The sequence below is a fragment of the Pogona vitticeps genome, chromosome ZW-PAR, assembly GCF_051106095.1.
Source record: "Pogona vitticeps strain Pit_001003342236 chromosome ZW-PAR, PviZW2.1, whole genome shotgun sequence".
Taxonomy (NCBI): domain Eukaryota; kingdom Metazoa; phylum Chordata; class Lepidosauria; order Squamata; family Agamidae; genus Pogona; species Pogona vitticeps.
Window position 1 is genome coordinate 6167886 of NC_135800.1, and position 250873 is coordinate 6418758.

The window sequence follows — 250873 nt, forward strand, 5'->3', positions numbered from 1 at the left end:
TGAAAATGGAAGGATGTGTGGGTCTTTAGGTTTTCATCATCACAGGTGGATGGGCCCTAGATAGGGAGGTCCAGTTAATAGCTAAGGTGGGGCCTTATCCCATCATAGAACAAAGAGACTTTGAGTAATATAAGTAATATAAGGAAGGGAAAGCGCAAACACAAGGCACCGAATTCCCTCTGGGATGCAAATAGCTGTATAGAATTGGCTCTTTCCAGGGGGTTGAGTGGATGGCTTTGAGTGGGCATCAGATTCAAGACTTCCGTGGAAGAAGATGGTGCCTGCTGATGACTCAGAGACTGGAATGAAGCCTCCATCTTGTGAATTACTATACCTCTAAATACCAGATGCTTAGAGGAAGCGACAGGGAAGGGTCGTTGCCCTCATATGCCCTTCTGATTGAGCTGTCTGCTTTGGGAAATGGGGTGATGCCCTGTCACTGTCCATAGTTTCATTCAGTGAGCACTGATAGCATCTTCTCCCATTCCTCCTCCTCCTCCTCCCTGCAGGACCTACATGAATCCTTTGTTTTGAGCTAAACAGACTTCCAGTTTCCCAGCATTTTCTTGAGGTGCGCTGTTTGTGAACATTCTGCTGCTGTCAGTCTTTGAGCAGCCTCGCTCCCATGTGGAGTGTGTTGTCAGTGCAAGTAACAGGCACACTGAGCAGTTGGGACTGAACCCCATCTTTCCCAGCCTGATGTGGGGTGGGGCCATTCCTTGGCTAACTGCACCCCATCCATCCTCCTCCCACACCTTTTGCGGCCCAGTTATTAGGAGCCAGGGACAATATGCAGCTCCTGGCACGGCTCTGCTGCCCACGCAGGCAACCACTACCGCCATCAGCAGCAGCAGCGGCTGCACAGCTTGCCAAAAGAGGTGAATTTAGGACAGCGCCCTGCAGCAAGGTGGGCGCAGAGGTCTTCAGCCTGCTGAAGTCTGGAAAGAGTCCACCTTGCTTGCTGGCCAGGAAGGGGCCTGGATGCCTCTAACCACCACCACCCACTGCTCCAGCATGTGGGTCCTGTCAGACTGCAGAGCCTCGACACAGAGGAGGCGGTGTGTGTGTGAGAGAGAGAGAGACAAAGCTGTGCCAGGGATCCAGAGTCGGGTGCGTGTGCCCGTGTCCCCAGGGCACAGGTGAATCCTCTCCCCTCCCCATCATCACCTATGGCATTCCTCCAGCCGCCTCTGCTGTAGCACAGTTCTTGGCTCAGCTCCGCTTCTAGCTGCCTGCACAGTCACAGTCCCTCTCTTTCGCTCTCTCTTCTCCTCCTCCTCACACACCACTTTTTTTTCCCTGCGTGTTATTATTATATCAGTCATTTGCGTTATGCAACAGTGTGGCTCGCAGGATTTCGAGCGCCGGCTCTGCCTTTCCCTCTTCTTTCCCCCTTGCGTGAGCTCTCTTTTCCTTCTCTCTGCCGGCTTCATTTTTTCTTTGGCAGCTTTTAAACTTTCATCCCAGTGAACCAGGGCCAGATCGAAGGGAAGGAGGCCGGGACTTTTTTTGGGGGGTGGGGGGAGAAGAGGGAGAGAAAGCAAGCCAGAGAGAGAGAGAGGGAGAGCAAGAGAGATGCATTTCCAACCGAAATGCTGGAGAAAGGCCTGCAAGCTGCAAGGGTCGCCCGGCGGATCGGAAACGCTGCCAGGTCGTCTCATGCTCAAGAAGAGACGTGCCCCCTTATGGATGTGGCGCTAGCTCATAAATCAGGTGAATCGGTTTTGGAGACAGCTGCAAATCATTCCCGGGGTTTTCAGTTCTGTTTCGGGTTCGCCCCGCTCTTTAAAAAAAAAAAACCCTCTCTCTGTGTGTGTGTCCCTTGGCTACATGGAGCTCCTGCCTAGAAGTGGGTGCTTTGCATAGAAACAATGGAGCCAGATAATCCCTCGGACCAAGAAGACGACTCTCAGGGTAAGGAGTCCCCAAATGCCAAAGTTTTTTAAACAGTCTTTTCTCCGATGTGATTCCTTCCCCCCCCCCCCCAGCGCTCATCTTGGGAACGGGAAAGGCAAGCGTTTGTTCTGTGCCCCATTGTTAGTGCTTTTGTTAGGCAGCCTTTTGTCCCCCGAGTTGGTTCAGAGAAAAAACAGATGGCACTTGAAGAGGCAGAACCAACAGTCAAGCTGGCTAAGCTTGTCCTGGGAGTTTGCAAGCAGCTTCCGGGGCTCACTGGATTCTTCATCAGTCAGCAGCACCGCATGGGGCAGAAGCTTGAGTTCGTAGCTATGTTTGTCAGGGGCGGAAGCTGTTTTTCATTTGGTGCGGGTGGGGGAAATGGGACAAAAGAAATGAAGTGGCAGTTTGGTGTGGAACTGGAAAAGCAGCCCCCAGGTTTCACTGTGTTCTTCATCAGACAGAGCACATATATACCGGAAATTTGAATTATTTGCAGCAGTGGACAAGCATTCAATGTGTTTACTTGAAGCCTATGCAGTGTTTACATCTGGCATTAAATTAAGGAGACGGCAACTGCAGCTAGATTTGTGAGGTGGGTATAAAACCTCCATTGGCTAGTAGGTGAAAGTGTTTTCATTTTGGGTGGGTGGGGGAGTGGAGGAACAGTTTTTAAGTGGTGCTGCTGTGTCTGTCTTCTTTCCGTTCCTCAAAAGCTAAAGACCATTTTTTTCAGGCTTCCACTAGTTACATTGAAGGTGTTGTATCTTTCATCATTCCACAAGAGTTCAAGGGGGAGGTGCACATTTGTTTTTAAAAACCAAGTTTCTAGCCCTTATGGAAGGAAAACTATATTTGTGTGGTTGACATTTTCTGAAATCCCTGGTGTAAAGCTCCCCAGTGGTTGGGAGAGGCAGGCCTTTTTGTCTGTTTCCTGCCCTCCCACGGATTAGCAAACTCAGGATAAATGACATTATTTTTTTTTTCTGTTTGCATCATTCACACAAGCAACAGAGTTTGGCCACACAAGAAAGGTTGAGTTTACGGATTTTCTAGTGCAGGGTCTGAATATTCACCCTAGGGAAGAAATGCAAACGATTTCCTGCTACATTGTGTTGGGCTTCATGTTGGGGTGGGTGCTGGCCATCATGGGAGCAATACCCTCTGTGGGGGTCAAAAAGGCCCGTCTTCTGATCCAAGGGATTGGGCCACAACTCGCCGCAGCCAGCGTAGGTGATGGGGAAGCAAAATCCAGTCTGGCAAGTGAAATAAAAAATCCAGGGCACCCCCTGCATTTCATCCTTCTTTCAGGGTAAGCAAAAGTTCCAACAGGTTTGGCCCCTGTATCAAAAGCCTTATTTCAAAGATAAACATGTGTGTTGGCTACTTTTCTTTCCCTCTACTCTCAGATAACATCAATCTTGACATCCTTATATAAGAGTTGGCTAAATATAGAATAAGCGCCTTCAAGAGTCTGTTTGGGGTGTCTTTAGAGAAGTGCTACAGCAAATACTTCTTTTATAGCTATGAAGTATTTCAGAAGAGGTTGGAAAGAAGGTCCTGAAGGCAGCTTTATCAAAAGTTTTTTTTCTTCCCCAGCTCAAGATGAAGAGAAACCTGTTAATGACAGGGAGGAGGTGGGGGAAAATCACCCCAATGTCCTGGGCCTGAAGCACATGAGAAAAGCCCAGCTGGACAGAGCAGAACAAGTTTGTCATGACAAGGCCATCCCAAGACATTTTGCTGTCAGAGGCAAATGGCACAATTGTCGGCTTCCTCCGTTTCATGCCTGCTGGACTGGCCACCAGACCCTCCCTCAATGAGACAGGGTCCTTTACCAACTCTAGGGAGGCAGGCCAGTTTATGGGGTTGCAGGACAGGTAGTGGAGTGGACACAACTTGGTCCTGAAAGAAAGAGAAATGGCCAAAATGTCCAGGATGATCGGGTGAGGGGCTGCCACTGCTGCCCACCCCCCGAACAATGAGGTGTGGACTGTGTCTACGTTTTCCTCTAACAAGAGCCATCATGAAACTGAGCAGAACTGGGAGCAAGGAAGAGTGGTTTAGATCACAAGCCCCCACCCCTTTTCCCACAGGTACTATTAAATTAACTCCAGTTTGGAAGCTGCCATATGGAGCCAAATCACACACGCCTCAATCCCAGCATTAATCTTAGAAATTATCCTAATTAAATGAGAATTCAGTAGGAGTTGAAAGCTGGCTGGATCAAACTAGAGAAAGAATAGAAAGGATACGGAACACAGAAAACCTGTTCCGCCTGCCATTACATTTGGGGGCGTGAATATCAGACAATAAATGGTTAGGTGCTTGGAAATTTGGATAATTAGGTCTGCCGCAGGTGAGTCCCACAAACCAGTAATGAACTGTTTATAAAAGAGAACAGGGTTGTCTAATACAAAGACTCATTCCCTCTCCCACTCCCCACCCCATCTCACCGCTATCCAAACACAATTTGGCAGTGAGTTCTGTAGATTTAAAAGCGGCTGTGAACAATCTCGTCTTGTTTCAGTTATGACTGAGCATGTGGTAAGAAGGGGCTTGAACTCACAGAGGTGCAATAAAGCTGGAGAAAGCATCAAAAGAACTGGGGGGGGGGACACAACTCCAGAGTAGAATTGGGGTCTTGGAAGAGGGAAGGCTAGTAGGCAACAATTTATAGAAACTCTTGTCAAATCCCCCAGAGCCTGGGGGGAAATTAGAAAAGGGTGCATGATTTGTTAGCTGCCTCCCTACATGCTCCATGGCAAAAAGAGAGGAGGAATACAGGAATTCAACACATTTTCCTCCATAGGAGTCCATTGGCTGATGTGCCTGTGATATTATGGAATGTTCACAAACATTCATTTTAAGATGGGAAAGTATCATTCTATTTGTAGGAAAATAGTCTGCCATTGGTCAAGGATCATGGGGCTTTGCCAATCTTCGTGGTATAGAATGGGGGTGAGGAGAACCTGATAATCTCAGTCCCCCACTCTTCTCTCAAGTTATAAATAGAAAGATTTATTATTTTAAACCTTAAGATCATGATAGGACTAAAGCATTATCTGCTCATGGAATGTAAGGTTTTGGCATATTTGCTCCTGCCTATAGGAATTTCACAGCAAGGAAGAAAAATAATCTGTTTAATATATTTCATAATCAAATTACATGGTGCTGGAAACTAACTTATTTATCTAAGCTTTCCCCAAGCAGTCCAGCTTCTACTTCCCCCTCCTTTTCCTCATCTTTTGCATATTGTAGACTAAATCCAGTTTTTAATGCCAGTTACAGTAGATGAAACCCATTGAATGAATTGAGTTTGTTAACTCAGCAGCGACCTGAGCTTCACTGATGTAATGGGTCTACTCTGGTGGGAACTCACGAATGAATTTAGTCTTATATGTGCTCTCCTTTTATTTTCTGTCACACTGGAATTGTTAGATCTAAGTGGTATATACGATGCTTGTGAAGGAAGAATAGAATAAGAAAGAAGCATCTTTTCTCTGTTTCATGACTGTGGTTTCCCCAAGAGGACTTACAGTAGGAAGCAGTAAAACTTCAGCGTTGCCATTATGAAAGCACCCTGAGCTGAAAGGAAAAGTGTGAAGGGGCTTTCAGTCCAAAATAGATCAGTAGGGAGAAGGCTTTGGAAAGTCTCCGAGAGAGAAGGGAAAGAAGGAGGGGAGGCCAGTACAGTTGAGCTAATGTGCCAAGGTTCTTATTTATAGAGCAGGAGATTTTTGAGTGGCGAAGGATCTCGCTTTTGGCCGGGAGGAGTGCTGGTGGCTAGAGCAGATGGGACACATCAGTCGTAGAAGCAGGACCTTATGGGAATTTCACCCGTCAGGAGAAGAGTCCCGAAGTTTGGCATGGGGCCACCGGGAGATTATGTTTAAGGACAGGGTGAGGATACCTAAGCAGACAAGACCTTTCAGTCTGAAGTAGTGATGGCTGGGTTCTGCATGCACTGGAAAGACGCACCTCGTACCACACACATGCATGCACAAACATACAGTGAGGTTGAAATTTGACTCAGAAGAGCAGGAGGAGCCCGTTCTACGTTGCACAAAGTTCACCTTAGACCACAGTGGACTGTTGACTTCAACCATGTAGCACAGTATTGTCTCTTCCAACCTTTCTTAGCCAGTCAGCCTCCATGGATGTTGTACTATTCCTTCCCTTTCCCTCAGCCAGAATGCTGGGGATGATGGACACTATAGTCCAGCACCCCTGGAGCGCATGTGGCTAGGAGAGTCTGGTCTAACCTGATTGTCATCTGGGCCTTTTCAGGGGCTCCAGCCTGGTCTGTTTTAAACAGCTTCCTTCATGTAAATTCTATATTTCCCATTTCGGTTGCACCTCATTTGTAACTGATGCGCTTCCCTAGATGGAACCAGTTCGAAAGCATGGCAGTAACTAGTTACAAATCACTCGTGACTTTCAGTAATTGCCTTTTCTGCCCTAACAGAAGCATTAGTAAGTCATGCCACAGCTTTTACTTAATGGAGGATTCCCCTTTGCGGCGTGTCCCACCCTGTCCTTAGAACATGTGCAGTGTTGCAGTAACCTTACAGTGCCTTATCTAGTTCTAGATATGTCACCTTTCTGAATGGTGGTGGAGGAATATGACAGGATTCAAATCATGGCTAGTGTTTCTGTATTTCCTTTAGTCTTGTGATATTTATTTTATTTATACCCCGCCTATCTAGTCATTTCGACCACTCTATGTGATCTCATCCTTCCAACTGGAGATGCCTGGGATTGAACCTGAAACCTTTCACGTGCAATGGAGGCCTCAGCTGTGCATCTTTTTCACCCAGCTGTTCCCCTGTAAAAATCTGCTTTCTAAGCAGGTCTGGGGTGCCCTTTGGCCCTCGTTTGGTGCATTTCCTTTAGTTCCCAGGTGTCTCTTGAAGGGCGTTTGCTTGCTCCCTGCTTTCTGTGCATTTATTCCGCATCTTGGGGATGCCCAACTGTTGTTTGCTTCTGGGTACATTTTTCAAAAAGCTTCGTTAGACTTGTTTATTTTGGACTTCAGGCCTGGAGCTCAGCCAGTAGAAAGTGATGGGGTTGGGGTTGGGAATGAGGTTGTTATACATGAGCTTCTCTTTAGTTAATTAAAATTTTAATGAGCATCTTAAAGTAAAGGGCTGAGTCTAAAATATTCAGCTTTTCAGAAGAGAGGCATCTTCCTCAAAGTGGTTCTTCCACGAAGCTTCTCCTCGTCAGACTGTTTCTGTCTCCATCAGCTTTGCCTTCACTGATAGCCTTCTGCAGCTGCCCCTGATAGACCCGTGGAACGTGACCGTGTCCTTTTTGTGGTGTGTGAATGGACTGGGTGGTCTTGGAAACATTACTTTTTTTGCTTTACACTTCCCAAAATCTGCCTCCCACCCCACTGCAGATCCTACCTCCCCCCCCCAATCTGTTGCACCCAAACTGGCCACTTACTTGCTACTGAAATTGGGGTGGGGGAGTGGAGGCAGGTTTCTGTGACCCAGGAAGGTGCAAGAATAGATGTTATGTTAGAATTCAAGGCAGAGAGGACGCTTCTTTTCCTGAAACAAGCAGGAGGAAAATAGGACAAAACCTGCAGGGGTTTCAGTGGTGCGGATGGTGGAAGGCTATGCCACTTGGGCCCACAAGAGAAGAGTCCTATCCAGGCTGCCCATCACCCCCAGTCGGACAACTCTTTTTGGATCTGGGGGCTGTTTTGCAGTTCCTCTCCACTTTGTCTTACCCCCATCTGCCTTGGTTTGTTGCTTGCTTGGACCCGTCCTCCTGTGGCCAACGGAGTTAAGTAAACACATTCGCACAGAGAGCTCAAGCAAATTATCCAGAGTCATTTTGACCTTCCGTGTCAGTTCAGCCCCAGCCGTTTGGCTATTCTGACAATAAGAGAGCTTTTCCTCTGCTTCTGTTGTTTTTTTTTTCCAATGGGGTTCAGTAGTGTATTCCCGAACGCACACGCTGAGGCTGAAGCCTTAAATAATACAGGAATGGCCACATCAAAAAGATAACATTTCATGGCTGAAGCATCAGGGTTAGGAGGAAGGTGCCAAGATGAAATGGAGGCCGATGAATGAAATGATAATGAGTCCTGGAGAAAGAATAGACTTAATTTGGATGGAAGGTAGGTGGGAGAAAGTTGGTTAGCAAGAGACACGCCCAGGAATGCAAGAAGCTGGAGAGAATGAGCTGCGTCTTAGATTGAATTAAGCATGTCATTTCATTTTTAGACAATGCAATGCTTATTATGAGAGATTTCCGCAAGTACTAAGAATATGTCCTTGATCTTCTGCATTCCACGCAGAGTCCCTGCCCCTGGCTAAGAAAAAGCTTTCCATGGTCCTGATCTTTTTGCCCTAATTTTCAGCATATCCGTCCCAGTCCTGCTTTTTTTTGTTCCCTCAGGTCACTGAAAACACTCTCACACTGTCTTTAGAATGAGGACACGTATTGTCTTTCACTGCCCACAATGCCAAGAACTGCCTTCTGGAATGCCCATGTTTTGCCCTTCTCTTGAGGGCCCTTCACATCTAGCTGAGGCTAGAGCTCATCCTTGAAGCCTGTAGGGGAATCTCTGCAGCTCTGCTGGAAAGATGCTTGTGGACATGTTAAGAGCCATGGCTCCTGATCGTTTTGATTTCCTGGGTTCTTTAATTATGCTACTGCGCCCTTGTATCTCCACACTCAGAAATTGAAGGCATGGAGTGTCTTTTAACACTCAGGATGACCTTGGAAAGCTGTTCTTCTGTGGGAGTTTGGCTTCTATGAGAGGCTGTCGTTTTGTGTGTGTGTGTGTGTGTGTGTTTTGGTTCCTGGGAGATGTGTGCTTGAAAGGGGCAGATTTTGAGATAGGCTGCCTCTGTGTATGGACGCCCCATTCTTAGCTACCAGAAGAACGTAAAATAAGCAGTGCCAGATCAGTCTTGTCTAGCACACACACACACACACAGAGAGAGAGAGAGAGAGAGAGAGAGAGAGAATGTGTTCTTTTCTATTGCTTCCTCACCCTCCTTCCAGCCCCTTTTCAGTTTGTTTGATGGCAGGAGCCTAGTGTTAGCTTTGAATGAAAACTCAGCTGCAGGCAGTAGCATTGTGTGAGAAGAACTTTACAGCTGGGAATGGAGGTTGCTAAGTGTCGGTACACAATGCACTTTTTTCAAAAAACAACAACAACATCAAAAGCTCCCTCTTCTTACCGAAGGCATGGCAGCAGCACTTAGTGGGTTTTTTCCCCCTCTTTTCTTTCTTTCTTTCTCGTTCTCGTTCCAAAAGAGCCAGTTGCATGGGGTGGTTGTGTGGGCGATAAATGTACATATGGCAAAGCACAACGCTCTTTCCTTCCCCTCCCCTCCAGTTCCCGTTATTCCTTTGGCACCTGGCTTTTAATTCACAACCTTTTCATGGGGGAAATTATAAAAGAGACCATTTTTGAAATTGGTGGCTGGGGAGGGAGATATATAACCACCTATCAAGATGTCCGTGGGGTGGGGTTAGTGGTATACATAGAAAAGCTGAATCCAAGATGTTATAAGGGACAGTAAGAGATGGAGGTGGGTGACTCTCGCCCACTTTCAAGTGACTTTGTACTCCTCTATTCTGTCATTTTTCGGGGCTGTTTTGTCCAAAGCTTGGGAGTAAGTAGCCTCCTTCTGCTAGTTCCTTTTGGAGGGTAACAAGGATGTACCTACATTACATTTCAAAACAAATTGCCACAAAGTTGTTCTTGATGGTTCAAGTATCATTTTCTAGCTACTTAAAAAAGATATTTTAGAAGCATTTAGGTATAGTTTCTTTTGAGTTTTATGCTGTTCTTTTAAGTCAGTGGTCTCCAACCTTGGGCCTCCAGATGTTCTTGGACTTCAACTCCCAGAAATCCTGGCCAGCAGAGGTGATGGTGAAGGCTCCTGGGAGTTGTAGTCCAAGAACATCTGGAGGCCCAAAGTTGGGAACCATTGTTTTAAGTGATAAAGGAAGCATGGTTTGTTTCATCTTCTGTATTATTGCAAATTTGTTCAAGGGGCAGTAACAGAACCGACCACTAGAGGGCAGAAGAGAATATTTCCTTGTGGATTTCTTGGCATGCTGGTGAGGCTGTGCAATGTGTAAACGGAACACAGTGCAGTGAGTCACTTTTGTGAACAAAACAACAACAGCTAGAAAAACGACATCATTTCTAACTAACAAGTGATGCAATCAGTTCCTTTAAAAATAGTAATAACTTGCTAAGATGGGTTTTATTCTGTCACAGTGACTCTGAAGCTTGAATGAGGAATCTTGTGGGAAGGGACCAGGACTCAGTGCTAGAACACATGGTCTCCATCATGGTCTGTGTCTTTATCAACAACGAACTTACAAGATAGGTTAGGCTGATGGATTCGGGTGGTTCAGATCTGAGTTTTGAATCTCTCTGGGACCGATGTCAATTCCAGGGATGAGGACACGATCATCCACCACAACTTCTCTGTTCTGCTAATCCTCTCCCAGCAGCTGCTCTGGGCATTGGTTCCCTTTCCATGAACTTGCTGTTATTTGATCTCCAAGGAATGTGATTCCTTCTCCAGTCCAGCCACGGGAAAACCTTGTTCAAACCCTCAAGACGTGACCTTCAATACTGATATGCAGACAGCACGTTCTGAAGGGCTGTCTCTTTGGAATGATTCCCAAACTTCCAATGGTAGGGGGGCTTTACTTGAAAGGCCTGCCTTTTGCCCTCCACCCCACCCTACCCTTACCCTACCTAGGCAAGTGGTTTTGTTGGATCGTCTGTTCTGAGTGAAGGAAATGCTTTTGCTTGGCACTGGCTTTGGAAGGGCCAGCTTGATTGTGTCAATCATGATGTCCGTCATCACTCTTGGTGCATGAACTTAGTTGGCCAGGATCATCTCCCCATGGAGAAGGCACAGAGCAAAATCTTAACCAAAGCAGTGGCCAATTTGTGACTCAATGAGATCAGGCGGCAAAGGTGTAGCAAATGAAGTGAGGCGCTTTGGGACCGTGTGTGTTGTGTGTGCATACAAAGGAAAAGAAGTGAAAATTCATTGCAGCCATACAAATTGAAATGGTTAGACTTTGGGGGACTCCATAGCATCCACAGCTACTAGTCAAACCTGACAGACCTCTCTCTCTCTCTCTCTCTCTCTCTCTCTGGAGTACCTGTTAAAGACCACTGTTAAGAATTGTCATCCATGTTTCATATTCCTATCGTCCTCCTTCGTCCTCCCACCTAGTCATGTTTACAAATAAATCCCTGTTCGAAGCAACACTCTGTGCCTGGAAAGAGATGGGCAGCTGTCTACAAGCGTTTCTGCCACATAAAACCCATTAGCCTTTAAGGTGCCTCAAGATCTTCCTTGGTTATTCGCCAGCTTCCCCAAACTGGTGCTCCCTGGATCTGCTGGACTACAGCTCCCATCATTCTTAGTCCTCACAATTGACCTCTTCCTGCCACTGCTGAACCAAGGCTGTTGCACTAAGTGTACGCTCAGTGCACATCTGTCCTAAAAGACCCATAACCACCTCTGAGTCAAGGTCGTATAAATATTAACTCACTCAGGCCAGTGGGGCTTATTAACAGCAGACTCTATCCATGTATGCTCTGAAGTAGGTGCCATTGTCTTCATGAAGGCTTACTCTCGGGGAGGTGTACATAGAATTGCATAGATCACAATGTGTTGAGCGGGAGATACTCCCAAGTAAATACAGTATTAAGTTGTGTATGACTGCAAGCTTAGTCTTCTATATTGGGTCTGCTAGTTTCCTTTCCCTATGGGATGCTAATTAAAATTAATTAGCTGGGCCTGTTTGTGTGTATCTGTTGACTTTTAATTTACATTTCATCTCCTACCCCTCTATCCTAAAAAATATGCAGATGTGTCATTGGCATTAAATATTTAAAGGGCGATGCTCCCTGATGCTAAAAAAGCAGAGAAACCGTTGCTTAATATGCCAAGAGCAGAACTTGAGAAGTTTGCAAGGCGCTCTGCTTTGGGGTGACATTTCTGTCTTAGCAAGCATTGGGAGGCTGCCGTGCTCTTTTTCTCTCTCTGCAAAAAGACGTAAACAGACATGGGTGGAGGGGAGTTCTCAGCCCTGGAAATGCATTAGCAAACCATCAATGAGACTCGGGAGACTGGCACTTATTTTCTTCCACGAGCTGTCTATGAACGGCAGAGGGCAGCGCACTTTTGAATCACACGTAGTCTCCTTCTCCAGATGGTTGCCGCAGGGTCTCTTTCCGTGGTCTTTTCCATCTGAACCATCAACCTGAGCGATTAAAGATGGGAATTGCAGCGGGCCTTAGGCTGGCTGGCCTCAAAATATTAGACAGTGAGGGCATTGTGTTTAATCACGAAGGCCGGGAAGCAAGTGTGTCTAGGAGGGGACCCCTGGGATCCAGCATTGCTGGCTGTATATATTTCAAGAAATTGTCAAATTGAGATACGGTGGGCTTGTTCCCACTTCTTGCATCATTTCCAAAAGACAGCTGAAGTTTTTCTTCTGAAAGGGAAGAACGGGCAGAGGGAAAGAGAGAGCGGTGCGTTAACAAGTAAACTGACCGACTTCTCCCAATCTATCATAAGTTGTTTGGGATTTTTGGAGCAAAATGTTCTTGCACCACATAAGTACAGGGTTTTCCACTTAACTTTAATGTTTAATTCATCTTCTCTCCTCTTTAAAAAAAAGAAAAGAAAAGAGGTTAAGGGAGTAGGAAGAAGAGGAGAGAGATGCAAAAGCTTTGATTGAAATTGAAGCTGCCTCTGGATTTTTCCACAAGGGAGATTATTCAAGAATGTCGGTTGTTTGCATTATAAGCTAGCCAGTAATGCATTAGTGGGAACTGGAAGATCACCAGCTCGTGGTAACTGTCCAGGCCTGATCTCACAGGACACACGGGCATTGTTGTGAATGTAGCTACAAACTCCTCATCAAGGAAACCTGGACATGAAGATGTCTAATCAGGATTATTATCTGTCAGTCTGTTTTTAAAGTATGGCATTTGGCGGACACAAAATGTGTAGTTGAGGAAAATATCCAATTGGAAAAATGGGGGGAAATTAAGATGCATGTTTTGCTTATGGTGCCTACTGAGGACTTAAAAGTTCTTTGTTGTTTACAGCAGTGCACTAATTTAAACTGTCATGTGTTGTAGTTACGATTTTACGCCTGGTGACTTTTCAAGGAACGAGACACTGCTGCTTGCAGGAGACAGGGCTGATATAAAATCAGTATAGGATTTTGCTATTGATATTTCAAGATCAAACATATGACAATCAAACAAAATCCTCACAGCACTATAGAACTTTATAATACCCCTTGGTAGCTTGAGTCTGTGGTGGTCCATCACAGCTAAGATTTATCTCTGAAAAAGTTAAATACCAGTGTCAACCAAATAAACATGACCATCTTATCAACGTTCTTCTGAGTATCAAATTACCTCACCATCAACTCTGATATCAAAGTATTGTCATTTCCTGTTTCCTGCCTGGTTCGCCAGGCATGTCAGGACACAGTGATTAATCAATCTGGTAACCCAGCTCTCATGCTGAAATTATAGCTTCCACTCTTGATCCATCACTCTCAAGAGGATGAGAATAAACCACTCTTCTCACTCATGGTGAAGTAAACAGAAAAATGAGTCTGGGCAACATTAGCTTGTCTAATTCTACAAGCTTTGTTCATCTACATTTCTTCTCGGTTTCATAAACATATAAAGAGTTCTTGGAAACAACTTTTGAGAAGTCAAATGTACGTTACTTCAAAAAACATTCTTATAGCTATGAACAAAGTTGTAGGTACATATGCTTACAAATATATGGAGACTGAACTTAAGTTTTAGGCAAATACTTTTAAGTGAGACAAATATATTGTAAGCTTTTAGCTTGAAACATTACAGACAAGAATTTAAATCTTATCTCAACCCAAAAATACAGGAATGTTTAGCTTTAAAAACACATATTATATTAAAAAAGTAAAAATCTATTAGAGGAGAAATATATTTCTTAGCCATTTAGCATATTTGGAAACACACAGGGGAAAATATTAAGTTTTCTATATGCTTGCCCAGCCATCTGCCAGTTAAAATCTATAGAGGAAAATCTGTTATTTTTGTGTGTTGCCTCTGTGCTGCTTCTCTGCAGCTGCCATTATCATTTTTCTCCTCCTGGCTTCGCAGCTTGTCTTTGCTTAGCTTTGTTGTAGTGTAGCTGGCGTAGCTAACTCTGTCCTGGCTGAAAGCTTGCTTATATTACACCACCATGGGTGTTTATATATCCTTATTTCTTTTTTACATTTTCTTTCTAACAGAGCGGATTCCACTAACACAAAATCTCATAGACTATGCTACACAAGTGTAATAAAACTAAACTAATAAGTCAGCAGCACACCGATGAAGGAGACAAAAGCTTTCCTTCTTATCTTCATTTTGTCTTAAGTGAGCAGACTACATGCAAAATCTCATTCACTTTGCTGTGATAGCAAACACTATGCATTCTCTATATGAGTTGCAACAGTTGCAGACCTTATAAACTTTTCCATAGTCCCTGCTCTTCACACGGATAACACGGGATTTAATACAGTACAGGTACTTTTATTCTATAGTGGCCTCTAATGGACATTCAGTATATTGCTACTTAAATTGTTACTTCTTTTCTTTTCTTCTATTTTCAAGGTTACAGTATATCTCTTTTTCCTGAAATAACTTTTATCAAGAAGTTCATTGTTATTCAGACCTCTATATTATAATTATATTTCACATTTCTGGGGTTACATTCCTTATACTCTTAATTAATTTTTTCCCAATATGAAATTCAAACTGTGACAGTTCACACCTCTGTCAGATGAGTGTGTGGAAGTCTTGTTTGTACATTTTTTCCATTGCTCCATAGCCCAGTTTTTTCAGTATTAACAGACATACCTTTAAACCAGTCTGGAAAACAATGCACCATTGTAGTGTGGAGATGGTGATTAGGCTGATCTAGAGATGGGCACAAGTACAGGTTGCTGTCCTCTGAAGATGCTGGCCACAGAGACTGGTGAAACGTCAGGAAGAACAACCTTCAGAACACGGCCAAAGAGCCCAAAAAACCCAGAACAACTATAAGACTATACTTTTGTCTAAAATCTTTAGACTAGAAATTGAGGGTTGTCTTATACACGGAAGTAAGCTGAGGAAAGAACAAAAATAAGTGGAGGGGAAAGCAAGGATCAAAGTGATCCTGCAGGGCTTTGATCCCTGCTTTCCCCTCCACTTGCTAAGCCCCACTTAGATTCCTTAATTTTGGGTTAGAAAAGTGGGTGTGTGTGTCTTATACATGGGGGCATCTTATACACTGAAAAATACGGTACTGTTGGTCTCAAGTTTCCTGGCTTCTTTCCAATTGTGTCCCAAAAAGTCCAAAACTGGTCTCTCTAATCCAGCATTTCGTTCCCTTGGTGACCAGCCACAGGTCCATGGGGACCTCAGAGGCAGGAGATGCACTGAATCATCTCCTTCCACTCCTCTGATGGGTATTCAGAGGTAGGGATGGAAGAGAGTTGCAATTTGATCAGACAGACTCACCTAACTGTGCATTTTGGAATGAAAGCACGGGCTTCAACCCTTCTCAGCTTCCCTCTTCTCTGAATATTGTGATGGGCTTCTCTAATTGAAAACAAAACACACACATAAAACCACTTTGTAGGTTAGTTGGAAAAGGATGCTTGTGTGTGAACATAGCGTTCAAAATTCATTATATTGGGAAATGTTGCAAAAACACCTACAATATGTTGGTTGGTGTTCCCCTCTTCAGAGATGCAGGAAGAACGCTGGCTTTGAAGCAGCAGTATAGCTTGTTGTGGACTCGTCTTCATTCAAGTGCACAGCCGCCTCCGTCACTTAATGCTGGTCTGAATCATAGTTCCAGTGCAATCGAACTGAATTGAGGCAAATAAGCATGCACAGTTAATCCACTCTTGATGATGTTGTTTTCCACGGAACTGGATTCAGTATTCGTGACCCATTTCTAGTTGAGGTTCTGTGTCCCTAGACATGCTCCTTGCAATGAGGGCGTGTGTGAGGTAGAATATTACTTCTGAGATGGGATATTATTTTGGACCTGTCCCATACCCCAGACAAATGTTCTCTCCCCCCATTTAAACCAAGAGAAGCTGTGAGCAGAAAAACAGCAGCGGGATGGGGGTGGGTGGAATGGGGAGGGGGCCCGGTTTGGGCACTGTTTCAAGACTTCCCTCTGTTCTTCTTCTGCTGCGTAATTAATGCCATGTTTTATTAGCAATGAAAGCTGGGCTTGTTTTGTACAAATGCCGAGGCAGTAAAGTGTGACTCTGCAGACGGTTTTTTTAAAAAAAGTGTGTGGGGGGGGTGAAGCCTGAGCACAACATTACTTCTGCGATTTATCGCCTGCCAGAGTTGCTTATTCACTGTGTAAAACAAGTTTATTGGTATTTGGCCAATGGAAGCCTTAAAACCCAGAACCCTCCGACAATTGGTTGGCAAATAAGCTCGCAGGGGAAAAATCTCCTCATGGATAGCCCAGGCACTCGGTTGAGAGAGGGGGCCCTATCCTGACACTATGCCCTTATTCTCACTCCCCACCCCCTTCCTGTTTTGTGCCTGGCGGTGTTCAGGATCATCCTGTCTGCTGTCAGGAAGTGAGATTATGGGCAATATGGGTCCCAGTTGGTAAGGGGCTGTTGTTGCCCTAGGGCGAAGATGGTCAAAATGGGGCCTGTGAGCTCCTTGCAGCCTGCTCCCCTCTTTCATTCCATGCAAAGCCCTCCTAGCACCTCCTAGGAAGTGCCATGGGGCAATTTCATCACATTTGCCCCACATGGGCCTGTTTGAGCCCCCTAAGGCTGAGGATAGGGTTCCAGAACTGGAAATGACTTCCAGGTTTAAATTTGGGTCACTTCAGATTTTGGAGAAAGGGCTTTTGCAAGTCTAAAACCATTTTCTTTGCTGTTCCTTGAAAACAGGACCCCAATGTGGCTTTTTTTTAAAGTGAAATATCTGAGGGGTGGGGGAGTAAAGGGATTAGCCCTGTGAAGCACAGCTGGAGCGGTTCAAAGGTCTCTCTGCAATTTGTTAAACCAGTTGTCAGTCCTATCTAGAATTGACCCATTGAATCAATGGGAAAGCTGTAAGTCCTGATTTAACATGGTCTAGTCATTCAGGGGGACTGCTTTAGCTGAAATTAACAGTTGGATTTATCCTTTTCCTGTTTTGGTACATGCGCTTTTGAATGGGTGTAAAAGGAGGCACTGGAAGATAGACTTTTTTTTCCACCAGCAACACCATTCACAAAATCCCTCTGGGTTTGTGTAGTTTGTTTGCCTTAAAGCACCATGTTTTGCATCAAAAGCCTTGCATTTTGAGCAAAATGCAAGGATTTGGGGGCACACAAATGCAAAAATAATATGTATTTTGAAAACCCTGCATGAGATCTCATTTAGCAGAGAGAAAATTTCTGAATTATTGTTATTATTTTTGCACTCTCCTGCAAGAATGAAATAAGCAAATATGTTTAGCTTTGCCAGAAAGATCCTGGGAAGAAACATATTAAACAACGCTGGTAGATCTCATTTCCCCTAATACCAAAAGGCAAACGAGAGAAATAAACCTGGAAGCTTGAAAGTGTTGCTGTTTCAGACTACAATTCCTTGAAGCTATGGCCAGGCTGATGGGGCATTCTCAGAGAAGCAGTCCAGAAAAAAATAATAATAACTTTTTGAAGATTTGGACAGAGTTTGCCACCAATCACATGGAAGCTAGAGGGACTGTTCTGTGTAGACAGGAATAGTTGTCAGCCCTGGTGAGAAATGTACGCCTTTTGACATTAGTAGGATTTTATGAACTGCAGAGAAGGTACTTGTCATACTTTATAGAGCGCTGAGAAGCATCTTTTTGGAATTTTAATTTCCTTAATTAATCGCCTGAAGTTTGTGCTGTTTATTAAACACTTGGAAATCCATGAGAGCAATTCCAGTGCAGAGATTAATTGAGAAGTTCGCTGCGTATGTATGAATGTATGTTGATATGGGATTTATTTACATACACAGAATGACTTTCCTAATTGTTTTTAAAAACTGAGGCAACACTACATTTGACAGGGATTCCTTCCCCTTCTAATCCTACTCCACTCAGAAATGATCACTGGGTCTCTCTCTCTCTTTTTGATTGTCTTAAAATAAAAGAGGCCTGCTTTGCAGGGCTGATGCATGGGGTAGAAAGCAGAGAGAGAGGATCAAACAATTATTTTGACCCAGAGTTGAATCATGGTTTACAGGCCCTCTGGCTCTAATGGATTTTACCTGTCAGATTTCTGCACCTCACTTTGCTGCTTGAAGGCCACCAATGTTTTGTTCCCCCATCCCTTAAAGTTCTTTTGGAAATGTCTGGAGTGAGTGAGTGAGTGAATGAATGAATGAGAGTTGGCATTTAAATTGTCCTTCCAGGGGTGGCTGGTATCTAGCTGGTCTGATGGGGTAGACAGCAGACTCATTAGAGGTTGAGCCAAAGGGGGGGGGGGCACCCAAGGATTGTAATTACAAACATTAGTATTAATTGTACCAGAAACAATTCATGAGCATTATGCACAGCTTTCTTAAGAAAAGAGATTTGTTAGGCAAGAATGTAGAAAGAGACCCTAGTGGCTTCTAATTGTTTGTAAACTGGGACATCCAAGCTCTGTCTGAGGCTGAGCTGTGACATCATCAACTAACAGGAGGCTGTATAGATGTAACCCCTTTTGCTGTCTTGTCTCATTTGAACTTAATTCACAGAGGCAGGAATATCTGTCTATAACTATTTGCCAGAATGGCTCTATGAAGCCTCTTTAAAACAGGACCAGTTTCCCTCTAGGTATCCCGGTGCAGGGGAACGAAGAAGAGAGAAAGTCTTCCATGCCGTGCTCCTGTTCCTCCTGGCAATATTTGGTTGGCTGGGCTCTTACAAACCTTTGTAGATTTCCACTGAATTAGTCCAGGACGCTACGGGGAATTTCTCTAGGAGGTGGAGAGCGCCATGGAGAGGGTGCTGGCGGGACTGGGAAGCCCAAAGCTATGTTCAGGGGGAATTCCTCTCTTTGCCTGCTCATATTTCTGGAGCCCTGCTAGAGCCTGTCAAGCCATCTTTTGCCTCCAAACCACCTACTCTCCTTGTCAACTTCTCCCCTTAAAATGCAATAATTCCACTTAATTGCTGGGTGGGAGAAGGGAGAATAAAATGATTAGGTTTTGCTTAGCAAAGGGGATGGGGAAGCAGCTTGTGGGTTGAAGAGGGAGGGGGCGAGCGGCAGTGCAAGGAAATAAAACCCATTTTAAAAAAGGTAATGGTAAGGAAGAAAGGCAAGAAAATGCAGTTGCCTTGGAAACCTTGGCATAAAACAGAAAACTTTGCAAACAAAGAACAGGGCCTTTACAAGAAGAGGCCAGAGTTGTACAGACTTTTGGCCAGGAGCCAGCGACTATAACTCCCCACCCATTTTCTAACCCACCCAACTTCAGCAACTGGGGCCAAGTCGGCTAGACAGCTATAGACACCCCACACACACACACACACACACAACTAACAGTCTTCAAGCCCCTTTACTTGTCTCTGCCATTGGAGGCTGCTAATGAAGGGGAACAACTCTGAGGTGAAGTTTTCGAGCTGACGGAGCTCACCATGAATGGGAACGTGAGATGCAGAGCAGCCCGGGATGTAGCCAGATTGGGCCTGAGGTAGCCGCCGGAGTGGCCTCTGCCGTACGTTGTCTGATTCTTTGCTTGAAATCTGTAACGGCAAAGAGCTGAGCTTTTTAGAGGAGACCAGGAACTGTCAGGCTTTGTCCGGGCAGTGGAGGGGGAATTAGGGAGTCAGTTCCCCTGGAGGGGCATCTTATGTGTTTCTTACCTCCCTCTGAGGTTCTTGGGTTCAAGAGCATTCAGACTTGCAAGAAGGCAAGCATCAGACGTGCTGCTAATGATTTGCAAGTGGGTGGTTTGTGAGTGTAGCACCTGGAGTATCTCCTGAATCCCCAAAAGGCATTTTTGCAAATTGTGTATGAATTGCAATAGCTGAAAGGTAGGTAAACACCAGTTGCTCACACTTTGCATTGTACTGCTTGTGAATAGCAATGGTATTAACTGTCTGTAAGGTGCAGGGCAAAACAGAATCATGAAGGGCTAGAAAGAGCCTTCCCAGGGATAGGAAGATGACGTTGTTTTTTCCTTCACCCCCCCTCTGTCCATAGCTTCTGAAAATCCTTTCTGCCCCGTATATTATTTCGAAGGTTTGCAAAGCAGCCTTCCTCTCTGAACATGACAGCTCCCTCCCCTTAGGGATACAGCCTGCTATGTTTGGGTTTCAGCCACTTCTTTGAATGTTTTCTCTATGAGAATTGAGGGGCTGTGAATGGGAGAAATGTATTGTTGCTTCTAAAATCAACACTGGCACAAACTGTGCCAAGACTGAGGAACTGAGAAATCCACAGACATGGCCTAAAAACCAGTGTACGTACTGTAACATGTTGTGGGGAAAATGTCTTGCATTGTAATCCATTTGTTTACGTGTGTTGCAAAGAAAGAGAAATTTATCTGAGAACAGATAATTTTAAAGGTTTTATTGGATACAGGTCCCACTGACTGGAGTGTTGTTTTAGCCCATAAATGCATAGCATCGATTCTACCTGTGTAATCCCACCTGTGTCTATTAAATGTATGTCCCACCAAGTTAAACGGGGGTGGGTCTTCCCAGATAAATGGGTATAGGATTGTTTTCTGAAGCTGGTACTGTGAGATAAGAACTAGTGGCCATTCCCTCTGCTGGCTTTTAAAGTGTGTCTGTAGCGGGGGAGTATGGGGCTTCTAACAAATCCAGATTCTAAATGATACCTCCAAAGTCAAGACCGGTCTACCTTAAGGAGTAGTTTGAACCTCACAAATCTAGGGAGGAAAAATGTGAATGAGGACCAGCTGGACAGGTTTCCTGATGATGTCTGACTATTTCTGTAGTGTCTACATGTTACACCTAAGGGAGCGAAGAAGCATTGAGGTAGGCAGAGGTGGTCTTTAGATAAAAGGTTGCTCCCATCCTCGATAAGTGCATGTTCACTGCCTCCCTCTCATAAGAAAAGGGGTGCTTCTTTTCATTCCACTACAAAGCATGCCTTTCTGTCTTTTGCACAGCTATATTCGACCAGTAGAATACTGGCCTCTAGTCCAGCCCCATTTGGACATGTGGGGAGAGTCATAGCTGGCGGCTGCTGGCTGTCAGTGCTTCTTGAACTAGTATCTCCTGGTCCTGAAGGGTCCCAGACTGCAGGAGGCTACCTTTTGTGGAGTCAGACCCTCAGTCCAGGTAGTTTGGTATCATCCAGTAGAAGCCAGTGGCCCCAAAGTTATTGGGGTGATGAACCTCCTCTAGGTTTGGGTCAAGACTTTAAGGAACTGTCCATAGTGCTGAATGCTCCACCTCAAACAGATTCTGCCCTATAAGGAGCTCCTTAAGGCTTATGGGTGTCACCCTTCCTTGAATCAAGGCAGCCACCGCTCTCCACGAGCATGGGGCATGTTTTCCCCCAGTCCTGGGAGATACCCAAGATAGAGTTTGGGGCTTTCTATGACCTTTGTCGCCAAGCAAGGGCTGATCCAGAGGTGAGAAACAGTAGCATCTCCAGCTTCTTATCGGCAAGCAAACGAATTAATCCAAGATGACAGTCTCTCCACTTGGCACAGCAGAACTGCAGTTCCTCAACACCATTCTGTGTATATGCGTTCCCTTCATGCACGTGCTTCTCCCCCCCCCCCCCGCTCCTACTCCTTCAGTGTCTTGGGAGAAATTGCTTACTTGAACCAAGGCAAATATTAGAGTTTGGGGGAAACTGTAGAAAAAGGTCTAGTTTAGGCAACATCTGTATTGGATCCCTAGAAAGTGACACACAAGGGGAGCTTTTTAAGGACTCAGTAAAGGTATTGCCTAATTAAAACTTTGTTTCTATGAATGAGTCACACAGCTAGCTATCTTTTGATTACCAGAGAGTCAGTAACAGGGGTTTCTTTTTCCAGAGATGAAGTGCATCATTGGTCCTCCAGAGGGTAGCAGAGCTGCAAGGAACATCTACCAAAGTCCCTTCTGGATGCCTGGACAGCCAAGGAAGGGAGGGGGCAGCTCTTCAATGCTATCTCTGGGTTAGTGACCCTCTCAATGTCCAGAGGCAGAGGATGTGGGAGAGAAAAGATGTGCATTAGGCACAAGACCAAAGAGTCCTGAGAACATGGCTTGCCCTGACTCCATTAGTCCAGCGGCCTCTGATTCCACTCACTGTTGATGCAGTGATGTCTGTCTGTCTGTGTCTGTCTGTCTGTCTGTCCGTCCGTCTGTCTGTCTGTCTTGTATACCACCCCATTAGTGGAAAAAGCATTATTCCGGGCCATTTACAATTATCTAAAGCAATAGATGTAAATAAAAACAGCAAAATAACAGTGATCTTGTGAGCGTGCAGATATACGCACAACCTTTTAAACATTTCCTAGCATCTATCCGGGATCTATGTATACAGCGGGCTAAATTTAGAAGCCAGATAAAGCACGGTGGGGAAAGAAGCTCACCAACCCACCCACCCATGGGTAGTACCTGGATGGAAAACAGAAGACCTGTAATTTGGGGTGGTGGTTTTTTTGGCAGGTGGGTGAGTCTGCTTCTCCTCCGCGTTGGCCAGCAAGACTATTAGCTTCTATGTACTGTATAATAAAGTGTTTCCTTTCATTCTGCACTAGCCAAGCTTCTGCCAGGAAACTAATTGCTCACAGATGATTCTTCAGTTCTTTTATGGGACACCAGATCGAAACTTGGTGTGGCAAAGAGGAGAGAAGGAAGGGGAAATGCCATGCTGGTTGTGAGGTCTTTGCAGTCGAAGGAGGGGGGGGTATTCATATTTGATACTTGTACCATATGCTGTTTCCAAGTTCTGGTTTGCGGGAGGTGGGGTGCTTGGCATTTCAAAAAGACCTCTGGCTTCCAACGTATTTCAGACAGCAGAGAGAAAGAATTCCGACCTATCTTTCTTCTCCCATAGTAGATTTTGTTTGTTCTGCCCTCCCTTGTCTCCTCTCCCTTCCCCAGCACTGCTGATACAAGAAGGGAGCAGTCTGCATGCAGAAGTGGCTAAAACAGTTACTCGGGCGGATTCTGACCCCCAGAATACCCTTGCACCTGTGGCTGTTATGGGAGTTGTAGTAGCTCCAGAATTGCGTCAGCCCAAGAAGACTTGGCAGGTGTGCTGGGTTCTTCCTCAGCGATCCCCATAGACCCCATAGCCTCCCGGGTGGCCTCCTCTCTAAATACATACTCACCAAGCCAAACCCAGTTCAGTTTCTTAGATTAGTCAAGGGTTTGGCTTGGTGAGTATGTGTTCGGAGTGTACAGAGATTCCCATGGCAGATCGGCCACACTTTTCCAGAATGTCTCAGAGGGGGAGGGAAGCTTCCACTGGGAATGGCTTGGCCCTAGTGATTTTTTGAACACCAACACGAGGAAGGAAATCAGATTACAGTTGGCCCAAAAGAATAGGCTTAATATTTAGGATCGGATCCAACATCCTGCTCAGAGCTTGGATGGCGTGCCATTCCCAGAAACCTCTCCGCCCTCCCCCGAAAACTTGAATTCTGAGAGATGTCCCAAAAATGTAATGTTTCCCCGACTCTGACCTGTTTCTATCTATAGAGGTGAAGCAGATGCTTATTAGAAGCCCAGAAGCAAGAAGGCAGCCACCCTTTCTAGTTGTTTGTTCCTAGTAATGGATACTCTGTGATAGACTTCCCCTGGACTAAGAGGTTCCATGGAGCTACTGATACACTTACGGAACTTAGAATAGAAAATCTGAGCAAGGAAAGCTGTTTGGGCACCGTTTACAAGAGCAACAATTTGTTACATAAAGTGGTGCTCGTTATGCGCCTTCTTACACGGCACGGCAATGCCTCACCTGCTAATTAATGAGTAAATGTGAACATTGTCTTGTTTGTACAGTCTTCCCTTCCACTTAGCCTGGTAAATGCTAGCTTCTCTGTGCAATACTAATGTGAGATTAAAACCACTGCAGGGAGAGGGGGAAAAAAAGCTGATGTTGCTTCCATTGCAGTGGTAGTGCATTAAAATTTTAAAAAGATTCTTGCGGATTTCGGGGGGGGGGGTGAAAAGCACACAGACACACAAAGGTAAAAATGTTTCTCCTTATTTCTCCTTTGCTGACTGTTAGCCTAGAAGACTTGGGGCAGATGGTATGATTATTAAAATTCTCTGAGTAAAGGGAGGAAGAGGAGAACGACCCCAGAAGGTGATTTTAAGTTGGAGCTGTTTGGAATGTGATAAAAATTACAATACTAGGGAAATGTCCCTTGAGATCAACCTGGCTCATGTTATGTACCCCAGGTGAGATTCCAGCTCAAACTTCAGCACCATCTCTTCAGTACTATGTGCCTCTGCTCATGTGTTCCAAGAACCATGCTGTTTGGGGGTGATGGGAGTTGTATCCAACACCTTCTTGAGGTGCCAGATAGGCATGCTCCCTTTAGGCTCACATACAGCTTAATGTCCAGAACTAGTCTCTGGAGAACCCCATTCTGGCCACTGGTACGTGGCATTAAGTTAATCACGCCCAGCACTGATGGGGTGCTGCTAGTGACATCACCAACCTTTCTCTTCCCTGCTCCTCTAGAGCAGTTTGGCAGCTTTTCTGAAATGTTTCTGGTTTTGTTTTCAAAGAGTAAGCAATAAATGGGTATTTCAATAAATAAGCACTTGCACATCATCCTCACCTTCATCTTTGAAGATAGGAGATGGAAGTTCCGGATAGATCTGGATCTTCCTTTTAATCACTCAGAAATATGTCTGTGTCTTACGTGTGGTGAAGCTAGAAGTGAATTGGTAGGAGAGAAATCCTTACCAGTTGCTCCAGAATAAAGCAATATTGACCTCACACTATTGCCTCCCTAAGTACAAAGTCGGGACAGCAAGGGCTTCTGGAGAGAGTCTCTCTCCAAATGTCTTTCCAAAGTCAGAGGGCAAGTGGCTTGTTCATGAATCTAATTCTGATGTGCTTAATCAATATTTTGCTGCTTGAGACTGAGGGAAAGGGTCTCCATTCCTTCCTTCTGCCTCCAGCAGCTGCATCTTAATCCCACAGGGGCAGCATCTACCATGCCCGCAGACCTTAAAATCACGCAGCTGGAGTGGGTCATCTAGTCCAGCCTTTTGCCAGTGCAGGAATGGCGTCGTTCAGGCTGAAGCCTTGTATTTGGAAGGTCTGAGAAGGTTGTGCAGCCTCTCGAGCTCTCGTCTTCCATCAGAGGGGCACAGTTAGATGAATGAATGAGAAACAACTGGGACAGGTTGCCCTCGCCAATCCCCAGCATGACTTCATTTGTGAACCAGGCTTAGGACGAGGGTAGTTTTTGCTCACTCCATCGGCTGTATCGAGATGGAAACGTCTTGCAGCTTTTACCCGGACATCTTGGAACGGGGCAGGGTGTGCATCAAAGAATACCAATCTGTAAAGCTTTCTCTGAATAGTTTGGCCCTGGGAAGAATTGCATGGGTCCAGCAAAGCAGAACTGAAGTAGGAAAATTCCACCCTGCTCAAAATTGAGTGAACTGCCAAAGGCCAGAAGGAGACCCAGGAGGGCTATAAATGGGTTCCTGACATTTTAAATTTTTTTTAAGAGGAAGTGGGAGACTCCGGGAGGCTGAGAGGGAAAAAAAAAAGAGCTCCACTTTTAAAGTCAAAAAGCTGTGAAAGTTTCTGTGCTCAGGAAATGAGGGGCAGGCAGTTCAGGAGAATCAAGAAGGAAAGTGGTGTTTTTCTATGGCTTAGTTCACTGAATGGGGGAAGAATCTTATCTCCAACTTTTGATAAGTCCCCTGGCTGGTCTGGCTTTCAAGTGGGATTCAGTAACTTCAGGAGGGGGAGATGACCTACAATTCCTGTGTGGATCCCCTTATCAGGAGAAAGGTGGCCTATAAATAAAACAAGTAATAATCGTCATATTTAGGGAAAGTTAATTTTCTGGACTGCCGCTCCCAGAACCTATCTTGTGCCATGATACGTGGGTTTACCCATCAGGTGCCGCTATAATCTTTGTTTTTTTCTGCCACCAACTACTGTCGCTCTGCAAATTCACCCTGATACTTTGCGTTGGGGAAAACTGAGCAGCAGCTTCTCTTACTTCAGTGTAATAACAGCGGCATGTTCTGCACTCAGCGGGAGTAGCCCCTTGATTGGCCTAGGTGTGCCTGTGTGGATGTATGGGCCGCTGGGACCTTAGCTCAGAGGTGTCAGAGCAGGGCTCCAGATTCAGTATCTCTGTCCAGATCTCCACCCTAGTTTCTGGGAAGGAATCCTGCCGGACGGACGCACGCCCTGGAGAGCCATCGCTGCTGCCAGTCAGGGCTGCCAGTAACCAGCTAGATGGGCAGAACGCCAACTGGGTGGGATAAAGGTTTGATTTGGTTCCTGTTTCAAATGCCCCTCCAAGCCTGAGAGTGGAAGATCAGGGAAGCAGGGTTTTAATAAGGCTAAACCTTTCGGTGGATATGATGACTTTTTAAGGTTTGGCAGTTTTCTTTCTGTGGATGGAAGGCTCTTGGGGATGGAATTGAGTTCATGGGGACAGTGGCATGGATCACCCAGGGTGGTGGTAGCCACTGTGTAGCAAAGCGTTTCTGGCTGCTTGTTTCAGATGATGAGTTTTGGCTTTTTTCTGTAGCTGGAAGAGCCCTTAGGCTATGAAAGGCCATTTTTGCTCTAGAGACTGGCGAGCTAATATTAGTCATCTCCTTCCAGCCATCTTAGAACTTTTTCTTAGTGCTGACCCAGCATTTCTGAAGATCTAACAAATGTGTGTGCACATGCGCATGCACACACACACAGAGAGAGAGAGAGAGAGAGAGAGAGAGTGCAGGATAGGAGATACCTCTGAGCTATTGAATGCTCAATTGCAAGCAAAAATTCCCTCCTTGTATTCGCTCCTCCTACACACATACTTTTTTTTGGTAGCAAAGATTTTTGGGGAATTTTGCTTGCAAAATTTTGCTTGCAAAATTCCACCTTTACTGTTATATCGCAGCTCAGATAATCATAGCTAATTTCAGTCGAACGTGAGGCCATTTGTGCTTTAATGAGCATAACCAAGCGGAAAGCACTGCTCTGAGAATTTGAAGATCAAATTCTGAGGGCTGATTAAATTCTGGATCTCTATTCCCCTCCCTACTCCTAAACAAGGCCATTTTCACTGATTTCAGGTGGTGGGAGAGAGCTTTCAGTTATAATTGATGAGCTATAATTGAGAGCTTTCTGTTATAATAAGTTTTATTCCTTCTACACCTCATTGCTCCCTCTAGCACAGCCAGACAGCCATCTTGTGTTCCCCTCACCCCCACTTCATCCTCGGCATGGAAACAAGCTGAGATAAAGGAAAAACAGGGGTTCCAGCTACTGACAATCTCTCTTCCAGAAAAAAATATATCATTGCTGCTCTCCAAAATGGCCTAATAGCTGGCAGACTTTGAAGGAGACTTTATTTTGATGGTAAGACCCAGTACAGACCCATCTGGCTTGAGATGGGGGAAAGACCTGGGTAGGAAGTGTTGCCTGGTTCCTGTTCTAGGACTGTCAACAATGGGTTTGGTGATGCTTTGGCTGAAGTTGAGGGCATGTAATAAAGATGGCAATTGCCTTGCCTAGCAGGGCTACTTCTAGAGCAGTTGTATTGGAGATATGAATCCTCAATTGTCTCTTTTTTTTTTCTGTTTGCCTTGTGAGATAACAAGACATTCTGTGTCAGTCTTGACAACATTTGTTCTGTTTACAAGAATGATCTGCTTTACTCAGTGGGATGCCTTAATGAGGAGTTTTCAAGTTTCATGCGATTTCTCATCTCCAGTGCAAGAGTGAGACAATGCACACTTTGTTTCCCTTGAGGTTTCTGTAACATGTCTAATCCCAAGGCAAAAGTTGGTGATCCTTTTATTAGAAGTCTAGTGGTCTAATAAAGACATCATCCACCCTTGCCTTGATGTTGTGTACGTGAACTGCATGTTTTCTTCTTCTTTTGTAATAGGTGCAAAATGTCTCTTCCCAGAGCTAGCCTTTTTCCCTTTGGGAAGCACAGAAGTACTAACTGATGGATCAAAAAGCTGCAAGTAACCCATCTTATGCTTCTAGTTTTTTAACATCAGTGCAGCAAGGTGGCCAATATCACTGGGGTTATTTTTTGTTTGTTTTTGCAGTTTGTATAAGCCGTGAAGAAACTGTGCTAACAAATATGAAAACTGATGGAAACTGACCCAAAAAAAAATCTCGCCTTTTTGCAGGCGAGATTTTTTATTTTTATTTTTGCTACTTCTCATGCTCATGTGCAAAAAAATTGGACCAGCAAGGATTTACATCCTTGTTCTCCCGTTTCGGAAAGAACTCTTGGTTGTTGCTGAGAGCAGAGCTGGGGGAGGGGAAAATACTTGATTGGACTCCAATTCCCAGAGTTCCCTGGCTGTGCTATCTTGGAGACTGGGTTTGCCATTTCCCAAAATCACTTTTCCAAGCTCAGGCTAAGAGACGTACCCTTGCCTTGCTCAGGTAAATATTAAAAGCCAGGGCTGCAGCTCAGGGGCCCCACGCCAAGGAGGCACGTTGGAGGAGGAAGAGGAGGAGGAGGAGGAAGAAGCGTGGCAGCACAGAGAGAGAGAGAGAGAGAGAGAGGGGCCTGGGCTGCCTCCCTGTAATCGGTGCCCCACCAAGTCATCTGTCGCCCAGCTGCGTTCTTGCTCCTTTGACCTGAACTTGATGTGTTGATTGGCCCGCTCCTTCCTGGGCCGTCAGAAAGTTACTCTGAGATTCCTCCAGCCTCTCTGCAAAACTCGACATGGACTTTTGGCGGTTTGAGTATCGCCGGATTCCAGTTGTTTCGGGAGGCGGGAGGAACAACAGCGGGACAAAGCTTAGAGTCCCACTTGCTGTTTCTCCCCCTATTGATAGGGGATAATTTTCTTTCAGTTTTGTGGCTTAAAAAAAAAAGATTTTACCGAAATTTTCAATTTTCTTCATTTTCAGGATAGAAAGAGTGTTGGCTTTTAAAAAACTGACGGGTAAAACAAATAGAACTGACAGACAGATCTGGCTGAGCCTTTCTAGGGCAGAAAGTCTGGTTTCTTCCCCCCTCCCCCGCCCCGGGCCACCTTTGCACCCATGTTAGTGCCAAATTAGGGCTGTCACGTCTTCATTTTCTAAAATGTTCCTCCTTTTTAATTCCTGCGTGTCAGGCAGGTGCGGCGTAGTCCTTTCCGTGCCAGGAGTCAGCGTGCTTATTCAACTGGGTTGATCCAAGTGAGAGGGATTCACGCTCATTTCAGCTTCGATTTGAACTGTCATTTACCAAAATGCATAAAAACCTTTCATTTCCAAGAGGGAGTGAATTGGCGTTTCTAAAATTTGAATGTGGGAGAAAGAGAAAGCAACCAATTTGTGTTCACCCCTCACTTTCTCAAACGGTGAGCTCTGCAGGATGAAACAGGGTGTTATTAAAAACAAAACTGTCTGAAGAGATAGAGGGTATCTCATGAGCTACTCTTACCTCTGCATATAGCAAATTATCTTGCTTTTGCTGTGGGATTGGTCAGTGAGAAGCAAACATGGACTCCTCTCTTTTTTTGTTAAGAAAAAGGAATTTTCCTAAGTTTCAGATAACACCTACATGCACATAACCTGCAAGTAAAATGTGGTGGCCATTCAGCATAACTTTTCTTGGTTTCTTTCTAACAATCCTTTTGGATTCCTTATTACAAGAGCTAAATCAGAGCACACATTGGAAGCGTTTCATTATTTTTCACGCCAATGCTCCATGGAGTGGGTTTCTGATGCAGATGATGTAGGAGGGCCCAGTTTCACCTTTAGACGGAAAGTGGAGCAACACAGAAAGGCAGAAAATGACTAGATATTAATCTATCCATGCATTTTTACTTCCAGGAAAAGAGTTTTTTCATTCTTGGGTGCCAAAATAATGCGGTTGAGTTTGTGTCGTCTTGTGTCTTGACTTGGGTTGTATGTGCCATTTCCTGCTTCGTCTCAGGCAGCAAAATGTCTCAGACTTGTCCCTACAAGGCAGGGGTGGGTGAGCATCCTATTAGTAGCATCTCCTTCCTCAGCGGGTAAATCAAACAGGCTGGGACATCCAGGGTGGCAATAATCCAGTCCGGGATTTCCTCCCTCCTTAAGTTGTTCAATTTCCGACTCCAGCTTCCTTTTTTCCAGTTCCAAAAAAGCTTATCTTTAAAGTTGGAGTTGGGGTAGGGGGGAGGCGGAGAGGAAGGAATGGTTAGGTTATGTTTATCTTGCCTGCTGAGAATTTTGGCTCAGGACTCAGTCTGAGAAGCTGGCTGTTGTTCCCGGCTCTTACTTCTGAAACTCCACATGTCTGCCTTCAAGGACTCCCTGCCTTTTATTCTTTTTATTATGATTGTTTCCCTACGGCTTTCCTTCCCTCCCTCCTCTCTTCATCTTCCTTCTACCTTAAAAAAATTACTTTCTCTTATAAACTGAGACTTTCTCTTGTAAGCTGAGAAAGTGGAGGAGTCCGGGGACGGATTCTAGGAGAACCACTGTGCCCCTAAAGACATGTCGATGAATGGTAGGAGAAGTTCGGGCAGACCCTCGTACTACTACCGCCTACTTCGGAGGTCCCGACTTCAGAGGCAACGAAGCCGCTCCCGGAGTCGCAACAGGCCGCTTAGCAGGGGTAAATTTTTCTCCAGACAATTTTTTTGCTGTCGTTGAGTTGAAATAGCAAACCATTGAAAGTTTTCTTTTAAACATCCATGTCACAGACAATCCTGGCGGATACCGAATGCTTTGGGCAAGGCCTCTGTGTACTGAAGTCTGTCAGTGTAACAAGGATGCAAGCTTTTAAATTACACAGAGGAACGCATTGATACAAGACTGGGTTTTTGTGTGTGTAGAGTTTTTCATCAGGAGTGGGCAATGCTAAAGTGGAATATTCAGAACTTGGAAATAACTAGTTAAAAGTAGCATAATTAATTGTGATGAGTTCCTTGGGGACTAATCAGGATGTAACCAATTTTCAAGCTCTCTTACCTGGGTTCTTAAGTGGTTCTTGCTACTAAGGCAGTTCCTTCTATTTCCCGTTCTTTTCTTTTCTACGAAGGCCCCTGAGAATGTGGCACAGGAATGAAATTGAGGCATTTATGTGAAGTGGGGCAGGGAAGGGTTCTTGACCTGTGGACAGCACGGTTCACCCCACTGGCATCTCTTGATCCACTGCCTTGTGCAAGGAGAGCTTCCCACTCACCTTTTTGAAAATGGGCGTGTGAGGCCAAGCAGATAGTTGAGCCTGAAATGCAGAATTTTGCCCTGAGAAGAGAGGATAAAGATACGGTAGTGGTCTGTGAATATCAGAAGGCCTGCCGGGCGGAAGATGGGGCAAGCCTGTTCTCTGTTGCTCCAAAAAGAGGACTAGAAGCACGTGGGTGAGAACCCATAGTTCTTTAGGTTAGCCCATTCCGTGCCACAATTTCTTATGGACATTTATTATTTTCTCAGGCTGTCTGGATACAACGTTGCTCTTGCTGACTGTCTCTCCCCTGTGTTTATCATCCTACTCCCTTTCTGTATATTACATTTTCTGGATGCTTTCCTCCTTAATTCTTTGTTGTTCTTTTCCTCCTTTAAATTGCTTTGAGAATGTGTGTGAGGAGCTATATTAAAAAAATATCTGCCAACAAATTCAGTAATGCGGATAATCTACAGCTGGAACAGGAGGAGGAGGAAGAACGTGGGCTCTCCCAGGTTGGAAGGAAGTTGTCTAGAGGGGCAGGGTAAAAATTGAATAAATAAATAAAAATAAATAAATAAGGAAGGTGGTGATGAAGGCCTGGAAACCCTTGAAAGAGATGTGGATGTTTATTCCATCTCTTATCCCTCGTGGCATCTATCTTGGGTGGGGTGAAGGGTCACAGAGCAACCTAGTCATGAACAGAAAGGACAAAAAACAAGCAAACCCAAAAGGAATGTTGCAGAAAGACCAGTCCTGGTTTCTTTTCTGGAGATTTCGGGGAGACGGTGACCTGCCCCCCTGCTTTATTGCACCACCACCTCTGCAGGCAAAGTGGCATTTTCTGGCAGATTCTTTTTTATAGGGGGAGAACGAGAGCAAAAGAAAGGGAGAGGTTGGTTTGTTGTCATTTAGAGGGAATGCTAGGTGGGCTATTCATATCCTTATCTCTCCTCATGTTTTGTTGCTGAATATATTGAAGGTGAAAAAACCCCAGAAGGTTGTGTGATGTCCTTGGTGGGAGCATCAGGCATCTTCACCAGGAGATAGGTCCCCCCCCCGATGTTTTGTCTCTATCTCTTCTGTACAATTCATTTATTCAACTCCAGGCAGCTCCTGACCCAATTGCATTGTTAAAATTAAGAAACACTTTCCCTTCCAGGACACCAAGTGCTTGTTCCCTTTTGTGTATGCCTCAGTGCAAGGAAGACATATTTCAGCTTCTCATCCATTCTTATAAGAAGCTAAGCTTCTGGGTTTTTTTTAAATTTTAAAAAAACTCTTCTATGCTAACTGGTTTTCCAATCAGACTGTCATTTCTAATCTTGGCTGGACATATTGTATGTACAGCATGCAATCATTAAGGCTCAAATTATACAGTACAGCGAAGAACGTCATTAAGAGGTAAAAGGTGTTTGTGTTATCCTAGCATGAGCCTTCTTCACTCCTACATGTTGCTAATTCGTTTGCCTTCCCCCTCTTTTTTGTGATTGACCCTCAGGAAATAAATGTGTGCTTCATTTGCAACGCAGATTGCTTAGGCATGCAGCTTTGAAGGAGTGATGTATCTGGAGGGAAAACATGGGGCCTGTTTCTGTTTTGTGACTATAGGAAGCTACTGTTTGTCATCAGTATCAAACTAGATGTCAAGAAGAACATATAGTTTTTCTACTCAGTCCATTTCACCTCCTGCAAGGGGAGTTCCTCAGTCTTGAAAATGAAGTCCTTCGTCACCTTCCAATGGCCAATCATACAACAGAGCAAGATACAAAGGTGCGCAAAATGATATGCAAACATATATGTTTCATGGGAAAGTGCTGGCCATCCGGGGCATTCTCCTTCTGCCATTTTCCTCCAGTTCACGTTGTGCTCAATTCTGACACCAGGAGGAAATAAGTTACTTATTTCTTCCCCACGGATCCTTCCATGCCAGTGACTCGTTCTGAACAAAATGCCAATATGACCTGCAGGGCACAACAGAGGGCTTCATTGTGGGAAATATTCAGGGAGGAGAAGCAGTCAGGGGATTTTGCCTGGCATAAATGCTGCACTTGGTCAGTCTTTCTCTTTCTGTACATGTTCAAAAATTAGCAGCCCCCCCACTTCATCCCTATTTCTAGTGTATGTCGCTTTTGAGGCACTGAATGAAAACCTCAGTTGGTCTCAACTCTCTCTTCTTTTGACTGACAAAGCCTTCGTTCCCCTCCTTTCTTTCCTTCCCGTGGATTCTTTGGTCTTGAGGTGTTGGTACTGATGTGAGATCAAAGGGGAAGTGCTGAGGAGATGATGGTTTGAGATTTCCAGGGCAAGGGCCTTTTGGGTAGGAGAGGAAAATGTAGAGAGAAATAGGAACGCTGTGGGATGCAATAACACTGCATTCAGGAGATTTTTAAGCCAGGACAGGCTGGAGAATGGAGCCCCTCCCCGCCTGAAAATACTTGCCATGAAAGGTATCCTGCAGGAGTCAGATGCAAAAACGTTCCTTCCTTGGCTTCAGCAGTTTTGAAAGGAGGGCCACATCTTTGAAGCAGAGGCTTTTAGGAAAGGAAAGTGTAAAGGTTATCCTGCGATCATTGTCATTTGAGCACCTAGTGTTCTCTGCGACAATACCTCTGTGCATTCTCTCTCACACAAATGCCATGAGACAGAGAAAACCTACATTAAGTAGAAGAAAAGCCTCATGTCCTTGAATTCTGTAGCACTCATGTGGAGGAATGTCACCTTTGAGCCTTGCAGTAGAGCACAAAGAACACTGTAAGACCCCACGATATGACCGATTTATCTGGTCCTGTTAGAGTAGAGAAGCAACACAAGTAGCAAATGTTCAGGAGGAAGGAGAAATTGATAGGCACGAATGTGTTTCCCTTTTCTAGATCTCCATCCAGATTGATGTTCCTAGGCTTGCTTCCTTCTTTTTATCCTGTCTCTTCTCTTTCTTCTTCTTGCTTCTCCATTTTTAGTTAGAGACAGAATTACAGACATTATAGGTTCTGTAATTAGATGTAGACTATGTGTCCTTCTGCATTATTCCTGAATGGGTTCCTTACATAGCAAACAATATCCACCCCACCCCCATTGTTTAGTACCAATTTCCAGAGCAATTGCTGTCTTTAACAGCTCAGCTTTAAGGCCACTGCACATCACAAATTTGAGGACGCAATAACCTTTTCAGGTTCCTTCATCCAGGTTTTATCAAAGACCAACCAAAATGGTTTTCATCCTGCAGTACCATCTAATGGTCAAATAATGAGGAGCGCCAGAGACTTTTGAGGCTCTCCACACTTCCATTGTTTTAGGAGATGAGAGCTAGAAGTTTGTATTGGAGACTTTATTTGGCTAAGGGAATCGGAGCCAGCGATACTCCATTAAATCCTGTTACAAAATTGGAGCACTCAGTGTATCAGCGTGTCATCAATTTAAAGCGACGTTTGGGCAGAATGAGAGGTCTGGGGCACACTGACATGTTCGGTGCTTTTAAACTCAGTCCTCTGGTTCGTCCTGCAAGAAGACGAAGAGGCTGTGATCGTTACTGGGGATTGGAGCTGGAATTAGTGGACAGACAGGGTCCTCTCTCATTGCTGCCAACTGTCATAGTTCAAGCCCTGCCTTGTCCTGGTGCACCCAGAGAGAACTGTTGCTGGGCCACTGGAAGATGCCACGCCATCATCACCAACCGTTGGGATGCTCTCTGGGTCTCTGGGTTGCCATAGTGATCCGCAGCCTGGTGATTAAGTAGTATCCATGGCAACTGAGCGAGATGGTGTGTGGTTTTTTTTGGAGTTAACCTGGTTTTTCTCGTCTTCTCCCTCCGCCTGCTGCTAACCTAGCCATTTCGTTGTCGACAATTTGGAAGTGATCATAAACCAATATTCAATATATAGCAGGCTTGAAAGAAGGTGTTGGGGCACCCATCTAGAGATCCAAAGGGTTGCCAGCTTTACTTCCTTCTGAACATGGGGAAAGGGCCATTTTCCTAGGCAGTGAATTCACATAGCTGCTACAGGGTTTGCCAGTGGCCATGCATGTTTGTGTGTCTGCATTGCAGATCAGAGCATAGGAAAAATACTTATTTTGGATGGGAATTCCCCCCCCCCCAAAAAAAACTGCCCAGCCAAACAGTGGACTCCCCTTCATCTCAGTGGGTTAAACAGAAAATTGATGGCTGTAGTTCAGGATGGCTCAGCTGTTGGATGCCTATGTTGGCAGGGGTTGGACTAGATTACCCTTTGGACCCTTTCAGTTACACAGTTCTGTGAAAAATTACCTTCCTGCCTTCCTCCCATGCACACGTACCCAGTGTTCAGAAGTTGGGAGATCCTGAGATTTGCATCTCCAGAAGAAAGTTACTTTTCTGGGTTCCTCTGGAGATCTTTTAAGGCCAGTGTGGGGGTTTCTCATAGGGTTAGGAGGACCCTTGAGGTCATCTAGTCCATCCTGATGGTAAACACAGGATCTGAACATCAAAATGTTTCTCGCAAGGCTTAGCAACTGATGTTCACAGCTTTCAGCTAAAAAAATGCAAGAGTTGTGGGCCCTTCCCTTTTGCCTTGGGCTCCATCCCCCCCCTCTGCCATGGAGATGGTCCTCAAGAGCAGGGCTGTGCTAACCCAATTTGTCCGTTGGTGTGAACGAGGCTCACCATCCTTACTTAAGAGGAATGCAAAATGTAGATTTCCCTAGAGAGGTATTGATCCAATTGAGTGGATGAGGAGCCCCCGGAGGGGGGGGGCATGGCTGGTAAAAACTGCAGGAGATTTTTCATCCTCTTATAGCCTGACCAAGTGGAGTTCTGCTTGAATGAAGTAGGTGCTCTTTCTCAAATGAATAACGGAACGAATAAGCCCTCCTGCTCAGATATCTCGGCTGTGTTTTCGCTGTAAACAGATGTTCCCTCTCCGCCCCCCCGCCCCTCAAACTCTGTCTGAATATACAAAAGTCAAGAGTTTCTTTTCTCGCCAAAATGACTTATTTATTAAACCCCACCAATGAAATATGTATGATATTTATCTTGATAGTGAGTGGTGCAGAGGCGAACAAATTTTGCTCTTTGTTGGGAGATCATTGTCAGAAGCTCTCTCCTCCTCATCCGTGTTCCCCACCCTCCTGCTTTTGCCTCTCTGGGGTGAAAGGGAAAGATGGATTGAAATATACATCAGAGCAAAATAAAGTTTGAGCTGAGTCTTGGGGTGGGGAAGCAGAGGAAGGAGGGTTGTGCCCGGGGGGGGGGGGAGAGATGGATCGGTTCCTACACGGAGTTGTTCAGAGAGGGATGATGAAGCAGAAGCGGCATGGCTTCCTTCTCCCCAGCGCCATGCTGAGGCTCTGTGGCCAACAGGGAGGCAGCTCTGGGGAGGTTTAAAATGAAACCCGCAGGTTGGTGTGGATTTTGAAAAACGACGCACTTGCCGCCTTCGCTCTAGACAAGTCTTTCTGATCCTCGAGTCATGTTTACATCTCTCTCCAGTGCCTCCCACTGTTGACATGGCTTTCTAAAGCAAGGGTAGGAATTCACTTTCAGCTCAAGGGCTTCATTCAGGTGCTTGGGGCCACGTTCCTGTCCTGGGTTGGGCGAAAGGCCAGAGAGGTGGGACCAGTGGGCGCTAAGCAGGTCATCCACCAGCATTTTAGAGATACTCCCCAGCACAGGTGCTGTAGGGAAGAAGCTTGACTGAAGGGAGATAGGCTAGCACTCTTCAAATACAGTGGGGTCTTGACTTGAGAACTTAATCCGTATTGGAAGGCGGTTCTCAAGTCAAAAAGTTCTCAGGTCAAATCTGCATTTCCCATAGGAATGCATTGAGAACCATTTGATCCGTATCTGCTCTTTTCCGTCCATAGAAACTAATGGGAAGCTGCTATTCTGCCTTCGACCACTAGAGGGGGATATTTTGTTTCTTTTTTTCTTAGGTCAAGAAAGGTTCAGGGAAGGCAGGGAAAATATAGTCCAGGCAGTCCAGGACCAGGCAGTCTGAAGACTGTCTCCCAATCCACTCTCTAAACGCTGGGAGGAGTGAGGAAGCAGACAGGCACCCTTTTCACTGGCCAACAGTTAACTGAAAGTTCACATTTTGCACTTTCCCTGCCTCCCACGTGGGTTTTTTTCAGTTCTTAACTCAAATCTAAGTATGTAAGTCAAGTCAATATTTTCCTATGAGAGCGGTTCTTAAGTCAAAATGTTCTTAACTCAAGCCGTTCTTAAGTCAAGACCCCACTGTAACTGAAAGATTGTCCTACAGAAGAGGGGCAGGATCTGTTCTCAATCATCCCAGAGTGCAGGATGTATAAGAAAGGGCTCAAGCTACAGGAAGCCAGATTTCAACTGAATATAAAGAGAGAGAAAATTTTCTTAACTGTTAGAGTAGTACAACAATAGAACCCATGACCTCAGGGGGAGGTGGTGAGTGCTCCAGTGTTGGAGGCCTTCAAGAGAAAATTGGACAACTCTGGATTCCTGCATTGAGCAGGAGGTGCCCTTGATGGCTTGATAGGCCTCTTCCAACTCCATTATTCTATGATTTTGTGAATGGGAGTCCAGGAGGAGCGGCATTTTTTGGTCGCATGCTTTGGTTGCCCTTCAGTTGTGTGGGACCCACAAGAACTCCTCTGGAACTGAATTCAGCTTTCAGTCCAACACAGAGGGCCCTTGCCGGTAGCACACCACACTTCGTTAAATCTAGTTGCCTGATTCTTTATATGTATGTGCTAGGATTCCTTGCCACAAGATGTGGTGACAGCAGCTGGTTTAAATGTTTTCTTTAAAATCACGTTAGATAATCATTGTGATGACTCAATCTGTCCGTGGCTATTAGCTGTGATGACTCATAAAGCCTCCTCGTCCCAAGGCAATCTACCTTTGAATTCCCCATTGCTAGGAAGCAAGCTCTTTTCCTTCATGATTTGTTTGAGGACTTTCAAAGGGCATCTGGCTGGCCAGGTGTTGAGCCCTTAGCGTTTGCTCCTGCGGAGCCAATTCTTATACTTTGCCTTCCTAATGAAACACCCTCCAAACATTTAGCCCCCCTCCTGCCCCACTGAAGTTGTGGGAACAAAATCTTCCCAAGGCAAGGTCTGAGGCTTTCAGGGTGGTGTGATGTATGTGTGAACCAAGGTGCTCTTTAAGGGTTAGTGAGCCTGATTCTTAGCCATGATTCATGTCTCTTTTGGGGAGAAGAGTGACCACCCCACCCTGAGTTGATATACAGAAAAATACAGAGAGGGAAGCAAGGACCATTCAGCAACCTGTAAGCCACTTAAATCTCCAGGTCCTTGATACTGTCCAATTAGGCGGCGATGACAGTTTTGCTACTTTATATAGTACAGCGCAGAGAGAGAAGGAGAGAGAAGGACAGGGGAAAGGGAAAGACCAGTGGAATTGAGCCCTGCACTGCTTGGAGAAATTATCTGATTAAGCACAATGCACTGAGGTTTTCTTTTTTATTTCATTTTAAAATTAACATCCCCCCTCCCAGTTGCAAGAGAGAAACAAATGCTCTTTCGATTGTCTTTCATTAGCAAGATGAATGAGGTCACTGCCAAGATCTTGGCTTGGATTTAGCAGCAAAACAGACCGAACCACTGAGATTTGACAGGGGTGGTCCCCCTTCCTCTTTTCTAACTCCTCAGGTTTTTTAAATTAATTAATTAATTAATATAATTATTTTGCCATTTAGCCCATTGAAGGGTTCTAGAGAACTTGAAAATGTGCTTTTTCACTTGATCCGAATAAAGGCGCTGAACACCTGTTGATATTTTGGATCTTTGCTTTGTACTCCTGTGGGTCAACACTGGGCTTTTCTCTTCTGGCGTTTTCTGTTTGGGGTTTTCTTTGGATAAAGCTCTTGGAGGGGTTTAGGGACGTGGTGACGCTGCAGGCTAAACCGCAGAAGCCTCTGGGCTGCAAGGACAGAAGACCAGCAGTCGTAAGATCGAATCCACGCAACGGAGTGAGCTCCCGTTGCTTTGTCCCAGCTCCTCGCCAACCTAGCAGTTTGAAAGCATGCAAATGTGAGTAGATAAATAGAGACCACCTCGGTGGGAAGGTAAAACAGCATTCCCTAGTCATGCTGGCCACGTGGCAACGGAAAATGTCTTCGGACAAGCGCTGGCTCTACGGCTTGAAAACGGGATGAGCACCGCCCCCTAGAGTCAGACACGACTGGACTAAAAATGTCAAGGGGAACCTTTACCTTTACCTTGGAGGGGTTTATGGCTGAAAGGGAGAGAGTGAATGTCCAGATGAACACAGCCCCAAAAGTGCCAAGGGGGAGAGGCTGTTGCAATCAAACATTTCAGATTCTAGGTTCAGTTAGAAGCCTTACAGAAAGCAAGCGATGGGGATGGGTTCCCCCCACCCCCACCATGAGTCCTGAGTATGATGCTGCCAGTTGGAGTTGAAAACACTGGGTCCAAAGGATCACTAAGACGAGGGAGCTTTCTGCTTTGGGAGACACCATGGCCCACCCATTAGTGTTGCTTTCATCTGATGCTGCCAACAGTGCTCAACAGAAAGAAAATTACAGGCAAACTTTTTGATATTCATTCTTGGGTGGAAGGCTGAAGGAAATTGAGAGGAAAAGCAAAATGTGTTTCCATAGGGATAGTAAAAATGCCTCTGTATGTGTGAGTGTGTGTGAAAGAACAAGCATTCCTGGTCTACACCTTAGCAGTCCTAAATGGACGTGTCTTTTCCTCTTTTTTTGCACAAGTTACAGAAGAAGCATTAGTGCCCTCTAGCGAGACACAACCTTCACTTCATCGGGAGCCAACCACAAGGCTCAGTTCTGTGACCTGTGGAGGATGTCGATGAGATATGAGCAACATTGTATTGTATAATGAAAAAAACAAAAAGCATATTGTTAAAACACTGACCACAAGATGCCAAAGAGAGCAAATTTCCTACTTGATATTTCCAGAAATGTCATTTCAGAGGTGGTGAGAGAAACTCTCAGTTTGTCTTCCTTTAGCATTTGAAAATGTTTATGCTTCAAATTCTTCTCAGCCTTAGTACATGATTCACAGATTTTTCAAAAATTCTTCCAAATGATCTAAAATGATCTTCAGAAACAATCAAACCCCATTTCATATGGCCAAATTTGATAGGGATATAGAACTGTTCCCAGAATGGAGAAGACCATATTGTTTCTGCTGTATATATATATATGTTAAAATAGGAAATACCTCAAAAAGAAAAGAAAAGACTAACCTATCACTAATATAGTTCAATACACAGGGCTTCAAACCCTGATTTTTGGAAGCTGTATGCTCAGCCTCGTTCCTGGATCATGTACCAATCTCTCAGCCAAGTTTGTTTTCCCCACATTTGATTTTTTTAAAAATTCTTGCCATTCTAAACAAATTTGCAAATTTTGAAAAAAAAAATTATCAAAAAAGAACTGTAATGCAATTCTCTTCTACCCTTGATACCAGAGCTCTCTTCAAGGGGGGGGGGGGGTGCTGGATCTATAGGAACCCTCTCCCTGTACATGATTCCATGTGTCTGTTTTCAAGACAGATCTTGGCCTTCTCTGATTTATGCAAAATACAGGCAGAGATTTCCAGCAAGAGCGTCATTTGCTATGTGTCATTTGTCATGGAAGGGAGGGGAAAAATCTGGAATGCCGCTTAAACAAAGTTGGCTCTGAGTCTCTCTTTAAAAAAAAAAAAAGATTATATTTCTTGTTTGTGGGGGATCATTTTTCCCCCAACATTGTAAACACATAGGAGCGAATTGTTTTACATCGGGCACCTAGGAGAGTAGATCACTTTTCCTTCTCTCTTGGGGTTTTGTTTGGAGGCGAAAACAATTAAACATCACAGAGGATTCTGGGCAAGCGAGCCGCCTGAACTCATTAGACTAATGAGTGCTCTTTGGCGGAGGCTGGGCGGGGAAGAGACAGGTAAATCCAGTTCTACCTTGCTGTCTGGGAACACCACCCCTTTGGATGAGAAGAGAAGGTGTCAGGATCCCTCTGCCAATGGGTCACGCAGAACGGGAGCATCAGGTGACGGAAGATCCCGTCTTTCATTGGCTGGGTATACTTTGGAGGAGAAATGGGTTCTGTGGATGCCTATGCCTACATTCCTGCCTTTCCAAAAGCATGAACGCATAAAAGGGACATCTCGGTTTCTTCGTTGGTTGGGCCTCCTCAGATCTTCTCAGCCCCTTGGAGCTCCTTGGCCCTTGGGTTCCTTTCTGAAACCTCCAGAGCGCAAAAGCTGTTTTCTGGGCTGCACCACGACTTCCTTCTCGTTGACTCTCTGGCTTCTCTGGCTCAAAACACATTCCAGCCGTGTTTGGCACGGACTACCTGATGAAGTCATCCTCCCTCCCATCACGGTGGTCCGGCTCTCTTCAAAGTTGTCCAGGACGTCATGGCATGTGGGTTTCTGACAAGCAGACCTTCCCTTAGGTGAGTCTTCCTTCAAGAGAACATTCAGAGCACCTTTTTTTTCCAGTTTGACTGGAAGAATCGGCTGTGAGAAAGGCCTCCATATGGTTTTCCGGTACTGTTGCTAACAGCTGCCCAGCTTCTTCTTTCCATTTCTTTGGACTCTGGAGTCTTACCTCTTCTTGTTGGTTTGGGGAGGCCCTTTGCTTTCTCTAAGGCTGTTCTTTAAGTGAATCTTCTTCTGCCCATGGATCAAGATGCCAGGAGCCAGTTTGAGCCAGGTCGGACTTGAACTTGTAAAATCTACAAGGGAGACAAAGGACTTCCAAAAGCAGAAGCCCACTCTACCTGGGCTGCTATTTGGGAGGGGGGCATCACAGGTCTTGACTGGCTTCCAGCCTCGCCACCTGATTGGCTGGGAGCTCTAAAAAGCAAGAGAATGCAAGGGGACTTCAACTCCCAGAAGCCTCCACCTTTGCCTTTACAGAATAGGAGGGATGAAAGTTGTAGCTGGTTACCATGCATATGTATTAACCAATCTTTTCACAGGGACAAACCCCATGGTCCCTACATCTTCCTCCCTTTTCTTTTTCCTTGCTAATACATCTCTTCCTGTTCTCAAGCAATACTCAAAGACAGAGGCTATGATAACCCATACATTTATTTAGATTTGCTTTCACCGTTACACCTTATTTTTATTACAGGTGGCTGCTTTGAATGCCTCTTTATTTGACTTGCATTTTTTTTTTTAATTTTGAGAACTGCCTTGAAGTTACCGATAAAAGGTGCCAGGTCAATAGGCTAAAAATGAACAAGGACTGGGTAGAAGCTAACAGCAAAAGTACCAAAACTGATAGGAATCAAATGAAGCCTATGTGGGAACAAAGGGTGAGGATCAAAAGGAAATATTGGCGTAGCAAATAAATTTGATTATACAGAAGTGCCTTAACCTCTGTATCGTGTGTATAATGTGCTTTGTTTTGTGATTGGTCATTGGAAGGTGAACATGGATGTAATTTACAAGTCTGGTTCTACCTTGTGGGAAAGAAAAGGATGAATTGTGGGGAATAATGTACACATTCTTCTTCATGTCTAGTTTGACTCTGAAAAGACCCTCGAATTTGCCAGTCTGAAACGTTTTCTTAAGGATTTTGAGTTTTTGTCTGATATTAAAAAGTGCCCGGTATTGCTGCCAAATAGATCTCTTTCAATCCAATGTTCCAGTGCCTTTGCTGAAAACTCCTGTAAAATACCAGTGAATATATTGATCAAGGATACTAAACAACAATAACAATAACAATTGGAAACATAGCAGATGTCGTATATACATCCAGGCAGCAACTGTGGTACATGAGTCATTTTGAGGGGTGGAAGGGGGTGTCCCTTCCTAATTTAGATTGTGGTATATCCCTTCCTGCCTCCCTGCCTCCCTCCCTCTAACCCAGCTCCCCTCCTTTTCGTTTGGCTTATTTGTTAATTAGATTTATTGGACTCCTGAAAGCAAACAGCTCCCAGGGCAATGTGCAGTAGATCAAAATAAGCTTCGCAGATATATCAAATAAAAAGGCAGAACAATAAAGCCACTGATATCAGAAACAAAGCTACAACAGGCACCAATAGAACAGAGATCTAAAAATATCTGAGTTACACCACAAACTTGCCAGATTGGCTTGGGGATTCTGGAAGTTGTTCTCCAAAAAATTAAATTTTCCAGGCTTTAATCTTACTCCCCACAGTGCTGCTAGAAGCTAAAAAGCAAGATATTAAGTCAATTGCTTTCACCTATGTTGTGTGTCTGTAGCATGTGGTATTTCAAGACAGACTACTTGATAACATGGAGGTTTTAATGGCAGTAGTGTCGCTTTGTCTGATCCAGAGGTGAGTCAAGTGCAGTGCTCCAGATGTTGCCCATCCCCCCCAGCTGGGACTAATGGGAGCCGGAGTCTGACAGCATTGACTCATCTCTGCCTGGGCCTCATCTTCTTCTAGGGATGATTTCCCTGTGCCAACTAAACCAGTCCCTCCAAAGTTGTCTGAGGTGGGCAAAATTCAGTCTTTTCATTCAAGGGTACGAAATCCACCTTTTGAAGTGTTGCCTTCATGCCTTGGGAGAAAAAAATACTGCTTGAAACAGTAATTACGATTGCTTAGTATCTGCTTGGACTGGACAGAGCTGTGGTTAAAGCTACTCAGAAGCAACTGCTTCTTCAGTGGTGTTACTTTTCTAGGTGCTTGTTTCACACTGTTTTGGCCTTAAAAGCCCACAGTGCAAATTAAGGTATTTCCTACTGTTATAGTGTTTTCCCTTCAGACACCCAGTTCCTTCAAACCTCCTTTCCAGCACTTTGAATTCCAGTTCCACCCTCCTGAGTGGGAGAAAATTGTTCTGTTTGCCATCCTTTCTAATACCTGAAGGTGGCTATTATATCCTTTTTCCATTCGTCTTTTCTTCAGACTGAACAAACTGGGTTCCAATGCCCAGCTCCTTCATCTGCTTCTAAAACGGGTTAGTTTCCAGAATTTTTATCGTCTTGATCACCCTCCCTTGGACACGTTCCAGCTTCTCATTATCCTCTTGAAACTGGAGTGCCCAGAACTGGGTACAGTACTCCAGGTGAGGTCTGACCAAAGCAGAACAGAGAATGATGATGCTTTTTTTTGCTTGATCTGACATTCCATACTTCTATTGTCGCAGCTTAGAATTGCTTTTGCTTTCTTTGCTGCCACGTTAACACTGTTGACTCATGTGTTCAGCCTGGGGTTTACGCTTTGTGGGCTTTGGGGAAGGCTGTGCTTCTGAAGTGGACCATGTTCCAGTTGCTAGGAGATGTGGATCAGATGGATATTAATTCTGCTTTGGGTTGCAGACACAATGAAACCCGCCCCTGAGAACCCAGATGCAATGAGTTTTTGAACTCGCCATTCCTTGGCCACTGCAACAGCAGGCCAGCCTTGGTTCCTCTCTTCTGAGGGCTGGCGAGGGCCAATGAGTCTGCTGCATTTGAGCTCCCAATGCCCTCCTGATGGGCTGTATTTATTAGCAACTACATTCCAGACACGGGACTCTAAGCTGAGGGTAGTTATTACAGAGACAGCTGAGCGTGGCTTCCAAAGGCATCTGGAGTTATCAGATGCTGCCTTTGCCAGCCAGCGGAGGTTTCTCTTGCATCTCCAAGAGCAGAGACACAGATTATACCTTCATTTGTACACTTATTGGCTCCAGATCACAGCTGATTTGGGAGGGCTTAGCGGGGACGGATGGCATTTGCCCGTCCGTGAGTTCAATGGCCGTGTTATTAACTTAAAACCCTCCAAATCTCTCAGTAATGACACGGATGGCCTGGGAAACTGGTGAAGTTAACAGTCTGTAAAGAAGGGATTAGCGATGCCAGCGGCTGGGATAGGAAAGCTGCTCCCCCTCGGGGCTAATAAGAACAGGGAGCGGAGGGGCGCCTATTAGCACATGTAGCTCAGGCAGTGTTGGGCGGCAGTGGGATTGCTTGCTAGCAGCCAGGGCTGTTTCTCGGCTGGAGCCGGCTTCCCTGTGTTGGGGTGATTAAGGCAGTGGGGCTTGTGAGCCTTGGCGTTTGGACGATCCATTCTGATGGCATCCAAGTGGCGCTGCCAAGATGTCGTTTCAGAGCGGAGAGATACCTTTTGGGACTTGGGAGCTGTGCACATCCAGCGGAATGGCGAGAAGCGTGCCAACAGCAGGAGGCTGCTTAGGAGCAGGGCGTGGTTCGCATTTTTTGTGTCCTGCCCGGTCCAAGAGATGGGGAAAGTTCAGTAGGACCGACCGGGGTTAAGAGGCGCTACGCAGCAGGCTAGACCTTGGCCCTGACATCGGGGAGGAAGCTAAGGACACACACACACACACCCCTATGCAAAACTGACACACTTAGGAGGGTTCAGGGTGTTACCCTGTCAAAGGCGTTACCATTGGCCTTCTTAGGGTTCTCTCCCAGAAATTCCGGGAAAATCAGCCTTTGTTGGAAAGCTGAGTTTGGTAGAAGTTAGGGGAAATGTGGCAAATAAATTATCTTTAATTGGCTTTTGGGTGCTGGACGCAGCCAAGGAAGGCGCTCTCATCTCCCCCATCCCATCCCACCATATTGTTTCCAAAATCCAGAAATTTCCATCAGCAAAAGCAGTACCTGGAGTATCTGCGCTTCAGCACATAAACATCCTTCTGAGAATGACTCACCATGGTGTCTTCCAGAATGTGATGCTTTATTTAATTTTTGATAAAGACCACTGCAATATTTATTTGTTTGCCAATCAGTGGTGGCGGGATCGGTGGTGAGAGAGTCCAGGGTAAGACTGCAAAACAGAAATAAAAATTTGTGGAGTCAGTCCATTTGCTCCGCCCCATGTAGCCATACCCAGTTAACTCTTGCAGTGCTCCTTTTAAAGTGGAGAGGGGAGACCCTTTCATTGTTTTAGCTGAATCTCTCCGTTCCAGCACACTTTTATTCCCTTTTGGAGTTCGTAACCCGTGTCTTGAAGTGATTCAACAAGTACATAGGGATGTACATCATGTCCTTATTCATTCTTGCGCACCCAGTGAAAAATCGGAAAACATTTGAGGTGGTGAGATATTTGTTCACATCCCTAGCCTAAGCTTACCAGCAATCTTCACGACAGCCTGGAGAAGGAAATTGATTCCCCAGCAAATAGCATATGGCTGTGATTTGTTCTTTGTATTAGTTCCTATACAATGTGTTTTGAAGTATCTTGGTCTTGAATGAGGACTTAAGAGCCATTACCTTTGCAAAAGACCTGCTCCTGGTGGAGACGGGATCAAGACAGCTGCATTTTAGACTCTCCCTTGAGGCCTGCCACAATGAGCAGCTGCAATTTAAAAACAAAATTACCTACACACCACTGCTCCCGGCTGGGAGAAAGCTGTTTCAGCTGTTGTCAAGGGCTGGGTTGGATTTGTTGTTGGGCAGTTCACCAGCCTTCTTACTGTGCTCCCCAATCATCCCTTTGCATTGTTCTCCAACGCAATGTTCCCAGCTGTGGGTCACTGCAATGTCATAATATTTGCAATCAGGCCCGCCTGCTGGTGGAATATTGCACTTCGCTGATATTTGTCCAATGTTTAGCTAAGCGCCTCCCGGGTGCCTCTCACTGGCTCTCCCCTTTCGCATACTGATTGTCAAAGAAAATGCAGAGGGTTCTATTGTTGTTGTTAAAGGGGATGATGCCCTGCAGCTCATGGCTGCGGCTTCTCTTCATTTTGCGTTTGCTGAAGCTTGCACCAAACATCCGAGAAGAATTTGCAAAATTAATTGGAAGAGGAAAGTTGATAGATGAGTCTTTCCCTCAAAACTATTTCTCCTTGAGTTACCAGGTCAATGTCACTTAAAAAAAAAACACTGATTGGGTGGCAGTTATTATTTCATCAGCTATAATGTACCTTTTTTCCCTCTTTGTTTTGACTACATTGTGGTGTTTTGTTGTTGCCTACCTCTGGGAAGGGCAGGGGAAAAACATAAAACATTTCTGGAGGCGGAGTAGCTGTGTCAGCTTGTTTCAACAAAGCCAACAATGGAAGCTGTGGCCTCTGAAAAACTAAGGAGTTGTATTCTGCTTAAGCTTTGGTGGACTGGTTCAAATACAGTATATGGAGTGTTGACTCAGTTGCTGAGATGTCTTATCTTAGAACTGCAGACCGGGAAGGGGACCCATGGATCGTCAAGTCCAGCCCCTGCCAAGGAAGCGCAGTGGGAATCGAACTGCCAACCTCTGGCTTTGCAGCTAGAGATATAAACCACTGAGCTATTTAGCTGCGTTGGTGGGAGGGGGCTTCCATATGACCTGCTAACTACTGTGTAGTGTGCACAAGACTATGCAGACCAACAACATAGACTTAAAGTCCCACTAGACTCTTGTGGTTTAAATTGAATTCTTTTTGTCTACAATTTAGAAATTCTGTATGGGTGGCTGCAGAGAACTCCTGGTGTATCAGCTCCAGGGGTTTCTTGATCTAAGTTTAAGAACTTTGCCTCCTGCACTGTCTTAACTCGGTTTCTAGTATGTTTTCTCCCCGTTTTGCCTTGATAACACCTATTCCTGTTCCTTGGGAGTCACAGCCTCGGCATTGAGTCACTGTACCCTGTTATCAAATACCAAATGATACAAATGAATGCCAAATGGAAACCTAAGTATAGGAAGGCAGTGTGTGTGAAGGACAGTGTCCAGCCTAGAATGAGGGCAAGGTGGAAGAAGGCCCCTGGCCTCATGTTGAATCCTCGTGGGTAGTACTATTCATATAAGTGTGGTTGTGGTGCAGGAAAAGCTTCTTTTATTAGTAATTCAGCCTTGGTGGATCAGAGGCGTGAGGATAATTTCGAACATCCAGCATATGTCCTCGCACTGCAGACCATTTTATTGGATGGCGTAAGAATCAGAGAGTGGGTGTCTAAACATTCATTTATGTGTCATGTGAAAGTCAACAAAGAAAAGGAATACGAAACGGAGAAAACTATACGGAAAAGAAATATACACTATAAGGATGCAAGAATAAGAATAAAAGGAAAAAGTAGCTGTGCATAAACCTCTGTAAAAGGCGTCCTAATATTTATATCTATGTATCTCTATTTGTATTTCCATAGGAAGTTGTTTTTGTTTGGATGCAGTATGTTGAAACGTTAACATTTTAACTGTTTGTTGCTGCTAACCTCTGCCCAGCCTAGAGGTAAGCAACAACAAAAGAGTTTGCAGTTATACTAAACTGGAGGGCGCCTCATTCGGTGGCTTCTCATTCCTATATCCTGGGAGAGCTCCGGCTTTACCTCCTAAGTGCCAGACAGAAAGACACACACCGAATGGTGTTTCTCTTCACTCATTTGCAAGTGACTTTTCCCAAGGGTGCCTCTGGCTGCCTGGAGCATGGCTGGGTGGTTGTCCTTCTTGCATGCCCATGCAAACTGCACACATTTCTTTCTTGGGTAGTATTTTCTCCTCCTCCTTCTTCCTCTTAAATTTTTCCTCATCTGTACCTTTCACAGAGTCCCCAACAGAAAGGACTGGGCAGAAACGGGGTATGCCCAGTGGAGGGCCAGAGAAGAACCCCACGATGGAGCCAGCCACCACGACGCCGTTCCGAGTCACGGTGAGTCTCTCTCTCTCTCCCCCCCTCCACCTCCGGCTCCTTTTGCCCTTTCAAAACTCTCATCACTCTGAGGACGGGATCTTGCTCTAGAAACTTTGAAAAGAGGCAAACCAAAACAAATAGGTACAGACCAGCAAAGCTTAAAGGTGAGGGAACCAGAGCGGGATCTTCAAGATGCGAAGATCTGGGTGGCAGTTGAGAAACCCAGTGTCACTAAACTCTGGAACTCCATGTCACAAGAGGTAGTGATGGTTGCAAACGCGACTGGCTTAAAAAATGGGATTGGGTAAATTTGTGAGCGCAAAGATGAAGAGATTTGTGAATCATGCTAAATCTGTCATGGGAAACAAACTGAAATGATCAGTCATCACTAGGTGACAGCTAAAGAAGATACATTAATATTTAGTCAGTACAGTGGCTTTTAAAAACCAGTCCTTTATTCAGAGTCATGCTTGAGCTATTGACCTTCAAAGGGGTTTCTCCAAAAAAGCACTCTGAGCTGTAACCTTTTTGCCTGGTGGAGAAATCCTTTTATATATGTCTGTGCTGGCCACGCCCCTGGGCTGTGATTGGATCCTGTCCCAAAAGGGCGGGGTCACCTTATAGATAAAGGTTGCCACCAGCAGGGGAGAAAGCACAGAAGAGAATGTCTTGGGCAATGGCTAGCATCGCTCTGACTTGATTTCTGAAATTGTGCCCCCCCCAACAAAAGAGATACATGTTATTATTTTATTTATAATAATACACTATTATTATATTTATTATGATTATAAGAAAAAATAAATGCCACGTAAGAAACCGGTTTTCTTTCCCTGACCCTTCTGGTCCCATCTCCTTTCTGCAGCATTGAATTTTCACAGCCTTCTGCTTGAAGAAATCACATATAAAAGGATGCCCGGAGGGAGATCTTAATGAGAGGAGTCAGTATTTGTCTTTGGCGAGAGATGCATCGTGTGGCTATTATTTCTGTCCACTCCCCAGGGAGTTTCCGCCTCTTAAGATGAACAGCCTTTGTCACTCAGGCAGTATTCTAAATGTCCTGGATTCGTGCAAGCACTAGATTCTGGAGGACAGGAACATGGAGACAACTTTGGATGCTGTTCTGGTTTGCCTCATTAACAAGGAAAGCAACATTGATCACAGCTCTCCTCTTGCTGGGAATAGCAAATTGCTGTGGTGATTTATAGTTCAATGGGATTTCTTTTTGCGGACTGTTGTTACGGATTCGGGCGGGGGTACAATTGATGACACTGAGATAAATTTTGAAATAGGGGTGCTTTTCATGACAGTCCCTGTACCTGGTCCACCCTCAAGAGCAGTTAAAAAATATAGACAGCTGTGTTGATCTATAGAACTGCAAGAAAATACTATCTCTTCCTGTGTCTACCAGGAGCAGACCTTTTGTTCAGCTAATGGGTCTGAATTGCCCATTCAAAGCCAAGGTACTTACAAATGCTTTAGATCAGTGATCCCCAACCTTGGGCCTCCAGATTTTCTTAGACTTCAACTCCCAGAAATCCTGGCCAACAGAGGTGGTGGTTAAGGCTTCTGGGAGTTGTAGTCCAAGAACATCTGGAGAACCAAGGTTGGGGACCACTGCTTTAGATGATAGCTGCAGAAATCCCATGTGATAGGCTTGTAGTATGTTTACTTATGTAGTTATTCATTTAGTACAGATATACCTTGCATCTCATTCAGTGAATTCAAGGTAGCTCTCTTGATTCTCTCCCTTCTTGCATTATCATTGCAACAACCCTGTGAAGTCATCTGGTCTGGATGGTGGGGGAGAGACCGCAGGTGAGGGACTGGCTTGAGGTGATCCAGTGGGTTTCATGATTAAGTATGGGCTTGAAAGCAGCCCTGCTGAGTCCTTGTTAAAAACTCTAACCAATTAATCACACATAGGACTGCAACCTATATACAACAGCTCATTCATAGAATCATGGAATAATGAACCGTTAACACTTCAGCAGGACAGATCCTCCGTCCCCACTCTCCTTGTTTCACAAAATGGATTTACACTTTGCTTCTTTTCTGATAAACACAGTCAGTTGAACCAATGATAACAAATTCCAGACATTACAGAGTTCTGACCTGAGTCCACTTTTATACACATTCCCCAAATGGCACGTATAATTCTAGCAGTAATCAATAAAATCCATCTTTGTCTCAGGATTAGTTCTGAGTTGTAATACCTTTGAGTGTCAGATGAGAGAAGAGAAGAACTTTGCAACTAGAAGCAGAGCTGCCTTAAGAACTAAAAGATACTTGATCATCTTCGGATAGATTTCCAGGCTCTGAGCGTTGCGAATTGGCTTGGTTTTCTTTGGCCTGTGGCCGTCAAGAAATGAACAAGATGTCAGATCATGTGATGCCAAATCTGACTGGCAGCAGCTGTGCAAGGTGTTAGACAGAGGCCTTTCTCATCACTTCCAAAAGGATTGAACCTAGCATTCGGCTCTCCACCGAATTATGGCCCCTTCTCTTTGGATTTCTCATGGCAGTCTTTTCACACCCAAGTGGCCACTTGTGATGCCTTTTCTTCCTAGGTCCCCTAGTGTCACTCCTAAAGACCGACCTCCTTTTCATCTCTCAAACTAGTTTCTTGGGAAGCTCCCCTGCATGAAAACAACTCCAACGAGACGCCTCCCGATTATCGCAATTTTGCATCCTTTCCTGAACCTTCTCCTGTGCAATGAAGGGTCCCATACTGTTGCGAGATATAAAAGAGAGGGGTTTTGCCCCCCCCTGCAATATCATCACCACATAATATATAGACCACTTTTTCCCATTTAGTTTCAAATCACCAGCCTCCTCCTTTCCTTGCCAAATGCATCCAAGTAAATTATAATTTAATAGTGCTATTTTCTTTGGGAGGATTTTCCCCCCTTCTTTGCTCGGCTTCTGAGGAGAGCTCAGACAGAATGAACCGGGCCCTCCTCACAGCAGGAACACCCGATCTTTAATTGAAACCTAATTGTTTACTAAACCGCTCGAACCAGAAGGGAAGATTACTGTAATTTTGGTCTGTGGATAACTTCCTCCCTTTCTCCCCTCCTCACTCTCCCTTCTGTAAAAAATAAAAATAAATTCGGGTTGAATTTTAAGGAGAATAGAAGCATTATCCTCCATGATACATAAACAAGAAAGCAATGATCATTAAACTGTCAATGGCAACTGAGTTCAGATAGCGAGCCTCCGTGAGCTGCGGAGGAATTACATGCAAATGATTTTGGAGAGTTTATTGGTGGGTGGGCAGCCGTTTCAGGGCTGCTGGGTGAAGGTGAGAAGGACTGCAAGATGATTTTTCTCGTGGGGAAGAAAAGGGAGGAGGCAAGGTCAGCTGAGGTCAAACGTTTGCAAAATCCCATCGAGGTGTAGCTCTGACGCCTCTCTTTCTGTTTCCATAAATGGGGCTTCATCTCATTTCCGATGAGGTCCAACACATCCCGTAGCAACCGGAGTGTATGATTTTCATTCTAGCCAAAGGTCTGTTGGGTTTGATGGAGAGCTGATGATTTCTCTCCCAGGCTCTGCCAACTGGAAGCGGAAAAACAACAACCCTTAACTGAGTCCATTCACCCGTTATCCCTATCAGTGAGAAATAAGCAAGCTGGCTTGTCTCTCTTGAGCCCCTCCCCTTCATAAGCACAACTCTCTCCCCACCCCCACCCCCATCTTCTGTTTCTGGGTCTTAGCAAAGTGTGGCAGAATATTTGGAACTGGCTTTAATAGAGGTCACCAAGATGCTTCCCTGCCACAAATGTCTTGAAGCTCAGTTATGCAGCATGTCCGTCCATCCGTCCATCTGTCCGTCCTTCCTTCCTTATTTATTTTTAAAATTGCTCCATCTTCTGAGACAAAGCCTTTCTGTGCAAAAGGTAGCAAGTTCAACTCTTGGTATCTCTGGATCGACCAGTGAACAACCCCCTGCTTGAAATAATACAGAGCTGATATTCTCTTAGTGCAGGAAGCAGATAAGGAACCTTCCAGTCCTCCTGTTGGTTTATTGCTCTCATAATCCTTTTTCAGTGGTCATGCTAGTGGGGCTGATGGGACTTGTAGGGCAAGAGATCTATCAAAACTCCCCCCACCTTTGGTGTAAAGCCATCCCAACCTTGAGGGATCTGTACCCTGAGCCACGTCCTCCTGGAGGGTCTACTGTTCCTTTTGTGTTTGGAATAGGAACTCGGAAAGGGATCATGGTCTTTTTAAAAAGAAAGAAAGAAAAGGATTCAGGGCTAGCTAGGGCTACAGAGATGCATGGAATCACCGTGTCCAGACTCAACAGGTGAAAAGAGAGTGAATGGAAGACCCTTCTCAATTTACAAATCTTCTTCCTTCCAAGTCTTGGAGAGCAGACCCCACAGCTATCCTAGGAGATGGGCTGCAATTCTGTTCAAATTATAAAAATTGCTTTGAATGTTGCATCCGTTTGTATAAATTAACATAATACTGTTTTACACAAACCGGTCCCCTATTTTGATTTCCTTTTGCTTGATAAGTGAGTGGCTGAGCTCTCTTGAAGGTACAGATTTGGTGGGTTTGTTTCTGCTTGGCTGTGGTAACCCTCGATTTCCCCCAAACTGGCACTGTGTCATGCAATCGGGCGTGACCTTAAGGGGACTTGGAAGCGGAGAGGTTTGAATGCTGAAATGTGTGTGTGTGTGTAGCAGCATCCATCACAGATTTGCTCCTTGCATCAGACTCCGGGACTGGGATGACAAGATAGTGGTGACCTGTTTCTCTGAACAGAGAGGGGATGTTGGGGCTATAGATCTCTCCCCCCCCTCCACTGTGCCCAACCTGGGACGTTTAGATCTTGTCATCCAGACATCTCTTTCTGTTGAGAAGATTTCCTGTATAGAAGTAAGTAGTGGTGGAGGAAAATGACAGCAAAATGGATTTTATTGGCGGCGCTGTCCTCTTGCTGTAGCAGGCACGGGCCTGAATGTAAAGGGCTGAATCTTCTTCTTCCCACCCCCAGCCTCTCTTTTTTTCTGCTCTATTTCTCTCCTGGGCTGCCTGCCGTGTTAGAAAACGGAGCTACCGACACCACCATCGCACCTTTCCATTTATAGAAATAAAGGGCCTATTAGGCAGGGCACAGATGTGGTACGATCAGCCGATACATGCCAGCCTCCCGTGGCCAGCTGCTGCTGCTCTTCCTTCTCCTGTTACTCCCACCGCTGCTACTCAGCCCCTTTCTGTGTCAGTTCGTGCAATATTTTGGAAGGGTTGTAGTTTGTCAACGTCCCGCTGCTCTGCTTCTAGGATGTTCGTGGTCTTGGGAAAATGCACTCTGTGCCTTCCCATGTATAGCAGTCGATAAAGAGGTCCAGATCGAGACGTTCTGAAATCTGAGGCAAATCTGTAGCAAAGGAGCCCCACGTCGCCTCACCCATCCAGGTCTAGGCATCCAGTCAGGGTCTCTGGACAGGGGAAACCTCACACACCCTTCTTGTAGCGGTAAAATGGTGGTGGCGGCAGCAGCAACAACGAGATTTGAAATAGCAAACCTTTTGCTGCCTTTTCGTGGTCTCCTGGAATCTGCTGCCTGAGCCAACTGCCTCACGACAGGGCTAACCCTACACTAAGAAAGCCCAGAGCGTCAGAGTTACAGAGACCTGCTCTATTATGAACCTCACTCTTTCCCTCTGTTTCCATTTTCTCTTCACGCCAAGCCTGCAAACGAGGTGAGGCCGTTCATTGCGATTTCACAGATGGGTGCAAAATTGAACCTTTGTCTCTCTTGCCAGGCTACACCACCCTGGATTCTTGAAGAGGTCAGCCCCCCCCTCCACTGGGGAGAGACCAGTGTTCTTATTTTGGGGGGTGGCTGGGGGGGAATTGGGGAACCCTTTGCCATCACTCTGGACTCACCATAGATAGCCGCGGCCCCTTCCATCAAATAAAAGCCCAAACATCCGGGAAAAATTGGACCTTTTCAGCCAAAAAATTGTGTGTTTATGTGTGTAGGGGCAGTGAGGAGTCCAGGGCCTGCAGAAACGTCCTTGGGGGTATTTATGTGGTTCCCACATCGACCCTACAAAGAAAATTGCTCAGGACCCCTTAGGGGAAAGGACTAAAAAGCATGTTGAGACTCCAAGCCAACATTTCCCTCTCTGCTCCGTTCCCTCGTCCTCCCATGTCAGAAATATTGAATTATCTTTCATTTCCTACAGCCCATGGGGGGAAAGACAGTTCAAAAGCCAGGCTGTGCAGAGAGCTAATAAGGAATATTAATCCTCATTTTATTCGTTTTGATCAGTGTGTGTGGAATCGTAATTGCGGTAATAACACTTGACATTTCCTCGGCACCTTTCATCGTGGGCCCGGCTGGGCGATCCGCTGATTGGCCCGGATGAAACACAACGATGTGCTGCATGATGGTTTGAATATGGCTTGCGGGAGGTTTGCTTGCTAGAGAAGGCAAGGGGGTCTGCCCCACAGGGAGTGCCCCCACAGTTGACCTGGCTGAGACCTCCTTCTCACATTGAGCCACCTGAGCTCAGCCTCCCCCCCCACCCCTTCATGGGGTCCCTTCTGGCAGCACTCCCATCCCATCCTATGTTTGTTCGACCCTGTGTGTATGTGTGCATGTGCACACAATGTCCACCCATTGTGCAATATAGTGCGTTGAGGCCACAAACTAATTTAGGACACACGTCATCACTTAGCCAACTCCCCTGTCAGCGGTGTCCAAGGTAATAGGTATTGCTACGCATTGTGGCAGTGAGTTCCACAGCATAACAACGTGCTTTTCACTGTCCTGAATCTCCCACAGTCCAGCTCCAATGAATGACCAGACTGGATTCTAGTCCTCTGAGAGGGGGGGAGATTATTCCCATCCACCTTACAATATTTTAGACCCCCCTCTCCCCTTGCTCACCTTTCCTCTTAACCTAGACAGCTCTGAATGTCCCCACCTTTCTTTCCCCATGTAATTTTGCCCTCTGCTTACACGATGCAGTCCGTTGAGAGGCGCAGCCAGCTGAGTTGCGTACAAAACCCATCCTGCGTCGGCTCGGCTTTTGAACAGTTTGGCCCTTTCCTGCCATCTGGGGCAGCTGCTGTGGGGCTGGGCCCCCAGGACAAGCCTGAGAGGGAGCTGGTTATTTTCTCCCCCTCCTCCCTTTGCCACCCCATGTCGCCTTACACGTCGAGCTGACATTGATTTCTGTCTACTCTTTCCAACTTCAGTTTCCATGGTGACAGGATTCAGTTTCTGCACCGTGCTGTGCCTTTTTTTCCCCCTCCCTACTTGTGTGTGTGCGTTGCATGTGTGTGTGTTTCTCTATGCGTGTGTGCCTGGCTTCACTTTTTCCCTGGTGGACCTTGTGGATAATGCTGGCTGTGATGTCAAAGATAATTTGACAAAATGATGGCATGAAAGCACCTTAAATGGCTGCTCTTTTCAAACGTGCCTTTTCAAAACTTGGTTTGCCAGTGGTTCCTGGCCCCCTACCGTGAGCCAACCAGCCTCTCTCTTTATCTGTAATTTGTCCTGCCCGTGACCCTGGTGGTGGTCAATGGCAAATTTCTCTCTGTCGGTCTCTGTCCACTTTCCCACCTGCTTTGACCTTGTGGCACTGGCCGTTGAATGACACGGGACTCCCGCTTTAACAGTTGTGGGTGCATCAACCGACTCGTGGCTGGCTGGCTGGCTGGCGGAGGGGAAGGAGAGAAAGCCACTTCTGGGTTGCAGCCTCCATCAGATATGGGCTGCTGAGGTCCTTGGAGGGTTTCTTGATCTGTGTCACAGAGGAGAGAACCAGGACAGGCTGTAGTTTTGGCTCCCCTTTTCAAAGCCAGTATTCCCTGGCTAGCATTTAGAGGCTTTTTTAAAGGAAACCGATGGATTAGGACCCTGATATTGTAGACTTTCTATACAGAGTGGCCTTGGTAGCCAGATGTGCGGTATAAAAGACCGAAAGACAGACTGACAGACTGATTGATTGATTGATTCTCTGGGACTGGCTCTGCCATAAAAGGGGAGACTGAGACAATTGCTTTGGGAGGAAGTGGTGGCAGGCTCCTGGTTTTTCCTCTTTAGTCTGTGCGTTCTGCTTCTTGTTGAAGGGCAGGCCTGAATCAAAGCTTGGTTGGGGAACAATTCCCAGAATCCCCTAACCCAGTGGTCCCCAACCTTGGGCATCCAGATGTTCTTGGACTTCAACTCCCAGAAATCCTGGCCAGCGGAGGTGGTGGTGAAGGCTTCTGGGAGTTGTAGTCCAAGAACATCTGGAGGCCCAAGGTTGGGGACCACTGCACCAACATGGCTAGGAACTGTAGTCCGCAAAAGTGACTTTTCTAAGCTCTGGCACTGATCTCCAAAGCTAGCTTGTTGCTTTCAGATGTATGCGCCCGAGCATGGCGAAGTTACAGTACTCTCTCTCTCTCTCTCTCACACACACACACACACACACACACACTTGTGGAAAAAGCAGCAGCCTGAACCCTTCTGAGCTACCATTTCTGACCTCCTTGTTCAAAGTGTGCCTTGTTTATATTTAGCTGTGTCTGCAGCTGTTATAAGGCCTACATCTCCCCAAAGAGCAGCAGAAATGGAAAAAAAAATGATCCTGGACTGTGCCACTTTTCTTGACTAAATCATCCTCTATTTAAAAGTCGTCCACACAAGCACATATATTAATGCACCTAGAAAATTAGCAAGCGTAACCTTACACACATACACACGCCCAGCTCCCAGAATTTTGGCCTAGTTTTGCATTTATTCCAAGAGACAAACACTCAGAATCTCTTCTGAAATCTAGAAACCGCTTATATCACACCGGGTGCAGTTTGAATGAAAGGATGAGCCCAGGCCACTTTCTGTTCAGAGCTTTTCCTTGCATGAGCTATATTGCAAGGGTTGGCAATTTATTACCCTTCAGACATTGTTGGTTTGCGTATTCCAGCATCCATCAGCAATGGTTGGGCCTGGCTGGTGCTTACTTTAATCGCATCTCTCCCTCTTCCCATGCAGGATCCTCCCCTCCCCCCCCCCCGCCCATAAGAAGAATACAATCACAATTTGGGCCTACCTTCCAAGGTTGGCAAAAGGATGATCAGAGTCATAAACTGACTTTGGAATACCCACAAGGCACATAGTAAGTGCTTAACTTGATTGCGAGCAAATGATTGGAACATAATTATGGGCAGTAGGAGAGATAAGTTTCCCTGTTCCCTTCAGACTATTACCTGACTTTGTACAGAATTTTTTTTTTAAAAAAATGACTACAAGTTAAAGATAAAATTGAACAGTGCCTTAAATTCAGCGCTAAGCAATACAGTAGATGCAAAATAATGCTATGTTTGATGGGGGCAGGGAACATTATGAACCTTAATTGCCATGATGTTTGCTCAAAGATGGAAATATATAAGAATTGGTGGGCTACGGGAAGGATAGATGAGAAGCAAAGATGGATGGATTGCCATGCTGATATTCACATTTCATGATGCGTTTTGAGCACACGCATCCTTCCTCGGGGAATCAACAATTAAATTATTGAAAGCAATATGTTGATCTAGTACCATTTCCTCTAGTTTCTTCCAGAGAAAATAGCTCAATCTTTATGCAATTGTAGGGGAAACCAAAATTCTGTGCTTGCTTGCTTATCTTATTAAGGAGAAATAGTCCCCATTATTAAACGTAGGAAGAGTGGGGAAATACTCGTCTAGAGAGTTTTGCAGAGTGGCAAAGAGATTTTGCATTGAAATCTCACTTAACATCTAAGTCGCTAAGAAATTTGGAAGATTTTTTTAATGAAGTAGCTTCTTAAAAACCAGAAGCCTGGTTTTACAACAACCTAGTGTACTTTCAAACTTTAGAAATGTTTTATTTTAAGCGATTCATTTCGTTCCCTTAATACACTTTCTGCTTGCCTGTTTATGTACAAAGCATAGGTCCCTGCCCTCAGGAGTTTACAATATAGTTTGGACACTGGAGAAGAGACTTACCAAAAAGAGAAAAGACACCTAGGGCCTATTAGCTGGTATGGCTTCCTTCATGTTTCTATTCTATCCATTATATAGTCTGAAAACTTTTTTCCCGTGTGGACATCCAGATGTTGCCTGCCCTTCTCACCCTTTCCAGAAGGGGGCACTGTAAGGACACCCGTCAAAACATATAGGCTTGCCTTTTCAACATTGTGAGGGGAAGCATGGAGCAATATTGTGACAGACCTGGCTTGCCCATCTTGTTATCTCACCATTAGTGCTGTAATGTTAAAAGATAATCGTCTGGCAATATTAACCACGGCTTGATTCATTTCTCTGCTCTCGTGCTGCAGCTAGAGGCAGGGCTGTAGCTCTGTATTAGAGTATGAGCGCTGTAGGCAGAAGGTTGTCCGTTTTATCCCAAGCGTCTTCCGGTAAAGGTCAGGAAAGATTCCTGCCTTAAACCTTGCGAGATGAGTTATAAATGTTGGATAGCCACTACTTTTTTTTTGCAGAATTTTTTAAAAATTTTATTAAAGGAAAATAACAAACAACAAAACTAACTTTAAACACAAGTTCTGTAATGACTATACACGAATTAAATCTTCCCTACCTGGATAGCCTCTACTAACTGTACTCCCGTCTGCCTATTTTGTTTGGAAAGTGCAAATTTTGGCAAGATTGCATGGAATTGTAAACTGGACAAAATTCTGCTCCTGCCCCATCTGACATGCGAATGATTACTTTCCTTAGAGATTTTGGCAGCTGGTCTGCGGAGTCAGCCAGCCAGCACTGGACACTGTGTGTGCAAATTAGCAGTGTTTCATGTAGAAAGCATTGCTTCCCATAAAAGTCCTTCAAAGTTCATATCACTGGGATTGGCTGGGGGGAAAACTTATCTTGTAGCTTGAGGAGGACAAGGCGAAGCAACGCCAAGCATGGTGTTGAGCCAATGAAGAGCAGAAAGTTTTCTACAAAATATGTCTGTGTGTATGTGTATATATGTATATTGTCACTGAAATTGTCACTGAAAAAGAGAAATTTTTCCAAGCTCTGTTCAGTCAGGGAGGCTTTCTCCAATCTGCCAAGGAAAAGAGATGGGTCAAACCAAAGATATTAGCAAGGTGGCTAAATTGACCCTCCATGTCCAAATTTAGGCTATCCTTCTGCCTCTCCTTGGGGTGCTCCAGAATACATGGCTCAAAAGAGTCCCCTTGAATCTGAGCGGGTGTCCCCAAGCCCCCAAGCCTCTTCTCACAGTCTTTCTTTTCATCCCTAGACAAGTTACATTTGCCCTTTAAAGAAAGCAAGGAGGTGGTGGCAGCAGCAATGGGGAGCCAGGCCAGGCATCATGATTCACAGCCGATAGCAAATGCTCCAGCCGGGATGACTGCGCTTGAGGAAAGTGGTGCAGAAGTTTAGATTTATAGGAGGGTGAATAAATTTCTGTCAGCTGGCGATTATTATCTCCTTTAATCTCAAAGGCGCTTGTCTTCTCTCTCATGCCTGCGTCTGGGGTTTCAAAAGCATGTTTCTGATTGGGATCTAGTGCTCTCCGTTGGAAAATAAATCTCCCACATTTTCTGCAGAATGGTGGAGATGCTTAAGCACGAAACTTATTAGACGGATTTGAAAAATAGTGCAAACTTGTTAATGCCTAAATGCATCTGGAGCATCTGAAGTGCTGAAACATTTTTATTTTTATTTGCTGGTGAGGGAGCAGAGAGTTCAAGCCTCCTACCTATTTTTAGGCATTAAAGGGGCTATTGCCAATGCTCTGTCTCCGCCCACCCTGCCCCATTGGCTGAGTTGCTGTGATGTCAGAGAATGTTAGTGAGCTGCAATATCAATGTGGAAAATGTATTCACCAGGAAGCTTGTGGACAAGAGAGATTGAAGGAAAGAGAAGTTAAGTGTGGATAGGTAGAAGACCCAAGGCTCGTAGCCCCAGAAGGAGCTGAATGCTGTGAACAGGAGACAGGTCTGTGTGTGAGGGGGTTGTGAAGGATACCCACACAATTACTTGTTCTCAGCAAGGCAAGCTGTCTCGAATCCATAAGATCAGGCTGTTAAGGAAGGGCTGGTCTTTGCAAGAATTTGCCCTTTTAGTGGGAGAATAAGGTATGCACTCTCCCCACCCCACAAAAAGTTGTCCATAATTTGTACATAATCTCTCTGTGTCCTCCATTTGTCAAGCAAAGCCCCCTCACTCACCCAACAGGACTGGGTCATGGATCCAAAAGATGCAAGGCACCCTTCATTGGCTGCTCATCTTAAAAAGCCTATGCATGCAATAAGGCAGCTGCTTGTGTAGATCTGTGCAATTTACACAATCACACTATCTGCATAAAAGCCACTCCCGAAAACCATGGAAAGAACACCAGAAGAGGCTTGGCCATCTCAGAGATGAGGGGGTGGGAAAATGGAGAATGAGACAAGCTGGTGTCTCCACTCCTTCTAAGTCAGCACACAGGTGTGTAGGCATCACACCTGAGTCAGGGTCAGATGCCAGAAGGGAGCTGAGCATCCTTTTGACTGGGTCAAAAGCTGATGTTTGGGTAGTATCCCTGGAAAGGAAACAAGGTCCAGAAGCATCTGTTACAGGTTTGTGGTTAAATTTAGCTAGGCTCAAGAGCCAACGGAGCAATCCGGGAAAGAATGCTGGAAATGAAGGTGGTCTCATTGCCCAGGAGACATATTTTTTTTTCTCAGACTCAGGAGTCTGGTCTACAGGTTTACCTTTGAATATGCTCCTCCTCTGAAGGTTGATGGAGGACCTACTAGACTGGTACTGTGGTGCCTCGCTAGACAGTTACCCCGCGTGACAGTTTTTTCGCTTGACATTGACTTTTTGCGATCACTATAGCGATTCGCAAAACAGTGATTCCTATGGGGGAATTTTGCTGGACAATGTTTGGTCCCTGCTTTGCAAACCAATTTTCGCTAGACGACGATTTTGACAGCTCCCTCCGTGCTCACAAAACAGGTGTTTTTGGGACCTAAGCTTCGCAAGACAGTGATTTAAACAGCTGATTGGCAGTTCGCAAAGCAGCTTTCCTATGTCCGATCTTCGCTAGACAACGATGATTCTTCCCTATTGGAACCCATTAAACAGTTTAAATGCATTCCGATGGGGAAATGCTTTTCGCTAGACAATGATTTCGCTAAACAGCAATTTCAGTGGAACAGATTATCATCATCTAGCGAGGCACCACTGTACTGTGATGTTAGTGGCATCCATAGAACCCAGAGCTCAGGAAAGCAGCAGTATTGGGGTCAATACTGCAAAGTGCCATCCTATTGCACAACAATTGCAAGAGGGCTTTTCCCCCCACCCCACCCCCACTTGTGTCATGTATAGCAACTCAGAGTGCTACAAAGTCACACAAGAAGCCCCTATGGCTTTGAAATACTTCTACTCTCAGAATCTTTGAGCCAGCTTTGGCCACTAAGGGATTCTGGGAGCCGTAGTTTTTTCTCTCCTTCTAAAAACAACCCCATAAAGAAAAGAAAGCTGGGAGAGAGCAGAGAAGAAGTAGGGAAGGCTCCTGTTTCCCTTTGGCAGGTGGCGTCTTCTCTAACCCCCTTTCACTTCCCTGAAAGGTGGGTCTGTGTGTGTCTGTTAGAGAGAATCAAGCGAAGGCAGGCTTTCCCCGGCAGTGACTAATACCTGCTTGTCTGTCTCGGTTGTGTGGGAGAACACACAGCCGTGGCAACTAGCCAGTCCTTGAAGGGTGTTTAAAACATTTTTCAAAAATCTCTGTTTTTGGGGTGGAATTCCCAGAGAGCAGATGGGAATGGAGGGAAACCCCCTCTCCAGAAAATGGGGATATGACATCGTAAAAGATGACGAGGGAGGTTCTCTGCCACAGCCACCCCGCCCCCCAGGTATTGGAGGGGTTACTGTAGCAGGACAAGAAGACAACCGCTACATGCTTCTTGCACTTTTCAGACTTCAGGAGATCCTCTGCCTTATTTTGAACACTCCCCCTACTCCATATGTGCTTTTTCTTTATGTGGGCTTTGCATTTCAAGGTGCAGGGAGAGAGAGAGAGAGTTTTTCCTGCAGAAGTGTTTCATGCAAGTTGTAGAAACGTTGACAGAGAGGAAAGCTCTCCCCTTGGCTTACACTCTCACGCTGAATGCAAAGAATTTTGATCATTGTGTTGAAATAGCCTGAACTGACAAGAACGAAGAATTTAGGGGGCATTTTTCACCCGTCTTCTGGAGGGTTACCAGTTCCCTCCTCCTGCCATCAGCCCATGGGAATCGGGTGTGCTTTATGCCGTCTTCCATTCCTCTGAGAATCTCTTAATGATGATACGAAGGCTTCACTTGTTGAATTCACGCCTGATTCACAGCCATTAAAGCAACCAGGAGGGGAGGTGGTCTACCAGGAAAAGTGGCAGTTTTGCTCCCCAAGAGGGTTGTTCTGGTAAAACGTCCCATTGATTGCATAAAGGGTGCCATCAGATCTGTGTCTCAGAAGATCTCTGTGCCTCTTTCTTTCTTAAATGACATATGTATTTTTCTTCTCCTCATACCCCACAATGCTTGTACATAATTTCCTAAGGTACTCTGTAGCCATGGTGATAAGGAAGGTGTAATTACCTCAATCGAGAAAGGCAGGTAGATAAGAAAGAAAGGCAAATGTTTTATCCTTCCATCCTTCCACTCTTTGTGTTTTTTCTCTCTCTCCAGGTGGCAAGTAAGTGGGTGTTGTGTTGGGTTTGTTGTATTCTCTTGTCTAGAACCTTGCCATTGGTGTTTAACATGGCTCAGGATACAGGGCAGCCCCCCACCCCACCAACCTGTGCATTTCAGGCCCTAATGGACATATTTTAAGCCATGCAATTGACATGATGGTCATTCCCTTTGGGGAAACATGGCAGGGGTGGTCCGGCTCTAATGGGCACACTGTGGCCGCAGTCCTAAGATGTCTTGGTGCCTCAAACACTATTCATTCCATATCTGTCCAATTTCTGTAGAGTTCTCCCTGCAGGTCTGGTAGAGCTGCCAGATCCTCTCTGTCAAGGTTTCTACAAGCAGTTTCCCTCCTCTGGTCTTTAATTGGAAACTTTGCCCTTGAATCCACTTTTGGGGTTGACTCGGATGTCGGTGGATTATGACTGATTTCCTGGATCTCGATTAGCTGACATTTTATCGCTTTTAATGACAATGACAGACTGGCAGGAGGTGTCGTTGGGCATGAAGTGCAGACAGGCAGGTGGATGGATAATGCTTTTTAAAAGCATAAATTAATTGAAGGGCGGGCTTGGTGCACAGACTTTCCACAGCTGTTGCCGGGGAGGTGGTCCTGGTGGATCATGGCCTCCCGGGGGGGGGCAGATCTCTTGCTTGAATGACCCAGCATGGTCCTGCACAGGAAAAGGAAGCAAGGACAGGGTGGGGAAAGGTGATAATAGAGCAAATGAAGGCCATCACTCCACACCAGCCACACACCTGCTCTCTGGCTAACACAGTGTGACCCTCCCCCCCCAAAAAATCACAGTGCCCTCCCCAGGATCTCCTTGGCCAATGCTCCCAAGAGAGGTCGGTCCAATAGAGCCCGTGGGGTATTTCTGCCTTTGGCTGTGACAGATGTAGCAAAAGGGAGCACCTCTTTCCTTCTCAGCTGGCCTGGCCTCTGTGGTCATCTGCCCCCCCCCCCCGGCCTGGAGGATGGCCTTCTCAGTGGTGGCCCCATCCTTTGGGCCGGCTTCCTCACCGAGGCCAGGCAAGCTCTCAGGGCACGGTGTTTCCTCCTGACCCTCAGAGAATGGTTCGCCCAGGCCTTTTCCTGACCGCTCCTCCTTTCCGCTTGTGACTGCCGGTGACTGATTTTAAGGAACACCTTCCTCATTTTGTTGCGATTTCAAGGTTTTGCTACTTGCTTCTCTAGTTTTGGTGCATTTTAACACCCGCCTTTTGGAAACTGGGTTGTGTGTTTTGTTTTTTTAAAGGAAGGGTAAGATGGAAACCAGAGGACATTGGAAAGGGGTCCCCAAAGGTCATCTAGCCCAGCCCCCTGCCAGTGGAGGAGACCCATGGTGGAAGGAAATCTCTTTCTAAATTAAAATTTAAAAGACACGTTGGAGATGGCTGGGGGGGGAGAGGTAGAGAGGGGTGGGTGGGTGGGATTCCCAGCATCCTTGCACCCATCGCCCTGAATCTGCTCAGCGTCCGCCCCCCCTTCCAGGGACGGGAGGGGGCGGGGTGGTGGCAAGCTTTGCGCTGGGCGAGGGTGGGCGAGGGGGACCCCCTTTTCTTCTTCCTCCTCCTCCTCCTCCTCCTCCTCTTCCTCCTCCTCTGGGCTCGCTGCTGCCCCCTCCCCGCCGGTGCGGGTAGTGGCGGGGGCTCGCCTGGCCTCTCGTCGGGGACCACTTTTTGGGTAGCGGGGAGGGGGGGCGGAGAGAGAGAGAGAGAGAGAGAAAGGAGGGGGGCTGGAAGGGAGCGGGCGGTGGTTGCCAGGGCAACGGAGGCTCCGGGGAGGCTCGCGCCGCCGACGTCGCTGCCTGGCCGGCCTCTCGGAGCAGATGCGGCGGCGGCGGCGGCGGCTTGGAAGCGCGGGGAGGCGCGGGGCTGGGCTGGGCTGGGCAGGGCTGGGCGGCGCAGGAGCCGGAGCCGGAGCCGAGGGCAGGAGCTGCCAGCCGCCAGCCGGGGAGACGAAGCCCGGGTCAGCCTGGCCGCCAAGGAGGAGGAGGAGGGGGGGGGCCCGCCAAGGAGCTAACGGCGCTCCCGGCTCTTCTCTCTCGCCCCGCAGGGCTTCCTCAGCCGCCGCCTGAAAGGCTCCATCAAGCGGACCAAGAGCCAGCCCAAGCTCGACCGCAACGGCAGCTTCCGCCACGTCCTGCCGGCCTTCAGGAGCGCCGCCGCCGCCGCCGCCGCCGCGGACCATGAGAGGTGAGCCCGGGGGGGGCGGGTCGGAGCGGGGGGGGGCGCGCGCGATGGGGCCTGGGCTCGGGCGGCTTCCTTCCCCTGGGCAGGACCCCCCCCCCATACACACACCCACACCCACCCCAACACCCGGCCTCCCGCGCTTCAAGGCGGAGACGCGCCGGGCTGACCCACTTTCCCGGTTTCCAGGCGGGCGGGAGGTCGTGTGTTTTGGGGGTGGGGGGAAGACCCGAAGCAGGAGATCGGGGCTGGCGGGCGGGCGAGGAGCGCGAGGGGGGGCTCGGGGCGCTCCGGAGCGGCTCCGACGATCCCCCGGCGCCGGCTTGCCCTTGGAGGCGGACCCCCCTGGACACCCTCCCCCCCGGGATGGGGGCCCCCTGTGCGCCCCGGAGCGGGCCCCGTGGAGCCCAAAGAGGCGGGCCGGGCGGGCGGGCGGGCGGCGTGGCCGGAGGTTTCCAAGCGGGAAAACAACGTGGATGCTGCGCGCCGTGGCGGCGGCGGCGGCGGGGTGTGTGTGTTGCGGGGCGGAGAGAGAGAAAGAGAGAGAGAGATCTTTCCCCGCGTTGGAAAAAGAGGACCGGGAGAGAGCAGCTTGCTAAGAGCCCAAGGCTGAGGAAGGGGATGCCGCTGCCCGGGCTGCCCATTTCGATGGCGATTTCCTCTGGCGCACACCAATGATCTGGGCCTCCAGGACAGAGTGGCCACCTGGGCTGCGTCCCCGGCACTCTGCAGCCTTGCCTTTTGGGCCCCCCCCCTTGCCTTTTGCCCCCCCCCCCCGGTGTCGCTGCCTGGGCTTGAGTGGCTTCCCTTTAGATCGCGGCTGCCTGGCTGATGGCCAGAGATGATTCCTTCCCTTCCCAAATCTCTCGGGCTTTTTCCCTCCCCTGTTTTTCCTCTCGCCTTCCTGGCTTGACCACGCCCCACCCTCTCTCTCTCTCTCTCTCTGGTGCTGGCTTCCAATCTTTGCCTTTCCTCCTTTGCAAGACAGAGATCGTGTCTGCAAGTGAGCGCTTGGAAGAGGAACAGGTTCCCCCCATCCTCCCACCCCCCCCCCCCGCCCTCCAAGTTCTGAGACCGCCCTGGCCATGTCTGGATGGAGGGGGGACACTCGGCTCACCTTTTGGGAATGTGGTTGCGGACTCCATCTTGTAGATTACGGCACAATCTCCTCCGGCATCGAGGGTGGCTGGTGTTGCTGGCCGTTATGGTGGGTCGGAAAGTAGAACGAGCTGATGGCGTTGTGTGTGTGTTTGTGTGTGTGCAGAGGACGTTGGTGGAAAGCAGTGCAGCCGAGAAAGCCAAAAACGATGGCAGGGGCTTGGTTTTTCTCTTTCTTTCTGGTATTTGAAAATAAAACAAAAGGATCGTCCAAGGGTGTTGAATTGGGAAATAAAGATTATTTCAACTCTCAGAACTCAAAAGAGGTTAGCATTTGTTCATTCACCTTCCCCCCTCCACCCCGGTTTTGTCAAATTTATTTTACAAAAGTAACACGGAAAGGGGAGGAACATGAATCTTGTTCTCTAATTGTTTGAAATCCTGCTCTAATCCTGTATGTATCTGTGCTTTTCTGGCACATCCCCAAATGTTGCTCGCTTTCACCCTTTAAAACCACTCTTTGCCATCTTGAGGACTAGCGCCAGAGACTTGAGAGTTGTATTTTCAAATTATGTATCCAGTAAGTTTTCTTTTTTTAAAAATTCTGTGCTGGACTCTGCAGTTGCCAGACCCACTGAAATGAGGGGCTCTTGTTTGTTACAAGTTGTACATGTGCCATGATGTCAGTGGGTCTACTCTAATTGGCAGTAACCCTGGGTGTCCTGTTTAAAGGTGTGCATTTGCCTGTATATGGCAGTTCTAAATGCTTAAAGGGAAAATAACCATGCATTGCATTAGATCAGAAAAATGTCTTCTCGTTTGTCAGGCAGCCTCTGTCCAGGGGCAAAAAAGGAGGTATTAATTGAGCATTCGTCGATTGACTTGCATTTCTGGAAAGCACTGGGTTTATTGACTTTCAGGGTCTGCAGTCCTTTGACAGAAGGGCAGGAAGCATCAGAAACAGCATTCAGAGGTGGTACTGAGGCACTGATCATCCAAGTGTGCACAGAGGTTAACTAGCCTTCAGGTTTCTAGTTCTCATGAACACAAAGCCGCCGTTGGAGTTGAAGCTTGCTCCCGGGAGTTTTCTTCCCAAGGCCCTGTCCAGTTTATAAATATGAAACAGCCTTATTTTGAATGACACGTTTGGTCTGTTCAGCCCAGCTGTGGCCTTCTGTGGTTTCAGGCGGACGTTATTCCTGGCCCTGCCTGGAGATTTTGAAGGCTCTACCACTCTCCTAGAGTGTTCTAGGAGAAGAACCCTCTGTTGTTCTTCTCCTAGAACAGTGGCGCCCAATCTTGCACCCTCAGATGTTCTTGGGCTAAAACGCCCAGAGGCTTCCAGGGCCAGCTATGCTGGCCAAGATTTCTGGGAGTTGTAGTCCCAGAACATCTGAGGACCCCCCAAGGCTGAGAACCACTGTCCTAGAGGTAAGAAAAGTTGCAGCACAACTGGCTGGTTCATGAGGTCATAGGAAAACTCTTCAAATACTTATCCACTGGTGAACCTCTTGTATGTGTCTCTGCATGAGCCACTGGCCTGATCAGTGATGCATACAGAGACCCTGAGTGTACAATTTTTGCCCAGTGGGAGGACCATAAATATCAGAGTTCATTAGCAGTGTCTCTCATTTTATGGTGTTCCCCTATTATCAGAAGTTTGGGTGATCCTGTTCTAGTCTGTCACATGTCCCAAATATTACTTTGCCTTAACAAAAACATAAGAGAGTTTTCTGACACCTTAAAGACTGCTGATTTATCACTGTAGTGGGTCGATGAATTTGTTGGCTGACTGGCTGCTCCTCATAACGTCAAGCCAGTTCTCCTAATGCTCAGCCCAGATCTCCCCTTCTGCCCACTTCTGTCCATCAATGGCAGCGGGAGGGATTGGTCCTGCCCAGAGTTAGTTCTTTGGGTGCCAACTTTGAGAGTCCCTCCACCTGCATGGCTGCATTGGCTTGAGTTTTCTGGATGCTTTTGTCCAAAAAAGTAATTTTTCTAAGCTCTGGACTCAACATATGGGAATTGGAGGGCTTGCCTTCCCTGGCTTTGACCTCCTCCAGTTTTCTTTCTACAGTGACATAAAGTAATGCTTTGGTCAGTTGCCTGTTCGCACACAGACTTGGTCGGTTGGTTGGTTGCATGCTTACTGAATAGGAGACCTCGCCTTATACTGGGTCAGTCCTGTGGTCCAATTTAGGCCAGTATTGCAAGCACCGACTGGCAGCAGTGGCTGGCTGGAGTTTCAGGTGAGAATTTTCCTAGTCCTACCTGGAGCGGAGTGTATCTTTGTCTTTGGACCTTCTGCCTTCTGAGCACACGCTCCATCACAGAGCTACATGGCGTTGCCATGCTTGTTGCAGAATTCTGTCAGCCCTGAAAAGTAGTCCCTTAGCCCCAAATTCTGGTGTGGAACAAAAATGAAGGGGCTGGGTGTTTGCTCTGGGGGCCAATTCCCAACACCCGAAAGAGCTCTCCCCCCCCCCCGGCAAACGCTGTCAGTCCCCTTTGGCTGGTTGGAAGCGGCTGTTTGTTAACAAGCTCCCCGGGCTTGCTGACGGATGGCCCTGGCTGGGGCAGAGTTCTTATCATGCCACGCTGGATGTTCATCTTTACGCTCTCTCGCTGCTCTTGCCGTCAGCTGCAAATCAAGCACGCTTGCCCACCCCTTGGCAGAAGTGCCCAGCCTTAACTGAGAGGACATTTTGCCCATGAAATACATGGGAAGTGACACTGTGTGGCAGGCCCTAGTTTAGAAGAGGGCTGGGAAACCAGAGAGAGAGAGAGGCGCTGCCCCTTGGAATTGCTGGGTGGATGGGCACCCCCCCTTTAGTCCAATTGAAGTATCTCCTCTCCTCCCTCCCTCCCTTCCTTTTCTGACTTTGCCACGTGGAGTAGAGGCGAGGAGAGAGCCATTCTGTGATAAGATTTATACGTTTTCTGGAGGGAAAGTGACATTGGGCATTCACTGCTTCTCAGTAGCTGGCAACAGCAAAATTGAGACCTTTCTCGGTCCTTTGTAACCAGAGATTTCAAATGTCACTGTTAAATGTTGGCTCATATCCTGCTGCACGCCGGAAACATACGTGAGGAAAGGGGTACAGCTACAAATGTCCAGGCTATACCTGCCTGAGGGTTGGTCAATTGCAGCCATCCAGGTGTTGCTGGACGACAGCTTCCATCGTCCCTGGCCATTATGTTCTGTGGTCTAGGGAGCTGCTGAGCATTGTCATCCAGCAACACCTGAAAGGTCGTGTTTCACTTATTCCCACCCTAGTCACGTAAATCAATCTAGAACGGCTCTCTTCTGCCAAGCCCTGCAGGAAACTTTTTTTTCCCTCAGAAAACGCAAATTTAAACAAAGGAGGAAAATAAGAAGGGGAAATATGACTCCTTTTCATTTCAGTTGAATAGGGCTTGTTGGCACTCTGGATCTTTTTGGACTATAACTTCTGCGGTCTCTCGACACTGGCCATGCTAGTGAGGGCTGATGGGAGTTGTCCTTTAAAGCACGTCAAGAGTTGAATATTCCCAACCCATGTGGTAGAGCTTTAAAAAGTCCTCTGACCTCCAGATGTCTTGGAACCCGTTGCCCATCATCTCCAGGCCTTGCTGTGCTGGGAGTCAGCCAACGGGCACTGAAGTCCAAAATATTTGGAGGGTTTCCCACTTCAGGGAGACCTGTATCCATCCCCTGTGATCTTTGGTTCCTCCACAGATCCTATGCCTCCTGAAGGTCTCTAAACGTCCTGAAATAGTTAGGCCAGCTTTCATCTCCTTGCTTTCTGCCTGGTTTCTGCCGCTCTCCCTCTCTCTCTTCCATAAAATGCCTTCTAACAGTCCAATCAATCCTTCAGTAAAAACCTTTGATGGGGTTATATTATTCTGTGTATAGTTAAACTGTGGAACTCTCTGCCACAAGATGCTGTGATGGCTGCTAACTTGGATGGCTTTGAAAGGGGACAGGATAGATGCATTCAGATGGGGAAGGCTGTTGTTGCCAAGATGAGAACTGTTCTACAGGGGAACTGAAATCAACCCTCCACCTGGCCAGCGAGGAGCAGCAGGTCAGTGCTTTCCGTGAGAATGAGACAAGCAAGGGTCCCTAACTGGGGGAAGGTCAGATTTTGGTTTATTTGGAAAAACTCTCAAACATTTATCTTCTCCCTCCCAACCCATTTACACCAAGCTGATCTCTTCTAGAGGTGCTACAGCCATGGTTTCTGGGGATGATGGGAGTTGTAGGCACATCCAGAGGGCAGCAGATTTGGGTGGAAAGGGATAACTAGCCCATCTGTGGTCTGTTTTCTCCTGTCATTCTTTTTCGCTTTTCTCCAGAGGCAGCTCATTTCTCTCTCTCTTTCCTTTTCAAAAAGACAAAACAAAACCCCAAACGGTTTAATTTACTGTATCGATCTCATTCACAGAGGCTTCTGTTCTGTTCTGGGTATGCCGAGATTTAATTTGGAAAGAAGTGATTCTTAATTATTACGAAGCTGTGCCGCTCTTCGCCTTCTTTCCCCCTCCGCACTCCCGCCGCACTTCCCTTCAAGTTTTCTTGCCAGTATCATTCTTCTCGGCGCGACAGACATCCTCTGAGCTCACCGCCGATAGATAAATGGATCTGGGGAAGAATACAGTGGTGAATTAATTAATGGCGGCGAACACTTCCCTTCGCAGGTCGCTATTCCCCAAGCCTCTCCCCTTTCACCTCCTCCGGCAAACACTCGTTTCTAACACCCAGAGCAGAGGAAAGTGTTCAGCCAGGGCGCAGTCGGGTGCCTGGAGAGCAATCTGTTCTCTCAGTATGTTTTTTTCTGTTCCCCTTTTAAATTCCCTCCTTTCTTCTTTCGAGTTGAAAGGCACAGCAAAGATACAGAAGCTCATCCAGTGCCTGTCCTTTGTGCACACAGGGGTGTTTAAGGACTCCTTGGTTTGTGTCTGTGAAGAGAATGGGCTGCAGCTCAGTGGTGGAGCCCCTGCTTTCCATAGGAACACTGCCTCCTCTCCCCAGGAACTCAGCAAAATCCTAGAGGAGTGGTTCCCAAACTTGGGTCCCCTGAGACTACAATTCCCAGAAATCCTGGCTGGTGGGGAAGGCTTCTGGGAATTGTAGTCCAAGAACATCTGGGTTCCCAAGGTTGGAAACCATTGCCCTAGAGGGGACTGCTCCAGCTAGGTGAGAGTGTCAGGCTGAGAGCTACATCAGCCCTAACAAGCAAACCCAACCGTGAGGGATCATGGCCGTTGCAATATACGTAAATCAGAGGTTGGATGTAATAAGGTACAAGTAACGTAACCACCGATGATGAGTAGTTATTTTTTTGGATAATGAAGGTGTAACTCGGTTACATTTGCAAGGAAGATCAAAGTTAGTTTCCTGGTGAGATAAGTAATGTTTTCTAGCTCTAACTTTCATCTCACACTTTCAAGGGAAATATCGAGGCATTTTCAGAAACATTACCAATCCGTTTCTCTCCCCCCCCCCAATTCCAATAATTTGGAGGGAGTAAAAAAAAAAATTACAAGTTACTTTTGAACAGTGTAACAAGTAATGATAAGGCTGACTGTAGAATTCTGGGAGTTGTAGTCCAGCCCCTTCATTTCTAAATGTGAGTCTGGAACAGTACCTGCCTTTTGAAAGTAGTGGTAAAAATTACGTGTTATTCTCAGAGGTAGTTTGTGACAAGAGGAGGAGGCACTTTCTTTGAAATGTAGAGGATGGTCCACACCCCCTGCTTATCCATCGAAAGTTACTTTGTTCCTGTTTCACCCATTGCTTTTCAAATGTGAGTTTGCTGTGCCTTCATTACCAAAAAGATAACTAGTTGCAAGCAATTATATTACATGTAACTCAGTAATTCCAAGCCCTGCTGACTATCCATCCATCCATCCATCCATCCATCCATCCCTCCCTCCCTCCCTCCCTCCCTCCCTCCCTCCCTCCCTCCATCCATCCATCCATCCATCTCTTTATCTGTCTCTCTATAAACAAGGCACTGGGGGAGGGCTCATCTGTCATTTCTTAACCAGCCTGCCCCCTCCAGCTCAAGAGGAGGAACAGCAAGGTAGGTGTGTGTGTGTGTGTGTGTGTGTGTGTGTGTGTGTGTGTGTGTGTGTGTGTGTGTGTGTGTGTGTGTGTGTGTGTGTGTGTGTGTGTGTGTGTGTGTGTGTGTGTGTGTGTGTGTGTGTGTGTGTGTACACTGAAGACTCAAGGGCAGCCTGAAGGTTGCTTGCTTTCCTGTCACACCTGCGTTTCCCCCTCATGGTGGCATCTGAACATTTGCCACCTTAATGGAACGCATTGGGCACAGCTCTTCTCCAACCAGAGAGTTAATTACTGGCCTCTAATTAATGACTGTCTTAAAAGGCGATTGCTGAGCAAGGTGAGGAAAGAGGTCGACTTTGTATGAGAAACCGTCTGGGAAGAATCACCGTCTCGGCATTTCTATGGTTTCCACAGCGTGAAGGGCTGCCTGTTGGTTACCTTCAGTGGAAATCCATTAGCTGGCTAGCCCCTGAAATGATGGAATATTAAATACTGTACATGTGAAAACCTCTTCTGAGCATCTCCAAGAGCAAGAACAGCATTTCTCAATGGAACATGTCTCGATGGCATGTCCACATCAGTTTTGGTCCAGTTCAACCAACGTGGCTCCCTCTAAATGATTCTGGGAATCGTTGCCTATTCCTGAGCCCTTGTAGGGGAAAAGACACCTCCACTTAGCTTTGCTTCTACCCCTGGAAGGAAGGCACACAACATCATCCTTGTCAGAACTGCGTTCAAGATGGCATGAAAGAGAACCCCAAATCTCGATAAGGAAAAATCCCCAGGGATGCTTAACCTGCATATGTAAATGTCACAACTAGTGTACGGGATTTCCAGCAAAGGAGCAGAAATACTCTGGAAATTCTCAGCACTGGACAATTTGGGCATGGAAGCGTTCCATTATATTCCTCTTGCTCGCCATCTTCCACCTTCAATCGCAGTACGTCTGCACTGAATATGAATTTTCAAGGGTGGCAGAAATGGAGAAGTTTGTGCCCACATTCCCCACTGGTGGACAAAAGCGTGCAAGTCCTGAAGGATTACAGGATTTTTCTTCCATCCTTTTTGGGATCTCAAGGAATGCTAAGAGCAAATTTACAGGAAAAACGTTATGGTGAAAAAGAAAAGCAGAGACGGCTCGGCTTGGAAAGCTACATTGTGCCTTTGGAGGGTCCAGAACCAAACTAGATGGTACAGGGAACACATCCATAGAAGTAGCGCTCCCTTTGAAGGTAAACAGCTGCCTGTCAGTTCTCCCATGAGCCCTCATGGGTCTGCCAGCGGCCAAGCAGCAGATATAGTAATCCTGGTGCTTTTTCTGAGAGAGGAACATGGGGCTTTGTTTTCCATCTCTCATTTCTCAGGCATAGAGTTTTGGAAGGGAAACACGGTGAATGCAGGAAATCCATGTTTCTCTTTACACACCCACACCCCAAAAAAACCCTCCCACATCTCACAGTGAGCTGTCCCCAGCTTGGTAGCTCCTTCACTCTTTGTCCTGGACATTGTCATCCCCCCAAAGGACACTTTCCCATGTTTTTGCCCTGGATTGCTTGACCGTTCCTCTTGTTTGTGGACGAATATTAGAGATGAGCAAATAACACGTTGTTTTGAACCACCTTCTCCTTCACCCGGCTGTTTGTTCCAAGGCACCAAAACAGAGATTTCTGAGAGGCCAGATTGTCTGCATTGTCAGCTCAGAGTCGGAGGCAGATTTTAACAAGCCCCCCCCCCTGGCAGGACACAACCCCCTTCTGCTAGCATCCTCACCTGTGCCAGGGAGGAAAACCAGGGAGAGAGGTGGAGAGAAGCGGGGGGGGGGAGAGACCAGGACAGTCCTGGAAGCAAAACACAGTCTGTCAGCCAGGTTCATTTGTAGGCGCAAACATGCCTGCGGGATCTGGTGTGTGCCCGAACAAAGACTGCCATCGGGAGGGCTGGAATGGTGAGGAGGAGCGATGTGGTGGTTAAATGCCTCGGCTGGAGAGGGATTCTGCAGAGAAAAGCAGGAGAGGATTCCTCCCAGCCGCCCGTAATGAATGGGTGGTACTCCCCGCCACAAGATGGGGAGGGAAGCAGGCGCCAGCTGAGATGGCACTGAAGGGGGGGGTTAAACAGCTGCCACCTCCTCAGCTGCTTGGGAGCAAGGCCCTGTGGCTCAGCAGGGCTTCCTTCTGAGTAGACCTGACCGAGCTTGTTCTTCAGAGATACTCATCAGTGGGTACACCAAAGAGCCTGTGGCCCTGCGGGTGTGGTTGAACACCAAGTCCCCTCAGCCCTGGCCCACAGCAGTGGTGAAGGAGAATGGGAGTTGTAGTCCAAAACACCTGGGGCTGAGTGTAGCAAGTGATGCTTCGTTACAGTTCCACGGCCCTCAACTGTATCGCTTTCTCTTCTCATTACTTGAAAGTACCCCAAAATATTTATGTTCGAAAAGATAGCTAGCGTGCCGTACCAATCACATCTCATTTCAGAGGGTGAGTCTCCATACAGTGTGTAACTGTGAAGAGTAACTAAAACATTTACAGTTACACCTCAAAGGGAATGACTTTACTCATGGTTATCCTATAGTGATGCTGTGATTGCACAAAAGGAATTTATTCAGAGTAACTTATATACAGTATTTATTACACTCACATCTTGGAACTCAGGTTGGTGGGTTTAGCCCCATTCTTCCCTACTTTGTCCTCACAATGACATCCCTGTGAGTTGGGCCTGGCCAAGGAGACTGGAGAGAAAAGAGGACCGGCCTACCGGTCTGACAGTGGGTATCGGGGGAGAGGAGGATTTCAACCCAGATCTGCTAAGTCTTAGCCCAACACTCCACTAACACTGACCATTTCTTTCCAAGCTGTGATTTGGAAGGCTGCACTCTCCCCATCATTAGCTACTAGGTCTGTGAGAGGCTGCGTGGAGGATCTGTCTTTGATGAGTTGGTGGTGGAAGCAAGCAGGAGGCAAAACTCTGGACACTTTCTCTCCCCCTGGAGCCTTTGCTGGTCGCGAGCCTTTCTCCCTTATTTTCCCAACCAAAGCCAGGCTATGCCTGTCCTCCTCCCCACGGGGGTGGAAGAGCTGCTGCATCCCCTCCCAAAAATGATTGCGCCCATCCCAGTCAGCCCTCCGTGGCAGCCTGCCTTAATTGGCTCTGTGTGCTTTGCAATTAGATGCAGAACGGATCGCCATCACCCCTGACCTTTCCTTGCACAAGCTGGGCCGTTGTTTGGACCTCTGGCTTAATTACAGAAAACGTCGGCATCAGGGCACAGATGTGGAGGGACACCCTTGGCATTGTCGTGGGCTCTGATTTGATGGCATGTTGCAGCACAGAGCGGGGCAAAGGTCTGGCGTGGGATGGCTGAGGAGGGTCTTCCTCTCAATCTCGCGAGATGCTGAGTCTTCTCCTTGTCTCTGCACCCATGGAAAATGAGAAGGGGAAGCTTTAATGTCACGCTCTGTGTTTTTGACATTTCTCGTGGCGGATTCTTGGGTTGCTGCCCATCTGCCCTGCCATTTGGAAGAGCTCCGAGGGTTACGCCTCTTCATTTCGTTTCTGCAGCTTGGGATTTCAAGAAGACCTGTCCCTGGGCAGAGGCAGATGAGAGAGAGAGAGAGAGAGAGAGAGAGAGAGAGAGAGAGAGAGAGAGAGGAGGAGCTTAAGTAGAAAGGGTGGAGCTTGGGAGCTGGCCTGCAAGGTGCAGGGGGGGGCAGGTTTGGACTTGATGGCCTTATAGAGCCCTTCCAACGTCACTATTCTATGATCCTATAAACCTGGTGGGTTACACGTGGAGTCAGGACAAATATTAGGTTTTATCAACCTTCTCCCATCTGTTGTCTTCTGTCACCATGTTTTGCCCTCCGTACATCAGTTGAAGAAACCAACCAACCAACCACATTTTAAACACATTTTGGGAAAAAAAAGTTATAGTTTTGGGAAGTAACACTTTTCCTTCCTATTTCTCAAAAGGCATAGATGCCATTACTCTTGGTTACCTATGACTTAAAATGCAAATAAGATTTTAGGAGGCCTGAGCACAACAGCATGGGGCACAGCATGAACCGGTATCTGGGCTATGTAATATTCCACTTCTGCCGTTTAGTGAGGGCATACCTCGAAAGGAACCTGAAAGTTAACTGTAATTTACCATTTTCCACAAAAGGGGTGAAATAATTCCTCACCATCTTGTGGTCACAATGTCACTTGGCTGTACGTAGGTTGTTAGGAGAAAGGATTCATTACAAGTGAGTTCTCATTTGCAACCAGCTATTTCCATATTCTTATTTTTAAGTTTTAATAACCATATTTCTACAAATGGCATTCTGGAATTGTTACTGACATGCTAGTGGGAAATAATTAAATACACTTTTAAAATACAAAAAGGGTCACAAACACCATGTCTGCAGTGTTTTAGGAATAAGTCATAAGCTTATTTGTTGCTCCTTAGAAGTAATTTATTTATTTATTTATTTATTTTATTAGATTTTTACCCCACCCCTCTAGTCAATGTCTTCTGTAATAACATGGTCACTTGTTACATTATGCCCCCTTTGTTATTCTGCCCACCACAAGAGCATAGTGTTAGGGAGGGGGTAATGTTAATAAATGACATCCAAGTTCTGTAAGGAAGGTCGTAGAATTCATGCATCAGGTCTCGGGCAGTTTCACAGGACTCAAGGAAAGTATGGGGGTGCGATGGGAGATGGGAAGACCCTCTGTTGTTTTTGCCAGATTCCCATCCAGGGAAACCCTGCCTGGCTGAGCGAGAGAGAGAGAGAGAGAGATGTTATCTCCTGTCATTAAAATGGAACGAGAACATGCCAGGTTTTACACGGAAGGGTGGGTTATAAAATAACAGGAGCCAAAGGCATCTTTTCTTTTTTAAAAAACGAAACAAACAAGATGGAAAGAAAAGCTGGTTGAACGAGGGGAGCAATCTCTGGAACAGGTGCTGAAGGAAATTTTAGTTACATTTCACGCCCCGTGGGTACCCCAGCGCAGGTGTATTAGGGTGGGGGGAGAGCATTATTTTTAATAATGGATGGTGACATTTCCAAACAAAGGAGGGCGGCTTAATGGCGCTGCTGCTTTGATCGGCTGGGCGGCTGCCTCCTGAACCGGAACAGCCCGAGCATCTTCGGCTGGCAGGGCTTCATTTATAAATACTGGGGGGATGGGGGGGGACACGAGGAAGACGAAGGCCAGATGCACTGGTCGGCAGCCTCCCCAAGTCCCATCCCAGTGGGGAGGGGGCTCTGGTGTTTATAAGGGCTGTGTAGTTGTTGGTGTGTAGGGATGCTACCAAGGCCACTCTCTTTAATACTTCTGTCCTTGGGAGGAGATAGTCCTGCCCGCTTTCGCCCAGTGACGCCAACGTTATCCAAGCTGAATGGGAAAAGGGCGTCTTTTGCTCATTCTTGCCCTGCTCAATCCTGTGCCAGAAATTATGTCCTCCAAAGATAAACCCATGCACATGCGTGCAAACACACACACACACATGGGCAAGGAAAGCTGAATATTATATATATTTTTAGTTAAATGGGGATAAATAAATAAGTACATTGGTGGTGAATTTGAGCAGAAGCCCACAGGAAGAGAGAGATGGGAGAACACCGCTTTCTTTTTCAGGAAGAGCAAGATCAGCGAAGCCATGTGGTTTAGTGCAAGAGAAACTCCAGACCCTCTTTGCTCTGGCAGGTGGATGAGGTGATATCAAGGTTTTCAGGTGATGCCTTTTGCTTTCTCAGGGGTCCTCATGGCGTTTTTAAAAAGGAACACCTCCAGCTCACAGCCAAAGGGTGCCTTTTTTGGCTGGCGGGTGTCCTGTCTTCAGCATGTATTACAAGTTGAATCTACGCTGTCTGAGGAGGCAGTAGAACTTCTTCCTAGGTTCATAGGATTGCAGTCAGGACGGTCCTCGTAAATTGGCACTGATTTAGGCAGTTGTGTTATTTTGGACATGTGTGAGAGAGTTGAAGTTGTTTTGGAGGCACAAAAGACACCCACATACACACACCACCGTGCTGGGTTTATGACTTCAAAAATTTAACTACATGGCTGAGTTCTAAGTTTGGAAATCATCCCTAAATTTCTAGCATGATGTCTGGAGAATCTGACTCTCAATTCTTCAGTGGGGCAGGAAACAGCCCTCTGTATGTGCTCAGAAGCAGTCATTACTGTTAGTTCTCATATCCCATGTACGAAGCCCCAGCATCAGGGCCTCTGTTTACTTTGGCTTCCCTCCATTCTAGGTGTAGAGCGGAGGTGCTTCTGTTCTCTCCCACCCCCTTTTTTATTGCACCAGGCAAAACTGGTGGAAAGTAAAAGGGGGAGGATGGGGAGAGATGGCCCGCAATGCAGACATGGCTTTGTTTACTCCCCCACCACCACCACCCCGCTTTCCCCAAGCTTTGGCTATCTCTTGCCTCCTTCCTCTCCAGGCTCTACATTAAAAGCAAACAAAAATGGCAGTTTTTTTCAAGCTCTTGCAAACCAGACATTCCCTTCTGGGAAGTTTCAGGCGAAAAAGCACCCTAAAACTGTTTTTAAAGCTTTGCCTAAGTTTTTTATGGCACTAAAGAGGGTCTGCTATCTTGATTTTTTTAAAAACTAAATAACACTAAAGTTCTTTAAAGGTTCTTGGTGAAGGCAGGCATCCCAAGGCCACCTTGCCTTGTGAGCCAGATTCACTGGGTAAGGGGGCTGAGAAGAAGTGGGATGATGGGGAGCAAAGGATGGTGAGGGCGGAGGGGGCATACAAAACCCTTTCCTCTGAGATCGACCCTGGAGAAGGTTGTCATAAGTCAGAATTGACTTGGTGGCATGCATTTATTATGATTTATACTCCAGGTTATGGTTTGGGGCCTTGTCGAATTGTGTGTAAGGGATGCTTGGGGCAGATTTTAAAGAAAAAGGTTCACTCTCTTCCTCCACTCTGTGCCTTTGCTTAGCCCCCCTCCCTCTTTCCACTCCTGAATAGTGGCTAAGTGAGAAAGATGTGGGGCTGGGAGGTGGAGAATTTGTCTCATGGCCTCTGATCCTCCAGCATGTTCACATCTTCTGCCCTGAAGTGCCTACACAGGCGTTGATGAAGTGCAATGGGAAACATACTGTGAAATCATGCATAGGGTCAATGGGGTCGTCTTTAATTTCAGCACCTCAGACAACTCCTTTAATTTTGGGCTTAAGCCCCTGATCGGACTTGCCACCCCACTGACTGTGACCCTCGCCAGCCCCTCACTCCATTTGCATGTTTACAGTGAGATTCTCTCTCTCTTTTTTGCAGTTTTCCCGATGCTCCAGGCATGTATGTGCTTGTCATGTTGCAAAGCACCACATGTACGGAAGATTCCCAGTTATCTCCACGCGTGCAACGTATCCAGGTTGCTCTTTTATATGTGGAGTTTTAACAGAACAAAACAACTGGGTGCAGGTCTGGAAATGCTACCAGCAGCACCTCATTAATGAGTGACAATTTACCTCTTACATTCCCTCTTTGGATTCTAGAAAATAACATAGTGGTTAGTTTCTTCATAGCTCTGGATTTTTTAAAAAAGAAATGGAACTGTGGGGGCGAAGTCCCAGTTCATCTGTTTCCATTTTGGAAGCAGAGAAAATAATTGGGAGAGATAGGATCTGGACAGAAAGACGGGTAAAGAACGTTTTAAAGATAACTCCTAATAGCTGTCCTTGCATGTAGAAAGCTTTGCACTTTCCCCTGAGAGGCTGATCTTCTGTGTGCAAAGAATTTCACCTTGCCTTGCCTCCTCACTGAGCACTAGGCCCTTAACTAATGGATTGTTGTTTCAATCTGCTAAAAAATGTTGCAGCAGCTACATTGCAAAACACAGCCCGTGGGTTGTGCATGTGTGCATTTTTGAACCCATCCTCAGAGCGAACAACAAAAAACCTTCAGTCTTCCTCTAATTTTCCGTAGATTAAAATGTGAACCAAACTAATTGCTTTGCTTTTGAGAAGCTGCCCCCACACAAAGCCTGCCTACTTTTTTTCCCCCTCCAACACAGCAAATTGATTTATAATCGGTTGTTAATTCTTTATAGCCTGTAATTTGCAGAACCAACAGCAGCAGCAACAACAACAACAGCAGTAGCAATGAAGTGCACTGGAAAATGCAGTGTGGGAGAAGGAGGGGAAGGGACTGTTTGGATTGAGGAGAACAAAGAGGAGCCGGGAAGAGGGCATGCAACCTCAAAACAAGGGCTCCATTGGGCTGGAGCAGGCGGGCACAATTTAGAACCGCCCTTATAGGGCAGAAGTGGCTGGAGCTGGACATGGACTGGATTTCTGATGTCTGGGGAGAGCTGGCCTTCCCATTCAACTCGCAGGCTGCTGGAAAAAAAACGGCAGCTTTGACAGACAGGGTCTGTCCTTTTAGTTTCAGCAATGGGTCTCCAGTTTGCTTTCAATTAAACAGACATCTCAGCATTATAATTGGTTTAGTTGAGTTCTAGCCTGGCGACTGTTGATTTGCTTTTTAAAAAAATCTGAACCGCCTTTTAAAAAACAAACCTGTACTTGTTTTTTTAATCTTGTTGTGAGGTACCTTGAGACCAAGTTTTGAGAGATGGGATATAGGTCAAGACAAACAAACAAACAATCCTTGGCATCTGTCTGCCCTATAAGATATATTCCTCAGCCTGAGCATCTGGGACTGAATTGGCTTACAGGTCCCATCATCCTCAGCCAAGGGAGTGATGGAAGCTGTACTCAATACACCTGGAAGTAGCAGAGTTGGGGGAAGTCCTGCACCGCAGATTTTTCTAAGGGAGGGAAGGCTCCACGCCACTTTGTTTCTGATTCTTTTTGGAGTTTCCATGGTCTATTTGGCTAAAAATGGGGGGGAGGAATGATGCATTGCTTAACCCCCCTCCCCCTTCTCCCCATCAATATAAATTCCCTCCCCCCAGCTGTGGCTAGTTCCCAGATTTAATTTTTCATTTTATTAATGCATGTCCCAAAGATGTTGTGGTATATGCCATGGAAAGAGGAAGGAGGAGTTAAGAAAAGGGAATGGATTTCAGGAAAAAGGCCAAGGATTCCAGAGAATGGGCTGGGCAGGATGAGGCTCAGCACCCCCAAGACATGCCACTGGAGTGGCCCCAATGAGCTCTCAACCACGTTCAGCACTTTCCCATTAGTCTAGACTCTGGAGGCATGCCCTTTATTGGTGACCAAGTTGACCCGGACCACTGGTAGCTTCCCAATCCGGAGTTTGGCTCCAAGGTCGCTCAAATCTTTCTTAAAGACTTTTAACAACTATGGTTTCATTTATTATTATGCCAATCTCTTTTCTAGCTTACATTTTATTTTCTTTATTTAAAAAAAGCAACAGGAGGTCACGAAAAACCAATGAGAAAGGCAGCTTTATTTTATTTATCATTGGCACCTGTATAATGCCGTACTTTATAAAAAAATGTTATAAACTTTATAAAAAGTTACTAAATGTAACTTTCCAAGCTCTGGCTCTTCCTTGGTGATGTTTTCTTAGAGATGTACATTTCTGCCCTTGCATGCATGAATCCTGAAAAGAAAGAAGGCCAGTGAGTTGCTTTTAAAAAGCACCTCCTTTGATTTATCCTTTTGTTCAGATGTAAATAAGTCTCTTTGTCTCACCTTCCTGAAATAATTTAGGAAGTTCCCTTTGGCTAGACAAAAGATATGGAGATCAGTCACAGAGGGGGAGAAGGAGGGAGGCTTTATTATTTTCTTTATAGCTTCCTCATGAACTCCGGGTGCTTTGGCCTTTCAGGAGACCCCATCTGCTCTTCCCGCTTCCCATCTGCTTTTACAAATCCATATATCTGACTCAGAGTAGCTTCCCAGACAGCTGACTGGCAACCTGGGACCCAGCCTCATGCATATCCAAGCCAGGGACGTGAGGCAGACTTGCCAGATTCTTCATTCTTGTCAATGTAGACTCTCTCCACCCCATGAGAGACCTTGATGCGAATCTTTAAAGCCCCAGCAGGTTCTTTTCTTTCAATGCAAGAGGGAAACAACAAGCAATGTTGGTCTCATTTTGAGCAAAACACCTCTCTGTAGGCCTTTTCTCTTTGCCAAGCCAAGGACACACACAGAGAAAAAGGGAGCAAGCTCAGAAGGTCTGTCTTGACTGACCAAAAAGACACAAACAGCCCATCAGGTGCTTCTAATCTTTAAAAGTCCATGCATCAAGGCAACAGCTGTGGTAGTTTTGCACAATTTGCCTTATTTGCTTAATACGCATGAAAATACAAGTGTGTTTGCATTGAATTCCAAATGCAGAAATAGTCATAACCCTGCAGGACCTGAGGTCCCCACCCGACCCTGTGATGAAGACATTACTTGGAGAGATGGACTTGGGAATGCTACTTACTTCCCTCATTCCTCTTATCTATGCAGGTAGTTGGGCGCTTGCAGTGAAGGTGTCATGATGCGAGCTGTGTGATAAGCAAACATGGATAGATTAAGCAGGGGTTGGATTCGTGGTCCTTTGTGGGTAGATTAAGACACAGGATTGATTGATTGATTGATTGATTGATTGATTGATTGATTGATTGACTGATTGACTGACTGACTGACTGACTGACTGACTGATGGATTGATTTGACTTATGCACTTATAATTCTGCACAACTCACAGACTATTCTCCTAGAAACTGGGACACCGGGCAGTTCACAACAAGATTAAAAAGCAGTACCAATAGAAACGGGGAAAAATTAAAAGCACAGTTTCACAATACCTCAATAATAATTAAAAATAATAATAATAAGCAGCAGCAGTAGTCCATTGAAAGCCCCTTTCTCCGCAACCAAGGTCAATTGCCAGATGCTTGATGTTACTCCTTTGGGCAGATCTTCCGTTCAAGAAGCTCCCCATAATAGCTGTTCTGATGGGAATGTCTGCAGGTTGCAGGTTCTGCCATGCACTTCTTCTGTCTGCCCACGGAGGGAGATTTGTGCCTAGCATTTCATGTGAATGATGACGACTCATGGAAAGGAAGATTAGGAACATTCTGCAGATACAGAATATATTATGGTAGAAGTAGTTCAGAAAAAGGAGAGATTATTCAGGGCATAAATAAATTAAATCTCTTTCCCTCTCCATCCTTACCCGTCTCTCTGATTCCCTCTCCCATCACTAGTTCAAATACTGAACCCCTACGTCGGCATGAGGCTTTAAAATGTAATATCCCGGAAATGTAGCATATCATGTAGCTCATCAGGGGTGCAATATCCTGGCTGGATTTTTAAAAAAAATTTTTTTGAAAATACAACTTAGCATATGTTCCAAAAGAGGCAGCTGCGAAGCTTGTGAAATGTGTCTTTGGATAAATTATTGTCTGGAAGGTGCAATGCCAGGGGGAAACTTTGCAAGGGGAAGGAGGGATGTGGAAAAGTGAGATCATAACTGCAAAAGGGAAGGAGCAAAGGCAGGAGGAAGGGGTTGGGAGAGAGTTGAGTTTTAGGTTCATGCGGCTGGCTCTCCTTGGAAAACAAGAGGGCTGTTGGGCTCCCAGGATAGCCCTCAGAAGAAACCCTGATCCAGATGATCTATTCTGACGCTTCCAGTTGCAAAGGACCAGGAAATGTGTTATAACTGATGGCGTCACCCAGATTTTACTTGCAGCACTTGCTAAAATTATGGAAGGAAACACAACTGGTCGTACCATGAGGCAGAATGGGGCAGCTGCCTTAGGTTGGAGGAGATACCTGGGTGCTCTGTACCTCCCCACCCCACCCCCAGCCAGCTCTATTCGGAGCAAAGAAAGGTCTTGTTCCACTACCAGCATTAAAAGCACATGGAGGATTCAACCAGGAGCTTCTGCTTGGGGAGGAACATCCATCGTTTTTTCTCCTCAGGCAGCCAAATGTCTTGGGATGAAAGTAACTCGTTCTGAATGTACACCCATCCGGGAAAAGCTGAGCCAGTAACTTAAGAGGACAGAAGTAGGCCAAGACTGGAAAAAGGAGAAGTCCCACTGGATCACACTTGCCTGGGATTGTGTTCTTTGACCCCCCCAACCCAACGGCTTCCTCCTGACTTAGGGCATCCCGTTGGATCACAAAGCCCATCTGGCACCACCATGATTGTGGGAATCACAGAACTGGAGTTGGAAGAGACCGTGAGGGTTGTTGACTCCAACCGTCTGGTGGAGGAAGAAATCCAGAGCTCCTGCACCTCACGGAGAACCCACCACCTTCCAAGGTCATCTGTTAATCATCTGTTGCCACCAGGAAAGGTCTTCCGAGTGTTTACCAATGACAAAACCTCTTGTTGTTGCTCTTCCGTGTACCTGGAAGGCCCCAGGCTAGGGAGAGCCATTCTATTTAAAGCGCATGTGTGTGTTGACAGCACAGCCTCTACCTAATAACAGGGGATGAAGTTGTTTATGGTTGCTCCCTACACTCCAGAGTAGAGACAAGGAGAGCCTTGGGATCAAAAACAGGTTCTGCCGCCATAGAGCTGTAGACCAGGGTGAGAAGGAAACCAGTATGATCAGGGAGGCTGGCCGGAGGGGGCTTGTCAGGGGTGTGTGCAGAAGAGGAAGCCCAAGGAGAGAAAAGCGGAGTGGAAGGCGCCAGGAAGCAGCAGAAGGAAGCCAGAACGGGAAGCTCCCTGTTCTCCCGTCCTGCTATAAAAGAAGACAAGGCTCTGAGATACCTCCACCAACAAGATAAGGGTCAGAAAGACAACCTCTGCATCGCCTGGGCTAAAAGCGCCAGCCGTGGGGGAGGCGGTGGAACAGTTTGCAAGGGCCGGTGATGGAACGAGATGGACAACAGTGTGAAGGAAGGGGATGAGCTTGGACCGTGGCCAGGCCAGGGCAGAGTGGGATGCTGGATGTTTTTCTCCAGGCTCTGCCCAAAAAGCTGGCGGAGTGTAAAACTGGAGGAAGCAGAGGAGACCCAAGGACACCCGCTGGCTTCTTTCTGGAGCAGAAGGCACCGGCCGGCTGTGAGCGATGTGCTGGCGGGGGCATCCTGCTATGGGCCAGAAGGCCCCTCTACATAACAGGTGCTTTTTATTCTCTCTTTTCCATACCGTCTTGCTACCGTGCCTATGTTTTTATGACCTCCCTCTCTCCCTCCCTGCAACGAGTTTTCTTTAAAGACAATCTTCTGCCTCATTCTAAGTGCATTGGCGACATCTGACTTGACTAGACAGGGTTTAACTCAGACAATTGTTGGTGTAGGATGGTTGGCCACTCAACATCTTGGGTGTGGCTGCTTGTGTCTTCCTCCTCCTGTATGGCTTGCGAGGTCTGCTTACATGATTTGGATGTAGTGGTGTAGTTCTTTGTTCTATGGAGAGAGTAAAGACGAGCTCACATGCCTCAGGGCACTGTGCGTGAAACCCTTTCCCCATTCCCTATCCGACAGCTGCTTTGCTTTCCTTAGTCAGACTGGCCACCCTGTTTGAGATTCAGTGTAAATGGGGTCCCAGGTCTTTGTTCACTGGCTCTGTGAATTTGTGAGACCACCACCTTGCCTTGATGACTCCACAGCATTAGAGGGATCCTTGGAGAAGACCCATACCTGATGAGGCTAAGGCCAGCTAGCCCTACATACCGGTTGCCCACAATGACTAGCCAGAGATTTCCAGAAATCCTGTCACCCTCTGGATCGCCCTCCGCCCTCCTTCCAGCCCATATGGGACACAGACTAAACCAGGATCCTTTTTTTTTTCTTCCTCCATCTCTGTCTTTATGTAACATCACTTTTGTAAATGCCACCAGCTGGAATTTACCTACGGGCAATAAAACATGTTGAAATTGAATCAGAAGGAGGACCCTGGGAGAGAGAAAGAGCCCCATAAATTCACCTGGGGAAGCAATCCTCTGTAATAAAGTTACTCTCTTGTTCTGAAACATGTATATTGTATGGATTGAACTGTTAATGTTCCCGGCTTGTAAGTTCCTCCATTGGAGACCTGAAGCTTTAACACAGGCCACCTAAATTTACAACCCGGGGCTGCTGTTTGTCTTTTTTAAAGGCCCTGTTCTTCGCTGCCTTCATTCTCTGTCTTACTTCAAGGGACTATTGATTCCTGAGATCGCTACCTTCCTTCTAGGCTTTCCAGCAACAAGGAGGGTGGGTGATGGGAAGGGGCAGCATGAAAACTGATAGCCAGGAAGGCATGCCAGAGGCTGGACGATACCTGGGGGGGAGGGCAGACTTCGGACAGCCCTGTTGTCAAGATCTGCCTACAAAGTACAGGTGGCATAAACAGGACCCAGACTGATGATATCTTGGCTCAAGGGTAGGGTTTTCTCAGATTTGGTATTAAGGCATGCTCAGAGGTACCCTTGTTGTTTTCATTATTTTGCATTCTGCTGCTGCTACGATCTGCAAACTAGTCCTGAAATTCATAAGCAGGGTACTGCAATATCCACCAGATGCATGGATATAATTTTTCCATTGTCCCTGAATGGCGCACTCCCATGACATCCCCAGGGGTCTCAGCCGAGAGATCAGATCAAAAGGGGTTGAAATGCCATTTATTCAGAGTATCTGCAATATTAAAATGTGTCAAATATTCAAATAATTAAATATCCTAATTTAAAATGTTATAAATGCAACCGATTGTCTCTAAACGATTGGCGTGACAAAAAGCCCATACTGCGATAAAGAGTGTGGATTAATAAAATCAATAAATGCCAGCAGCCACAACAAACTTCCAGATAGTTTTAAAAGCTAAGAGGCTTTTAAGATAAAAATCAAGGACAGTTCCATGAAGTTCAGTTTTTTAAAAAAATTCTCAGCAAAATGCGTTTTTTTTTCCAGAGCTTTCTTAAAAGAGGAGAAATATCATTCTGACTCCTGCTTTGTCAGCTTCCTGAAAGAATCCATTTAGGCTCTATAGGATGCTGGAGCAGATGGGCCCTTGTAGAGGGAGCACCTTTAAGCTTGCACAGAGTGCCTCATTCCAACATGTTGCTGAATGACCTCAGCGCCCCCCCCCCTTGGGGCTGCAGACCTCTCCTTTTACCAAGTTGGCCCGGGAAGGACCAGTCTGTGAACACACGTGTGCTCTCAGGCTGATCTCCAAGATGATGGGGTTGTTGGTTGTTGTTACTCTGAAGATAGTTGGAGTTGTCCTCCTGCTAACAGATCTGGAGGGCTCTTGGTGGTGGGAGAAAACTGGAAGGGACACTAGCAGTGAGGACAGGATAGTAAGAGCCCACAGGAAGTTTCCTAAGCAGGAAATACCAGCAGTCCTTCTTGGCCGGGGGGGGGGGGAGGAGAGAAAACAGTCTTCTCATGACACCCATTTCGCTGATACGAGATGGGGGGAAGGAGGTGGAAGGGACCCCTGCAATCGTCTTCCCTTTACTTGTGAAACAATTCATTTGGAAAGACAAATGTAGAGCTTTTGTGTGCCAGATGTTGAAGAGGTAGCAGAAAGAGGACTCGGAAGGAGCATTGAATGACCCTGCCTTAAACCAAAATCTCCATTTCGGTTGCTGGTTGCAAGGAAGTTACCTTCTTTTCCCATTTTTGTAGAAATATGTGATATTTTTGTTGGCGGAACGCAGCGGGCCAGTGCTGACTGTGTGGCCTTTGAACAGGAGGCTCCAGCTCCTTACGCTTGTAACTGGGCGAAAATAGAAGACAATACACTTGCTGATCAAGGAACTAAACTATACCACCGAGCGGCAGCCCAGAGTCTACTCCCAGTGTCTGACTAAGAGATAATATATAATCTCACTGATTGCTGCCCACAAAGTCCAACAAAGCCACAGCTTCCCTGTTTGGTTTGAGCTGTGACTGCCTCTCTCTCGGTTTGTGGTATTTTCAAAGCCCGATCACTGAAGGAGGAGGCCGCCAAGCAAGGACGGGTGGCAGCCTCTCAGTCCTGCTTCCTCTCCTGCATGTCAAAGGTTTTATTCTGAACTTCTCTCAGGAAGCAATTTATGGATTTTTGCAGTATTCTTATTAAAAAGGAATTAGATGCAGTGCTGAGCTCTCTCCTTTGGCAGCAATTCAACAGGTGTGGTTCTTCCCAGTGCAGAGGAGACCACGTTGTCCCTGTGTTTCTGTGTAGCTACTAAAGATACCTCTTGCGAAGGGGGGGTTCCCCTTAATCTGCCTCCCCTCCCATCCCTCAAAGCTGCCTTTTCTTCTCTCTCTTGCTAATTAGCCAGTTTCAAGCAACTGTTCCAGGTTAACAAGTGTCTGTCTTTTTTTGGAAGTCACAGTCATGGCTGTTTTTAAATACTTGTTTCATGCAAACTCTCAGCAACCTTGGGAAATAATTGAGGGCTTTTCCGATCTCTTTAAAGTGAGGAGGGGGTTGGACAAGGGACCTAAAGTTTTGAAAAAAGACCCTGGGCTCTTTACCCCCTCCTCCATCCCTCTCTCTCTCTCTCCAGCATAGTCATTAAAGAGTCACTGGACCCTTTCAAGTGTATGTTAGCGGGTAGAAAAATTCAAATTTAAGTTCTGTGTACGGAAGAGATGCCTGGCTTCTGCAAAAGCGTGGGAAAGGTGCCGTTTGAAGGCTTTTTTTTTTGGAATTTTGGATTTCTGAGGATTTCTCACTGAGCAGCATCTGGGAGGCACTGCTGCGCTGGCAGAGATCACCTTGAAAATTGGGACGAGGGTGGTTTTCTTGAGCAAAGCAGGTGCAAAGGCCAAGGAATCCACCCTCTTGATTAAAAAGTCGAGGAGCCTAGGAGTCTGGAGATAAGCTGTGAGAGGGGGTTGTCTAGGACAGCAAGTCTGAGAGAGAGACGATACATAGACATCCTGGAAGAGGGACATAGAAAGCAGAGTGAGACCCTCAGTATGCCTCTAGCCCAGACGAGTCAGCTGTGGCTCTGAGGCTGGGTTTAGATGGAATGGGTACCCATCCATCTCTGGAGAGCCTGCCTGGGATTCCCTGGTCAGCTGTCCCACCCAAGGACTAACCAGGCCTGACTTCACTAAGCTTCCCAAGGAAGAAGAAATTGGTGGTGTTGATTGATACCCTGGGTGTCTTTGTCTCAATGACTCTCTCAGTCTTATTCCAAAGAGCACTCAAGTGGCCTTTCCTGACCAACAACACCCATCATCCCCAGTTACGGCACCATCCAACCATCAGGAGTAGGTTCTGTTCCAGGATTTCCATGAACTTGCCCTCCTCCCCTTTTTTGAGACAACTAAATTCTGCTGCATTTGGGCACAGCTTGGAAAAGTTACTTTTTAAAATGGCAATTCCCAGTAACCAGTGTGGGTTGAGGGAGTCTGGAACTTCCTCCCCCCCCCCCCGAAAAACAAAACAAAACTCTTCTAAACCTCTGCATTTGACTTGATCTTATTTGTGTGGGGTCCTGCTCTGCTGAGAAAACCCTGCATTTCTCTTTTCTTCCTTTTCATCTGATGAAGCCCATGTGAATTGCTTGAGGAAAAGAACTTAGGCTTTTAAAAATGAGCTTGACTGTGTTTTTCCTCCAAGGAAGTGTGAGCGCGCACCATCCCCTTCCTTTTCCTCCTTGTTATCTTTGCAAATGCCCTGTGAAACGGATCAGGCCAAGAGAATAAGAGCCTCAGGATTTTGTTCAGATTGGATGAGAACTGACACAGCTTTGAAAAGTCACTTTTTAAAATGACACCTGCTAGAATCCCAAACCAGGCTGGAGGATTGTAGCTGCTGAGATAAAGAAGGGGCCTTTCCCAGGCTCTGGATCAGAACTTTAACACGGAGAAGCAAGCAGTATTTATTTGGAAGGTAAAACCCCAGTGAGTGCTTCTACTGTGCCTCTAGCTTTAAAAAAACAAACTGTAGCCATAGCGGGGGGGGGGGGGGGACTTCCTGGCCTATTTTTCCTTCTCTTGTTGTGACGTGGGTTTCATCGTGACAGATTTAAGGAAAAATTGCATGCAGTCAGGAATGATGAGGGAGATCATACTTCAGTTCAGCTGTCAAGAGAGATTAATTCTCCCAGTCAGAAGCAAACTGCCATGAGTTACAGGCAGGACGAACCCCTGACAACAGGAGGGTGTGTGTGTTTGGGGCAGGAATGATGGCTCCTGCCAGGGGAGGTCTCCTGAGTTGATGACACAACCCACGAGCTTCTTTGACCCTCCCGCCTTGCCTTCTTCTGCCCCCCACAGCAGCCACTTCCCCCTGTCCTCCCCCTCCAAATTCCTCCACTGATTTGGGGGTGGATAGGGCCCATTTGTCCTCCCACTCCCTTTAGGTTGTGCTTGGAAAGCCATTTTGCAAAAGTAGTTTGTTCCCATGTCTTCTTTCAGTGTTTTGCAAGGTAAAATTCATTGTTGTTACTCATTGGAGTGGTAAAGGAAAGGGTAATTTTGCATTACCTGTTTGATTTTTCTTCCCCACCCCTCCCATTAGTTTTAGTTCCCTTCAGGGTGGTTGCTTACAGGCTACCATAAAACCTGAGACATCCTTGTCCAAAGGTTCCTAAAAATGTCCTTAAAACGGGACAAGAACGCCAACAAGAAAGCATGAGACGAATGCAGTGACTGTGCCCCACTCATTGCGTTACAGTGGAAACGTGACTTTTCCCAGCCTTGTTGCAGTCATAAAGTAACTTGTTACAGGCGGCTGTGTGAGTTGTAACTTCCCAGCTCTAGGCAGCTGGCGATCTTTGGCGCCAACAGAGGCAAGTGCGCAAAGCCAGGATGGGGCTGGCAGGAAGGCCATGTTGCCTAAAAAGACACCCACCCATAACTGGGTCAGCTTTGTTGCTGGCCCAGGGCATGTAGAGTGGCCGACAGCTCCCCTCCTCCCATGCAACCAGGTCAAGATAGAGAGTGACCCCAAACCAGTCAAGTCTGTTCCCTGTGGCGGCCACAAATGGCTGTCCTCATCCCTGGTGGTACAAATAAAGCAGCAGCAAAAGGAAGCGCTGCCGATGGGCTGAATGCCCACGAATACGTTGCACTGCCCACTGCTTCAGTCTGGCACTTTGGGGTGGTCTCCCACCCAAGCACTGACCTAGCCCAATCTTCTTAGCTTCTGAAATCAGAGGAGAGCGCTGTAGATCGCCCCCCCATTACATCTGCCAGAGATTCGCCCAAATGGCCATTCTCCCTCGGATCAGTGGAGGGGGCGACCACCCCTGTATCTGCCCAGCCCTGCCCTTACTTAGATCCCACCATGTATTTAAGAAATGGCACACCCAGGGAAGCCCCAGAAGGAGTAACCTTTCCTCCCGTGTTTTGCCTCGGTGAAATAGTGGCGCTTCCCACATCAGACTGACCTCAGGACAGGCCTTGTAATTTTCTGCCGTCCGTGAAAATCCTGCACCCTCGCTTTCTCCTCCAAGAGGGAAAAGAGCTGACGGTGCAGTTTCTGCCCATTGGAATTCTCCCTTAAAGGGCTTTCCAGGCCACTAGCGTGGGACGTCCTGTCCTTTTGTTAGATGCTGGATTTCAGCCAGATTTTTGTGCCAAGCTCTGTTCTGGAGGGATCAGCACCCCTTCGGAAAGTTCCAGAGGGAAAGTCTGGAATGGGACTGAGGACTTGAACAAATACATACATGACTTCCGTCACCACTGAAAAATCCTGGGGAGTCCAGTGAGTTTTCTATTTGTCAGCCAGAGGGTGACTTAACTGCTGTTGGTCTCTACAAGATTTGTCGGTTTCTGGTTTGTTGTTGTGAAAAAGTATTTTTGTGCAGATAACATAAACTGCAGGAAGGTGCAACGGCTGCACCTCGGTTGCCTGGGCTTTTAAAATGTGGAAACCAGCGCTGAGTAGCTTTCACCTGTTGGATCGGTTGCTCGGTCCCTCTGTTTTGGCTCTGTCTGTGCCCGTGTATGTTTTGCTTCAGAAAGGGTAAAGGCACAAGCGCTCCGCAGAGACATTTTGCACAAACAGCAGAAATGTCAAGGGAAAAGTGCATCCTCATTCATCTTGCCGGTTTGCTGGAAGCAGGAGGAGTCTCGAGGGCCTTGAGAATGACTGACTTGAGATGTCTCAGTGAGTCAAGGCTGCCTCAATAAATGATTGTAGGGAATTGTCTTCCCATCCCTAAAACTGAGACCTTCTTCCTCTTCTAAGTCACCTTTGTGTTTGTATATGAGGTCAGTGTTCTGGAGACGTCAACACACCTTGTATTTCCCCCTCATCCATGCTTTGCATCCGGGCTGGTTTTCTCCTTCTGGTTCAGAAGATGAAAGTGCATCCCCATTGACTCTCTGGATGTGACTTAGTTGCCATGGCTGTGCCCGATCAAATCCTGCAACTTGTAGTTTAGCAAGGTGCTTGCAGTCCTTGGCTAGAGAGCTGAGCTGCCTGGCTGCAGGGGAGTCTCGGGGCCACCCCTCACCCCCCCCATGACAGAGCCTTGGTTTCCATGAGTTTGAGCCATGGCAGCTAACGTGGTTCCAGACAACGACCGCTTGCGTTGCAGGCCTCAGAGAAGTTGGCCTGAGGCAGTGATCAAAAACTACCCATGACTCTGATCTGTGTTGGTGCCAAACACTGTGATCAGTAATGCGATGGTGTTTTGCATCAGGTTGTTTGACTGGAGGCCCTTGTGGGTGAGCCAGTGGTTTGTCCATGGTGAGACCCTGCTCTCTTTGATGATGATGATGATGATGATGATGATGATGATGATGATGATGATGATGATGATGATGATGATGATGATGATGATAATAATAATAATAATAATAATAATAATAATAATAATAATAATAATAATAATAATAATAATAATAATAATAATAATAATAATAATAATAATAAAAAAGGCATCCTGTTAGAACCCTGTTAAAATCAGCAAGAGGTTGTATGCAGGTTCAACATGAAATATTTTACTACCTGTGGTGGATCAGGAATTGGCAGCCCGCATATACACACAGAGAGAAACGCCCATGTTCCAGTCTAAGGCGGCTTCTTGCTAAAGCTGCCTAAGGCAGTGGTTCTTAACCTTGGGTTACTCAGGTGTTTTTGAACTGCAACTCCCAGAAACCCCAGCCAGCACAGCTCGTGGTGAAGGCTTCTGGGAGTTGCAGTCCAAAAACACCTGAGTAACCCAAGGTTAAGAACCACTGGTCTAAGGTACCCCGGGCAGGTAAGGCAAGGCACTTCAGGTGGACCTCTTCTGATCCTTGATCATAAAAAGACAATCACCATCTATTTTAAAAAGCCACCCATTTGCTGCCCTTTTCCAAGACACCTGAAAATGTTTGCCCAATGGTAGGCTTAGCCCTGCTTGTATGTCTTGTGCCCCGCAAAGTGCCCTCACCTTTCAGGAAGAGTTTCCAGGACCGGACTGAGTGAGATCACCTCCTTCATTGGTCTGTTTTCTGGGCTGGCAGCACTGTGTTTGTGTGTGTGTGGGGGTCAGTTTGTGAGTTCACTGGAGGACAGGTCCCCTTCTGCCAGGGCCCAATCTCAGGTGTTTCCCACTTTGCCATCCCCAGCAACCCCCTCCTCTCTCGCACACTCTTGCACTCACTCAGGGCTCTGCTGTGGCACCATCTGCTTCCTCTTGGCTTGTACAACACTGCCACCAGCTCCTTCTTGGCCCCGGCTGTGTCCCTGCTTCACTTTTGGCTTAGCGTTTGTTGGCGAAGGACCGTCTCTGCATGCAGAAAAGCGCTGCCCACTTGAAAGCCACGAACCTCTGCTGGAGACCTTGCAGACTTGCAGAGTGAGCGAGCCAGCATCGAGCTAAATGCCGAGCCGGCCCTACTATGAGGCAGAGGCGGTTTGCCAGGTCTCGGGGCAGTGTTGGCTGAAGTCTTTGGGTTGGAGCTGCTTCTCAGACTCCCCAAACAGAGAGAGATCTCGGGCTGAGCAGTGCCGGAGGAAGAGGAGGAGGAAAGAGTTTGAGTTTCCGAAGCCTGGAGGCCCCAACTCCGTGCTGGAAAATCATTCCCTCTGAACAATCAGGCGTTATTGACCCGAGCAACTGGCGACTGCTGGGAAACACCCTCCTGGCATCAGAACAGTCTCTGGCATCAGCAGTAAAAGTTCTCTCTTGGCTTTTAATTTGTAAGAGAGCTATGCGACCGTAGGCCCGGCTTCATCACGCCAGCGAAAACAGAAGAAAGAAAAGTCAGGATGCTGAAGCGAAGGGCGGGTGGATCATACAAAAGTGTGCATGCCGAGTGTCAGCTTTTCTCTATCGGGAAGGTGCCCCCCCCCCGTCATCCTCCCTCCTCTGGGAATGAAGAATCCCTCTTTAATGAAAAAGCAAAACGCCGACGAGGCCGCGGCGCTCCATATCTGCCACTCTCTGCCACTTCACAGATGCCACCAGGCTCACCCACCCTGTTTACCTTCCGGCAGTCTGCGCTCACTGGTTGCCAATTAATTGCATATCGGTGTCTGTTCTCTTCCTGCAGTTCTGGATAAACACAAGGAAGGCAGAAGTTTGACAGAACCGACTCCTGACTGCTGGGTGTGGGGCGGGAATCCGGGAGGGGGCATGAAATCTGTCATTGTCTGCGGCTCCTTGTTTGTTGTAAAGGCATCTTTCGAACTCAGCATCTCAGGGAACAGCTGCGCATCAACTCTTTGATGCTAATTATAGCATAAGACGGTACGACACGCGGGGGCGGCTTTACTAGGCATGGAGGCCGTCCATAACCACTCCAAAAGAAGGAAAATGGAAGATGGCGTTGTGGAGAAAGAGTCAGAGCTTCTTTGCCCCAGCGCATTAGCAGAAAGTTTAGAAGTCCTGGAGGAGTAACAGTTTCCATAATCCTTGTTGGACCTGTTGCGTCCCTGTGTTGCATCTGCAGTCTTGAATCAATGGGGCAGGGCTAAAGAGAACAGCATGTGGGGTGCAGGCCAGAAAGGCCAGCCCTTCCTCTCATCCCAGGTGGCACCCCGCTTCTTTATTCTGTGGGGGGACAGGCTTGGTGGTGAGGGAAAGGCGCTCTGTACGCACTCAGAGGCAGGTTGCTAATGCGACGCCTTGCTTGTCCGATGCGTGAAATCTCTTCTACCATCCCTCCAAAGAGGCGGCAGGGCCACCTGCACAGTAAAAGCGTGAAGGCTTCACCTCAAGCAAGGAACAAAGGCATGCCGTGAAAGCGGAGAGTGGCAAATTAGAAATAAATTAGAGCAGCAAACCGAAAAGGCCTGACAAATCAGGACAATGTTTGTTCCCCCATCTGAAGCAGGAGAAGGAGAGAGAGAGAGCACAGACACCCACAGCGGCTGGAGGAGTCTGAACGCTCTGGTGGGTAGAAAGCCCCTTTCCCTGCGTTCTCTCTGGGTCCACATGGAGGGCAGCAGGATGGGGGCAGGAAGGGCAGGAAAAAGGGGGTGGCTGAGCCCCAAAGAAGCTGCAGAGGCTTTAGTCTGTGGAGTCCCGGAGGGTCTCCAAGGGATCTGCCCGAAGCCAGTATGGTTTGTTTGCCTTGCAAAAGCCTAGGATCCGGAGAGCAAGCCGATCAGGGTCAAGGATGTAAGGCAGCCCTCTGTGTGTGTGGGGGGGGGCTTCTGCATTTGTAGGGGGATTTTAGGTGTTCAGAGCGCTGTGAGAAAGTTACCTTTTGAGCTGGTGAAGGAAGAAGCAATGAGGAGGAAGGAGGACCAATAGAGGGTAATGGCATAGGGGTGGGGGTGGTCCTGAAGAGGATCCAGGTACGACTGCTCGCTCCCTTGCCCTTTCTGTGCCTGTAATATTCCAGATGTGCCCAAGGTGAGGATTACAACTGGAAGCGCATCGGGGAGCCGGAAATTGCAGCCCAAGGAGCAGCAGGAGGCGTTTGTAACCAGGGCAAACCTCGGGCCCAGCTGGCTTGTGAGCCGCAGCGCCTCGTCCCTCGTCCCCTGCGAGCCCGGGGCGAGGAGCGAGCGCGCCTCTGAGCTTCTGCAGAGTGACGCTCCGAGGGGGCGGGGGAGGGCCGGAGAGGGAGAGCGAGCGAGCGCCGAGCTGGGGCCCGAGGACAGCCGGGGCGGCGCGCCTGGCGCACGGGAGCGCGCGGGCCGCGTGAACGCGCCCCCCAACCCCGGGCGGAGGGCGGCGGCGGCCGAGCGCGGCGGAGTCGGGCGCCCTCCTGGTCCCGCTCCGGCTGGCCCAGGCGAGGGAGGGAGGGAGGGAGGGCGGAGGGTGCTGCTGCCGCCTTTGTCTCCTCCTCTCCCGCGGCGGCGGGGCTGAGCCTTCGCGGCGATCGGGGACGGAGGCCGAGGAGGAGAGCCGAGCCGAGGCCAGCGCCCCCCGGGCTTGGCCCGCGCCCTCCTCCTGGCCCCAGGCGGGCTGGCTGGCTGGCTGGCCGGGGCTGAGCCATGGTGGCCGGCGGCGGCGGTGGCAAGGGCGGCTTAGCAGCGGCGAGAGACCGGCGGGAGTCGGCCGCTCGGGCGGCGGAGGTGAGGGCGCCGGGAGCGGGGAGCGGGCGGGCCGGCTTGGCTCCGGAGTCCCTCGGAGGGCGATGGATGCGCCATGGCTTTTTGCGCGTCCGCCCGTCGGAGTTGCTGGGCTCTTGCGCCAGCTGCCTTTCGTTCGGGTCGCGATCCTGGCTCTTCCCCGGCTCGGCTGCCTTTGGGGGTCTCTCCCGCCCCCTCTACCGGGCAGGCCCGGCTGACTCCGAGCCTCCCCCCCCTCCCCGACCGCGGGTGTTGCGTCGGCGCGGCGATCTGGAGGGTTGGCGGCCGCTGGGAGCCTCCCTCCTTGCTTTCTGGAGGCGGTGGGGATGCCCCCGACTCTCAGCCTTGGGGGGAAGGACCAGAGAGTGGGGAAGGTGTCGGGGTTTTTTTTTGGGGGGGGGGACCGGGTTGCTTTGGGTCGGCTTGGCACCGTCATGGATAGTGGGCTCGACATCAGACCCTCACCTCTTGCTGAAGGGGGAAAAGCATGTTTTTTGTTGTTGTTGTTTTTGGTCGCACTTTATAATGATACTGTTGTGGTCCTCAGAAGCAGGATACCACCTTTCGACAAACCCCCATGAGCCCTGCAGGGATTCCTTATCCATTCATCCAAGTCTAAAGTTAGGATGCGGGGTTTGCTCCAGATTGAGAGGCTCCTACTTGGCTAATCCTCCCTCTGTGGCAGAAGAGGAACCAGGCCAGTTGAGGGGTGGAAGATTCAGGAGGGGAGCTACCTTATTAAATGTCTTCATCTCTCTCTCTTTTCTAAAAAATCATTCTTTGATTATCTTCCCTCTGTAACCTGTTGAAGTGACTCCCCCCCTCCCCAAATTTAGACAATATAAATGCCTAGGGCACTTCACTGTCTGTGTTTTAGTTGTGATGGCTCCGTGAGAACCGGAACTCGGAACCACCCTGCCTTGTGTCCATACTCTCCATTTAATATTTCACGCTGTTCCAAAACATTGCAGGCTGCTTCCCCAAAGGATGTGTGGCTAAAGGACGGCTGTATTGGGGGGAAAAACAGTGTGGGTCAGAACCAGATCAGGCAGAAGAGCCCAGGTTTAAACTCAAGCAGCCTCCTTAGACGGGCCTACGGAAAAGTCCTGTCCCAAACCTGGGAGAGTTTCTGCAGATTGGTGCCCATGAGGTGGAGCAAGAGGAAAAGTTGTAAAGAGTTTCCTGTGCTGCTTCTTTGTTCTGTCTTTTTATTCAGAGTTCCAATAAGGACTAGAGCCTTGTTTCATTTTTAGGGAAGGGTGATTCAATAGCTCATTGGCTCTCCAGGCAGAACTTCCTAGGGTCAGTCCTTGGAGTGTGTCTAGGGAAGGATGGGAAAACTTGTCTGTGAAACCTCAAAGATGGGTGGCTTGGCCAGGGTGTCACTCGGAGGCAGATGGCTTCCTATATTCCAGTGAGAAGAAATATTCAATTTGTTGGTGGTGATGGAGGATGAACGTCTGAGGCTCTGAGTGCTGAAACCAAAATAAGGTCATCTTGACAGCTCTGTGTCTCCTTCTCTCTTGGGTAGCGCAGAGGAAGCGAGGTGGCTGGTCTCTTTCTCTCTCCCCTCTCTGACTTCTTGACACTATTTTGTGCCAGCCGTCTCAATTTGGCTGGTTAAATATTCCAAGCTGGCGAAAAATAAATCTCTGTTAAACCCATGCACCTTTGATGGCAGAGTGGGACCAAACCTCCAGCTCTTTCAGAAATAATTATGCTGTCATTTTTGAGAGGACTGTGGTTTTGAGGAGAGGAGGTGTTGCGGGGTGGGGGAGAGCAAGCACTTTCTCTGAGGCATCTGTTTGTTGCCATGCATGTGTATCCCACCCTTTTTCTCTCTCTCCTTTTGGCTCAAACATCCATAGGGAGAAGTCGGATGATCAGAGAGGAAGCTTCCCACCAAAGCAAAACAAAAGCTGATCATCATACATTCGAATAAGAGCCGTTATAGGTGCATGTTGTAAAACTCTTTCCAAATTAATACAAAACGTCACTGATCATGCATCAGGTCTTTTGAGGTAGATCCAAATTCTCAGCGAAGCAAATTTGTTCAGTGATTTGATAAGTAACACTGAGATTTGATAAGTAACACTGAGATCCAGCTCTTAACTGCCACCGTCGGGAGCCTTAGGCCCTGGGGATGACCCCGGTCCTCCTTTGCTAGCCGGCCAACTGAGTGGTCTTCCTCAGAGAACAGTGCTCCTCTTTCCCTTTCCCCACCCCATCACTTTGGGGTGGCCCTGCTGTTGTCCAGTCAGCCCCTTCCCTCAGTTCTAAAAAGTCAAAATACTTCACCCCCCCAGATGACCAACTTGGCACGGACATGTGTGTGCATGTGTTTATTACAATCTTATCACACATGTAAGCTTTACAGGCTCTCCTCATCCTTTTTTGCAGCCCCGGGCATGCACTTCCTGTTTCCGGTTTTCCTGGGGTCTGCGGAGGCTTGGAAGCAACACACCAAAGGGTTTGGCCTACAACTCCCAGAATCCCCGAGCCCGCCCAGTGGGTTGGCAGGTTCCAGGAGATCTAGCCCAGAGATTCACTTTTGCACACTTGGGCTCTCGGGGAAGGGCAGAGGCCGGAAGCTGCAGCCCCAAGAAATCAGTTTCCCAGGGAGCAGAGCATCCTTGGGTTACGTAGTCCTTTTGTGCAACAGGCCTGTGAGGTGGGTCGTGATTTGTGTTCTCCCATCTGCCACAAACAAACAAACGCCAGAAACCTTGCGCCATGCCTTGGGCGGTTTTGCTGGTGGGTTGTTGGCTGGGGTCGGTGGGTGGGAGGGATTCCGCAGTGCTGCAGGTTGGGGAAGGGGTGCGCGGCGTGTGGCGGAGGGGAGGGGTGCTGCTGTCCTTTGTGGAGGGGGCTGGTGGAGAAGTAGAGCGCCGCCGCTGCCAGCAGATTTACGGCAGAGAGGACCTGTGGGGTGGGGAGAGGGAAGCTGGCGCCAACGCAATAAAGCAAATGACTTCAGCATTTGCCTTTAAAAAAAGACCCATTGCCTCATCGCCACGTGCAGCCAGGGTCTAGCGAGAGACGTACCTGCCAATAACTCTTTGTTGAGACGGGCTGTGTCACTCTGGGTGGGCTCTGAGATGGGTCTGGGTGCCGCCCAGCAAGTGGCCCCGAGGCGCAGTTACTCGGGTTGACTTTCCTGCAAGCTTCAACCCCTTCCTTCCAGCGATGTCTCCTAGTGTCCTAGGATGCCAACCAGCCCTCCTGCCCCCCATGTGCCTCAAAAATACCATTTTCCCATGAGCCAGGCTGCGTGGAAAACCTCTTCCCCCAGCCAATTGAGATTAGAGCCCTGCTCTCCTCTTTTCATAGCAGCTGACCCTTGGAGGGGGTGTCCTTCAAGAGCATCTTCTGTGCAGTAGAGGAAACTTGAAACCCATTGCCTTGCTACAGATTGTCTGCTGGTCCATGCAGGAAGGTCGCCATCAAGAGAAGGCCCTTGGAGGCCTTAGCCCGGCTTGCAAAAGTAGCTTTTGGGGCTAGATCTCCCAGAAGCCATTGACTCTGCTGGCTGATGGGTTCAGGGATCTGTAGTCCAAAATCAGTTTTCTGAGCATCGGACCTCTCTATTCACTTGTTTAACAGCTCTCACTTTTGAAAGATTTCTGCTCCTGTTAAATCCCAATCTTAACTTCTCATTATTTTAAGTCTGGTAGATCTCGTCCTGCCCTCCGGATAGGTGGAAGGTGGGAGGGAGCCGTGTTGCCCTCATTGTGCCATCCTCACCCTTTGGGGATTTGAAATGTGCCTCTGAGTTACCTCTCTGTCTTGCCTCCTCTGGTTTCTCCCGACTTTTCTTTGAGCACCCCTTTTGGTCCCCGGCTCCTGCATCTCTCTTCCCATGAGCCCAAAGGAGGCACACGAATCTGTGCATGAACACAACGTTAGCCAGAGACTCTGGTGTTGGTAGAAGGCAGGCAGGAATCTGGAAGGTTTTACAGCTGGCTGTCAGATAACAGCGGGGAACACAGATTACGGCACTGGAGAGGTTCCCCCCTTATCTGTCCTCCGCATTCGTGGCAAGCAAGCGGGCATGCCTGACAAGGGGCGAGAGGAAGAGTGGGCACGGAAAGTGCCCCGTCAGCGTGGCGAGCTGTGATTAATTTGTCGCGGGCTCCTTTCTGCCCATCTCCTGGCAGGGCTCATAAATTTTCATCTGCTCTGCTGCTGCCACTGGCGAACTGACAAAGCGGGCTGCTGTCGTCGCTGTAGGCCGGCCGTGTGTCCGCGCACACCGCCTTGCACACTTTGATTGTGTGCTGCTGTAGTTGTGGCTCCTGAGTCAAGGAGGGAGGGCTAGGTGGCGGTTTCGGTGATGCAGCATTTCAGTTTTAGCTTGGGTTCTTTGCTACCCCTTGGGGTCGGGCAGAGGTGGAAGGGAAAGAGTGGAAATAAATGGAATGTAAGGAGTAAGTACATACACCGTGCTTCCGTCCCGGAGTAGACTCTCCGAGCAGTGCAGACTTTGGATTTTAGACGTCCTCTTCCTTCTCGTTGACCCCACAGTGTTTTTTTTGGGGGGGGGAAGAGTGTCCAATGCCTCCCACATCCTATCATGTTCTCCGCCTTGTCTGTGAAGTCATTCCTCCTGGTCTGCAGAGGCAGACCTTTATCTCTCATGACAAACTCCGTATGGAAAAGGTTGCCACCTGCCGTGGGGGAAGCAGCGATAAGAGCTCGTAAAAAGGATCTGGCTTCAAAGGGGCTCCGAGGAATGCAAATGCAGCCGTTCCTGGACTTTGGACCCTTGCCTGGCCTTTGTGGGAGTGGCCTGAGATACTGGGGTGTTGGCACAACCCGGGGGGGCACCCGCTGTGCTCCCTTTTTATTGACCTGGGCCACAAGCATCCTCACCCACCAAGTTCTCCTGCTCTGCTGGGTCAGGCTTGCTTGTGGTTTCTGGGAGTTGTCGTCCAAACAGCCCAGGACTTTTTCCAACTTCTATATACAGTTAACATTTCTTATTATTATCAGAGCTTAATCAATTAATTAACTAATTAAAAATATTTTTTATCCCGCCTTTCTCCTTAAAAAGGACCCGGAATCTCATTAAGAACCACCCTCACCCCTCCTCCCTGTTCGCTCAGCCTCATCTGCCCTGCAGGATCGGGGTCAAGGGATGCTGTTTGACTATAAAAACCTGAGGAATCAAGTCAGCCGGGGGATGGTGGGTTAGGTAGTCCAGGTCCTCCAGAGCAGTGGTCCCCAACCTTGGGCCTCCAGAAGTCTTGGACTTCAACTGCCAGAAATCCTGGCCAGCAGAGGTGGTGGTGAAGGCTTCTGGGAGTTGTAGTCCAAGAACATCTGGAGGCCCAAGGTTGGGGACCACTGCTCCAGAGGACCCTAGCTTCCACTCTGATTGGTGTCAAAGGCTTTCCATGGCATCATTCCAAAAAACCAGAGAGAGAGAGAGAGAGAGAGAGAGAGAGAATACTTTCCATCTGCTGTCCTTTAAAACAAGGCTGGGCCTCCAGCTGTCTCCCTCTCCCCCCCCCCCCCAGTTGCAACTCAGGATCTGAGACAAGGACTGACTGTAGCTTTTTCTGTCTCCCATGAAGGCCGGAGCGGTCCCTTTAAAATGCGCACCCCGCACATGGCCCGGAGAAGTTGGGCTTTGTTTGAACTGACCAGGGATATTTCCTCCCTCTCCGGAGGGGGATGGAGGACAGGCTGGAGCAGCTTCCTGAAGCCGGAGGGAGCTGGGCCGGGCCAGGCCCAGCGCCAGCAAGCCGAGCCGAGCCGCACCATACAAGGAGGTCCGAGGAGGACCAGCGGCCCGGCCAGCTTCCGGCTTTGAGGGTAGCTGGGTGGAGGCGGGTCAAGCTTCCTTCTCCTCCGGGGAAAGCCTCGTTGGAAAGGGCCCGGTGGCGAAGGGCAGATCGCCATGGTAAGTAGAGCCGGCCAGTTTTGCCTCTCAGGGCGGCTGAGAGGTTCTCCGAACCTAAACCCCAGCGGCTGTTTTACCCCAGACGGCAATGCAAGAAGCCTTTGCCTGCCGGCTAGCCCTTCCTTTCCCCCCAGCGTGCGCCAGGCCGTAGTCCCGCCTTCTCCCTTTGCAGCCTTTCCAGGTGGCGCTTCAAACTTCCCACCTCCTTTGGTTGATTAAGCAATCCTACCCCCCTCCTCCAGACACTGGGCTGGTGTCTTGGAAACAGAATTCATTTCTCCTGTCATTTTATTGCCTCTTCTTGACTGCACTGCCACCTCTTACCGTGTAGTTTCTATGTTCAAAGTTGCCCTCTTCCAAGTGTGCGCCCCTTGTACCCCACTGCCTCTTTGCCCTCAGGGGCTCCCTGGTGCTGCTTTGCTTTGGGGAGGGGAGATTTAAACTCTGGGGTCTTTCCAGTCCCCGGCTTTTTTGATGTTTCAAAACCCACCAGAAATTTGGGGTCTTACAAAAGCTAACAATCATAGCATTTTTTAAGGTCCAGTGTGGTGTAGTGGGTGAGAGGGCTGGGTCAGGACTCCGGAAACCAGGGATCAAATCCCTGCTCAGCCATGAAATTCACAGGTTGACCTTGGGCCAGTCACTCGTTCTCTGCCTGGCCTACCTCGAAGGGCTGTGATGAGGAGGAAGGGAGGAGAGCCACGTACTTGGGGGAACAATGGGATATAAATGTGACAAGTCAGCGAATAAGCATCAGTACAGTGGCCTAAATGAGTGGAACAGAGGAGCCGAGGGACAGGCCAGGTGCCCGACGGATTGGCGGGCAGCCTTTAGCCGTCTGGGACCCTTGAAGTGGATTAGTTTCCAAAGGAATCGCCGTCATGCTCGTCTGTCTTGCAGCCGAACGACACGGACTGGGGGGGGGGGGGAACCTTTTAAGACTCGGAGATTTACTTGAGCCTGCTTCCTCAAATGTGTAGGGCTCAGTTCTCGAGCTTCAAGTATGTAGAACATGTAGGCTTTGCGGGTGGCCTCCGAGCGGAACTGGATGCCGAAAATAAGGCTTATCTTATAGGCCATAAACACTTAGTGGGCCCATTTGGCCGATGTTAAGTGGCTTTGTAGATGAACCGCAGAAATGAAAGAGGGCAGGTCGGCAAAGCCAGCAGGCCAGCGGTTTAGCTTTTTGGGAGCAAGGCGGGTAGTTTCGAAGGAATTGAAGTGACCATCATGTGAAGGAGCAGAAAGGGGTATCTCTTGGAGCACTGGTGCTTCCCTAGACTCACCAGAGAAGGAGGATTTTTTAAAAGGCCTCCTGACTGATTTTCAGCACCAAGAATCAGCCTGGAATGAAAGAGATAACAGAGTGCACCCTTTATGGCAGCACCTCTGAGCATGGGCAAAGTGCTATTTGCATCAGCAAAGGAACAAGATTTCGCAATGGGAAGAAACGTAAACGTAAATGCCGTAAACTTGAAACACGACAGAGTGTTGCTCTGGGCTATCTCTGTTGTAATGCAAGTATTTGAGGGGGGTTTAGTGTTGGCCCGGGTGACGATCCTGTTAATTTGTGGGTCACAGTGACTAACCCCAACAGTTATTTTTCATCAGTGCATTGAACTAAGGAGGCAGGAAGCTGCCTGGCCGTGGGCCAGACCCTCGGTCCCTCTAGCCCAGCCTTGCCGACTCTGGCTGACAGACGTGGTTCTTTGGGGTTCAGGGCAGGATTCCCTCTGAGTCTTACCTGGAATATCCCTAGCATTCCTAAAGTCTCACCTCCGAGGACTCACCTGACCTAGCCCTTGCCTCCAAAGGCAGGTGAGGCCAGCATGGTAAAGCACCTGTAGGGTGTAAAGTGTAAATAACCAGGGAGAAGAGAGAAGGGACACATTATTCGTCTTCTAACCTGGAAGTTAGAAGTTTCAGTCCCATATTTGGTTAGAGCTAGCTGGTGGGAGGAGATAAACTGCACTTTGCACTTGCTCAGAGGTGCTTTTGCTAAGTCTCAGTGCTGAAAATAAGCCAGGGCGGCTCAGACGCCTGCCATGCTGTGCTGATCCAGTTTCAAGGACTCTCGTTTTAGGCTTTTCATGCCACGGTCACTCGAGAGGGCTCCCAAAATGTCAGATGCTCAAACTGATGGCTTTGGGGGTTTTCCCCCTCCTTCGCTTATTCTCTTGTAGGGTTTTTTTTCCCTTCTCCTTTTGTCTGCTCATTTTAAACAATTCCATTGCATTAATTATCTCCAGCCTTCCAGAGAAACTCCCTGTTGTGGCCTAAGGAAGTTGTGGAGGCAGATGCTGGCTCACAGCACTCTTTCCCAAGCTTGGGAGGGGAGGGAGAGAAGGCCAAAAAACCAAAGCAAACAAAATTCCACTCTGGAATTAGATGATTTGCAGACAACTGTCAAAACCGGGCCCCTCCGATCTGGGGTGGGGAAGGCTCCCATTGTCTTGCCACTGGTTCTGTTCTCAATAACAACTGCAGCCTTCAAGCCAGCCAGCAGCTGGGAAGCCAAAGGGGACCCTTCCCCCCACCCCGTTTCAGAGGCATGGGGCTTGATGTTTCCCAAAGTTTTTTCAGGGGTGGAGGCCGGGAGGAGGCAGCACCCCAGGTTTGGCAGGAGAACAGGAGAGGGAATTTTGCTAGGTGCAGCTTCTCCCAGTTCCATGCAGCTTGTGCAGGGGATAAGCCTCTTTCTGTCTGAAATGTTCTTTTTCTAGCAGCATTTGGGAGCTGTCAACAGAGTGGGGAAAAGGGACCATTCTCCACAGTCACTGGCCAGGCTTCTTGGGGGGTCCCTGGGAGCAGCAGTCCCCAAACACCTCATTTTCTGGCCTCTGGATGGTGGAGGTGCATCAGGGGTACCCAAGTTCCATTTTATGCTTCTGTTGCATATCCTACCTTGTCTGGCTGTTGTGAGTGCATCAGATCTAATTCTGTCCTCCCCACTCAGAGCTCTTCTGGGGAAGACAGAATTAGATCTATCCAATGTCAGGCTGCTGTGTGACATAGATCTGTCCCACGACTGCCTGGTGGGATTTTGGTGACGTGGCATTACTTCACCGGTCACTGTGTGTGAGCAGCTGTGTGTACACAGAGAGGCAGGGGAGAGCATAGGAAGCCCAGACATGTCCAGTACTGCGTTTTATGTTTTGCCTGCATTGCTGGGGGTTATGTATAACCACAATTGTTTATGTTGTTTCCTGTTTGAGTCATACAACTGCCACCACACACAAATATGTATAAAAGTTTGCAACAAGATTGCAGAATCACAACAACAACAACAGTAATAATAATAAACAACATGCCGAGCTGTTAAGCAGAGAAATGCCTCTTGAGACTGCATGGAGGGGATGTCCTTATTTATCTCTTAGCTACATTTAAGTCCTGCGTTCCTTTCTAGGGATACCAGACGGTTCTCCTCCCTACATTTAGGCCAAGATTGCAACAGAGAGACTGGCCCAAGGTCACCCAGTCCATTGCCACTGTTGGGTGCTTTCCTAGCATTGGTACAAGGATCCCCCCCCTCCGGAAATGTCTCATCAAAGGCTTCCTTTCTTGAGTAAACATCCCCCCAGACCTTTGGATTTCCATGGAGTAACTGATGCAGGACCCTTCCCTCTCCTTTCTGTACCCCTGGGCTTGCTCTCATGCTTTTTGCAAGAAGAGGGTCTGGGAAAACCCAACTCTGCCGCTCTAAAGACAATTCATTAACTAGGAACTTAATTTCTAGTTTACAGAACTGTAATCCTGTTTGATGGGTGGCTTTCTCTCGCTCGCTCTTAACATTCAGCACGTCAGACATTTCTATGAGGGTTTATGAATGTTTAAAAATTGCTTTGTTGGTCCCCAAAGTCATTTGACAAGTCTGTCAGCTATTGATTACAAAAAAGATGCCACCCAGCTACCTGGAATTATTCAAGAAAGATGACTTGGGGAAGGAGATAGAAAGAGTGGGCAGTGGTGGACGGGTGTGAGTTCAGAGGAGGGTGGCGGGGGGGAAAGGAATTATGCCGAGCGTGGGAGGAAGTTAAGTTGTTCAAAAGTAAATATGTTCGTGAAATGCTTTTTTGAAAAATCCATTACAGCTGTGAAATTAAATTGAAATGAGATGCTCGGCAGTTGAGGGTCTCTTTTTTTGGGCAGAGGAGGTAGGGAAGGAAGGATCCGTGCACGGGCGGGCTTTGCTGTGACTCTGGGAGCAAAGGAGGGACTCGGCGTGCTTTTTCAAGGTGGCGAGGAAGGAGGGGGGAATGAAGAGATGCAGGCATCTCCCATTTCCCCAAAAAGAGTGTTTAGCAAATTGTTCTTATATATTTGTCATTGAGGTTAAATTTTAACATTTTTAAAAAATGGTTGTTGTTTGGGGGCATAAGCACTCGAAACCCCAAAATGAGAACTCAGTTTGGCCTTGAAAAGTGTAGCAGTGCTGTCAAGTTTATATTTTAGGGCCGCCCTAATTGTGAAGTGCAGGGGTAATCATTCTATTTAATCCCATTAAATTATTGGGTCTGTGTTTTATTGCTGTGGCTGAAACACAGCCAGCGAGGCATTAAATGCTCCCTCCTCCTTTCATGACGCAGAAAATCCTGTGCCCCACGAAGGATTCCTTCTCAGTGCGCTTCTGTTGGTCTGTGCGTTCCACTGGTTGAGGAGCATCGACCTATTTTCGCCAGCTAGGATCTTGTGTTCTTAATGGACAGAGGTTGCCACCATTGATCATGCATAGATCCTGATGCTGAGGCAAAGTCCTGCGCAGGTGCTGCACAGACATCTCTTGATCGATCTGGGTTTCTTCTCGATACCACAAAATCCAACCGCCAAGTTGGGGAATGTGCTGCTATTGGATGTACGTGTGCCTTCTCTCGGCCTCCTTCCCTCCCACACGTTCCTTCTTCCTTGTCTGAGTGTCGTTCTGCCGTGATGTTCACGTTGACCAAAGAGTGGGCGTTGCACAACCAGGCATTGCCCGCAAGCAGTGGTTTGCAAACCCACTTCAAAGGGTGGGTTATTTTGCAAATTCTGGAGAAACATCCAGCAAAGCCTCTGAACTTGCAAGCATCCCTTTGCATTTACAGCCCCCCTGGGGAAGGCTGGGGATTCTGGGCATTGTAGTTCACATAGAGAGAATTTCTTGCAGCTTTGCCAAAACCCAAAATCATTGTGCTAATGTTACCAAATTGGGGAGGATTTACTGTCTCACAAAATAAGGAAGGGTCCCCTCATGAACTCTGCGTGATCTACTGTTCTTCCACCAATATGTCCATCCACGTGTCATCCTCTAGTCTACAGGATTTAGCTGGCTCTCTAATAGTCCAATAAAGCCGTACAGTTTGAAGGATGGCTCTTGCCTCTCTGCCTGAGTGGCTGTTCCTGGCTTGTCTCTCTCCAGCTGGGGTTATGGAGAGGAGACCGTGCTGAAAGGCTAGAAAGAAAAGAAAGCTTCAATTGTGTTCATTTATTATATGCTGGAATGTGCAACTTGTTTCCCTCTGAAGATTTTTATGGCTATAAACAGGAGAGTAGCTGGATTGCTGGAACATTTGAGGGTTTAGAACAGCTTCAACCAGGAAGAGGGTTGCTCAGCTGTTTGTTGGAGGTGCCTTCTGCTCCCCCAGGTGACATTGCAGTGGTTTGTGGGAGTGGTTTCGGTCTCTCTTGCCTACTGTCGCAGGAGAGAATATAGGAAAATACAGTGGTGCCTCGCAAGACGAGTGCCCCGTTTAAGGACGAAATCGCATCATGACAAACTTTTTGCGATCGCAAAAGCGATCACTTTACGATGTTTTAAATGGGTTTTTTTCGCTTTGCGATGATCGGTTCCCTGCTTCAGGAACCGGTTCTCGCAAAACGACGATTTTCGGCCAACTGATTGGCAGTTTCAAAATGGCCACCGGGTAAAAAAAAAATGGCTCCCCACTCTTTTCTGGGACGGATTCCTCGCTGCACGGGCAGCGAAAATGTCCGCACTATGGAGGATCTTCGCTGGATGGTGAGTTTCAAGCCCATAGGAACGCATTAATCGGGTTTTAATACATTTCTATGGGCTTTTTTATTTCGCATTACGAGCTTTTTGTTCTAAAGCGATTTCGCTGGAACGAATTAACGTCGTAATGCAAGGCACCACTGTATTTTGTACCAAACAGAGCTGGGACTCAGCATGCAATGCCCAGCTGCTGTCCAAACTTGATGGTTTACGATGTTGCTCTGCAACTCTAAATCTAGATGGACAAACATTTGCTCTGCACGGCTTTTGCTCCTGCGGTTGAACTTGGTGGCAATGGGATAAGTTCATGTTTGTAAAGAGGGAGGGATCGACAGCTGTGAGCAGGGTCGGAGTGGAATGAGGAAGTGGGCAGATGGCTGTATCGGGTGAGCAAGAGGGAGGGAAGCGAAGCGAGTTCACTCAGGCAGCTTGCGTCTGTGCGAGGTCGCCGTCCCCTGTGCTGTAGGCCACTGACTTCACTTCCCTCTCCTTTGCGGGACGCCTTCACCTTGGTGCGGTAAGACAGCACCTTCTTCCAGATATCTGATGTGGTTGCGGCTCAGGAGACGGATAAACGGGTTCCTTCTTACTTCCCTTTTTCATGACAGCAGTGTGGGAAGCTGCTATGAACTGGGAAACAGAAAGCAGGTTGACAAAAATGACGTTTTGGGACCATGACCCTCAGAATCTCCATCTAGCATTTTTGGTTGCTGCGGTCCAAAAAATGTAGCTTTTGAGAACTTTCGCTCCTCCCACCTCCCGATCTCCTTCCTGAGCTGCAACTCAGGGCCTGAGAAGGGTGGCCACTTTGGCCTGGATCAGATCAGGCCGGCCGTCTCTTTCCTACAGGGCTCCCCAGCTTGCATAACTAATGTAACAGATGACAAGAGATAACGCAACAACCCTCTTGTTTATTTGTTTCTTTACTAACAGATAAAAATTTTTAAAGGGAAGAAAAAAAGATCAGGAAGAAAACTTTTTCGCAAAGGTGTTTCCGAGCCGGAGAAGTTCTCACGGCCAGGAGCTGCCGAGGGGAGGCGAGCTGAATCCCTCGTATTGATTAGAATTAACCAGCCAGAGCCTTGGCTTCAGGCCTCCGGCATGGTTAATTAAGTCATCTTCCCAAGGAACCTGTATAAGCTCATCTCCAGCCAGTGGTGTTTTTTTGGCCAGGCTGCCAGCAGGAACATGCTCACGTCTCATTCACCCGCGCACGCCTCCCCCCCCCCAGCCCTGCCTTCCTAATTGAGTGGCTGACACCCTGCTCACAATTCACTGGTGCCACCTCCCCACCCTGCAAACCAGGCGTATGTGGGGAATTTGAGGGGGCGGCAAGAATTTTTTTTTTGGCCTCTTTTGGCATTCAGAGAACAGCTTGTCAGGAGCACGCCTGCTCATTCCTTAATTAGGACGTGCTTGTATTTGTGTATTCAATAACAGCAGCAGCAACAACAACGATAATAAACCCCGTGTGTTTCCTTTGAAGGGGGGGGGAACCACTCAGCACACACGGGGAATGCAGACTGGCAAACCTGCCAAGTCTCTCGCGAAGGATCTCGTCCACTCCCCTGTCACCTCCTTTGCAAATTTGTCCTCTCTTCTTCTTTTCCTCTCTTCTTCTTTTGCTGTAGCGTGATTACAGCATGCAAATCAGGCCGATGTGTGTAATGTATTGCACGCCCGGTATCGCTGGAAGAAACTGGGGGCCCAAGTGTTAGACAGTGCTCTGAAATACCCATTCTGCCGTAATCACAGGAAATCTGAGTGACTCCTCCAGCTTGTGAGATTTCCTGTTGCCTCGGAGGATGGGAAACCTTAGATGACACTCGGGCCACAAATCTGTCTCGCCGAGGTTCCCCAAAGAGCTGTGACACCACCGGCTGGTGGTTTGCAAACTCCTGGCATGAGTGTCTTCCCCTGTTGCAAATGATCAAAATGCCTCTCCTATGACCCAGACCCTGGCAAGAAAAGCTGGGAGCTGGGATCTGTGGCCGCTCTTGGGCCCGCCCCTTTCTTCACAGGCCCCGCCCACCTTTTGGGACGTGGTCCCTGAGAACAGAATTGACCAAGTCCATGGCCAAAAATGCCAGCCTTTGACCCAAGAGGCAAACAATATGTTACAGGAAAGCTGCTTAGAAAATATGAATCTATTAGATGTATATCAGTTTGTGGCAAGATGTGTTACAGTATTAGTATGCACGTGCATGGAAATAGGTGTGTAGCCTTTAGGGAAAATAAGTTGCCTATTGCTATGGAAATGAGATGGAGTGAATTTTAGACGAGAAACAGGAGAAACAAATGTCTGTTTTGTCCCTCACACGTTACAGCACACTGTCTCTCAGATTGCACACTCCCACTGCAGATGTGTGCATCTGGCCCGTCCATTTGTTTCTGGTGTTTTGTTCGGCTGAAGCGGCATAGGATGTGGGCTGAAAAAAGCTGGGCCTTTCTGCCAGTTGTGTCTCTGTTTTCTCTCCCTGCAGTGTGGCTGTTTTTCCCTTAATCTGTTTCCTCCCAACTCCCACCCACCCTTTTTTGCTGGCATCCCGGGCTGCATTCCCGAAGCATCAGCTGGGTTGTTGTTTTCCCCCCCCTCCTTGCCTGGGAAATAAGCATAAGAGATAAAAATAGCCGTTAATGCCACTTTCGGGCTATTAAACCCATAAAGAGGCTCTCCTGCTGTTCCTGGGAAGAGGGAGGCAACTGACCTCGGTGGCGGGCTGAGAGGAGGAGAGCAGGGAGCGTCACCTTGTGCTGGGGCCATCTATCCCAGGGGCGCAGTAGGTGAACATCTGTTCCTCCTTCCAGGCTACATCTGCCCCCCCAACATCTGCATCCCATTTCCCCGGGCACCATGGGCTTTGGGAGTCCCCCAGTTTTTATATACAGTTCCGTATTTTATCTTGAAGGCTTTGGCATTCTTTTTCTCATGGATAAGATCCAACCATGGGCACAGTAGAGTTTGGGAGGAGGCCCGAAGGGGGGGGCTCTGTGGTTGGTGTGTGTGAAGTGGTCCCTTCCCCTCTGTCTTTGATACCCACTATGGGGCTTTTGAATTTGAACTTCGCATTGTGCATCTGTCTTGCTCTCATGGGCTCTGTCTGTCTGTCTGTCTGTCTGTCTGTCTGTCTGTCTGTCTGTCTGTCTGTCTGTCTCTCTCTGTGTGTGTGTGTGTGTGTGTGTGTGTGTGTGTGTGTGTGTGTGTGTGTGTGTGTGGCCGCGGATGTGTGTGTTCTGCTTCAGGTCTCTTCCCCTTCCCCCCATGATAGGCTCGCTTGCCAAACAGGTTGGTGCAGCGAAAATTCCTTCCCTTGGAGGGATGAAAACTCACACCATGTATATGTGTATGTGTGTGTGTGTGTGTGTGTGTGTGTGTGTGTGTGTGTGTGTGTGTGTGCGCCCCCCTTCCCGTGTGAAGGAAGTGTCAAAGTCTTAGGTTCTACAGTATTTATCTTTGCAGTGCAAATTGTACAGCCACTGGCAGGGATCAGAATTTTGATAGGAGGAGGCGATCCCCATGGTACCTTTTCCATTCCTTTCCACTAATCCCACCTACCCCCACCTGGGGGAAAAAAAACACATGTGGAGCTGCTCCAGAGGGCACCACCTCAGAAGCTTCCCCAGATGGCAAAAATATAAATAAGAATTGTTCTACCTCCCGGCCCCCACACACTTCTCTCCCTTCATCTTAGCCTAGCAGGAGCAAGGTTCCGGCACAGCCTCCGTTGGTGTTTCGTGTATTTTCTGCAAGCCAGGAGTCTTGGGGAGAAATGCTCCAGGCTATGCTTTGGGGGAAATACAATGCCAGCTTCCCTCTTCCTCACTGGTTTTTGAAGTGCAGTTGCTGCCCTCTCCCTCCCCCCCCCCATATACCTCCTGCAGAAGCCAACCCTGGGTCTTAACCTCCAGCTATAAATTCTGTTTTTCAGTCTGATGTCACCTGGTGTCCTGGACAAGGAACTAGGTACGCTTGCAAGCGTCCCGCGTTCCCACGTCTTCCTGCCCATCTTTCAAAGTAATTTAGTTTGAGAGGATCCTCAAGTTCCAGCCCTCTATCGAAGATGTCCATAGCGCAGATGGTTTGGTGAATGATTCTTGAATGCCAGTGCTTATACTACAAGTCCAGGAATGGCCACGGAGCAGGCCGTAAGCTGGCCAAGGTCAGTAGTCCAAGCATGGTGGAGGGAAGCCCTGGTGGATTCCCTCTGTACCAGGAGGAAGCAGGAGCAGGAAACCCATTATTGATCCATTGGATTCCTTGAGCATTCTTTTAGTAAAGATTCCCAGATTCCCCTGATGGGCATCCTGGGTGGGGCATTCTTTGTTCTGAAAAGAGACGTTTCCAAAGTTCTGTTTTGTGCCCCAAATCATCTCCAGACCAGGAGCTTTCAATCCAGGGCTGGTTTGCTGTTGTGCTTTACACCTGGAGAGAGAGAGAGGGAGGAGGAGGAGGAGGAGGTCACTGCTAAGTCTGTCCCTTGGGATCTGGGGCAGGATGCCTCCCATTGCTGCTCCTGGGTTGCCTTAATAGGTAGTGCCATCCATCAAGGGTGAACTTTTTGATGGAAGCCAGGGAGAAGAATGGAAGTGTCAGGAGGAACGAGCGAAGTGATGGATTGACTGAGGAAGCGAGCGAGCCTGAGTGTAGCCTGCAGGGGGATGGAGGTTTCTGGGTTAGGAAGGGGGCCCTTTCCCCTTGAAAAGTAATTATCCAGTAATCATAGATCGGGAAGGGACTCTGAGGCAGGGCGCACGGTCTGCATGCATAAACAGTCCAGGTGAAGTAGCCTTCCGTAGGCTCGCGCCCTCCAGATGTGCGAGAGTCTAGAGCCCCCACATTTGGAAATCATCTGGCTGGTGAAGGAGGGTTGTTGTTTTTTAAGGGTCAAGGAAGTGATGTGTCTGGCTCTTGTTAGCTGGAAGATTCTGGATGTTGTAGTCCAAAGGAGCAATGTATCAAACTCGCCCCCTCGCTTTAGACCCAAACCTTGTGTTTGACCCGTATGTGGGAGGTTGAGGCTGTGCTGAGAGGCAGCTGGCTGGCAAGCCTGGGCCAACTCACCTGGCGTGAGGTTTGTATTTCCAGCTGGCTGTTTAAAATTCCTTTGAGGGACCCGCCCGGTAAGACAAAGGCAGATATTTGGAGAACATTCTTTCTTTTAAAAATGGCAACTGTTTGTGTACAAAAACTCTCGAGCCTAAAACAGCCACCTAGATCTCTAAATCTTTTTCAGGGGCCCTTTTCTTTTAGGCGTTGAAACTGACTAGCCCACATTTGCTGGAGTCAATTTCAACCATTCCTGATTTAACTTGAGAATAAGAGAAGAGGACTCGAGAGGGAAGTTGCCCAGAGCCTGGTGGTGGTGGGAGTCAGGAATCCCTTCCCCCAAGAGGTGGAATTGGCCCGGAGGCAGAAGCCACTGGTCATTCCTTGGGGGGACTCCAGCCACATTTATCTGTTGTCTTAAGAAGCCTTTGGCACCTGACAGGTATTTCAGAAATGAACTGCCTGGCCTCAGACTGCCAAAAGGAAGGAATCCTAAATTGGAAATCTTACAGAACCTTTCAGGCTTGCCCCTGAGTAGACATACGCTGAATTACACCACTGTCTTCTGTTCCATTACCAATAGGGGCAGGATCTTGGTTGAGCTTATAGGGAGGAGCAGTGACACTTTGCACATGGCGAGAGGACAGGTCTTTAATATCCTTATACGTCTCCTTGCATTAATATGTGAGAATTGTTCTGATCCCTTGAAAGCGCTGTAGCAATGCCACTGAAAGGCGCAGCCACAAGCACCCTTCTTACTAGTAAGTAAACCCCACTGAATCCAAGGGCCTTTATTCCAAGTAAGAAATCCATAGGTTTGCACTATATTGTGGCAGGCTGTTTCCCACCCCCAAGGCAGAGGTGTTTGCATTGGCCATTAAGGTAAATCCCAAAAGCCATATCGTGGCCAGTTCAAAAGGCCCCAGATGATAGGATGAAGAGCAGGCAATTTGGGGGGGGGGGACGACTGCAGTTGGTATCAAAGCCATGCGGTTTGCATCCTGTTTTAAGATGTAACAAGGAAGACGTTTCACTCAAATGGGACTCCACAGCATCCTCAACCAACAAGCCAATCAATGTTTTGGGAAAGCATGCCAGAAAAGGGAGTCTGTGGTCTTGGATGCTGGCAGAGGGGCCTTTAACTCCCCCCCCTCGCCCCCTTTTCAAGTTGGACTAATAAAAGAATTGCAACAACATGGATTTTAGATTGTAAACTTTGCTGGCCTTCCCAGCCCCTCCCTGGGCCTGGATTCTTTCAGAGATGCCGTTCTTTTTTGGGAAACCCCGGGTCTCTCATTAAGCCCTGGGAAAGCGCTGGTGTCAGGGCAAGGTTTTGCAGCTGAGAGGAAGGATGATGGGGAGGGGGGGCCAGGCTGAGGCCTCGAGAGCCCTCCGAAGCAGTGGCCGGATTCAAAATGAGAGGCTTGGAGAGGGCGAAAAAACCCCGTCCATCCAATTAACATTTCAGTTCCGCCATCCACTGTAATCTCCTCCTAAACCGCTCTGCATATGTAGTTTCTAGTTATAGCCGCATGCTATATAACTCGGCAAACGCAGAGGCTCCAATTTCATTATGAAATAGGTAGCTTCCAGGGGGATTGAAATCCTTCAGTGAGGCTGAAATGAAGACTGGTGCTTTGGATAATTATGAAAGTATGAGTGTGTGTGTGAGTGAGAGAGAAGGAGGGAGGGAGGGAGGGAGCAGCATCACTGTGGCATCCCAAGCAGAGTCTTTGGAAGGCTGGAGCAGCAGAGGTAGCCACAGTAACTCCATTTTTAGCAAAATGCTTCTAATATTCCTTCTATGAATTGCCCTAATCCCATTTTTTGGAAAAAAGCGATTTCAGCGAGGGACTGCACCCTTTTGTTGTTTTGTTGTTGTTGTTTTGTGGTTAAGTCGTGTCCGACTCTTCGTGACCCCATGGACCAGAGCACGCCAGGCCCTCCTGTCTTCCACTGCCTCCCGAAGTTCGGTCAAATTCATGTTGGTGGCTTCGATGACAATGTCCAACCATCTCATCCTCTGTCGTCCCCTTCTCTTCTTGCCTTCACACTTTCCCAACATCAGGGTCTTTTCCAGGGAGTCTTCTCTTCTCATGAGATGGCCAAAGGATTGGAGCCTCAGCTTCAGGATTTGTCCTTCTAGTGAGCACTCAGGGTTGATTTCCTTCAGAATGGATAGGTTTGTTCTCCTTGCAGTCCAGGGGACTCTCAAGAGCATCCTCTAGCACCACAATTCAAAAGCATCAATTCTTCGGTGGTCAGTCTTCTTTATGATCCAACTCTCACTTCCATAGATCGCTCCTGGAAAAACCATAGCTTTGACTATGCAGACTTTTGTTGGCAAGGTGAGGTCTCTGCTTTTTAAGATACTGTCTAGGTTTGTCATTGCTTTCCTTCCAAGAAGCAGGCGTCTTTTAATTTCGTGGCTGCTGTCCCTATCTGCAGTGATCATGGAGCCCAAGAAAGTAAAATCTGTCACTGCCTCCGTATCTTCCCCTTCTATTTGCCAGGGGGTGATGAGACCAGTGGCCTGGTTGAGAACCAGTGCCATTCTGTTGAAATCATTTCTGGTTTTGCGTCTGTACCTATAAATTAGCAAGTACAGTGGTGTCTCGCTTGACGATGTTAATTCATTTCAGCAAAATCGCTGTAGAGCAAAAACATTGTCAAGCGAAATAAAAAACCCATTGAAACGCATTGAAAACCGTTCAGTGTGTTCCAGTGGGCTGAATACCTGCTTGTCCAGCGAAGATCCTCCATACGGCGGCCATTTTCGGTGCCTGTAAAGCGAGGAATCCGTCCTAGAAAACAGCAAGTGGCCATTTTCTTCAGCCAGTGGCCATTTTGAAATCTGATGATCAGCTGTTTGCTGATCGTCGTAAAGCGAAAATTGGTTCCCGAACCATCATTAAATGAAAAAAACCCATTTAAACCATTGTTTTGCGATCGCAAAAGCGATCACAAAAACTAATCCTACAGTGATTTCCTTGTTAAGCGCGGCATGACAGTACAGTTTTGTACAAACCAGTGGCCTTTCTCTCTCTCTTTTTTGCCAGTGTGTACATAATTATCTTCAATCCAGTCCCATCTCCATACATATACAAATAGAGGCCCCACCTCAGTGAATGTCACTGTATGCTTGCCTTTATCCTTGTTCCTTCCCCCCCCCACTTCATGACTTTGGAGAGATCAATGTATTCTTGAAGGCTATCACGGCCAGGATCTGATGGTTGTTGTGGGTTTTTCGGGCTCTTTGGCCGTATTCTGAAGGTTGTTCTTCCTGACGTTTCGCCAGTCTCTTGGAGAGATCCTTTGCAATCTGTTCTGAAGGGTTGCCACTGCCATACCCACCCCGCATCCTTTCTTTGGCGAGGCTTTCTCTCCTCTCTTCAGCAGCTCCCGGCACTCGAGGGAGAAAGTGTCCCTTTTTGCAGATCCATGAACCACGTGGGGTTGGGAGAGTGGCCCGCCAGCTCAGCCAGAACTCCCTCTCCTCCTCTCTCCCTCTCTCTCCGGTTTGTGAGCCAACCAGCGTCATGTTGACATTTCCAGCTGATGTGTGTCTCCGCTCTTCCCCAGCTACAGAGGAACCAATCGCCAGACCTGGCTGGGCGTCCTTGCAGACTCTGAGCAGAAAAAGGCAGGATGGGATGGGCGAAGAGGGGAAAGCCAGGCGGCTGAGAGTTGTAGGGGGGCTGCTTTGCTTTGCTTTTTTGCTTTGCTTTGCTTTGGAGCAAGCTTCCAGCATAGAGAGGCCCAGCCTAGCCCCAGGTCTCCTGCAGCAGATGTGCCTTGAGAGTTGATGCAGCTGCTTGGGTGTGGGACCTCCCTTTTAGTGAGGCCTGGGGGGGCAGAAGGGAGAAGGGAGGAAGAAGAGGGGCAGAAGAGGAGAATCTGGACTTCCCACCCTCTGGGAGAGGAGCAGCAGCCACAAAATCCCTCCCGTTCCTGGGTTTCCAAGGCCTGAGGAACTGCAGTTTGAAAACCGCCTTGATGTGCCAGCCCAAAGCCCCTGGATTTCTCTGGGGCTGGGCCGGGCCATTCATGACCCACCCGGTGTTTCCCAAGGGCATCTCCCACTGTTCTTTACTGTAGGTTCTGTTGTTTGGAGTTGGTGGGGATCGCAGTCTGGAGAAATTTGGCAGGCTACCAGTTGCTGAGCTGTGGTTTGAGAGGTGGTGCGTCCTGTTCTAAAGCAAAAAAACCAATTGAAGCCTGTGAATTTCGTTGTATGGGTATACTGTGTATAAACTTACAATGACAATAAATTATATTATATTAAAAAGATAATTACGTTCAGAAACCCGTGGTTAAGCTGTGGAACTCACCGCCACTAGATGTAGTGATGAGTCCCGTTTAAAGAGAAAAGCAGAATGAATGAATGAATGAATGAATGAATGAATGAATGAATGAATGAATGAATGAATGAATGAATGAATAAGCAAGCAAGCAAGCAAGCAAGCAAGCAAGCAATAGATGACTATTAGAAACTTTTGCTGACTTGCAGGCATCAGATGGCCTTGCGAACCCAGTGCTGACTTTATTGACTTTTGTGGGAAGGGTGTCTTCCCTTCCCTTCCTCTACACCCCAAGTAAGTGTGTGTGTGTGTGTGTGTGTGTGTGTTGTTCCCTACAAAACAAAACTTGAGACTTCAACAATGCCCATTCTTCCTCTGCCCCATTGTTGTCTGGATGGCTCTGGATTCCCATCATTGTTTCCTGGAATCTAGGAGGCAAGGGGAGGGGTGTTTTTGGAGGCAGTTTCCTTCCCTGGTAGGTGGAAGTGGACAGAAACCCCAGGGAGGGACTTCCGGACCTTCTCCCTCTGCATCCAAGTGGCAACAGATTGTCTTACTCGAGTTTCTTTGGAGCCTAAAGGACGTTGCGAGGGGAGAGGGGGTCAGGATTTCAAAGATGGATCAAGTTTTTAGAAACAGAACTGTTCCAGTTTGAAGCCATAAAATGTACAGGATTAGGACGCTTGTCTGAGTGAGAGCGTTAGGCAGATAAAGGTTTTCCTCACAATCTGGTACTGATGCACGAATACGGACCGGGTACAAGCCCTAGGGTGCAAGCCGTGCCTTGGGGCAAGGAGGAAAAGGCTGTTTTGTTGTAAAAGCTCCAGTCTAATGGGGCCGTGCATGGGGAGTGCTGGCAGATCTACCCATTCCTTTGACCCTTCCTCCCTCGCTTCCCGCCACCATATTTTCGTTTCCTTCCTCTCCTGCTTCCTAATGAGATTGCAGGGAAGGTGCTCTGGTCACTCTGGCCCCAACACCTGAACTTCTAAGTTTCACTCCACTACCCACCCTATTATCTCTTATCACCACCTCCACCACCTTCTTTTTCTCTCCTTGGGCCACCGTAGAGATTAGCTAGCATACCCCCCCCATCCTGGCCCACAGGTCACCCACCTCCACCTTGGGGGGCTTAGTGCAACAAGAGATATGTACCTTTTTGTCTCTTCTTGTTGCCGATTGTCTTTCTGTGTCATTAGTAATTAGCCAGTCCGTCTCATTAGTAAGAATCAAAGAATTAGCCATTGTTGGCCTTTAGTATCCGTTGTTGTGTTCCAGGTGCGTTGGTAGGTTGGTTTTCAGATTTGGCTAGATGGTCTGAAAGGGGTAGTTTGCTCTCAGAGGTAAAGGAAAGAGTCATACGCTTATCAAACAAAGAATAAAATAAATTTTGACCTGGAGCCGTCGGTATTGTTAGTCTTTTATTTACTCCTTCATTCCTTCATTCAGAATTTTGTAGGTCATCCACCCCCATTTCTGGAGCAGGTTTGTTTCATGAAATATGGTGTGTCTTTTTGGCTTGATTTGGTTGAGTCACTGCTTACAGCCGTTTAGATTTTTCTGTGCGACGTTTTTAATGCATTTGTGGGGGAAAAACCAACCTTTGGGACAAATAAATAGAATGTAATAGCAACATAAACAAGAGTGACTTTGAGCAAATGCAGACGGCAGCACAGCGTGGGAGAGACTCAACAAGAAATGGAGTATTGTTGTTGTCTTCTGTTTACGGGATCTCTCAGTGTCTGTGATAGAGCGTTGACGTGATTGAGGATTCTGAAATTGTGAATGGCGAGGAAAGAAAGGCTCAAAAGGCACGGTCTCTGCCCACCCAGAGATTGCTTGCTCACTCGCTCGAGGCTGATCCTGTCTCCTTCCTTCCCTCCAGATCCCATCTAATGCCGAGGCTGAAAGAATCGCGCTCCCACGAGTCCCTGCTCAGCCCTAGTAGCGCCGTCGAGGCCCTCGATCTCAGCATGGAGGAGGAGGTGATCATTAAGCCCGTCCACAGCAGCATCCTCGGGCAGGATTTTTGCTTCGAGGTAAGCAAGTCACGCTCAGCGGCTGGGCCTTCGAGAGGGGAGAGGGCAGAGTTGGGTGAAAGAGGTTTCATGGCCTTCTCCGTGGTGCTGGGTTCAAGTTTTGCTTGAAACACAGAGGAAGGGAAAGAGGAAGTGGGTTTTCTCTAGGCTGGAGCTGAGTTTGGGGGTTTCTTTGGAGCCCATGAAGAGGGCTGTGTTGCCACGACATAGTATTTTGACTTCTTTCTCAGCTGCCCGTGTGTGCACGGCACAAACAGGGTTTTGGTTTAGGGGAAATTGGAGCACCAATATAAATGTGCCGTTTATGTGAAGTTTCTGTCCCTTATGGGGCTGAGCCTCCCAGGGAGAGTGGAAGGGTGGAAGGGTTCAGCTCAGATAAATATAGGCAAAATAACAGGGTTTGGCAAATATTTGTTCAAATTGTGGATGAGGCTAAATTGGAGAGGTGACTCAGGTCTGGGGTTGTTGTTCTTGTTCTGTGCCATGAAGTCGCTTCCGACTTATTGCACCCCTATGTATGAGCGATCTCCAAAATGTCCCGCCCTCAACAGCCCTGCTCAGCTCTTGGAAACTCATCCCTGTGGTTTCCTTTAGAGAATCAGTCCATCTTGCTTTTGGTCTTCCTCTTACCCTTTTTTTTTATTTCTGTGTTAGAAGCCTAAAAGGAACCCAGCAGCTCTTTGACTCTGTAGAATACTCGTGGTAGCTCAGATAGTCTGGGTCTTGTTGTAAGGCTGTTTTCCCAAAATTCATCTGTGATTGTACTGTTTCCTTCTCCCAGACCTTCTGCACCTCAGTGATTGGGTTTTTTTAATACAGATTCAACACACACACACGTAAAACTCTTTCAGCTGTATGCCACCATATGAGCCTATCATATAACTATCTAAGAGGAGTCCTTGCTTGCTGGCAGAAGATCCATGGGGCAGTGAGTTCCATAGCCTCCAAGCAGCTACCAAGAAGGCCGTCACAGAATGTGCCTGAGTGTCTTGGGGCTGAGAGGGAGCCACTTTTGAAAAGCTGAAAACCGAGGAAGGCTCATGTTGTGGAGCATGGTGTTTGACAGGGCCTCGGCCCCGATTCTTATAGGGTATTATGTACATCTTAAGCAGCACTTTGAATTATAGCCAGTTCTGGTCAGTGACCTAACTGCAGCGTTTTGGCGCCACTGAAGTTTCCAAAAGGAAACTTGTAGAATATATGGCTTCTACCTCTTCAGACTGACAGTTCCTTGCCTAATGTTTTCTCTGGATCAGGGTCTTTCTTTGGCTGCCCTGTTTCTTGAGGCTACCATTGAGTAACTGATTTATGGGCATTGTGGAGTCTCGAGATGGGCACGAACCGGTTCGTCCCAGTTTGCCCCTATTCGTGAAGACAGCAAGATAGGTGCTGCTGTTCCCCTCCCTCACCTCCTCTGGCTCAATCAGCCACTCACCAGGTCCAGCGTGCCAGCTTTTGGCACCTCCTCAACTGATCTTCCAGTCCTGGCAGTAGCCCAGGCTTGGCTGATCTCCCACTCAAGCGAAAGGGCAGGGCAGAGAAGCCTGGGCTCTTGACCCTGACTGGGAGGTTAGCCCCGGAGGTGGGAAAAGGCAATCAAGCTGCGCCTGGTGAGTGGCTCTTTGCGCCAGTGGAGGCAGGGGAGGGGAATATCAGCCCCTGTGCCGCCACTTTTATGAGGGCAAACTGGGACGAACCGGTTTGTGCCCATCCCTAGTGGAGTCTTTGTGGTTCTCAAAGAAAAACACAGCACTTGAACATGCCCAAGTCCAAAGCCTCCACAGTCTCCTGTCAGATGGTCGTATCGTCTGCCTGCAGAGATGTGGTTTAGCAAAGGATGTCAGGCAAGCTTAGCGCAAGGGGAGAAAGCTGCCAGCCTCGCCATGGATTAGCATTCAGAGAACCAGGCTGGCGGGAGAAAAAACGGGAAGACGGATGAAATGGCGGTCAGGAGATGTGACAATCTTGCATTCACGAGAAAGCCTCGAGAAGAGGGGAAACTGAACTGACATCCTGGAAAACAATCTCGGGCAGGAGGCGGTGGCTGAGCTGACCTGCCAAAGCACAGAGATAGGAGGTGGAGGCAGAATGGGTGCTGGGGGCCGAGAAGGAGGGTGCTGGGGCACAGCCTGCCGCCACTGTGTTCCCTTCTCTGCCTCAAAGTCACAGGTGGATGCTGTGAGCATCTCACAGCATTTTCCAGAGTCTTGTTGTTTTTCGAAATATAAGCCTCTAGTCCTTAAGGTTGTAGCAAGATCCTGGGGGTGGTTTAGGCCAGCCTGGTGCCTGCCGAAATCTTAAGACCCTGTACTTAAAAATCGGCTATTTTATTTGTTTTAAATATTTATATTGTTCCCTTCATCTCCCTGGAATCGGGGGGGTGGGGGTGGGGGGCACGTCGTAAAAACGTCATGGCACAAGACAACTAAAATAACTGCAGTAGATAAAATATTAAAAGATGTTTAATATGAAATATTAAAACACATGAATGTCATGCCGAAAGACAATTAGTTTGCTTTCCCCTTTAATGTCCGTTATTATAAATACGATGCCATTTTCAACCCCACCCCACCAGCTGCCTTTTAAATATGCATTTAGGACTAGAGATTCCAGCTCATATCGTTGATGGTAGCCTTAACACCAGGAAGGGGCAACTGATGTTAATTGATCTGGGTTATGCATGGGGAGGGCAGGGCCTTTGGAAAGAAGAAAGGTTGGGAAAAGCTGATATTTTTGTCTTACAAAACCCAGTAGGTAAAATGTTGGTCCCCTGTGTTGTGTCCACGGCAACCTCGGAATTATGCAAAATAAATAGATGTATATGTTCCGATTTGCATAATTTATCCCTCTTGCCAAGGGGGCTGGGGTGGTGAATCTCTGTCCTTTCCGTCTTCAAAACTTTGGTTTGAGGAGATGTGGCTTGGGGCTGTGTGTTCTCTCCTGTAAAATAATTAAAATCCTATGTCACGTTAATCCAAAGAAAGCTGAATTTCTGTGACCAATATAAATTATAAATTATTCAAACGTGCCTGCTGTCTCCTGTCTTGAATAATTTGTACTGCTTTGCATAATCCCCCCCCCCACTTCCAAAAATAAAAATTATAATACTGCGGAGCAGCTTGAGCTCAACCACGGCAAGACCAGCCGCCCTCCTTGGCTTCAGAGATTTCAGCAGACATTTATCATCCATGAGGGCTAGAAGCTTGATCTTTCAGAAACCTATATTCAGTTCATTGAACAGAATCACAGAACTGTAGTGTTGCAAAGGGGTGCGGGAAAGATAATCTAGTCTAACCTTCTGCTAATAAAAGAAACCTTAAAAAGCTAAAGGATCCCTGATCATCCTGTCTCTCGATAGAGATCTCCCTATGATGGAGGGTTTCCACCATCTATCAAGATGGTCCATTTCCCCATCAAACAGCTTTGGTCCTCAGGAAATTCTCCCTCATACAGTGGTGCCTCGCTTGACGATGTTAATTCGTTCGAGCGAAATCGCTGTAGAGCGAAAACATCGTCAAACAAAATTTTAAAAACCCATTGAAACGCTTTGAAAACCGTTCAATATGTTCCAATGGGCTGAATACCTGCTCGTCCAGCGAACATCCTCCATACGGCGGCCATTTTCAGTTCCTGTAAAGCGAGGAATCCATCCTAGAAAACAGTGGGGGGCCATTTTCTTCAGCCGGCGGCCATTTTGAAACCCGACGATCAGCTGTTTGCTGATCATCGTAAAGCGAAGATCGGTTTCCAAAGCAGGGAACGGATCATCGCTAAGCGAAATTCCCCCATTTAAACCATTGTTTTGCTATCGCAAAAGCGATCGCAAAAATGTCAACGTAATGCGGATTCATCATAGAGCGGGGTAATCGTCCGGCAGGGCACAACTGTATTTTGTCAGAATCCAGTTTCCAGCCATTTGAATCCACAGGTTTTGGTTCTCTTGTCCAGAGAAGAAAAGAACGAGCCGGCGTCCTCTTCCTCCAGATTATCGGAAGGTGGCTTTCTTAGGCTTTCCTCTCCAGGCCAAGTGGAGCCATCTCCTCGTAGGGCTTGGCCTCCAGACCCCTTTTGCCACCTCCTCTTCTCTGCCTTCCCCAACGGGCAGAGGTGACTTCTTGTCTCCCCTCATACTCAGCAGTCCCTGCCGCTTCTGCCTCTCCCCCCACTCTGGGGACACCCCCCCCCACTATCCTTGAGAGAACTTGGGCTCTGCACCGCACTATTTAGGTTGGGCTGAAGCAGCCCCTTCCCGCGTCCCCGGAGCCTCACCCAGCAGGAGCCACCCCGTCTTCCGCAGAGAACGAACCAGGCAGGATCATTCTGCCTGACGGAGGAAGCTACCCATCCATGGAACAAGGATAATGAGGGGAAGGGAGTAACTAATGATCTCCCGCTTCACACACACACATGCATAGGAATTTTGCTCCAGAAATTTTTATTTCTCGCACCCTCTCTTTTTTTTTTGAGAAAGAGCCGTTTTGATTAGGGTGCTGCCTCGGCTCCGGAAATCGTTGCTGCCTTGGCATGCTCACATTTTTGTGCTCACGTGCACCTCCACGTTGCCCCCATTCTCCATGGGCGCAAAGCACCCAGAAAAGCAGGAACCGTCTCTCCTGATATTGGGTTGGCCCATTTCTCCTGGCTCAGGAAATTCATTTTCTTTCCCAAGCCCCTCAAACTGGGCGTTCTCCTCTTTTCTTTCACGGACTCCTGGGAAGGGCCCAGTTGAAGAAGAATCTCTGGATCGATCTGCCATTTCCTCCTTATTAACATTTTTGACAGAGACAAAATGAGCACATGCTAAGGGACAAGTGTGTCATTTGCGAGAAGCGAGTCCTGAAGGACATACGAAAGGAGAGCCGGGGTGGTGCAGTAGATATCAGAGCGATGGCATAAGACTCCAGGAGGTCTGAGTTCAAATCTCTGCTGCTCAGTCTTGAAATGAAATGGGTGGCTTTGAGCATCAGTCGTTGGCTCTCTCACCCTGACCTACTTTACTGGGTTGTTGTGTGGATGAAGGAGGGAATAGGTGAACCATGGATGCCACCTCAAGCTTCCCAAGGAAAGGAAGTGCGCATAAAGGCAACCATCTAGAGAATGAAGGCTCCCCGTCCCCCCCCCCCAGAGGCAGGTCTGTAGTGCTGGGAGGAGTTCCAGCACCCCTAAGTGAGTGCTTTGTGGCAATACTTTTTCCTTACTGGGAGGGTTGCTGCCTCCTGAAGGGGGCAAGTTGGAGGTGGGGAAAAGGTTCGCCCTAAGGCCACCGATCTTTATTTCCCCCCTCTCTTGCAGGTGACAACTTCATCCGGCAGCAAATGCTTTTCTTGCCGGTCAGCAGCCGAACGGGACAAGTGGATGGAGAACCTGCGGCGCGCCGTACACCCAAACAAGGTATGTCCCGCGCGCCCTTGGAAGCTCTCTCGTGACGCTGGCTCTGCTGCTCTCTTCCAGGAACAAGGAAGGGTCTCTTCACACTTCAACTCCCAGAATCCTTCCTCCACCACCATTGCCTCGTTCCACCCCCCCCTCAGGCCATGGGATTCTGGGAGTTGTAGTTGCCCCAAGGCAACCTTCATTGTGCTTCCTGTAGTTCCCAGTCTTTCTGCTCTCTGCAGATGGGGACGGGGAAAGAGAATATAGGAAAAAGGGAGAGCGGAGATGTTGAAAGACACCCAGCAGTTGGTTTTTCAGGGACAACAATAGCTGCCAAATTTATGTACAATCCGTTAATGACTCATTAATAAGACAACTACTTTTGAAAAAAAAGAACACCTTCATACCTGGAAAAAAAAGACCGTGGTACCATTAAAAAGGACATAAATATTACGTTTTATCATCACACAGCCTTACGGTATGAAGCAAATTAAGCACATTAAATATTATCACACTTTAAATGTGCTTTTAATTGAATTACCAGCCTGATCTCATTCATGTTTACTCTGAAAGTTCCTCTTGAGTTTCTTTGGGCTTACTCCCGAGTAAAACAGGCCTGGCTGTAGCCAAGTGGTATGTTTCTAACTCAGAAGCTGGGTCTGTGGAGCTTCATGGGCCTGTCTCCCAGGTAAGCATTTATAAGACTGAGGACCTCATTCTATTTCTGCTGAAGAGCCCCAGCGATATCATAAGCTCCAGGTTTATGACGAAATGCACCTTTTTACTGTTGGATTGCACGGCTGATGAATCCATTTCTTCCTTGGACTGGGCAGGGAGGAAAGCACGGTTGCGTCCTGCGTGTGCCCACATCTTCGCTACAGTTTTTCTTATTTCCATTTCGCGACTCATCTGGCAGCAAAATCAGAAATGGCGCAATTTTATTCATTTATCTATTTATTTCAAGTGGTGCCAGAATGTAGGCATGTGTGCATTGTGTTTGCACGCACACACTATTAGCCTTTCTTGTAATTGGAGCCAGGGAGATGAGAAAGCACCATGATATTTGGAAAACGAACATAAGCAGAGGTTATTATGCAAATTCCCAAGAGCCCGTAATTTCCTTAAAGTAAAAATGTAATTAAGAGTCAGTTTCTGTTCTAGTGACTTCCAATAATTAAGCCATTCATTGTTCCATTCCCGCCCCCACTGGGTAATGATTTCTCTCTCTCTCTCTCTCTCTCTCACACACACACACACACACACACACAACTACCTCTTGAACTTTTTTGTTGTGCTGTGTCTCTCTCGCCCAGGACAACAGTCGGCGAGTCGAGAACATGCTCAAGCTCTGGATAATCGAAGCAAAAGACCTGCCCGCCAAAAAGAAATATTTGTGTGAACTCTGCCTGGACGAGGTCCTGTACGCACGGACCACCTGCAAGTTGAAAACGGACAATGTCTTCTGGGGGGAGCACTTTGAGTTCAACAACCTCCCTTCTCTCCGGAGCATCACCATCCACTTGTACAAGGAGACGGAGAAGAAGAAGAAGAAGGACAAGACCAACTTCATTGGCTTGGTCAACATCCCGGCGGGCTCCGTCACGGGCCGGCAGTTTGTGGAGAAGTGGTACCCGGTGGTGACGCCCAACCCCAGCAAGGGCAAGTCCGGGGGCCCCATGATCCGCATCAAGTCGCGCTACCAAAGCATGAGCATCCTCCCCATGGAGATGTACAAGGAGTTTGCGGAGTACATCACCAATAACTACATGGTGCTCTGTTCGGTCCTGGAGCCGGTGCTCAGCGTCAAGAACAAAGAGGAGATGGCGTCGGCCCTCGTCCACATCCTTCAGAGCACTGGAAAGGCCAAGGTAAGGCTCCTGTGTAGAGCGGCAGGCCGAGCCCGTCCCCTCTGGGTGTTCCAGGCCCAGGGGAAACCTCTTTGCCTGGCATTGGGAGGTCTCACCAGGCCCTTGTTTCATGGAAGTGTGGACTTCCCCAGCTCCCTTGCCACCTGACAGGGTCTGGTCATCCTTACATTTTTTGGTATCTTGTGTTCAGTACTTACTCTGCTGACAGTCTCAGTGCCACCTCAATGGAACCAAAAAGTCCCCTTTCCCCCAAGAAGAATATATATAGGCCACCCGTCACTGACAGCTTTGTTGCTGCTTTGAGCCTCTAGGATTATTTTAGAGGTGTGGGGCAGGAAGCAGGCAGGTCAGCAACCCAGTGAACCGTTGCTCCAACTGGAGGACAAAAGACACAGGTAGAAGATTTTATAGTGCTTGGAAGACCCTGATTGGCCCCCATGTGTCACCTGACAACTGGAAGCAGTACGACTGTCCTTTAACCATCGTTACGGTGGTTGCACTGCGAGGCAAAGCAAAAGCGTACAGCTTATATACCGTTTGGGCAGCGTAAGCACCTAGGTAGATTCCATTGAGTTTGTGGGTCTACTCTAGTTGTGACAACCAGCTCGGTTCAGGCCAGGGAGGCCTGCGTGATTGGGGGGGGGGGTGGATTCATTTGTGGAGGAGGACAGACAGTCAACCAGAGAAGCAGCTGGGTCTCCCTGGAGGTCAAGCGTCAAAAGCTGGGTTCAGGCTTAGCCCACCCCATCCATATGGGGCTCTCCAGAGCTGCCCCTCGGCTGCCTCCAACATACAAGGGCTGTTTGGGGGAGGGCGGCGTGTGTCGCTCAGAGAGTCTCCCGGCGGGTCAGCTGCTTCGCTCTCCCTCCCCTCGTGGAGCCCCAGCGGTGACTCGGCTCCCCCCTGGTGTCAGTCGCGCCCGCGCCGCCTGCCTGCCGTGTTGTTCCCTCTGCCCTCCCGAAGAGACAAACGATCTGATAATGTTTTTTATAAGAGCCGTTAGTCCAGCTAATTATGACTTTAATCAATTTTATGAGTGTGCAACGCACAAACGAGCTCTCCCCTTCCTCTCGGCAGTAATTATGTTGTTTGAAGAGGGTGCGAAGGGATGAGTGGCAGCTCCAGAGATAAGCGCAGGCACACACGCACCCCTTCTCGTCGCTTCCCCTCCACCGCCTCCGCCCTGTTGCAAACCGTCTTGTCTTGTACACGAGGAGGCATTTCTGAGCATCCCTCTTTAGAGCTATTTGGTCTCCTATCGGTCCTTTTTCGTCAAGGAGCAGCCGAAGCTTCTCCACTCCAAGGTGGCGTTGGCGCAGCCTCCAGGGAAGGAATGGGGTTTGCACTGAGGCGCTCTCAGTCTTCTGGGACCGGCAGTCGGGTTTGGGGGGGGGGCACCTTTTTTTTTTTGCCTCCGCAGGTCCAGGAGGAAGCCTCCTGTCTCAGCCTCCTCCTACCAGACAGGCCCCCTTGGATGGTAAATCTTTCACGGACTTTGATCCCAAGAGGGTGGTTGCCAGGAGGGTGACAGCTGGATGACCTTTCAAGACCCACTGGGGGCCACTTTGGGTGGATAATGGCCCCCTTCCTCCCCACCAGGCCACCCCAGAGGATGCACCCCCTCCTCCTCCCTGATATTTGAAATAGGCATTAACCTCATTGCTTTTAACAATGAAAGCCTCTTAAGGCTGGGTCAATCCAATTCATCAGGATTGTTGTTAATGAGGAGGAGTGAAAACCTGATTACTTCAAAGCCGGTCTGTTCCCTGTCAGTTAAGGCAGCCGTGGAGGGTGGCTGGAGCAGGGAAGGTGCCTTCCATCTGGTCCGATCCCTGCTTCTCAGGCAAGGGTGTCTTTACAAGCGTACCCCATCCTGCCCCACATACACATCTTTTTACGATTGCCAAGCAGGAGAGCAGGGGGCGATTGTGGCAAAAGAGGGGGGCAGCCAGGATCCACGCTGTTTGCAAGGCATTTTTGGAGAAATAAAATGCCTTGCCATTGTTGTCATGGTTTTTGATAGGTTTGGTTTTGTTTCCATGGTGGTGTGGCCCACCAGAGTTTTGAGGCCGAGCCTCTATATTCTTGTCCATCACCAGCCGGCATGGACCTCAGTGGTTTTGCCAGCCTCTCGGTCTGGAGCTCTGGATTCAAGCCGCCATCCGCCATGGAAACTCATGAAGTGGATGAGTCCCTTTCTCCTCCTCCCAGCCTGGCTGACCTCAGAGGGCTGTTGTTGGGGAGATCCCTTTGGGAAGAGTAGAGGCTCTCTGGAAAACACTTGGGGTGGGGGAGAAATATAATGGAACCAAGAAGTAAATACACAGGCAGGGGTCAGCATCCTTCCAGCCCCTTCAGGATTTCTTAGACACATGTGGAAACAAAAGAGGCTTCCCCCACCCCGTCTCCCCAGTGTGCATCGCCTCCAAGATCGCTGTCAGAGAACCCTGGCGTTGGCTAAGATATTTATTCACTGCAGCCAGGTTAATAAAGGGGTGGAATTAAAGGGTTTGGGGGAAAGACCTTGCTTTCCAGCCTTCCTCAGGAACCTGATCATCTGTCAGGGGCTGGGAGACAAACACACGGATGCAGGCAAACCCTCAACGCTGCTCTAAGTGCTAATGAGCTTTTCCCTCGCTCACGGCTCCACCACTTAGAAAACCTGCCAAGTTTGCAGATCCTCGTTAAGCTCCCAGAGGCAGTCGCCTGGCCTAGAAAGACGTCGTCCAAAGTGGTCCCCGTCTCTTCTCCCTCCTGTTTGGGCAGTGTTGCTTCGGAGGAGGCAGGAAGGAAGATGGAGGGGTTCCACACACACCCCAGGGCACGATCCCGTCATAAGCAGCCCGGCCCCCTCCTCGGTGGGAGTGGAATAGAGGCCTTTGAGAAGAAAGGTGACTGTGACTTGCATGCACCTCATAATGCAGGCTTTTTTTTTTTAGTGGTGGTGATGTTGGTGGTGGGTGGAATAATAATCCATGCCAGACATTTCTGCCCCACTTCTTTGGCTTCCATGCTGGCTTAATGACAGGAATTAGAGCAAGCCGTTTAATGTAGTAGGTTTATTTTTTTTAAAAAAATACACACATAGCTGAAAGCATTAATAAAGGACTAGCAAATAAATAAATAAAAAGGAACCATTCCGCAGGAAAATCAAAGAAATACTGCAAGAGGGAGGGTAGGGTTGTATTATAATGCCCATGGTCTAATCAGCATAGCCAATGGAATGGGAGATGTAGTCTAAAAAGATAGCTTTTCCAAGCCCTGGCAAGAAGATATGTGGTAGATATATCCTCTTCATATGGAGCATAAAGCTGGTGACTATTTGGAGAGCAGTAGTTTTTTCTCTCTCTTTTTTTTAAAAGGGGGTCAGACTAGATGACCCACCGATCTGTCTGTCCCTCCCACCATTCTGTGACACTTTGTAACTTAAAAGGCAGTGTGCTTGCAGGTTTTGCAGTTCTGCCGAAAACAGGAATTCATGCCCAGATTTTTCTGCCTCTTGACTGGGCAGCCGGCAGCCCCTCTTCCCTTATCTCATCTCCCACGAGCGATCGCCTCCTTCTCCTCCCCCCCCCCCCGCCACCCCGTGTACATTTCAATTCCGATCAGCGCCGGAGCCTGATGAAAGGTGAAGATTCTTAATTAGCAGCGGCCGACCTTGCTTTTGCCTGGCGAGGCGCTCCTGTCACTTCCCCGACATACTAATTATCTTGGGAACAGTGAGTTTTACAGCTACTCCTCCAACCCGGGGTTTTGGACGGTCTTGTCAGAGGGAGGGTTTTTTGGCCAGGAAAACGAGAGGACAAGGTAGGCCAAGGGGCAGAACAGATGAGATCCCCATCCAGCAGCTACAGCTGCTTCCGAGTGGATGGGATGCGTCAGAGAGGATGAAATGCGGTAACGGCTGGAGGTGGGCTGCAAATGCCAGGTCTTTGCACAGCATGTGTGAATGCCGTTATAATCCACCTACAGAGTAAAACAGGAGTGACTGAGACGCAAGGAAGATCGTCCGAGAGATTGGGAGAGGGTTTTTTGGGGGGTATTTATTACAGGGGACTTCTGCCATCCATTTCAGCCGAGATTTGAATGCCCATCAATTAAGCGGCCCTCTAGTTTGCCAGGGCAAACTCAGAAACATGGCCAAAGTGGGCCAGGGAGAATGGGCCTGTGTTTGCCACATGGCTCGCCAAAGTAGCAACAACAACATCGTAAGAACAACAGGAACAATGGCATGTTTTGTTTAGATGAAGCTCATGGGACAGTGAACATGCGCCTTGGTGATGGTTGACTTTGATGCTCCAGTCCATTCAGTGGTCCCTATTCCAGTGTCGTCAACATCTGTATTTCACCCTGTTTGTGAGAGATGCAGAAACTGCATCCGTTCTGAGGAAAGGGGGGAATGTCTCATGGTGGACTCTTCTGTTTTGCGATGTGCCCTTCATGACACCCTCTCCTCCCCCCCACCCCACCCCTAGGACTTCTTGACTGACCTCATGATGTCCGAGGTGGACCGCTGCGGAGAAAACGAGCACCTCATTTTCCGGGAGAACACCCTCGCCACCAAGGCGATCGAGGAGTACCTGAAGCTGGTGGGGCAAAAGTACTTGCAGGATGCCTTAGGTAGGTGCAGGGGCTTGGCTGCTGTTCAGGGCTGGGAAAGGGGTCTTTTCGGGATGGCCTCACCTGGAACCCAGCAGCTAGCATTGCTTTGGGAGCCCAGGAGGTGTAACCTTGAAAAATAATTTCCCCAGCTTCTGGGCTCCCTCCGGAAAGCTTGCGTGCCACTGCTAGGGGAGCTGCATCCAGGGCCTGGCTTAGATCGGTCGGACGTAAAGCCCTGACTTTCCCCAGTGGCTGCTTGGACGCGGCTCTGGGAGCCCCACACGCAGCAGGAGGACGAGGAGAGGGTGTCCACTGGAAGAGCCAGGGAACCTGCACGGCGGTCAGGGAGTCCCCAAATCTTGAGCTTCTCCTTTGCACTCCGCACTGTATTCAGAATACAGCCCTAACCAGAAGCTTCCTCTCTGACCTCTCTCAGGCGAGTTTATCAAGGCTCTCTACGAATCGGATGAAAACTGTGAGGTGGATCCAGGCAAATGTTCCTCCTCGGACCTTCCCGAGCATCAGAGCAACTTGAAGATGTGCTGCGAACTGGCCTTCTGCAAAATCATTAACTCTTACTGGTCAGCACCTGGCGGCCCTGTGGGGAGGCGGGTTCACAGAAATGGGGGTTCCATAGGGGGAGGACCTTTCCTGTACCCTTCTGCCTCTGCAGTGAGGTTGTGGCGGTTGTGTTTGAGATGTGGTGCTGCCCTTTGCCCACAGGATGGGTGTGTGTGTGTGTGTGCCACCTTTCAGGGGTTCATCTTGACAATCTACTCCGCTTTCAGTCTTGTATACCGAATGGCAGAACTCTTGGGCCATCCAGGAAAAATCTGGACCCAATTTTGTTCAGGCCTTGTGAGACGTGTGCGTTCCTTTTTATAGATGATGGGTTGCGCTGTCGCCAAATGGCTTAAAAGAAAACCCCCAGCAATTTGTGGAAAAATTCTAGCTGGAAACAGGCTAGTGGATGCGTTGGTCCTCATTTTGGGGGCTGAGAAGGCCAGATAGGGCCAGGGAAGCAGAAGCAAAACCCTTCCTTCCACCTCATCTCAGTGTTATTATGATGCTGTTATCTAAGAGCTGTAATGTTTTGTCAATGAATTGGATAGATTAATCCATGGGAAAAAAAGACGTTAACAGTGCCTAAAAAGATTCCCAAGTCAATCAATCAGTCAATCAGCCAACCAACCAATCAATCAATCAGTCAGTCAGTCAGTCTAAAAGCATAATGTAGTACCTACAAATGCCACCAGTGAGGATGACTGATTGCTTAGAATTTATTTAACTAATTGCCAGTCAGATAGAGGGACTGATCCAGAAATACCTGAATACTTGCCCTTGTCTATTTTATGCTTTTGCAGTATTTTATATCGTTGGTCTTTGCAACAATACTATAAAGGCAGGCCAGATTTCCTTTCCCCATCTTCCCAAACAGACATCAAAAGGGGTAAGAAGCAGACTTGCCTACAGGAAGCAGTGGGAGAGCCCAGCAAAGCCCTCCAGTGGTTAGTGGACTCCAACTCCCATCACCCCCAGCCCTGGGCGAGGAATGTTGGGAGAAGTAGTCCAAGAATGCCTGGAAGGCTGTATGTTGCCCACTGCCAAGAGCGTCTTGTGGGTTGGAGCAGGGCTGTTTGGAGAGAGGCTTTGCCGGAAGAAAGCTTTTGCAGCAGGCGGAAGCTAAAAATAAGACGGTCATGATTTGTCACATTGTTTGGACAGCTGGAGGGCTTTTGTGTGTGTGTGTCTGTGTATATGTGTGTGTTGTGTTTTAAAGGCAAGGAACCCTGTTGCTAGGGAGCCAGCTGGTGGATTGGGCCCTCATTGTTGCGAGCCCCACTGCGTGGATTCTGCCTCTCTCTTCTGTTCCAAAATTAGTGCTGTTGCCTGGTGGTTTTCTGCTGGGTTCTGGTCTCTCCTCCAGCTGCAGAAAAACCATTCGACCTTCTAGCAAACTGATTTTTAGAGAGGGGAGAAATTGGAAGCAAAGCAATGGGATTCTACTACATCAAAATTGCTAGTTTTGAGCCATTGATTGATTGATATTACATACATACACACACACAAAGTGGCCTTTCTTCTATTTAAAATCATTTTTAGGTGCCTTTTTAGCGGGGTGGGGGGGAGCCAAACAACGGGTCCCCAAGAGGCTGTTGAATTGCCACTCGTGAGCCGGTCTTGAGGCATGCCGGAAGCTACAGTCCCATAACATCTCTGGGGCTAGATTTTGTCTACTCCAGCTTAAAACGCAACACCACCAACCAAATAAACAAACGAACAAAGGAGAAAGATGCCAAGGTGCTTTAGGTCCTGGATGTACGTCAGGCGCATGGCCCATAAAACCAACAAGGTGACTTTGAGATAGTCTGCTCTCTCACTGTATGTGGCCTACCTTGCAAGAGGGATAATCAGGGAGCAGGGAGAGCCTGGTTAAGCTCCTTGAGCTTATTGAAGGCAAGGACGGATAGTGGCGCAATCAATCAATGGAGGGGAGGGAAGGGTCCTCATACCCACTTCTTCTGTTGCCTGCTTTTCCAGCGTCTTCCCACGGGAGCTGAAGGAAGTCTTTGCTTCGTGGCGGCAGGAGTGCAGCAACCGTGGGCGCCCCGACATCAGCGAGCGCCTCATCAGCGCCTCCCTCTTCCTGCGCTTCCTCTGCCCCGCCATCATGTCCCCATCACTCTTCAGCCTGCTCCAGGAATACCCAGACGACCGCACCGCCCGGACCCTGACCCTGATTGCCAAGGTCACGCAGAACCTGGCCAACTTTGCCAAGTAAACCTTTCCTGTTTCCTGTTGACCAGTTAAGGGGCAGAGGAGCTTGGCAGGGTGCTGGCCTTAGGGGGTCAGAAAAGGCTCCTGGGCCCTCTTATGGCTCAGGCAAAATGGCTGGATGCTTTATTTTGCATAAATCTTTATTTGCCAATGAACTGACGTTTGCAGGTAGATTGATTTTTGCATTCAGTAACACATCTTAGGGTTTTTTTGGCTGTGGAGACGAGCCAGCCTTGGTGACCTGGTGCAAGCTGCACAGTCCCAGGGATCCCCCAGAAGAAGGGAAGGGTCAACCACTTCTCATTACTCTCTATCTGGAAAAGCTTGAAAAGGGTCACCATAAATCAGAACTGACTTGAAGACACACAGTGATTATTATTAACATATTCACTAACTTTTCTGTACATAGATGTGAAGTCTGTGCACACCTGTAAAATACAGTGGTGCCTTGCTTAGCGAGCGCTCCGTTTAGCGACAAAATCGCTTTGCGATGAACTTTTTGCTTAGCGATGTTCCCTATGGGGGAATTTCGCTTTTCGATGATCGGTTCCCTGCTTCGAGAACCAATCATTGCAAAGCAACCATTTTCGCACAGTTGATCGGTGGCTTCAAAATGGCTGCCGGGTAAACAAAACGGCCGCCCGCTGTTTTCTGGGACGGATTCTTCGCTTAAAAGGCACCGAAAATGGCCATGTTATGGAGGATCTTCACTGAACGGTGAGTTTTAAGCCACTAGGAACGCATTAATCGGGTTTTAATGCGTTTCTATGGGCTTTTTAATATCGCATAGCAACGTTTTCATTCAACAGCGATTTTTGCGGAACAAATTAATGTCGCAATGCGAGGCACCACTGTAGTTAGGAAAAGTGCCTAGCTGGCCATACTGGCTGAAGGATGGGCGGGGTCTGGGGCTTTGTAGTCCCCAAAGGGAGCCTTTTAATGCTCTGAACTCCATCTACTGATGGCAACGAATCCAAGTCCCTTGAGACGCTTTGAGTCCCAGTTCCCATAAACCCCAGTCAGCAAAGGCCTTGTGGTCCTTGATGCTTTGGCTGAGGGAATACTTTGTACCCAGAGTTTAGCTTCAGCCCCGTCTTCTCTTCCCTTCCTGCCTCGCTCGACACACAAACCTATCTGTCCCAGTTATGAGTTTTTAAAACCCTTGAAACCAAGAGGATCAATTCTAGAAAAACCGTCCATGCTGTCACTTTTCTAAACTAAGCCCAGGGGTTTTTGGGGAAAACAAAGAAAGGAGATTTTGAGAAATCTCTCTGCCGGCTGGGCTCAGGAGCTGAGCTGCTTATTCAAAAACATATATTAAAATACAGAGGAGTAGGAGGCAGCCGCCACGAGATTTCCGAAAGGCAGGGAGAGAATTTGCAGATGGAAAGCGTCTTAAGGCAAGGGCCGGCTTGAGCCCAAAGAGACAGGCAGCCGTGTCACGCAACTTGACAGGATCCGCCTGTCTCTGCTGCCGCGAACCCCACCATCGTTGGCTCCCCATCCCCAAGCTTTCACCTTTGCCTCTGGAATCTTTGTGGTGAAAGCGGAATCATCATCATCATCTCATCCCAGGAGCAAAGCTGCCGGGGTCCCTCCTAGCCGGCTTCAGAGCGCTCTGCGAAATTCGGCTCCTTCCTCATCTCCACATTCATTAACTCATCAGCCATTCAGTTCCTTTATGCCCTTCCTTATAATCCCAGCCCAAGGACTGAGGTGGCTTTCAAAAATGCTGTGTTTAAAAGATAAATCTTGTAGCTGTATCCATGCTATTCTCCCGGTGATCATGGCTCTCCAGAGTTCTGGGAAGTATTTTCTTTTTCCTAGTGTTACCTGGATATATTCTCGATACCTGACAGAATCCCATCCAAGAAGTCACCAAAATGGACCCTGCTGAGCTTCCAAACTGCAATGAAATGATTGGGGGTGGAGGGCAGAGGTTGACCTGTGTCTTTTGTGCCACCAATATGTAGCATCTCGCAGAAAGCCGTATTTTAATACATGTACAAGCTAGTTTTGTCCATATATGAAATATGTCATCAGAGAATCAAGGTTCCTGGAAGGGTTCCTTTAAAGCTTAGCAAAAATGAAGTATAAATAATATACTGAATAAATTATCCTGCTCCGTAGTCAGGCCTATCAAAGGTGTAGTACAAAAGTAATGTTAACAAGTGGGAATAAAGTTCCTCTATCTGTGTAACAAACAATCTATAATTTAAGGTTATATTTTGAGGGCCTTTTCCAGGCATTTTTAATAGGAATTTCCCATTTGTATGGCTGCATGATAACTTCCCTTATCTAAAGCCAGTTGCTAGTTCCAGCTGGAATAGAACCTTGAATTTGAAAAACCAAAACAGTAACTTTCCCGGTCCTATAGTTCCGTTTGCAGAGGCGAAAGTCTTTGCAGCTTGCCCTTTGATGGGATGGGGGAGGGAGGCGTTGCAGGCGAAAGAACCTTTTAATGATCCTCATTTGAGGAAGCCATCAAATGCTCGTTAGAAGCGTTGACCTCTGGGTTTTGAAGGGAGATGCGCCACAGCCGTCGTCGGACATCCACACTCCGGCTAATGAGTTCTTGATCTCCACCCTCGCCCCTCCACTTCCCCTGCCCCCGTGCCTTTCCTTCGGTGTGGAGCCTGTATTTCTGAGACTTCTCCTTTGCTTGCCCCCACAGGTTCGGCAGTAAAGAAGAGTACATGTCCTTCATGAACCAGTTCCTGGAGCACGAATGGACCAACATGCAGAGGTTCCTGCTGGAGATCTCCAATCCGGAGACACTTTCCAACACCGCCGGCTTTGAAGGCTACATCGATCTGGGCCGGGAGCTCTCCACCTTGCACTCACTGCTCTGGGAGGTTGTGGCTCAGCTGGACCAGGTAAGGTAACCCTCCAGAAAGAGAGGAAGAAGACTCACATACGCTGGGAAATTAAATAAAAGCCCTCCGTTGTCTTAGGCGTCCAAGCAGGCGCAAGGTATATCATAAGCGAGAAATTTAATCTAATACACAGCAAAGAGAAAAGCAGCAGATTAAATCTCTCCAGTTTGTTGTTATTAAAACAATTGATAAGAAGAACGTAATAGCTCACCAAGGGCCAACTGTCTGCATGGAACCGCATACTTAAAATCGCAAGTGGCTGCGATCTAAAATCACAAGCCTCCGCTTTATTGGTCTGACCAGGGAGTTAGCTGCAAGGTGACCTTGCTTCCCGGTGTATGTGTCGCGAAATGTGGGGGAGGGAGGAACGAGCAACCCCCCCAAAGCATCGCGTTCCCTCTGCTTTCCTAGCAAAGCTATTCCAAGGACTTCGGACGTGTCTCCTTTTTGTGGCGCTGTGCATGCACAGATTGCTCTTCCTGCCCCCGTAGCATGGTCAGGGTGCCCCCCCTCCTCATGGTGTATTTCAACCACCGCTGGACATAGGCTGCCCCTGCTGTGACCGGTGGTCCAGAAAAGGACCTCTGTCTTTTTTTCTTTTTTTGCACCCCCCCCCCGGGGCCTTCTGTGTTCCCACGTGTCCAGATGAGATCCAGAGGTTAATTTCCCACATTTGCCTCCCCATTGCAGGCCACCGCCACAAAACTCGGACCTCTGCCACGCATCCTCCGGGACGTCAACACAGCCCTCAGCAACCCGGCCTGCGTGCAGGTCTCGGTCACGGCCGACCACGCCGCCTCGACGCCAAACGCCGGCAACAGCATCTCAGTGGGGCTGCAGAAGATGGTGATCGAGAATGACTTATCTGGGTAAGGAGGAGCAGAAGGAACGAGGGAGAGGGCCGGGCAGGGAAGGCCCCCCCCTGAAGAGACAAGGGGGGCCGAGGCAGCAGCCCTGGCAAGTCGTGGCAAAGCCGGAGGGAGGCTGTCTGCCAGCTTCGGCCATTCTGCTCTCTTCCCCCGCTTGCTGGTGGAAGATTTGGGGACTGTGGTGCCAAAAAAGAGTGGGAGAGATGTCATGCAAGGAGGGTTTGTGACAGCGGGTGTGGTGGTGGGAGGTTTTATTAAACTTTGATTAGGAAGAAGAGAGAGAAGGAGAGAGAGAGAGAGAGAGAACAAAGGAGGCGAGGGAGAGAGGGGATAACTATGTGGGGGCAGGCAGAAGGTCTTCTTTTCCTGAGCAGGAGAGAGGTGAAGCTACATGCCATGCAGGGGTGAATTGCTGGGAACACACGCCCCCAACCCGCCCCGACCCTTGTAAAAACAAGCCGGCTTTGATCTGGGGTCTGCGGTGCAAGAGGCGGGCTCTTTCCTCCCCCACCCGACCCTGTCGTGAGAAATACACCCTGGCAGTATTCAGCCAAAAAACAGAGGCACTTTTAAGAACACCACCTTCTTGCCTGAATTGCTAAAGGATGCCCCAGCCTCACATCCGCCTAAATAACTAGGGGACAACATTCTGGGGACCACATCACCACTATCCAGACAAAAACAAGACCAGAACTGGGTTAGTTGCCCACCACCACCTCTGTTTCTGTAAAATCACTTGTGGTTGTAATCAGACACAAGAAAAGGGTGCACCTCTCAGAGGGAGCCGCTAATCTCGGAGGCTTTTCAATCAATAAATCTTAATTCGGGGGGGGGGCTGAATTGGAGGGAAGGCACAAGGGAGGAAGCCTCCCCAGGCTTTGAACAAAACACACACGTTGCTTCAAAATCACAGCAAATCACACAATCACGGCATTAAGGATTATCATGTACCTTTAATTATTGGAACATAGCTTGGAGTGGGGAGGTGCTGTTCTGTTTTTAACCTGAAAATGAAGAATGTGGGTTCCAAGCCACAAGGCCTGTGGTCTTTGACCACAACACAGGGCAAGAAATGTGGGGAGGCAGGAGTTTGGGAATGTTGTTTTCAAGTTTAAAACAGAACATGAGATATATATGACAAGAAAGAATAACAGAACACCTGTTCTGTAACAAGGTGCTGGTTGCGGTTGGAAACCACTAACAGGACATGTTAACTTCCGGTTAACATGCCAGGAAGCCTTGCTCCCGGTCGCTGTCCTGGTGGTGTCAGGCGAGGCGGAATGCATGTCTACAGTTAAGGCCAAAGCACCAGGAGAAGATTCGGGTGGGAGGGGGGAAGAGAGGTACAGGGATGATCAAAAAAGAGGGAAAGACAAAGGAGACACGGAAGGCCAGCTGGGAGGGAGAAGAAGGGTTCCTCCCCCTGCAAGGTGTAGGACGGTTCACCCCCCCCAAAATCCCCACAGGCCGCGCATTGCTCCAATGCCCGCGCACGAGCATCCACGATGCTTTTGGTTTGTACCCATTTGTTTGCTTGCTCGCTGGTTCGTTGGCTCTCCTGTGACCTGGGCGGCCGTCTCTCTCGCTCTCCTCTCTCTCTCTCCTTCGTTGTCTTTTGCTGCTGCTGCTGCTGCTGCTTCCTCTTCTTCTCCTTCTCCTTCTCCTTACGCGTTTTTATTTCCCCCACAGTCTGATAGATTTCACCCGGTTACCGTCTCCAACCCCTGAAAACAAGGACTTGTTTTTTGTCACAAGGTCTGCGGGGGGGGCCCAGCCCTCGCCTGCCCGGAGCTCCAGCTACTCGGAGGCCAATGAGCCGGACGTCCAGATGGCCAACGGCAGCAAGAGCCTCTCCATGGTGGACTTGCAAGACAATCGGATTCTGGACGGCGGGCCCCCCCTCCCGGGGCCGGCCGAGGTCCTGAACGAGAGCCAGCCCTCCGCCGGGCCGGGCCCAGGCGTCTGGAGCGCACGGACTCAGCCAAACAGCATGGCCGCCGCCATGGCCACTGTGCGCCGGGCGGGGCAGACGCCCACCACGCCCAACGCCGAGAACGCCCCCGGGCGGCCCCAGCTTTTAGCCCCCCTCTCCTTCCAGAACCCGGTCTACCAGATGGCAGCCAGCCTGCCGCTCTCGCCCCGGGGGCTGGCGGACTCCGGCTCCGAGTGCCACAGCTCCCTGAGTTCCCACAGCAACAGCGAGGACCTGGCGGCCGCCGCCAAGCTCAGCTTTGGGAACCCTGCGGCCGCCGCCGCCGCCGCCACGGAGGACTTCAACCGGCGGGCGGGCGAGCTGGCCCGCCGGCAGCTCTCCATCACGGACAAGGCCGGGCAGCCCACCATGCCCCGGCAGAACAGTGGCGGCCCCCAGCGGCGGATAGACCAGCCTCCCCCCCCTCCGCCCCCTCCTCCCATCACCCGGGGCCGGACCCCACCCTCCTTGCTCAACACCATGCAGTACCCGCGCCCCTCCAGCGGGGGCATGCTCTCCTCCTCCCCCGACTGGCCGGGCAGCGGGGCTCGGCTCCGGCAGCAGTCCTCCTCCTCCAAGGGAGACAGTCCGGAGATGAAACAGCGCACGATGCACAAGCAGGTCAGTCGGCCGGAAAGGTTCTTTGTAAAAGGCGGCTGGCCGGGAGTGAGCCCCCCCCCCCCCCGTCGAGCCAGCCCAGATCCAAAGCGAGGTGGGTGCGTGGGTGAGGCCAGGGCCAATTGAACAAGAGGGAGTACAGGAGAGTGGGTGGGTGGGTGGGTGGGTGGAGGTCTACCTGCGGCCCACAGAGATAAAAAGAAGGCCTCCCCCCCAATCTGTGAATTTTGCTTCTCCAGGGGAACACCCACTCCGTCTTTTAGATCGGTGGTCCAGAGCAGCGACGGGTGGTCCCTCCGTCCCTCGTTCCGCTCTGCCCTCCAGCTCGCTGCTTTGCCCGTCCATGTTCACCCGCTTGCCCATCCCATGCCAGATCCAGTGCCATCTCACAGGCTTCACTATGCCCTGTTGCTGCGCCCTAAAACTCTGTACTTGGTGAGGACCATTCCGCGAAGGCCAGGGAGAGATTGAGAGAGAGAGAGGACAGTTTACTCGCCCCCTTGGCATCCAGGGTGAAAGGGAATTGGGTCGTCCGGGTGCGTAGTTCCCTGGACAGCCAAACCTGCCGGGTCCCTATAGGCCTCCCCAGCTGCAGCCCTGTTGGGTGTTCCTCACTCAAAAGGATCTAGGACAGTGGGTCCCACCCAACCTGGGGTCCCCAGATGTTCTTGGACTGCAACTCCCAGAAATCCTGGCCAGCACAGCGAGCGGTGAAGGCTTCTGGGAGTTGCAGCCCCCAAAACATCTGGGGACCCCAGGTTGGGCACCACTGACCTCGTACAAGACTCCTGCGCTGGTTGAAAATCCTGCCAGACCTGTTTTGACTCTAGAGCCTCGAAAAGTGACTTTGGGGTACAAAGCCTAGTCTGGCCACTCACCATTCTGGCTGGGGGATTCTGGGAATGGTTGTCCAGAAAAGTTACTTTCCCAGAACAGGGCGGAGGGGAGGAGGGGGTATGGAAGGGAGCTTGGTTCCCCCTTCCCCCCACCCACCTGTCCCATGGCTGATGCCGTTGCCCCTTGTGCTTCTCAGCTGCGTCCTTTCCCAACGATTAGCTGGAAACACAATAAATAATGAAGCTGCTTGTTCATGTTCAACCGTGCTAATTGTTATTTGAGAGCCAATTATGCCTGAGCCGCAGAGCCGCGTAAGAACTCATTTGGTGTGGCTGCCAGGCATGACACAGCTTCGCTACACCCCGACGGGTGGACCCCATTGCGGTTCGACATGGCCTCCCAGAGAGACTGGACGACGGCTCCCATTCTCCCCTGGCTCTTGTCTGTGCTGGCTGGGGCTGATGGGAGTTGGAATGCCAAACCTTGGGCAGGGGCCATGTTGGGGAAATGCTGGTTTAGCGCTCAGTTCTGGCGGAATAGTTAGAAGCCCAAGCGGTGGGCTTGGGAGGCCCTCTGGCTCAGGGGTCAGCCGCAAACAGACACGGGAGTCTTCAGGAGGACACGATCCTCTCAACCTCCCCAGCTGTAGGGGCAAGAAAAGCAGCACTTGGGGGGGGGGGGGGAGAAGGTTTCAGACCGGGTGGGCGATGTTAGAGGTGGTTGGATAGTCACTTCTTGGAGCCCGACTCAGGGTGGCCGAGGGAGCTGATTCCAGCAGCATTTGGAGGCTCAAACATTGGCAACTCTCTTTTGTGACAAGACCGGAAAGGAAAGGGGGTTTTGGACTACAGCTCCCCAAAGCCTTCACTACCCGCTGTGCTGGCCAGGATTTCTGGGAGTTGCAATCCAAGGACCCAAGCTTGGGAACCATGGCACCGGACATTTTGGACAACAACCCCCCCCCTCAGCCCCAGACCCCAGGGGGTCTTGAGAGAGTGGCTGATCCCCCTCCTTTTGGAAAGCATAAAAGTGAACTCTTACTCAGTGCTGTCTCTGTCTTTGGGCAAAAGACATTGTTTCAGTGGTTGGTAGAAAACTAAAGCGGAGAGAGATTTAGACCTTCCGAGTGTAGAGGTCAAGCGTGTTTGCGCTTTCTGTTCTTTGGGCAAAGGAGTGTGAAAGAGGTGGGCCTAGGAATAAAATGCTGAGCGGAGGAAACTGAGGAAAGGGACCGCCAGGGCCCAAGCATTGGGCAGGTGGGTCCTGTGGTCCATCTCTCGCGCGTGCCGCCGCTTCATGTCCATGTTGGTTTCCATTTCCCCTTTTTTTCCCCCTCCCTCTTTTTCGCTCTGGTTGTGTGTTTCATCTTTTAGGCCCCTTCTCCTGTGAACCCCAATGCCTTGGACCGCACGGCCGCTTGGCTTTTGAATATGAATGTGCAGTTTTTAGAAGAGGAAGGCAGTGACCCAGAGCCCAAGCACAGGGATAAGGCCCGGAGTAAAGAGGAGTTCGGCCATGGGGAAAAGGTAACGCTGGAGGGGGACGTGGCCGCAGCCTCTCCAGAGAATCAGAGAAAGAAACAGAAAGGATGATTGCCTTTCAGAAGCACCGCTGGTCTTCAAACCTCAGGACTTTACAGGGCTCACGGTTGCCCCCCCCCCGTCTCCTCACCCCCCACTCCCACCCAGTACCTTTAAGGCAAAAAAAGAGGTGGCTTTCATACAACCTGCTTCAGCTTCTCTCTCGCTTTGAAGGGGCTCTGCCTTCAAACTCTGTTCTCCCCTCCCATCCTGGCTCCCTCTCCCCTCCTCTCATCCTAGAAAACCACAAACGGTCCTGTGTCACCTTAAAGACCCCACACTTTGCTCGGCAAGAGCTTTCCTAAACTAGGAATCCCACTTCTTGGGAGGTGGTGGCGAGTGAAATGCCACTGCTTCCACCCCAAGAAGATATAACATACCCCGTCCGGCTCCATGTTCTGCCTCTGGAGCTGTGAGGGCTGCCGTCCGTGAAACATCCTCTCAGATCAAGTCTGGGGGGCTCCTGGAGGACCGTCGGCCGCCCGAACCCCAGGCTGGCCTTGTCAAACATTTTACGAGAGTTCAAAATAATAGGACCGTCATTTTCAGAGCGCTATAAGACTTCAAGGCTGCCTTCTCTCACCTGGCGCTGCTCAGTTGAAAGGAACAGGGTGGCCCTGAAAATACCTTCTGGGATTAATGCCACCTCCCCCAAATTGAGCCGATTTGCTTCAGACTCAGTTAAGTGACCCGATTGCCATTCTGCTGCCTCTCTGGGTCTCCCTCACCCACAGACGGATCGCCCCCCCCCCAGTTATTGTACTGCTGATGCCAACAGTAGAAGCTGAAGGGCTCAAGACCCATGCGATAGGACGTGTCAGGCCCCATCGACCCCAGATCAGTTCATTGCCCCAGAAACAAGCCCACAAAACGCCTTGCTTTTCGTCTTTCCTTGCATCTAATTATTTCTGCTCCCCTCACTTGCTCTATCACGGCCACGCACACCTCCTCATGAATAGCAACGCTTCCTGCGGCTGGCCGAAAGGGCTGGCCCGAGGCAAGGGGGCTGACCGAAGCGGAGGGGGTCCGTGGGGTAGAGGGGTGGGAAGCGAGGCAGGAGAGGGGCTGGACGTGAGGATACCCATGGCAACACTGGCCCTTCGCTTCTCTCCCCCCCCCCACAGCAGTATCAACAGGACCTGGCCATTCTCCAGGACAAGCTGCGGATCTCCAATAAGAAACTGGAGGAGTACGAAGCCCGCTTCAAGTGCCAGGAGGAGAACACGCAGAAACTGATGCTGGAGTATCAGGCGAGGTTGGAGGAGAGCGAGGAACGGCTGCGCCGCCAGCAGGAGGACAAGGAGATCCAGATGAAGGGCATCATCAGCAGGTGGGGGCCCAGGCCGTGCCCAGCATAAGCCCGCCCCGCCTGCCGGGGAGACACAAATGCAACAAAAAGGCTTTTGTTGATAAACCTCCCCCCAAGTTTCTAGTCCTTCACACCGCTTTGGAAGGAGTGAGTTACAAGTAACAGTTTGCGCTTTTTTTGTAACAAAGTTGCATCCCAAAAGCCTCACCGCAAGCTACTCTGTTGATTTATAATGAGTTACTTTGTAATCTCACTTTTTAAAGGCAGGAACTGGTGATACTTTTAATCGACCATTAAGAATAATAAAAAACAAAAAGCGAGCTTTCAATGGCAAATCATCTTCAAGGCTGTCCCTCACGTTCTTGTGGGGCAGTCCCAAACGTAGGTGCTGTTTTTAATGTCCCAAATTCACCCGGCTGATGGTGTAAGAGACGCCGGGTGGGCTTCTTAGAGGGAAGCGGCTGCGTGTTGTGCATGTTGGATTCAGGCTCTTCTTCGGCTAGCAATTTGGAATTTATGGCCCATCTCTTAAAGCAAAGGACAGTCACAGGCAACCTTCTCCCTTTTTGAAACTCAAGGGCCATGTTGACAAGGTCGTTTTTTGTGGAAGGTTTCTTGTAAGTTTTATGCCATTCTCTTATCAATCCTTAAGATTTATTTTGAAAAAAAGAAGCAACTCAACATGTAATGCAGGGCGATGAAATACAGCAATGGCTAACAAGGAATTACTTTTAAAATCGTAAGGAGGGACAGGAACAGGTTGCTTTAAAAATGTAACTTCCAAGCTGGGGTTATTAAGATCAGAAAGAAAGGACTTGAGATCATCTTAGCGCCTTACATGGCTCTACCAGGTAGGGACGGAAGGATGAAGAAGTCAGTGTGGCCCCGTGTTTGACACCCAAGTACATCTGTACTAAAACTTGTCAATGCTCTTTTTTAAAAATAATAATAATAATTAAGTGCAGTGAAGTTATAATTCGGAGGTAACCTGAGCAGGAAGGAAGCTACATTATTGGTGTCGCTTGTTCAGTATTTTCCAGTTAAACTACAAAGACGTTTTCCTTAGAGGCCCTTCAACTGACCGTTTTTAAACTGTTACGGCCTTTTCTTATCAATCCTGAGGTTGTTTGGTTTTTAGTAACGAGAAAGAAAGGGAGGGACAAGAGTGAAATTATTTATACTGTAATAAGTAATTACAGTGAATTACTTTTTAAACACTGTAACAAATGATGAGAATAGGTTCCTTTTAAAAAGTAACTTTCCAGATTCTGATCCATCCGTCCTGGCGACACCTAGGTGACCGCTAGGGCTGGAGGACTTTCCGTTTGACCCACCGCCTCTTCCCAGTAGTGACTCACGGCTAGAATCCTTTCATCTTAAGATATTTTCTGGCTTCCCTTAGTTTAACCTCTTGCTCCAGGCCTGGAGCCAGGATTTTTGCTACAGAAGGAAGGAGGCAGAGGGCACTGTCATCCATCAACATGAAACAGCACTATTTGGAGGGAGGGGGAAAAAATGAATAAATCCTAAGCTTAAATCTCTGGCTCATGTCCCACCCGCAGGCTGATGTCAGTGGAAGAAGAACTGAAAAAGGATCATGCGGAAATGCAGGCAGCCGTGGATTCAAAGCAGAAGATCATAGACGCACAGGTGGGCAACTCTGGATTGGGGGGGGGAACAGACCCCCTCAAAAAAAAATCAGCTAGAACACCCAGAGAGAAACCCAGCAGGGAAGCTGGAGAGGAGGAGTTGAGGTAGCACATAAGTGGGGGAGGGGCAGACCTCCAGGAGGGTTGGACTACAAGTCCCATGAGCCTCAGTGCCGAGGGATGAAAGGAGAGCTTATTTCAACATCTGGAGGTTCGGCACGGCACCACTTCCGATCCTAAAGGTTATGAGGTTTGACGAGGCTCATGTGCTGAAAAAGTCGGCGCTCCAAATTCCGCGGATGCAGAACTATTAAGTATGCGGAACACGCTGGGCTGCTGTAGAACCTTTTTCTGCGTTTCCCCCGCTTTGTCTCGCTTCTGGGTCATTTGTCCATCAGGAAGGCACAATCGGAGTGGTGCAAGGGGAAAATCATGGTGGAAATAATGAGAGCGCATGCTACCCGTGGGTTCTGGGGTCCAGACAAGGCACTCTGGCGCTTCTTTCTGAGCTGTCCCTCCTTGGTTGCCAATGTCTTAAATCTGGCACTACGCCTCTGCAACCCGGTAGCATCCGTTTAACTTTGCTGAGCCTCCCCACCCCTGCCAGTAACAGAGCAGCAGACGCTTCCTTAGTGTGATACGTACACACTAAGCTGTGAAGGAGAAGTCACCTCGCAACCTTCTCCACAGAGGGGTGAAAGCAAAAACAGCAAAGGGAGAGGGAGGGAGCAGGGAGAGAGTTATCCGAGGCGCTCCAGGGATTTGCGTAGCTTCTGATTTCGAAGAGGTGGCCTTCCTCTGCGGCTCTGCTGTCATTAGCAGGCAATCAGAGAAGCTGCTGGCCTATGCAAAGACCCCGGTTGGCTGATCCGTTAATTAGTCTCTGGGCGCTATTCAATATCGAAAAATCAGACAAGTCACTGAGAGATCTTAATCCAAGTGCGGCTGGAAAGGGGGTTCTGGCTCACGCAAAGCGGGGAGGGCTTTTCTAGCCGCACAGCACGCGGCAGGGAGGCGGGAAAGGAAAGGGGGGGCAGTTGCGCCCATTCCCGGGGCAGAGCGGCCTCCTTTTGGGGCAATCAAGTCTTACAGCCCCCCCTTTTTTGGTGCAACAGAAGTGAATGTACAATTTTAAACCAAGGCTGTCAGATCGGTGAAATAATTCCCAATTGTATTATTGTTACACTGCAGTGTTATGTGAGATAAGTGGAACGCTGTTCAGGGGAATTCACCTCTGAATAACAGATACGAGGGAACTCTAGCAAGAGGGGAACTGCTAGATATAGCTCAGTGGCTGAGGTCTCTGGCTGTGGAGCCAGAGGTCGGGGGTTCAATTCCACCCCCCCCCCCAAGGGGCCTCCTTGACAGGGGCTGGACTGGATGATCCAGAGGGTCCCTTCCAGCTCTGCTGTTCAAAAATTATTACCAGGTCTGCATCCTGCCTGCAAGCTTCCTGGAGGCCCCTACTCAGCCCCTGCAGGAAACCAGGGCTGGATTAAATATCCTTTCTGGCGTGATCTGCTATGTTTCTATATATTCCATTTATATACAGCGATTGTGTGTGTGTGGCCAAGACAGGGTTGCCACTTCCTGCCTTCCAACCTTCTGGCTTCTTTGCCCACTGCAGGAGAAACGCATTGCCTCCCTGGACGCAGCCAATGCCCGGCTCATGAGCGCCCTCACCCAGCTGAAAGAGAGGTACAGCACACAGACCCGTAACGGGATCTCCCCCACAAACCCAACTAAATTGCAGATTACAGAGAACGGCGAGTTCCGGAACAGCAGCAACTGCTAGCCGGCTGGGAGTGGCTGCAGCAGGGAAGGAAGAAAAAGAGAGAGAGGAGAAAGAGAGAGAGAGAGAGGAGAGAGAGAAAGCCTGCGCAGCGGCAGCGACAGGAGGAGTGGGCCATGCGGCAGGAGGGGTCCGTGCTCCCCCAGGCCCTCCCCGAGTGTGGCGGGGGGTTTGGAAACAAGCTGGCCCGCTGTTCTCTTCACCAAAGATGGCTTGCCAGACCACAAACACAGAAGCCCTGCTGCCTCCTCCACGGGATGGGGATATGGCGGCCATCAGTGGTGGGGCAGGGGCGAGCTGGTGGTGGCCCCTTAGCATTAAAGCGATTCAACAGCAACGAGAAGGAAGGAGGACGTGGAAGCTGGAAGTGCTCCCAGGGGAGGATCCGGGCCAAAGAATGAGCTAGCAGGACTGCTGCAGAAATGTTGCCGAACCAGCGCCTCCTCCCCTCCCTCCTTCCCTGCCTGCTTCCTCCCCTATCCTGGTGCTCAGTGGCTGATGCGGCTTCATCATCATCATCGTCATCATCCACGTGCCCCGCTGTGCTGCTCTGGGTTGTTCTCTCCGGCTCCGTTCCACAAAGCCTGCTGTACTCTCTGATTCAGGATGTGTCCTCTCTCGCAGTTGTAGGTCCCAATCCAGCAGTTTTCCCTAAGATCAAGATGGGTTACGAGGGAGTCCCACTCCCCCGTCTTCCCTTTTCCTCTCCAGGGAGCAATGCTGTTTGCCAGAGCACAGAAACAAAAACAGGCCGTGGGGTCCTTGGTGGAGTTTGTAGGCACCTCTGAATGAAAGGAGGCGGCAGAAGGATGATGTAGGGGGTTGGAACAAGAAGTCGGAGGGCTTCTCTAGGGGCCTCACTCTGTAGCTGAGGGCCTGGCTTGCAGTCAGAATATCCCAGGCTACATCTTGCAATGTCTCCCATTTAAAAAAGGAGCTGGTTTGACTTGCATCCCTACGTGGGATGGGGAGGAGGCTGAAGGCAGGGTGACCGAGGGCCTCTCAGGTTCAAGCCTGGGGCCAGGGCCCTCAACCGGCCCGTTTTTTTCGGCTTAAGTGGAGACCCAACCCCATCTTCCCCTTCAAGCGACCAGGGTTCCCTCCCCAAACACACTGTCTTGCCATCTAGCTTAGCCGACTGGTGGTTTGCTAACAGAAAGGGCGTGGTGGGCATTCCCACAGCCTCCGGTATTTGCTGCTAAACAGAAAAAGGAGGAAGAGAGAGAGAGAGGAGAAAAGAAAAGGAAAAAATGAGTATCTTCCTCCTCGGAAGCATGAAGATTGGTAACTCCTGTCTCTTTTCTTTCACAGTATGCGTTAGGAATAAAAACAGTCAAAAATCAAAAGCAGTCCACTTTCTGGAGTACTATCCTCTTTTAATTGGGAGTGGGTGCTGCGTGGGAAGTTAACCACCCCGAAGGCCTCAAAAAAGGGACTAACGGACGAGGAACGCGGCCTCCGAAACGTGTCTCTCCCCTTGTCAGAAACGCTGGGCAGCCGTAAGCCACGACGGGGCCCCTTCCTAACTGTTCCCACCATCGCTTAGCCGAGGGGCCGGCAGCGGGGTGCCCCGGGGGCGGCATTACTAACCTCTAGCCAGCGTGTGGGTTGGTGGCGTGTCGGTCTGAAAGCTGTCGGTGCTGTCAAGTGTAGGAGAACAGGGTGCTTCCCTACTGCCCTCCCCCTCTCGAGAACCCAGTTGGGCACACAAGACGGTCACAGAAGTAACCAGGACATCCACCTCTCGTATGTGGCCCCAATGTGCTTGGTGAGAGTCTGTGCACTCTTTTTCCAGCTGCCTGGCTCCTTGCATAAACCAGGAGCTTCATACAGCAACCCCCCCAATACAGACACGCACACATGGATCGTGAATGCAGACCGCAATGAGAATAAGCTTTCCCCCCCCCCCCCCTCATCTCCACCTTCTATCTATGGAGATGTGGTTTCCAATATACATTTTAAAAAAAACCACCCACAAAAAGCTGAAACTCACGTTCCGCTCCACGGTTGCACAGGAGACCCAACTGCTCTGGATCTTTCAGACAATCATGCTATGTTTCTCCACACCGAGCTCTCCGAGGAACGAGCGCCGTACCACAGGCGTCCCTGAAAATGAACGTTCAAAGCATTCTTTCTTGCTGCTATGTTCCCTCTCCCCAGTCGGTCCCCCTCTTCCCCAGAAAATACCCACTGAATCATGGGTGGGGGGGGGGGATTATCTCAGCTCGGTGCACCAAGAGAAGAATGTGTCAGCATTAACGGACACTGAATGCTGGGTCAGCACAGTGGGGCTGGATTTCCCATTCATGGGATGGTACTCCCTACATAACCCCCCCTCCGTGCAAAAGCTCTGCTCCGGTGGGGCTGGTTTCTGTGCCCCCTTGACCGCTGCTGGACGAACCCACCTGGGCATTTTCCCAACGGCCCTTTGGCGGTGGAGCTGCTGCGGGTCTAGGTTTCTGCGGGTTCCTCCTGGAATAATGGGGAGCGCTCTTTTAATGGCCAGCTCTGTGACCAAAAGCATCTTGCCACTCGGCCCACCCGTTCTTCCATTCGAATGTGGAAGGTTGAGAAAACCAACGCAGCCCTCTGTTGGCCACGAAACCTGGACCGGCCCATGGTTTAATCCCCTTGCCCCCTTCTTGCCAGCCTTCAGGCCTCCAGGGGATTTTTTTTGGTGGGGGGGAGAGGCTGGAGCGCCTTAAGCAGACAAATCCCAAGTCCCATCCAACCTCCGTCTCTTTTCTGGTGCCTCGCTTTGCTTATTTATAAAACTGTCGCACAGGCGGGTGGGGATGGCTACCATCGCCCTTTGTGGGATTTTTGCCCTCCGAACGGTGTCTGTCAGCCTTGCCCAAAAAGGGACACGATCCGGTAGCCACGGTGCGTCCCTCGGGTCCCGCCTCCTCTTTCTCTACTCTTGAGATTTTCTGCCCTCAACACTTGTTATGTAATACAATCTGTAAAGCTTTTTTTCTAATATATAATAATAATAATACTACACAGATGGTTATGAGTAGAAGTCACACAGCTTCTCTTTTGTAAAAGTGTTTTGGAGTGTCTGGTTATCACATGGCATTTTTCTGCAACTGTACAAAGTGCATTCCATCCAAACAGTAATGCTGCATTGACTAGAGATGTTCGATCTGGTGTTTAGGGTGATGTGGGGAGGGTGGGTGGGGGGTGGATGGAGCTGGGCTGCCAGGCCGCCGGCGTGCAAAGTTCAGACTGGCAAAGCAGCTACTCCAAGGTGGCCGAGCCCGTCACTGGTCTTGCCCCCATGCCGACATGGGAATCACGTGCATCCTGAAAGACGACAGATTCGAGAGGGCCCTGCTCCCGTCGCAACCTTTTATTCTGAATCGCAAGAGTGCTTCCTCGAGGACAGGGCAGGCTCAGAAGAGACAGGGTGTGATCGGAAGCAGGACCCGCCACTCACACCCGTGTGAAGCAGCAACCGCAAAAGCCATACCCTTTTGGTCCTGAATATGACTCGGGCACAAGGCAGAAAAAGGGAGTGATGTGAAGATTCAGTACAACCCATGCTCCTCCTCCTGTGATCCACACAAAAACTTTTTTTTCCCTAAAAAAGAGGACTCAAGAAGTGGAATTTGGATTACAGGCCAGAAAGCCCATGGATGCCTCCCCTACATGTGGCACTGTGCTTTTATTTGACTGCATGTTGACCCCGTTGTGCCATTAATCACGCACAAAATGCTTCTCTTGCACCCGTGCAGACGTCATTTCTGTAGCTCATACGGGAAAGGTAGGCAGAGGCCCCACATACGAAAAGGTCTCCCAACTTCAACATACAGGTCACTTCCAGCCACACTAGAGCCTCCGTTCCACCAAGTGCTACACACTGCACCACGCCTTAGCGCACCGCCCTGGGCATTACAACAGGCGCCAACGACAACCCAGATTCCCTCCACCCACCCACCCACCCGCCTGCCTTCCCTTGAACCACTAGGAAGCCGAGTGGGGGCTGATTTCTGAAGGCTTTCGGGCTCCCGCCTCCAACCCTGCAGGCAGCTGAAACAACCGTTCTCTCAAATTGTGCAAAAACTGCTTCACCAGGCATAGGCCAGGTAAGCGTAGGGAGGTCACGAGCCTGAGTCGTTCCCATAAAACATTGTGGTGGGGTTTATTTATTTATTTATTTATTTATTTGGGAAAGGGCCAAGCTAACATGCTGGAGAGAACAACTCAATACCAGTGTCCAAGGAGTAGGAGGAAAAACTCGGTAGGCAAACCACTTTTTCTCACTTCTTCCCCCTTAACTCTCTCGTCTGCACACTTTAGTCCCCAGCCTGTTCCTCCAGGTGCCACAGAAGGGTGGATTTCCATGCCGCCCCCCCATTCCCTGGACAGATGACCCGGCGGAAGCCACGGAAGATACTCTGGAACATTTGGACTGCTGGCGCTTTGACTCAAAAGTGGGCTCAGAACTGGTGGCTTCTGTTGCAGAGTTTTAGGAAAAACAGGACATGAGAAGAAAAGAAGACGGATCGCTCAGCAAGACTTTGGCTGACCCAAACTCAATAAATCGGACGTTGACAATTCTTACTTTGGAAGGACAAAAAACAATTATTTTAAAGAAATCAGGACCCTCAACACAGAACTCTTCCCCAGGTTGACCTGACTTGTGTCTGTTCCATCGCTGGGCACCTTTGTGTCCACCTGCTTGGGTCTTTTCGCTGCCATCTGCATCACTGTGTCTTAAAATATATACCTCTCTCTTTCTCTCCCTCAAGGTTTTTCTCTCTGTGTGTATATCTGCTTTGCCCAGTTGTCGTTCCTCTATTACCACGGTTATAAGAAAGAAAGAAAAAGGAAACGTGTTTTATATCCTCTTATAAAGGAAACTGAGCAAAAAAATAATAGTAATTTTTGTAAGTATGTTTAAATTAATAATACAGTGAAGCCGACTGAGAGGGCTTGCTGAATCCCATTCAGTCTTTTAAAACAATACAGTGTAATAATGTACAGAGAAAGTAGTTCGTGTTGAGAGAAAAATGATGATGATGATGATGTGGCAGTGGATTTATGTACATTTGCAATTAGAAAATATTAAAGATTTATTTAGCTATTTTATTCAAGCTTTCCCTGTGGCGCACTTATTTACTCCTCAGCTAACGGAAAGCTAGGCCAGAAAAATCTGCCTGCACTTTCCGCTTTCTCCGTTTTCTCTTATTTTCAAAATTCCTTTTCCAAGCATCTCTCGGTGCAAGTAGATGAGGATCCTGCCAGTATGCGCTTAACTGGTTGTGGCTCACCGGTGAGATGTCAGGATGTGTCTCAGTGGCGCGGCTGGTCACACGCCTGCAGTTGGGGGTCGGCACCTCATCGATTAGTCACAACTTAATGTGAGCCACACACACAAACACCAGTAGGATCCCAGCCTGGAGGGGGCCAGAGCCGATTGAAAAAAAAATTTTTTTTTTTTGCAAAGGAGGCTGGGGTTGCAAGAAAAGAACCACTAGCACTCCTCCCACCCACCCCATCTCTGGCATCACAAAGTACAACAGCAACAAAGGAAATAGGATGTGTGTTTTTCGAACACCTATCATCTGTGGCTTGAGGCAGCTGCCCCAGTCTGCCTAACGGTAGAGCCAGCTACAGCCTCTCTTTTGCTCTGGCAAGAAAAAGACTGATATGACAAGTTTTTGACAGACGGGGAGCTCTTGTCAAATCCCTCCCTGCACCCCCCCCAGCTCCCCGTTTTGGAAAGCTAGATCCCGCAGCCCTTTTTTGGATTGACGTCGCACCTTTGGCAGCAATGATGATGGTCATGTCCAATTAATTGCCTAAGAAAAGGGGGAGGGGGAAAGTTTCTGGAAACCAGACACGGTGGGGCAGGGGAGACGGAGGGGGGGGGAATAAAACCTCCCTCTGGCTTCTTGGCATGCTATGAAGAACGCTTGCCTTAAATTGGAAAGACAGTCCAATTTACACATAAAGGCAACACATTAATATTTTACTCCAGAGAGCGCGGGAGAGCGAAGGCAGCTGTCTAGTTTTGGAGGGGGCATCTGCGTGCGGGGGGGGACTACAGACTAATCTTTCTCCTCCCCCCCCCAACATCCTCGACCTTCCTTGGAAGAGAAGAGAGAGGATTTGCTAAAAGCTGGGCCATGATGCACACACACAAAGGGCGTCAAGGAAATGAGAGAAAGAATCTTAAGTCATGGAAACGGGGGGGGGGGGGGACGGCTTATTTTAAAGCTTTCAGATACAGCTGGTCAGAAACCACAATTGGGGGGTCCATTCAGAAAGCACAGGTAAAGCCACAGAACTCAAACTGGCCCGTTTCAATTGCCATTGCACCAAAAGAAAGGGACTAAGTTTCTAGTCCCCAAGCTTCAAGGCATATAGGAAAGGGGAAGAGGATGCCAAGGCCCTGGTCCGACCAGCTGAAACTTCTCCAGCCTCTGTGGCTCCTTTTCTCTGCCCCTCCATAGGATGTGCATTCTGAATTAGGCCAGAGCGCTTCCCGATTTCTTTCAAGGTTGCAGAATCGGGCTTCGTTGGGGACAGGAGACTCGTTGCAGCCACAAGCCATGACTGACCTTGAGGCAAACGCCGGCTTTCTCCCTCTGGCCTTGGGCTCCGATGCCAGCCAAGGAACTGACGGGGCTGGTTGTCTGACAGCCCCAGAGGGTGCCCACTTGTGCCCAAGACACCATCCAGACAAGCCTGTGCCGGAGATACCGCGGGCCGCTTTCCAGCTTTGTCGTCGTCGTTCCCCCCCCAAGGCCTGGCCATGCAACCTCCTTGCCACCAGCAAAACTCCCCGTCTTCTTGGCAATCTTATTTTGATCTCAGCAGCCTGTCGTTTCGTTCGGCCCTCTGAGGAGCTAATTATGTCGCTGTTAATGAGGCACAGGTGCTAATTCTTCCCAGCATTTAATGAGCCTCTTCCAAGGTTGCTGGCAACTTCTGAGAAAGGGACAGACAGCTGGCCGGGGAGGAGGGGAGGAAGCAGGAGAGCCAAGAAGACGTGGCTGCTTCTTCCTGCCTCTCCCCCCCTCCTCTTCGACTTATTTATTATTTTTATTTGTTTTATTGCCACCCACACTTATCCAAAGGTCTCTGGGCGGCTTGGAACAATTTAAATGCAATTAAAAGATAAAAATATGAAAAAATTAAAAATACAGTACTCTAAAAATTGCCATCAGGACTCGCCATCCCATCTCTGACCCTCAAGAGGCCGACCCTGATCCCGGCCTCGGTGGCCCCAGAGCAGGTCCTTTCCCCAGAGAAGAGCTATCAGACACTGACCAGCCAGCAGGGGCACCCGTGGATTCTGGCAACGCTTCCCGGGCTCTGATCCGTCCGCCTCGTTAGCCAGACGGCAGCAGCTCCTTTCTCTAGATATGGACCCGTGCGGCTCCGAAGCCTGTCAAACCGCACGCAGGGGTGTGCACGCGACGAGCTTTCCTTGTAGGTTTTGTGACAACATTTAAGTGACAACGCCACCGTGAAACATCGGCACCATCGTGAACCGGTGTCACGTTAGCAAATCTAAAAATGAAGCCCTCTGTTCTTGACAAGAAAAGAGGGACAGTGGAAAAAGGCATCTCTCGGAACGCATCTCCCAGGAATGGCAGAAGAGCCTGGGCTTCACTTACTTAAGCGCCCTTGTGACCAGCAGCCCCAGATTTTTTTGGGGGGGGGTTTCTGGGTTTGGGGGCTTGGTATGTTGATATGTGTGCGTATGCATTTGCGTGTGCATGCGGGAGTGCGGGAGACACTCATGGCTGAGAGAAGATTCAGACTAGGCATGACCTTTGGGTGTTCTGAGCACCAAAACTGGGAAAAGCAAAGGTCTGCTGAAGCGCCTACTACAGTTTAAAAGGAACTTGTCCTGCTACTCATTAATTTCTCATCCACCAAGTTGCCCTTATAATTATCACTGCTGTGAGCATGCAAATAGTTTGTTACGTTATGATTAATACTGTGTTGTGCGGTCCTTCCTGACAGAGCTGGCAAAGACTCTCTGGCTCCCCCTCGTGCCCAATTCTGATATTGCACTTGGAAATAGTTGCGCAAATAACAAAAATAATTATGTGCCATCAAGTCAGTTCTGACTTACGGAGGGTTTTTCAGGCAGAGTACTCAGAAGTGGCTTCCCATTCCCTTCTTCTGGGGGCGCCCAGGTTGACTCTTCTCTTGAGAGGCCCAGTGGGGAATCGAACCCCCAACTTCTAGCTCTGCAGTCAGAGACCCAAACCATAAGAATCATACGTAAACCCACATCTACTCACTAGCAAATCTACCTTTGGTCTACTCACAAGTAAATTTACCCCGGTTCACCTGTGAGAAAATTCACCCCATCTGCTCGCAAAATCGGTGAGTGTGAGAGACAGACAGAAGTGGGAGGGCGAAGAATTAATAGATGAGGTGGAAATGTATTCTCGAAGGCTTTCACGGCCCCCGTCAGGGGAAAATATTGTCTCCCTGGGGAAATCCCAGCCACCCCATCCCTGCGGCTTCCTGGAGGGACACAAGCGAGCCCCTTCGCTCGGAGAAAGGCTCAGTTACAGCTTCATTAGAGCAGGGACGGCTGGAAAGCAGACACCCACACCCTCAACACACACACACATGCACCCTCCTGCACTTCAGTGCTTTTGACAGCTCTCCCGGCAGCCGAGGCCGAACTGCCGCCAGAGAGCCTCCCTCCGCCTGCCCGTCACACCGACAGGAGTTGTCAGCCGAGAGGATGCAGAAGGCCTGGAATTGCAAATCGTTCTGACAGAGCCGGGCTTTTTCTCTGGAGGGAAGGATGGAGGAGAGAGAGAGAGAGAGAGAGAGCACGCAAGGGAGAGGAGGAGGAGGAGACGCCGGGAGGGGAAGGCGCAGGGAAGGGCTCCCAGTCCCAGCTTCATCAGCGCTAATCATGTTTTGCTAATTCCACTCACTCAGGAGTTGTAGCTCATTTCAGATGCAAGAGAGTCGGCCTTGAATGTCTGGAGCAAAGGCAACTCGCAACCGGAGGAGCAGCCGGGGCCTCCCCTCCATGCGCTGCCCGCCAGCTGCCCTTGCCTGGGGTGGCTCGAGGATGCTTCGCACAGATCCCGTCAGCGGAGCCCACCCTCCAAGCTGTGGGGCTGCCCCCTTACCCCTGGCTCAAGGTTGACACAGAAGGACAGTGACATGGGGGGGGGGGAGAGCCGAGAAGGAGAAGAGCAAAGGGGGGAGAGTGATGTAAATCAGAAGAACAATCCAGACTCAACAGAGATGACCCAGATATTCCTCCTCATCATCATCATCTTAGAACTGCAGAACTATATTTATTTGATTTTTATACCACCCATCTGGCTGCCAAGGCCACTCTTGGGTGGTTTACAAAACAAGAGCAGAGCAACAAGGATAATCAACAACCAAACAAAATATAAAAGGTACTAAGCGGGTACACAAGGAAACCACGTCATAAAAGCATAATAAAGTAAAATGAAAGCTAGAAGGGACCCTATAGATCATCAAGTCCAGTCTTGTCACGGATGCCCAGGGGAGGGAATCGAATTCTTGACCTCTGACCTCAACCACTGAGCTCCTCACCAGTTTTGTTGGCTAACAACTCCCAGCATCCACAGGGTGGTGCTGGGGGGGGGAGCTTCTGGGATGGGAAGATGCTGAAGTATGTACATTTCTCTATTGGGTGCCTCTGGAGAGTTTGGACGACCACTCTCCCTCTTCTTTTTTTAAAAAGGAACTTTCCCAAGCTTTGGGCCTGATGCACCTTCTGAAATGTCACACCTGCCTCAGAAAGGAAGGGCGAGCAAACACGACGCAAGATGAGACCCAAACCAGTCTTCTGTCTCTTCATTCCTACAGGGGCCTGGCGAGGTGTCCTGCCTTTGGGTGGAATGAAATGATGGATCAGACGGCCGGTCTGGAGCGACGGATCCCCCCCTCACCAGATGCTCCAGGCAAACAAAAGCTCGGTCTTGCAGAAGACCCCCAAAGGCCGTTGGACAAAAAAAATTAGGAGGGATCCTTCTCTCAATCCTCAACACAGGAACAGGCAGCATCCTCTTCGGGGAGCCTCTTTGGTGCCTGTGTGCACATTCGAACCCAGGCCAGGAGAGGTCAGGGAGGTTATTACTCTGGACCGCAGCTCCCAGAAGCCCTCACCTTGCTAGATGGAGGTCCTAGGGATGATGGGGTGTGTTGTGAGAAACCCCCTTAAGGGCCCAAAGGAGAGAAAATGGCCCAGGGGGGCATCCCCAGGTTCCGGCTCTTGGTCGAAGGCTACGGGCCTCTCTCTTCCTCGTAACACCTTAGACCAGTAATTCCCAGCTTAGGAACTCATGAACGACAACTCCCAGAAGCCTTCCCCACTCGCTGTGCTGGCCACGGTTTCTGGGAGTTGCAGTCCGAGGACACCTGGGTGAGCCACGGTGGGGAATCCCCCCCCCCCATATGGAATTGGTGGCAGTGGCAGTGGGGAAATCCCGGATCCTTTCTCCCGAGGGTCACAGCCAAGAACTTGGCCCGCTGCTGAGCCTCCCAGCCCGCCTGCTCTACCAAACATCTCCTCTCTAATTGACCAATCACTTACACTAATGACCCTGTCAAACGAGGAGGCAAAGGGGCCTTCAGAGATTCATCATCATCAGCCACTGGAAAGCAAACCATGAAAAAGCAACTCGTGGTGGCGGGGGGGGACAGTCCCCCCTGTGTCCAGAGCATCTGCAGTGCCAGCTTGGGGGGCTCTGGAAGGGGCTGCTGCTCCCCCATCCCACCCAGCTTCCACCAGAGAAGTACCTGCCTGAGTTCCCATGGAAAGAAGGAATCCGCAGTGCAACTGTTTCTGGACCATGTCGGTTTCGGGGCCGGTGGGTGTGGAGTTCCAGTCTTGACTCCGCTCCTCCTCTGGCCACAAAGGGGTCCCATGCATGCCACCCCTTTTTCCTCTCTTTGGTCCTAATCCCTGTGAGAGAAAGGGAATTTTATATAGAGAGACCCTGAGGAATATCTCAAAAGGGGGAGATGGGATCAGAAGTCAGCTAGTGGTACCTGAAAAGTATCGCCCCATGATCTTACAAAGGGGGCACTCTGACATGTTTGCTGCGCACTTAGGGGTGAACAAAACACAGCAGAGAATCACACAGAATTTTTACTGGCCTGAAATAGGGAAGCAGATCAAAGAATTCTGTAAACAATGTGATGTGTGTCAAAGGCAGGGGAATAACCGCGACAGGACCAAAGCAAAGTTGTGCCCTTTGCCTGTGATTGACACTCCGTTCAAATGCATAGGGGTGGATATTGTGGGACCTTTGCCCAAGGCCACAAAGAGGGGGAACAGGTTCATTCTCACCATTGTGGACCATGCCACAAGGTACCCTGAAGCCATACCCTTGACTAACATTGAAACCAACACAGTGGCAGATGCCTTGGTGGGGTATATGTCCAGGATGGGATTTGCCTCAGAAATAATCACAGATTTGGGCGCATCGTTTACATCGAAGCTCAGGAAACGCTTATGGCAAATCTGTGGAATTAAGCACAAGGAAACCACTGCCTATCACCCTGAAAGTAATGGGTTAACTGAGAAGTTCAATGGGACTCTAATGCGCATGATTAGGGCTTACTTGGCAGAGAATCCAAACAATTGGGACCAGAAGCTGCAATCCCTTTTGTTTGCTTATCGATCAGTGCCACAAGCCAGTACCGGGTTCAGTCCGTTTGAACTTTTATTTGGGAGAAGGGTGAAAGGGCCCCTTGATTTGATCAAACAAAATTGGGAGCAGATCACCCAGGATGTCCCACAAGACGTTGTAACATACATAGACACCTTGATGAATGACCTAAAGAGAAACCTAGAGCTAGCGGCAGAAAACCTGCAAGCTCAGAAGGTCAGACAGAAAACATGGTATGACCACAAAGCTAGAGAGAGGCACTTTGACCCAGGGGAGGAAGTGCTTTGGCCTAGGCCCTGCAAAAAGAACAAACTGCAGCTGGGTAGCCCAGAAATAAAATACTTGGGTCACATAGTAGGGGGAGGAGTGATAAAACCCCTAGAGGCCAAGATAGAAGCAGTTCGTGATTGGCCCAGACCCAACACCAAGAAAAAAGTCAAATCATTTCTTGGGTTGGTGGGCTACTACAGAAAGTTCATCCCGAGGTTTAGCGAGATAGCGACTCCGCTGACCGATCTGACGAGGAAGAAGACTGATGACCGCATCCCGTGGACCAGCGACTGTGAGGAGGCGTTCCAGAGGTTGAAGGAGGCCCTCATCAACTATCCAGTGCTGCGTGCTCCAGACTTCGACCGGGAGTTCATCATCTACACCGATGCGTCTAACAGCGGGGTAGGAGCAGTTCTTTGCCAGGAGGATGAAAATGGGGACCAGCATCCAGTGTCCTACCTGAGTAGGAAACTCCAGAAAGGTGAGAGACATTTGGCAACCGTGGAAAAGGAGTGCCTGGCCATAGTCTACGCGATCCAGAAGGCCAAGCCTTACATCTGGGGGAGACATTTTGTTCTGTGCACTGACCATTCACCACTGCAATGGTTAAAGACGATGAAAACCCACAATAGCAAACTTATGAGGTGGGCTTTAAACCTGCAAGACTATGACTTTGAAGTGAAGGTGGTCAGAGGGTCAGTGAACTGTGTTGCTGACGCCTTGTCAAGAAGACCCGAAGAATGAAGACGGCAAAGAAACATGGACTATGTATATATAGTGGTGACAAAAAGTTAAATGTATTTGTTTATTAAACATGCGTGGTTTGTATGAATAAAGGTAACTCGATGTATTGTAAATGGTAAATGTTTAACTTAGAGTGTAAGTATAAGTAAGTATGATATTGTATTGTATAACTGTTTTAGTATGTTTTGGATCCAGGTTGTTTTTTTGGTGAAAAGCACCTTAGCTTTCCCCCTACAAAACAACTTATAAAGAGGGGAGGTGTTACATACAGCACTGATGTTACCTGTCTGTCATGGGTTTGGAGGGAAAGTTCCATCCTATGGGGAGTGGAAGGCGGGACATCAGGAGGAGGGGCTGTACTGTATATATATGTGGAGTTTGTGTGGAGAAGTTAGGAGAGCTGAGGAGAAGGAGAAGAGCTGAGAGAAGAAGCTTGAGTGGGAGTCTGTGTGTCAGACAGGGTACTACTGTGTGTCAGTCAGTACCAACCTGATAGGTTCAGGTGTCTGTAGGGTTAGCCAGAACTGATAGGTTCAGGGTCTGTGCTTTATGGAGAGTGTTCTGTGTGAACCAAACTGTGTGTATGTATGATTGAGACTAAGCCACGTTACTGTATCTTATTCACCTGATCATTTTATTTTCCCTGTGTGTTATGTAAATAAACCTTGTTCTTTTATTTGTTTAAAAATCCATCCCTGGTCTGTGTGACTCCTTACAGGGAATGGTTGGTGGCAGCTTAGTGAAACTGTGGCATATCCCAGTAGGTCTGGGTTTGCCACCCCTTTTTCCTCTCTTTGGTCCTAATCCCCTTTCGGCAGAGCAGCCATTCTGTTCAACAGACACACGCTCAGCACTAGGGCACTGCACTCCCCCCCCCCCCCAAGCGGGAACACCAAGAGATCCTCAAAAAGTTTGGCAATTGGTAGACCGAGCAGGATGGTGCAAAAAAGCCAGAAGAGGGACAGATGCAGGGCGTGGGGAGAGTCCAGAGGTTGAGCTGGAGAGGCCTTGAGGCCTCTCCTTTGGCCCGCTGGCAGTCGGTTGCACGTTTTCACTGAACGAGAGAAAATACCGAGATGTCACTGAATGGAGAAATAACCCTTAAAGCGGGACAGAACGGCTGTGAACAGTGCAGCACAGATTTCAATCCAGAATCGACCCACATTTTGCTTCATCAGCACCCACCTCCATAAACCCCTCACGAAGGATGTCCGGTGGGCAGTCCCAGCAATGCCACCCCCTCCTCAGATGGGGGACCCAAGCTGTGTCCGAGCCCATCGGGAAGGGGCAGAGAAGTGTGCCATCTTTGCGCTCCCTGCACGTTACGGAGGCTGCAGGATGCGTCTCCTGGTGCCGACCGGCAAGAGTCCCCAACCTCCTGACATTCCCCCAGTATTGACGAGGAGTTTAAATGGAGGGCCCCCCAGCCTGCGTGCACACACACAAGCACACAGAGAGCCTCCAATAATGTCATTATGGAAATCACAGAGCAAACATTGGGGGCAAACGGGGTGAGGAGGAGAGGACAGAAGGGCTGGCCACACCAGACGAATGCTGTTGTTTCGCTCTTGGGCAATCCATCACTGCATAGCACCTCTGTGCATGTGCAGAGTGCATTCCCTTTGCTGACAAGCGGTTCCTGCCAGTCCCATGAACCTGACTCCCCACCGTGTCTCTCTTAAAAATAAAAAATAAGAGTGCCAAGCCCAACTTTTCAAACCCTGTCACTTAAAAACACAATTTAACAAACTTCTTCTGCTAAACTGAGCTTCCTGTCAAATTTACTAGGATTTAACAAATGTTTGCAAGCTAATTAGGACTAGGTGAATAAAGTAATCCATAAAAACTGGCCTTTGGTTGGCAAGCATCCTGACCCAGAAACAGAAGAGGAGGAAGGAAGGAGGGAAGATCTTTTTAATCGTCCATTTTGGAGAAGAAAACCAAGCCACAGCAACACGAGAAGGCAAAGTTTAATGCAGTCCTCAGTTCTTTTTTTTTAACAATACATTCATGTGGATTTTAAGAAACATTTCGAACTCCATGCTCAGGCTTAGTGTGGAAGGCCAGGTTTGGAATAGTAAGGCGTGGCATTGTCTTGCTAGAGCGGAAGCAAACGTTTCTTGAACCAGCCGCTAATTTGGGGCTCCAAATTTAAACCAAATTAAAAGTACACGGGACCTTGAACCATGAAAGAAAGAATTCAGTGAATAATTAAGAAAACGTGTCATGCATCTTCAGAACGAGATGTTTTGGAGAGGTGAATTTGAGAGACCACGTGAGTTTCAGCTCTAGCTTTTTCATCCTCGGACCACGGACAACAGGTTAAGACCATGGAGGGCGAGAAAAACCCGACAGACATCCCAGACAGTGCTGTGTTTACATTCACATCTCATGCAGAACGGTGTGTACTCTGCATTTTAAAAAGTGGGAATGCATTAAAATCCAATGCCCAAACAAACTCACATTCTGCACCAGGAACAATTGAGGTTTTGTTTTTTTAAAGAAGAGTTCTCTGTCCAGAATAAAATCAGTGAAATATTTTAACACTATCACCCTGAAAAAGTAACCACAGGAGGGATGTGCACCAACCCTTAATTACTGGATTTTTTAAATTTCTATTTTTACAACTGGGTTCCTGGCTTCTGCAGCCTCTGGGAGCCCCAGGCAATATTTTCAAGCTTATCTTCAGATCCATAAGGACTAGAAACTTGTTTTTAAAAAGAGAAAGCAAAGAGCTACAAATGCCCAGAATTTAGTACCTGTTCTTGCTACACCGGAGTGAAACGGTGGCACATTCGCCCCTACTGAATGAAAATAATTATTAAACACTCGGGTGTGGAAAATGCCCTTATTTTACTAGCTTTCCCTCATTTTTTTTCTTTAGGAATAAGCCACAGAAGAGGAAAGAACCTTCCGGTTAAACCATCCCTATATTTCAAAAGAAACAGTGTCTGCCATGACAAAAGTGTTTCCCAACAGATTCATGATGCACACATCAATTTTTCTCTTACTGTTAGTAGTCCCACAAATGTCAAACAAACCACAATTTAAACAAAAAATTAAAGACATGCTACACAGTGTTCCCCATTTCATGGGAAACCCTCTGCATTTAACAGCAGGATCTTTAAAAGAAACAGACATGAATTCCTTTTGCGGCAAAAATGCATGCCTCTGAACACATGCAAACGTCAGGTCTTGCCCCAATGAGGACCAGCAGCTTGACTGAATGAAAAAAAACCACACACACCAGGTCTCCCTAGAGAGATGTCCGCCATCAATATTGCACAGAATCTTACCACCTCAAGAGTTGCGAGCTACTTTGAGAACATCCCTCCCTCCTTGCATTGCGCACTCCCATGAAAAAAGCAGATCGCTCTAGGTAACTCGTGGAAGTTAGCCAATCTATATATTTCTGTGGATAACCAAAAGTGCTTCTCCCTTCCTGAAAATAATTCCCAGATGGTGGGGAGGAGGGGAAGGGAGGGAAGGGGGGAATCTGTCATATATTCCTTGCCCAAGTTTCCAGGACCTTTGGGACCCTACCTTGATCTGGATCTCCTGGGTTGTGAATTTCAAGCCTGTTTGATACTGCAATTTTTTTTAAAAAAAGTTGTTTTATTTCCTGAAATCTTCAGACACCACCGGATGGGGTTAATCTTTTCGGTAAATAATTAAATAAATAACCATGTCCCTGAATTCAAATCCAGAAAAACCAGTTCAGAGTTTTAGTTTTGCTAGTGTGTTGGCCTTGCCCACATCCATGGCAGGTTAGCCACCGTTTCTCCCCCCCCAAAAAAAAAACCAGAAACCAAAACACCAGAGAGATCCTTCACAACGATTAGCCCCACATTCCCCCCCCCCGGCTGCTTAGGGATGTGATTGTTACATACAGCACTGATGTTACCTGTCTGTCATGGATTTGGAGGGAAAGTTCCATCCTATGGGGAGTGGAAGGCGGGACATCAGGAGGAGGGGCTGTACTGTATAAATATGTGGTGATGCCTGTGTGGTGAAAGAGAGATACTGGGAGATGCTGAGAGACACTGGGATGTGACGAAGCAGCAGCTGGGAAGAAGAAGCTGTTGTGGGAGTCTGTGTGTCAGACAGGGTACTACTGTGTGTCAGAGTACCAACCTGATAGGTTCAGGTGTCTGTTGGTTAGCCAGAACTGATAGGTTCAGGGTCTGTGCTTCAAGTTAAGGGTTCTGGGTGAACCAAACTGTATGCTTGTATGAGTGAGGATAAGCCACGTTACTTTATCCTATTCACCTGATTGTTTATTTTTCCCTGTGTGTATTTAAAATAAACCTTATTCTTTTTATTTGTTTGAAAATCCATCCCTGGTCTGTGTGACTTCTTATAGGGAATGGTTGGTGGCAGCTTAGTGTAACTGTGTGACATATCCCAGTAGGTCTGGGTTTGTCACATTGATTGGTGTCCAGCGTGTGGGATACGACTGGTCCAGTTGTCCAGTGGTCCAGCAAAGCCTTGGCAGGTGTGCCCAGAGCAAGGGGGGTCTAGTCAGGGACAGTCTGAGGCGCGTAGGTAATCTTCTAGGTGTACCTCACGGGGAGGTGCGCTAGTAGAAGAACGTGCCAACTGGGGAGACTTAGATTAAGGTGCTCTGAGGCAGCCTAGTTTTGGCGGGAAAAAGCTGAGGCAAAACTGCATAGTAACAGTGAGCTTGCCAGCTGAGAGGCCCAGCAGAGGGGGGTAGGCTCTGACTCGATACTGTTGCAATTTAAGTGCTGAAGAACAGCAGCAATCTCTGGGGAGAGCTGGTTCTGAGGCAAGAAGGAAAAAAGTGGTCGTTTTATTTTGAGGCTTGACTTTTAAAGCAGCCTGTTCTGAGGGGGGATTATGCCCTTGACTCGAAGCCAAGTAGCAGACATGAGTGAAGTGAAAGACCCCCAGATTGACCAAGGTTCTGAGGATGAATTTGGCTCAGTGCAGGGTGACAGCACAGGAGAGCAGGACCCAGAACTCAGAAAAATACTCCTAGCCCAACAGCATGAACTGAGGGTGAGGGAAATGGAGGAAAGATTAGAGAGAGAAAGAAGGGAGGAAAGGGAAAGGCAATTTGAAATGGAGCAAAGGGAAAGAGAGAAACAGCGGCAATTTGAATTAGAGAGAGAGAGAGAGAGAATGGAGAGGGAAGAAAGAATGGAGAGAGAGAAAATTGCTCTGGAAAAAGAAAGGATGGCGTATGAGTTAAGAAAATTGGAAATGATGAACCAGAACAATAATAATAATAGGGATTCTGAGGGAGGCCAACTGTCTAAAGCTGACCTGAAGAAATTCCCTGTGTACCACAAGGGAGATTGTCCTGAGGTGTTCTTTTCCTTAGTGGAAAGAGCGTTTGTGGACTTCTCAGTGAGGGAAACTGAGAAGATGACCATCATGCGATCTTTAATCAGTGGTAGCCTGGCTGAGGTTTATGCCGAGATGCCTGAGGAACTGATGAAAGATTTTGCAGAGTTTAAGAAACTGGTGTTTGCCAGACATGGGATAAATGCAGAGCAGCTGAGACAAAGATTCAGGTCCCTCACCAAGAAACCAGAACAAACTTTTACCCAAGTGGGGGCCCAATTGGTGAGGCTGCTTGAGAAATGGCTATCGCAGGAGGGAATAGAGACCTATGAGCAGCTTAAAGACTTGATAGCCCTGGAACAGTTCTATTCAGTCCTGCATGGGGAATTGAAATTCCAGGTGAGGGAAAGGAAACCGAAATCTGTGGCAGCAGCCGCAGAGATCGCAGATTTTATCTCCCAAATAAGAAAGCCCTTGGGTGAGGGGAAATCTGTGGGTAAACCCAAAGAAACCTACAGCAAGTACTCTCAGGGACCAGGGAAAAGCCAGCAAGGGGGAGGGGCCCATGGTGAAGGGAAGCCCTCAGACATGAAACTAAGACCTCAGATTTTGGAGGGAAAACCAAAACAAGATGAGAGAGAATCAAAATACACCAGAAAATGTTATTTCTGTCAGGGAAAGGGTCATCTAATCTCAGAGTGTGAGAAATTAAAGCAGCTAAAAGGAATGGTGCCTCAGAATTCTAGTGGGACCAAGCCAAAAGCTGTGTTCTGTGTCCAGAAAGAGCAAAGCTCAGTGTCACTGAGGGAGCCGGTTGCCATGACTACTCAGTCTGGAACAGCTACCTCTGCTGATCAGGCTGAGGAAAATGGTCCTCTTATAGAGGTAAAACGCTGCTTGCTGGTGAAAACGGATTCTCAGTTGTTTGAGACAGCCGGGGTGGACGTAGGAATACTTGACCGTCAGTATAGGGGGCTGCGGGACACTTGTTCCCAGGTAACCCTGTGCCATCCAGATATCATCCCTAGGGAGTTTATAATCCCAAATGAGAGCATAAAGGTAGCAGGGATTGAAGGGCAGGTGATCTCTCTGCCAGTCGCGGAGGTACCTGTCAACTTTCAAGGCTGGAGGGGCGTTTGGCGGCTAGCGATTTCATCTACTCTGCCAGCAGCCGTGCTCGTGGGAAATGACCTGGCTGAACATGTGAAACGGGTGCTAGTGATTACACGCTCACAAGCCACCACAGGGACAGTTCAGGGGGGTAATGATGAGCCAGAGACGGAAGCAGAGGGGAGTTCAGAAGCTGTGGTGGAAACCTTAACCACAGACAGCAGATTTGGACAGGAGCAAAAGGCAGACGCCACTCTCCAAAAGTGTTTTGAACAGGTGACTGACGCCCAGCTAACACCTGAAACCCCAGTGAGATTTCTGGAGAAAAAGGGGATTTTATATAGAGAAACCCTGAGGAATATCTCAAAAGGGGGAGATGGGATCAGAAGTCAGCTGGTGGTACCTGAAAAGTATCGCCCCATGATCTTACAAAGGGGTCACTCTGACATGTTTGCTGCACACTTAGGGGTGAACAAAACACAGCAGAGAATCACACAGAATTTTTACTGGCCTGACATAGGGAAGCAGATCAGGGAGTTCTGTAAACAATGTGATGTGTGTCAAAGGCAGGGGAATAACCGCGACAGGACCAAAGCAAAGTTGTGCCCTTTGCCTGTGATTGACACTCCGTTCAAATGCATAGGGGTGGATATTGTGGGACCTTTGCCCAAGGCCACAAAGAGGGGGAACAGGTTCATTCTAACAATTGTGGACCATGCCACAAGGTATCCTGAAGCCATACCCTTGACTAATATTGAAACTAACACAGTGGCCGATGCTTTGGTGGGGTACATGTCCAGGATGGGATTTGCCTCAGAGATAATCACAGATTTGGGAGCATCGTTCACATCAAAGCTCATGAAACGCTTATGGCAGATCTGTGGAATTAAGCACAAGGAAACCACTGCTTATCATCCTGAAAGCAATGGGTTAACTGAGAAGTTCAATGGGACTCTAATGCGCATGATTAGGGCTTACTTGGCAGAGAATCCAAACAATTGGGACCAGAAGCTGCAATCCCTTTTGTTTGCTTATCGATCAGTGCCACAAGCCAGTACCGGGTTCAGTCCATTTGAACTTTTATTTGGGAGAAGGGTGAAAGGGCCTCTTGATTTGATCAAACAAAATTGGGAGCAGATCACCCAGGATGACCCACAAGACGTTGTGACTTACATAGACACCTTGATGAATGACCTAAGGAGAAATCTAGAGCTGGCAGCAGAAAACCTGCAAGCGCAGAAGGTCAGACAGAAAACATGGTATGACCACAAAGCTAGAGAGAGACACTTTGACCCAGGGGAGGAAGTGCTTTGGCTTAGGCCCTGCAGAGAGAATAAACTGCAGCTCAAATGGGCAGGACCATATAGGGTCATTTCCAAGATGTCAGACCTGAACTACCTAATAGAGCAGGAGGAGAACCAAGCAAGGAGGGTGGTTCATGTGAATGCCCTAAAACCCTACTACAGAGGGGAACAGAGGGTTTTATTCGCGATAAAAGCAGCTGAAAGTGAGGAAGCTGAATTACCCTTCTGGGAGGGTAGAGGGGAAGTAAAATACAACCCAGAGGAGGTAAAGATCAGTCCTGCACTCACCCAAGACCAGCAGCAAGAACTAAAAACGCTGCTTAGTAAATATCAACAGGTGTTTTCCAACAAGCCGGGGATAGTGAAGGGAGTGATGCATCGGATCCACACAGGGGATGCACCCCCGCAGGCAGTATCCCCATACCGAGTAACGGGACCCTATAGGGACAAGGTGCGGAAGGAGCTGGACGAGATGCTTAGGGAGAACATAATCGTCCCCTCTTCTAGTCCTTGGTCCTCTCCGATAGTCCTTGTGGACAAGCCTGATGGGAGCATTAGGTTTTGTGTCGATTACAGGAAATTAAACCGTGTAACCACTCCTGATGCCTACCCAATGCCCAGGCTAGACAACCTGATTGAAACCATAGGGGGTTGTCGGTTCATCTCATCATTGGACCTGGTAAAGGGATATTGGCAATTAAGAATTGATCCCAGGGATCAAGAGAAGACTGCCTTTTGCAGCCCTTTTGGTCTCTATGAGTTTCGAGTCCTGAGCTTTGGTCTCAGAAATGCACCAGCCACATTCCAAAGGCTGATGGACCAGACCTTGGCAGGGCTCAGTGACTTTACAGTGGCCTACATTGACGACATAGGGATCTTCAGTAATACCTGGGAAGATCACCTGATACACCTGGAGTTAGTGCTGCAGAGGTTAAGTGCAGCAGGGCTAACAGTAAAGGCCAGCAAGTGTCAGCTGGGTAGCCCAGAAATAAAATACTTGGGTCACATGGTAGGGGGAGGAGTGATAAAACCCCTGGAGGCCAAAATAGAAGCTGTTCGTGATTGGCCCAGACCCAACACCAAGAAAAAAGTCAAATCATTTCTTGGGTTGGTGGGCTACTACAGAAAGTTCATCCCGAGGTTTAGCGAGATTGCGGCTCCGCTGACCGATCTGACGAGGAAGAAGGCTGATGACCGCATCCCGTGGACCAGCGACTGTGAGGCGGCGTTCCAGAGGTTGAAGGAGGCGTTAATCAACTATCCTGTCCTGCGCGCTCCAGACTTCGACCGGGAGTTCATCATCTACACTGATGCGTCTAACAGCGGGGTAGGAGCAGTTCTGTGCCAGGAGGATGAGAATGGTGACCAGCATCCAGTGTCCTACCTGAGTAGGAAACTTCAAAAAGGTGAGAGACATTTGGCAACCGTGGAGAAGGAGTGTTTGGCCATAGTCTACGCGATCCAGAAGGCCAAGCCTTACATCTGGGGAAGACATTTTATTCTGTGTACTGACCATTCACCATTGCAATGGTTAAAGACAATGAAAACCCACAATAGCAAACTTATGAGGTGGGCTTTAAACCTACAGGACTATGACTTTGAAGTGAAGGTAGTCAGAGGGTCAGTGAACTGTGTTGCTGACGCCTTATCAAGAAGACCTGAAGAATGAAGACGGCGAAAGAAACATGGACTATGTGTATATAATGATGACAAAAAGGTTAAATGTACCTGTTGTTTTTGAACTTGGTTTGTATGAATAAAGGTAAATGGATGTATTGTATATGGTAAATGTTTAAATGCCTATTTGCTTTGTTTAACTTAGAATGTAAGTATAAGTAAGTATGATATGGTATGTATAACTGTTGTTGTATGTTTTATCAAGGTTGTTTTTTGGTGAAAAGCACGTTAGCTTTCCCCCTACAAAACAACTTATAAAGAGGGGAGGTGTTACATACAGCACTGATGTTACCTGTCTGTCATGGATTTGGAGGGAAAGTTCCATCCTATGGGGAGTGGAAGGCGGGACATCAGGAGGAGGGGCTGTACTGTATAAATATGTGGTGATGCCTGTGTGGTGAAAGAGAGATACTGGGAGATGCTGAGAGACACTGGGATGTGACGAAGCAGCAGCTGGGAAGAAGAAGCTGTTGTGGGAGTCTGTGTGTCAGACAGGGTACTACTGTGTGTCAGAGTACCAACCTGATAGGTTCAGGTGTCTGTTGGTTAGCCAGAACTGATAGGTTCAGGGTCTGTGCTTCAAGTTAAGGGTTCTGGGTGAACCAAACTGTATGCTTGTATGAGTGAGGATAAGCCACGTTACTTTATCCTATTCACCTGATTGTTTATTTTTCCCTGTGTGTATTTAAAATAAACCTTATTCTTTTTATTTGTTTGAAAATCCATCCCTGGTCTGTGTGACTTCTTATAGGGAATGGTTGGTGGCAGCTTAGTGTAACTGTGTGACATATCCCAGTAGGTCTGGGTTTGTCACAGTGATTTCACACAGTGAGACTCTCACAAAGCAAAGACAGGAAGGCGGGGAGCCATCCCCAACCTCTGGGCCCATTAGGGCTAGACTGCCCCTGAACATGGAAGCTTCATTCCCTATTTTCACAAGTCAGATTAAAAAAAAACATGCAAACTCACTAAGCAGACTTTCCACCTCTTGTGTCTCCCTTCCCCCCAATATCCTTTTATAAAGTCCCTGTTAAAAAAACCCTGTTTCTACAGGTTTTCGGGCAATAAGCAATGCCTTTACTTGGTTTTCACTGCTCTCTTGAAGTTTAGCAGACTTTGGCAATTCTGGATTTCCCACACGAGTAATTTAGAGATAAACAGGGCTTGGAAATTTAATAGTTTGTTTGACCTACAACACCCAGAATCTACCCACCCAGGACCTAGGGTGGTGGGTGGGTTTCCAAACAGGCTTTAGTTTGTAAACAGCCCAGAGCAGTCTCTTCACAAAAGGGGCAGGAGATAAACCAAATAAATGAATAAATAAATAAATATTTGTTTCATTCTTTTTAAAATATCTATATTACTATGTCTAGCTTTTAAACATTGTGAGGAAAGCCGCCCTGAGTCCTTTTTAAGGAGAAAGGTGGGGTAAATATATATAATGAAATAAATAAAATTATATAAAATTACATTATATATGTATTAAATGAAATAAATAAAATTATTATATAAAATTATAAATTATATTTATTATAATAAAATTACTATACAAATGAAATGAAAGTAACGCTTCCAAGCCCTTCTAATCTAAAACCACTAGTATGTAAGAGAGCGATTACAAATCTCTGCTAGAATCCAGTCCTACCAGAGAACAGTAAAACTTAAGTAAAGCGCTTATTCCTTACCCCCAAAAAACTTGGTTTTATACAATATTACCTCCTTGGAGCCTCCCACAAAGAAGGAGAGAGGAGGGCAAGAACTAAAATAGAAATATAATTAACAACAACAACAACAAAGTTTTCCTCAGGTGCAGGATTCTGAGGGAGGTGAAATGCACCTGTGAAATGGTCCACCAGCGTCTCCACTGAGGGGGCAGGAGAGAAACAGCCGCCCCCCCTACAAAAAAGGTGGTTTACTTACTCATTTTTGGGGGGCTGTGTGGTTATGGGGTGCTTGGGGGGCAGGAGAAGCCCCAAGAAGCATCCTCAGCTTGCCCAGGCCTCCTGCATGAGGAGGTGGTGGAGAAACAAGGCCACGAGGCACACCTGTTGCAGGTGAGGGAGGGGGGGCTTCCCTTAAAGGAGAGCAGCAGCAGAGCATGCTGGGAGTTGGAGTCCAGACTCCCAGGCTCCGAAAGCGGGCAGGTGGCTGCTTTTCCATGCAAGGGGGTTTTCTGCTCCAGCCCTCCAGGGTGGGCCCCAGAAGCAGCCCCCCCCCCGGCTGCGTCTACGAGCAGGCGGGGAGAAGTTATTTCTGGGCGATATTTCCCAGAATCCCCCACCCGGTGTGGCACCCCGGGGATTCTGGGAGTTGTGGCCTTCAGCAGGGATGGCTCACCCCTAAATTTCAGCATTAGGGGGGACAACCCACCCCCAATGTCCAGCCTTTAGGTGGCAGTGGGTTTTTTCAGGAAGTTCTCCCCCCCCCCCCCGCAAGGTGGTTTGTGATTTTTAAAAAAGGAAAAATAATTTTGCAGGTGCTCCTTTTCTGACAAGCCAAATCTGATGAAATGCTCTCTCCTTCTCTTTTTTTGCACAGCTATTCAAGCTGAAGAAATGCTGTTCTTCTCTGCACAGACACCCTACACAGCACCACACCCGTCGCCCAGCATCCTGGAAAATTCAAAATGTAAACTCGAGGGCTGTCTCCTGAAGATAACTTTTGTATTTCTTCCAAACTGGCCCACGGTCCAAGGCCCCTGCTTGCTAAGCCTGGTGCTAATTGGGGACTGTGTGCATTTCAGAGCTTGGACAGACGGGATCAAACCCACAAAGTCGGCTTCTTTGGTTGCGACCTCACCGTAACGGGGAGAAACCTCACCCTCCAAAATCCGCCCATGTGCGGCGTTTCCGAAGGCAAGAGGACTCCGATCGCAGAGCCGGCAAGCCTCCCGTTTATTCCACTGCCACCCAGCTCTCTCAGACATGATAAAAGGGGGCTCCCTTCCCTTCTTTTCCTACTCTGAGGTACCAATTAGCTACCTGATCTAATTACAGTAATTGCCAATACATATTACACGTCTTACTTTGCAACAAATCCAGCTGCTAATTTCTTGGCAGCCTCAGCCGCTCCGCTTCCCGCGATTCGGCAAGAGGAAGCTTCGAGCAACAGGGGAGACAGGCGCCACGTATCTTTCCTTGCTCCCGGTCCCGTGCCTGTGCTTTGAACAGCAGCCTGATCTGCTGAAATCCAACAGGTAAAGCCCTCTGCAGCCTAACAATTCAAGATAAAAATGTCAGGAAGGACTTTTGCAAATCAAGCGGCTTTTATACGTACAGGAACATTGCTGAGAGGACAGGGTATACACAGTCTCAAATTATTATTATTATTATTATTATTATTATTATTATTATTATTATTATTATTATTATTATTATTATTGGATAAACAGGCCTTTTTTTGGCGTATTATGACTCCGGAGTTGGGGTGGTGGTGAAATCTTAGTATAATCTTAGAATTGCAGACCTGGAAGGGATCCTACAAACCATCAAGTCCACCCCCCCTGCCAAGGAGGCCCAATGGGGGGAAATCAAACTCCCAACCTCTATATAAACTAGTTCTCCTAAAACCAGCAGCAACAACAACAACAACAACAAAGCTGTTCTTCAAAACACACAATGGCTTAAACTCTAATTACATAAAGATCAGTGCCGCTGACTTAATCCAGCTTTAAAAAAAATAAGATTTCAATTAAGAAACGCGCTCAAGCAAGGGAGCCCTCCAAGTACAGAGAGAGACGGAGCATAAAGTATTGTTGACGATACGGTGGGGTTAAGATTAAGTGTGTTTGACTCCCTTCCATGTGGGTAAACCAGCTGTGATAGACGGACTAAGTATTTACCAAATCAGGTCTTCTTTGACAACAAATACTCAAACACCATCCGTCACGGACAAGCATGTGATTTCTGCTGACATTTTTGGGTGGAGGTAGGAGGAAGTCGTGTTAGTCTGTTTCACCTAAACATTGTGCCTCTGTAAGATGAATTAATTTTTAATAAACCACCGGTTTGTCTCAAAGGCGCCCCTTGAATCAGGTGCGTCTTTCTAGTCAGGCAAACCTCCTTTTAACGCAATGGCTGTCGATCAAGTGATGCTACAGGCAGTTGTCAAGCTTGCCCCGTTGAACGGATTAATAGCCAATTCGGAGCCAAGACGGAAACCTGCGCGGAGCTTTTGAAAGTCAAAAGTGCTACACAAAGAACAGGGTTTTCTGACAATCGTTCCCGCAGCCCTAAGAAATGAAGAGCTAAAAACGAAGAGAAGTTAATTCATAGTTCTGGTGGAACTCGAAGTCCAAGACACAAGTATATCACATACACTCACACTCGTTGCCACTGTGCTAAGCATTTCCATGCAGGGGTGCCCATAAGGAGGGTCCAGACCTCCCAGCAATGCTGTGACAATCCTGCCCCCTGCTGGCAACAGATCACCCGGACATTACCCCCTACGGGGAAGAAAGTTTTATGCCCTTTCCTCCTGTTTGTTCTCTCGAATGATCTCCTCCAATCCCAATGTTAGTCCGGGCCTCTGCCAACCTATGTTCATATCAGATGTGAGCGTAGGATCTGGATTAACCTGATTCTCGATGGCTGCAGAGAAATGAAGGGCCCAAATTTACAGGAGTCGGGCAGAGAAAGCCCAGCTTGCATTCTGCAGCTTTCTCTGTCCCAGAGGGAGCGGATCGGCCACGATCCATACAGCACATTCCCAACACATCTCCTGGGACATTTAATGCCTGCTCCAGCCCATCTGAGTGAGACATAAATCACCTGGCAGAAAGGCGCATGTCAGCTATTTTCTCCTAAATGCTGCTGATGGGGAGACAAATTCCCGCTCTCGCCCTGCACCGACAGAAGCATTTTTCTGCGTGAGAGCATCTTCAAAGACTCTGTTACAGCAGAAAATAAGGGGGCGGAGAGAATGGCCCTCTTTTCGCTCGGGCTGTGTTGACAGCTGCCAGCGCTCCAAGCTGCTTGTTTCCCCTTGACAGAGAAAATAATAATCTTCATGATCATTTCACATCCACACACACCCCCAAAACAGGCTGATAGTGAGAAGCTTCTACAACCAGCCTTGACCAATCCTGCACCATTCCAGGCTGACACTGGCTGCATCCATCTCTGAAGGCCACGGAGCGTGGCCCCTCTCAGCCAACCGGTCCCCCTGCTCCCCTTCCTCACCTACCGCTCTCTCTACTTCCACAAGACTTCGTCCAAGACAAAACTGACCCGGGACGAAAGCCAACTTTGCATTTCTGAGCTGGAAGAAAAACCCGTCTCAACTCATGTAGAAAAATCTCCCAATGAATTCTGCAGCCTGTTTATAAAATAATGCATATCAAACCACCATAGTCTGGCTATTTTTCACAAGGTCTTTCTGTTCAATGGAGGAGGCGATTGTGAAGAGTTATGTGGAAGGCCATTTCACCCCTCTGATCTCTGGAAATCTGTCTGGAATCCTGCCTTTTCCCTGCTCCACCTCACAAATGCACATGCTCATAGCTTCTGAGAGTTTTTTTTTGGTGTGGCTACTTCGTCTTGAGGACTAGAAGCTTGGTTTTCCTTGGTTTTTGTGTTAACGGAAGCTGATTTGCATTCAGTAACAAATTCTGGCACATGCCCAGTGCCGTTGGGAGGTTGTGGAACATACATGCAGGCTTCCAAAAGCGAATGCATGCAGATTCTGATCAGTGCACTTGTGTGGAGAGCTAATTTATTCCTTGAAAATAACTATTCCCACCCCACCCACCTCATTCCCAGCATGCAAGGGCCCCAGAGTTCACACAAAGCTCCACCGCTGTTCGGTTTACGAGGGTAAGAACTACACGGGGCCCCACCCACCCCACTCCCCAAAACTGTGAGTGTGCGCAGGAGAGTGAATGAACTGCAGTCGGACAGCAGAGCTACTCCATGTGCATGCATGCTGAGGAGGGCTCGCTGCCTCGCCCCACGAATAGGAACCCATGACTTTCTACAAGTGAAGTAAGCGTCCCGCGCTGCCGAGCTCCAATAGCAAGGCCGCCACCCTGCTCCCTCCCGCCTCGGGTCTTTCAGAAGGAAACAAGCCCTTACAAAAGCAGCTGGAATAGATAAATAGGAATTTAGTTCTCCTTCAAGGACACCCTCATCCCCACCCCCAATTTCTCCCAGGGGGGCCTCACCCTCCCTCCCATTTCCTCCTCCCTCCCTCAAGGCAAAAGGCCAGGAAAGCTTCTCTCCGCCAGACCCAGACTTTGACCACCATGGGGGGGGGGGGCTTCCTCTTCAGCAAGATGGCTTGACTCCCTCGCCGGTTTGGCTCCTGGACCACAGAGATGACTTCCAGCAGGTTGAAATACCCAAGAGTGCCCCTCTGGCTTTGACGGGACGTCGCAAATGGCCAGCCACTGCTTTCAGGAACCGCGGATCAAGGCAGAGGATGCAAACCCCCTCCAAAAAAAACTGTCACTGGTGCGAGAGAGGGCGCCCTTGCCCCCTCCCCAGCAAAATCATTCGCCAGGGAGGTGAAGTCATTTCCCCCCCCCCCCGGTGAAGTTCGGCCACCCCTTCAGGTCCGGCGGCTTCTATAATCCACCAGTTTATGGGCGTGGTGGTACGGAGGCGGCGTGTGGGCAGCCGGGCTGAGCTGCAGCCGGTCGTGGTGGCAGGTGACGACCGCCGTGCGATGCTCGGGAACGGGGCGGCTCTGGCCAGCCAGGCGCTTCTCGTCCAGGGTGGCCAGGTGGTATTCGCAGAAGTCCATCAGGAGCTCCACCTGCTCGTGCAGCGAGAGGGACTTGTACCTCCGCTGGGCCAGGAGACAGATCGCCTCCACGAAAGCCTGCAGACCCATACCTAGAAAAGAGGGAGAGGAGATGGGAAGGATGCGCCAAAATGTCCACTCAGGCAGGATATTTATTATGAGCTTTCTGCAGAGGTGCTGCCCCCCAGTGGAAAAAGATAACTATCACAGCATGGGATTTTTTTTTTTCCTCACCTACCCATCTGGCATTTGGCGTGCTTTGTTTTGTGATTGGTCAATGGAAAGGTAAGCACAGGCTTAATTTGCAATACTCCTGAGGCATGAATTTCTGGCAAAATCCCACTATGGGTCAGAAAATGTCTTAGTCGGGTTAACTGTAGGGATTGTGCAGTTCCCTTTTTTGTCCCATTTGACCTTTAGCCTTACCACTGATTCAGGAATCAGGGCCATCAAAGATGGGGCAGAAAATGAAACTAGACCCCCCCAAACAGACACACAGAGAGAGAGACAGAGACAGAGAGAGAGAGAGAGAGAGAGAGAGATTTCATAGCAAAGATGCATCTCTTCTGTATGGACAGTCAAGGAACTATCACCAACATTCCAACTGCTCAGAGGCAAATGAACAGGTGCGATTTCTGCAAAAAAAAGGGGGGACCCCCTTTGATCACAAGCGGACCACATCACATGTGAACAAACTTGGAAACTGAATGACTGGAAAGGGTTCAAGACGCACTGGCTGGAGGAAACGAAGGGGAAATGAACCAGTGATGACCTGAAGAGAGAACACCCAAGCGGACACGATGTAAGGGAAACACAGGTCCTGGGGAAGAGCCAGGTACTGCCAGGGAGCAGAGCGCAGAACGGGCCAAGGAATAAAAAGGAACTAAGTCAAACCTTACACAGCTATTAAGATTGGGGAGAAAAAGCATACATCGTTGAGAGCAACTTTTGATCAGGAAAAAAGCCTTGGAATCTAGAGAGGAGGCTGAGTGATGAGTTATGTTGGCCTGCCTCCCCCCCCCCGTGCCAGTTCCGTGTGTCTGGGAATGATGGGATTTGTAACCCACCATACCTGCAGGGCACATAATTTTTGGTGGGCGAAGGAGCCACTGAGCTGTTAAAGCTTTTAACACTGCGTTCATACCAATTCGGAAACGGTAAGGTTCTCACAATGGAGAGAAATAACTGGCTTTTCCTCTCCTTTTGCCACCCCCTCCTCTTGCACCTGGAGATAGTTTTTGGAGGTGAAGGAAGGTGGAGGAGATCAGCTACCAACAATGGGAGCTTTCAAAACAAAAAACACACACCTGCTCGTGAATTAAAATGTCCGACTTCCTACCTAGCGGAAAACCTCTGCGGTGTTCGGCCACTTTCACAATATGCTTAGCCATGGAGGAGAAAGCCCTTAGAGGCCTGGCGCGGTGCAGGGTGAACGCTGAATGGGTAGTGTTTCACAGATAAGACATCAAAATGTGTGCGTTGTTATTTTTTGCTCATTCGGTTCAGGCTTACGAAGGCAAGCGGGAGAAACGAGCCCTTTGAAATGGCAAAATGAGATCCAACAGTCTCATTTGTTTCAGCTGAGGGCTAAGAGTGGGGTCATCCGCGAGGTGGGCAGCCAGCCACCTGGCAAAACACAGACACACACACAAATTTGGATCAGTTTATCAGCGCTCAGCAGATGCTAGTTTGGGACTTTCCTCCATCAGTCTCTGTGAAGCGGGGCAGGAGATACACACACACACACACTCCGGCCCCTGAAAGCAACACTTCAGAACTTTTCATTGAAATACGGCTTGCAAGGGCTTCTGGGAGTTGTAGTCCAAGCAGTGTAGGGGATGCTGCACTTCACCCACCCCAGCCCAGATGTTGTCTTCAAGGCAGAGTGCTCGGTGCGCCAGATAGAGCATAAATAAAAATTAACACGTGGTGGGGGATGATGGTGTGTACACACCCACCCTCAGCACCCCCAACTGCCAGGGCCATGAAGGGCGCCGTGTAGCCGAGGCAAAGAAGCCAGGAAATCTGCACAAACAGCTGTATTCTTGTACGGCTCAGAGGAAAGCAGGTGGCTTTCCGAGAGTCAAAAAGAAACGTTCCGTTACCTTCCAACGTAAATATCTGTCTTGTCACCTTTTTCAGGTCAGCAAAGAAAAGGCACCATGGGGATAAAACAACGCACACTCACAATCTGTGCGAGCGACATCCCAGAAACAACAGATCCTGCTGATCCCCAGCAATTTTAAGAAGCAAAACAAAACAAACACCCAAGGGCTGATCCAGAATTAACAACGGGGCCAGATGGCAAGGAGCATGAAAAATACGCTTCCTGTGGCTTTGATGGGTCGCCGGCCTCGTCCTTTACCCGTGAAATTCAAAAGCTGGACAGTTCTGCACACAGCTTTTTCTCTCCCTTCCCGTCCAGAGGCCGTTTAGACGCTTGACTTTTAACATGACCGCTTACCGTGTTTTGATCTGTTTTGCTAAACCACCTGGCTTCCTATACTGGGAGAACAGCGGCAAATAAATGAAATAAAACCATATCGTACATTCACCCCCACCTCTTTGGTGCTGTAGAAGAGAAATTAAGCCACAGGCCTTCAAGGGTTGAGCGTTCGGGTGCCGGAAAAGTAACTGGCACCCCTCGAGTTTGCAAAGTGGTCAGACCAAGTTGGATGGAGACCTCATAAGCAACGGGGAGAATGCACGTCAAAAGATCTCCCTTCCTCTCTTCCACAATCATCACCGTTTTGTGACGGATTTATTTATTTATTTTTTAAAAAGGGGGGACTTACCCACATCCCTTTGGTCCACCCCTAGGCCACTTCCTCTTCGGGTGATGTCAATATACAGGATATCGGCGGCAGCCATGCTGAAGCCACTGTTGCTGATCTTGCTGTTTCTAGAGGAGGCCAAATGAAAAGAAAGTGGGTCAGGGCCACGCGGACAGGGAAGAAACCTGTCCAGGCCCCACAGTTTTTCTGACCTTCTTAAGGCTCAAAAAAATTGTATACGGAAATATGTGGCTCAGGGGAAAACAGGAGGAGGCCCTTCGCCGATTCATCTGGCCAAACAGGCTGGGAGGCAGCGAAATTGGGTGGAATCCAGGTCTGGGACGTCGTCTTCTGGAGAATCCTTGGTCCCGAGCCTCTTTTGGCCCAACCGCCAATTTTAGAACCCTAGAAGAATGGAGCTGGAAGGGGCCTCTAAGGCCATCAAGTCAAACCCCCTTGCTCAACGGAGGAATCCAAATATAATTTAATTCCAGAGATGTTGCCACGCCAGCCTTCCATGGGTGGGCAGGGAGTTAAAAGACAAGCACATTTGAGCTCTCAGCCTTCGGAGAGGGGTTTCGACCCACCCAAAAAAATCGGGAAATTAATTTGTTGGGGGGGAAGGAGGGCCGGCGCTCTGGGGAAACTCTACAGACAGACTGAGCATGTCTCCGTATACACACATCAGCACCACGAGGGGTGGATTCTACCCCAGGGTGTAAAGATCTTCTCTCTCTCTCCCACCTACCCAGACCCTCACCTTATAAACGTCCGGAAAGCCGTGGGCCCCAAGCGAGTGGTCCCTTTCACACCCAGGAAACGGATGAAGAGGTCTGCGATCCGGTCCACCAACCTCAGGTAGTTGAACTGTTTCGCATATTTCGGGAAGACCTCCTTCAGGCACATGGCCGGGGCCGTTGTTTCTGGGGATCCACTCCCATTCAGCTCCAGTTTTTCCAAGGATCCTTCGTCAAGGGAATCATCCTTCTCCCGCCAGGTGGGCTTGGCCAGATCCGCTCTGAAGTTCAAACGGCAACACAGGAAAATGGCATGAATGGGGCCTGGCAGATCCCTTCCACCCACTTCTCCCAGAGAAAGGATCCGGTCCGTCCATTCACACCCTGACAGTATTTTGTACTGCCAAAAAAATGGGAAAAAAGAGTCATTTCCAGGGACTTAGGAGAAAACCAGGTGCAAACACGGACTCAACATGAGAAAAAACCGTTTCGCACCACGTAGAACAGGAAAGCGGAAGGTGGGGGATTCCCCTTCTGAAATCTTGAGAAAAAGAGAAGAACATACAGAAGAGCTTTCAAACTATTCACAGGATGAAATCAGGGTCGCCGGTGTCTGAGAACCGCAGAGACAAACGTCTCCCGTTTGGCCACCATGTATTGCTGACTTCTTACTGTGTGTGGCCATCACGGTTTACACCCAAAAAAGACCCATCGGCCTCTGTGAAAATTTATTTATTTATTTATTAGCTGTCCTGAAGCAAAGTGGGACATTTCAGGGGTCGGCTGACACCTCCTGTGTCAGAAGCGAAACAGGAGGAGACCGGCTGCCCAGGTCTTCCGAGGCAACGCAACACAAGGTCTCATAAAGTCTTAACGAAACAAAAAGAGGGGAGGACGAAAAGAGGCTGCAACTTAAATTATTCCTTTTGGACCCTGGGATCCTTTTTTGACAGAACTTGGGGCGCCAGGAGGCAGATCGTGGGGAGAGAATGAAGAGGCTCAACTGGTCCCAGAATCCAGAGCCATGACTCTTCAGAACTTTTACGGCAGAATTTAAAAAACCCTCGCCAGGACCAGCGGGAAGTCGCAAGAATCAGATCAAGGGGACAGGAGGCCAAAATACAGTGGTGCCTTGCTAGACAGTTACCCCCCTTGACAGTTTTTTCGCTAGACATTGACTTTTTGCGATCGCTATAGCGATTCGCAAAACAGTGATTCCTATGGGGGAATTTCGCTGGACAATGCTTGGTCCCTGCTTCGCAAACTGATTTTTGCTAGACGACGATTTGCTTTTCGCTAGACAATGATTTCGCTAGACAGCGATTTCAGTGGAACGGATTATCATCGTCTAGCGAGGCACCACTGTACAAGGCTGGGCTTTCTGGTGCCCCCCAAAAGCGAAGGCAGGGTCTCTGTTTACCTACTAATAGCTGACCCCAGATACATGCGGTGCCTTTAATTCTGGGACTCAAGAGACATATTGCCTTTCAGAGGAGATGGGCAATAGAGAAAATGTTAACGACTTTTTGGAGGAAGAAGGGAGGGAGGGAGGGAGGGAGGGAAATGGAGGTGGCGCAAAGAGAAGGACTTCCAATTGGAACAAAGCTTATGGAGATTCAAAAGACTGCTTATCTTTTATACATGATTACTAATTTATTAATGCTTTCTGGGGGGGCTCCACATTTCCTCTCTGGTCTGCGCTGTATCCTCTTCCTTCTGAGTAGCCTTAATCTTTACGCTAATGTCATGTTTTTGGGGAGTGGGAGGCTATGGGGTCCCTCAGCTACATTTTAAAGTGCTAATTAAAGGCTGGGAGGTTTACAACTGAGGTGTGTGGTGGTGGGGGGAGACGTAATGGGGGCTCCGACCACAGTTGTCAAGTTCAAAGCCCGGCCGGGTCTGGGGCTGCCCATTGTCAGGCACAGACTAACCACCACATCCTTGCTTTTTACAGCTTAGCTTCTGTCGAGAGCGGAAAGGCGGGCAGTTTTATTAGTTTTATTTACCGTTCTTATAACCAGGCAGTGGCCACTTCCTTTCGGACTCGTAAAAAAAAAAAAGCAGAAGCAGTGGGCTGTGGCTGGTGGAGAGGTTTTTAAGCCACTCATCCTCTGCCTTAAAGCAAGGTTGGAAACAGCACATCGCAAGCAACCGAGGGGCATGACGGCTCCCTTCGTTCGTAGCCCTGCGTCGCTTTGCTACAGAAGGGTAACCGAGTCACTTTGCGACCGTAGCGTCATCCACCAGAAGCCCTCGACCGTGTTGGGACGGGGTGGGTGGGTGCAATTTTTGGGGCACGGCTGGCTTACCCTTCGCCCCGCTCTGAGGATCCCAAAGCTTTTCCAGCTCAAAAAGGACCAGTAGAGAGGAAACCCAGGGCCTAGGCAGGGGTGGAGAGGGGACCACAGGAAACTTTTAATTAAAGGTGAAGCTGCACCAACAGCCTCACGTTCACCAAGGCGATTCCGGCCACTTGAAACACATTTAGCTGAGGCTAAATGGATCAAACTAATCTCTATCCTAACCCAAAACAAGGTCCGAGACAGAACAGGCTATCTCAGAGTCCTGGCAAAAGTTACATTTTGTTTTTTTTTTTCTCACGGCCACCACCTGCAAGTCCACAACCAGGTTCTAATTGACAACAGTCACATTCTCTGAGCGGTGATCACACACGAGGCCTGAGGGGTCATCCGCCAGCACCTGGCGAGCTGTACCTCTGGCTCTCCGGGCTGGCTAAGCAGAGTGATTGCTGGCCAGTGGCTTGTTAGATAGGCCCCATCGTTAAAAAGCACAGCTTGCATAAACAAGAAGCAAAACTGGACAGCCAGTTCTTTGGGAGCAGGGAGCGGAAAGTTACTTTCCCTCAGTGGTGAACTACAGTTCCAAAGTTCCAAAAAGTAGTTATAGGGGCGCGTGTGTTTTTGAAGGAATCGCTAGAACTCAAAATTAACTGCCGTTCCGGTCGATCCTTTTGCACCAGACACATTTAACATTCCATCTAGAAAAACAGACACGACAGATAAAATCTCTTTGAAGAGGTGGTGTTAGATCGTCACCAACACGAGCCAAGTTTTTAAACGGACTTTTAATTTTGAGCATGGGTTTATGCGGCTTTACCTCTCCTAGCTGATGATTAAGTTAATTTTCACTTAATGGAAAAAGATCTTCTCCTAATCTCTCGCCAGGCTCAACAGCAGCCGGGTAATAAAAACCGGAGAGATTTTTTGGATTGACACTGATGTTTGCTGAAGAACGAACGGGAGCTGTTCACGAGGACAGAAAGGTTCCTTGGCCACTGCTAGCCAGATTGGCTCTATGGAGCCTCCATAGCAAGAAATAGTATACCTGAGCACTAAATGCTGGGGACAGAAACCGGCAGGAGACAAGCAGTGAAGTGAAAAAGCTCATCATAGCACTTTCCACTCAAAGTCCCAAAATGTGGTAGCTGGATTGGGAGGAGCAGGGCTTTTGTAAGGGTTATGGCTCTTAGCTACGTGATCAAGACGGAAGTGTCTTCCAATACTTTGCATTGCAGCATGGAAAGCTGGCAACAAGATGCTGCTCCTGGGGAGATCCCAACTGCTTTGAGGACAGAGGAATACGGGGGGGGGGGGGAGAGGGTTCAGTCTCGTATGCCCCCCAACTCCACTAAACCGTTGGTCTCCAGTCCTGCTAGCGAAAACTTCCAGCATCCTTCTCCATTTGCCCAGTGAAATTTGCTCCCAACAGTTAAGCTGCCCAAGGTTTCTCGCCGGCAGGTTGAGGGTTTTAACCAATCAACGCATACTGTGGAATAGACAATCGTGCGTTTGAATCGTGCGATGCTCCCCCAAGCTCTTATCCTTCCGGCCTCAAACCAAGCCGGTGTCCCGCCTTGCAGAAGAAAGACGCGGCCAGCCTGCCAAGTCCCCATCAGGGGGGCTGGAGGGTTGCAAGGGAATAAGATTCGTCAGCAGCCGAATCCTGCCACGCATCCGCAGCAGAGGACTAACGAACAAAACACACTAGAAATGTAAGAGGCAGGAGAAGAACAGTAAGTACTTCAGCCTTATAAATAAAAAAGAGCCAGGGCTGTTCCCTGAAACAGCTGCTCACCCCTTTGGCTTTCTTTGCAGCCAGGCAAGGAACAAAGGAGTAATTTGCTGGGCAAAACAGAAAAGACTGTTACAAGTGGCAGGTTTTTCCCTGCACAAAAGAGAGTATTTGCAAAGCTAAACTATACACACAACAAAAATGAACATCGGGAACAAAGCTACTTTACAGGTAAAACGAGTAAAGTTTTCCCGTATGTTATGTTTTGCATGTTTTTCTCTTATAGGGTGTCTTTCTCCCAAAATTGGGAACTGAGGCAGCTTACAACGCAATTTATGGGACAATCCAGATTTCAAAGTTATCTTTGAAGGGGTTTTCAGAGATGTTTCATAGGACTTTTTCTAGTTTTACGCCATTTTCTTATCAAGGTGTTTTTTTTTCAAAGGACCAGAAGCAATATGGCAATAAATAACAACTATCAAACACCCATTAAAAACAAAAAGGGCTAAAACTGAAGCCATCACACTTTGGGGGATATTGAGAGAAGACAAAACTCACTGGAGAAAATTAAACATTAGGAAAAGTGGACGGCAGTAGGAAAAGAGGAGGACCCAATGTGTAATAGTTTGACTCAGTAAAGAAACCCATAGCCTTGCGTTTTCAAGACCTCAGCAGGACAGGACTGTCAATGGCAGGAACTTCCAGAGATCATGAATTTATAGGGTTGCCACAAACTGGGAGCAACCTGATGGCACTCATAGCAATAAAAATGTTGATTAATTTTTTAAAACACTGTAACAAAGCAGGATCAACGAATTACTTTGAGAAAATAACTCTGCTTCAGACTGATGGTACGAGACACGTCTGTTAACAGCAGCTCGGCTGCTCATCGCAAAAAAAAAGGAAGCAAAATTGGGTTTTTCAATTGCATAGACAGCATAATGAAATTTGGAATATTGCAATTAATGATAAATGGACCTCAGAAATGAAGTTCAAAACAGGAGAGATAAAGACAAATAGATTTAATGAGATATGGGATGAATTTATTGAGTAAAGAGGAAGGGAAAAGCCGAATCAAGATTATACATATTTTTGGAAGGGATATGGCGTCATTAAATGTTGGATTGAAGGTGAGGTATAAGGAGGGGGGGAAATTGAGGTAAGATCTAGTGGTCCCCAGGGTGTGTGTGTGTGTTTTAAATGTGATTTGTGTACACAAAATGTAAATTTTACGTTGTAGTTTATTAATGTGTATTACCCTTGTTTTACATGAAGGACGTCTGGGTCCAACACTCCACATTTCTGGCTGAAAGGAACTCAAGAGCAGAACTTCTAGAGAAGACAACCTCCATCTTCATTTTTTTTCTCTCTCCTTCTCTTCTCCCTGCTCCCCACCTGGAATATTACTGAGCTGTTGCAAGTTTTTTTTTAAAAAAAGCCCCGGGTCATCTGGAGCCCCTCAGTTCAAGAGTAAGCTGGTCAACATTTCCTGCGCTGCTCAAGAGGATGTGCTCCATCGTGGGTGCCTGGAGAGAGGTGATGGGCTTCAAACGCTTTCCTCTCCTCTCGAGATGAAAAGCAGCCGACCAGCTAAGGAGGTGACAGTGTCCTCTCCAGATATTACACACTTTAAAAAGAAGTGGGGGGGGGACCTTTTTCTAAAAGGATCTCATTTTGTGCCAGAAAAAGGGGAACGAACAGACAGCTGTGGCAGAGAGAAAATGTGCTAAGCATCGTCGCTTTCAAAACACACACACACACATATACAGGGGCCAGTTCTCTAATTGGACAACTTGATAACAAGCTGAGGACAAAGCTAAGAGCGAAAAGGCAACTCAGAACAAGCCAATTATTGTAGGAGCGTGCCATGATTTGTGACTCAGCTCCAGTATATTTTCAAGGCAGCTACAGCATGTGTCGGTTCTCCCTCCTGATGCTCTCCAAAAGTGGAGCGCTTCTAAGACCCACAGCTTCGAGGTACAGCTTCCCCTTTGTAGACCCCCCACATGGACTCCATATGAGGCAGGTCTCCGATCCACTGAGTTCTTTCCTAGATACACTAGAATTTCATCAAACTTCACCAGAACCTCAGAATCAACGCCTGCTTTCCCAGGGAGCTGTCCTTGGTCCTGAAGAGAAGCTGATTTGGATGACGAGGAACCAGGAAGTGGCCCTGTAGAGCAGTGGTTCCCAACCTCAGTCCCCAAACACGGCTGGACTACAATTCTCAGAAATCCCAGCTGCCAAACAAGGGATCATGGGACCTGTAGTCCAGTAGTGTTTGGGAGACCACTTCGACGCAAAAGGCAAGAGGAACTAGGAGGGAAAAGAAGGGAGAAAGAAACCAAACTCGGACGCTAGGTTTTAATAAGAAATGCAACCAGGCACTATCCTCTACTGATTTTATTGATTGACTGATTCATTACCGCCCTGCTAACCTGCCCTCGATCAATACCTGTCAGGAAGGGGGAGGGGGAGCAAAACAGAAGGAGAAGGTGCGGATTGGGGAGAGAGAAAACCTCTCCCAATTTTTCTCCAAGCTAATTAGCACAAACAAAGCAAGACTCAAATATTTCCTTTCGGCATGGCAGGGAAGCAGAAGTCATTAGCGCTACAGGAAAAGAGCCTAGGATGATACAGAAAGGATCGTCGAAAAGTCACTTGGCATGCACACGAGGAAAAACCAGCACAGGCAGCTCCCAATTAAACACCAGGCTGGCAGAAGAGATCCTGGTGGCAGAAAAGTCTGATTTTTTTTTTACCCCAGAACCCCAACAAAACTTTGAATAAAACTACCAGCTGTGAAGTCTGGCCTCTGCAATGTTTTAACCTATGGAAGGGACACCACCCCCTACAGCTCATCCTGGTGAACCAAAAATAACTTAGTTTGACAAACTAGTGGCTGAGAAGATTTCCAATCTAAGACGGTGGTCACAATGGCCATTTGAACTGATTTATTTTCAGACTTAAGAAAAAAAATAAAATCAGGTTCAAGTCACATGGGATTTAAACCGGTGGCTGTGTTCATATGCACTGAATGGAGATCGATTTATTTCCAGTGATTTAAACCAGTTTTGGCTTCTACACTCGTGAAATCAACTCCTTTCCACAAACCAGCATTGAACTGAATTGATTTTAGAAGCTAAGCTGCGGTCACAGTATGAACCGCCTTTAAGCATCATTTAAACCGATTTAGATTTTATCGTCCGCACAACACTAGGGTGAAATCAATCGATACGAGCCGCAACGCGAGGATTTTTCAGCTGGCCGGAAGAAGCAAAATACCTCACTTCTGAAATTTATTCCGTTCAACACCGTTTTGTGGAAATGAGTCGATTTCAGCTGTGTAGAGGCCAAAACTGATTTAAATCTGCTAGAAATAAATTGACTTCCAAGCAATCTAGGGATCTGGCAGACAGAGAGTTCAAAGTAGGATTCTACTCCATGTAAAATTCTCACAAGAGACACATATCACACCTCTATAAAAGATGACAGAATATTTCTCTGAGCTATTAATATATTTTCTCCCTTCCCACACAATGAGAAGCTTTAGGGTGGTAACTCTTTAGAAGGTTTCCTTTCGTTTTGACAGTTCATTTGTTTTAACTGAGGGGCTAATTACCGGCAGATCATACCCAACCCTATGAGCTGAAAGCTTTACCTGTCAGGCGGCTGTATATCTGCCACTCGCAGCAACAAGAGAGATCTCTGGACTTTTAGGGCATGGGCAAAATCAGGCTCTAAGATGTACTAGAGGAGACGGCAACAAAATGTTGCAGTGGAAGTTCTTCTGTCCCGGGTTCTGGACATGCCGGTCCATCCCTTCCTGCCACATCCAGCATGATCAGTCATGAGAGGGCTGTTCTGGTGGTAAACACCCCCGCACACACGTTCCCTCAATTTTTGGGATCTGTTTTGAGGCTCTCTGGGGGAGACATGCATCCAGCCCCATCAAAATCTTGGGATCCTTCATGGGCTTCTACAGGAAGCTTCTCACTTCTGTATGGAGAATTAGTGCAGGGAAATCCCCCACCCCCCGAGAGAGACCACAGCTGCGATACAAGGACACCTGCAAGCAAGCGGGATCTGAAGGCCTTAGGAATGGACCGCAACAGATGGGAAACCCTGACTTCTGAGCGTTCGGCCTGGAGGCAGGCGGTGCATCACGGCCTCTCCCAATTTGAAGAGACCCTTGTCCAGCAGGCCGAGGCAAAGAGGCCGTCCCGAAAGCAGAAAAATCAGGGAGCTGGACAGGGGACAGATTGTATTTGCCTTCAGCTTGGAAGGGATTGTTACTCTCGAATTGGCCTTCTCAGCCACACTACACGCTGTTCCTAGTCCTCCATACAGAGCACGTTCCCATAGTCTCTCGAGACTGAAGGATGCCTAATGGAAGTCCAGAAAAGGTAACTTTTCCACCAGTTTTAAGGGGGTAAGCTACCAAGGGAGAGGGGGAGCTAGCAGCATCCTGAACACACACCTTTGTTTTTGCTGCGCAGGTATGAAATCTACAGCATAAAGGATTTGCAACAAAGGCTTTATAACCTGCACCCTTTTATCCTAGCCATGTTCCGAGAGAGAGAGAGAGCGAGCAGCAATTCTGACTTCATTTCCAGGAAATGGTATGTATTTCACTTTGGATGAGGTTTGGGTTCTGTCCAATGTCTTTTATGTTGCCTACTGCTACATCGCACACAGAGGGGGGGGAGAGAGGGGGAGCGAAAGAGAGAGGTTCTCTTGAAAAGCCATATTTATTCTCTCCAAAGAAGGGACCAATTTTTAACATGCAATTTCCACGCCTTTCAGCCGGGATGAGATAAGCAATTCATCACCGAGGGCCCTCAGTCCACCGCCTTTCCGTTCCTCCATTCGGAACAGAAATGTAAATCCACCACTGCTGGGATTTTCAAGAGTCGGACATGATGATGTCCGGGATGTTACATAACAGCACTGATGTTACCTGTCTGTCATGGGTTTGGAGGGAAAGTTCCATCCTATGGGGAGTGGAAGGCGGGACATCAGGAGGAGGGGCTGTACTGTATAAATATGTGATGCCTGTGTGGTGAAGAGGAGATGCTGAGACAGACTGTGAGACACTGGGTTGGGACGAAGCAGCAGCTGGGGAAGAAGAAGCTGTTGTGGGAGTCTGGGTGTCTGACAGGGTACTACTGTGTGTCAGAGTACCAACCTGATAGGTTCAGGTGTCTGTGGGTTAGCCAGAACTGATGGGTTCAGGGTCTGTGCTTTAAGTTAAAGGTTCTAGGTGAACCAAACTGTATGCTTGTGTGTGTGAGAATAAGCCACGTTACTTTATTTTATTCACCTGATTGTTTTATTTACCCTGTTTGTATTTAAAATAAACCTTATTCTTTTGTTGTTTAAAAATCCATCCCTGGTCTGTGTGACTTATTATAGGGAATGGTTGGTGGCAGCTTAGTGTAACTGTGTGACATATCCCAGTAGGTCTGGGTTTGTCACATTGATTGGTGTCCAGCGTGTGGGATACGACTGGTCCAGTTGTCCAGCGGTCCAGCAAAGCCTTGGCAAGTGTGCCCAGAGCAAGGGGGATCTAGTCAGGGACAGTCTGAGGCGCGTAGGTAATCTTCTAGGTGTACCTCACGGGGAGGTGCGCTAGTAGAAGAACGTGCCAACTGGGGAGACTTAGATTAAGGTGCTCTGAGGCAGCCTAGTTTTGGCGGGAAAACGCTGAGGCAAAACTGCGTAGCAACAGCGAGCTAGCTTGCCAGCTGAGAGGCCCAGCAGAGGGGGGTAGGCTCTGACTCGATACTGTTGCAAGTAGTGCTGAAGAACAGCAGCAGTCTCTAGGGAGAGCTGGTTCTGAGGCAAGAAGGAAAAAAAGTGGTCGTTTTATTTTGAGGCTTGACTTTTTAAAGCAGCCTGTTCTGAGGGGGGGTATGCCCTTGACTCGAAGCCAAGTAGCAGACATGAGTGAAGTGAAAGACCCCCAGATTGACCAAGGTTCTGAGGATGAATTTGGCTCAGTGCAAGGTGACAGCACAGGAGAGCAGAACCCAGAACTTAGAAAATTGATCCTAGCCCAACAGCATGAACTGAGGGTGAGGGAAATGGAGGAAAGATTAGAGAGAGAGAAAATGGCATTTGAATTAGAGCGAGAGAGAGAGAGAATGGAGAGGGAAGAAAGAATGGAGAGAGAGAAAATTGCTCTGGAAAAAGAAAGGATGGCGTATGAGTTAAGAAAACTGGAAATGATGAACCAGAACAATAATAATAATAGGGATTCTGAGGGAGGCCAACTGTCTAAGGCTGACCTGAAGAAATTCCCTGTGTACCACAAGGGAGATTGTCCTGAGGTGTTCTTTTCCTTAGTGGAAAGAGCGTTTGTGGACTTCTCAGTGAGGGAAACTGAGAAGATGACCATCATGCGGTCTTTAATCAGTGGTAGCCTGGCTGAGGTTTATGCCGAGATGCCTGAGGAATTGATGAAAGATTTTGCAGAGTTTAAAAAACTGGTGTTTGCAAGACATGGGATAAATGCAGAGCAGCTGAGACAAAGATTCAGGTCCCTTACCAAGAAGCCAGAACAGACTTTTACCCAAGTGGGGGCCCAATTGGTGAGGCTGCTTGAGAAATGGCTATCGCAGGAGGGAATAGAGACCTATGAGCAGCTTAAAGACTTGATAGCCCTGGAACAGTTCTATTCAGTCCTGCAGGGGGAATTGAAATTCCAGGTGAGGGAAAGGAAACCGAAATCTGTGGCAGCAGCCGCAGAGATCGCAGATTTTATCTCCCAAATAAGAAAGCCCTTGGGTGAGGGGAAATCTGTAGGTAAACCCAAAGAAACCTACAGCAAGTACTCTCAGGGACCAGGGAAAAGCCAGCAAGGGGGAGGGGCCCATGGTGAAGGGAAGCCCTCAGACATGAAACCAAGACCTCAGATTTTGGAGGGAAAACCAAAACAAGATGAGAGAGAATCAAAATATACCAGAAAATGCTATTTCTGTCAGGGAAAGGGTCATCTAATCTCAGAGTGTGAGAAATTAAAGCAGCTAAAAGGAATGGTGCCTCAGAATTCTAGTGGGACCAAGCCAAAAGCTGTGTTCTGTGTCCAGAAAGAGCAAGGCTCAGTGTCACTGAGGGAGCCTGTTGCCATGACTACTCAGTCTGGGACAGCTACCTCTGCTGAACAGGCTGAGGAAAATGGTCCTCTTGTGGAGGTAAAGCGCTGCTTGCTGATAAAAACAGATTCTCAGTTGTTTGAGACAGCAGGGGTGGACGTAGGAATACTTGACCGTCAGTATAGGGGACTGCGGGACACTTGTTCCCAGGTAACCCTGTGCCATCCAGATATCATCCCTAGGGAGTTTATAATCCCAAATGAGAGCATAAAGGTAGCAGGGATTGAGGGGCAGATAATCTCTCTGCCAGTAGCAGAGGTACCTGTCAACTTTCAAGGCTGGAGGGGAGATTGGCGGATAGCGATTTCATCGACTCTGCCAGCAGCCGTGCTCGTGGGAAATGACCTGGCTGAACATGTGAAACGGGTGCTAGTGATTACACGCTCACAAGCCACCACAGGGACAGTTCAGGGGGGTAATGATGAGCCAGAGACGGAAGCAGGTGGGGGAAGTTCAGAAGCTGTGGTGGAAACCTTAACCACAGACAGCAGATTTGGACAGGAGCAAAAGGCAGACGCCACTCTCCAAAAGTGTTTTGAACAGGTGACTGACGCCCAGCTAACACCTGAGACCCCAGTGAGATTTCTGGAGAAAAAGGGGATTTTATATAGAGAAACCCTGAGGAATATCTCAAAAGGGGGAGATGGGATCAGAAGTCAGCTGGTGGTACCTGAAAAGTATCGCCCCATGATCTTACAAAGGGGGCACTCTGACATGTTTGCTGCACACTTAGGGGTCAACAAAACACAGCAGAGAATCACACAGAATTTCTACTGGCCTGACATAGGGAAGCAGATCAGGGAGTTCTGTAAACAATGCGATGTGTGTCAAAGGCAGGGGAATAACCGCGATAGGACCAAAGCAAAGTTGTGCCCTTTGCCTGTGATTGACACTCCGTTTAAATGCATAGGGGTGGATATTGTGGGACCTTTGCCCAAGGCCACAAAGAGGGGGAACAGGTTCATCCTAACAATTGTGGACCATGCCACAAGGTATCCTGAAGCCATACCCCTGACTAACATTGAAACTAACACAGTGGCCGATGCTTTGGTGGGGTATATGTCCAGGATGGGATTTGCCTCAGAGATAATCACAGATTTGGGCGCATCGTTCACATCAAAGCTCATGAAACGCTTATGGCAGATCTGTGGAATTAAGCACAAGGAAACCACTGCTTATCATCCTGAAAGCAATGGGTTAACTGAGAAGTTCAATGGGACTCTAATGCGCATGATTAGGGCTTTCTTGGCAGAGAATCCAAACAATTGGGACCAGAAGCTGCAATCCCTTTTGGTTGCTTATCGATCAGTGCCACAAGCCAGTACCGGGTTCAGTCCATTTGAACTTTTATTTGGGAAAGGGGTGAAGGGGCCCCTTGATTTGATCGAGCAGGGTTGGGGGCAGATCGCCCAGGGTGACCCACAAGACGTTGTGACTTACATAGACACCTTGATGAATGACCTAAGGAGAAACCTAGAGCTAGCAGCAGAGACCCTGCCAGCTCAAAAGGTCAGAAAGAAAGCTTGGGATGACCAGGAAGGCAGGGAGAGGCGCTTTAACCCAGGGGAGGAAGTGCTTTGGCCTAGGCTCTGCAGAGAGAGCAAACTGCAGCTGGGTATCCCAGAAAGAAAATACTTGGGTCACAAGGTAGGGGGAGGAGTGATAAAACCCCTGGAGGCCAAAATAGAAGCTGTTCGTGATTGGCCCAGACCCAACACCAAGAAAAAAGTCAAATCATTTCTTGGGTTGGTGGGCTACTACAGAAAGTTCATCCCGAGGTTTGGCGAGATTGCGGCTCCGCTGACCGATCTGACGAGGAAGAAGACTGATGACAGCATCCCGTGGACCAGCGACTGTGAGGCGGCGTTCCAGAGGTTGAAGAAGGCGTTAATCAACTATCCTGTCCTGCGTGCTCCAGACTTCGACCGGGAGTTCATCATCTACACCGATGCGTCTAACAGCGGGGTAGGAGCAGTTCTGTGCCAAGAGGATGAGAATGGTGACCAGCATCCAGTGTCCTACCTGAGTAGGAAACTTCAAAAAGGTGAGAGACATTTGGCAACCGTGGAGAAGGAGTGTTTGGCCATAGTCTACGCGATCCAGAAGGCCAAGCCTTACATCTGGGGAAGACATTTTGTTCTGTGTACTGACCATTCACCATTGCAATGGTTAAAGACAATGAAAACCCACAATAGCAAACTTATGAGGTGGGCTTTGAACTTACAGGACTATGACTTTGAAGTGAAGGTGGTCAGAGGGTCAGTGAACTGTGTTGCTGACGCCTTATCAAGAAGACCTGAAGACTGAAGACGGCGAAAGAACATGGACTATATGTATATAATGAAAACAAAAAGTTAAATGTACCTGGTTTTTAAATTGGTTTGTATTAATAAAGGTAAATTGATGTAATGTATATGGTAAATGTTTAAATGCCTATTTGAAATGTTTAACTTAGAATGTAAGTAAGTATAATATGGTAGGTATAATTGGTGTTGTGTGTTTTATACAGGTTGTTTTTTGGGAAAAAGCACCTTAGCTTTCCCCCTACAAAACAACTTATAAAGAGGGGAGGTGTTACATAACAGCACTGATGTTACCTGTCTGTCATGGGTTTGGAGGGAAAGTTCCATCCTATGGGGAGTGGAAGGCGGGACATCAGGAGGAGGGGCTGTACTGTATAAATATGTGATGCCTGTGTGGTGAAGAGGAGATGCTGAGACAGACTGTGAGACACTGGGTTGGGACGAAGCAGCAGCTGGGGAAGAAGAAGCTGTTGTGGGAGTCTGGGTGTCTGACAGGGTACTACTGTGTGTCAGAGTACCAACCTGATAGGTTCAGGTGTCTGTGGGTTAGCCAGAACTGATGGGTTCAGGGTCTGTGCTTTAAGTTAAAGGTTCTAGGTGAACCAAACTGTATGCTTGTGTGTGTGAGAATAAGCCACGTTACTTTATTTTATTCACCTGATTGTTTTATTTACCCTGTTTGTATTTAAAATAAACCTTATTCTTTTGTTGTTTAAAAATCCATCCCTGGTCTGTGTGACTTATTATAGGGAATGGTTGGTGGCAGCTTAGTGTAACTGTGTGGCAGATCCCAGTAGGTCTGGGTTTGTCACACGGGAATCGAAAAATATGTAGAACATAAAGCGCGAATTACAAAGCCTCTCGGATCTCATATGAGAGGGAGCTATTAAAATGAAAACACGGCGAGGTGGAAGATGGAAGGCGTGCAGTAGAGGGAGGGAAATGTCAGGGAAAGAGGGAAGCGGGACTCAAAGAGCTTGCGTTGGGGTGAGAAAAGAAAGAGACACCCTTACATAGTAGGGAAACCAGGCTTAGGGGGTTCTCTAACTAAGTTTGGGGCTTTTTGAAATGATTATTCCCGAACCATGTCTGAACTGACTTCCTGAAACAACTTAAGTCTAAATTTTTAAACAGAAGTTTCCAGAGTCACTACTTCTGTTTTCACAGGGCGCCAGCCTGCTTACAGCCCTGCTGGAAGGAGGAAGGGAAAACCCCAACCCACAAACCAATCCATTTATTACAGGCTACCAACCGAATATAAGCAGCCAGATCTTTAAAAGGGATTCCAAATAAAATAAAATACATTAATATGTACTGCTCTGTATTGACAGATAGGACTCACCGTGTGCTACGTAACTCTTCATTACACTATACGGAAACATTGCTTTTTGGGTTTTTTTTTAAAACAATGGAGAAATCTCTGTCTTTGAAACTTTTAAGAGATGTTTAGAAAGACTGAAGGAACTCCAGCTTTTATTTTTTCTCTCTCTCTCTCTTTCTCTCTCTCTCTCTGCCCGGTCAGTAGGTTAATCCAAGAGGGGACCCCAAATGAAGACGATGTACTTACAGCGCCTCTTCTTGTCTCTTCTTCCTGTGGGGGTCCACCAACCGGAGGGTGTCACGGATGACAGCGACCTTGACCTCTTCATCCACAGGGCTTGGGAGGTACTCGATGACTCCCGGAGAAACCTTGGGGTACCCAAAGGAGAAGGTGTGTAAGGGGCAACGCATCCACGTGGCTTTTATCCACACTCCCTCCTCAAGGCCCAACAAGAGAGAGAGAGCGGGCTCAACTGTCCCCTTTCAAGCAAGAAAAGAGTCAGACGGGCTCAGCTAAGACACCCGAATGGAACCTCCAGAGAACTGAGCAGTCTATCTGTGTGGGAAAACAGAAGGAGAAAAATCTGCCCAAGCCATGTTCCCTGGTATGAAAAAAAAAAACCAAGGACTTTTCTGTATATGATCGAGAAGGATGCTGATGGATATATACTGTATTTTTTGCACCATAAGACTCACTTTTTTCCCACAAAACAGGGGGGTGGAAAGTCTGTGCATCTTATGGAGCGAAGAAAACAGATTATATTTTCCTGTTTTCTTCTCCTAAAAAATCGGTGCGTCTTATGGAAAGGTGCGTCTTATGGAGCGAAAAATACGGTATTTGGATTTTTAAAAGGATTTAGATTGAGGGAGGCTGAATGCAGGCCTCCAGGGAGGTCAGCTCCAGAAGTCTTCAACATAGGCTGGGGCAGATGGGGCTTATAGTCCAATAACACGTGGAAAGCCACAGCTTCCCATTTCTGGATTGCACCAATTCATAGGGATCGGAGTGGGCAGGGTAGACAAGAAATAACAGCAGCAGCGCCTGCAGCCACAGCGGTAAAGCCATTTTAATTTTATTTTACCAGGCGTTTGAAGTCCTTAGTCCTGACTTTTTGTCTGCATTTCTTTTAAAGCTGCTTTTTCTACCCTACAGGGATTTTTTTTGGGGTGGGTTGTGTTTGCCTTTGCTTCGGTCTGAGTTTACTGCGCGGCTTTTATTGCAGTTTTATTGAATGAGTTTATCGAGAATCGCTCTGGGAGCCGCTGGTTGGAAGGCACTACAGAAAATACCGTAAAATAAATAAATACCAGGCTCTCAAGGATGAAGATTCCCCGAGAAGTTTGCAAATGGTAAAAAGGACAATAAAAAAAAATACAGATCCATAAAGCAATCAGAGTTAGTCATAAAACCATGGACCCATTTAGGCCTTTAAAAGGCTCAGGAGGATAAACAAGGCCCTTGATTGAGAGCAAAATATAACAATGCTGAATCCCACCTGGTCAGACTCTCCAAGGAAGGAACATCAAAAAAAAGAAATGTCTTTGCATGTATGAATGTGCTTTAAATTTGCTTAAGACCTCACTTTTGTTAAAAACTAGGGCCTAGGATCATACCAGATGAGATGGACACACACCTCTCTTTTAATTTTCTATTAAAACTAGATTGGGATCACCACACTGTTTTTTCCTGATGTAAATCCCTCTGCTAGTGGTTGTTTGGAATAAAAAACTTAAGCAAACTGAGGATCTAAAATGCCAACATCTCCCCCAGGCCCAAAGTCCTAGATCAGACACTTAGCATCTTTCTAAAAAGGGTGCTCTCCTACTCTCTCTCTAGGGGTGGAAGGATGTGGCTTTCATCAACTGCATATCTTGATTTTTTGTGTGTGTGCTGAGCTTTATGAGCTACACATGAGGTTCATTTGAGCCTCTGATTGCTAAGAAACATACAGTCTCTATGGAAATTCCATTGAAAGGGAAGAAAAATGGATGAACTGGATAAAACACATACAGTGGTGCCTTGCTTAATGAGTGCCTCGCTCAACGATGAATTCACATAACGATGGCCTTTGCTGGAAATTTTGCCACCTCACCTAACGATGTTTCCTATGGGGGATTTTCGCATAATGATGTTTGGGACCTTTGGGAAAACTGTTTCTAACCAGAAACAAGCTAGGCAATTTGAAACCCCAGCCTTCAAAAATCCCTGGGAACATCAAGTAGAGAAAGTGTCAGCAAATTCAAGACCTTGTGGGATTTTTGGATCCAAACGGACAGACACGTTAAACATAACACATCAGACATAGTAGTAATAGAACAAAAAAAATGTACGGATCCTTGACATTGCAATTCTGCAGGATACTAGATAAAGAATTGGAAAAACTAACAAATACAGAGACCTGGCCATCGAAACATTTCGCTTGTGGATGAAACACACACTTCAGTGATCCCCATAGTCATTGGGGCTTTGGGAAAAAATATCGAGAAATTTTGCACAGTGCAATAAGCAGTTGACGATCTCAGAAATCACACCATCAGAGCTGCAAAAAAATGGCAATATTAGGAACAGCATACATACTGCACCAAATATTTAACAGCTACTTAGTTTTTTAGTTAAAACTTGTATCAGTTATATAATGCCAGTCAATTTTTTTTTATAATTTTGATTGATTGTCTGGTATTGTTTAGTCATCATCATCATCATCCATGCATCATACATCTACCAGATCTGGTCTTCTTTGCCGTGCTACACAGAAAGGGGCCCACCTCTTTCTCGTAATCGATCTTCATGCTAGGATTAGCGTTGACCTCCAGCAGAATCGGCTTCAGGTTCCTCATCAGCAGAATGTCAAACCCTAAAATCTTTGGAGAAGAAACATCAACAGCATTTTCCTTTCCTCCCCTTCACATCCGAAAATAAATAAATAAATTGATAGATAATCGACGCATCTCTGAGGACTCTTCTTTGAAGGCGCGTCCACCCGGCAACCAAGAATGAAGAAATCCCATCCTTGTGGGAGGGGGTTTGTCGTGACACACCTAAGTCTCATCTCTTTCAACAGGATTTGACCACTGACGCCTCTTGTCTGCACCGATTTCTCCAGATGCTGCTACTCTCGTAGCAACATCTGGAGGCCGGCCTTCTCCTACTCCGGCTTTTTAGGGTCACGAGAGAGACTGTTTATCCCAAAAAAGCAATAGGGTCTATGTGTGTTTACTGGGAGCGGCTTCAGCGCCTCGTCAAACAGCAGAGAGTTTACCTGGAAACAGGAGGGTCCCGGCTTCCCTGGAGGGATGTCGGAATGGTAGTAAACCTTCAAGTCAGGGACCATGGCGATCACGGTCTTGATGACCAGGGAAATGATGTCCGACCAGACCTTCCGGACGTCAATCCCACCGGAAGAGAGCCGGTCAAGGATGCTGGAAAACGTCCGTTTGCTGCCTGTGTTGCCGCTGTCGGAATGGACGAAATTCCCGCTGTGGATGTTGAGGGAATAGTTGGTGAGGTGCATGAAGACCTGGTGAAGGTTCTTGAGCGTCGGCTCCTGGTAGGGCTCCGTGCAGAACCGGCAGAGTCCGTCTTTGGCCACGTAAACCTCCAGGGGCTGCAAGGATTTCAGCAGGACGTACAGACGGATGTCGAACTTGAGCTTGTCAATCAGCAGCGGCTTGGAGATATATTCCTGGACCACAGAAGGCCTGGTCTGGAGGGTCCCGGTCATCCGGACATCGCTGGGGTCTTTGATGAGGTAAATCCCGTCCCCCTGACAACCTCCGTCCGGTTTGACAATGAAGGTGGGCTTCCACGTGGGGTTGGTCTCCTTGATCATGTGGACCTAGGGAGGAAACAAAAACGGGGAACGTCAAAAAAAAACACAACCTCAAGCTCGTTCAGTGTTTTGGTGGCTGCGTTTTGCTGCTGAATCCCTTCGACCGAGGGCGGCCCTTTGTCTTGATGACCTCCACAAAGTCTAGTCATTCAGGGCCCCTGCTCAGGTCTTGCAAAGCCAAGCCTGCAGCCTCCTTGACGGAGATCCTCTTCGGTCTCCTCCTCTCTTCCTGCTGCCTTCAACTTTTCCCAGCACGATTGTCTTTTCTGGGAGTCTTACCATCATGCAAAAAAAAAAGTGTGACAGGTCTCAATTTCTTCATCTTACTTTCTAGAAGGAGTTCAGGCTTGACTTGATCATCATGTCCTCTTTTTTTGCTTTTGTGGCCCAAGGCACTCCTTCAACCCCACATTTCAAGGGGGAGTTATCTTTTCTCCTCTCTTCCTTTGCTGCTCAGCTTTCGTTTCCACACATAGTAACGGGGAACATCACAATATTGATCATCGGCTTGTCGTCCTACCTCCTTACACCTGAGGAAGCGATCCACGAAATCTCACAACACTTTTCTAGGACGGGAACTTTAGCGTGAAGTGTGTCGCCCCCTCGTGGACACACAGCGGAAATGACCCAAATGGGACACTAGAAGAATAAGAAGAGCTAGCAGAGATTTGGGCGGGGGGGGCTCTCATTTAAGCCCCTGCTGTAAAACCTGGTGGGTGGTCTCACTTTACCTCCAACCGCAACCTTTCTAGAAACGGGGTAGACTGAGTCACATTTTTTATAGATAATAAAAAAATTGACCTCTTCCTCTGTTTGCCCCCCCCCCCCCCGGACTCAGAGGGGTGAGCGTCCAATGGAGGTGGGAAAGATGGGGTTGAAACCTGCGAAATGCCGGCTAAAGTTCCTCCCTGACGTCTCTCCTACTCCATCAAAACTTGATGAGACGGAGGAGTTTCCCACCCTCTCGTTGTTGATCAAAGTGGCTTTAAATGTTGGGATTTGGTAACAAAGCAAGCGTAGAATCCTAAAATAACAGAATTGGAAAGGGGGCCTCGAAGGTCATCAAGTCCAACCCCCCTTGGCTCAAGGCAGGATCCACGTCAAAGCAGATCGGACAGAGGGGGGGGTGTCCAATTTTATCTTAAAGGCCTCCAGTATTGGAGGGCTCACCCTCTCCTCCCAAGGTCCTGAATTCCATCTCCCTCTCAGGCATGGATGGAGGATCATAATTACGACCGCCTAGAGTGGCCGTAATTGTCTAGATAGGCGGGATATAAATTCAATAAATAAATAAATAAGTACAGGCTGTTCAATCGGCCATCTGTTGTTCCCTGAAGTGGAACATGGGTGTCTTTATCGAGGATACGGGGCACAGATAAAGGGTTTTGTAAGTGGGGCAGGTTCTTATTCGGGAAGCTGCCCATAACAGCAGCCTGCTTGGGTGGGGACGGCCCTGTCCAGCCAACGCACCCCCACTGGGGAGGTGTCCAAATCAGCCATCTCAGCCACTTTCCAGTGGCAGAAGGTTACACAGACGCCAGCCCATAAAAGCTGGTTACAAGTAAAATTCGGTAGCTTTTCAGGACCCACTCCGGGTTGTTGTTTTCTGAAACAGACGAATGCCTCTATCTACCCTCTGGCCTCCCCAGAGATTTTGAAAAGTATTTTGCTACAGCTATAAATCCAAGGTGTGAAAAAGCATCAGTGACCACCAAGGCAGTTCCAATGTCTTTAAAAAAAACCCCAAGCAATTAATTTCCACATTTTCCAAAAGCAACTTATAGCTACTTTTATGGGGTGATTTGGACCCCATCTAAATGTCACCGGCTCTTGGCCAGGGACACAAAACACACCCACCTGGTTGTCCTCTTGGCCCCCATGACAGAATGCAGGATCCAGCATGGGTCAACCTCTGAATGGTGCCCAAGCCCTAATCCCCCCACTGAGGACTAGAAACATACAGACACTTTGCTTCCGTGTAACTGCCTTTCTTTGAGTTGTCATTGGGGGAACTCAGACATTGGCACACAATAAAGAAACCTTATCTGTCGATTTTAACACGGGAGGGGAGAAAAGCGCAGCACGATTCGAAAGAGGAACAGGAAGCAAATGCAAGGGGAGAAAATGGAACCAAGTTCCCGTCCCTAATTCCAAAGAAACCCAGGGAAGCAGGAGAACGTTGTGGGTTTTTTGGCAGAGCATGTGGGGGTTTGTGTGCGTGCGTGCGTGTGTGCGTGTACGCATCTTCTAGGCTCTTCCAAGCGGTGGGGCCTTGGATTGGGACTTTTTGTCCAGGAAAGGGTGGAGAGGGGAAAGGACACCAACCTCTGTCAGGAAGATGGCCAGCTCCTCGGGCAGGATCCAAGAGCGCGGGTAAAAGTCGTACTCGTCAGGGAAAAGCTCCTGCATGGTCCTCATAGCCCGGCTCAGAGTAATCTTCCGCACCATTTCCGCCATCCCTGGGGGGAGAAGGAAGAGGGTGAAGCCATCAGCGGGAGACTCCAGGGACGTCAGACAGGGCTAGACTCTGAAACAGATGAGAGTCCCCCCCCCCGCCCAGCAACCCTTCTCCGGGAAGTGGGGAAGGCACTGTGGGTGCGCAAGATGCAATCCTGAGGCTTGGGTTATTCAGAAGTTCAAGAAGACCTGCAAAACAGGCCTCTTTCTTCACTGGGGGGGGGAGTAACACTGCAAGCGTCCCCCCCCCGAGGACCCACCCTCCTCGAGGTTGATTTTCGAGGCTACGGTTCTGTACAACGCTCACCCAAGAGTCAGGATAGATGGGAAGGGAACAATAACAAAAAGTTATTTTTGAAGGGTGGCCCCTTCAAAGACAAAGTTTTCTATTTTTTTTTAAAGGGAGCTTTCCTCGACAACTCCACTTCATCAGACATAAGAGGAGAGGAGACAGAACATGGCAAAGATTTATAAGTGGCATCAAAGTATAGACATCAAAAGACAGAGATTGCGGCCGGGTGGTAAGAGAGTCAGAGACACACTCAAGAGTCAGCTGGGCCGAAGTCTTCAGGGAACCTCTGAATAAATGCGCACAGGACTGCACTGAATGTCGATGGTTACGGCTTTCACTTACAAAATCCCACCTGTTCTTCGTGCACCTGAATAGGGTGATGGTGTTCCCTGAAGCAAAGAGTGAGACGCCCTCCTCTCCCATCCCCTCTACATTCAGAGCTGCTGGATAGCTCAGTGGCTTAGGTCTCCGGCTGGCATTCCCCCACTGTGCCTCCTTGACAGGGGCTTGACTAGATGATCCTTAGGGGTCCCTTCCAGCTCTGCAGTTCAAAGGGGGTTATATTAGCCGTACAGTCTCCGAGCGCCTGCTGCTTGAGGCAACCACCTCCTTTTGCCCACTGGTAGAGCCGGCCCTGGGAGAAACTCTTGAGATCCACCTGAGAGGCTCTGCAACCAGTACATAAAACCAAGCTCTGACGTTTGTTTAATTTAGTCTGGCCAGGGAGAGGGCAAACCCTCGCGCCCACATTGTTCCCGGGGAACAATTTCATATAGCTTTTTGCAGAGGGTAGTAATAAATGAGAAGCAGAGAGAGAGAGACACGTCGGTGAGTCAATTTCTCAGCCCTGAGCTCTTACTTAGCTGGATACAGGAGGGGATTAAAGAAGAAAATAAGGGAGTTTAGAAAGGCTCAACAGCCCTCATATTTCAGGGAAAGGTTGGCTTAAGCTCCTCAATATTTAGAAAGCAGTAATTTAATCAGAGGAACTTTGCTTTCCATACCCTTCCTGGAGAAAACAACCACCGGCAGACGTCGGAGCACCAGATCTGGCTCCGAGGAAGTGCTGCATTAACTATTGGCTGTGGAGCCCAAGGTTGTGAGTTCGATTCCCGCACTGGGCCTCATGACGCAGGATAAGGATGCCTCCTATACAAACCACCTTCCACAAAGGGAAAAAAATGAATTTCTCCTGGTTTGGACCCCAGGTTGGAGGCGAGAGAGAGAGAGACACAACAAGCTCACTCGCCATATTTTTTAATGAGCAGCGCCAGGTTTCATTACCTGGAAATTTGTTGACGAGGCCCGAGTCGATGGCGTTATCGTGAAACGACACAGCGTGCCAGTAAATATCACAGGGCAAACGGCGACCAAACGGAAACTGGAGGAGAGGGGGGAAAGGGGTGGGAGAAACACCAGTTAGGCAACTTTAGACCAAATTACACACCAATTAGAAATCTCCCCACTGTGTTGTAGACGATTTTTATCAAGAAAAGAAAGCCTTCGCCAATTTTCTTGAGAGCCGGCTAGTAGACACAACTGACCTAGATTCAGGGGATTAATTACATTTGCCGTTTTTCCTCTTTTGAGCTTTGTTTTTTTATTATTATTATTTCCCAGAGTCTCCGGCAAGTATTTGAAAACCAGCGTTGTGGGCGGGGTGCTAAATTACGACCGGTTTGAAACTGAAGTTCACCTTCTTTCCATTTTAATTCCTTTTTTTAAGAGAAACGCCACCAGATTCCCACTGGTTTTAGGAAAGGAACCTTTCTAGTTCAACCTGGCCTGCCTTCAGCCCCCCACTCAAGCTCTCATTGACCTCCTCAGTTACAGGGGATCTCGTGGGAGGGAGATCCAACCTGGAAATGAGGAATTTCCTGATGGTAAGAACCATAAAGCTTGCCTCCCGATGTTGTGGGCGCCCCATCGCTGGAGGTCTTCAAGAAAAGATTGGACAGCCATCGGTCCAGGAGGTTATGAGGTCCAGGATGGTCTGAAGTCTCATGCCTTGGGCAGGGGGTTGGGCTAGATGACCTCCAAGGTCCCTTCCGACCCTAGCACGATTCGATGAGTCTTTGAAAGCAGACGGCCCTACTGCCCTTCCCTCTTTCTCATCTCATCCACCTTATTTTAACACCTCTGGGATAAAAGGACACAATGCCTCCCTACTGGGAGGGGGGAAAAAACAAACTTAACTTGTGCACACCAAGATGGCGTGGGGGCAGTGGGAGATGAAAGGCAGCTGGGTTTTGGATGCAAGAATCATTCCAGGGCTAATGATGCTTCCTGGGTCTCCAGGCCTCCTCCGAGGAGGTGCCTTTTGAGCATCTGCAACTCCTACTGCTGAGAAGCATGTTCACTGCTGGAGAAACAGCTCCAAAGCCCACTTCCAAGAGGAAATACCCTCTGGCTGTTTGCAGTTATTGCCTCTGCCAGCCATGTTTTCAATCTCATCCCACTTTTTAAAAAAATTTCCTTTGTTCTTTCTTTCCAGGGAGGCTCCTTGTGCGAAGCGAAAAAGGAATCGGACAACCTGCTCTTTTCTTTGATCGTGTTTCGAGATGCATTGAAACCTCAGGACTGCCTTTGGGAGTAATGCTGGGAAGTGAAAGAAGGATCATTCTAACTTGGCAAACTCTGACATTTCTCATCTGATCAAGGGGGGAAAAGGCAACAGGCCGTAGTGATTCTCCCTATCGTGGCTTTCTTTCAGGAAAAGCTGGAGGAGTCAGCGAGAAGTCACATTTTTCAGGGGCTGCAAAAAAAGATTGATTTGCAGGGAAATGCTTGAAGAACATGATCCTGCACCTCATGCCCTCTTCTCGCCTGAAATACAGATGGAGTAATTCATACGGATGTTTGTGTTTTTTTTTATTTTTCCCAAGGAATGCAGCTTTAAAAAAACCAGGCATGGGGAAGAAAACAAGAGGCGCTTCTCACCCCACCAGTGAGTCCTGCAACTGACTGGTTGACGTTTCCTAAAGAATCTGCAAATAAAAAATCCTGGCCTCGCACAGACCACCCCAAAGTGCTCAAAAGTTTCCAAACTGGTTTGTGTGTGTTTCGTAACAACATGTTGGAAAGAAGAAGGTCTATTTTTTTCCCCTCTTATTTTTTTTGCTGCCCAAGTGTATCAGGAAGAGAACAAGCCCGAAATATTAGCATTCCGCATCCTTCTCCTGCTACAGCATGACAAATCAGATTATCCCAGCTACAAGCTAGTTAATTCGGAAACAAGCCCGAGCAAAGCGTGCTCCACACAGCTCTACGACACCACGGTGACCAGAAGCATGACGAAGAGAGAAGCAGATGCAAAAAACTACAGAAACAGCACTCGAGGGGGACAAAAGGGGTCGTCGGCAACAGGACAGAAACCCAGTTCTGGCCAAAAACACGTGTGTGTTTGTATTTTTTCCCCCCTATTTGTTTGTTCTAAAATGTTTTTGTTTCAAAGCTTCTGAAGAGGAAGCAGGTTGATTAATGGCACTGCAAGAAACACACAACACACAACGGTTTCACTTCACAGATAAGGAACATTTGGAGGTCACGATTGCATGAGGTCAGAAGCAACTTGATCGCTGTAAACAATAACAAGGGACATCAATGCTTTTTCAAATTATAGGTTTGTTCACAAGGGAGAGGACAACACAGCACTGGCATCTCGGGATGATGGAGAGAGACCCCTAAGAAGCGAGGAAACTTGGATGTGGCCACTGTTATTCTGCGGGATGGGATAAAAACCTACCCAGCCATCTGCATGAGCCAAGAGGTAAACATGACAGGCCTTCAAAATAGTAAAGAAATCATTAAAAACATGAGAAACTGCTGCTTAGAACACACAAAAATAGTTATGGAGTCGTACAGGAAGAGAGAACTGTTACCTCTCCTCTTAAATATCCCTGGGGAAAACGTTGAGTTTTTGCTTTTCTTTTGTTTGGGGGATTTTCTGCCGTACTTTTCCCCCCTCCTTCCTGAATCAGAAGGTTCCTGCCGTTCAGGAACAAACTGACAAAAGGGTTTCTAAGCTGCTTCGGAGACTTAACTGTTGTTGTTGTTGTTGTTGTTGTTGTTGTTGTTGTTGTTGTTGTTGTTGTTGTTGTTGTTGTTGTTGTTGTTGTTGTTGTTGTTGTTGTTGTTGTTGTTAGTGGATGTTGTGAGGATCAGAAAACAAGACCCTGGAGCAGAATTTGAAATTGACATTTTTTTAAAAAAAGATTGAAAAAATTTGGAAAAAAAAATAGATTTGAAAGTTTTCTATTTTTTTTCCCTAGCAACATTTTTCATCGCTTTGTTTGTGAGCCAACCGTGGGCAAAATGGAGTCCGCAGGCCCAACGCACCACCTCCCACCACCAACGGCACAGAATTTTGCAGGCTCCCCGTCTCCCACCTCCTGGTCCCACCCAAAAAGATGCCACTTCTTTATCCATTAAAGCCCTCAGACAAGAAGGGAATCAACGGGGGGGAAGGGGGGAAATAAGGAAACGGAGGCCTGACGAGACACAGGAAAGCGGGTGTCACTTTTGCTGTGCGATATTACCTCCCTAAGTTCAAACCTAAGCAGGCCCCACTGATTTCAATGGAGGCCCCACTGATTTCAATGGATGTGGGGAAATCCCCAGGGAACCCTGCTTGGAAGCCAGCCAAGCAGCAGTTGCATGAAAACCAGGGAGAGATCTCTGATAAATGAAGACAGACTACAGTCTTTAGTTATGATGCATGTCACCGCTGAAGAAGATGTCTGCCTGTAAAATGTCTCCAAAATGTCTCTAAAATGTCTCTAAAATGTCCACCTTCTTCTCCGGAGGCATGTCTTTTTTTATTAAGTACCATCATTTACATAAAGAGAAGATTTAGCCAAAGAGGGTCGAGAAACTTATCTTTTCTACACATTCCACACATGCGCAGAGAGAGAATCATAGAACAATGCATCTTTATACTACAATAACTTGATTATGCTAAACACCAGTGATGTATCCCTTAATAGCCACAAGATGGAACTTTAGACTAAAACTTCCCACAAATGGAGGCCCCACTGATTTCAATAGAGGCCCCACTGATTTCAATGGGGCTCCCTCCTGGGAATGGCCTCCAACCTCCACCCCCATTTGTCTCAGTCCTGACACTTACAACACTACTCTTGCTTTCTGTGGAAGCTGGCATTAAAATATCATGCGTGGCAATCCCGGCGCGCTGATCTTTAAACCAAGGGCATGCAACCTGTTTAAAATCTCATGTTAAATAAAGGGTCCTGGGTCAGGGTGAAGGAAGAACATTTCACGGAGGGGGGGGCTGAAAGCAAAACAGGAGGAGAACAGAAATGCCAGCAGATTGTAATTGAAGCTAATGAAGTTAAGTCTGGGTGGGGGAACGTTTCAACCTTTTTAGAAAACTATCCAACCAAGATGGTCACAGGTAAAAATAGATGGCCATTCGTGGTTCCCCGTATGCTTTAGAGCAGCAGTCCCCAACCTTTTTGGGGTTGGGGGAGCGAGCTCCATGCGTGGGGGGCAGGGGCTTAGATTTCTTAATTTTGTGTTAGAAAAGTGTGTGTGGGGGTTATACATGGGGGCATCTTATACATGGAAAAATACGGGAATTGGTTTGGTTTTTTTTTTTTAAACCACTGCTGTTAGTTGCGGTGCTTCATAGTGCTATCCTTACTCATCCTACCCCAGAATCCAAAATATGAAAAGAGTATTAATGATTTATTTGTCTACCAAAAAAAGGTCTATACACATGGTTTGAAAAAAAAAGAAACAAAAAGAAATAAAAACTAATCCTCTGTTCCCGCAGTTGCACGCTGTTTACTCATGAAATGCGTGGGATGCATGAATCTGGTGATAAACACAGAAAGGAGCACCACAACCAGCCTAAAAAAAGACGGTGCTTGGCTTTCGCCTTACGATGAGGTTCCTTAAATCAAAAACAGCGGAAGCAACGGCTCCCCTTCCAGGCCAAAGCTTAAACCTCACTCCGGCTCCAAGCCGAGCAGAACACACAGTGAACTTTTCACGGGCCTTCTGCTTCCTGAGCTAATTATGTAAATTCCTTGATATTATGCAAAAAACAAAATACAACCCATGGCAGACAAAGGTGTCATTCGTGTTCCAAAAGGATTTGTTCGGCAGACTTTTCCGGGAGCATCACCTGTTCTGATTTAACACCGACATACATGATTCTCAGCTTGACTTCTGGCATCCCCTTTGCAAATGATTTCACCCAAGTCAGCCAGCAACACGCAGATCGTGTTCATGTGAAATCCAATTTTTAGGTGACCTCGTTTCCACCACCCACCCTTTTCCTTCTAAAAACTGCAGGGCGGGATTAAAGTTCTTTTCTTAAAAAAAGAAAAAGCAAATCAATCCAAAAATATCGCTGGCATCAAAGCCAGAAGTAAGATGGAAGCGAAATAGCATCTCAAAACACTCCCTCTCTCGTTTGGAAAGCAGCCTCTTCTTTTTTCTCTCTCATTTGCTGCTTCTGCGTCAGTTTCCCTCCACAATGTCTTGATTAAATCCCAGTTAAATCATAACATCGTCTTTACAGGCACGTCTTTTCCTATTGAGTTCAATGAGAAGAGAACCACTTAACATTGATAATGCATCACAGAAGTGAGAATTAGCTATTTTACAGTCCACCTTTCTTCTACTCTAGATAATCCACAAAGAGATAAACATGGTTCAGAGCCTAGAAGATCGACAATAGCAGTGGAAGTCTGCTTAAATTAATCACTGGATGTTATTTAACAAAGAAACAATCATTATTTTTTGTTATTCTAGCAGGGATATCACGCAATCATGTCACTGGATAATGCAATCAATATCCAACACGTGCACAGCAAAAACAAAGAGGAAGAAAACAATAGGAATAACTTACAGTTTACAAAGTGTCAAAAATAGGTGCTTATTTTTAGTGACAGTGTTAATCTCTCTTAGTAAGGCCAGTGAACGAGTTACTGGGGATGCTGAGAACTGTAGTTTAACACTGCATAAGTTTCTATAAGTTTCATAGATCTGGAGATAGGGGGTTTGGCCCTGCCTTCTACTGTGAGAGCCAATGAGAGATGTTAAAAGTGAGAGGTTTAAAAGAGCCACAGGCTCCATAGAGGTACAAAATGTTAGAGTCAGTAGTTGGTGACACAGAGATGGAATTTGGGGCTTATTTAAATAGTACAGTGGTGCCTCGCTAGACAGTTACCTCGTATGAAAGTTTTTTCGCTAGACATTGACTTTTTGCGATTGCTATAGTGATTCGCAAAACAGTGATTCCTATGGGGGAATTTCGGTGGACAATGTTTGGTCCCTGCTGCGCAAACTGATTTTCGCTAGACGACGATTTTGACAGCTCCCTCCGCGCTCGCAAAACGGGTGTTTTCGGGACCTAAGCTTCGCAAGACAGCGATTGAAACAGCTGATCGATGGTTCGCAAAGTGGCTTTCCTATGGCCGATTTTCGCTAGACAATGACGATTCTTCCCCATTGGAACGCATTAAACAGGTTTCAATGCATTCCAATGGGGAAATGCTTTTCGCTAGACGATGATTTCGCTAAACAGCGGTTTCAGTGGAACGGATCATTGTCGTCTAGCGAGGCACCACTGTAGTAGTAGGATTTCAAGGTTGTCATTCGCTCCTAATAACAAGAAACCTTACAGTGACATCACAAAGGCATTGTATTAGGTGTATGTACACCACACAGTTCGGTTTCCTTAACATCATCCTATGAAATCCTGGGTATCCCCCAGTCTGGTTACAAGTTCCTCATTCAATAGTTACTGTTAGCGTAGCCCTGTTCTGCTACATATTTTAATCTCCTCATTGGAAAAAAAAACATTAGAAGTCAAGAAAACACAACAGCATAAAGGTTTAAGACTTTGCTAAAAAATGCCAACATACTTGAAAAGTTACTCAAAACAATGACTTGTTCTACAAGAAAAATCACACAAGTTCCTTTTTTGGAGGACTGACACCCACAAATTCCCTCTAATGGCATAGGTCACAGCAGAAGCAAAAGATGGGGGGGGGTTGATTTGCTCAAGGTCTGGAGGTCTTCCCCAACCCTACAAAGTTGCCCCTGGACGAAGATCAGGGCCCGGGGGAGGGAGGGGGGACACCCCATCTTGCCTGGGAGGGGCTCTTGCTAAAAGGATCCTTGAGTGACCCCTGAGTGGCTTGGCTGTGGGGGAGGGCAGAGGAAGTGGATGATAGGAGCTGTGGTCCACCCCCATCCAAGGGTGTTGATCTACTCCTGTGGCCCATAAGGGATGATGAGGCTTGTGGTCCCCTGGGGTGGGGAGGGGAGATGCTTGGGCGTTGTAGGTTGACCTGCCTGGAGGGGGGCCTGGAGAGATGGGGCATGATGGGGGTTGTGATCCCATCCATCCAGGAGATGTTATTTGGGGGGGGGAGGAAGAGCTGCTCCTTCTTGGGCTGGGGGGCAGGGGATGATGGGGGTTGTGATCCCATCCATCCAGGAGGTGTTATTTGGGGGGGAGGATGAGCTGCTCCTTCTTGGGCTGGGGGGCAGGGGATGATGGGGGTTGTGATCCCATCCATCCAGGAGGTGTTATTTGGGGGGGGGAGGATGAGCTGCTCCTTCTTGGGCTGGGGGGCAGGGGATGATGGGGGTTGTGATCCCATCCATCCAGGAGGTGTTATTTGGGGGGGGGAGGATGAACTGCTCCTTCTTGGGCTGGGGGGCAGGGGATGATGGGGGTTGTGATCCCATCCATCCAGGAGGTGTTATTTGGGGGGGGGAGGAAGAGCTGCTCCTTCTTGGGCTGGGGGACAGGGGATGATGGGGGTTGTGATCCCATCCATCCAGGAGGTGTTATTTGGGGGGGGGGAGGAAGAGCTGCTCCTGCTTGGGCTGGGGGGTGGGGGGATGATGGGGTTTGTGATCCCCTCCCCTCCTTCCCCGGCCGGGCGCGCCCTCACCTCCTTCCACCCGAGCTGCCTCAGGCTGAGCTTGAGGGCCTCCAGGGAGGTGCGCGCCTTGGAGCTGTCCACCGTGACCGGGCGCCTCGGCGGGGGCGGCGGCGGCGGCGGGAGGGAGGCTCCGGGGGCCGCCGGCAGGCCCTTCTTCCTCCTCCCCGGGCCCGGCCCTCCGCGCTCCTTGGCTCCCGAGGCGGCGGAGGGCGCTTGCCGGCGCCCGGCCGAGCCCCGCGGCCTCCCCCAGCCCGCCCCGGCGCCGGCCCTTCTCCGCGGGGAGGCGGCCGGTCCTTCCGGCGGCGAGGGCGCCCCCCCCTCCGCGCCCCGCTCCTCGCCTCCCCCGCCGCCGCCGCCGCCCTCGGGGAGGCAACGGGCACCCCCGCCGCCCGAGGAAGGCAGGCGCGCCGCCCTCGCCATGGCCGCCGCCGCCGCCGCCACTGAGCATGCTCCCCGCCAAGGAGAGGGAGAGGAGGGGGCGCCCCTCCGCGTGCCGGCCCGCCGCGGCCTCCGTTGCCCCGGCGAAGGCGACGCGGCGGCGCAGCCCGGTGACGTCACTCCCGCAGGCCCCGCCTCCGTCGCCGCCTCTGCCCCCCCACCCTCGCTCTGCTCCATCACGACCTGGAAGGGGGGGGAGCTGCCCAGAAACCTTCCCTCGACCCTCTGGGGGGGGGGAGACACCCTTTCCTCCCTCCCTCCCTTTTCCTTTCCCTTTCCTTCCCATTTCCTTCCTTCCTTCCTTCCTTCCTTCCTTCTCTTTTCCTTCCTTCCTTCCTTCTCTTTTCCTTCCTTCCTTCCTTCCTTCCTTCCTTCCTTCCTTCCTTCTCTTTTCCTTTCTTCCTTCCTTCCTTCCTTCCTTCTCTTTTCCTTCCTTCCTTGCTTCCTTCCTTCCTTCTCTTTTCCTTCCTTCCTTCCTTCCTTCCTTCCTTCCTTCCTTCTCTTTTCCTTCCTTCCTTCCTTCTCTTTTCCTTCCTTCCTTCCTTCCTTCCTTCTCTTTTCCTTCCTTCCTTCCTTCTCTTTTCCTTCCTTCCTTCCTTCCTTCCTTCCTTCCTTCCTTCCTTCTCTTTTCCTTCCTTCCTTCCTTCCTTCCTTCCTTCCTTCCTTCTCTTTTCCTTCCTTCCTTCTCTTTTCCTTCCTTCCTTCCTTCCTTCCTTCCTTCCTTCCTTCTCTTTTCCTTCCTTCCTTCCTTCCTTCCTTCCTTCCTTCCTTCTCTTTTCCTTCCTTCCTTCTCTTTTCCTTCCTTCCTTCCTTCCTTCCTTCCTTCCTTCCTTCCTTCTCTTTTCCTTCCTTCCTTCCTTCTCTTTTCCTTCCTTCCTTCCTTCCTTCCTTCTCTTTTCCTTCCTTCCTTCTCTTTTCCTTCCTTCCTTCCTTCCTTCCTTCCTTCTCTTTTCCTTCCTTCCTTCCTTCTCTTTTCCTTCCTTCCTTCTCTTTTCCTTCCTTCCTTCCTTCCTTCCTTCCTTCCTTCCTTCCTTCCTTCCTTCCTTCCTTCCTTCCTTCCTTCCTTCCTTCCTTCCTCCCATCTTTCCTTCCTTTCTTCCAAGCAGAGTTGAGGACAGGTTCTTTGGGAGCCACAAAAATCTCCAGCCAAGGACAGATGGGGGACATTTTGAGATGATGATTGCGGTGATGATGATGGAAAAATCCTAAAATGCAAAGAAATGCAGCAGGAAGGATATATAAAATCCAAATTCAGCCACTCGGCCTGTTAAAACAAAAAAACCACCGCTGAGGCCAATGAGAATTCAACCGCTTTGTAAAATCATAAGATGTGTGTGAGAGTGTGTGTCAGCAGCTCAGAGTTTTGGCCCTAGCCGGTGTCTTGTTTCACTTTAAAAATGACATCCCAGAAGCTGGGCTAAAAACCTAAGAAGTTTGTATTAGCACTGGAAATTGACTTCATCAGTAACCATGACACACAAAAAATAAAACAGATAAACAGGGTTGGAGAATCTTTCCATTGAATGCAAGACAAAAATAAATCTGTCCTTTTTTAGCATTTAAAGCATCACACACACACACACCCCGCTTGGACCTAAACACAACCCCAGGGCCTCACAGGTGGTGGCCCCTTTCCCTTCCTCGAAGAACCACCCCCTTGGCCTCTTCTGGAACATCTTTGGCTCCCTGGCCATCTGATTGGCTGAGTGTCACATGGTCAGGTCCTGGCCAATGACTGTGGTCCAGGCTGTGTGGGCCGGGCTGGTCCAGGACCAGGGCATAATTTCCCAGATGGTGATCTACAATTTCCACGCACTCCCAACTCTGCTGATGGGATCTGTAGTCCAGCAGCATTGGGAGGACCAGGAAGTTTACACCTCTTGACCTCCAGAAGATTAACCAACTGGCCTCAAAAGCGAGGTGGGTTTTTTGCTCAGAATGACATAGTATTTGCATTTGTAAATATAAAGAGCGATTTCCATCAGCTAAATGATTAAATTTTAAAATAAACTTGCATTGATCAGTAAGAGGTTGGAAAATAGCAATATCTTCTTAGGAGAAAAAATAAACACTCAAAAGAAAATATTTCCAAAGCTTGTGTATTATCTACCGACTGCTAATAATAATTGTGTGCTGTCAAGTCAATTTTGACTTATTGCGCACCTTTCCAGGGTTTTCCAGGTAGCGAATACTCAGAAGCGGATTCCCATTCCCTTCTTCCAGGGGTACACTGCTCGTTGCAATTGGATTTGAAGGTGTCACAGCCTCGTTGTGACACCTTAAAGACACAAACGTTTTATCCGGCCTAAGCGTCCGCAGACAGCAGCGCCATTTTAGAGGCAAAGGGGTGCCACAACCTCACAAAAGCTTAGCATTAAATAAAATGTTATAGGCCTCAAGCGTGCTACAAGATTCCTAATGGGGTGTGGTTGTTTCCATGCCTGGGATTCGGGAACATGAGCAGTTAAGGCCTGCAGATGGCGCTGGTGGTATTGCAAAAAAAAAAAAAAAACAGAATTACGGTCTCGCACATGCGCAGGTATACACACACATGCTTTTTTGGGGAAAAAATCTGGTTCTTGAGTTTGAGGTTGAAAAGCTCTGGAAGGCCTACAAGGCGGTGCACGCTTGCACTGTCCACACCAGGTTCGACTGGGCTACTGTAATGCGCTCTACGTGGGGCTGCCCTTGATGTCAGTTCAGAAGCCGCAGCTTGGGCGAAACGCAGCACCGAGGATACTGTGTGGAAGTAGGGCTTGGAAAGTTATTTTTAAACATTAATCCTTCATGTCATTTTTCAGTAGGCTCCCTGAATCAGTGAGGCACACCGAGGAGCCAATGGGCCTACTCAAGTTGTGACTTGCTATGCTAAGCAACGGCTTCAGTCAATGCTGCCCGAATGTCAGCCATCTGTTTATTTATTTATTTTATTTATTTATTAAATTTATACCCCGCCCCTCTAGACCATGTCTACTGTTGCACTATCCATTCGTTTGGATAAAGTCTCCATTTTGCATTGCCAAATACCCCACTCAAGACTGGAAAGAAAAAGGCATGGGGGAAAAAAATCTCCTTCCACATAGACTTTTTTTTTTACTGAGTTCATTGCTAGGGACCCTTCCCATCTCTCCCATGGATACATATCTGAATATTAAAGAGTACGGGGACTTCTGATGGTGTATCGGAAATAAATGTTCCCGTTCCAGCCTCCCAACGACTTCCCAAACACGAAACAAAACGAAGACCCATTTGATCCTTGTTTGGGGCAGGGGGTGGACTGGATGACCTTGGGGGGATCCCCCTCCATCTTGACCCTTTCATGATTTCAGCTGCCCTGGAGCTGCTTGCTTTGATTCCCTTTTTCCCCCGGATTCAGGAGCTGGAGAGACTCGATGCGTGGGGGATTTCGTGCCGAGCCACGTGAATAAAACTCTTCCGTTTCCTGGTGAGATAAATGAGGGGCTTCCAGACAGAAAGATGTGAGGCCCGCACGCTCTACCTACCACTCATGTGCTGAGAGGGAAGGAAGAAGTTGCAGCATGATCAGCTGGCGGCCGGGGGGGGGAGTGACAGCAGCAGAGGAGAAGGCAGGATTGTCCGCTCAAATGAATTTGAAGCACCAGAAGAAAGGGGGGAAATATATATATAGGGAGGTTTTACATCACAGGACTGCTGTTCTTCTCTTTCTGGAGAGGTTGGGGTGATCCCAGGGAGGTGTGGGCTATGCAATACTGGGTCTTCTGACCCACTCCCCTGCCAGGTATCTATCTCAGCAAGCCAGGATCCGACTAAGCCCCCTATTGTGGTTTACGAGAGACTGGCCTTCTCCCGCCATCCACACCGCCCTGTTCTTACCATTCCAGGTAGTCAGCAAAATCAGGAAGCTGGTGGGCAGCCACGCTTGGCCAGTGACCCCTGTGTGGTTCGATGGGCTGCAACCGGTGCAGACTGCTTTGTTCCACCCCTGGAATGTGCCTAGGGAAAGGAGAACTCTGGGGGGGGGGGGGGGGGGGAGAGAGAGAGAGAGAGAGAGAGAGAGAGAGAGAGAGAGAGAGAGAACCATTGAAATGTTTTCTCCAAGCGTCCAGAGCAGCGGGACCCGGGTGATGCCTGTCAGGGCCAAATCAAGGAAGTCTCCGGGCGCCAATAAACCAGTCGTGGTGGGAACATCCACAGCAAGGGTCAGGAACACCCCTCTTAAGTAGGAAACGGAGTAAAATTGCAAACTTTTTTAAAGAGCAGAACACTATGAGAAACAGAAGTAGCCCGCCTCTTTCTAAACCTTTCCTTTACAATCTGCAACAGACATGTTAAAAATAGACACTAAGAAGGCTTTGTTGATCCATAAGAATAAAACATTTATGTGAATGAATTTGAATTGCTTCAGATACCCAGGCCCCTAAAACTTTCTTGCCCCGTCCTGTACCCCACTTTTTAAAACATCTGACCCAATGGAGAACTTTGGGGTACTTAAAACCTGTATTGGTCCTGGTAAGGGTATCACCCAGCTGTGACTGTTATAGGTTTTCCTATCTATCTATCTATCTATCTATCTATCTATCTATCTATCTATCTATCTATCTATCTATCTATCTATCTATCTATCTATCTATCTATCTATCTATCTATCTATCTATCTATCTATCTATCTATCTATCTATCTATCTACCTACCTACCTACCTACCTACCTACCTATCTATCTATCTATCTATCTATCTATCTATCTATCTATCTATCTATCTATCTATCTATCTATCTATCCATCCATCCATCCATCCATCCATCCATCCATCCATCCATCCATCCATCCATCCATCCATCCATCCATCCATCCATCCAGCATTTCATACTCTTTTGGCTCTGCCATATTTTTATACACCACCTCCTCCCAAACATTCATCAATAGAAGCCACTAGCTCCCATCCTTGGTGACTCTTTGGCAGCCATGGTGGCTGGGGTTGATTGGCATTGTAGTCCAAGATATATGGGTTCCTCACTCCTAGAACTGCTGTGCAAGATCAAACCAGGAGCAAATTAGGATGGAGGAAAAAATATTCCTCCAGGAGAGAGAGAGTACATGATCCAAAATGCAATTTTTCCGGGCTCCCACTGAAAAGCCCCCACATTCCAACAGTCTCCTAGCTTTATTTAAGTCTCTCTTTGCTAAATTTCTACCTCGCCTGTTCCGTTTGTACTCTGGGCAGATTACAAACAGAATGTACAAGTAAAATTATACAAATAAAATAAAAACACCCAAAGAGAAAGGAAAGCATACCGCCCAGCCCTATAACCCAACTGCATCGCAAAGACAAACTCAAATTTCAAGAAGGCAACAACAGCAGCAGCAGGCTAAGCAATAAAACGGGGGGGGGGGGGAATCAAACCATCAAATAATTAAATAAAGGTGGAGAAGAGGCTCACAGGCCCAACTACGTGTATCCCCTTGGGGTCCCCCCCTCCGTGAACTTCAAGGATGGGGTGGTGTAGGTCGGGCAGGTGGTAGCTCTGAGGGAGAGACACTCCGCTTTCCTGCACCTTTAAAGCGCCACACTTTTAAAAAAATGGGGGACTCCCCCAAGAAGCCTCTGGATCCCATTTTTTTGGGGCCTCTTTTTGAGGATCAGAAATAGCTATTGGCTCTTTCCAGGTAACCACAACTTAAATTATAGGCAGGAAGGTTCTCCGCAGGCTTGATTGGGATAACATAAATGCTTAGGCTAGATAAAAACCCACACGGTAAACGTGGATTCGTGGTGCAATTACGCATCTCGATGGGGGGGGGGAAGGAAAATGAGCCAGTGTTTATGTTACCGGGAGGCATGCTGGGGGCAACCTACATGTGCTCTTACAAAGCGTTGCCAGCCTGTCCCGGCGGGGACGCCTATGTGACAGAAGGTGAGGGAAGGAGGTTTAATTGGGGGTGACATTTATTCAATGCCAAGGCCTCTTTGCGAAAGAACGCTGGAACTGGCCAGCCGTGAAGGAGGTGGGCGGCGGAAGCAAAACTCACCAGCAAAAACACACACACACACAAAGACTGCTGTTCATGGTGGGATGTGGGTGGAAGGGAGAAAGGAGCATAACGCTTGGGGATGCTGACCGAGAAGCGCCAGGTCACAAATCTCAGAGGCCATGAGCACATTAGACTGCCCCCCCCCATTCTCTCTCTCTCTCTCTTTCTGAATTTCTCTCTCAAACAGTGGCCCCTCCATCTGCTGTGCTTATAGTTCCACCAGGAGAGTTAATGGCAAACTTATTTTTTAAAAAAAATAATAATAAAATCCACTTTTTCCACACCACTGGGTCTCAAGACAGCGGGGGGAAAGATTTCTTTTTTTTTAAAAGTGCACATAGTCATTGCTTCAAAAAGTGCACAAACTCTAACATTAAAGTGTAAGTGAATTAAAAGCAGTTTTAATAGCATAAAGCGCGGCGGCTACTTACTAGAAGCCCTTGTCTGCAGGAGTTCGTCCCTTTGTCTTGTTTTGCCTTTAATGCTGATTTGCCAAACAGATTTGATTTTATTTATGTTATGTCTCTTATTGTTACTGTTAACATGATTCCCCTTCGCTTTATGGTTTTGACGGTTAACCGCTCAGCGCTGATCCGGTGGTATATAAGTTTAACAAATTTAAAGAACGGAAAGGTCTTAAATATCACGGATTTTAAAACACACACCCCCAAATCACCCAAATAATGTCAAAATATTAAAATACGGCAATGCAAAAAGGCCAGCAACAATGATCTAAAATAGAAGCAAATGGAGATGGACACATACCATTGAAAAAAAAATACATTTTAAACCAATTAATAATATAGTTGCTGCAAGGGATCCTTTTTGCATCTGATTTTCGTCCTCATCCCCCTCCCGCTTTTGCCCAAACACCTGCCCCTCTCAGATCAATATAGTATGCCTCTGAGAGGTGATGTATAAAACTCATGTGCCGGTCAATCAGACCCCTGGAGTTTGCAGCATTAGAATAACGGGTGCTGCCCTTTTGAGCACCATCTTCATCATCACCCTTGTCACCCCGGCCGAGTACAGAGAATGACAATTAATAAGAGTTTAGCTCTGCAGTGCGACACTTTCTGAACACACGCACAACACAACCAGAGAAACAGGGGCGAGGGCTGGGCCAAAAGGAGGGAGGTAAGAGAAGATTTTATTCCTTGGGGGGGGCTTTGAAAAGGTTGCCCTCCTTCAACCCCTCCTGTATCACAAGAAATCCCACCAGACACTCAAGAGTAATGTTTCCAGATGCCCGCGGTCACCTTTAGCAGCAGTTAAAGGATAAGGCAGCTTCCTCACTCAAAAAGACCAAAGGGAAGATGCAACGTGGGAGTTAAAACAAGCCGGTTGCTTGTCTTATTGATTGACTCATTCCTCCACCTTTTTACAGTCAGGAGACTGGGCTAGAAGCTGTCACGTCTCAAGGACAGATGCAAATTTCAGGGGCAAAATCGTGTGTTTAAAGCACAAAACAAGGGGATGGAAAGCTTTTTTCCCAGATATTCTGGATTTGCAAAAGGGGAACACTTCTGTCTCCTGCTGAACAGAGGGGAAGCACAGCGCTATGCCTCTCACCTTTTCTTGTTTAGCGCAATAACGCTCACAAGCCAACCCCGACAGAGTTCGTTTTCGGTTTGGTAGGTTCGATTTTAACTTTAAATAAGGCCTGTGTGCCTAGCAGACAAAAATTGAAAAGGTACCCATAAGGTATCCCCACCCTATCTCTCACGCTCTCCTTCCTCCCCCTGGCTTTTCTCCAAAGAATCCAGCAAAGAGAAGATGATTAAAAAGGAACAAAATGTTTGCAGAACAGAAGTACCAAACCTGGCAGTTGAGGATTCCCGGGGAATTAATGTATTAGCATATGTAAAGCAAAAGGCCCTATTAGGGGCGGGATGAATAAATTATAGGATGGCATATATCTCTGGGTCTATTTGCATGAAAGATTATCATAGTCCAGAGAGAGGGGGGGAGAGAGAGAATACGGACAAGGGGGGCCTTGATGTGAGAGAGCTGAGACCTTGAACGTTGGTACCCATAAAATTCCTACAAGATGTCAAAGACTGAGTAAGATGAAGACAGAGGACTAACCTGCAGAGGATGATCTCTGCAGCTCAGACCCACCCAGCAAACCTGTATAGGCGGATAACGTCTTTCAGTCCTCAGTTCAGAGTGATTTTCAAGGATGGATCCCCAGGGTCCACAACCCCCCCCCAAAAAACAGCCTATTTTAAATTTTATGCTTCTTCCTACAAGTAACTTGTCCTGAAGGCACAATTGCAATCTTGCAGGCATTCCAGAACTCGTCCTGAAAGGCACAATTGCAATCTTGCAGGCATTCCAGAACTCGTCCTGAAAGGCACAATTGCAATCTTGCAGGCATTCCAGAACTCGTCCTGAAAGGCACAATTGCAATCTTGCAGGCATTCCAGAACTCGTCCTGAAAGGCACAATTGCAATCTTGCAGGCATTCCAGAACTCGTCCTGAAAGGCACAATTGCAATCTTGCAGGCATTCCAGAACTCGTCCTGAAAGGCACAATTGCAATCTTGCAGGCATTCCAGAACTCGTCCTGAAAGGCACAATTGCAATCTTGCAGGCATTCCAGAACTCGTCCTGAAAGGCACAATTGCAATCTTGCAGGCATTCCAGAACTCGTCCTGAAAGGCACAATTGCAATCTTGCAGGCATTCCAGAACTCGTCCTGAAAGGCACAATTGCAATCTTGCAGGCATTCCAGAACTCGTCCTGAAAGGCACAATTGCAATCTTGCAGGCATTCCAGAACTCGTCCTGAAAGGCACAATTGCAATCTTGCAGGCATTCCAGAACTCGTCCTGAAAGGCACAATTGCAATCTTGCAGGCATTCCAGAACCGGGAACCCCCACCCACCCTCACCCCCCCCAAGGATCCTGGTCCTGGGGCAGGCAGAGAGTGGGGCTGTCTGGGGAAGGGGCAAAAAGAGAGAGGGCCAGATTCCTAATCGGGGAGGAAAGTTCCCAACCCGCTTTCTGGAGAAGGCGTCAGGGCGCATCTTTTGTGACCAGTGAGCAAGTCGCGGCGGATGGGGGGAGAGGGATTAAAATCAAAGCAGGGCGACAACAGCGTCTCAAAGTCCGATTTCTCCTCCCACAGCGAGGGTGACCGTGCCCCTGCGCATGGCCAGAGTGCTTTCCTCTGAACCCCCCCCCCGCAGAACCCCGGAGAGGTAAAATTTCCAGGGGGGAAAAAACAAGGGGAGGAGAGGTAAAATTTCCGCAAATTTCCAGGGGGGGGGAAGAAGGAGACAAAACGTGCGGGGAGGGGAGGATACCGGATGTTTTTTTTTTCCTTCCCTTCCCCTGGGAAAAAAAAGGGAAACATTTCGGAAATTTCCCACCGCCCGCCCTTCCGCCGGCGGGGAGCGCCTCGCCGTGCGCGCCCGCCCGCCTTCCCCTGCCTTTCCCCGGCTGGCTGGCTGCGGCTCCGCCCCGGCGACGCGCAACCCTGACCCGGGAGGAGCCTGGGCTTTCCCTCCGCCTCCTTGCCGGCGTTTGGAAGCCCGGACGGCCGAGCCAGCGAGCGAGCGAGCGAGCGATCGGGGACGGGAACGGGCGCGGGCCGCCTTCGGTGCCAGGAGCGCCCGGGCGCTGGCCGTCGGGGGATGCGCTTGCGGGGCCGCCCCGTCGGGAAGCCCGGCCCGCCTGCCTTCCTCGCCCTGCCGCCGCCGCCTCCGGGCCCGCGATGCCGGTCCGGCTCAAGAACCGCTACAACCCGGTGGAGGACGCGGCCGCCGGCGCCGGGGGGGACCCTCGGGGGCCGCTGCACAACGAGGAAGCCTTCCAGCACGGCATCCTCTTCCAGGCCAAGGTGAGACGGGGCGCCTTCCCTTCCCTTTCCCCCTCCTTACTCCCGAGTCAGCCCCTTTCCCCCTCGAGGGAGGCGTTGGGGGGGAGCTTGGCCCTCTAGGGCAGTGATTCCCCAACCTTAGGCCTCCAGATGTTCTTGGACTACAACTCCCAGAAGCCTTCACCCTCACCTCTGCTGGCCAGGATTTCTGGGAGCTGAAGTCCAGGAACATCTGGAGGCCCCAAGGTTGGGGACCCCTGTAGGGAATGTGCGAGCTCGGAGGAAGGGGGCCTCTGAGCGTGTGCAGAGTGCATGGGGCGGCAGGATGGCCTTCTTCTTCCACCCTCCACAGGTTAGCCCAGCTTGGGCATGTTTACTTGAGAGTAAAACACCCCCACCCCCACCCACCCCAGTTTCATGGCATGGACACGGCTTGTTCTCAGAAGGTGCGGAAGGCAGGAGTTCCACAGGTGCAGCTTCGTCCCATCGGCGTCGCATCTTCTTAGGGGGGCGGGTGGGGTTTGGCTCTTGTTCATCAGAGCGGGCGGCTAAAGGCAGAAGAGCCCCATCTCGAGGGAAAGGTGGCAACGGCTCTCTTTTCCCTGGGTTGAGAAGTGGAGGGGGGGAAAATCTCTTTTGCCATAGGGGGGAGGTCATCTTAGGGTTCGCTTTGATCCCTCCACTATTATGTGCGGGTCACGAGTTGCCATGTGCTGAGGAACAGAGCAGCACCCCAAAATTTTGAAAACGGAGCCTCCATGTACAAGAGTAGTATACCCTCTGGCTGGGATAAGCAGTAGGCCTGCTTTCAAGCTCCCTGAAGGCCCGTTTGTTTGGAAACAGGATGCACGGCCGAGTGGATCTTCCGTCCTCTTCATCTGGGTTCTTCTCCTCCCAAAGCCAAGCCTCCCTGTATAGGTATTGTTGTTCTGAATGCCAGCTCCTGTGACTACCTGTGTTCCCGCACTCGGACCCTGCGAAAAACAGGACGCTGGTCCTCATGGCGGCTTGGTCTGAACCAGCAAAGGCTTCTGGGCTGTCGTTTTTCCATGGGGTCCAAGCGCCTACTTTCAAAGGGGGGGGCTTGATCGTGTTCAAAGCATGGCTGACCTCCAGGTCAAGGCCCGGCTGGCCAGATTTGAACCCGTGTCCCGTTGTTGTGTTCTTTGAGGAGTGTTGAATTCGCTGTTCCCATGCCAGGGGCCTGGGCGAGCCGTCAAGGTCAGTTTATCTCCCAAGGCCTGGGGTGTGATTTACAGAGAGGGGGAGCGAAACCCAGCCAAGGAGGCAAAAAGCCGTTTATTCCGTTCAAATGGGATGCAGCCAAGAAAGTTTTCTGTCGGCCGAGCAGACTTCAAAAAAAGTCACACCGCCTTGTCAGATTTGGTTCCTTGAACCGGTTTGCCCTGTTGGGTCCTGCTTTGCGTGCTTAATTATTACTTTAATCTCCTTGGTTTTCAAACTTTAAATGAGGTTGGACATTTTCTTGCAGAATTAATTGGGAACCGGAATGGGGAATGGCATTTAGTTCTTTTTGGAAATGCCTTCTGCACAAAGATCTGCTCAGATTTGAGGACAGTTTGTTCATTTTTAATATTTGCCTACTTCTAGTTTTTTTTTAAAGCTTTAATATCGTCTTTTCGCGATGGAAGCTGCCTCTTTTGACGCATTATTCTTAGTTTTTAAATCTTGCCTTTCAATAATGTAAGCCGCCTTGGTTAAAAGTATTTTAAATAATCATTCTAATAATAATTTATAATTTTGATTGACTGTGCCTGGTATCATCATCAACAACAACAAACTGTACTTAAGGCACCTATACAAGAGTAGACTTGTGTCTAGATGGGCAGGATATAAATTTAATTAATTAATTAATTAATTAAATATACTTTAGCAAATATGAAGACTATTCAGGTAAATAAAGGGCTGAAAACATTCCGTAATGTTCCCAGGAATATTCTCATCTGCCCAAGCGGTGAGTTGCTGGCATCCTATATATTCCATTTGGGTTGAAGAGTGTAAGCTTCAGAGTTCCACAGCTCTCTCTGAGTGACAGGAAATGCACTTTTGCTGGCTTTCTGCAGCGGTACAAAGTTCCTTAGTGCTTGGCTGCCAAAGCAGCCCAGATTTCCTTCTGCCTCGTGGGTGAACTCCAAGGCCCCCGATCCCAACGGATCCATTATAATTTGTGCGCCGCTCTTGCTGCTGAGAAGGAAAAAAAAAGCGATGCGTGAGCAAAAAATGGTGCAGAGGAAGCGCAACCTGAGATGAACCACAAAGGAACCTTGTGCGGGTTCTCCCGATGCTGCAGGAAAGAAAAATGGGATGCATTCCAAGTGGGACTTTTTTTTTAGGTTGTTAGCTTGAGTGACCCATTCTTCCTTTACTGGATCTCGGCAGGAAGTCAGGGGCAGGGGAAAAGCAGTGGGGGCGGACAAAGGTCTCTGGAGGGGCTAAACATTTCCTCTAAGAGTCAAGAGAGATGCTTCAAAGGCTGTTCACGGCCTCTGCCTCACCCCCTCCCTGCAAGGCTGTGTGCCATTGGTATTTTTCTTATTCCTGATGCACTCCTTGCAAAAGGATGAGACAGGGCTTCGTCAGTAAGTTTTCTTGCCTGCAACAAGAGCCTGTGGGTTTTAGCAGGATGATTCCCCTGGGGTATGTATATAGACCCAGGCCATGAAGCACTTTCTATGGCTTTCAGTGGGAGATACCTTGAATTCATGCACAGATTCTCATGAATTCCTGTCCCAGTGGCTGGCAGACTTGTATTTGAGCCTTCACCTGCTCGCCAGAGGCGACAAGGATCAGCCCACAGGCGAGCGAGTGGAAGGGGCTGATGGAGAGATGGAGCCCTCAACGTGGAACCAGTCAGGGTCCCAAGATAGAAATGAAGAAGCATTTCTCTATTTGTTACATTTATATCCGACGTCTCCTTCCAAGGCTCTTGAGGTAGCGCACGTTGCTTTCGCGCGCCCCCCCAGTGAGGTAGATCAAAGTGGGAATGATCTACGATCACACCCTGTGTGTTTCACCACTGAGTCAGAATTTGAACCCAGGACTTCTGAGTTCTACCTGCTTCGGCAGGCAGGACACAGTCTGCTACCTTTACAAATTGCAGTTGGCTTCCTGTTTTTCATCTCTAACCATTTGCTTTGAAGTTTCCATTGGTAATTCCCATTTCAAAAGGCAATCCGCTCATTTTTCATACCGGAATTCTTCCCTATTGTTAAGTTAAAGTGAAGCGCAGATGCTTCTGACTTTAAGCGCGGGGGGGGGCATCTTTTGGGGGGGAGTGTGTTTCACGCACCCCCTTCTTTCAACATCTGCATACATTAAAATGAAGAAACCTCCTACAGGTTTCCAACAGGCGAGCGTGACAAAAATACAGCATGGGGGGGGGGACGATGTGTAAAAAGTAAATAAATAAATAAGGAGGGTGACACACACACACCCCCGGGAAAGGTTACTCGGCTACTATTCCCTGGCAGCGTCAACACTGTCTGAGGCTTGAGCAGGTCTGGAATCCCCATTTGGCCTCTGAGAATCTCCCTCCTGGCCCTGTTTCATCATCCTGAGTGGACGGTTTAAAGGGCGTTAAGTGACTTATCTGCCTTGAGTGATCTGGAGTAGGCGCCGTCCTCGTAGGTTTAAAAGCGGTGGGAAGGGATTATGGCTTCACTCCAAATCGGTGGGGTTGGGGAAGTGAGGGCAGTGGGTCAGCCCTGCTGTCATCAGGACAGCCTTCCTCACCCAAGGGACCTCCCCCCCCCAAGATGGGCTGTATTACAATGCCCATCACTCCCAGCTAGCGTGGGAATCATTGCCCAATGCAACAGTATAGGGCAGGAAAGGCTGTGTCGAGATGCTTTGGTACAGAAGGCGGAGAATCAATGAGGGAGTTGGGGGCCGGTTTCACTTGTTGGGGGGGCTTCAGCTTTGATCCCTTTGAAACCAGCCGTGCGGTGTGATTCAGCAGAGACATGCGCGCCTGTCCTTGTTCCCACCTTGGCCAGTCCCTGGTGGAGGAAGCAAGGAAATAAACAATGGCATGTCTTTCTTCCTGGCTTCTGCAGGAGCTGGGCACCAATCCTGCACCTTCTGGGGAGGGGTGGCTGGAAGTGGGCTTTGCAAGAGGCTGCACATCCACCGGGCGCCAAGAAGCAAGGGGGGTGGCGGGAAGGGAGGGAGCAGGGTGAATCTGCAGGCAGATCCCTATTGCTCAGCACCTGCGTGGCTTGGAAGTGGCTTGTGTGGGGAGATCGCCACCCCCCGACAGGGTGCTGCAGGTGTAGGCCGTGTGTGGCTGGCATTGCCCCCCAGAGTTTCTCAAACTGCTCTGCCTCCTTTTCTTAAACGTCCGGTCCACGTCCCATTGAGTTTCTTGGGAGGGGACAGAGTACGAACGGATCATGAACATCCGTGGGACCGTTGAGCTGGCCAGCCACTTTAACTCACACACATGGGAAGTTCTCTGCTCCCCCCCCCCCAAGAAAATATTAATACCATTCACTCTGTGATCTTCACTGCAGCCGCAATCCTACAAAGGGTGATCAGCATGCCTAGACTTACAGGGAGACGCCTCTGTTCCCACAGAGCTGGGAACGGTCTGTGGAAGCCTCATCTCTGGGCTTTCGCAATGGGGCCGGTTTTATCTAACACTGCACTGATTATTCTCTCTCTCTCTCTCTCTCTCTCTCCTTCTCTCTCCCTCTTTCATTTGTCGCTTTCCTTTAGTATATCGGCAGTTTGGACGTGCCGAGACCCAACAGCCGCGTGGAGATCGTGGCAGCGATGAGAAGGATCCGGGTGAGTCAGTGAGCATGTGCTGTTGCTTTCCTTCCTTCCTTCCTTCCTTCCTTCCTTCCTTCCTTCCTTCCTTCCTTCCTTCCTTCCTTCCTTCCTTCCTCCCTCCCTCCCTCCCTCCCTCCCTCCCTCCCTCCCTCCCTCCCTCCCTCTCTCTCTCTCTCTCTTTCTTTCTTTCTTTCTTTCTTTCTTTCTTTCCTTCTTTCCTTCTTTCTTTCCCTCCCTCCCTGCCTGGAAATATCTTCTGCTTGTTCTGTGCAACTGGATGACATGGAAAGCCAGGAAAGAGGGCGAAATGTTCTCTTTCCAGCCCTCCAATCTCCTTTCCCCCATATGCCATCATCCTTCTCTCTCTCTCTCTCTTCCCCCCCCACGCACATTTCACCAGAAGTCTGGCATGGCGCCCTTCCGCTCTGCCTCTGCTCCCCAGCCCAGGAACAGCCTGCGTTTCAGGAAAGGAAACACACAGCTTCATCCTAGCAGCAGGCCAGTCTTCTAGCTGGGAACCTCCAAGAGGTTTAAGTCTGTCTCCTCCTCCTGCATTAAACCCAAAACACAGCCTTGGGACATCTCGAAGATTTAAGGACTCTCATTTGAGAGACATTTTTGCAGACTCTGGCCTGCCTCTAGAGATACACACAAGAGCGTGCGCCAAGTAAAACTTGCTAACCTTTAAGGTGCTACAAACTTTTTAAAAAAAGTTCTGGCTGGGAATAAATACAGCCTGCTCGGATCCGGATGGACTCTTCTTATTAAGAAAGACTCAGAATCAACCTCCGGAGGCTTTAGCGAAAAAGGCCATGGGCCACAAAGTTGGGAGCACTGATTTGTTAGAACTTCAAGGCAGCTGCAGGAACTTAGAAGCTCCTAAAATGAGCTTCTGAGATTTAACAAGGAAAATAACTTCCCGGCTTTCCACATTGCCCAGCCAAGTGGGAAGGAACTGGGCCTGTCTGCATGCAGATAGTTACCGTATTTTTCGCAACATAAGACGCACTTTTTCCCACAAAACAGGGGGCTAGAAAGTCTGTGCATCTTATGGAGCAAAGAAAACAGATTATATTTTCCTATTTTCTTCTAAAAAATTGGTGCGTCTTATGGAAAGCTGCGTCTTATGGAGCGACAAATACGGTAATTACCGGATGACGTTAGCAAGGGGGGGGTCCAACCAGGAAGCCCAGCCGCACCCATTCATGGACAAAACGGAGGGAGGAGAACCTGGTTGCCGACACTGCTCGTTTCAAGGCAGTTTGGATCTGGTCTGAGTAAACCCCTAAATGGCATGGTTGCCGAATGCAGTAGGTTGGGAGCCAGAGGAAAAGTCTTCTAGAAAGGGTCTCCATGTCCTCTGAAATGTTCCTGGCGTCCTTGGAAGGAAGCGATGACAAACCCAAAAAAGCAACCACTAGCATTCCCCATGTCTGGGTCTTAGGTGTGCTGTTCAGCACCAGGGAGAGCTCCCGGCCAGCAACGTGTGACCCACTGGGAGCCTTCAAGGCTCCAGGAAGCTTAAGGCGGAAAACCTGCTCCATCCTTGGGGCCCGGAATTCAATTCCAGAAGAGTTTTTTGGGGGGGCCATTCCAGGAGTGGGCGGAGCCAAGGGCAAGAGGGGCGGGGTGCTAAATACCAGCCTGTTTCATCCTCCGGTTCCTGAGAGAGGAAACGAAATCATGCAACAGATGGGGAAGCCCCGAGCGATGAGGGCGAGCTGGCAGCTAACGTTGCCCGAAGCGCCAGCCTCTGGAGAACACAGGTCTCTGATTGTGCAATGACGCTGGAAGGGCAGAATGATTAGCTGTGACAGTGACCCGAACATCAGCACCCTGGGTGTGAGGGGTGAGGAGTGGGAGAGGCGTTGCGACTGGGTGCCACAGCGGCATCACTCTAGCGGGAGGTTCCTCCACAGTTCCTGGGGTATGAGGACGACCCTCCGGGCATCGCAACCATGTGTGGGTGTCGAGAGTGGATCAGGCCAGTTCCTTGGAAACTGGGATTCGCCTTGAGTTTAGTAAAACAAAGTCATTTGTTTGGCCCTCGGATAAAGTACTGGCCATCTAAATCCATGCCACAAGGAGATCCCTTCACCACCCGGGGAATTCTGGTTTTTCCTGGCATGGAATTCGGGTGGTGGATGAGCAGGGATTTGTTTTTTTACTTAAAGCTGCGGTTTTCACCCCAACTCGGGAACGAAGAACCCTTTGAGGTTTTTAGAAACACGTGTCAGAGCAACTCGCCTCCCTTTCCCCCCTCCTGGCTCTGCAGGATGAGAGGGAGTGAGCGGAGGCTGGCAAGAGGCAGATCTGCCAGGGCTCCCTTGGGGCGGTTTTGTAGTGCAATGTCCTCTTAAAGTACAAATTGAAAGAAAGAAAAGGAAAGCGAGGAGTGTGTGTGTTTCTGTGTGTCTGCGTGCGCGCACGTGCAGAGTAGAATGTAAATTTTGGGGGGTAGAAGGGGGTTGAGAAAGCTCTTCTTACTGGACTAGCTTGGCACCGAGGCAAAGCTAAGCCTGAATTTAAATTCCTTTTTTTTTTCCTTTTTAAATAGCAAGTCTTCACTTTGGATTATTATTATTATTAGCTGCCTGGAGTTGCAGTCTTCTCTGTGATCTGAGGCAGAATTAGCCTTCTTTCTCTCCTCCCCCCCCTCCCCCTGACTCTGACAGCAATGTGCCTTGTTTCTGCCACCAGAATATTAAGCAGAGCAGGAAGGACCCTCCGCTCAATGAATGCCTCTCGGCACCTCTTTCTGGTGCGGATCTGCGTGCAGCGTGTAGCTTAGGACGGGCCCCTCATTTTTGGGTCACCACTAAATTTGTTGTCCCAAAGAGAGGAAGGTGGGTGGCTTCGCTGGGGTCCTGCCTAAGCGGAGGTCCAATTCTGCAAAAGCAGTGGGGGAGTTGCTTGTCTGTCTGTCTGTGGCATGGGCCAAAAAAAAATCTCTGGATCCAGGGTGAGATTTTCCAGGGTCAAAATATTTTGGTTCAGTGCCTCAAAACCCCATTCTCTTTCCTCCCCACTCCCCTTACAGATCAGGACTGGCAAAAATAGAGAAGATAAAATTGATTAGCATCCAGTGCAATAGTGCACAAGGGCTCCTGTTTCCCGTAGGTGAGCAAGGACGAAGGGGCATCTACCCTGTCCTTTGGCTTTCTTAGCTCTGCTGCTTGAAAATTAATTGTCAGCCTCCTTTCTTCTGCTCTTTAATTGCTAATAGCTCGGCAGGTCCCCTGAAGATGGGAGAGGTCACGTGAGCTAATAGTTCTTGTGCAGGCAAGCCAGCTCTGAAGCCAGGGTTGTGGGTCGCCAGGGCATGGCAGCGATGCATTCACACATGTGTAGACCTACACACACAGAGGAAGCCTGTTTCCGTGCAACTGAAACGACACAGCCTTCTTCTCCCCCACCCCCCACCGTAGCAGTCCCTAGATCGTGCTGTCCGATGCAGTTTTACATCACATCACATTACAGAAGTACAAGGGGCTGCTCTGGGTTAAGTGACAAGGATGCTTGTCCGAGGGGGGAGGCACACAGGGATTTGGAACCGGACCAGTTCCAAAGCTTGGATGCGGGCCTGGGGCAGCTGCACCAACCGTCCACGTAATCAGCCACGTCAGGTGGCGGAATCTGAAATTCCATTCCGCCGTATCTTGCTTGTCACGGAGTGAAATCCATTTCACGGTAAACACGCGGCACGCAGGCATCCCTCCCCTTCCTGGGTGGCTGCAGTTTTTGGGATTTGATTAATAGTGGAATGCCCGGCTTTCTGGTCACCCGGAAACAAGGGTATTTTTAGCACCTCGTTCCCTGGGTGCGCCAGTCTACCTGGAGCGTTCTTAGCTCATGCATCAGCAGCGCCGCCCGACAGGAGGTGAGGCCGGCTTCCCTCGGCACGCAGGAGGAGAGGGGCGGAATGTCGCCCGGAAGGTTGGCAGTGCTCACAAGCAGCCCGATCCGCCAAGCGCACGGTGACCTTTTCAAAATAAATAAACAAAGGGGCCCCTGCTGTAAAGTTTCGTCATGAGCGATGCAGCCATGCACGCTGCATGTCGATCATCTCTAGGCTTGTTATAACGCAGCACGCCAAGGCTTCCGAGCAACGCTGAGTATATCGGTGACCCGCCTTGTAGGGCTGTAGAGAAGACAGATTGAGAAGAGAACGGATGACATTTGGAAGGGGTGGGTGTCGCGGCGTTCAGTTCCGTAGTTCAGAGAGCAAGCTGGGGATATACGGAGGGCTTGATTAGTGTCACGGGTATTTCTTTGTCAGATAACTTGTCTTCAGTTACTTAAATTATTCAAATAGTGGAGATTTGCATGTGTTGTATATAAATCTACCATTGATTGGAGAGAGCACAGGGCTGTCATCTTTGGAAACCCATCCTCCTCCACCACCACCACCTACCCCCAGCTGCTGTTTAGCCCCTGGGGCTTCCAGCTTTATCTTTGCAGCCATAAGGGTAAAAATCAAAAGCGGAATCCTTTGCTTTTTTAATAGAAGCGATGGGGGGGGGGCAGAGACACCGTGTGGGGTCCCTGTGACAGGCAGCCTTTGTCCCGGCCACCTTCCTGCCCACTGTTTCACATGACGCCGCGTTCTTTCCCTGGTTAAGAAGAAAAGGCCACGGTTATGAGATCACGTTTGGAGGATGATTGATGGCAGATGGGCTGACGGATCAGCTGGGGGGGAAACGCGTAATCTCTAAGCAATGGTGACCTTTTAATGCCAGGCTCAGAACTGCCGAAACCAGATTCCCAGCAATCTGGGGTGGGCGGGGGTCCCCTCAAGGCAGGGGGGGGGGGACTGCCACCACCACCATTGCTCCGTCGGCTGAATGTCAGCCCAGGGTTGGCCCAGAGAAGCAACTTCAAATGCCATCCCAGAAACGGTCCCTGTGGGTTTCAAGGAGAGAGTGAAAAGCAGAGACTGGAGTAGGGCTCCTAAAATATCTCCGCCTAGGAGATTTTGGGAGGGGTTAGGTACAAAAAAGCAAATCTACTGAGTTTTCATTAAAGACTTCGTGGACTTAAGGGGACTTTTGAAAACCTCCCAACGAAACATATCCCTCTGCTTTGTGAGGCTGGTCTTTCCACCTCTCGACGGCTCCTACTGGCAGGATGTTCTTCCTAAGCTTTAGTCGCAATCTCCTCTCTGGCCATGTGCGTAGGGCCTTAGTCCATATTCTGCTCTCTGCTGCAGCCCAAGACGGGCTCGCTCCACCTACCATGCACCGACCCTGCAAATTTTGGGATAGAAGGTGTGCTGGGCATCAGAGGGAAGTATCCTTTAAAAAAAACCAAACAGACTGTTCTTGGGGAGCTTGTAACCTTTTTCTCTGCTTTCCTTTCTGCCTCTCATTGGAGGAGGAAGGAAATGATCTCGGGAAGGGTGTCTCATTTCTGGGAACGGCTTCCTTCTCTCCCCCCTCTTAGCACAGGACGGCAGAATGGCCGGCCACCCTTCAGACCGCCATCCCACACCCCCTTCCTCTGTGCCGTGCAGAGGGACAGCTGCTCCACACACTTGCCTGGCGGGCCTCCCATTTCACAGCTTGCGCCCCCCTCGGTCCAGCGGCTGGGGCTGCCCGTCCCCAGGTTTTGCCTTCGGTTCTTCTCTTCGGCAAAACATCTAAATACCGCTCACTCATTCAGCTAAAAAAAGGGGGCTACGTGTTTATACAGCCCTCTTCCAAACCCCAAATTAAGCGTATTGCTGTTTATTAAGCTTATAACTCTCTTACCCCTTTCTTCCAGTCCGGCTGTATCTACGGGCTTCTTTTTTAAACTGGTTGGCTTCTTCACCTTCGTTTTTGCCTTTGTTCGTAGACAGACATCATCTTGGGCCCGATCCACCACAAGTGACTTTCATTTTCCTTTCACTGCCACTGCCACCCCCACCCCCATCACACTATCTTTCAGATCTCAGATAATATCTGCCAGTGTGGGATCATCGCTTGAAAAATGCTTTAACCTGTTTGGCTGTCTTAAGCCTCCAAGCGAGCAGCTCCCCCTCGATGCCCTGGGAGTTTTGCATAGCGAGGGCTTGCAAGCCGATGCCTGTGTTTCGCACTTCAGCCACAGCAAACTAAACTACGTTTGCACTCAAGAAAAAGGTGCAAGTATTTGCGTTGGCCCTCCAGGGTGTCAAATCAAACAGGTGGAACAATGTGTTCTCCTGTCCAACGTAAGTAAGGAAATGAATGCCCTCAATAGCAGCTCCTGGAGTTTTGGAAACGCTCACCCGGAAAAGGTAAAGCAAGGAAAGCTTCTTTCAGTAGTTGAATACAGGAGCCAGGCAGGGGCAGTGTGGTGGCCAGAGGATTATGGGAGTTGTAGTGTTTTTTTTTAAAGCAAAACTTAGTCCATCTCTGTTCAATGCCACATCTCAACCACATGCGGTCCTTCAGTCTTGCTGGCCATCTCCCTCCCCAGCTGATTTGCTCCCAGGGCACACACCACACAAATACACACACACACACACAAAGCCATTATTCCCCCCCCCCTTTGCTTCCAGATTGGAAGCAAAACACAGCCCCCCTGTTTGAGAACGGGGGGTGGGTGTGAAAGGCGCTGGCTGCCAGCTGGCATCCACGCCAGGGCCAGCATGCCAGGGTGGCTTCCTGTTCTTCCCGCACCTTGGCAAGGGATCATGGCCTCAGTAGCCAGCTTTTTCCATTTCCCCCCAGAAAGCTCAGCCTTCCTGCCACCCTGAGAAAGCTGGGTGGGGTGGTCTCCCCCCCCCCCATAAGCTGCTCTTTGGCAGGCTGAAGTTCTAACTTGAGTCTAGGTTTTGAAGTGGGTAGTGGTCCTTTCTGACACCGTTTCTCTCTGTCTTACACACACACACACACATACCCCAGTGTGCTCTTCTATATTTAGAATGGCAGAATGGGTCTCTCTCACAAGGCATTTGGGCGAAGAAAGGCTGGCTGGCTGAGCATCCAGCTGCTGCTGCCAGGACCGCATAGCGCAGGCCTGTTCCCTCTCCGAGCACGCAGAAGGCGTGAGTGGACGCCGGCTCGCTCTCCCCATTGAGGCTGTCGGGGCTTCCTTTCCGAGCAGAGATGAAAAGGAGAGTCAGCCCCAGTTCAGTGGGGAAAAGAGCAGAGGGGAGAAAGGTGCTGGACGAAGACACGTCGACAGGGAGGGAATGTTGAGAGGGTTAGGTGTGTAAATAGGATTTGAATGAAATGAAAAACTGGAGCCACGATTTCTAATTTTTGGGGCTGGAGCTTAGAGGATCTCCCGCAGGCCAGCATTTTGGGTCCACCCGCGTGCAAGGTTAGCAGCTGGCGGCCTGACTCCCTCCGTCTCCCTTCCTTTCCCCAACAGTATGAATTCAAGGCCAAGAACATCAAGAAGAAAAAGGTCAACATCGTGGTCTCTGTGGACGGGGTGAAAGTGATCCTGCGCAAGAAGCCGAAGGTAGGTTTCCCCCTCAGTGACCCCCGTCCGATTGAGCCCCTGCCTCTTTAAAAAAAAGAAAAGACATTTAGAGGTCGTTGGGTGTACACCGTGTCCTGCAGGTTTAGTTGCCGGCCAAATGGATCAGGGCCGCTGGGTGGGGAGAGGAATGAATGCCTCCTCATCCTGTGGGTATCGGAACGTCCATCCCCTTTTCCCGTTCTTGGCATGCTATACAGTTATTGCCGCAGAATGGAACTGTGCAACCTAGCCTGACAAGAAAAACAATTTAAATATATATATATCCTCAGAGGAAGGAGTGGACCTGGGATGAAGGGAAAATGGTCGTCATGCATGACCCCGTATACAGGTGAGCCACTGCAAATGGTTTGTCTCTTTCCTTCGTTGCCCCACTGACACACACACACACACACCAAAAGTTAGGAGGGTGGATCTTAAATCTGAATTGAGACTCTGCTGATTTGGGCTTTCCTGCCCAGAAAGGGGGGGGGGCTTTCCAAAGAGCCACCCAGGAAGTTGGCAAGATGGATGCCACACACCAGAGAGGGACCTGTCGTTTATTTGGGGACGATGGGTGGGCTCGATCCTTCGCCTGCCTTCACGAGGGGGGAGGGCGAGGAGAGGAAAGCATCCGTGTGCCAAAATGCGATGTAAACACTGCTCCCTTCCCTCCCTGGGTGCAGCGCGCAGCAGGCGGTGGTTGTAATCCCACGAAAGCTCCTAATGTGGACCAGGTGGTTTGGTCCCCTAAGCTGGTGTAATGGCATCGTCTTCCTCGGAGCGGAGCGGCGCGGCGCCTCCCGGGGAGACCAAGGCATGGGGTGGGTTTGCAAGCGTGTACAGCCGCGAAGGGACCGTGCTTTTTACACCTTTGCATGCTTCTCTTTCTCTCTCCCACCCTGCCTCTTAGGATCTTCTACGTTTCGCACGACTCCCAAGACTTGAAGATTTTCAGCTACATCGCCAGGGACGGCACCAACAATTCCTTCCGGTGCAACGTCTTCAAATCCAAAAAGAAGGTGAGCAAGAGAGGTTGAGCTACCCCGATCCCCCCTTCTCCTCTCCCTTCCCTCCCTCCTGTTCTGGCCCTTAAGAAGAGAGGAAGGCCCTCTCAACCGGATCAGAACCTCGGCCCGCCCGGCAGGAGTGTTTTCCCTGCATGGGACATCTCCAGCCGTCCCCCTGAGGCTGGACTCCCCGTCAGAGGACTGGCCCCCTCAACCCTACTCAGATTTGGAATTCACACGAGACTTTTGGAGGGTGGTACGTAGTGGCAGCTCATGCCAAAGCCGCAGTTTCTCCCCCCCCCCCCCCAGACTCAGGCCATGCGCGTCGTGCGGACGGTGGGCCAGGCCTTTGAGGTGTGCCACAAGCTGAGTCTCCAGCACGCCCTCCAGAACGCGGACGGGCAAGCCGACGGGGCCAGCAATAACTCGGCCGAGGACCCCCCGCTGGAAGGTGAGGGGCTGGGGGGGGTGGGGGTTGGAACATCCCTGCGAAAAGTAATTTATTCCTGGTACGCCTAATGGAATTTTAAATGCAGCTCACTCTCACGGCTTATGATAATGCGGCCACCGTAGTAGGTTGTAACTCATGTTCTTGTTACCTCTTCGGTATGGGGAGGAAAAAACCCACTAGGGTTGCTAAGAGAAGGGCACAGTGCCGGGAAAATCCTTTCCCACGTGCTGTCTAAGATGTATTTTTAAAGGCCCTTAAAAAATAAAGGGGAGTGGCGGGTGGTGGCGTCCATGGAGTCACTTAATCCCCAGCTATGGTGTCATTCTTGAAATGTAATTTTCCCCTACGCTTCTGCCCCTGGGTGGCTTCATTTCCTGTCTTCCTGCGCCTGAAAGGTTTCCCGATAGCCGGGCCCACCATGGCTGATGGGGAAAGCGCCCCCGTCGCTTCCATCGAGGGGACGTGCACATGCGGGACGGGCGGAGCGGCCCCTGACCTGCCTTTGGCCTTGGCCGACTTGGGGCCCCCAACGTCTGCTCTGAAACTAAAGGACAGGAGCGGCCAGGTAAGAAGAGCTAGCCACGGTAGGCAGCCCCATCCTTCGTACCTTCTAGCAGCCCCCCCCCAATCTATTCCTCCCACCGAGGAGCCTGTAGAGAAGGGGGAGTTCATGATTTTATCTGCATGACTTCATGGGTTCATCTCTCCAGTTGTCTAGATCTGTGCGATGTGGCCGGGAGTAGAGGGTAAGGGAAACCGCACCACCTGTTCCTCTGTGGCCGCTTTTTTCTTTTGGTTGCTAGGAGAACGAGAACGGCGCCCTCCGCCCCGCGACGGCACAGCCCCTGGGTAGCCCCGCCAGCCCCTGCTCCTCGGCCTCGGTCGCCCCGCTGGCTTCTCAGCACTGCCTCCAGCTGCTCCAGCATCAGCTCCTCCAGCAACAGCAGCAGACGCAGGTGGCCGTAGCCCAGGTAACACCCGCCCCCCCTACACAAACACACACGCACACACACACAAGGGCAAGCAAAGGGGTTGCAAAGCCACAAAGGGACTACGGCGACCATTCCTCTGAATCATCCCCGGGGGAGTCACGCCCCCCCACCCCAATCTGTTCCACGTGTTGCAGGACTACAGTCCCCATCATCCCTGACTCCTAGCCGTCTTGGCAGCTGGAGCCCAACCGCTTCAGAGGACCCTATGTTTTCCACCTCTGTCCTGAATAAAAATCCGTGGCTTATACTAAGCAAAAGTAGACAGTAGGGAAAAATGCCCAGATGTATAAAGCAGATCAACTCATCACAATTCAAGCGTATCTCAGATTTGGGGAGGTAAAGAAAGACAAAGAACAGCTTAGCTTCTTGATCTGGTACTGGCAGGCTTTCCAATGGTTGGAACCAGGTTACAGGTGAAATAAAATATCTCTCTCCCCCCCACTTCCCCCAACCAGACGGTGCTCTTCATATTTTTATGGTTCCCTTCCTGCCCTGTCTTCCCTGGCAGATGCAGCTGCTGAAGGATCAGCTGTCGGCCGAGACCACGGCCCGGATCGAAGCCCAGGCCCGGGTCCGGCAGCTGCTCTTGACCAACCGTGACCTCCTCCAACATGTCTCTTTGCTGGTCCGGCAGCTCAAGGAACTGGAGATCAAGGTCCAGCTGCGGCATCCAGGTGAGCCCCCTGGGGAAGGGGGGACCGCTTGCTGAATTAGATCTTCTGTTTTATTACAGAGATACAGGTAGGAGTGGGTGGGTAGGTGGGTACACACACTGTATACACACGTACGTGCACACACCATGTCCCATTTTAGTGAAATATTTTTTGTTGTTTCCTAGTGGACCGTTCGCTCCAGAACCTGTCCCTCGCCCAGTCTCTCTCTCTCAACTTGAAGAACCACTACAGCCTCGAAATCAACCTGCCTTCCACCTCCACCCCAGCCAGCGCCCTGGGCAGCCCCGTGGCGGCACGGGGCACGTGTGGATCCTATCTGACCCTGGCGAACTTGGAGAAGGGCAGCGGGCTGCCCAACGGCGCCGAGGCGGCAGAGGAGGGCCTGGCGGTGCTGGAGGGCTCGGGCGGCTACCGCAGGGTGGAGGGCTCGGAGGCGGTGGACGGCGCTGTGCCTAACGGGACCGCCTGTCAGAAGGGTGGTGACCGGGACACTCCAGTGAAAGAGGAGAGGTGAGATTCTGAGACATGTCGTTTTTTTAAAAAAGTTATTATTTTATGCTCTAGTTAAGCAAGAGTCACAATCCTGGTGGGTCTAAGGTAACAGCAGCCACAGTGTGTGGCTTAGGTACTGAGCTAAGTGGCTGAATGGCCCTCCATCTCTGTACCTCAGCTTCACCTGGGCCTCCCCCCCCCCTTCATTACTGCACAGTCAGCATTAATTGGGAGCATTAGGGTCAGAGATCTAGGAATTTCAAGAATGCCTTGGCTGTAGGTTTCTTGAATTGATTTTGGGGGACTAGATGACCTCTCCCCCCAGCTCCCCTTCTAACATTCCATTTCTATAACATTACAGTAAGGCTGAGTTATCAGTGAGAGATCAGTTCCAAGCTCCCCCCCCCCCCCCAATGGATGATGAAAAACACAAATTATAGGAAATACTATAAAAATGCTATACTGTATTGTTGTACATAGTACGGTCTCTGGTTCCCTCTTGTGGCCAAATCAGATAATGACATCATGGAACTATATTTCTTTAGCAGAGGTGATACATACCGTGGTCTCTTGCCCCCTCTAGTGGTCAGTTCGGGTGACTTCATTTTAAATATATATTCTGGGATTTTTTTTTTCTTTTAATATTTTCAGAACGTGGATAAGTGAATCAACTGATACTGATCCTTCATATAAGGGGGTCCTACTGCTTTATTTTACCACCATGGGAAGTGATCACATCTCTGTTTCTAATACCTTTCCCTCCCTGCTTCCTCTCGAGTCACTGTACACACAGGGACTGCTGTAAGGAGTGGCCCCGTGGGTCGTCCTGATGCTAAACACCGATTCTCCTCTCCCCTTGACAGGTCGCAGCCGTTCATCCCCAAGCTGAATCCTCCTCCTCCCACCCTGCGGAGGAGGTCAAGCAAAACCACCTCACCCTGCCTGGAGGCAGAGCCAGCCGCACCTGGCACTGGTGCCATATCAAACCCTGGCACCTCTTCGCTCACCAAGGTCACCCTGTCCTCCCTCACAAGCTCAGAGTCAGAATCCAGGACACCCCAAGGAGGAGGAGGACACCTCAGCTGCTGCCCTGAGCCGCGGGGGCACCTGAGCCAGGAACAAGCGGTAGAGGAGGGGCGGAGGGTCCTGGCGAAGAGCCTCTGGGGTCACTCCGAAAAAGGCCTGGTGGGGAACCCTGCGGGCAGCTTGGATATTTCGTGGCCCTTCTCTTCGGGCAGCAACGAGACCCGCTTACATATTAGCCTCTCCGAGGATGAGCTGGACAAAACGGGGGCCTGCGTTGCTCGCGCATAGACACACTTTGGGAGAGAGAGAGAGAGAAATGATTAACTGGACGTCCATGAATGCAGCACTGGAGCAGTTTTATGGGACCCTATGATCCCAGCTGGGCATCCCAAAGGGGGTCAAAGCTGGAGGAGGGGTGGTTCCATAAGAGCCATGCTGATCAAAGTGGGAGGGAACAAATCTCTCCCGAAGACGACCCCGGGAGGCTCTCAAATCTTCCCCTGAGATGGTTCTTCAACTCACGTCTGTGTCTTTCACAAACACAAGGAGGTGAAGGACCCCGGAGTAGCAGGGGACCCTAAGAAGGGCCCAGCTAGTCTCCGATGGGAACACCCACAGCCCGCAAAGATCCCACATCGTCCGGGATGCAAGCGCAAGTAATGGTTGCTCCCAGGAAGCACCTGGGAGCAACCCGGGTGGGAGACCATCCCCATAGCTGGTGACAAGCCAGAGGTGGGAAGGAAGAGTCGTTGTTGGGAGCTGGTGACCTGCTAGGTCCGAGGTGGGAGCAAGAGAGAGAATGGGCTGCTAGGCTTACAGAAGTCAGCATTAAAGAGTTCCCGGGGGGGTAATTTCACAGCCAGGGATGATTTCCAGATAAATCCCAGAACTGGGAGAATATTCACAGGTGAACCTGGGCCTCCCCTAGAAGAAAGCCAAGTGTTAGAAAAAGCCCAAGCTGCTGTGGGCCATGAGGAACCTGTTCAAAGGACATCTCTGTTTCAAACCTGGGAGCAGAAGCTGCCCACTGCTTCTCACGTTGTGGAGGAAACATGACAATTAAGCTCATGCCATTTAATTGCAGTGGGTGGGCATTTCCTACTCGAATGCAAGAGGGGAGTGGGATCCCCTACCTCTTTTTTCCCCTGCACCCCCACAGCAGCCTCTCCGCTAGTTTAAAATCGTCCTGAAGGCTGAAGAAATAACTAGTCCGGAACAATTTTCCTCCAGATCCTAAATTTGTTATTTCTTCTTTCCTATAAAATGCAAACCCTGGAGTTGCTGGTAGTGGGATTTCTGACAGAAGCGAGTCTGAAAGAGCCCGTTCACAGGCTCCTGACGACGGGCAGTGGAAACCAGGAGTAAAAGGAGTAAGTCTAAACTTTACGGTCCAACCAAAGCAGAAAAATATAAGCCAGGAGAAGTCTTGGTGTTGGGTCTGCATCCATTCATGCTTTCCTAAGATGCTGTTGAAAGACTAAAACTAAAATATTGTCTGTCAGAAGGAGACAGCAGCTGATATTTTTAAAAAAAAACCTTACTTCCCTGGCCAAAAGAACAGGTGGCTGCTGCTGCTGGACTACAACTCCCATCAGCCCAGAACAATGGGCACTGGAATTCAACAACACTCGGAGGATCATAGGTTCCCCTTTCTTTCTGTGCATGCTCAGAAACAAAGTGCCCTTAGGCTCGCTACTTTGCTTCCGTTTCTGAGACAAAACGCTCTGTGTATGCTCAGATTCCCTTAAGGTGAGGTTTCAGAGCCGAAAAGGACCCTTGTGGTTGGTGCAGTGGCAATAGGAGGAGGACAGGAACACAGAAACTGTGTTCAAACAAACTCAGCCCAGATTAAGCTGCGCAGATCAACTCTTAGCTGGAGAGCACGGAGGGTTTTTTTCTAAAAACCCTCTAAAGTTGGGCAGAAATCAGTGGGAAATTGCAAGGTGATTTTGTGATGGCCAGGAGGACGTTGGTGAAAGGCAGGCTTAAGGAGAAGGGGGGTTAAGAAATGAAGACAAGCAAGGGAGTCGTGTCTTGGATCCAAAAAAGCGGTGGCGTAGGTCTGCAGAAAAGGAACTTGCGCCAGTGGGTCCAGGACAGCCTGGGCTGAACAGTTGTCATGGGAACAGCTGTGACACTGACAGACTGGTGGGTTGTGTTTTTTTGGGGGGGAGAAGCCAGGCTGAATCACACAAGCAGATGAAAAGGCCATTTTTGGGAACAATAATATGCGGAGGGCACTTGGAGACCCGACACCTATGCCAGGCCGCCCCTGCCCTCTGCTCGGCTGGAGCTTGGAAAAGTTGTTTCCTCTCCAAAAAAATGTAACTTTTCCAGCAAGATGGTTTTTCCCCTCCCTTTGCATAGAAGCCAGTGAGTTAGGAATGTGTTAAAAAGGCTTGAGATGGAATTAAAGAGAAAGTAGTGGAAGAAACCAGGAAGACAGTGAATGGAGGTTGCCTAGCAACCCTTTGGGGAGATAGAGTAAAATGCTAGAGGGGCCATTGCATCCGGATGCAGGATAACATGGCCGTTGCCTAGCAACCAGCACTAAAGAGGCCCGGGCCTAGATTCAGGCACAGTGGACAATTAGGGCTGCCAGCCAAGCAAGGGGAAAATATCGGTTTGGCCTGGTCTTGTGTCATTAGACACAAGGCTTGACGTGTCCAAAATGGCAGGGGCAGTTTCTCTTGGTGTGTAGAAAATAAGACATAAGGACACCTTCTTATGTCTATGCTGTCAGCCTGGGTTTAAAAGGCACAGCTGCAACAGCAGATTTTAAGAGTTGGCAACCCTTTGAAAATGGTTCTTCAGGTGGAGAAGCTCAAAAAAATAAAAGGCCTGTGTGAGATGTGAAGTGGGTGGTGACACAGCCGCACCCTTTAAAAATAAATGTATTCAAATAAAAGGCATTTAAAACACACCTGTGTGCAAGACAGCATGGGGGGGGCGCTGCTAGAATGTGGAAGATCAGAGACATTACAGAAATATATTCTTTTTTTCCCCTCGCTGTCCTACCAACCCACCCTGCTGCCCACTGTCACCAGCTTTCCAATGTGGGCTTTTTAATGAGTCAGTTTTCCAGGTTTTGTTGCCAAGTTTTGCAGTCATGCAAAACGGTGACTAACATCCTTCTGTTTATAGTGAAAACGTCAGGGGTATCGACAGGTCTTTCCTTGCCCCCCCCTCCAAATATCTACTGGATACTGGCTTTTCCTTCCAAGATCTAAACACGGCCTCCCACCACCTATTTAAAGCCAAGATTACATTTATTTGATGGATAGTCCAAAACCAATTTAAACGGCAAACAGGAGCGAGAGAAAACCATTGAAGCCATCCAGAAGCCTCTGTGGGAACAGAGGCTTTCAGGGATGGCCTTGTTTTCCCCCGAAAATGTTCTGAAATTTATTATCCAAGACTAAGAGATACAAACAGGCCGACTTTATTATGTAAACTATTCAGTGTTGTTTGTCCCAACGATGAGTGTAAATTACAAATGCTTTTCTCCTTGATTTGTCAGCTTGTTGTGGTTTTTTTCCAAAGAGTTTAACTTTCCGAGGGGATGCGATTGTATACTTCCGGTATCTACGTTCCTGGCGTCTGCAATATGTTCAGAGGCTGAGATTCCGCTTCAACTAAAACGCTTTTTTAAAAAAACGCACACACACAGAAGGAACGTGTTTTTTTTCCCAAGGGAATAATTTTGGTAAAAATATCAACTTTTAAAAAAACCTTGGCATGGCTACCTCCCTAATTTTTATGTGCATGCTGGGGGAAATTTCTTTCTTTTTTATATATATAAAAATTTTTATATATACCCCCCCCATGTGGCTTCTGGAAGAATGTTTTCTAATAGTGCTTTCCTCGCAGTGTCATTTTCTCTAGCTTTAGATGAGTAATTCTTTATAATATTCCTCCAAACCGCAGGAAACATAGCCAAATATATTTACATGCATAGATATATACCGTATCTATACATGGGACAATATGTGTATACATAGGTGGATATTTTGTTATGCATCGATTTAGCATGGTCTTATCCTGCCTCCTAGTGGCAGGAATAGAGAAGGCAGCCTTGTATTGATTCATGTAGCCCTAGTATTGCTGCCAGCTCAAGACTGGCAGTAGCATCTCTCCTGAATTTCTGGCAAGAGTCTTTCCCAGCCCGCTCGGGTCTAAATATATAATAAAAATAATGCACGTGCCCCTACTTGAGATTCTTTACAATACTAAGAATGTATTTCTTTTTCTGGAGAGAGAGAGAAGTCCAAAAGCAGGGATGTGCCCCCTGGTGGCGAAATCGTGGTACGACGTGTGTCAAAGCCAGTTGTACAGCTATTCAATCTTCCCCAGGTAGAAAACTCTGAAGCAAGAAAAGAAAATTGAAGAGGCGAAGAGAATACAAATTAGGATGCTAAATATAAACTACGATTGCTGAGATTCGCTGTAAACCTGGGCATGAGACAGAGCCTGAAGACAGAACACAAGAGGAAAAAAATAACTGAAAGGAGTGTTCAGAGGAGATACTGGGGAAGAAATCCTTAAATCAGAGAAAGGAAACCTTACAGATGTTTGGATTTTTCTTCCCGGGAGCTTCAGACCCTGGTCCCACACTGACTGTAGAATTCTGAAAGCTCTTTGTCCCGAAACAGTATAACCTGCCAGCTCAGTCATCAACACAGCCAAACCAGGCTCTTGAGCTCATGGGCTTACAGGATCACATATAGGTCAAAGCACACCTTTGCCAGTACGTGTGTGTCACTGTTTTATGAGTGCACGAAAGTCACATTTTGCACACACACAGAGAGGCTTAAAAATTCCTCATTTCATGAGCTTGGCTGGGTGGTTCCAACTTAACAAACAAAAAAGAAATTTAGGAGGCTCAGTGCCAAAGACACAGATTTCCTTCCATCCATCTTGCCTTCTTCAGTGGTGGTGGGGGATTTATTGCACAGATGACAAAGGGGGGTTTGAGGTGGCCGTACCCCACTTTCTTGCAAAGCCTCCAGTCCATGAAGCCTTCTGGGAACCAAAAAGGACATTTTGCCATTTTTCCCCAGCATCAGCGGTGTGTGTGTGTGTGCGAATGAGGGGTAGGACATCCAGGAACTGCAAAAAAGCGACCCACCTACAGTTACTGTTTTTAGAAAATTTAAAGAGCCACGGTTTGGCTAAAATGGTGCAGGAAGCCCAAAACTGGGGCTTGCACTTTTACTAATGTCTGGTCCTGCTTTGCCTCCCCAACCCCCCAATAATCAATCAGAGCACAGGTACTGCTTTTAAAAATGAATCTCAGTAAATGCCTCCTGGAGTTCCAGAGTTTGGCCAGGAGGGGGCAGTACTGCTCCAGTGTCTGCAACTGGCTCAAGCGGATGAGGAGAGGAAGGGCTTAAATGCAGCAAAATGCTAGCATGCTGTCTAGCAGGGGGCAACAAGGGTCCCTGAACGGAACATGATGTCTGTCCATTGCTCTGGCTAATGCTAGACCCTGGGCATCAGCCTCTGGGTTGCAAGCTGCCACATGCACACCTTTAGCTGGCCTCCATGACTCCCAACTTTCTCCAAACTGCTAGTTTCCAGATGTGCTGGATCCCCAACTAGCCAGCTGTGGGGAGAAGGAATTTCCAGCCCGAGACCCAGGAGGCTGATCTACTCCGTCAAGTTACATGTGCACTCAGAGCAAGGATAAACTAGTTTTAACGCCGGTCCACTGTGTTTCTCAAAACAGAAATTCCAGGCGATTCTGTCCCTGCCTGCCAAGAAGCAGACTGAGCAGAATGCTAAATATTTATTGGATTAAGAGGGTGACTAAGGGAGAAGTTGGGGGGGGGGGGGAAATAATTTTAAAAAACTCCCAAGAATTCACTAAGGACATAAAATGCAGAAAGCAGAGGGTGCTAGAAAGCTAGGACGGGTTGTTCCAGCTGATGATTCAAGATAAAAAATAAACAGGAAAAGCAGCAGAGGAAGGAGAAGATAGTGGCTGAACCCCCTCAGAGGGTGGTTGGGATACGGGACAGGATCCCTATTTACTGCTGTCCAAAGTCACAACAGTCATGATGATGTTCCAGCTTCAGTAGGAGAGAAGTGAGATGAAAGATCGGACTGTCCATCACTAGCAGTCTTTAGCTGCTGTCAGTATTGACTGACCGCTGCTCTGGAGGGTCTCAAAAAGGTCCTTTTCCCATCACCCGTCACCATCTCTTCCTTTTTAGGAGGAACAAGGAACCCTTTCCCACACGGAGCCCTCCCTGCCCTGCCCCTGAGCTGTTTCCAGAAAGCTTTAGGGCAGCAATTCCCAACCTTGAATCCCCAGATGTTCTCAGACTGCAACTCCTAAAAGCCTTCGCCACTAGCTAGGCTGGCCAGGATTTTGGGGGAGTCGTGGTCCAAGAACATCTGGCGACCCAAGGTTGGGAACCACTGGTTTAACGTAAAGTGGTCCCACGGGTTTTAGTCCGTCGATCTAGACATTTGTGTAAGGATAATCCACGCGACATTGAAATGCATGCCCTCCCAGGCCAGTCCTGCAATGGACTGCGCTTCTCCAAGGCTTGTCCAGATATAAACGAGTCTCCGATATACCGACGACGCAGCCAGTCCCTTCCCTTCTCCCCTTCTCGGCACATAACAATTAACACTGAAAGTCTTCAACAAAGACTCATTTCCTGTAACATCCGAGCCCAGGCAACTATGATTACGGCATTCAGAACAAGCCAAGATCTTCACCAACTCGGAACCACGCTGAGCCATTAGGGGACCCGTTCACCAGGTGCCAAAATGAGGCTGAAAGACAGCGCAGTATCCGAGGAAGACTCGCTGACACCCTAACACAGCAAGATCCCTGCGTGGGATGTTTACTTTTGTGGTCCTTTTCTACTTATGGGGAAGTTTGTCCCAACACACATATAACTTTTCTACCCAGGGAAGCATACCCACTATCAACCATCAATTTGCAATGGCAGAAGCCTTTTGCCACCCAATTCTCTCGTGATGAGCACGCTAAGAGACCAAGACTTGGAGGCCGGACACAATCGAAGTGTCCTGAACTACATCCTTCTTTCTGTCCCAAAACCTCCTTGTTTGGGAGGTGAGTTTCCAGCACCTCTCTTATAGAAATGTATCACCCACCATAGGATTGTGCCGACAGGATATTTCAATACCAATACAGAAAAGCAGGTATGACATTTTTTATCATGCTGTCTCGCCATAAAAAAGAAGTGTGTCTTTCTTCCCTTTTGCTGTCTGGATGGATGGAGAGAGAGAGATTGAGAGAGAGAAGCTCGGCAATCATCTGGCACGCAGGTGGTAAAGATTCTTACCACCCAACAATGCCATTTAGTTTGTAACCTGTGACTAAAATCGGCATTGGCTTTAATTTCAGAGTCTGCATCAGGGGCACGCTTGTTAATCTCTATGCAAAGCAGATGAAATGAATATGCAGCGTTTTGAGGGATGTAATTGTACGGCTTCCATTCAGGCACTATAATTTTCCAAACCGGATCTTGCAATCAAGATCCTATTCATTAGGGTATAAACAATTTGGTTTTTCTCAGCTCTCCGGTCTGCCAATCATTTCAATGGAGTGAGCATCTCTGATATTAAAAAAAAAATACACAGAGAGAAAGAGAGAGAGAGAGAGAGAAGGGAAAGTTTCCTTTGTGTTAAGAGAGGTAAAAGTTGCAGGCAACTTCCGATAAAGAAGGAGATGAAAAACACGAAGACAATCCCCCCCCCCTTTTTCCCCCTTCCTTTTTTCTTTTAATGCTCAGCTCTTCTTTTGCCTAGCTCCTACAAGATCTGGCAAGTTTTCAAACAAGAATGCAATAAAGCCACCTAATTCCCATACTAGTCTCCTATTCTGTCCAAGGCTAATGTGGATCTCTCAATATGTGGCTTTCTAGCAGCGGCTTACAAATTCAACTCCGATGGCACACCTGAGCCTCCTCACTCAAACACAAGCGCCCACTATATTCTGTTGGAGTTCAACCAAGTTCTGTTTAAGGATCATGGTTTAGTTTACTTACTCAGTTGGAGGGTTGTTTTTTTTTTTAAACTGCAAGCTACCAAAGCGACGGACCACACTAAATAAACATAACTTTTAAGACACTGTGAACACATTAAAAAACAAAGGCCTGGTTAGGGTAATACCTTGATGACGCCAACCCCAACAAGCAATTGATGCTTTTATGATCTCCAAATCTTTTATTTTTTCTGGGGAAGGGGTTACAAAAAAGCAGGATGCACAAAGGAGGAAAAGTGGGGAGAGAAAGACCAAAGAAAAGCACATTTAATTTTAAAGTCCTTATTTCTCTTCCCAGTATGTTATAATAGAGGAGGCTGGAATAAGTAGATATTCAAACATGACTCTGACATGTGATGCACAAACACACGACCAGATAGGAGGGATATAAATAAAATAAATAAAAAAAAATAAAAATAAAAAATAAAGTTGCACTCCAAGGAAAATTCAGGTAACCTTGTTAACATTCAAACCTCTACTTCCTCAGATGCGGTTCACAAAACCGTATGCCGAATACAACTTGTTCGTCTTTAAAGTTCAACAAGATTCCGCTCTTTCGGCAGGAATAATGACCGTGATACACGGCTGCCCACCTTTTGGTCCTGCTAAAGTTTCCAGAGGCTCTTGGTGAGCCGGAAGCGAAAGGCTGCCGCCCTGCCTCAAGGATCCGATGCACAAAAGCAGTGGACAACCATCTAAGGAATCACACTTAGCATTATAGTGCTAATGAGGGGAGCCCTGTCACAAAAATACAGATTAAGACGCCTCTTGGGATACAGAGGACACAATGAAAGGGAGCTACGTGCCATGATCTTATACTTGTGAAGATCATCTCAAAAATATGAAGGCAACTAGAAAAACCCAAGTTTCTAGACCTCATGGTCTAGAAGGGGAGGTGCAGGTGAGGTAGGCTAGGCAGGTCTCCTCAGCTGATACTAAAGCGGATAGGACTGAGGAAAAATTGAAAGAGATGTTTCTACTTCTCAAGGTGGTGACAATTACATTTTAGAATGCTAAACCATCCAATATATGCAGTAGATCTAAGAAAGAGAGAAAGAATTATATTTTCTTTTGGCACAGAATGCATTTGGGAGACAGGAATAGTAGGTTGGTGTCTTGACAAGGCAATCAGACAAGTTTGGGGGGGGCAAGTCTATTAAAATAGTTATGCAGAGACTCCACATTTGCGTCAGTCTACCTCAAAGTTTGCAAAGTTTCGGGAAATGATCTTTTTAGACAGTGAGACCCAGACTCTTCCTGGCTGAAGGGAATTCTTCAAATTGTCGTCCAGAGAAAAAAAAGAAACTTTCCTAAGCTCTTGCTTAATGACCAGTTTTGAAGGACTTAGAAGGATGGAGGCCAGCACGACATCAAGGGAGATGTTTGGTTTGACCCGCCGGGTCAGTCCTCACAGTCTTATGCCTCTCAAGTCTCTTCATCCGCTCTCTCCCGGACCGCCATGGCCTCTCTAAGAGGGCCCAAGAAGACGGAGACGTGTCTGGTCACCCCACTTCCTGCGCCGTCCGAGCTCCACAGAACGCTCTTCTCCCAAAACCCTGGAAGGAACACAACAGTCGGCAAGACCTGCTGGGCCCTCAGTGTGGTCTCCATTACCAAATGAATATCGACAGCTCTAATTGCAGGCTGCCTCAACAAAGGGAGCTCGTTACCACATTGCACGTGTGCAAAAAAAATCCTGGGAAGCTGGGGGGGGGGCTGGCGTAAGGCAAACGCCACCCGTCTTGAACTCCTCCAGAGATGGCTCAGTTGTAGAGCTCAGCGAGGCGCTCCCTGGTGGGCGCTGTGGTACAATCCCCCCCCCAGCCGAACTAATTACTTCCTGATTGTCTTATGGCCACCCACTGGGTATAATAGCAGAGACCCAGTTTGGCTGGTATGGAGCTAAGCACTCCGCACCAATTTGGAATACAATAATCATCCACTGCGTTGCCTAATTAAAATCTGATCACTTAGGATAATTATTTCATATCCTAAGTATTGGGTAAGGGTGCATAATGTAGAACGAGCGGAGACGAGGCGTCCAAACGGTTACTTTGCGCTTCAGGCGCTCCACCCAAGATCCAGAGAAAAGCTCTCGGCGTCTCTGAACAATAACCACAAACATTCAAGGGGACAGGCTGGGGTTTTCTTCCCAGAAATGTGGTAACGTTATCTGCTGGACGAGGAGAATAAGACCGGCAGCATCCAGCACCAGGTTCCGGAGATCAAGGTGAAGGAAGGTGAAGATTTAAGGTAAAGGTTGTTTATGTTATTGTGCGATCAAGTCGGAACCAACTTATAGCAACCTTAGTAGGGTTTTCAAAGTACGCGAGACCTTTAAGGAGTGGTTTCACCAGTTCCACACTCCCAGCAACAGGGATTTGAACCCAGGACTCCCACATCCTAGTTCAATACGGTATTCTAGCTACTGTGCCACAGAGGTTAGAGAAAGAGAAAAGGGTCAACGGGAAAAGATCTCCTATGGTTAGGAGTCAGGTCTCTGCCAATGGCCAACATTTCCTCCAGAAGAACTGGTCCAGCTGACGACGGATGTTCCAGTGACCGTTGGAACGGCTAGGTTTCAATTTCTCAAAATAAAAAGAAGGTGGGAAGCGATGCCGGAAGTGAGCTACCTGTTTCTCTTCCACTGCCTTCTCGCTCCGAGCGAGCCACTCTCGCTTGCTCCAGAGAAAGCAGTTTGATGGGAGAATATCTTCCTTAACTGAAAATAATTAGTTTTACCCTATACAAATCCATGGTACAACTGAAAGTGGACTACTGCATAAGGACTCCAGTCACCACACTGGAAGATGGGTATTATAGAGCTGGAATCGATGCAGAAAAAGAACTTAGAAAAGCATTAAGGTGCTGTAGGAAACTTTGAAGCCATCAGAGATGAGGGAAGACACAACAGAAATGCAGAAACCTCATCTCTGGACATTTCCTCCTTACCATGTTATCATGTCATACATTACATGGGACCCCAATGGAGCCGTGTAGTGAAACTGAGCACTGGGAGATCCAGGACAGATAAAAGGGGCTTCTTTATACTCCAGTTAGACTGCAGAACTCCCCACCACAAGAGATCACAACGGCCGCCAACTTGAAAAGCTTTAAAAGTGGGATCAGATGTTAGGGCCACCAACGGCAGCTAGTGGGAGGAGGATGCTGGGCTAGAGAAGGCTTGAGTCTGTTCACATGGGACTCCTCGGTATATCTTTCAACCTTTCCGTACAGAACCAAGAGGGTCTGCCTTGCACTCTGAGCAGCGACAGGAACATCTCATTTTGCCCCTGCTGAAAGCGTTTGGTAATAAAAACCCACCGGGCCCCCTGGAAGGAGGGCTGCGTGTGTCTCGGAGGCGAAGAGGAATCCATCAGCTTCCTTCGGTGACTCCCCCGAGGGCTTGCAAAGGCACAAGGAAGAATATGTGGATATGGCTGGAAAGCTGGCCCTCTGCCACCGAGCCACCGCCGTGGTCGCTCTCCGGACCCATCCATCATCAGCCAACGACACCCTCTTCACAGCTTTTTCCGAGCCCGGATATTCCGATTCCTGCTGATTATACGCCCGTGGGCCCAAGGGGAGAATTCGGTATCTCCGATGTCCAGGAAGGGAGGGGACCCGCAAGGAAAAAGCCATGATCCGCCACCCCCATCCCAAACTCAATCAGTTCGGCTTACACTGCGAAGCAGCTATTGTTTCTGGTGGAACTGTCCGCGGAGATGGAGAAAGTATTTCCTCGGCTATAAATCTCCCAGGTTCTTTATCTTGGCACCAAGTCCTCCTTGAATTATTTTCAAAGAAAGCTCTCCCCCACCCCCCTATTCATTAGAAGAGCTATTAGCAAAATTACACACAAACATTTGCTCAGATGAGCTAAACACTGTCCATTGCTTCTTAGGCCCTCTTTGCCCTTCCCCATCCACCCATGAACTGACCTGCTGTGATGTCACAGCAGGCAATGTTCAGCAAACTCTGTCTGGTTCAAAACTGTCAGACGCTGAATGTTGTCAAACAGTCCTGCTTCTGGGAGGGAAACAAAAGGTTGGTTCGGAATGGGCACAGCATAGAAAGCTGAGTGTTACTACTAAGGGGTTAACCCAAATTGGTTCATTTACGGTAAAACATCAAGTGAATTCCATACATTTAATTGGTTAATTAATTCATTAGTTAGCTTACAGAGACATTAAATTAGCAATCACCATCTGAAATTACTAAAACGGCCAATAACAAAGAAAGAGGACATAAAATGACAACGGTGGCTCAAAAGAGCACCCCTGGCCTTTCATGATTAAAACAATGAATTTTAAAATCATTCCTGAATATGTGAACACATTAGTTTAGAGGGAACAGGACTTACACTGGCTTAGAGATTCTGGATACAGTAAGTGGTGCCTCGCTTAGCGATGTTAATCGGTGCAGCAAACATCGCTGCTAAGCGATTTTAAAAAGCCCATAGGAATGCATTGAAACCCCTTCAATGCATTCCTATGGGCTTAAAACTTACCTTTAAACAAAAATCCTCCATACGGTGGCCATTTACACTGCCCAGTATGCAAGGAATCCGTCCCAGAAAACAGCTGGCAGCCATGTTTTTTACCTGGCGGCCATTTTGGAACCGCCAATCAACTGTAGGAAAAAGATCGCTATGCAATAATCAGTAAGCGAAACAG

At 48.4% G+C, this 250873-nt stretch overlaps 3 protein-coding genes and 2 long non-coding RNA genes across 14 annotated transcripts; 2 read left to right on the plus strand and 3 right to left on the minus strand.

Moving 5' to 3' along the window:
* The first annotated feature begins 1212 nt into the window (after positions 1-1212).
* DAB2IP (DAB2 interacting protein) lies at positions 1213-153496 on the plus strand. 8 transcript variants are annotated; one of them, XM_072984962.2, is made up of 16 exons: positions 1213-1914; positions 48623-48726; positions 65431-65570; positions 120121-120274; positions 125567-125665; positions 126961-127515; positions 131991-132135; positions 132554-132698; positions 134659-134895; positions 137570-137771; positions 138462-138640; positions 140330-141233; positions 143441-143593; positions 144772-144977; positions 146519-146606; positions 148233-153496. In XM_072984962.2, exons 1-16 carry the CDS (start codon positions 1872-1874, stop codon positions 148398-148400), a joined length of 3522 nt encoding a protein of 1173 aa, XP_072841063.1. In that variant the 5' UTR covers positions 1213-1871; the 3' UTR covers positions 148401-153496. The 8 variants fall into 8 exon arrangements, with proteins under 8 accessions (XP_072841063.1, XP_078238788.1, XP_072841060.1 ...); XM_078382662.1 differs by having other exon boundaries at positions 1213-1713; XM_072984959.2 differs by lacking the exon at positions 1213-1914 and adding an exon at positions 19750-30666.
* Positions 61856-66843, minus strand: LOC144585117 (uncharacterized). The gene is made up of 2 exons (XR_013539621.1): positions 66682-66843; positions 61856-64045 (listed from the first exon to the last, which is right to left on the minus strand). It is a non-coding gene; the product is annotated as an uncharacterized LOC144585117 (long non-coding RNA).
* LOC144585118 (uncharacterized) lies at positions 139574-150504 on the minus strand. The gene is made up of 2 exons (XR_013539622.1): positions 150391-150504; positions 139574-140364 (listed from the first exon to the last, which is right to left on the minus strand). It is a non-coding gene; the product is annotated as an uncharacterized LOC144585118 (long non-coding RNA).
* An 18140-nt stretch (positions 153497-171636) lies between the features above and the next one.
* TTLL11 (tubulin tyrosine ligase like 11) lies at positions 171637-211799 on the minus strand. Of its 2 annotated transcripts, none has more exons than XM_072985166.2 (9): positions 211037-211794; positions 203385-203481; positions 201677-201810; positions 198782-199357; positions 198288-198383; positions 195769-195890; positions 180733-180990; positions 179994-180100; positions 171637-177290 (listed from the first exon to the last, which is right to left on the minus strand). In XM_072985166.2, the coding sequence occupies exons 1-9, from the start codon at positions 211640-211642 to the stop codon at positions 177004-177006; spliced, it is 2283 nt and encodes a 760-aa protein (XP_072841267.2). In that variant the 5' UTR covers positions 211643-211794; the 3' UTR covers positions 171637-177003. The 2 variants fall into 2 exon arrangements, with proteins under 2 accessions (XP_072841267.2, XP_072841268.2); XM_072985167.2 differs by lacking the exon at positions 171637-177290 and adding an exon at positions 177301-178824 and having other exon boundaries at positions 211037-211799.
* Positions 211800-220825: 9026 nt separating this feature from the next.
* Positions 220826-241686, plus strand: LOC110078806 (carboxyl-terminal PDZ ligand of neuronal nitric oxide synthase protein). Of its 2 annotated transcripts, XM_020793308.3 has the most exons (11): positions 220826-221325; positions 226042-226113; positions 233440-233532; positions 233823-233881; positions 234443-234551; positions 234849-234990; positions 235386-235555; positions 235794-235961; positions 236491-236656; positions 236821-237166; positions 238012-241686. In XM_020793308.3, exons 1-11 carry the CDS (start codon positions 221200-221202, stop codon positions 238460-238462), a joined length of 1902 nt encoding a protein of 633 aa, XP_020648967.3. In that variant the 5' UTR covers positions 220826-221199; the 3' UTR covers positions 238463-241686. The 2 variants fall into 2 exon arrangements, with proteins under 2 accessions (XP_020648967.3, XP_078238792.1); XM_078382666.1 differs by lacking the exons at positions 220826-221325; positions 226042-226113 and adding an exon at positions 233015-233273.
* The last annotated feature ends 9187 nt before the right edge of the window (positions 241687-250873 follow it).

Excerpts from the sequence above, each read along its gene's own strand:
- TTLL11 (XM_072985166.2), bottom strand. The coding sequence starts at position 211,642 with ATGGAGCAGAGCGAGGGTGGGGGGGCAGAGGCGGCGACGGAGGCGGGG. Across the intron at positions 203,482-211,036 it reads GGCAGCTCGGGTGGAAGGAG|TTTCCGTTTGGTCGCCGTTT; the intron begins GTGAGGGCGCGC and ends CCTCTCCTCCAG. Across the intron at positions 199,358-201,676 it reads TGGCCATCTTCCTGACAGAG|GTCCACATGATCAAGGAGAC; the intron begins GTTGGTGTCCTT and ends TTTCCTCCCTAG.
- LOC110078806 (XM_020793308.3), top strand. The coding sequence starts at position 221,200 with ATGCCGGTCCGGCTCAAGAACCGCTACAACCCGGTGGAGGACGCGGCC. Across the intron at positions 236,657-236,820 it reads GGTCCAGCTGCGGCATCCAG|TGGACCGTTCGCTCCAGAAC; the intron begins GTGAGCCCCCTG and ends GTTGTTTCCTAG. Across the intron at positions 237,167-238,011 it reads ACTCCAGTGAAAGAGGAGAG|GTCGCAGCCGTTCATCCCCA; the intron begins GTGAGATTCTGA and ends TCCCCTTGACAG.
- DAB2IP (XM_078382662.1), top strand. The coding sequence starts at position 1,593 with ATGCTGGAGAAAGGCCTGCAAGCTGCAAGGGTCGCCCGGCGGATCGGA. Across the intron at positions 120,275-125,566 it reads GGCAGGATTTTTGCTTCGAG|GTGACAACTTCATCCGGCAG; the intron begins GTAAGCAAGTCA and ends CCTCTCTTGCAG. Across the intron at positions 144,978-146,518 it reads ATGAAGGGCATCATCAGCAG|GCTGATGTCAGTGGAAGAAG; the intron begins GTGGGGGCCCAG and ends TCCCACCCGCAG.